The sequence below is a fragment of the Taurulus bubalis genome (assembly GCF_910589615.1).
Source record: "Taurulus bubalis genome assembly, chromosome: 1".
Lineage (NCBI taxonomy): Eukaryota > Metazoa > Chordata > Actinopteri > Perciformes > Cottidae > Taurulus > Taurulus bubalis.
The window spans coordinates 2,067,805-2,275,483 of record NC_136589.1 but is presented as its reverse complement, the minus strand read 5'-3'; the positions used below and the strand labels follow the sequence as shown (position 1 = coordinate 2,275,483).

At 42.8% G+C, this 207,679-nt stretch overlaps 6 protein-coding genes across 6 annotated transcripts in view; 5 read left to right on the top strand and 1 right to left on the bottom strand.

Moving 5' to 3' along the window:
- Positions 1-5,889, top strand: part of LOC306743694 (voltage-dependent L-type calcium channel subunit beta-4-like) — a gene marked incomplete at both ends in the record, with an annotated part of 17,087 nt that extends 11,198 nt beyond the window's left edge. The window contains 9 exons of the mRNA XM_079226241.1: positions 56-135; positions 219-238; positions 1,021-1,101; positions 2,720-2,778; positions 2,896-3,005; positions 3,107-3,258; positions 4,395-4,490; positions 4,584-4,760; positions 5,626-5,889. Coding sequence (XP_079082367.1) covers positions 56-135; positions 219-238; positions 1,021-1,101; positions 2,720-2,778; positions 2,896-3,005; positions 3,107-3,258; positions 4,395-4,490; positions 4,584-4,760; positions 5,626-5,889 — 1,039 coding nt within the window. The remainder of the gene's footprint in view (positions 1-55; positions 136-218; positions 239-1,020; positions 1,102-2,719; positions 2,779-2,895; positions 3,006-3,106; positions 3,259-4,394; positions 4,491-4,583; positions 4,761-5,625) is intronic.
- Positions 5,890-10,479: 4,590 nt separating this feature from the next.
- arl5a (ADP-ribosylation factor-like 5A) lies at positions 10,480-20,075 on the top strand. The gene is made up of 6 exons (XM_079231050.1): positions 10,480-10,753; positions 16,965-17,025; positions 17,128-17,275; positions 18,158-18,241; positions 18,410-18,561; positions 19,462-20,075. The coding sequence occupies exons 1-6, from the start codon at positions 10,708-10,710 to the stop codon at positions 19,508-19,510; spliced, it is 540 nt and encodes a 179-aa protein (XP_079087176.1). The 5' UTR covers positions 10,480-10,707; the 3' UTR covers positions 19,511-20,075.
- Positions 20,076-27,448: 7,373 nt separating this feature from the next.
- On the top strand, positions 27,449-137,441 carry neb (nebulin). Its single transcript, XM_079218401.1, has 139 exons — positions 27,449-27,473; positions 28,441-28,536; positions 36,235-36,282; positions 39,122-39,229; positions 39,324-39,431; positions 39,883-39,987; positions 40,063-40,167; positions 40,250-40,354; positions 41,000-41,104; positions 42,298-42,402; positions 42,493-42,600; positions 43,369-43,485; positions 44,686-44,787; positions 45,381-45,488; positions 45,584-45,688; positions 46,143-46,241; positions 48,603-48,707; positions 48,868-48,975; positions 49,056-49,169; positions 50,526-50,723; positions 50,821-50,928; positions 51,309-51,407; positions 51,496-51,600; positions 54,164-54,271; positions 54,369-54,680; positions 54,798-55,004; positions 55,103-55,207; positions 55,322-55,429; positions 55,817-56,128; positions 56,227-56,433; positions 56,549-56,653; positions 56,754-56,861; positions 56,967-57,278; positions 57,419-57,625; positions 57,721-57,825; positions 57,914-58,021; positions 58,116-58,427; positions 58,538-58,744; positions 58,825-58,929; positions 59,175-59,282; positions 59,398-59,709; positions 59,836-60,042; positions 60,139-60,243; positions 62,005-62,112; positions 62,229-62,540; positions 62,653-62,856; positions 63,162-63,266; positions 63,403-63,510; positions 63,786-64,097; positions 64,210-64,413; positions 64,562-64,666; positions 64,778-64,885; positions 64,979-65,290; positions 65,403-65,606; positions 67,235-67,339; positions 67,434-67,541; positions 67,635-67,946; positions 68,049-68,252; positions 68,382-68,486; positions 68,597-68,704; positions 70,357-70,668; positions 70,754-70,957; positions 71,037-71,141; positions 71,240-71,347; positions 71,433-71,744; positions 71,841-72,044; positions 72,634-72,738; positions 73,077-73,184; positions 73,279-73,590; positions 74,313-74,516; positions 74,618-74,722; positions 74,847-74,954; positions 75,041-75,352; positions 75,459-75,563; positions 75,727-75,825; positions 76,619-76,720; positions 76,804-76,911; positions 76,994-77,305; positions 78,103-78,207; positions 78,294-78,398; positions 78,490-78,594; positions 78,690-78,797; positions 78,878-78,988; positions 79,908-80,105; positions 80,406-80,510; positions 80,587-80,691; positions 80,781-80,885; positions 80,975-81,082; positions 81,194-81,307; positions 81,403-81,600; positions 82,924-83,028; positions 83,113-83,217; positions 83,301-83,408; positions 84,052-84,159; positions 84,245-84,352; positions 84,776-84,880; positions 84,975-85,079; positions 85,158-85,256; positions 85,704-85,808; positions 86,623-86,727; positions 86,823-86,927; positions 87,037-87,141; positions 87,809-87,913; positions 88,019-88,123; positions 88,740-88,844; positions 89,738-89,842; positions 90,398-90,499; positions 94,169-94,270; positions 94,353-94,460; positions 94,545-94,649; positions 101,353-101,457; positions 101,859-101,963; positions 102,055-102,159; positions 102,279-102,389; positions 102,681-102,791; positions 102,880-102,981; positions 103,993-104,097; positions 105,040-105,129; positions 106,403-106,516; positions 106,688-106,792; positions 109,307-109,411; positions 112,991-113,104; positions 114,078-114,182; positions 114,272-114,376; positions 114,630-114,734; positions 115,078-115,170; positions 116,228-116,320; positions 116,681-116,776; positions 116,969-117,061; positions 118,106-118,201; positions 118,878-118,970; positions 120,142-120,234; positions 121,946-122,038; positions 122,409-122,516; positions 123,229-123,415; positions 131,514-131,606; positions 131,801-131,941; positions 132,046-132,149; positions 136,606-137,441. Exons 2-139 carry the CDS (start codon positions 28,462-28,464, stop codon positions 136,777-136,779), a joined length of 18,960 nt encoding a protein of 6,319 aa, XP_079074527.1. The 5' UTR covers positions 27,449-27,473; positions 28,441-28,461; the 3' UTR covers positions 136,780-137,441.
- A 626-nt stretch (positions 137,442-138,067) lies between these two features.
- tbc1d8 (TBC1 domain family member 8) lies at positions 138,068-159,924 on the bottom strand. The gene is made up of 19 exons (XM_079228290.1): positions 159,762-159,924; positions 154,422-154,532; positions 154,227-154,345; positions 152,980-153,208; positions 151,950-152,190; positions 150,069-150,276; positions 149,264-149,461; positions 148,077-148,232; positions 147,815-147,965; positions 146,791-147,005; positions 146,581-146,698; positions 145,393-145,678; positions 142,881-143,016; positions 142,647-142,745; positions 142,230-142,566; positions 142,050-142,115; positions 141,511-141,597; positions 141,219-141,313; positions 138,068-139,150 (listed from the first exon to the last, which is right to left on the bottom strand). Exons 1-19 carry the CDS (start codon positions 159,883-159,885, stop codon positions 138,782-138,784), a joined length of 3,345 nt encoding a protein of 1,114 aa, XP_079084416.1. The 5' UTR covers positions 159,886-159,924; the 3' UTR covers positions 138,068-138,781.
- A 3,810-nt stretch (positions 159,925-163,734) lies between these two features.
- On the top strand, positions 163,735-167,830 carry pdcl3 (phosducin-like 3). The gene is made up of 6 exons (XM_079218188.1): positions 163,735-163,806; positions 164,750-164,867; positions 164,994-165,084; positions 165,180-165,323; positions 165,966-166,174; positions 167,409-167,830. The coding sequence occupies exons 1-6, from the start codon at positions 163,801-163,803 to the stop codon at positions 167,555-167,557; spliced, it is 717 nt and encodes a 238-aa protein (XP_079074314.1). The 5' UTR covers positions 163,735-163,800; the 3' UTR covers positions 167,558-167,830.
- Positions 167,831-192,554: 24,724 nt separating this feature from the next.
- Positions 192,555-207,679, top strand: part of lonrf2 (LON peptidase N-terminal domain and ring finger 2) — a gene marked incomplete at both ends in the record, with an annotated part of 17,873 nt that continues 2,748 nt past the window's right edge. Inside the window, 10 exons of the mRNA XM_079230077.1 lie at positions 192,555-193,260; positions 198,160-198,278; positions 199,869-199,991; positions 200,314-200,442; positions 200,658-200,883; positions 201,041-201,140; positions 202,396-202,510; positions 203,790-203,911; positions 204,362-204,548; positions 204,630-204,764. Coding sequence (XP_079086203.1) covers positions 192,555-193,260; positions 198,160-198,278; positions 199,869-199,991; positions 200,314-200,442; positions 200,658-200,883; positions 201,041-201,140; positions 202,396-202,510; positions 203,790-203,911; positions 204,362-204,548; positions 204,630-204,764 — 1,962 coding nt within the window. The remainder of the gene's footprint in view (positions 193,261-198,159; positions 198,279-199,868; positions 199,992-200,313; positions 200,443-200,657; positions 200,884-201,040; positions 201,141-202,395; positions 202,511-203,789; positions 203,912-204,361; positions 204,549-204,629; positions 204,765-207,679) is intronic.

Sequence of the window (207,679 nt, the reverse complement as noted above, 5' to 3'; positions counted from 1 at the left end):
GGCTCTCTGCTCTCTCCCTATTGGCGCTCTCTGCTCTCTCCCTATTGGCTGCCAGCAGTAAGTCCAGCGGTAACTCCTCCTCCAGCCTGGGGGACGTGGTGTCGGGACCCTTCAAGCCCAACCCCAACTCTGCAGGTTGGTCTCTGGTGTGATGCAGATGTGTGAGTCTGGAAGTGTTTCTCATACAGCTTCTCACCTTTCTTTCCTTTCTTCCTCAGGGAAGCAGAAGCAGAAGGTGGTGAGTAGCTTTCATTCATGAGATAAACGCTAGAAGAATAGAAGTAAAGAGTCCACAACTTTACGTCTTTAAAGCGCACATTTATAATGCTAAACCATCACTTTTATTCACACTTATGGTATTTTTAAGTTATATGTCGAGTGCAAACATCAACAATAGATTATACGTTCTTTATATATATATATATAAAAATATATATATATTATATATTACGATTGGTCCGCTTGATTGACAGAAAAATAACATCAGCTAATTCGATGAATGTTAACCAATTTTTTAAAGTACATTTTTATGCAAATGAAATATAAAATGCTCCTATAAGCTCCTCAAACGCATCATCGTATTGAACTGAATACCTTTGGGTTATTTAACCCTTCAGGGTCTGAGGTCATTTTCTTGATTTGACATAATCTCTTAAATTCACCTTTTAAGACACTTAAAAGCGACATGAGATACAAATCCATGTGTTACATCAACAATTGCAGAACAATCTCAGCTCGATCTCGACAATCTGGATTTTGGAAATTCTTCATATCTCTTGTGAAAACATAACTTTACTCATGTGGACGAAGTGTTTAGGTGATGGGAATTGTTTTATCAAAGGTTTCGGTTCACAAAAGCAGTGAAATATATGAATAATAGTAAATACATGTTAATAAATGTCTAAAACCACATTTTTTATTACCGTTTTTTGAGTAGAAATGTGGTCAGTCTTCTATCACTCGAGGAGCATTTATGAATATTAATAACTGTAATAACGCCATGGTGCTGGTTGTCCGCAGGCTGAGCACGTCCCTCCCTACGACGTGGTTCCCTCCATGAGGCCGGTCGTCCTGGTCGGACCGTCCCTGAAAGGTTACGAGGTAAAGACGACGGCAACGCTTTTAATCACTAAATATGTAAATAAATATGTAAATACACAATATTCTACGCTGTGTACTTAAAGGCATTTTCTTCATCACCGTGGGATGTGAAGTTTTATTGTGTTTTATTTTAGTGATAAACTAAACAAAAGACAAAAATAGAAGTAAATAAAACCGACTTTGATAAAGAAAAGATCATTATTTGGCTTTAATGTGTGATATAATTATATATTTAATCTACGTTTTTTTGTATTATTAATAAACATCCTCTGACATCCAATTAAACAACAAAGATTGTCTTTGAATGTTGTCCCAGCATGAACACATAATGTATAAAATAAACAAAATAAAAATACATGAAAAAAATTCAAATAATTCATAAAATAAATAAAATAAAATGATATGAATGAGATGCGTTAAAACCAGAAGCTGTTCATTGATCGTCACGTTATCAGAGTCAGTTGTCATGGAATCACAGTCTCCCGATCCCGGCGTTGCCGTGGTAACGACCTTCCGGGTAAACGGCTCATTTTAAAATACAGCGGGCTGTGAACGCTCCGTTTGGATCCACAAAGACTTTTCTCACGTTCACCGTTCTGTTCTCACGGCTTCCTCTGGTCGCTGAAGCTCTCCATCTCTTCATTTACTGAACACTAGCTTCTTGTTTAACGCGGCACACGTTAAACAAGAAGAAGCTGCGTCGGTCAGGCGTGTGATTAAGGGCTGCACACAGAGCGGTCGCCTCACAGCCAGGGCCGCGGGTTCAAATCCCGGACTAGACGGGCCTGTGTGGAGCTTCATGTTCTTTCTCCGGGTTCTCCGGGTTCCTCCCAAAGACATTGATGGCGCTAAATCCCCCAAAGGTTATGTGAGCTATATGTATATACATACATATGTGTATATATATATATACATATCAGACCTGTACAGGAAGCGGTTAAAGATAACGGACGGACGGCATCAGAAGGAACGATAACAAGAGTGGAGTTGTTTTCATGCAGCATGCCACACTTGTGTTTAATATTTCCTCTCTTTTTCTTCCTGCTCCTCCTCTTCTTCTTCTTCCTCCGCCTCCTCCTCCTCCTACTCCTCCTACTCCTACTCCTCCTACTCCTACTCCTCCTCTTCCTCCTACTCCTCCTACTCCTCCTCCTCCTCTTCCTACTCCTCCTACTCCTACTCCTCCTACTCCTACTCCTCCTCCTCCTCTTCCTACTCCTCCTCCTCCTACTCCTCCTACTCCTACTCCTCCTCTTCCTCCTACTCCTACTCCTCCTACTCCTCCTCCTCCTCTTCCTCCTCCTCCTACTCCTACTCCTCCTACTCCTCCTCCTCCTCTTCCTCCTCCTACTCCTCCTCCTCCTCCTCCTACTCCTCCTCCTCCTCCTCCTCCTCCTACTCCTCCTCCTCCTACTTCTCATCCTCCTACTCCTCCTCCTCTTCCTCCTCCTCCTCCTCCTACTCCTCCTCCTCCTCCGCCTCCTCCTCTTCCTCCTCCTCCTCCTACTCCTCCTCCTCCTACTTCTCATCCTCCTACTCCTCCTCCTCCTCTTCCTCCTCCTCCTCCTCCTACTCCTCCTCCTCCTCCTCCTCTTCCTCCTCCTCCTCCTCGCTGCAGGTGACGGACATGATGCAGAAAGCTCTGTTTGACTTCCTGAAGCACCGGTTTGACGGGAGGTGAGCAGTCAGAGCAGTTCCTCCTTTTCCTCTCCTCCCTCTCCTCTTCCTCCTCCTCCTCCTCCTCTTCCTCCTCCTCCTCCTCCTCCTCTCCTCATGTCTTTGTCCTCGTTTCAGGATCTCCATCACTCGGGTAACAGCTGACATCTCGTTGGCCAAGCGGTCGGTGCTGAACAACCCCAGTAAGCGGGCGATCATTGAGCGGTCCAACACGCGCTCCAGCCTGGGTAAAGCTCCTCCTGATGTCATGTCCTGCAGGTGTCCGTGTTTCACGACTCTGTTGTTCACGCCGCTCTGCTGCGCGCTGTCTGCCTGGTTCTCCTTGCAGCGGAGGTCCAGAGTGAGATCGAGAGGATCTTCGAGCTGGCCCGGTCCCTGCAGCTGGTGGTGCTGGACGCAGACACCATCAACCACCCGGCTCAGCTCTTCAAGACCTCGCTAGCGCCCATCATCGTCCACGTCAAAGTGTCCTCGCCCAAGGTGAGATTGAAGGCTTCCACACCGGGGAGACGTCCTTTCCTAGCAGGATCCAGACGTGTAGCATTCTATTATTCTATTTTTGAAATAGTCTGAATCATTCTATTATTATTCTGAACCCTGATATTTGCGTCTGCATCCTTTCTTTGAGACTTCAGATTGGTGATGCGTTCATCATTGGTTTACTTTGAATAAACAAAGTAGAGATGCGGATCCTCAACCTCTTTAGGCCCAGACAATTCAATGGTGAAAATCGAGCGATCGTGTCTAACTCGGCCAACACTGAAAGTTCCCACTCCCTCCCTGGTCCCTGAACGGTCTTCGCTTCACTCTGGCCGTCTGCTGCAGACTGAGAGCAAGCTAAGGAGTCTAAACAAGGCCTGATCGCTCTGATTTCAGACATAAGGGAAATCCATTTTAGTTTTTTTTGCAGGACATAAATGGCAACGTTGTGCGTATCTTTTGGATGTGGCGTTATTGGTGGATTCAGTAGCTCTAAGGATTCCAAAACCGTATGGTACTCCTGTGTAGCTTCATGCTATCGATATGAAATGGCATATTTTCACAACTCGGGTGTTCTCCCAAGTCACTCTCGAGTCCCTTCGAGTCATACTTATGGTTTATGTTCATATTTATTATGGAATGGTGTCAGAAACATGAACAATGGACTTATATTGACTTCCAGGATGTGCCATTTGTGTTGTTGCTGTATCACACCAGAGGCGCTATTTGGACTCCAATCAGAATCCTCCTGGTCGCCTCACTTTTGAGGTTTTCTGGGTAGTCCAACTGGTAAGAGGCCCAGAGCTGAACCCAGAACACGCTTATCTTGTCAGGCCTGGGAACGCCTCCGGGTTCATCAGGAAGAGATGGAATAACCTGCTCAGCCAGCTGCCTGAAGGACTGGCCACGAATACGCTGAAGACAAAGGATAGATAGACAACCGGTTCTCCACAACGCCGCAATGAGCCCACCCTGAACGGACACGCCCCCAACGGCACGGCACTAGTAGTAGCCTTAAAGCTGCAGGCGGTATCTTTTGAGGATTGGATATCTGCACACTGGCAGACGTGGTCGTGTTGTTTGATCCATAATCGTTTCCTTGTGTTTTTATGCTGTTTGAATGTGCTTTACCACAGGTCCTCCAGAGGCTGATCAAATCAAGAGGGAAGTCCCAAAGCAAACACTTGAATGTGCAGCTTGTTGCAGCAGAGAAACTCTCTCAGTGCCCTTCTGTGAGTGAACTTCAAACACGCGTTTCAACCGAACACAAGGCAGCGCAAAACATCGCAAAAAAACCTCATTCCTGTCTTCCTTTCCCACCTCAGGAGATGTTTGATATCATTCTGGATGAGAACCAGCTAGAAGACGCCTGTGAACACCTGGCAGAGTACCTGGAGGTGTACTGGCGCGCGACACACACTTCACTGAGCACGCCACTCAACCCCCTGCTGGGACGCAACCTGGGCTCCACCGCGCTCTCCCCGTATCCTGCTGCCATTCAGGTGAGCCTGTCAAAGGAAACAGAATGTTGTATTGTGATCTCCTCGTTTGATATTTAATTCAAGGTCTGAATTATTTATCAGCGTGTTTGTATGCTTACCGGGCGAGTGAAGCCGGTGTAGAAGTGTTAAAGTGTAAAACTTGCATTTTCTCTGCTGACCACCAGGGGGCGACTCCTCTGGTTGTATAGAAGTCTATGCTTCATGTGTTAAAGCTGCATTCTCTCTCCTGACCACCAGGGGGCGACTCCTCTGGTTGTATAGAAGTCTATGCTTCATGTGTTAAAGCTGCATTCTCTCTCCTGACCACCAGGGGGTGACTCCTCTGGTTGTATAGAAGTCTATGCTTCATGTGTTAAAGCTGCATTCTCTCTCCTGACCACCAGGGGGTGACTCCTCTGGTTGTATAGAAGTATATGCTTCATGTGTTAAAGCTGCATTCTCTCTCCTGACCACCAGGGGGTGACTCCTCTGGTTGTATAGAAGTCTATACTTCATGTGTTAAAGCTGCATTCTCTCTCCTGACCACCAGGGGGTGACTCCTCTGGTTGTATAGAAGTCTATATAAATGACTCTACTTCTCTTGATGTATTCCCTCAGTAAACATTGTAAACATGAGTTTATGTCTCAATCTCTAGTTTCAAGTCTTCTTCAATACAGCATGATGTTCATTTAGTAAACAGAGTCAAACAGACCATAAAGCAGGGGTCGCTTTAGGGCGGGGCTACAAGATGAGTGACAGGTCGGTTTCGTGGCTATTTCACAAACTGCAAAGAGACTTCCTTGTATCATGCTAAACATCATGAATCGTGCAGCTTCTGTATATATTTCTGCTAAACTGTTAAACTGTGTTTTCTCTCTCAAACAGGCCCAAAGAAACCGCAACAGCAACCACACAACGACAGACCTTTCCCCCGCTGAGCGCCACAGCCTGATGCCCGCCGATGAGAACTACCACAACGAGCGGGCGCGGAAAAACCGCAACCGCCTGTCCTCGGGCTCGCAGCACAGCCGGGACCACTCGCCCCTGGAGGAGGAGGACTACCAGGACCCCTACCAGGACGCGTACCAGCCTCATCGTAGCCGGGGGTCCCCGGGCGGCTTCAGCCAGGACTCCCGGCACCGGCACTGAGCCGTCGGCCCGCTCGTCTTTTCTCAAACCAAACCAACCGCGGGCCGAAGAGTTTGAGGCAGCCTCGCTGTAACAACACTACACTATACTACTCATTTGGACTTTAACAACCTCGTGTCGATGTGTAGTGCCTCGTTTTCCATTCGGCCGTCTGCCAAACCTTAAAATATGGACTGAAAGTAGCACAAGAGCGTAAGAGTTGCCGGACCCGATCCGCCCGGTGATGTGGCTCGTGAGAGGAGTTCACTAGCAGGTGATAGTGAGCGACGTTGGCTCCTCTGGACCCTCTCACCTGTTACAGTAGCAGGCAGGTAGACTGTGATTACAGGTGACTAGCCAGTGTCATGTGACCAGCCAGCCAGTCTCATGGCAGATTGTGAAATAGTCACAATGTGTAATCTATTGGTTTTGCGTACAGGGCCATGAGTTGTATTTATATATATTTATATATATATATATATATAGTTTTACTGTCACTCAGGACGAACATGACACCAATGGAAAGTCAATCAGATCCGTATTCGTGGTGGAAACATGAATTCATTGCATCGACGTGAATGACAGCAGTGAGAGCAAGAGATAATAGTTTAACATATCCAAAAGATGAAGATTAGTGGGGGAGGGGAAGTGGACGGGTCCAACAAACAGAACTTACAACCAGGAGCCAGGTCCACACCACGTTGTGGTTTCATGGTCTTAGCCTAACTGTTGGTTCAGTTGTCTAAACCTAAACCTAACTGTTGGTTTAGTTGACTAAACCTAAACCTAACTGTTGGTTTAGTTGACTAAACCTAAACCTAACTGTTGGTTCAGTTGTCTAAGCCTAAACCTAACTGTTGGTTTAGTTGACTAAACTTAAACCTAACTATTGGTTTTGTTGACTAAACTTAAACCTAACTGTTAGTTTAGTTGACTAAACCTAAACCTAACTGTTGGTTTTGTTGACTAAACTTAAACCTAACTGTTGGTTTAGTTGACTAAACTTAAACCTAACTATTGGTTTAGTTGACTAAACTTAAACCTAACTGTTGGTTTAGTTGACTAAACTTAAACCTAACTGTTGGTTTAGTTGACTAAACTTAAACCTAACTGTTGGTTTTGTTGACTAAACCTAAACCTAACTATTGGTTTTGTTGACTAAACCTAAACCTAACTGTTGGTTTAGTTGACTAAACTTAAACCTAACTGTTGGTTTTGTTGACTAAACCTAAACCTAACTGTTGGTTTAGTTGACTAAACCTAAACCTAACTGTTGGTTTAGTTGTCTAAACCTAAACCTAACTGTTGGTTTAGTTGACTAAACTTAAACCTAACTGTTGGTTTAGTTGACTAAACTTAAACCTAACTATTGGTTTAGTTGACTAAACTTAAACCTAACTATTGGTTTAGTTGACTAAACTTAAACCTAACTATTGGTTTTGTTGACTAAACCTAACTGTTGGTTTAGTTGACTAAGCCTAAGCCTAACTGTTGGTTCAGTTGTCTAAACTTAAACCTAACTGTTAGTTTAGTTGACTAAACCTAAACCTAACTGTTGGTTTAGTTGTCTAAACCTAAACCTAACTGTTGGTTTAGTTGACTAAACCTAAGCCTAACTGTTGGTTCAGTTGTCTAAGCCTAAGCCTAACTGTTGGTTCAGTTGTCTAAACTTAAACCTAACTGTTAGTTTAGTTGACTAAACCTAAACCTAACTGTTGGTTTAGTTGTCTAAACCTAAACCTAACTGTTGGTTTAGTTGACTAAACTTAAACCTAACTGTTGGTTTAGTTGACTAAACTTAAACCTAACTATTGGTTTTGTTGACTAGACCTAAACCTAACTGTTGGTTTAGTTGACTAAACTTAAACCTAACTATTGGTTTTGTTGACTAAACCTAAACCTAACTGTTGGTTTTGTTGACTAAACTTAAACCTAACTGTTGGTTTAGTTGACTAAACTTAAACCTAACTGTTGGTTTAGTTGACTAAACCTAAACCTAACTGTTAGTTTAGTTGACTAAACTTAAACCTAACTGTTGGTTTAGTTGACTAAACCTAAACCTAACTGTTGGTTTTGTTGCCTGAACTTAACTGTTGGTTTTCTTGTCTAAACCTAACTTTCGCTACTGAACGTGATATCGTCACAAAACAAAGTTGTTTCGAGGGAAACTAAATAATCGTCCAGTTCATTCATCTCCCAGTTCACGAAACCAGTGGATTGCATTTCGTGACCATCTCCCGTGGGACTGGGTTGGGACCAGCACAGAACTGGTTTACTGGATTTGGACCAGCACAGAACTGGTTTACTGGGTTGGGACCAGCACAGAACTGGTTTACTGGATTTGGACCAGCACAGAACTGGTTTACTGGGTTGGGACCAGCACAGAACTGGTTTACTGGATTTGGACCAGCACAGAACTGGTTTTACGGCGTCCCACAGCAGGTAGAAGAAGAGAGTAACGCATCTTTAATGCTCCTCACGTTGGTCTGCCGCTGAGTGTTGAATAAATCCTGTGGAAGCCTTCCACACGTTTAGTTTTGACGTGACATACACGGACGTGTTGTGCTGTTCTCTTCGGGGTCGTTCATTCAGTAGCTACCCTGTGCTCCCTCTTCGTCATGAACCATATCCAGACATCGTATATAAAGATCACGCAGATTTCGATGCTCCAAAACTCAGGAATGAGAGGTCGTTTAGACCTAGAGGTGTGCGGACAGATGTAGCGTTTATCAGCGTTGTGTTGAGTTGTGACGAGATTTTTTATGATCTAGTTGTTTCAATAAAGCTATATGGAGGAAGGAACTCTTCCGAGACTATCGGAGTCACCAGAGTGATCGTGCCAGCATGTTTTTGTTTCATACGTCGTGCATTAATCAGCTTTGTTGAGATAGAACTGGGTTTTAGTGAGTGACTTATATTGAGGGCTTCCTTATGTAAATACCATCAAAACAATCGGACAGAAAACCTTAATTTATTCTTTCACAGCGGTGCATTCAACTTACAACCTCTGATGAAAAAGATCCATTTCCTCCATCGTAATTTAAGGTTTGAGAAGCAATTTAAAGGCGTCCATTTTTTCATCTTTTTCTTTTGTATTTAATTTGAGTTTCATTAAAGATTCCCAATGAGAGAAAAGATCTGAAAGCACTTGGTCTTTTACTTGCTTTCATGAATAATTACAGCAGTTCCTTTTTTATTTTAATCAGAAGAATTCACCTGTATGCTGTCAGCCAATACAGGATTAATATACCTTTTAATGACATATCCTTGTATCTTGTAGTTTAATATTTGATTGAAATCTTTTCCCAGTTCAAAGCCAGAGATCTCTTGTGCTTCAGTGATTCTGGAGGAGGAAGATCAACAAGAAGAGCTCTGCTCTTATCTGCCATATACAGTCGCTCCTATTGATCCAAAACTCTGAATCCCATTTAAAAGATTTGAATACTGCCTGTGAGAGAATGATGCATTGATTAAACATGTGTGTGCACTTCATTTTACAATTGTAATGAAATAAACTGCCCTTAAGCTGTTGGATGGATAGCAAAACATACACACACATGTTGTTTGTCTTTATTTCTTCAGATCCTCAGATCTATTTTAAATGACAAGGAAACAAAACTAATACATTTAATATGTTCATGATAAAACTATCAGTTTGGCTGGAAATAGAGAATTTCTGGCATTTTGCAGATCAAGTAATTCATGAATTAACCTCATTTCAGTTTAATCATAATTTACTCTAATATGATATAATATAAAAAAATAATCGAATAAGAAAAGAGAGCCTTTATTGTCATATATCTATATACAGTGCATTTCAGTATATGAGTGTAATTGTGTTTCCCTGGTCCCGGTTAAACAACTATATGAACAAATAAATATTAAGTGCAAACAACAAGATACAGAAATAGGTCCGGACCAAGATACAGAACATACAAGCATTTAGGGAAATAATAAACATGACAATTATAAAGACAAGTAGTTTAAATATAAATATATGTATTGTTACTAAATGTAAACAAATGCGTTTACCATGTGTAATGGTAAACGCAGTTTTATGTTCCCTGAGGATATTCTGTGTCTGCAGTAGTTAATAAGTTTGCGTGTTAATTATTATCAAGTATGATTCTTTAGGAATTTTATTTTTTACATTTAAAATGTTCATAGTTGTATTTAATATATTTATTTAAATTAATTATAATTAATTTAATTATAAATAAATATAAATATAATATGTATTTATTATTTCGAAAAAACAATATATATATATATATATATATATATATATATATATATATATATATATATATATATATTGTATTTAAATATAAATAAATATGGTAGTCTACCAAAAACGTTGATATGACTAGTAAACGTCTTCTTTGGTTGTATAAACCATATATTTATTCTTAATAAATAAATAAATAATATCATTTGTTACTGCCATGTCAAACTGTACTTTCATCCTTCTCTCCCAGATTTGCATAATGATTCGTACCAACAGGACAGAGCCAGTACGCATGCGCACGGGTGACAGCTAACTAACGCAGCGCTCTTCCCCACAGCCAGCTGATGCTCAGCAGCTCGCGCGGCTACACAACTAACCGTCACGCGTCTACTACACGCTCGTGTACGTGTACGCGGGAGCGACACGCGACTCAAAATTAATCCACACAAGTATGGCGGTTGTTCTCCAAAGCCTCGCCAAGCTCTCCGTGCGTGTGGCGAGCGAGCTAGCTAGCTAGCTAGGCGAAGATAGCACCAACGCTAGCGAGCTAGCTAGCTAGCTGAGTGACGGCCGTTTGGTTCCAACTGGCCTCGTGACCCCCCCGCGTCACCATGGGGATACTGTTCACCAAGCTCTGGAGGCTGTTCAACCACCAAGGTGAGGCGCGCGGCCGCGCGTTACCTGCGGGGTGACGTGTCCGAGCACGGGCCTTCTGCTCCGAACACGTAGCTGTGTGTGTGTGTGTGTGTGTGTGTGTGTGTGTGTGTGTGTGTACTACATGTGACTGTGTGTGTGTGTACTACATGTGAACTACATGTGACTGTGTGTGTGTGTATACTACGTGTGTGTGTGTGTATACTACATGTGACTGTGTGTGTGTACTACATGTGAACTACATGTGACTGTGTGTGTGTGTGTGTGTGTGTGTGTGTGTATACTACGTGTGTGTATACTACATGTGACTGTGTGTTTGTATACTACATGTGTGTGTGTATACTACATGTGTGTGTAGTTGTTTGTGTGTGTATACTGTATATGCTTGTGTGTTTGTGTATATGGGAGTGTGTATATGTATGTGTGTATACCGTATATGTGAGTGTATGTATATACGTGTGTATACTGTATGTGTGTAGACTGTAGTATGTGTGTATATATATTTATATATATATGTGTGTGTGTGTGTGTATGTATACGTGTGTATGTGCGTTTACTTTATGTGTGTGTGTATGTATACGTGTGTGTTTACTGTGTGTGTGTGTGTGTGTATATATATGTGTATTATTCCATGGTGTCATTTTATAGGTGAACTCTGCTCCTCGTTCCCACATCAACTCAGAATAATGAATATAACTCAGAATAATGAATTTAACTCAGAATAATGAATTTAAGTCAGAATAACTGTGCTCCCTGAAGGGGGCGGGGCCTCTGTTTGGTGACACCGGGCTGGTGAGCTTGATTCTGTAACAGGAGTCTCTGGACTCAGTGCAACCTCATCAGCTGATAGGACACGAGCGACGGATGAGTCACATCAACGCTGTAGCCAGCTAATCAGTGTCACGTCAGCGTTTACAGGTGACCAGGTAGCCCAGGTGACCAGGTAGCCCAGGTGACCAGGTAGCCCAGGTGACCAGGTAGCCCAGGTGACCAGGTAGCCCAGGTGACCAGGTAGCCCAGGTGACCAGGTAGCCCAGTTTCCTTCTCAGTGAGAGTACCGGTTACCTGTAATTCACAACGCTTTTGCTGTGCATTAGCTGTTTGTAGGCGAGAGAAATGCACATTTGAATATAATAAATAAATACATATTTTTTTTAAATATAAATACTTAAATATATATTTATTTATTATTTAAATATATATATATTTATTTATTTATAAATAAATATATTAGTCTTCCAAAAATGTATGCTATGATTAGTAAGTGTCTTCTTTCGTTGTATGAATCATATACTAATTTATATCAATTACTTTACAATTAATCCCAAAACATAATTGATATCAAATCTGTCAATTATTCGGTTAATTCCCAAAAATATGTTCACACTTTATTTAGTTTCGGTGCGCACAACACTAATAACACAACGCGTCAACAACAACTAAATAAGTTCTTCACTAAATAATAAAATAGACAGCACATGTTGTAAAATAGGTGTGTTCGATCTGAAGACACCACACGATGTGAAACTAAAAAAAACAATGGATGTATTAATCATCAAATTAAAAATAATTGTTAGTTGCAGGCCAACCCAACTTTTAACTTCCTTTCATAAAATGTCTGAACATCCTCCTGACTGCTCTGAAAAAGCTGTAATTACATGCGGCGGCCATCTTTTATTGGTTAGTCATCAAACGACACCTTCTTCTACGAGCTCGGCTCCGTTGGGCTTCAGTCCGTCACGTCGCTGCACTCTGAGAGGTTTTTATTGTGTCTCAGGAAGTCTAAGGAAGTCTCAGCGTGGCCAGTTGATTGATTTCGTCCGCGGTGGAACAACGGACGTCCATTCACAGCGAGCAGCAGGAGGTCATGTGATCACACGGAACAAAACTCTGTTGTCCAAGACTGTTTATTGTTTTAGGGCTTCACTGCTTCCAAGATTATGGCCACAGACATGCGGATGGCTTCCACATTATCGTAGATTTGTTCTGATTCCTGTCCATTTTCTACAACGTTTACCTTACTCTGGGTTTGGCCCCGCTCATTGGACAACAGGTGAGGTGCAACTGTATAGACGGACCAACATTTATCCAAACGGGGGTATCCATTTTGAGAATTGGTGGTCTTTGAAACGTTAAAAAAATAACCACGTTTAGCTTGCGCCCCCCTCTCAAATGTGAATATTTTACATTTTGTTGTCATATTTGACAGTAAATTGTCTTTGTGATGGCCATTTTTACACAATTTTCAAACATTTGTTAAACCGAAATAGAGAAAATAATGTATTAAACCAAAATCTGCAAAATAAAATGAACAAAACAAGAGTTTTTATGGTGGGAGGACACACTCTGGGTGTTTATGAATGCTTCAGTTAGAATGCATGTGGGCAGCTTAGCACCTGCATGACTTGCTTAGTCAACACAAGATAGTGTTTTGCTTCTCGAGCATCTTCTGGCTGCACAAAGCCACCTTGTGACCCCCAAACACTGAAGATAGCAGCAAGCTGTGTTGTGTCTCTGCATCTGTTTGCTGAAGCTACTTTGTTGTTGTTGTTTTTTTGCTCCTTGTCCTCACAGCTGTTTTGTTTGAGGTTCACCGTTGCAAAGATAAAACCCCCATTTTTTTTATCTTCCACAATTCTCTTTTGCAGCTGCTTTCACTTCCTCTGCTTCAGCGAGGTTTTAGTTTCACAGGTGAACCCTGACTGTAAACAGTAATGTACATGTTTACTGTACAGAAGCTGCTATTTGGCAGAATTCAGTCACACTAGTGGACTTTCTGTAATTTCTCAGAATCCTGAAGTGTATACCAGACAGGAAAGGTGAGGACCAACACATATACCTGTGTAGTATATCTGGAATACACCTTTTAAAATGAATTGACATGACAGAAAGTCTGCCACCGCTGATAAAAAATAACTCTTTTTAATTTTTTATTGAAGAAACGTCATCAGTCCACTGTTGACTTAATCTTCAAAGTCTAAGAGAAGCTGGAGTGAACTGCTGCCCATTTCTTCATTCTTGCATTTGTGAAAGCAGAAGTGTATATTATTTATATCTTGGCTCTGAGGCATCGCGGTACGGAAAGCCCAGGAACCAGTCGGCCTCCATCAAGCAGCCGCTGTGTGATCTGCTAGGAAGTGTCCCGTCATTCAGACTCAGGCTGACATCTGGGCTCCTGTGTTCGGACAAACGTCCGTCAGACTTTGCCGACCAGAGCTTTTATCAGTCGAGGCTCTCTTGACAATAAGCTAAAAGTACTCAACACACTCTGGGCTGAATGAGGGAGTTATTCCGGGCGGTGCCAATAAATACATAACTAATAGATAACTCATAGTTCTGCTGCCTTCACGTGGAATCAAGCAGATGGACGACACCTTCTGGATATACTTTAAATTTGGACGGCAAAGGCATCTACTGTCGCCAGTATTCTCTGCCGGTCTCGTCTAATTTCACTAAATTGACATCACGTCCGCTGTCTACCAGCGGCCTGATTCCATGTGAATGCAGCATGAGAAGTGATAGTTCTTATGGCTGGAGAGTTCCTCAAAAAAACAAGGTTAGCGACAAAATCAGGAGGCAACCTCCGGTTATGAAGAGTGAAGCCAAAGCTTCACGTGTTAAACCGGTCGACACCAGAGATGTATACGCCGTCTCTACATAGCTCTTCTAGTCCTAATACGGTCACTTCCTGTTCACTGGTTGCAAAAAAACAACACGCCGACGGCCGTAATCCAAGATGGCGAAATCGCCAAATTCAAGGCTTCATGACATCATTCCACAAGAGTGACGTCACGGTGACTACGTCCACTTCTTATTTACAGTCTGTGGTTAAAACGTTGACAAAAATATATTTGAACTTCTTTCACCACCTTTGTCTTTAAAACAACGTCTAAAGAATCCAGTAAAAAGCTGATGTGCTTGAGAACTCCAAATGTAAACAATAAAAACACCCATAATTCAGTTTTAGAGCAGTGAGTTCTTCTCAGTTGGAGGACGGATGCATCTCTAATGTAGTCGCCTCTATGTGACGGACCGAACACGAAGGTCTTTCTGATCAGCCAGACTTTAAAAACATGCCTCGGAGCAGAAGTGTCGGGAGGAAGATCTTCATCTCTCTCGGTCACGCTCTAGTTCCTCCTGATTTTCCCGCTTCAGTCGTAACTCAAGACACTGACCGCTCTTTGTTCCTCGTCTGTCCTCTGTGTGGTCACAGGATCGGAAACATGGCAGCTCATTTAAATTCCAGATTAAATAATAATGCTCAAAATAAATGTCACACAATATTTATTGAAAAGCAACCAGACCCCTGGTTCCTCATGCGGTGCCACCGATTGTCTTTTCCCTTTCTTATCATTTTATCTTCAGTTGCTGTATTTGGATGTATTGAACACCGTAAGTAATATATAAGTGAAATATATGGTTTGGTACATGAGAAAATTAAAATGTCACAAATGTGCCTCAATGCAAATTCTGGAGTCCTCGTCTGAATGTTCTCTGTTCTAAACCCTCTCTAACTTTGTTCTGCTTCACTTCATCAAAGTCAACCTTTGCAGAGAGAATGTTCACATATTGAGCTATGATTTGGGTTAGAGAATGTTCACATATTGTGTATGATTTGGGTTAGAGAATGTTCACATATTGAGTTATGATTTGGGTTAGAGAATGTTCACATATTGAGCTATGATTTGGGTTAGAGAATGTTTACATATTGAGCTATGATTTGGGTTAGAGAATGTTCACATATTGTGTATGATTTGGGTTAGAGAATGTTCACATATTGAGCTATGATTTGGGTTAGAGAATGTTCACATATTGTGTATGATTTGGGTTAGAGAATGTTCACATATTGAGTTATGATTTGGGTTAGAGAATGTTCACATATTGTGTATGATTTGGGTTAGAGAATGTTCACATATTGTGTATGATTTGGGTTAGAGAATGTTCACATATTGTGTATGATTTGGGTTAGAGAATGTTCACATATTGTGTATTTGGGTTAGAGTTGGACCTTACAGCTGCATCATTTCAAAGAAATAATCATCCTGAAAGTGATTTTTTTAATTTTTTTTTATAGGCAGACCTGAAACCTTTTCATTTCTTTCTGTGTGTCATCTTCATTTACTCTTAACCAGTAACATATAGACTGATATTTACACATCTGAACTACATCTCACATGTGTATATTTTATTATAACACCAACATTATTCAAACAGCCCTAGTGGTTGCAGAGATACACCCTTTTTAGTTTGGGGACGACATTTTCAAGGAAAGGGTCTAAAAATAGGTTGGTGTTCTATTGGTTTAAAGACCACCCGCCAACTCCTCTGTGGCGGCACTTTGTCTCGGTGGCGCTCGATGTGTGAAGCCACACATTTTGTCGCCGAGTGATAAATGCCGAACACAAAAAAAGAAGCCGTTGTCTGAATCGTTCGGTTGTAGTTCCACATCAAAAGACATCGTTCAGCCCTCTGAAGCGTTTTTTCACTGCAGTCACATTCTTCTCTCTTTCTCTTTCTCTCTGTTTCTCTTTCTCTCTCCTTCTTTCTCTTTCTCTCTGTTTCTCTTTCTCTCTCCTTCTTTCTCTTTCTCTCTGTCTCTCTTTCTCTCTCTCTCTTTCTCTTTGTCTCTTTCTCTTTGGCCTTGATTTTCACTGCAATATAAAAGCCCTGCTCCTATGTGTAAACAGAACAATCATGGCTAGACATAGAGAGAACGAGAGTACATATAAATAAATAAATATATATATATATACACACTATTCACATTTTACAACTTCTAGTTCCAGCCTCTCCTCTGCGTTCAGTCCAAGATTCACAGAGTTCTGGTCACATGACTACTGGTCTCAGATGAATCCATCATGGCTAGTTTTGCTGAGGAGCTCAGAATTTATATATTTTATATATTTTTTTACAGGATCTGGTGACTTGAAGCGGTTTATTTGGGGCGACATTTTTAAACGAGACGTGTAGAATAAAATGTTTTTGAGGAAATATCACAATTTGAAGCTTCGGTTTCTTTACGCCTAACACGATGTGTTCAATGACAATCTGACAATCGTGACGTTATTTTTTTTTTCTTTTTCTTTTTAAAGCTTCCGGAGTAGTTTTGGGGATTGTTTAAGGAAAAACAGTTTTTCCATCTTGCTGTGAGTTTTGGGGTTCAGAGGGGTAAACAGATTGTGAATCATTTCTAAGAGTCTTTATTTTCTTTCAGAGCACAAAGTTATTATTGTGGGCCTGGACAATGCTGGAAAGACCACCATTCTATACCAGTTGTGAGTATCCAAACATAGCAGTTAGCTCTCGTTTTTATCCATCCATGATATGTAGAATTAATGGATAAGTCATTTTGTGAATGTTTGTTTTGTACGTTGTAGTTCGATGAACGAGGTGGTGCACACCTCTCCTACGATCGGGAGCAACGTGGAGGAGATCGTGGTCAACAACACCCATTTCCTGATGTGGGACATCGGGGGCCAGGAGTCCCTGAGGTCATCGTGGAACACGTACTACACGAACACTGAGGTACGTACGGAGGCTACGGAGGCTCACTGAGCTCAAAAAGACTTGTGATGCGTCCTTCAGCATCCCACGGAAATAAGTAGATATGTTTATCTAAAAATGATCTTTAGGCGTCTGCTTCAAGAGCTGAGGAGGTTAGGAGCCGTATCTTATCTTTTCATTAACTGTCCGTTATCTCGATCTTATCTTTTCATTAACTGTCCGTTATCTGTTATCTCTATCCTATCTTTTCATTAACTGTCCGTTATCTCGATCTTATCTTTTCATTATCGCCCGTTATCTCGATCTTATCTTTTCATTATCGCCCGTTATCTCGATCTTATCTTTTCATTATCGCCCGTTATCTCGATCTTATCTTTTCATTATCGCCTGTTATCTCGATCTTATCTTTTCATTAACTGTCCGTTATCTGTTATCTCTATCCTATCTTTTCATTAACTGTCCGTTATCTCTATCTTATCTTTTCATTATCGCCCGTTATCTCTATCTTATCTTTTCATTAACTGTCCGTTATCTGTTATCTCTATCTTATCTTTTCATTAACGTCTGTTTTCTCTATCTTATCTTTTCATTATCGCCCGTTATCTCTATCTTATCTTTTCATTAACGTCTGTTATCTCTATCTTATCTTTTCATTAACTGTCCGTTATCTGTTATCTCTATCTTATCTTTTCATTAACGTCTGTTTTCTCTATCTTATCTTTTCATTATCGCCCGTTATCTCTATCTTATCTTTTCATTAACGTCTGTTTTCTCTATCTTATCTTTTCATTATCGCCCGTTATCTCTATCTTTTTCATTAACTGTCCGTTATCTCTATCTTATCTTTTCATCATCGTCCATTATCTCGATCTTATCTTTTCATTATTGTCCGTTCCTGAGCAGTTTGTCATCGTGGTGGTCGACAGCACCGACAGAGAGAGGATCTCCGTGACCAAAGAGGAACTCTGCAGAATGCTCGCACACGAGGTGAATATCATGAAATATGATGATGTATTCATATAAATGTTTATGCTTTATTCCACCAATTAAAAGATTATCAGCGGAAACGTCCTGGAGAAAAGACTGGGAACCTTTTTTAGGATTTAAATGTGACATAATGTTTATGTTATAAATGAAGTTCATCTACAACCTCAGGATCTACGGAGGGCCGGGCTGCTGATCTTTGCCAACAAGCAGGACGTGAAAGGCTGCATGTCTGTGGCCGAGATCTCCCAGAGCCTCCAGCTCACCTCCGTCAAGGACCACCAGTGGCACATCCAGGCCTGCTGCGCCCTCACTGGGGAGGGGTGAGAACTGCACTCTGCTCCCTCTGAGCGTTAGACTGTGGAGGAGCGACGGGTCATAATCACACAGATCAGCAGAAAATACAAAAGGGAGCAAGTATAACTTTTAGAGATCGTGGTGATCAATGATGATCCGTATTGGCAGAGACAGTATTTTAATGCTCTGTCAGTAAACCATCAAAAATAATAAATGTTGTACTTTTACTTTGTGATCGTAATTTATAGTGTTTTTTTCTTCATAAAAACAAACACAATTCAAATGATAAGAAAATAACAGATGTTATTTTATAGTCGTCATTAGTGTTAATGCAGTGTATTAATGAGCTCAGAGCTTTATGAAGGTAAACCGCTCATAATTCATCTGTAATATCTATTTTATATTCATGTGAAAACATCTGAATTCATTCTAGTTTATCACCAACACTACATTTTACTACGCATCATGAGAACGTTATCATTTAACTTCAGCCAGTACTCATTTTCACTGAGCAGAGCCTGAACACATCATGAGTACGTTATCATTTGCTGCTAACGTTACTAGCGCTCCTCCTGTTGGTTCTCTGTTAGCGGTACTGCTAACGTTACTAGCTCTCCTCCTGTTGGTTCTCCGTTAGCAGTGCTGCTAACGTTACTAGCTCTCCTCCTGCTGGTTCTCCGTTAGCGGTGCTGCTAACGTTACTAGCTCTCCTCCTGTTGGTTCTCTGTTAGCGGTGCTGCTAACGTTACTAGCTCTCCTCCTGTTGGTCTAAACACTGATTGGTTGTTTACGTGAAGTCCTGATCACACGATCTACTGGATACTGGAGGATACGACCTTATTTCACGCTATGATGGTTCTTTGTGCTTTTATGTAAACTTGATGCCTGTCGTTCGGCATCTCATGTCCTCCTCTCTTCCCCTCCAGGTTGTGCCAGGGTCTCGAGTGGATGATGTCCCGGCTGCGCGTGAGATGATGACCTTTCGACCTCGGTCCAGAGTGCGCCCTCGCTCTTTGTGTTCTCTGCCTCCGGACGTGAGCTTGAAACGAGGATGGACGGCCCACTCCTCTTTCCCGTGACGCTGACGTGGGCGGACCGGCTGCCAGGACGTTGCATTCTTCTGTGTTAATTTATTTTACAAAAGACGTCTTGAACTCTTGAACAACAAAAAGAAAAAACAACATGACCTTTTCACTGAAGGACAAAAGAGACTCAAATTATTTAAACTGAAATCTGTGCACGGTTTTCCTTTTTCCAGCAAAAACACGGACGTGGAACTGTACGTGGACTTCTTCTCCAGCTGTGTGTGACTCTCGCCCTCGGTGGCCTTGCAGTATTGCCAGACTGGCTGTGGCAGTTTTTATTGCCCCTCCCATGTGTGTACAGTCCAGTATTCTCTTTTAACGTGGTGCCTGATGCAGAATGTTGGAGTGATGACGCTTGACGGTGGCTGAAAACATGCAGAGGAGGAGGGCACAAATCACAACATGCCCTCTTCTCTTCAGTCCCCACGAATAATCAGTGAAATAAAGTGTTTTTATCTGTTTCAGGTGACCTGCAATGTGTCATGAATTAGTTTCTATATTGAGTTTGTTGTTGTGTAGCGTCATAATGAGTCACATGAGCTCACGGTGCCTGATTCTTTTCAGGGAGCGTGATGAGCAGCTGCAGGAGTAGAGAGGAGAGAGGAGAGCAGCACAGTTAAGACAGACGAGGATTCAGGGAGAGGAGAAGAGGCCGAGCCGCACACAGTGAGTGGTTCAGAGCCAGGAAAGCACTTCAGCCCAGTTTATTATCCATAATAGCGAGATGTACGCGCCAGAAGATGACGTCATCGCTGCCTGGGTGTGTGTGTGTGCAAAGGCTCGTGGTCACACACCTTTTGAATCTTTCTATCTTAGATGCTTTAGAAACAAGAAGTCTTAAATGAGTAAATATTTAGCAGCAAAATCAAATTATTTACATGATATTCAACCTTCGTATATAATACATTTAATACTTCTTTCTTTGCAGGTTTTCTTAAAGGTAATGAAGTAGAACATGAATATGAGTTATGGGTAGCGCTTTATAATAAATACACACTATTTAGCATTAGTAAAGCATAAATAAACACTGAATTCATCATTTATAAAGCATTGTTCCAACATGAACACTCATTAGTATGCAATTCATAAACATAGTTATACATGTTTCATTCTTCATTAATAAGCTTGAGTTCTCATACTGTATAAATGGTGGATTCCCATCCTACTTAACTAACTACCTGAATTATCATTAATTTCATCATTTTTGATCATTTACTAACGCTTTACAAATTACCTTATTAATCATCTATAAGTCCTTAATGCTTCATTTACAAATGGGGAATCCATCATTTATAAAGTATGAAAATCCAAAACGTATTAATCAAGAATGAAACATAACTGTTAATGAATTGCATACTAATGAGTTACTAGAATCAGAATCAGAAACCATTTATTTGCCAGGAATGTTTACACAAACGAGGAGTTGTTCTCGGTGGAAGGTGCAAACATTAGACATGAGACGTTAGACGAGACAAACAACAATCAACGACAACAGTGCAATGGGTATTAAATGAAGTATAATGAGTGTTCATGTTGGAATAATGCTTTATAAATTATGAATTCAGTGTTCATTCATGCTTTACTAATGCTAAATAGTGTGCACTTATTATAAAGTGCTACTGAGTTATGAGTTGACGTGATGATAATTGCTCCTCTGCATTGTGGTTTGTGTCACTCTGCCGGTTGCACTCGTCTTCTTGCTTCTTCACGGAGCCTTTGAGTTCGTTCCCTCGAGCCTGAACGTCGTGCTCGTAGCTGCTGCTCACGCTCAGCGGGTTATTATAGATTTGACTCATCAGGTCTGTTGTGGTTATGTAGCTTTGAGGAAGTTATTTATTTTACAAAGTCAGCAAACAGCCCTACTTTTATCTTTAAATGTGTCACGTTCCCTCACATGCTTTGGGCTCATGATTAACCTTTTGTCACGTTTTGCAACTTGATTCTGTGAGTCCCACAGTTCATTTTTCATAACGACAACTAACCAGAACACAAGCTGTTTGTTCAAAGGCGTTTCACGTTACATTTAGCTGACGCCTTTATCCAAAGCGACTTGCATGTTTTCTCTACACCGTAGACACCGCAACGGAGAGCAATTCTGGGTTAAGTGTTTTGCTCAAGGACGCATCCACCTGGACTAGCGGAGCCGGGGCTCGAACCACTGATCCTCTGATTGAGAGTCAGGCATGCTAACAACTGAGCCTCAGTCGCTTTGAGCGTTGATCATTATTGTTTTCACTTTGAATCAAATGACTGTAATCGAGATGAAATACTCCTTCATTAGTTCCACAGCTGGGACATTTGCAACGACAGATAATTATCGCCCAACTCTGCAGCTTGTTTTTACCGAGACTCCTCTGGTTGTATAGAAGTCTATATAAATGACTCTACTTCTCTTGATTTATTCCCTCAGTAAACATTGTAAACATGAGTTTATGTCTCAATCTCTAGTTTCAAGTCTTCTTCTTTTCCCCTGACTTTAAAATGGTCTACTTCCCCATCGGTTGATGTCAATCATACAATCGTTCCTAAAGCTCACACAGTCGTGAATTTCTCATATTGAACTGAAACACCTGACTGAGTTCTTGCTCTACTGTCGTGATCTGTGAATAGCTTTCAGTCCGAAATGTCTGTTTTCTATATTTCAGTTTGAAGCCAACGTGATGCGTATTGTAGCAGTTAAGTCCTACGCCAAATAATACCCAGTTTATCTTTTGGATAATTCATTGAAACACGGTGCATTTTGTGTCCCGCGTGTCCTCAGTTTATTTATGTCAGTGATGAGTCGGACGCTGTAATCACCCCAAAGACGTGATTGGAATCGTTTGATCGACATACTGTTTGTACACACAATGCTAGCACAAAAGATAACACAAAATAAAAAGCGGCCGCAGCTCTCGGTCACAGCATCAACTGACCCAAGACATCCCTAGAAAAGGTCATCGCAGATGTTTGTGTTTGTCCGGATCGTAGACAACAACTCCTCATGTTCCTGCGGAGTCACGCTCTGCCTTTAGTCCTCTTACCTCACGAGAACGCATTGTTTCCTGAGGCGTTGCTGCGCTCGGCTTTACCAGAGGCACTGTTGGTGTTTGAGGTGTCAATCCTGCAGCTGTCGTGTTCTGGTCCCACTGCTCATCGGTCATTTCTTTCCAGTGACTAAGCATCATGGGTGTCACTGGCGTTGGCTCGTTGTTGTTTTGACTGCTCCAGTCATTAAAAGACTGTGATGTCTGAACTCTAGATGCTTGGTTTTGAGATGCATTCCTCAATATTTCACCCTTTAAAAACCACCTCTTCCGTTTTGCAGATTAGCTGAGATTTATAAAAAGCTGCAGGATGTTGCTGTGAGGACCCACAGGGCCTCCAGCCACAGCCAGAGAGACGCTCAGCTGCTGCTGTCCATCTTGGTCCTCTGTAGCGCCGCCCTGCTGGCAGAGAGAGGCACCATCATCCGAGGAGACGGACATGTAAATACAACAGGATGCATTCTGAGTCTCTACAGGGTTCTTACGCTCGTGGAAAACCTGGAAAAGTCATGGAATTATAAAATGGTTATTTCCAGGCCTGGAAAAGTCCTTGAAAAAAAAAAGAAATCCCAAAAGTGTTCATGTCATTCATTTACGCTGATAATTAATAATGAATATGCTTTTAAAAGAAAGACGCTCAAAATATAAGCAGGCATACAAACAGGCATCTATATAAATGTTTATTCTTTTAGTCAAACTACTGTCTCTCTCATTTAAGGTTCACTGTATGCTTTGTATTCTCATTGTTAGTTTAAATACTACATTGTCTCAGGTTTTATTGTTTACACCGAGATTTCACGAAATGTTTGGTCATGGAAATCTGGTTTAAAGTCATGAAATCCATTGGTCAGGATGTGTATGAACCCTCCTCAAGTTTTGATAAATTGATGTCGTTCCCCTCTTTATTTTAATCCTAAACCGACCATAGCTGCCACTTGACCACATACGCTATGTATGTTGTCTAGAAATAGTTCTCTGTGTATTTTTATACCTCAGATACTTTTATATGCACCCGGATCCTGAGAAACTTGAGTCGCAGCTCCGCTGCTTTGAAATTTAGCTTATTTTTTTTAGCCCACCGGTCCTGTGAGAGGTTGAGTGATGTTTCTTGATCAGAACGAGGTTTTAGACCAAAGAGATCAAACTCAGTCTCATCTGCATCGATCTCTTCTGTCACTTTCAACGGTTTAAACACTTCTAGCAATTTAATTAAGATGAAGTCGGGGGGAGCGCTGGTTATCTGGCATTTTCTGTCTATTTTAAAACACAAAGTGAATATAGGGCAGCATTTAGAGCTGGGCCATAAATATCAATATCATATTGTGATGAAAATATAATGATGTAATTACATTAAGAGATACTGTGAGATACTGTGATTACGTTGTGATGATATCAAGCATTCTGATCAAACTCCATTAAATCAAACTATTGGACATATTTACTTTGAACTTCAGTTCTAAATTTAAAGTATAAACAAAAATACTTAATATAGAATTTCATATAGACTTTTTTATAATAGAATTACCAAAAAACTTATATATAAATATGATATATTATGCTCCTAGCCCCTTTATACATAAATATAATATATATATATAAAGATATGAAATGACCTATATGGTGATAGAAGATATAATGTAGATATTTAGGACTTATTCTGGTGAAAGAAAACAAAGATTCTTAGCTTCAGGTCATTCTACACGTTACATACATTATAATAAAACATAGTTATCACTCTTACATTGCTTCATTGATCCCTCAGAATGCTACGTACTGCTTCTTTAACAATACGTATTTATAAATATTTCCTTCAGGTTAAATAAAGATCTCTTTTCCATTACATTTAGCTGAGGCTTTTATCCAAAGCAACTTGTATGTTTTCTCTTCACCGTAGACACAGCAACAGAGAGCAATTCAGGGTGAAGTGTCTTGCTCAAGGACACATCGACGTGGACTATTGGAGCCGGGGCTCGAACCACCGATCTACTGATTGAAAGACAGGCATGGTAACCACTAAGCCACAGTCTTCAACCTCTTCTCGCTTCTCTTCAATCTCTTCTCGTCTCTTCAATCTCTTCTTGTCTCTTCAATCTCTTCAATCTCTTCTTGTCTCTTCAATCTCTTCTCACTTCTCTTCAATCTCTTCTCGTCTCTTCAATCTCTTCTTGTCTCTTCAATCTCTTCTTGTCTCTTCAATCTCTTCTTGTCTCTTCAATCTCTTCTTGTCTCTTCAATCTCTTCTTGTCTCTTCAATCTCTTCAATCTCTTCTTGTCTCTTCAATCTCTTCTTGTCTCTTCAATCTCTTCTTGTCTCTTCAATCTCTTCTTGTCTCTTCAATCTCTTCTTGTCTCTTCAATCTCTTCAATCTCTTCTTGTCTCTTCAATCTCTTCTTGTCTCATCAATCTCTTCTCGTCTCTTCAATCTCTTCTTGTCTCTTCAATCTCTTCTTGTCTCTTCAATCTCTTCTTGTCTCTTCAATCTCTTGTCTCTTTAATCTCTTCAATCTCTTCTTGTCTCTTCAATCTCTTCTCGTCTCTTTAATCTCTTCTTGTCTCTTCAATCTCTTCTTGTCTCTTCAATCTCTTCAATCTCTTCAATCTCTTCTCGTCTCTTCAATCTCTTCTTGTCTCTTCAATCTCTTCTTGTCTCTTCAATCTCTTCTTGTCTCTTCAATCTCTTCTTGTCTCTTCAATCTCTTCTTGTCTCTTTAATCTCTTCAATCTCTTCTTATCTCATCAATCTCTTCTCGTCTCTTCAATCTCTTCTCGTCTCTTTAATCTCTTCTCGTCTCTTCAATCTCTTCTTGTCTCTTCAATCTCTTCTTGTCTCTTTAATCTCTTCAATCTCTTCTTGTCTCTTCAATCTCTTCTCGTCTCTTCCATCTCTTCTCGTCTCTTTAATCTCTTCAATCTCTTCTCGTCTCTTCAATCTCTTCTCGTCTCTTTAATCTCTTCAATCTCTTCTTGTCTCTTCAATCTCTTCTCGTCTCTTCAATCTCTTCTTGTCTCTTCAATCTCTTCTCATTTCTCTTCAATCTCTTCTCACTTCTCTTCAATCTCTTCTCGTCTCTTCAATCTCTTCTCGTCTCTTCAATCGCTTTTTGTCTCTTCTTGTCTCTTCAATCTCTTCTCGTCTCTTCAATCGCTTTTTGTCTCTTCTTGTCTCTTCAATCTCTTCTCGTCTCTTCAATCTCTTCTTGTCTCTTCAATGTCTTCTTGTCTCTTCAATGTCTTCAATCTCTTCTCATCTCATCAATCTCTTGTCTCTTCAATCTCTTCTCGTCTCATCAATCTCTTCTTGTCTTCAATCTCTTCTCATCTCTTCAATCTCTTCTTTTCTTTCACTCTCTTCAATCTCCTCTCACTTCTCTTCAGTCTCTTCAATCTCTTCTTGTCCTTCAATCTCTTCAATCTCTTCTCACTTCTCTTCAATCTCATCTTGTCTCTTCAATCTCTTCTTGTCCTTCAATCTCTTCTTGTCCTTCAATCTCTTCTCACTTCTCTTCAATTTCATCTTGTCTCTTCAATCTCTTCTTGTCCTTCAATCTCTTCAATCTCTTCTTGTCTCTTCAATCTCTTGTCCTTCAATCTCTTCTTGTCCTTCAATCTCTTCAATCTCTTCTTGTCTCTTCAATCTCTTGTCCTTCAATCTCTTCTTGTCCTTCAATCTCTTCAATCTCTTCTTGTCTCTTCAATCTCTTGTCCTTCAATCTCTTCTTGTCCTTCAATCTCTTCAATATCTTCTTGTCCTTCAATCTCTTGTCCTACAATCTCTTCTCACTTCTCTTCAATCTCTTCTTGCTCTCCAATCTCTTCCCTTCAATCTCTTCTATCCAATCTCTTCTCGTCTCTTCAATCTCTTCTGTTCAATCTCTTCTCGTCTCTCCAATCTCTTCTATCCAATCTCTTCTTGTCTCTTCAATCTCTACTCTTCAATCTCGTTTTATCAATCTCATCTCTTCTTGACATTTTTCCCCTTTTAATTCATCTCTCCTCTCCTCTACTTTGTAATGCTCTAATGATGATAATCATGTCAGATGTCCTAAATCTTCAGTCCAAAGTTGATGTCAAGACTTGTCATTGTGACTCATTATTCATTTACAGGCTTTGTCTCTAATCCAAGAGGCATTGCTGATTAGTCAGACCTAATTTATTCTTTGAGTCACGTTGATAGATAGATACTTTATTAATCCTGCAAGGGGAAATTGTTTTGTTACTGCAGCATTTATACTTAAAAGCAAAGCGATACTAAATATAAAAATGCACAATATATACATTGAATAGAATAATATTAAATTAACTAAGAAAACAACAGTGTACCAGTGTTATAGTTTATTGTAAAGTTTTCTTGCAGTGGGGATACTAGTAGCTTTAATGAGCGTTGGACCGAGCCAGCTCGGGGTCAGCTAACGGATGACCTCAACAGATCGGCCTCCAGCTGTCCTTCTCCTCTCATATCCTGACCCACGATCACACCCGCTTCCTAAACCTTTTCCCCAAACACACAAACTGTTGTGTTTGTGGACTCCGCCTCACACAGAGCTGCTGCTGGAGCAGTCGGGGGTCGACCCGTATCTTCTGCTGCTTTCCGTGCCGCCCTCTTAACGTACCGCTGATGCATCGGCCTCGACAGGTGCTCCTTTCTGAAAGGATCATTTGGGTATATTTAGACTTTGAAACCTGAGCGCGCCGGCCTGTGATTGGCCGCGTCGGCCACATGATAACCTGGGTAGAGATCGCAGCTGTGTGCTGTCGCCCGGTGTTTCTCTGGAGGAAAGCTGGGAAGACTTTGGCGGCTTGGGAGACCTTTAAACTTTATAGAACTGGTAAGCAAAGAAAAGGAAAAAACAACAACAAAAACAGCTCAAATATCCGTGTTTTCTACACACTTGCATGGCTTTCCATCCGCTCGGACGCCCGTTATTTCCGTCCTCTGGATGCAGCTGATTGAGGGATAAAGAGCGAGAAGGCTTCCGCTGCACATTGGAGGAATAACCAAACAATCAAGAAGTGCAAGACTCCAGCAAGATCAAACCAGGCCTCTTTACTTTGGATCTATCTGAAATTCCAACAGCGGTCTTCTCTCTCCGAAATCTCTCAGCGGCTATTTTCTCCGTTCATCTATTCCTCTTGTTATTTTTACAGGGAAAAATTGCATTTTGTTTTAAAGAGAGGGCAATCAAGTGCTAAAAAAGGTACTTAGTATGCCGTCCTATATTTAACCTGCAGCCTCAGAAGGCATTGGCCCCACCGTTCCCTAAACAGAGTCGACCAATCAGGCAGCGGCATTGGCTTACATGTCAAATATCTGAAGCGCTGCCGGGCAGCTGTCGCCAACCTTCAGCTTCTTTGAGCTGTGTTGTGGCTGTCGCACATTCACGGGCCTGTTGTAATGCACTGATTTACCCGGCTGTAGTTTGTGAGGCGTTTCACACATTTATTCTCATTTCATTGTATTGATTGAGGCAGATCAGTTTGAGACCCTAGTGGATGGCAAAGCAGGCTTCTTTTACTGTCAGGAAAATACTGCGGGAGTCTTCCGCTGGTTCCTTTGCTTTAACATCAGTATGTTTGTGTAGTTTTTCTAGCATGCGTTTGCCGTGTATCATTTCTTATTTTTGAATCCGGGTAACTGGGTTCAACTGGCCGCGTCCTAAAATACCGCCGGTGCGTTTGTCTCTTGTATGTCTGAGCCCCGGATCAGCTGATGGAACATTTAAGTTATCTCTGCGGTTCTGATGCGATGTCAGAGTTTATTTGATGAATAATAAATGTTGTCTGTGTTTTGCGCAGAAACTCTAACTCCGTCTCAAAATGACGGAAGTTGTGGAGGAATATGAGGAATATGAGGAGTATGAGGAATATGAGGAAGAGGAGATTGTGGACGAGGTAAGTGGAAGTTTTCTCACTTTTATCTGTGTATCTTTTTTACAATTACTTAATTACGTGATTATTTTTGATCGTTTCCCGTCTAAATACGATAAAGAAATGGTTCAGTGGAGTTGAGGTTAAAAGCAGGACCTGCGGGTCCAGGGCCCCTATGAATAGTCAGCAGTTCATGGACCCTCGTCTTCTGGTGGATCCGGTTTCAGACCGACACCCTCTGAGTCCTGGATTGCCTTTAACAGTCACTTAAAGCAAAAATATTTCAAATTCAAGAATATTTCACTGGGACATTGTGTGTCGTCCTGTAAAGGAAATCACATGTAGTTAGCGTGCCATCCTCTCTCTCTCTCTCTCTCTCTCTCTCTCTCTCTCTCTCTATATATATATATATATATATATATATGGAGTCCAGACCACCAGCTATCTAATTTATCCATGAACTGGTTCCCAAATTATGACGGTCACCTTCCTTTGTAGCATAAATAGTTCAAGATTAAATTCCATAAAATTCAGAAAGTCACCATTTAGTCTTTTGTTTGAATTGACCTGTTTGAGTGTTTACCACCATATTTGTCTCCAGATGATGTGATCTAACCTCATATGTAAATATATTGATATAATCGTGAGATTTCAGGATGATTCTAGACTTTGTGTATGCATTATTGTGTTTCTGGCGGTGTCCAATGGAAGAGTGAAAACAGAAGGCTAACAGCTTAATCTCATATTTCCTGGTGAAATAGGATTAAAGTTGGCCTTGTATACTTAACACTGCTGATATCTTATGAGGGAGTCCTTCACTCCCATGTAACGTATCAACTGTTTCAAAAAGATTTACCATCTTTACGGCAAAGATGTAAATCGTTTGGGAGGCGGAGCAAACAGATACCATCAACAAAAACCTTTACACTCTGATTTCACTTGCACTTTCATCTGCACTGTGGAGAAACGTTGCATTGTTTGAGTAACCAGTGAGACGGCTTCTTATCTGATCTACAGAATGGGGAGAAACATAGAGCTGTTCAGCTGCTAGGAGAAGGAGCAGAGATACAAGGGTTTATTAGGGTTTTATTAGCTAATGATCTACTTTATACGTCATTATGATCACAAGTATTTTCCTAATATTTAATTACGTCCACCTTAATGAAGAAATTCAGCATTTTATTTCATGTTATTTTATTCACAAGAGCTGCTCTCTCTCAGAAACCAGAGACATGATGTCATCAAGTATAAAGCTGCTCCATCGACGACAGATCCCCGTAGGACGACGTGTTTCTGTAGGACAGGAAGTCATCGTCACTCGTTCCCTCCTCAAACAGCCAATCAGATTCCTCCGTTAGATTCTGGATTATCTCATAAAATAAGCTCTGTGTCAAACAAACATTTATGATTCTTCCAGCTTTAGTTCATCAAGATAATCTTCACTCAGAAACTTTAATGATGTTTGAAGTGTAAAGTAAGAAGCTAACGTTATCTGTAGAGGAGCTCCACCAGGTCACATGACTTCATGTTATAGAGGAGCTCCACCAGGTCACATGACTTCATGTTGTAGAGGAGGTCCACCAGGTCACATGACTTCATGTTATAGAGGAACTCCACCAGGTCACATGACTTCATGTTATAGAGGAGCTCCACCAGGTCACATGACCTCATGTTAGCCTACAGAGGAACTCCACCAGGTCACATGACCTCATGTTAGCCTACAGAGGAACTCCACCAGGTCACATGACTTCATGTTATAGAAGAACTCCACCAGGTCACATGACTTCATGTTATAGAGGAGCTCCACCAGGTCACATGACCTCATGTTAGTCTATAGAGGAGCTCCACCAGGTCACATGACCTCATGTTAGCCTATAGATGAACTCCACCAGGTCACATGACCTCATGTTAGTCTATAGAGGAGCTCCACCAGGTCACATGACCTCATGTTAGTCTACAGAGGAACTCCACCAGGTCACATGACCTCATGTTAGCCTATAGAGGAACTCCACCAGGTCACATGACTTCATGTTATAGAAGAACTCCACCAGGTCACATGACTTCATGTTATAGAGGAGCTCCACCAGGTCACATGACCTCATGTTAGTCTATAGAGGAGCTCCACCAGGTCACATGACCTCATGTTAGCATATAGAGAAGCTCCACCAGGTCACATGACCTCATGTTAGCCGCCTATAGAGGAGCTCCACCAGGTTACATGACCTCATGTTATAGAGGAGCTCCACCAAGTCACATGACCTCATGTTATAGAGGAGCTCCACCAGGTCACATGACCTCATGTTATAGAGGAGCTCCACCAGGTCACATGACCTCATGTTATAGAAGAGCTCCACCAGGTCACATGACCTCATGTTTGTCTATAGAGGAGCTCCACCAGGTCACATGACCTCATGTTAGTCTATAGAGGAGCTCCACCAGGTCACATGACCTCATGTTAGCCTATAGAGGAGCTCCACCAGGTTACATGACCTCATGTTATAGAGGAGCTCCACCAAGTCACATGACCTCATGTTATAGCGGAACTCCACCAGGTCACATGACCTCATGTTAGTCTATAGAGGAACTCCAACAGGTCACATGACCTCATGTTTGTCTATAGAGGAGCTCCACCAGGTCACATGACCTCATGTTAGTCTCTAGAGGAACTCCAACAGGTCACATGACCTCATGTTAGTCTCTAGAGGAGCTCCACCAGGTCACATGACCTCATGTTAGCATATAGAGGAGCTCCACCAGGTCACATGACCTCATGTTAGCCGCCTATAGAGGAGCTCCACCAGGTCACATGACCTCATGTTAGCCGCCTATAGAGGAGCTCCACCAGGTCACATGACCTCATGTTAGCCGCCTATAGAGGAGCTCCACCAGGTTAAACAAAAACACTTTCATGAAACACAAACTTCTAGACAAAAATGCTGACTCATTTCTGAGTTTAAAGTCTGAAACCGTAGTAAGAAACCAATATTATGCAAATGTCATACTATTTTGTAAATATTACAGGATGCAAACACTGGACGCTAAGCCAGCATTAATATCCCACAATGCAATGCGGTGGCTACACGTCTCCAACCGGCAGAATGCTCTCAGGATGAGACCCGGCATCTTCACCAATGTCTATGAACAGTTTATACTTTATACTTGATGATATCACAAATTATTATTATTACTATTTACCTTCATTTAACCAGATAAGTATATTGAGAACAATTTCTCATTTACAATGACGACCGGGCCAAAAAGGCAAGTTGATAGAAGACAAAATAAAACATACATATATAATATTTTATATATATTGTACAACATAGTTTGCAACTCATTCCAGTCACTTGGAGCACCAAACTGGAAAACAAATGTAGTTTTTAATCCCAGTAGTTTTTGGATTCGAGAGAGAGTTGTTGGTGTTTATTAATATTTTCAGACTATTTTAGACGGCAGAAATAACTCGTATGGATTTTGAACAATTAAAAAAAGAAGAATATTTCCCCTTTAACTCCTCCGCTTGTCGAGGGGCGGAGCGAATAAAGAGTTCTCTGTCTGGCATTCAGACAAATTTAGAAGTGGACATCTACGGCAGATTGGCAGAGAGGTGGAGAGAGAGAGAGAGGTGGAGAGAGGTGGAGAGAGAGAGAGAGAGGTGGAGAGAGGGAGGCAGATGAGACGAGGCTCTGAGCTGTCAATCACACTCTGATAGACTGGAATGCGTTCACAGAGAGAGAGAGAGAGAAAGAGAGACGCGTTTCATTCACACCTATGGTTCTCTCCTGTCTGGTAGATCCAGTATTGAAGCCTCTTACACATGTTGGTAAAAAGAAACGATTGAGATGTTCTTTCTCGCAGCTCTGGTTTAGTCTAGATCTCTGCTAGATTTGAAGTTTCCAAAGCCACAAGTCTCCAAACGTTCACTTTGCGTGATTGTAAAGACTTCCTGAGTGGAGGGAAGTGTAACTCAGGCTGTAAGGAGCAGCTTATCCGTTACTGCAGTCTGAGGTTCAGACAGAGAGCAGAGGGTTCTCTCTCACGTCAGGTGGTCTAACCCTGCAGGAGTGTTGGATCACATCCCCAGAGTTGCCTCCAAACCCTTAGAGGTGAATGGAGGTTTCATCCATTTATAATATTCAACATCTCGTTTCAGAAACATCATAAATGTAACTCTGGATTATTATTATTCTTTACTTCTCGTCATTATTATTCTATGCTGTGAGCAACTTAACAGTTTTAGAGAGAAGGCAGAAAACGCCAGATTTGACTGGAGTCCTTTAAACCATCTGTGTTTGATCAGAGGAGGAGATTATGGAGCCGTCCACACAGTGTGTGTTTACTGTGTGTGTGTGTGTGTGTGTGTGTGTACTGTGTGTGTCGCAGCAACAGACAACACAACGCACTCGCACGGACGTTTGTGAAATAGTCACAAAATGTAATCCATCGGTTTTCTGTCCAGAGACGTCAATTCTCAATATTGTTCGTGTTGTGCTGAACAGCAACAAGGTTCAGGTCAGCTCTCAAGGCTTCTCTGTGCTCCTGCAACAGTCTTCATAGACTACAGTCTTAAACTACAGTCTTAGTTAGACTACAGTCTTAATAAACTACAGTCTTAGTTAGACTACAGTCTTAATAGACTACAGTCTTAGTTAGACTACAGTCTTATTAGACTACAGTCTTAATAGACTACAGTCTTAATAATAGACTACAGTCTTAGTTAGATAAACTGCAGTCTTAAACTACAGTCTTAGTTAGACTACAGTCTTAATAGACTACAGTCTTAGTTAGATAAACTGCAGTCTTAAACTACAGTCTTAGTTAGACTACAGTCTTCATAGACTACAGTCTTAAACTACAGTCTTAGTTAGACTACAGTCTTAATAAACTACAGTCTTAATTAGACTACAGTCTTAATAGACTACAGTCTTAATAGACTACAGTCTTAAACTACAGTCTTAGTTAGACTACAGTCTTAATAAACTACAGTCTTATTAGACTACAGTCTTAATAGACTACAGTCTTAATAATAGACTACAGTCTTAGTTAGATAAACTACAGTCTTAAACTACAGTCTTAATAGACTACAGTCTTAGTTAGGTAAACTACAGTCGTAAACTACAGTCTTAATAATAGATGACAGTCTTAGTTAGATAAACTACAGTCTTAAACTACAGTCTTAATAGACTACAGTCTTAAACTACAGTCTTATTAGACTACAGTCTTAATAGACTACAGTCTTAATAGACTACAGTCTTAAACTACAGTCTTAGTTAGACTACAGCCTTAATAAACTACAGTCTTAGTTAGACTACAGTCTTAATAGACTACAGTCTTAGTTAGACTACAGTCTTATTAGACTACAGTCTTAATAGACTACAGTCTTAATAATAGACTACAGTCTTAGTTAGATAAACTGCAGTCTTAAACTACAGTCTTAGTTAGACTACAGTCTTAATAGACTACAGTCTTAGTTAGATAAACTGCAGTCTTAAACTACAGTCTTAGTTAGACTACAGTCTTCATAGACTACAGTCTTAAACTACAGTCTTAGTTAGACTACAGTCTTAATAGACTACAGTCTTAATAGACTACAGTCTTAAACTACAGTCTTAGTTAGACTACAGTCTTAATAAACTACAGTCTTATTAGACTACAGTCTTAATAGACTACAGTCTTAATAATAGACTACAGTCTTAGTTAGATAAACTACAGTCTTAGACTACAGTCTTAATAGACTACAGTCTTAGTTAGGTAAACTACAGTCGTAAACTACAGTCTTAATAGACTACAGTCTTAATAATAGATGACAGTCTTAGTTAGATAAACTACAGTCTTAAACTACAGTCTTAATAGACTACAGTCTTAAACTACAGTCTTTGTTAGATAAACTACAGTCTTAGTTAGATAAACTACTAATTAGGCTACAGTCTTAATAATAGACTACAGTCTTAAACTACAGTCTTAATTAGGCTACAGTCTTAAACTACAGTCTTGATAGACTACAGTTTTAATAATAGACTACAGTCTTAAACTAGAGTCTTAATAGACTATAGTCTTAATATACTACAGTCTTAATAATAGACTACAATCTTAATAGACTACAGTTTTAATAATAGACTACAGTCTTAATAGACTACAGTCTTAATAATAGATGACAGTCTTAGTTAGATAAACTACGGTCTTAAACTACAGTCTTAATAGACTACAGTCTTAAACTACAGTCTTTGTTAGATAAACTACAGTCTTAGTTAGATAAACTACTAATTAGGCTACAGTCTTAATAATAGACTACAGTCTTAAACTACAGTCTTAATTAGGCTACAGTCTTAAACTACAGTCTTGATAGACTACAGTTTTAATAATAGACTACAGTCTTAAACTAGAGTCTTAATAGACTATAGTCTTAATATACTACAGTCTTAATAATAGACTATAGTCTTAATATACTACAGTCTTAATAATAGACTACAGTCTTAATAGACTACAGTTTTAATAATAGACTACAGTCTTATTAGACTACAGTCTTAATAGACTACAGTCTTAATAATAGACTACAGTCTTAGTTAGATAAACTACAGTCTTAAACTACAGTCTTAATAGACTACAGTCTTAATAATAGACGACAGTCTTAGTTAGATAAACTACAGTCTTAAACTACAGTCTTAATAGACTACAGTCTTAAACTACAGTCTTAGTGAGATAAACTACAGTCTTAGTTAGATAAACTACTAATTAGGCTACAGTCTTAATAATTGACTACAGTCTTAAACTACAGTCTTAATTAGGCTACAGTCTTAAACTACAGTCTTAATAGACTACAGTCTTAATAATAGACTACAGTCTTAAACTAGAGTCTTAATAGACTATAGTCTTAATATACTACAGTCTTAATAATAGACTATAGTCTTAATATACTACAGTCTTAATAATAGACTACAGTCTTAATAGACTACAGTTTTAATAATAGACTACAGTCTTATTAGACTACAGTCTTAATAGACTACAGTCTTAATAATAGACTACAGTCTTAGTTAGATAAACTACAGTCTTAAACTACAGTCTTAATAGACTACAGTCTTAATAATAGACGACAGTCTTAGTTAGATAAACTACAGTCTTAAACTACAGTCTTAATAGACTACAGTCTTAAACTACAGTCTTAGTGAGATAAACTACAGTCTTAGTTAGATAAACTACTAATTAGGCTACAGTCTTAATAATTGACTACAGTCTTAAACTACAGTCTTAATTAGGCTACAGTCTTAAACTACAGTCTTAATAGACTACAGTCTTAATAATAGACTACAGTCTTAAACTAGAGTCTTAATAGACTATAGTCTATATTTCACTATATTCTTAATAGACTACAGTCTTAATATACTACAGTCTTAATAACAGACTACAGTCTTAATAGACTACAGTTTTAATAATAGACTACAGTCTATATCACACTACAGTTTTATTAGACTACAGTCTTTCTTGCAGAGCGTTCACCAGTGTATTGCAAAGACCCGCCCTTCTTGTTGGAGGCGTTGGACAGAGCCTCCTGTAATGCGATGCGGTCAGAGCGGCGTCCCGCTGGAAGTGTTAGTGGAGCGCCAGAGCTGCAGAAAAATCACCCTGAATCTGAGTCCATAGAAAGAGTCCTGTGCTGTTTCTCCCATGACGTGTGCTGCTGCTGTGAAACCTCAGAGTGTGTCCTATATTTAACATGTCGAGCAGACCAGAACCACGACGGTCACTGAGCACACGAGTTCTCAGGCCCTGCAGGTAAAGCACCTCCTCTCCCAAGAGACAACAATTCAAACAGTACAGGAAACCCCTCCCTTGTCCCCGCCCCCTTCCCTTGTCCCCGCCCCCTTCATCTGCATGCCCGTTAACAGATAACCTGTCTGGTTACTTCACCTTTTGTCCTCTGTGTTGGCAGATTTTTGCATGAACGTTCATTTATTTTTCTGTAATTATTGTTTCGGTTCCACTTTCTATGACATCCATGTCTATAATGTGTTATAAACAACTTATAATGTTTTATAATCTGCTTTTATCACTCATACTGATGCACTCATGAATATTTATAATGCTTTTTAACCACATTCACATCACTGACCACGTTTTCCAAGCATCACAGTGTATTTTAATTCTCACAGTTGTAAATAATTATGATCTTTTTGTAATGCATTATAATGCGATTATAAGCTACTTTATTGTTTTCTTTAAGTAAAGTAAAAATGTATTTGTATAATGTTCTTGCATAGATTTAATAATAATGATCACTTAGAGTAATTTATAATCACATTATTATAATTTATTACAACTATAGGAATTATAATACGCTGTGAAAAACTTAAAATCGTATAAAGTAATATACTTACATTCTACTTATTGCACCAGATCAATGATACTGCAGAGAGTTTACCTGACATGTAAACTCGTCACATGTTGGGTATTAAAGGACGAGTATTCCTTTAAGCAGGCGCTTAACTTGATAGTGTTTTGATTATTAAATATATAAGGTGACTGAAAGATTTTATATTGTGTTATTATTGTTGTCATAAAGCATAATGGATACTGAGAATTGATCATGCAAAGCTTTAATAATACATTGTGTCTTTGTTTTTTTGGGCTCATTTAGTTGCTTCCTGTGATTTCATGTGACTTCATGTGGTTGCATGTGACTTCATGTGGTTGCATGTGACTTCATGTGACTTTGTGTGGTTGCATGTGACTTCATGTGACTTCATGTGGTTGCATGTGACTTCATGTGACTTTGTGTGGTTGCATGTGACTTCATGTGACTTCATGTGGTTGCATGTGACTTCATGTGGTTGCATGTGACTTCATGTGACTTTGTGTGGTTGCATGTGACTTCATGTGACTTCATGTGGTTGCATGTGACTTCATGTGACTTCATGTGGTTGCATGTGACTTCATGTGACTTCATGTGGTTGCATGTGACTTCATGTGACTTCATGTGGTTGCATGTGACTTCATGCGGTTGCATGTGACTTCATGTGGTTGCATGTGACTTCATGTGGTTGCATGTGGTTGCATGTGACTTCATGTGACTTCATGTGGTTGCATGTGACTTCATGTGGTTGCATGTGGTTGCATGTGACTTCATGTGACTTCATGTGGTTGCATGTGACTTCATGTGGTTGCATGTGACTTCATGTGGTTGCATGTGGTTGCATGTGACTTCATGTGACTTCATGTGGTTGCATGTGACTTCATGTGGTTGCATGTGGTTGCATGTGACTTCATGTGACTTCATGTGGTTGCATGTGACTTCATGTGGTTGCATGTGGTTGCATGTGACTTCATGTGACTTCATGTGGTTGCATGTGACTTCATGTGGTTGCATGTGACTTCATGTGGTTGCATGCGGTTGCATGTGACTTCATGTGGTTGCATGTGGTTGCATGTGACTTCATGTGACTTCATGTGGTTGCATGTGACTTCATGTGACTTCATGTGGTTGCATGTGACTTCATGTGACTTCATGTGGTTGCATGTGACTTCATGCGGTTGCATGTGACTTCATGTGGTTGCATGTGACTTCATGTGGTTGCATGTGGTTGCATGTGACTTCATGTGACTTCATGTGGTTGCATGTGACTTCATGTGGTTGCATGTGGTTGCATGTGACTTCATGTGACTTCATGTGGTTGCATGTGACTTCATGTGGTTGCATGTGACTTCATGTGGTTGCATGCGGTTGCATGTGACTTCATGTGGTTGCATGTGGTTGCATGTGACTTCATGTGACTTCATGTGGTTGCATGTGACTTCATGTGACTTCATGTGGTTGCATGTGACTTCATGTGACTTCATGTGGTTGCATGTGACTTCATGCGGTTGCATGTGACTTCATGTGGTTGCATGTGACTTCATGTGGTTGCATGTGGTTGCATGTGACTTCATGTGACTTCATGTGGTTGCATGTGACTTCATGTGGTTGCATGTGGTTGCATGTGACTTCATGTGACTTCATGTGGTTGCATGTGACTTCATGTGGTTGCATGTGACTTCATGTGGTTGCATGTGGTTGCATGTGACTTCATGTGACTTCATGTGGTTGCATGTGACTTCATGTGGTTGCATGTGACTTCATGTGGTTGCATGTGGTTGCATGTGACTTCATGTGACTTCATGTGGTTGCATGTGACTTCATGTGACTTCATGTGGTTGCATGTGACTTCATGTGGTTGCATGTGGTTGCATGTGACTTCATGTGACTTCATGTGGTTGCATGTGACTTCATGTGGTTGCATGTTTGCCTTGTTGGTGCACAGAGCTCACAGATCTCGTGCATGTAACCGTGTAAACACTCGTCGTGTTGGTCCTCTAGTCACCTGTGACCCTTTAACCTGCCTGTCACTGATTTATTAACCCTTTAAAGTCTTAAACTTGAGTTATTGAGTTATTGGAGTAATCGGTAGGTATTGTTGTCGCTTCACCTTGAAGATCAGATTGTTATTTAATCAACAAATTCACATCACTGTCTCCATGCCTGATCCGGTTTGTCCTCCTCGTCTTATGTGACCTCCTTGTTGTAAGTTCTCCTCCAGAGAGCCTTTGCAGTGAGTGACGTGTTTCTTCTGTCCTCCAGTCTGGCTTGCCCACCAGGAAGGTCAGGAAGAAGGTCAAGGTGGACACCTCCAAGTTCATGACCCCGTACCTGGCTCACAGCCAGAAGATGATGGATCAGTACAGTCATGTGAGCAACCACTACAGGGTCTACTTCTTGTTCTTATGAAGCAGATTCTCTTTTCCCCGTGTTCACGTGTTGAGTGTTGGGCTCTTCTCGACAGAACAAATACCGGCATGCGTACGACGTCTCCAGAGGGACGCCTCCGGCCATCATCACGGATTCCCCTGAGATGATCCGCATCAGGAAGGCTCAGGAGCAGCTGAGCGAGGTACCACATGACCCCCAAACCCCCAGGATGTCTGGAGGTCACGGTTGAGGGCTCAGACGTTTTATTTAAATGGAAGACTGCTCATTTAAATCCTGTTTGTGAAACTAATTTAATTATTCTTCCTTTGGATGAATGTGGAGAAGACATTATATATTTCTTTTGATTAATGTGATCAATTGGAATGAAAAATCAGGGCACATTCTAATGAAAATAAATCAAATAAAATAGTAATAATGATGAATAACCAATATTTATTATAATAATCATTCCTTTTTATCAAAGTGGATTTTGGTCAATGATAAAACAGAAGAAATGTATTATATAATTAATGCATTGTGGTTTTCTCTTTGGCTACAGTAAATTGTCTGATAGATGAAGCTAAGAATAAAACTCGATGCCTTAAGGTGTTCTGCAGCCGTGAGCGATAACCAACAACCCGTATCGTCTGCAGGTCAAATACCGCATGGAGGGGAATAAGACTCGGACCACGAGTTTGTACGACGGCGAGGCCCGAGAGGTCGCCCACGTCAAGCGCGTCTCCGAGCTGATCAGCAAGGTGAGTCACGAGCTGAGCGACGAGCGAGGCGTAGAAGAGAGAAACCTCTGAGCGTGTGACTCGTCTCTCCTGCAGGTTCTGTACCGGCAGAAGTGGGACGAGACCAAGGACCGGTACCTGCTGCCCCCGGACGCTCCGGAGCTGGTGCTGGCCGTGAAGAACGCGGCCAACTACAGCAAAGTAAAGAGAGTTCTGACAGTGGGACTGATTATGCTGCTTTTATTGTAAATGCATTGACCTTGTTTACGCCTGGTTTACACAGAAACTCTACACGGAGCTCTGGGATGAGGAGAAGACCATGTTCCTCCCGTACAGCGACAGCCCCGAGCTGCGCAGGGTGGCCAAGGCCCAGGAGGTGCTCAGTGACGTAAGTGGAGTTTTATGACTACAACCAGATTGTTTTATTTATTTTAAATTATTATTATAAATTATTATTTTAAATTATTATTATTATTATTATTTTAAATTATTATTATTTGTTTTTTAAATATATATTGAAAAATATAATAATAAATAATTGATATTATATGATTTAAAAAAAGTAAGTATTGAAAAAACAAGAAACCTATATACTGTATAGTATCGAAGAAAAATACAATAAATATGAAAATATTTTACGAATTTTGCCAATTTTGTTAACTTGCAGAGAGTTTTCTAAACATTTAATTAAATATAAACTGTCATTAATCTCTTCAATGAGACAAACTAATATGTATTACATATATATATATATATATTTTATATTTATATATATATATTTATTTATATATTTATAGGTATATATATAAATATATATATATATATATATATATATATATATATATATATATATATATATATATATATATATATATTTAAACGTGTGTAACCTTTTCTGTTGATGTAAGAAAGTCACCAGTGCTGAGGTCAGCCATTGATGCTGACGAGGTAACACACTCAGTCAATTTGAACTGTGTGTGTGTGTGTTTGTGTGTGTGTGTGTGTGTGTGTGTGTGTGTGTGTGTGTGTGCAGATCCGCTACAAGAAGGGTCACGAGCAGCGCAACTTGAAGTTCACCTCGCTGGCCGATCCTCCAGAGGTGGAGCTGGCCCGGAGAGTGGCCCGCCAGCGCAGTGACGTAAGAACCATCTGAACATGTGTAGGAACACAGGAGGTAGAACCAGCTGAACATGTGTAGGAACACAGGAGGTAGAACCAGCTGAACACAGGAGGTAGAACCAGCTGAACACAGGAGGTAGAACCAGTTGAACACAGGAGGTAGAACCATCTGAACATGTGTAGGAACACAGGAGGTAGAACCAGCTGAACACAGGAGGTAGAACCATCTGAACATGTGTAGGAACACAGGAGGTAGAACCAGCTGAACACAGGAGGTAGAACCATCTGAACATGTGTAGGAACACAGGAGGTAGAACCATCTGAACATGTGTAGGAACACAGGAGGTAGAACCATCTGAACATGTGTAGGAACACAGGAGGTAGAACCAGCTGAACATGTGTAGGAACACAGGAGGTAGAACCAGCTGAACACAGGAGGTAGAACCAGCTGAACATGTGTAGGAACACAGGAGGTAGAACCAGCTGAACATGTGTAGGAACACAGGAGGTAGAACCAGCTGAACACAGGAGGTAGAACCAGCTGAACACAGGAGGTAGAACCATCTGAACACGTGTAGGAACACAGGAGGTAGAACCATCTGAACATGTGTAGGAACACAGGAGGTAGAACCATCTTAACATGTGCAGGAACACAGGAGGTAGAGCCATCTGAACATGTGTAGGAACACAGGAGGTAGAACCATCTTAACATGTGCAGGAACACAGGAGGTAGAGCCATCTGAACATGTGTAGGAACACAGGAGGTAGAACCATCTGAACATGTGTAGGAACACAGGAGGTAGAACCATCTGAACATGTGTAGGAACACAGGAGGTAGAACCATCTTAACATGTGCAGGAACACAGGAGGTAGAGCCATCTGAACATGTGCAGGAACACAGGAGGTAGAGCCATCTGAACACAGGAGGTAGAACCAGCTGAACATGTGTAGGAACACAGGAGGTAGAACCATCTGAACACAGGAGGTAGAACCATCTGAACACAGGAGGTAGAACCAGCTGAACATGTGTAGGAACACAGGAGGTAGAACCAGCTGAACACAGGAGGTAGAACCAGCTGAACACAGGAGGTAGAACCAGCTGAACACAGGAGGTAGAACCATCTGAACATGTGTAGGAACACAGGAGGTAGAACCATCTGAACATGTGTCCACGACCTCTTCTAATCCTGAATGTTCTATGTTCTCCCGCAGCTCAAGTACAAGGAGGACTACAACAAGAACGTGAAGGGTCAATGGTGCGAGACGCCGTACTTCGACGTGGCCACTGCCAGGGTGGCGATGGAGAACCTCAGCAGCGTAAAGAGCCGACCATCAGCACCTGAAGGGAGGGGCGGAGCTTACAGAACGTCACCTGTCTAACCGTCCGTCCTTTATTTCACCTTTCAGAAACGATACACGCAGGATTACGAGGACAAGAAAGACCAAATCTACTTCATGCAAACGGACACGCCCGTTTACGACGCCAACAAGAAGGCTCGCATCGACGCCAGCCAGGTGAGCTTCCAACCAGGTTCCTTACGCTCATGGAGAACCTGGAAGAGTCATGGAGTTTTAAAATGGTTATTTCCAGGCCTGGAAAGGTCCTTGAAAAAATAAAACCCCAAAAGTTTAGTAAAAGTCATGTAAATGTGTTATATTCATGTGTTCATGTAAATGTGTTATATTCATGTGTTCATGTAAATGTGTTATATTCATGTGTTCATGTAAATGTGTTATATTCATGTGTTCATGACATTCATTTACGCTGAGTTGGAAATAATTAATATGCTTTTAAAAGAAAGACTCAAAATATAAGCAGGCATACATACAGGCATCTATATAAATGTTTATTCTTTTAATCAAACTATTGTCTCATTCATTTGAGTCATTAAAGGTTTACTGTATGCTTTGTGTTCTCATTGTTAGTCATGGCAATTTGGTTAAAAGTCATGAACATTTGGTTTAAAGTCATGAACATTTGGTTTAAAGTCATGAACATTTGGTTAAAAGTCATGAACATTTGGTTTAAAGTCATGAACATTTGGTTAAAAGTCATGAACATTTGGTTAAAAGTCATGAACATTTGGTTTAAAGTCATGAACATTTGGTTTAAAGTCATGGAAAAGTCATGAAATCCATTGGTCAGAATGTGTATGAACCCTGCATAAAGACTCCACTGACGTCACGTTGTTCACACGCCATGTCCTCTCTCTCTCTCTCTCTCTCTCTCTCTCTCTCTCTGTCTCTCTCTCTCTCGCTCTCTCTCTCTTTCTCTCTGTTCAGATCCAATACAAAAAGGAGTACGAGAAGGGCAAGGCGGAGGCCGACTACAACACGCTGCCCGCCACAGAGAACCCTCTCCTCCGGCAGCTCCGATACGCCGGCACCATCCTCAGCGATGTGGGTGAAGCTTCATGAGCCGTCATATCTTACAGGGTCACTCTTGGTATTTAACAAAGCTCCAGACGGGAACATGTCCTCACTGTCGTTTAAGCTCAACCTAAGTTTGGAACCCCTCCTTCCTCTTCTTGATCTCCTGTTTGATCTGAACTTGAGGATCCGTCTCACAGCTGTACGTTCGCTCGCTGTCCTGGACGAACGAAAGACGGCGTTCAGCTTTAGTTGCGAGGAGACGGGAGGTTAACCTCCTCCTCCCTCAGGAGAACCACCCTGGTGTTCTCCTGAGGGAGGAGGAGCGTTAACCTCCTCCCTCAGGAGAACACCAGGGTGGTTCTCCTGAGGGAGGAGGAGCGTTAACCTCCTGTTCTCCTGAGGGAGGAGGAGATTAACCTCCTGTTCTCCTGAGGGAGGAGGAGGTTAACGCTCCTCCTCCCTCAGGAGAACACCAGGGTGGTTCTCCTGAGGGAGGAGGAGGTTAACGCTCCTCCTCCCTCAGGAGAACCACCCTGGTGTTCTCCTGAGGGAGGAGGTTAACGCTCCTCCTCCCTCAGGAGAACACCAGGGTGGTTCTCCTGAGGGAGGAGGAGGTTAACGCTCCTCCTCCCTCAGGAGAACCACCCTGGTGTTCTCCTGAGGTTAACGCTCCTCCTCCCTCAGGAGAACACCAGGGTGGTTCTCCTGAGGGAGGAGGAGGTTAACGTTCCACATTTTAAAGCATATTAGTGCATATTAAAACGTATTAGTACATATTAGTACATATTAAAACGTATTAGTACATATTAAAACGTATTAGTACATATTAAAACGTATTAGTACATATTGAAACGTATTAGTACATATTAAAACGTATTAGTACATATTAAAACGTATTAGTACATATTAAAGCGTATTAGTACATATTGAAACGTATTAGTACATATTAAAACGTATTAGTACATATTAAAACGTATTAGTACATATTAAAGCGTATTAGTACATATTAAAACGTATTAGTACATATTAAAACGTATTAGTACATATTAAAGCGTATTTGTGGCTCTAATTAAAGCGTCTGGAAGTCAACTCATCAAGTGAATCCGGTCATCATTTCTCTCTGACATGTTTTGCGTGAGCCAGAAGACAAGTTGAGCTGTTTGTGTGGTTTCTTGTTTGAGTTATTGATCATAATTCATACGCGGTGGGTCGTATCTTCTTTTACAGAAAGTATATAAAGCCAACTACGAGAAGGCTCGAGGTTTCAGCATCAACTACTGCGACACGCCCAAGTTTCAGATGGACTCCGTGCTGAAGAAGTTCACCGACGTAAGAATCCTCTAGAGCTGAACCAAACCTGGGGTTTATTTCATCTGTTATTATAGATTATTATGTCTTTAGGTAGTTTGTTTGTTTTCTGACTACAACCAGCTATTTTATTGTATTATTTAAATGAATTTATTTTGTTTTTTATTTTATTTAAATTTTGTGTGTGTATGTTTTAATTGTTTTGTTAACATCTTTAAATTAACATTTTTGTTGTTTTATTATTGATTATTATTTCTCTCGGTAGTTTGTTTTCTGATCACAACCAACTATTTTATTGTATTATTTAAATGAATTTGTTTTGTTTCTTATTTTATTTTTATTTTTTGTGTGTATGTTTTAATTTTTTTATTAACATTTTTTATTTTTTATAAAAAAAGAAAAAACTATAGATTTTTCATATTTAAATATATATAAAGTTAAATAATATACACATTTAAGTAAAACCAACCTACATATTGTATAGAAGAAAAATACAACAGAAATATGACAAAATACCATTAAAAATATGTACAATGTTTCTGAACAAAAAATGAGACGGACTAATATATATAATATATATAATATTCACATGTATATGTATTCATGGTCCTCAGACGCGCTACAAGGCTAAGTATGAAAACGAGGTGAAGGGACGCTACATCGGAAGCTACGAAGACGTCTTCATGATTCACTGCCAGAAAGTTGAGGAAATGAAGAACGAGGTCAATCTTTTTCTTTGATTTATTTGATAAATCTGGTTCATAAGAGTTTATTCTTCATCATGTCTTTCTTTATATTCTCCTCTTTCGTCCTGCAGCAACTTTATAAAAGTGAATATGAAGACAGTAAGACGAGATGCTTCTTCCCTCAAACCATCACGCCGGAATACGAAGTCGGGAAGAAGCTGCTTCAGTGCAGTGACGTGAGTAATAAAATACATATATATACATAATATATATGTATAATAATATATTATTATTATTATTATTATATGTATAATATATATATATATAATATATATATATATATTATATATATATATATATATATATATATATACTATATGTATATATACTATATGTATATATATATATATATATATATATACATATGTATATATATATATATATATATATGTATATATACATATATATATATATATATACATATGTATATATATATATATGTATATATACATATATATATATATACATATATATATATATATATATATATGTATATATACATATATATATATATATATATATATATATATATATATATATATATATATATATATATATATGTATATATACATCTGTGCAGTAAACCAGGTTCTCCCGTTTCTAAGTCTTTCTCTTTTAAATGCTTTGCAGAAAACGTACCGGACGCATCCGGACAAAGTGAAGTTCACTCAGGTCGTGGATTCTCCAGTTATGCTTCAAGCCGCCATCAACGCCAAACAGCTGAGTGACGTACGTCCTACTCTTACAATGGATGTATTCATAAAATGAGTGAATATCATAAATAATAATGCATAATCATTTAATTTATATCAGATTGTTTAAAATAAAGTACCAACATGCTCTCTGGGTTAAAATATCTACAGAATAACAGTGTAGCCCTGTTAAGCCCTAGCGTCCCCCAATTGGGGGACCCTTTTATATCAGGAAAATCAAGAAAAAATCATGGTATAAATCCCTCCCCCCAAAAAAAACAAACATGTTAGGTATCAAATTAAACATAAAAATCAGGGCTACAATAATATATAATCCCGATGTACAACCTCTAAACACAACTCAAACAATAAATAGGATTAGGGGTTAGGGTTATTAGGGTTAGGGTTAGGGCTAGGGCTTAAAGGGTTTTAACAATCAGAAAAACATTTGAACTTTTTGCATAATTCACTTTTTTGTGTGTTTTTAAAATGAAGAAAAACTGAAGCCCAGTTCATGATATTGCAAAAATATACATATTGCAATCCTTTCATCACAGTTGTGATAACTTCTTTAGCGATGGACAGTTCCATTTATTTCAAAGGAAATCTCACAGATTGCCATTTTAAGTCAAAGAAATGACCAAATTTATAATAAATAAGTTGCAGGAATCAGAAGTGATCTCATAAAAAGCAGATACAAAACCAAAAAAACTACAAAATCTTGAATTTAAAACAGATGAGTGCTAAATAAATGGAAAATATGTAGCGAGCTCAATTTCAACATTTAAAATGTTTAATTTGTACCTTTCTTTTATTGTTTTAATAAGTTACATTGTGTATTATTACCTTTTATGCCCCTGTTTGTGTCTTTAACTATGATTACCTTTATTGAAGCAGATTATAATCCATCTGCAAACCTGACTTGATAAAACACCATAAAATAAATATAACATAAAGATGAAATAAGACGTGAAGGGATTCTGTAAAAATATAACCATGTGAATCGGAGGATTAAAAGTTCTCATGGTAGATTATTGGAGGTAAAATCCTCCTCGACGTATTATTAGAAGTTTTAAATATTGTCCATTTATTGACTAATATTGCGTCAATCCTTGAGCTCAAATGATCAAATTCTCCTGGAGATGCAGATCCTGTAAAATGTGCCGGCTCATCTACCACAGCCCAGCTGTCTTTCTGTGGGCGCCATGGAAACTGGAGAGCCGTCTCTCTGCAGTATAAATAGAGTTCAGTCGGCCCAGAATAAACCCTGTGATCAGCGGTTCAGACCAGGGTGAGACAGTGCTGCCCTCTAGTGGCCCAAAGTCACACCGCACCATGCGGTGTGGACAAACACTCAGAATATATGAATGAAAGAGTGAAGTTATATAAATGAGGTTATGAACAAACTCATGAGAGAAAACGTCCTTTAAAGAGAAGTTTAGTGACATGACATCATGATGAAGACTCTACAGGTGAAGAGGGTCAACACATGAACTCATAGATATCACCATGAAACTTCACCACTTCATCACTGACATTAAGAGGAGGATTTATTGTATTACACGTTTTATGAAAGGTTATGTCTTCCTCTTGTGTTAGCTTTCTGTTAGCATCTCTTGTGTTAGCTTTCTGTTAGCATCTCTTGTGTTAACAGGTCGGTTTTGACCCATGTCTTAAGTCAGCTGTAAAATACACTAAAAACAATCATCTATCATGCAATTTGTTTCTCATCTCTTGGTGACCTTGTTAGGCTTCCTTATCCATGAACATATTGTTTATGTTTTAATATTGTAGGTGTGGGCCTCTGGGCCTTTTCTTTGTCAGGATTCCTACATTTCTATTAAAGAAATGTTAAAATGAACCTCAAGAGAATCATGTCAATGAATAAAAGGTTGTTGTGTTACCTGACTATTACTGAGGGGTATTAGAACACATCTCTTTAATACATTTGTTTCATTTATGTTTTCATTTTAATATCATTAACTATAGTAACATCTATGGTGTTACGGGTCAATTTCGACCCGTATATATTTACTTCAAGAAAAAGGCTAAAAAGTATTTTTTTCAGCAATATAACTTTAATACAAACACAAAATGAAAAGCAGAACAAGTCATAACACAACATATAGATTTACAAGGTCAAACAAACAACAACCAATCAAGCAAATCTTATTTACATAACTGGGTCAAAACCGTGTTGGAAGGTTAAATATGCAAATGAGGCATTATCTGATGGGATCTAAAGACGCAAACAGACAGTAGTAAAGTAGTAAAATAAATGTTTTCTCTTCTAAAGAAGACGTGATATGGAATAAACATTATTTTAAACTCTTAAGTGGACCGGTGCATGAGTTAAAATGAAACTTCAACTTTAAAATGAAACTTTGTTCTTCTGCAGTTGAACTACAAAGCAAAGTACGAGGACACAAAGTTCAACAACAGTCTTCCCCCAGACTACCCCTTCTTCATCCAGTCCAGAGTCAACGCCTTCAACCTCAGTGACGTGAGTAACTGCAAATTACTACATATTACTACATATTAGTATGTATTAGTACGTATTAGTACGTATTAGTAGAACTGCCCCGCACTTCTTCTCCAGCTTAAATCCGTCAGAAGTCTTTCTCTTCTTCACTTCCTGACTCTCTCTCTCTCTCTCCTCCCAGAACTCTTACAAGTACGACTGGGAGAAATCTAAAGCCAAGAAGTTTGAGATCCGGGGCGACGCCATCTCGATCCTCGCCGCCCGCGCTCACACCAACATCGCCAGTGACGTGAGCGAGCTTCTGGGGTTTCTGCACGCCGGCGGCTTCTGTCGATCCTCTGATTGATGGCCTGTCGTTCCTCCTCGCAGGTCAAGTACAAGAAGGAGTACGAGAAGAACAAAGGACAGATGGTCGGAGCCCTCAGCATCAACGACGACCCCAAGATCTTGCACTCCGTTCACGTGGCCAAAATCCAGAGTGACGTAAGGCGTCTAGATTACTGCTTTGTTATTATTTATGAACCCCAAAACTGTTGGGAGGCGTTTCTTTCTAAAGGTTTTGCTCCTCTCTGAAACAGAACCATCAGGACAAGAAGTAGAGAACTAGATCACGTCTTTACTGCAGAAGAACTCAGTTATTATGACATTAATCATTAAAAAGATCAAATATTTTATTTGACCATTTAATTATCTGGCTCCTTGTCGTATATATAATGTATATATTTAACTATTTACATTTTGACAGTCTCTACTTCTCCCTCCCCTCATCTCCCTTTCCTCTCCTCTTCTCTTCCCTCATCTCCTCTCCCCTCATCTCCTCTCCTCTCCTCTCCCCTTATCTCCTCTCCTCTCCCCTCATCTCATCTCCTCTCATCTCCTCTCCCCTCCTCTCCTCTCCTCTCCTCTCCCCTCATCTCCCCTCCTCTCCTCTCCTCCTCTCCTCTTCTCTCCTCCTCTCCCCTCATCTTCCCTCCTCTCCTCTCCTCTCCTCCTCTCTTCTCCTTTCCTCTCCTCTCCTCTCCCCTCATCTCCTCTCCTCTCCCCTCATCTCATCTCCTCTCCTCTCCTCTTCTCCTCTCCTCTCCTCTTCTCCTCTCCTCTGTGTTCACTTCATCAGTCAGAGTTTCTCCTCATGTGGTCACATGACTGTTGGTCTCAGATGAATAAATCATGACTTTGTAGTTTCACTGAGGAGCTCAGAACTAAATATTATTCTCGACTCTTCTGTTGGCTCCTCCTTTAATACATTTTTGCAAAGATTAGATATTTTATATATATATCTATATATATATATAGATATATATACATTTCTTCAATGCGTGTAGTTAGTGACAGTGTGGGCTCCATGGTAACAGCCATGACAGTCAAGGGGGCGGGGCTTAGCCAAGGTTCAATTGACTACATTTGGATCATGGACCATGCATACTACTCATTATATGAATTATTTCTGTCACATTCATGTAATGTGCTGTAACTCCGTTACGTTATTCATTCTGGTCACATGACATCTATTGCTTCTGTCCATCCGGGGAGAGGGATCCTCCTCTGTTGCTCTCCCTCAGGTTACTTCCCCTTTTTTTCCCTGTGAAAGGGTTTTTACTATCTTTTTGGGGGAGTTTTTCCTGATCCGATGTGAGGACAGGATGTCATGTGTACAGATTGTAAAGTCCTCCGAGGCAAACTTGTATTTGTGATGTTGGGCTATACAAAATAAACTGAATTGAATTGAATTGAATACATTTACCATCAACACTGATTGGACGATCCACTTAAAAGGTGGCGACTCCTCCCCGTGAATCAGAGATGAAATAAGCGTTTCTCTTTCTGATATCTCCACAGCGTGAATACAAAAAGAACTATGAGAAGATAAAAACCAAGTACCATACGACTCTGGATATGATGTCCATCACCTTGGCCAAGAAATCCCAGGGGATCGCCAGCATGAAAGGTTACAGGAGCATCAGCACCAACTTCTTCCTGCCGCACGACAGCGTGCTGCTGGACCTGGCCAAGAAGAACAACGTCATCCAGAGCGACGTGAGCGCAGACTCAAACATCCGCATGTCCATCTCGTACTCGTGAGTAAATATATTCAGTGACGCCTTCTCACTTTGGTTTTATTTCTGCATCACAGATTGAGTACAAGTCTGACTACAACAGCTACACCAAGGGAACCCCGTGGATCTCCTTCGGCTCCCTGGAGGTGGAGAAGAATAAGAAAGCCGCTGATATCCTGAGCGAGGTACGAGTGTCGCTCCACTGTTAGTTAAGTTAAGATAAGATAAGATAATCCTTTATTCGTCCCGCAGTGGGGAAATTGCAGGAATACAGCAGCAGTGCACATAAGACACACAGTAATAAAATAAAAAATCAAGGAATAAAACAGTAAAGAAGAATACAGTAGCAATATTAAATATACAGACGGAATTAAAAAAAGTTTATAAAAGTACTTAAATGTATTATATATTGCACCAGATTGTAATTAAAGTGGCCAAAGTGATTAAAGTGTGCTAAGTGTTTGTGTTCTACTGTGAGCTCAGCTTGTTGTGCAGCCTGACAGCAGCGGGAAGGAAGGACTGTCGGTTGATGACCTGTTAACGGTGTAGTTTACTTGCTTTACAGAGAAAATACAGACAACACCCCGACAAGATCCCCTTCACCTCCATCCACGACCACCCCGTCATGATGCAGGCCAAAGTCAACCAGCTTCAGAGGAGTGATGTGAGTCAGCTTCAGGGATCATGAGAGATCGGATCTCTTCTGTGCAACACGTGTTCAATTCTGCCTGCTTTGCTGTTTTGCCTTCCAGCGGTTCTACAAGAGAGGTCTGGAGAAGATCCACCAGAAGTACTCTCTGCCTCATGACGTCCCCGAGTTCATCCAGGCCAAGTGCAACGCCTACAACATCAGCAAGGTGAGGAAGACTCGTTTGAAGTCAGACAAACCCAATACTTCTTTTTTTAGCTAAGGACGGGTATCGTTAGAATTTTATAGATATTAATACTCTCATTATGTGAGTCTCACGCTGGACTGAGCCGGAGACACAGAGACAAAGAGGTAGAGAGACAGAGAGACAAAGAGGTAGAGAGACAGAGAGACAAAGAGGTAGGGAGACAAAGAGACAAAGAGACAAAGAGACAAAGAGCAAAGAGGTAGAGAGACAAAGAGGTAGAGAGACAGAGAGACAAAGAGGTAGAGAGACAGAGAGACAAAGAGGTAGGGAGACAAAGAGACAAAGAGACAAAGAGCAAAGAGGTAGAGAGACAAAGAGGTAGAGAGACAGAGAGACAAAGAGGTAGAGAGACAGAGAGACAGAGAGGTAGAGAGACAGAGAGACAAAGAGGTAGGGAGACAAAGAGACAAAGAGGTAGAGAGACAGAGAGACAAAGAGGTAGAGAGACAGAGAGACAAAGAGGTAGGGAGACAAAGAGACAAAGAGAGAAAGAGACAAAGAGGTAGAGAGACAGAGAGACAAAGAGGTAGAGAGACAGAGAGGTAGAGAGACACAGAGACAAAGAGGTAGAGAGACAGAGAGACAAAGAGGTAGAGAGACAGAGAGACAAAGAGGTAGAGAGACAGAGAGGTAGAGAGACAGAGAGACAGAGAGGTAGAGAGACAAAGAGGTAGAGAGACAGAGAGACAGAGAGGTAGAGAGACACAGAGACAAAGAGGTAGAGAGACAGAGAGACAAAGAGGTAGAGAGACAGAGAGACAAAGAGGTAGAGAGACAGAGAGACAGAGAGACAGAGAGGTAGAGAGACACAGAGACAAAGAGGTAGAGAGACAAAGAGGTAGAGAGACAGAGAGGTAGAGAGACAGAGAGGTAGAGTGACACAGAGACAAAGAGGTAGAGAGACAGAGAGACAAAGAGGTAGAGAGACAGAGAGACAAAGAGACAGAGATGCAAAGAGACAGAGATACAGAGACAGAGATACAGAGACAAAGAGACAGAGATACAGAGACAAAGAGACAGAGATACAGAGCGACAAAGAGACAAAAAGGTAGAGAGTAAAAGAGACAGAGAGACAAAGAGACAAACAGGTAGAGAGACAGAAAGACAGAGATACAGAGATACAAAGAGACAAAGAGGCAGAGATACAGAGAGACAGAGAGTAAAAGAGACAAAGATACAAAGAGACAGAGAGACAAAGAGATAGAGATACAGAGACAAAGACACAGAGATACAAAGATACCGAGAGACAAAGAGGTAGAGAGACAGAGACAAAGAGACAGATACAAAGATACAGAGATACAGAGAGACAGAGACAGAGATACAGAGATACAAAGAGACAAAGAGGCAGAGATACAGAGAGACAGAGACAAAGATACAATGAGACAGAGAGTAAAAGAGACAAAGATACAAAGAGACAGAGAGACAAAGAGACAGAGATACAGAGACAAAGAGACAGAGAGACAAAGAGACAGAGAGACAAAGAGACAGAGAGACAAAGAGACAGAGAGACAAAGAGACAAAGAGACAAACAGGTAGAGAGACAGAGAGACAATGACACAAAGATACAAAGATACAGAGAGACAAAGAGGTAGAGAGACAGAGACAAAGAGACAGATACAAAGATACAGAGATACAGAGAGACAGAGATACAGAGATACAGAGAGACAAAGAGGCAGAGATACAGAGAGACAGAGACAAAGAGACAGAGATGCAAAAAGACAGAGATACAGAGACAGAGATACAGAGACAAAGAGACAGAGATACAGAGACAAAGAGACAGAGATAAAGAGACAGAGATACAGAGACAAAGAGACAGAGATACAGAGACAAAGAGACAGAGATACAGAGCGACAAAGAGACAAAAAGGTAGAGAGTAAAAGAGACAGAGAGACAAAGAGACAAACAGGTAGAGAGACAGAAAGACAGAGATATAGAGATACAAAGAGACAAAGAGGCAGAGATACAGAGATACAGAGACAAAGATACAATGAGACAGAGAGTAAAAGAGACAAAGATACAAAGAGACAGAGAGACAAAGAGATAGAGATACAGAGACAAAGACACAGAGATACAAAGATACCGAGAGACAAAGAGGTAGAGAGACAGAGACAAAGAGACAGATACAAAGATACAGAGATACAGAGAGACAGAGACAGAGACAGAGATACAGAGATACAAAGAGGCAGAGATACAGAGAGACAGAGACAAAGATACAAAGATACAATGAGACAGAGAGTAAAAGAGACAAAGATACAAAGAGACAGAGAGACAAAGAGACAGAGATACAGAGACACAGAGATACAGAGAGACAAAGAGACAAAAAGGTAGCGAGTTAAAGAGAAAGAGAGACAAAGAGACAAAGAGACAAAGAGATCCTCCCTCCTCCCTCCATCCGGCTGTAATATCATTTCCATATGGAAGTTAAGTTAACGGTTGTGTGACAGCTTGTGACATGTCGTTGTGTGTGAGGTGGATCCAGTGCTCATACCTTTCATGTTGTTGAACCTGTAATCTGTGACTTCAGAACTGCTACAAGCACGCCTGGGAGGAGTTGATCGCTAAAGGTTACGACCTGAAGCTCGACGCCATCTCCATTAAAGCCGCCAAAGCTGCCAGACATGCTGCCAGTGATGTAAGTTCCATGTTAACGTGCTCTGTGCCAGACATGTACTTTGGGTTGCATTGGTTAAAGCTAAATAATTACAGTGTTAAATGTCTTTGACCTCTAGGTCCAGTATAAAAAGGCTTACGAGAAGGCCAGAGGCCACCACGTCGGCTTCCGCAGCATCCAGGACGACCCCCTGCTGGTTCACTACATGGCGGTGGCGAAGATGCAGAGCGAAAAGAACTACAAGAAGGACTACAACAAGGCCAAGCTGAAGTACCACTCCCCAGTGGACATGATGAGCGTGGTGCAAGCCAAGCACGCCTCGTCCGTGCAGACCTACGCGGGCTACAAGCAGCCCAACCACAAGTACTTCCTGACGCCCGACTCCATGAGCCTGGGCCTCGCTCGCAACATGAACTTCAACGCCAGTGATGTGAGTTTGATTTTAGGGACTTCGGTGTCATAATGTAGGGAAATACTTTATGTTTTGGCTTAAATGTCGTGTTTCTGCAGGTCTGATAGTTTAGCATTTTTCCCTTTTACTTTCCAGTATAACTATAAACTGGATTATGAGACCTCAGTCAAGGGAACCGGCTGGATTCCTATTGGTTCCCTGGAGGTGGAGAAAGCCAAGACTGCAGGAGCAGCTATGAATGAAAGGAACTACCGGCAGCATCCCGACACCTTCAAATTCACCAGCACCGTTGACTCCATGAGCATGGAGCTGGCCAAGGCCAATGCCAAGATCATGGATACGGTGAGAAGGAGCAGACGATACCAATCTGATGATTGTTACTCTTTGAATTCCTTATGCAGAACAGACATGAAACCCATGTCTTCATTGTGATTCTGCAGAAAGAGTACAAGTCCAGTGGAGAGAAGTTCATGCACACATACCATCTCCCTGCTGATGTTCCTGAACTGATGCAAGCCAGATGCAACGCCGTCAACATCAGCAAGGTCAGCTGCAGATTCTTGTCCCGCGTGTGCGTGTGCGTGTGCGCGTGCACACGTAGAATGTATAAAGAAGTGAAATCGTTGCTGTATTTGTAACGTAACAATGATTTCGTTTAGAATTACTACACCTATGCTCATCGTCAAGATCTGCTCAAAGGACATCACGTGAAGGCGGACGCTATCTCCATTGTTGCTGCCAAAAGTTCCAGAGACATTGCAAGCAATGTAAGTAATAAAAATACAATTCAGGAATGTTATTCTTACTGTAGTGGAAATCTGAAATTAAGATTGAGAACCAAGTTTTCTTTGAAGAGTTGTTTATAGCCTATGAGCTCGATCAATGGTCCCCACAGAACAAGAGCTCAGTATTCTAGTTGCATGTGGCTTTTATACCTTTACTCTCAAGGATGCAGGTGTCATGTGCTTATCTGCTCAGAGACAGACAGGAAGTGAAAGGTTACAAAGAAGTGAGAGCTGAAGGGCAGGTGATAGTTCAGAAAAACAAGTTGAATTCTGTATATGTGTCCTGTGGTTAGACAATGACAATCATACAAACATTTCTTTCATATTTCCCCCTTTTACCATGCTATGCAATGTGTTTCCTTTACACAGTACAAGTACAAGCTGGCTTACGAGAAGGCCAGAGGCCACCACGTCGGCCACCGCAGCATCCAGGACGACCCCCTGCTGGTTCACTACATGGCGGTGGCGAAGATGCAGAGCGAAAAGAACTACAAGAAGGACTACAACAAGGCCAAGCTGAAGTACCACTCCCCAGTGGACATGATGAGCGTGGTGCAAGCCAAGCAGGCCTCTGCTGTTCAGACTATGGCCGGATACCGGAAGATCCAGCACAGTTACTATCTCCTGCCTGATGCCCTGAACCTGCAGCGCTGTCGCAGCATGATGGAGATTCAGAGCGACGTATGTATTATATATATATAAATATATATATATTATGGTATTACACAGCAGCACAACAGCGACGACAGTTAACACACTTTTCTTTTTCAAACACTCAGATTGTCTACAAGTCCGACTACAACAACTACAGTCGCGGCGTGGGTTGGGTCCCGATCGGTTCTCTGGACGTTGAGAAGGCCAAAGTTGCCAGAGCCGCGCTGGCTGAGCGAGGCTACCGCCAGCATCCCAGTACCCTCAAATTCACCAGCAAGACTGACGCCATGAACACGGCTCTGGCTCTGGCCAACACCAAGAGCCTGGACAACGTGAGACTGTTGCATCTCTTAGAAACGTGTTGAAATATTGATGCATGTCGGGTTAAAACTCCTTCTACAAGAACAAGGATTCACAGGTTTCACTGTTCTTTTCGCCTCCCTCCAGGCTTCGTACAGAGCTTCTGGCGAGAAGTTCGTGCACACCTACCATCTGCCAGCTGACAGCCCCGAGTTCCTTCAGGCTAAATTCAACGCCCAGACGCTTAGCAAGGTCAGAGCCCAGTGTATTTATTAAAGATCAAAGTCGTATTCCTGAATTTCCACGTGTAGATGAGCCTCAAAACATTGTGGTAACTGCTGTTTATCCACAGAGTCACTACAAGCACAAGTGGCTGGAAGTTATCGCCAAGGGATACGACATGAGGCCTGATGCTATTTCCATCCTGCACGCCAAGCAAGGGAGACATATTGCCAGCAATGTATGTCAATCATAAATCCACCCGACAATGAATGTATTCAGCTCTTTCTTTTCCAATTTAGCCAAAACAGTCATCTACAGGAAACTTACTTGTTTTTTCTTGCAGGTGCAATACAAGAAAGAATACGAGAAGGCCAGAGGCCACCACGTCGGCTTCCGCAGCATCCAGGACGACCCCCTGCTGGTTCACTACATGGCGGTGGCGAAGATGCAGAGCGAAAAGAACTACAAGAAGGACTACAACAAGGCCAAGCTGAAGTACCACTCCCCAGTGGACATGATGAGCGTGGTGCAAGCCAAGCACGCCTCTGCTGCTCAGACTATGGCCGGATACCGGAAGATCCAGCACAGTTACTCTCTCCTGCCTGATGCCATGAACCTGGAGCGGTGCCGCAAAGTGAACGTCCAGACGAGTGACGTGAGTGACAGTTTTATCAATGAATTGTGTCTTTTTTTTATTGCATCTACGTTGCATTTTCACATTTGTGCAAACGGCTTAAGGAGCTAATCGGCATTGAGCATCAACTCAATGTCTCATTTATTTGATTTCTTTCTCAGTGCGACTACAAGTCTGAATGGAACAACTACATCAGAGGTACCGGATGGGTCCCCATTGGCTCAATAGGAGTTGAGACTGCTAAACTTGGCGGTCAGATTCAGAGCAACAATCGGTACCGCACTCATCCATCCACCTTCAAGTTCAAAAAGCTGATGGACTCCATGGACTTGACTCTGGCGACTGCCAACAACCAGATCATGAACAAGGTGCAGCATGTGTATAGTGTAGGGGTCAGAAAATATTCCTTACTTGTTCATAAGCGTCATCATTGGTTTGTTTTTTCTGGTGTCTTTATTTACAGAAAGCATACACGTCAGCTTGGGAGAAGGACAAACTGACAATCCACGTCATGCCAGATGCTCCGGAGATCGTCCTGGCCAAAGCTAACGCCCTCAACATGAGCAATGTAAGGCGTTAAGTTACATTGCAAACGTATTTATGTGGCTAATGTTTTTACTTTTATTTTATTCATATGGATTTATTTGTTTTCACAGAAACTTTACAAAGCCGGTGTTGTGGCCATGACCAATAAGGGTCACAACCTCAAAGCGGACGCCATCTCAATCGTGGCCGCCAAGCTCGGGACCACCATTGCCAGTAATGTAAGTTGAAAATAAAATTCCCGAACCAAAATCAAGAAGTGAATCTACTACAACCCATCGTACATGGTAAACGTGTATTTATTCACCGTCACAGTACAAGTACAAGCTGGCTTACGAGAAGGCCAGAGGCCACCACGTCGGCCACCGCAGCATCCAGGACGACCCCCTGCTGGTCCACTACATGGCGGTGGCAAAGATGCAGAGCGAAAAGAACTACAAGAAGGACTACAACAAGGCCAAGCTGAAGTACCACTCCCCAGTGGACATGATGAGCGTGGTGCACGCCAAGCAGGCCTCTGCTGCTCAGACTATGGCCGGATACCGGAAGATCCAGCACAGTTACTCTCTCCTGCCTGATGCCATGAACCTGGAGCGGTGCCGCAAAGTGAACGTCCAGACGAGTGACGTGAGTGACAGTTTTATCAATGAATTGTGTCTTTTTTATTGCATCGGTTTAAGGAGCTAATTGACATTGAGCATCACCTCAATGTCTCATTTATTTGATTTCTGTCTCAGTGTGACTACAAGTCTGAATGGAACAACTACATCAGAGGTACCGGATGGGTCCCCATTGGCTCAATAGGAGTTGAGACTGCTAAACTTGGCGGTCAGATTCAGAGCAACAATCAGTACCGCACTCATCCATCCACCTTCAAGTTCAAAAAGCTGATGGACTCCATGGACTTGACTCTGGCGACTGCCAACAACCAGATCATGAACAAGGTGCAGCATGTTTAACTGAACTCTATAGTGCATGGACAAAGACAAGTTAGTATTGTTTACAACAATGTCTTTATTTACAGAAAGCATACACGTCAGCTTGGGAGAAGGACAAACTGACAATCCACGTCATGCCAGATGCTCCGGAGATCGTCCTGGCCAAAGCTAACGCCCTCAACATGAGCAATGTAAGGGGCATGTATGAAACTTATGAAGCAATTCAGTTTCAGTTGTATAGCCCAATATCTCAATTCACAAATTTGCTTCAGAGGGCTTTACAGCATGTGATAGATATCCTCTGTCCTTGGACCCTCACATCGAAAAAGAAAAAACTCCCCCAAAAATACCCTGTAATGGGGAAAATATAACGTATTGTATGTGGTTGATTGGGATTGAGTTTGTTAATGTAAACACATGTTTATGTCACTGACAGAAACTTTACAAAGCCGGTGTTATGGCGATGGCCAACAAAGGCTACCACCTCAGAGGAGACGCCATCGCAATTTTGGCTGCCAAGTCCGGTACCACCATTGCCAGTGATGTAAGTTACAAAAAAACATCCTGTATGTCAATTTGTTTCCAAACATACTGCTAAAATTCATGATGTATAAGAGTACAGTATCTGTGCATGACAAAGGACATATTTGCCGTCACAGTACAAGTACAAGCTGGCTTACGAGAAGGCCAGAGGCCACCACGTCGGCCACCGCAGCATCCAGGACGACCCCCTGCTGGTTCACTACATGGCGGTGGCAAAGATGCAGAGCGAAAAGAACTACAAGAAGGACTACAACAAGGCCAAGCTGAAGTACCACTCCCCAGTGGACATGATGAGCGTGGTGCACGCCAAGCAGGCCTCTGCTGCTCAGACTATGGCCGGATACCGGAAGATCCAGCACAGTTACTCTCTCCTGCCTGATGCCCTGAACCTGCAACTGGCTCGTAACATGCAGTTAATCGCCAGTGATGTATGCAGAGACTCTGACTTAATCATCTTAAATTTACATTTATTTGTAGATTTTAAAACCAAAAAATCCAAAGCTCTACATTACTGTGCTGCAATGTGATTGACAACTGTTGCTATTCTCCCTCAGAACCAGTACAAAAGTGATTATGACAGCTTCCAGAAGGGAATAGGATGGGTCCCTATTGGATCGTTGGATGTTGAGAAAGCAAAATTAGCTGGAAAGATCTTCAGTGAACCCCGATACCGTCAACCTGCGCACAACTTCAAATTCACCAAGGACATGCACTCCATGGATCTGACACTGGCCACTGCCAACAACCAGATAATGAATAAGGTACTGGATATGAATAGCTGGGGAAATTACACAAATATCTCTTCTCTGGCATTTATGTTTAAGATATAAAGCCATCAACTACATTTATGTTTTTAGCAATCTTACACCACCGCCTGGGAGAAAGACAAGACTTCGATCCACATCATGCCTGATGCAATGGGCATTGTTCTTGCTCGAGGAAACAATAAGAACGTCAGTGAGGTACAGTGTGATAACTTCATTTCCCCACATCATTTTCACACAATGATTTCAGCTCTACATGATTTGTAAGTGAAGAAAACAAACTAACCATCATTAATAAATGTTATATTAATAGTCAATTGCAATTCAGTAAATATATATTTCACTGCCACAATTTGTTTATTATTACAAATTGTGTCATTGGAGTTGATACAAATTTAACAATATTTTAGCTATCTATCTAAATAATGTTTATCGATGCTTAACAAAGTATTTATTAAACATTTAACAAGGTGTTAATTATCTAAATAATGTTTATAAATGCTTTACAAATAATGTATTAACCATGAAACAATATATTAACTATTCATCGAAATAAAGTATATAGATACTTTATAAAACATTTATGAACCATTTAACAATTTATTAACTATCTATTTAAATAATGTTTATAGATGCTTAACAAGTATTTATTTAAAATTGAATAATGTATTAACTATATATCTAAATAATGTTTATAGATGCTTTACAAAGTATCTATAAACCATTTAACAATGTATTAACTATCTATTTTTAAACAATTGTATAGATCCTTTACAACGTATTTATTAACCATTTAACAAGGTATTAACTATCATCTAAATACTGTTTATAGATGCTTTACAAAGTATTAAAAAAGCATTTAACAATATATTAACTATCTATCTAAATAAAGTTTATCGATGCTTTACAAATAATGTATTAACTATTTAACAATGTATTAACCATCTATCTAAATAATGTTTATCGATGACTAACAATGTATTTATTAAACATTTGACATTTGTTTTTGTAATGTGAAATAATTTGTTTATTAATTACAAATTGTGTCATTGGAGTTGATATAAATTTAACAAGGTATTAACTATCTATCTAAATATTGTTTATTGATGCTTCACAAATAATGTATTAACCATTTAACAATATATGAACTATCTATCTAAATAATGTTTATCAATGCTTAACAAAGTATTTATTAAACATTTAACACGGTATTAACTATCTAAATAATGTTAATTGATGCTTTACAAATAATGCATTAACCATTAAACAATATATTAACTATCCATCTAAATAAAGTGTATATATGCTTTGTAAAAAATGGATTAACCATTTAACAATTTATTAACTATTTAAATAATGTTTATAGATGCTTAGCAAATAATGTATTAACCATTTAACAATATATTAACTATCTATCAATTGTTTATCGATGCTTAACAAGTATTTATTTAACATTTAATAATGTATTAACTATTTATCTAAATAATGTTTATAGATGCTTTACAAAGTATCTATAAACCATTTAACAATGTATTAACTATCTATTTAAAATAATTGTATAGATCCTTTACAACGTATTTATTAACCATTTAACAAGGTATTAACTATCATCTAAATAATGTTTATAGATGCTTTACAAAGTATTAAAAAACATTTAACAATATGTTAACTATCTATCTAAATAATGTTTAGAAATTGGTATTTTTTTAAACATTTAACAAGGTGTTAACTATGTATAGATGCGTTACAAAATATTTACTAACTATTTAACAATATATTAATTATACATCTCAATAATTTGTATATATGCTCTACAGAGTCTTTATTAACCATTTGCAATATATTAACTATCTATCTAAATAATGTTTAGAGATGCTTTAAAAAGTAATTATTGTCCATTTAACAAGGTAGTATAACCATCAAATAATGTGCCATGTTTTTATTCTCCTCTCTCTTTAGAAACTGTACAAATTGGACCATGAGCTGTCCAAGAAGAAGGGCCATAATGTCCGTGGTGATGCCATTGCAGTCCTGGCTGCCAAAGCCTCCACTGCTATTGCTAGTGATGTAAGTGGCTCTGTGTTTATTTTAAAATACTCTACCTTTTGTATATCATTTTTATTATGCTTCTTCCCTCAACAGAATTGTGGTTATGAAAACTCTCACACTTCCTTTTTTTTTAGTACAAGTACCACGCAGGGTACCGTAAGCAGGTGGGCCACCACATCGGGGCTCGCTGCGTCCAGGACGACCCTTTGCTCGTTCTGGCTCTGAACTCCGCCAAGATCGCCAGCGACGCCCTGTACAAGAAGGACTTCAACAAGTCCAAGACCAAGTTCAACCTGCCCGTGGACATGATGGCCTTTGAACTGGCCAAGAAGAACCAGATCCAGGTCAATCACAGCCACTACACCACTCGCCTCCACAACTGGACTTGTCTGCCAGACTCCACTGATGTCGTCCAGGCCAGACGTGCTTATGACATACAGAGTGACGTGAGTATGAATCTTTGAGTTTATATTGGAGGAAGTTCTCATGTTTATGCATCTACATTTTTAAGGTTTTGGTGCATCTCACCCCATAATAAACTCTTTCTGTTTGGTCCAGAATATTTACAAGGAGGATCTGAAGATGATGCAGGGTGTCGGATGGGTGCCGATAGGTTCATTGGATGTTGAGAAGGCGAAGAAAGCTGGCGAGGTCCTGAATGAGAGAAAGTATCGTCAACCCCCGAGCAACTACAAATTCAAAATCACCACTGAAGACATGCCCCTGGTGTTGGCTAAGGCCAACGCTCAAGTTATGAACAAGGTATTTCGCGAATACTTAAAACACGAATGGAGACCTTTTGATGCTACCGCAGTGTTTATTGATATTTATGTGCAGGCTGAAAATATGGGTTTTTATATTATTATTCAGTGGGTTTTATTTTCCATCTTAAGTTATGCATTTTATGAATTCTGTTTGTTCTTATTTTTGTCTTATTTTCCCTGTTTTTAATTTAATTATAAGACTATTTTCATCTATTAAAAGAATCACCTTGTGTTGCATTTCTTTTTTGAAAGTTGCGTTACAAATTAAGTTTATTATTATTATTATTATTATTTATATTACAGCAAGCTTACATTCAAGCCTGGGAGAAAGACAAGACAACCATTCATCTCATGCCTGATGCCATGGATGTTCAACTGGCCAAAGCAAACAAATCCAACTACAGTCTGGTGAGTCCTTCTCAAACATTTAGAAAATAAGTGAAATTGTTGTTAAAGCTTTTGAAGCAACGTACTTAATATTACTGTGCCATTTTTCAGAAGATGCTTGAATGTTTTTCATACTTTTCCCCCCTGTTTTATACAGAAAATGTACAAGCAGGCGAATGAAGACGCCAAGAAGAAAGGATATGACCTGCGTAATGATGCCATTTCCATCCTTGCAGCCAGGGCTAACAGGGACATTGCCAGCGACGTAAAATACTTTTATTTCCACTTTTTGCAATTAGCACAAATAATAATTTAAAAAAGGGTCTAAACATGCCATGACGTTTTAATATCATTGCATTGTATTAGCAGAGTATCCATAGTTTTGTGGTTTATTGTTACGAATGTCATTTACTGCATGATCACATGCTTAAAGTACACTAAATTATGTGAGGTAAAGTCTGAAAACAATATTGCTGCTGTTATTATTGCTTTACAGCAATCGTAAATGATTTCTTCGGTTGCTTTGTTCCTCATTTGCAGTACAAGTACCACGCAGGGTACCGTAAGCAGGTGGGCCACCACATCGGGGCTCGCTGCGTCCAGGACGACCCTCTGCTCGTTCTGGCTCTGAACTCAGCCAAGATCGCCAGCGACGCCCTGTACAAGAAGGACTTCAACAAGTCCAAGACCAAGTTCAACCTGCCCGTGGACATGATGGCCTTTGAACTGGCCAAGAAGAACCAGATCCAGGTCAACCACGCGCACTACACCACTCGCCTCCACAACTGGACTTGTCTGCCAGACTCCACTGATGTCGTCCAGGCCAGACGTGCTTATGACATACAGAGTGACGTGAGTATGAATCCTTGAGTTTATATTGGAGGAAGTTCTCATGTTTATGAATGTACATTTTTAAGGTTTTGGTGCATCTCACCCCATAATAAACCCTTTCTGTTTGGTCCAGAATATTTACAAGGAGGATCTAAAGATGATGCAGGGTATCGGATGGGTGCCGATAGGTTCAGTGGATGTTGAGAAGGTGAAGAAAGCTGGCGAGGTCCTGAATGAGAGAAAGTATCGTCAACCCCCGAGCAACTACAAATTCAAAATCACTACTGAAGACATGCCCATGGTGTTGGCTAAGGCCAACGCTCAAGTTATGAACAAGGTATGAAATTATGAATCCTCGAAGAGAAGTAGGTATTAATAAGACAAAATGACTCCGTTGAACTATTTCTTTTCTCATGAAAAAATGCTAACTTGCAGAGTACATAATGTGAATAAGCTCTCATATCGTTGTTTTTATATGACTGCAGAAATCATACATTGAAGCCTGGGAGAATCAGAAGTCAAATATCCACATCATGCCTGACGCTATGGATGTTCTTCTAGCCAAAGCCAACAATGTCAACTACAGCTTGGTTAGTGGAGAATTTAATAATTATGGTGGTACTTCAACTTGTATTTGTGGATTACTTCCAATGGTGGATTGATATACTGAACGTCTCTTGGATGATTGTGTTTGTGTACAGAAAAAGTATAGACAGGCAAATGAAGACTCCAAGAAGAAGGGCTATGATATGCGCAACGATGCCGTTTCTGTCAAAGCAGCGAGGGCTTCCACAGACATTGCCAGTGATGTAAGTGTTTCATTTACGTTAATAAAATAAAAAGTGACAAGTAGGACTGCAACAACTAATCTATGTATTTATTTCTTTTTTTTTTTACTCCAGTACAAGTACCACGCAGGGTACCGTAAGCAGGTGGGCCACCACATCGGGGCTCGCTGCGTCCAGGACGACCCTCTGCTCGTTCTGGCTCTGAACTCAGCCAAGATCGCCAGCGACGCCCTGTACAAGAAGGACTTCAACAAGTCCAAGACCAAGTTCAACCTGCCCGTGGACATGATGGCCTTTGAACTGGCCAAGAAGAACCAGATCCAGGTCAACCACGCCCACTACACCACTCGCCTCCACAACTGGACTTGTCTGCCAGACTCCACTGATGTCGTCCAGGCCAGACGTGCTTATGACATACAGAGTGACGTGAGTATGAATCCTTGAGTTTGTATTGGAGGAAATTCTCATATTTATGCATTTACATTTTTAAGGTTTTGGTGCATCTCACCCCATAATAAACTCTTTCTGTTTGGTCCAGAATATTTACAAGGAGGATCTGAAGATGATGCAGGGTATCGGATGGGTGCCGATCGGTTCAGTGGATGTTGAGAAGGCGAAGAAAGCTGGCGAGGTCCTGAATGAGAGAAAGTATCGTCAACCCCCGAGCAACTACAAATTCAAAATCACCACCGAAGACATGCCCATGGTGTTGGCTAAGGCCAACGCTCAGGTTATGAACAAGGTATGAAATTGTAACGGGACCGGCCCTGACCTGGTCAGAACTTAGGGGGAGCGCCTACTTCTTACGCCAGCCATGTAAGGATGGCCCATTTTAGAACCCTGAGGTTTCCCTCTCAGTTTGCTTTCGATTACAATTTATAGAGACAATAACGGATGTTAAAAACCCCATTCGTTCGGTTTCCCCGTGGCCTACCTGTACTATTGAGCCAAGTCTCCACCGAACTGTTTCCTCTAATAGGAAAGGAAGATGAATCGTTTTACACATTGCAACCCAAACGATTACTTACATTTGTCTGGATCTGGAAACAAGGCAGGATCGTGTTGGGTTGTGTTCCCTGGTCAATGGCCTCGGCCCGGTGTTACCTTCTTCGTCTCGAAAAACCTGGAGGTTATCTTATTCCATTAAACGGGAGGACCCATTGAGTAGAGTTCTACACTCTTACTTGAGAGTATACATTTTATTTCAACAAAAGCTATTATACACACAGTACCATAACTGAGTCTTTTTCTTTACTTGGAGAAAATCCCCTCAGTAGCTAAGAGTCAGTTCACCAGTATTATATGTTTTAAAAAGCTACAAGAGTAAAAGGTACATTGTAATTCATCAACCGCTTCTTTTTTGTTTAGGGGGGATTCCCCTCAGCGCTTAGAAGCAGTTACCAGTAATTACAATATGGGAAAATCTCAGTTTGATTTCTCAAACTGAGTGGTTCCATCTGAGGGACAGAGCCCAAGAGGAACTGAAGAGTGCCCAGTTTATCACAGTATATATAGGCAAGTGTATGGGAAGATCCCTATCGAGACATAATGGGAGTGACCGAGTAGCAGGTGCGTGTGATTACAACATGCTTTTGACTTCGGTCACACGTTCAAAAGAGTTTGTAGTTACCGTTTCAGAGCAACTTCAAGACAAGTGTCAGGCAGATTTATGTATCCTTAAAGCATTTTAGTGGGAGTAACTGGCGCCTTGTACGCAGATTTGACAGGTGGGACCTGCCGATGCTGTCTGGGGGTCATGGGGTCGTGTTACACTGAACAGGTGTCAGACAGATTACGTGTACTTGAGACATTGTGATTAATTGGTGTCTGTGGTTCAACATGCCCTGAATCTGATCACACGTTCAACAGTGTTTGTGGCCACAGCTACAAGAATACAGATTAAAAAAAACACAAAGGTCAGCTGCAAGGCACAGGATCTACTTATGGCCATATTTAGACCTGTGTCATGTGATATATAAATGTCATATTAAACAGGAATGTACTACAGTATTAAGCGTGATGGAAGACAATTTCACTCAAAACAATTAGCATAATGCAACGTGATAACAACTATTTCACTCAAAACTATTTAGTTATAATGCATCGTGATAAAAAACTATTTCACTCAAAACAATGTAGTTATAATGCATATGTAGTTATAATGCATAAAGAGAAAATGAAAAGAACTTAGAAAAGAAAAGAGAAAGAGCTCGTATTTTGCATAACCCAATCCTCAACAAAATCATATTCAGATAACAGTTTTGTATCATGTCAGACAAGTCTATTGACTACTTATTTGTATGATAAGGAATTTACTTAATCCTAAAAATGTAATTACATTTTCATGTTGTTGTTTTTCTACGACAACAGAAATCATACATTGAAGCCTGGGAGAATCAGAAGTCAAATATCCACATCATGCCCGACGCTATGGATGTTCTTCTAGCCAAAGCCAACAATGTCAACTACAGCTTGGTAAGTGGAGAATTTAATAATTATGGTGGTACTTCAACTTCCAATGATAGCTTGATATACTGAACACCTCTTGGATGATTGTGTTTGTGTACAGAAAAAGTATAAACAGGCAAATGAAGACTCCAAGAAGAAGGGCTATGATATGCGCAACGATGCCGTTTCTGTCAAAGCAGCGAGGGCTTCCACGGACATTGCCAGTGATGTAAGTGTTTCATTTGAGTTAATAAAATAAAAAGTGACAAGTAGGGCTGCAACAACTAATCTATGTATTTCTTTTTTTTTTTTTTTACTCCAGTACAAGTACCACGCAGGGTACCGTAAGCAGGTGGGCCACCACATCGGGGCTCGCTGCGTCCAGGACGACCCTCTGCTCGTTCTGGCTCTGAACTCAGCCAAGATCGCCAGCGACGCCCTGTACAAGAAGGACTTCAACAAGTCCAAGACCAAGTTCAACCTGCCCGTGGACATGATGGCCTTTGAACTGGCCAAGAAGAACCAGATCCAGGTCAACCACACCGCCTACACCACTCGCCTCCACAACTGGACTTGTCTGCCAGACTCCACTGATGTCGTCCAGGCCAGACGTGCTTATGACATACAGAGTGACGTGAGTATGAATCCCTGCTAATTTGTTTTGCTTATTCTTCCATTCTATGTTAATGCTACCAAGTATGTCAGGAAAGTAATTTTGCGTCACTGCGCCTCATAGGCTGTCTACAAAGCTGACCTGAAGTGGCTCCAGGGCACGGGCTGGGTCCCCATTGGCTCAATTGAGGTGGAGAAAGCCAAGAAGGCTGCAGACGCCTTGAGTGAGAGGAAATACCGCCAGCAACCCTACACTTTCCCCTTCACCAGCACCACAGATGCCATGAATATCGTACTTGCAAAGAATAACGCTTTGACCATGAACAAGGTTAGAGTTCGTAGTTTTGTTGGTAAAATTCAAGGTTTTGTATTCCATAGTGACCACCTTGCGTTGCAATGGAGATCCCTTAGATTGATACCATCAAGTAACACGATACATATTTGTGTTTTGTTCCAGCGTCTTTACACCGAGGCGTGGGAGAATGACAAGACCAATCTGCACATCAACCCTGATACCCCTGAGATCATCCTCTCTCAGCAGAACGCTATCAACATGAGCAAGGTTGGGTTTGTGGACGCCTGAAGCTCTCTGGACTGAAGGGCCATGATTAGACCTCCATTTGTTAAAACAGTGAACAAAAGTATTCATAAAAAGTATGTTCTACATTTCAGAAACTGTACAGACAAGGTTTTGAGGCCACCATCAACAAAGGCTATTACCTCCCAAGTGATGCAGTGTCTGTCAAGGCTGCTAAGGCCTCCAGGGACATCATCAGTGATGTAAGTGACTCGTACTGTATCAAATATCTGTTTATATTTGATTGACTGGGGCTGTATTAAATAATTCGAAGCGCCGAAGCCTAAATATTGAGACGTGGTTATTATTATTATTAATGTGTTACAAAAATATGGAGTGGAACGCAGTGGCGGGCCATGCATTTTCGATCTGGGCCTTCTGTGCCGCCTGATATAGTTTACATAACATGATGACGGGATGCAACGTCATTAACGGACAATACATGTTGTCCACATCAACAAGAACACATCACATTTAGTTATAACAAAACATGACAAAACAATCCAACAAAACTGCGGCACTAAAACACTGCACACTCAAGAGAACGAGTCCAGAAGGAAAAATTCGCCACCACGCTCACCGGATGGGGCGCAATGGAAAACAGGCTGACACTGAGGGAACCCTGCCCTGCAGCTGTTGCGGCCGGGTGCACTATTTGAGCTCAAGTAAACAACACTGAAAATTCAGCACAAAAATAAAAAGAGTTGTCAGCGTTAGCTGCAGCCGCTAGCTCCCGGGTAGCGGGACCAGCCCCGGCTCCACGCCCAGGTGCAGATGTAAAAACAAAACAGTGACACAAACAGCAGTTCACTCACCCCATGCTGTTCACTTAAAGACAAAGTCCATCCTCCTCTCTTTGTTAAACAGTTCAATGACGCGGTTGTTCAGTTCCAGTACCAGCTCCTTCTCCATTTAGTAAATCCGCCACCAAGTCCGTTTCTCCTCCTTCAGCCATTGAGTGTTAAAAAAACTACACCAAGCAAAACATTAAAAATGTCCTAACTTCTCTTATGTTTCAGCCTGAACTCTTCTTGCTCCTACTGAGTTCTGCTAGCAGCTAGCTAGCTTTCTGTTGTGTTTACAGAAGTCACGCTGGCCCACTGACCAATCACACGTCCAGTGCCAGCATGCAGGCGCTGCACGTCAAAGAATACGCCCACATGTCAAACTAAAGATCTGATTGGTTGAAGACTATGACAATCAACGATAACATCCACTCTCCGTGTACTTTAATCTGCAAAAAACAGTTTGAAACTGACTTTAGCAGATTAAGAGACATAGAGGTGAAATATGATTGGATGAAAGCTCTCCTTAAAAAAAGCTTCAGGCACTGCAAGCTGGAAGCAGAGCAACAGAGTAAGACAGGAGCTGTGCAATGAGAAAATAAGCTAATCGGGGGAAAACATTTGAATACATGTTGTGTATTTGTGAAAAACAATTAAATTATAAAATAGCTATAATTTTGTGATTCTGTTTAGGCCAGCAGAGAAGGCTTAGCTGGCCCTGACGGCCACCACTGGTGTAAAGACCGCCTTCTCTTCCTCGAAAATGGATTGAAAAAATTATCCTTTCCATAATTCACAACTTGTAAAAAAAAAACAATTTTACTATAGTAAGAACTGTTTTCTCTCCTGCACCTGTATTATTTTGACGCTCTAGCAACACATCTAACAGTACTATAAATTACATTTAAGCTATATAACCACAGTAACACAAAATCATATATTCCATTTAAAACTGTATTAATAAAATAAAACAATCATTTGGTACAGCCCCACGATTGACACACTGGTATTAGACATAATGTGAGGGTCTTTCTATTTGTAACTAAAACATGTTCTGCTGATGCCATCAGTACAAGTACAAGACGGGGTACCGTAAGCAGGTGGGCCACCACATCGGAGCCCTCAGCGTCCAGGACGACCCTCTGATCATGCTGGCGATGAACTCAGGCAAGATCGCCAGCGACGTCCTGTACAAGAAGGACTTCAACAAGTCCAAGACCAAGTTCAACCTGCCGGTGGACTTGATGAGTCTTGAACTGGCCAAGAAGTGCCAGAAACAAGTCAACCACGCCAACTACACCACTCACCTCCACAACTGGACTTGTCTGCCAGACTCCACCGACGTGGTCCAGGCCAGAAAGGCCTACAATCTGCAGAGTGATGTGAGCCCTCGTTCGACACGTTCAACATGTCTCAACATGCCTTCATGGACTTATCGCTGATGTGTTTCAATGCTTTTCCCAACAGGCCGTCTACAAAGCCGACTTGGATGAGATCGTGGGCGTAGGATGGATCCCCATTGGCTCACTTGGTGTGTTGAAGGCCAAGAATGCTGCAAAGATCCTCAGTGACCATCTCTACAAGCTGAAACCAGACACACAGAAATTTACAACTGACATGAGTTGCCTTTCCATGGTCTTGGCCAAAACAAATGCTCAAACCATCAACAAGGTAAAGAATGTCACATCCCTCGTTTATGATTCTGGTTCCATCTTTTCCTGGTGTTTACAACTTGTGTTTCTCACCACAGAGAAACTATGTCGCTGCTTGGGAGGCTGACAAGGTGAAGAACCACGTGATCCCTGACTTACCTGAGATTGTGCTCTCCAAAGCTAACGCTTACAACATCAGCAAGGTACGTGCTCTGTTTTGGGTATTACACATCCATGTCAGAAAATATCAGCGTTATATGTCATTTTCATGATTGAACTTTTTTCTTTCTTTCTCTTCCAGAAAATATACAGGCAAGGTGTTGAGGAGATGTTTAGGAAGGGCTATGACATGAAGTCCGACGCTGTCTCTATCATTGCCGCCAAACGTGGAAGAGAAATCATCAGCGACGTACGTAGCATATCAATGACTTCTCTCTGATAGTGACTTATTGTGCCATATTCTGTGAATCACTTCACTCTTTCTCTCTACACAGTACAAGTACAAGACAGGGTACCGCAAGCAGGTGGGCCACCACATCGGAGCCCTCAGCGTCCACGACGACCCTCTGATCGTTCTGGCGTTGAACTCTGCCAAGATCGCCAGCGACGCCCTGTACAAGAAGGACTTCAACAAGTCCAAGACCAAGTTCAACCTGCCGGTGGACATGCTGAATCTTGAGCTGGCCAAGAAGTGCCAGATCCAAGTCAACGACTTCAACTACAGAACTCATCTGCACAACTGGACCTGCCTGCCGGACTCCACCGACGTGGTCCAGGCCAGGAAGGCCTACGACCTGCAGAGCGACGTGCGTCATACAAATTCATCAGAATGCGTTTGCGAAAAGTATGTTTTTTTTTCCGAAAGAGAACTCAATGTTTTTCCCTCCCGCTGTGATCTGTAGGCTGTTTACAAGGCCGACTTGCAGTGGCTCAAGGGAACAGGTTGGGTGCCAATCGGTTCAGTCGATGTGGAAAAAGCCAAGAAAGCGTCCGAGATCCTGAGCGAGATTAAGTACCGTCAGCACCCAAGAAACTTCACATTCACTGCCAAGACAAGTGACATGCCTTATGCCCTGGCTCAGGCCAACGCCCACATCATGGACAAGGTATATTCAATGCTATTTCATTCATTCATTTAGTTTTCGTTGTTATTTTAGTTTTAAAGTAATAAACCATTCCTTAAGAAACTTGTTTTCATCATGTGTTCAAATGTAATTTTGTCCAATTAAAACTTTAATAAATCCAGCTGTTTGAAGGAGATGTTTAGCTTTATCAAAGCAAATATTTAAATAATCTTTACATTCCTTTATCGTTTGAATTAGGTGGGTTCATGCAAGTAACCACTTTAGATGACAACAACAAAGTAAAAGGATAATATTCAGAATTTTTGATGGTTTTCACTGACTTCAAGACGGTTGACATTCTATTTCCAGGACAGGGGCTGAAAAATCCAGAATGTAATATGACACGTAAATACACTGAATGGGTTTAGTTTTGACGAATTATTTTTATTGTATGCAATTAAAGCAATGAAAAAGGAAACCAATTGGTTTTTCAGTATTTATATATATTTTTTTTTCCATTGTTTAACCTCAAAGAACAGAACTTGTTTGAGTCAAAGCTCTGTTTGCTTCATGATATTTTCAGATATCATAAGTCACGTCTCACTAAACCGTGTTCATGTGCTGTTTGCAGAAAGCGTACACTTCCGCCTGGGAGACGGACAAGATCAACCTCCACATCATGCCGGACACGCCGGAGATCATCCTGGCCAAGCAGAACAAAATCAACACCAGTCAGGTAACGCAGTCGCTCCTCATGTACAACTATCACAAATGCGTTAGCTTGATAGTAATCACTTAATTGTTCTAAAGTTTGCAGAATGAATTGCTTTGACATATAATTGTTGACCTTTTAATCACATCTGTTGTAAATGAAATTGTTTAGTATTTTGTATGGCGTCTATGTATATATATATATATATATATATATATATATATATATATATATATATATATATATATACATATATATATATATATGTATATATATATATATATATATATATATATATATATATATATATATATATATATATATATATCAGACACCCTAACTGTATCATTCCTTTCCCCCAGAAACAATACCGTGAAGGCTATATGGACACCATAAGCAAAGGCTACTACCTCCCCAAAGATGCAATTTCTGTTTTGGCAGCCAGGGCCTCCCGAGACATCATCAGCGACGTGAGTCTGAACCTCAAGCTGAATTCTTCTGCAGCATTTTATTTATTTTTGTCAATAAAACTAATCAAAACTACTTCCATTCCAAAACCTTCAGTACAAGTACAAGACAGCGTACCGCAAGCAGGTGGGCCACCACATCGGCGCGCTCAGCGTCCTGGACGACCCTCTGATCATGCTGGCCGCCAACGCAGCCAAGATCTCCAGCGACAACATCTACAAGAAGGACTTCAACTTGACCAAGACCAAGTACAACCTGCCGGTGGACATGCTGACGATCGAGCTGGCCAAGAAGTGCCAGATCCAAGTCAACGACTTCAACTACAGAACCCACCTGCACCAGTGGACCTGCCTGCCGGACTCCACCGACGTGGTCCAGGCCAGGAAGGCCTACGACCTGCAGAGCGACGTGAGCACCTGAAAAGCTGGAGAGGAATCTGCTCCAGTTGGTTTTTAGCTCTTATCTTGTGTTCTTAACCATGCAGTTAAACATTCTCAGGCTTGGTTTAGTTGATATTCAGATTCAGATGAGGAAGTATTTAAGGGACCAAGGTTGCCAATCTGCATGTGCAGACTTGTGTTTGTCCTCACTGTTTACGAACTGCAAAAGGGTCATTATTGAAAGGCATTATCATTTGAGGGCGTAGCGGCTAACAGTAGCATCCTCAAAGGTCTTTTTGTGGCGACCTTGGAAACAGTTAAAAGAGAAGCTGTGGAGGATCAGAACCCTTTGGGGGTCTGAGTTATGAAAGATGGTGAGGCGTGTAGTGCTTTAAAAACTAAGAGAAAGACTTCAACATCAGAGACTTGAAGGAAAGATGCAGGAAGCCAGTGGAGGATTGCTCAACACAGAAGGTCTATTTTAGTTTTTGGTCGGCTTGTACATAGAATATAACCGTAGTCAAGACGACTAGAAGCATAAAGAAATCTTTCCAGCGTCTCCCTGGTTCAGTGAACGTCTCACCTTCACTATATTGGTGCAAACGATAAAAGTCAATTTGGTCAACAAGCTTTAAAACTGGGGTCAGAATCCCTCGAGGTTTCTTGCTTGTGTTCGACCGTCTACGGGACACAAAAGGCAGGAGAACACAGCAGCGTCTGTCTGGGTTTGACCTGCTCTCCGTCCTCCAGGCCGTGTACAAAGCTGACATGGAGTGGCTGAGAGGATGCGGCTGGTCGCCTCACGACTCCGTGGACGTCGTCAAAGCGAGGAACGCTCAGGCCATCATCAACGAGAGGCTCTACCGCCAGCCCCCGAGCTCCGTGAAGTTCACCAGCGTGGTCGACCTCCCGGCCATCCTCTTGTCCAAGCAGAACGCCGACAACATCAGCGATGTGAGTAATGACGTGTTTAGACCTGAACGATACGCGCTGTCGTACGATTATCTCCACGAATGAGACGTTAATGTTGTTGTTTCTTTGCATCTGTCTGACAGAGGAAGTATCGGGAAGTCTGGGATAAAGACAAGCTCTCCTTTCACCTGCCGCCTGACATGCCCGGCATGGTGCTGTCCAAAGCCAACGCCATCAGCATAAGCAACGTACGTCTGCTTTCTTACAGCATCTGAATGAGTTCTGCAGATGTCAATCTTTACATAAATGTCTTCAAAGTATATACAAGTCAGTTTTTTTGTTGTTTAAATCATATTTTCTTGCTGTGTGCAGAAACTGTACACAAAGGCATGGGACAGCCAGAAGGCCAAAGGCTACCACATCAAGGAGGATGCTATCGCCGTGCTGAAGGCCAGAGCGTCCAGAGATATCATTAGTGACGTAAGAAGAGACGGTTTAAATACACATTCATAAATTAGACACTTTCTTTGTCGTCATTCAGTATTTTCGTCTCTTTTTTTGTGCAGTACAAGTACCACACAGCGTACCGTAAGCAGGTGGGCCACCACATCGGCGCTCGCTGCGTCCAGGACGACCCTCTGATCATGCTGGCGATGAACTCTGCCAAGATCGCCAGCGACGCCCTGTACAAGAAGGACTTCAACAAGTCCAAGACCAAGTTCAACCTGCCGGCGGACATGCTGAATCTTGAGCTGGCCAAGAAGTGCCAGATCCAAGTCAACGACTTCAACTACAGAACCCACCTGCACCAGTGGACCTGCCTGCCGGACTCCACCGACGTGGTCCAGGCCAGGAAGGCCTACGACCTGCAGAGCGACGTGGGTTTACGGACGATATGTATACTCGCGTTGTGATTATTTTCTGTATAAATGCTTTTCTGCTGGGGCGGAAACACAGAAACATGTGTCTGATTTGTCTCCTCAGGCCGTGTACAAAGCTGACATGGAGTGGCTGCGCGGCTGTGGATGGATGGCACACGAGTCTGTGGGGGTGATGAAGGTGAAGAACGCACAGAAGATCCTGGCTGACGTAAGTCCCGCTACAATTTCACTTTCTTTGGAAATCTCAGACATTTATATTCACAAAAAAGAAAACATGTATATCTTTTTTGAAGCTAGATAAAAATGCATGTGCACCTTTTAGTAAATGATCTGAATTCTTGTTCTCGTGTGTCTTTCTTGTTACGCTACAGAGAGGCTACCGCGTCAAGTTGGATGATCAGAAATTCACATGTCCGACTGACAGAGTCGACATGGTTTGTGCGAAGAACGCTGCTGCTGTCCTCGACGAGGTGAGGACGGCTCTCTGCTAGTCAGAGGATGCTTGGATTTGATTTGTTCTCCTGAGTGAAGATAAGTTCAGTTAAAATAATCCTTTATTAGTCCAGGAAATGTACAGGATTTAGAGCAACATGGGGTAAAGTGCAAAGAAAAGTCTAAATAATATATATAAATATAAACTTTTGGCCTGTTTTGCAGCATTTCATTATTTTCTTTGAAGTTAAAACAACTAATAAAACATTGGCCAAGCGTCAAGGAGAAGAAAACACTGAATTTGTCCCTTTAAAAAAAAAGGCTTGTTAATTTTATATGATTGTAAAAAAATTATGCACAATACAGAGAATTGTATTAAAAGTTGCTAAACTGATAGCAGGCAGAAAATCTCCTCAAAATTCATCTATATTGCCTGTTTTACACAAGTTTCCTGTAGTTATTGCGTTCACTAACTAGGTTAACTGTACAGTTATCAGCAAGTAGTAAAATAAATGTTTGTTTAAAGAAATAGACCAAAAATATGGAATGTACCGGTGAATGAAGAACAATGTTTTTTCCTGAAGTTTCTCGCCTTTTCAATCATTGAGTAATCTGACTAAGTGACGTATTTCATATTACATTTAATGCATAACTATTATAGTTCATAAAACAGATACATAATTGTCTTAATGTAAGTAATCAAATGGGGGTCTATTGGTTCAAATGTTTTCTCTATCCGTCTGTTGGCGACCACTGGAGCGCCTCACAGAATAGTCACATGACCTCGTGTTTGTTTCCGGTGACTGAGTTGTGATCTGTCTCTCTGCTCAGGCTACGTACCGCGAGGCCTGGCACAAGGACAAGACCAAGTTCACGGTGCTGGACACCCCGACTCTGGCCACCGCCAGAGAGGTGGCGAAGAACGTCCACCCGGTAAGTCCGACTCCTCGCCAAGTCACAGGACTTTGTCGTCACGCGTCATCATCAACCCTCACCACTACGTCCATCTCTTACAGAAACTCTACACCAAAGCGTGGGACATGGTCAAGGCCACCGGCTACTTCATGCCTGGAGATGCCGTTCCCATCAAGCAGTGCATCCAGACGAGTAAAGTGCAGAGTCAAGTGAGTGGGACAAAGTCGGGTTTTTCACAATGAGAAACGTCCACCAGTAGTTCTGAGTTCACGGTTTCTGTCCGTCCCGCAGCACAAGTACCTCGAGAGCTACCGCAAGCAGGTGGGCCACCACATCGGAGCCCTCAGCGTCCACGACGACCCTCTGATCATGCTGGCTCTGAACTCCGCCAAGATCGCCAGCGACGCCCTGTACAAGAAGGACTTCAACGACTCCAAGACCAAGTTCAACCTGCCGGTGGACATGCTGCAGTTCGAACTGGCCAAGAAGTGCCAGATCCAGGTCAACGACACCCTCTACAGGACCCGCCTGCACAATTGGACCTGTATGCCGGACCAGACCGACGTCATCCAGGCCCGCAAAGCCTACGAGCTCCAGAGCAGCGTGAGTGGACTCTGACGTTTTTTTTTAAATCAACCATTTGTCAATTTCCCAGAAACAAAAGACAAAGACGTGCACAGTTATAACATTTACCATTGAGCCCCAGTGACAGACCTTGTTTATTGAGATGTTGAGATTTAGTAAAACAAACTCTGGTTATGATCGTTTCTTTCGGCTGGACTTTTTAAATCCAGCTTCTCCAGAAAGGTTCTGGATAAATCCGTCCAAAGGATGTCCAATTAAGGCCCCAAAAAGACTGCTGCGTTTCTAGCTGGCAGAAAAATAACTATTTGTATTTGTGAATATATATTTTGCAGTTTGAATAACGAATACTGGGCACTAGTACGCTTTCAAAAGACGTTGTAGTGACAACTAGTAAGAATTAGCAATTGAGGCTTTCAGGGGGTCTCAAGTGTCAATCCAGGGGTCTCACACCCAGAGACCGCCCATATTTTCAAGGTTTCATTACATTACATTTCATTTAGCTTCAACTACTACTTTCTACTACAAAGTGCTCTCAGTAAGAGACATTTAAGTGCTGCTAACTTTCCTTATTCAAGGCATTATTTTGCAACGGAAGATGTAGAGACTTCCTGCTGTCCTGATGTCAATGGGGAGCTCATTCCACCATCGAGGAGCCAGGACACAAACAGTCAGGACTTTGTTGAGAGTTTAGCTCGTTTCAAAGGAACCTTCCCTGCAGCTGTATCTTTGGTGTCTTATAAACCCATTGGGTTGGTTATGTGCGTGACATAAAATCACTCAGAACTGTATCTCAACGTCTCGCTTCCCATCTTCAGAATGTGTACAAGGCTGACATGGAATGGCTCCGCGGCTGCGGCTGGGTGGCGGCTGAGTCTGTCGACCACGTGAAGGTCCGGAGGGCCCAGGAGATCATCAACGAGGTGGGTGACCCCCGGTCTTTCAGCACCTTCTTCCTCCAGCCAGGTGGTTTGTGTCTCACCTCCGTGATGTTTGTTTTCCACTCCAGAGGCACTACAAGAAGAGCGCCCGAGACGGCTTTGCCAAATTCACCCTGATCGTGGACCGGCCGGAGCTCATCTTGGCGAGGATTAACGATGCAAACCTCAGTGATGTAAGGAGGAAAACTACAATCTGGTATACTTCTTCATTTAAAAGTAGCTTGGTAATTCATTTTGATCGAATCTGTTTGTTTCCTGCTTCAGCTGAAGTACAAGGAGACCTTCAATGCAGAAAAGGGTCACTACATTGGTTCAGAAGACACTCCTCAGCTGGCCCACAGCAGGGAGGTGTCCAAGAACATCAGTGAGGTAATGCAAAGTACTTATCACTGCAATAATTTTTTATGATGTCATATATATATATATGTATATATGTTTTACACTTTGTGCCTGTGCGATTTCAGAAACTCTACAAACAGAAATGGGACGAGTCGAAGGCGTCCGGCTACCAGCTGAACCACCAGTACATCCCGCTGGTCAGCGGCAAGAAGGGCAGGGAGATCATCAGCGATGTGAGTGTCTTCTTTTTAGAAAACGCAAAAGCACATGGAATCAGACAGTTGAGACTCTTTATTGTTCTGGATCCTTCTAGGCCAAGTACCATGATTTACATGAGAAGGCCAAGGGTCACTACATGGCCGGGACGCTGGTGGACTTCCCCGAGGTGATGCGCTGTGGACAGCAGGAGAAGAACAAGGGCCTGGTAAGACCTCCGAAGAACTGTTTGTGTTCGTCTCAGACAATAGACAGAAGGAGTGGGTGTCACCTGTCGGTTTGTTGAAGCATAGACTTCTATACAACCAGAGGAGTCGCCCCCTGGTGGCCAGGAGAGAGAATGCAGCTTTAGCACATGAAGCATATACTTCTATACAACCAGAGGAGTCGCCCCCTGGTGGTCAGGAGAGAGAATGCAGCTTTAACACATGAAGCATATACTTCTATACAACCAGAGGAGTCGCCCCCTGGTGGTCAGGAGAGAGAATGCAGCTTTAACACATGAAGCATAGACTTCTATACAACCAGAGGAGTCGCCCCCTGGTGGTCAGGAGAGAGAATGCAGCTTTAACACATGAAGCATAGACTTCTATACAACCAGAGGAGTCGCCCCCTGGTGGCCAGGAGAGAGAATGCAGCTTTAACACATGAAGCATAGACTTCTATACAACCAGAGGAGTCGCCCCCTGGTGGCCAGGAGAGAGAATGCAGCTTTAACACATGAAGCATAGACTTCTATACAACCAGAGGAGTCGCCCCCTGGTGGCCAGGAGAGAGAATGCAGCTTTAACACATGAAGCATAGACTTCTATACAAACAGAGGAGTCGCCCCCTGGTGGCCAGGAGAGAGAATGCAGCTTTAACACATGAAGCATAGACTTCTATACAACCAGAGGAGTCGCCCCCTGGTGGTCAGGAGAGAGAATGCAGCTTTAACACATGAAGCATATACTTCTATACAACCAGAGGAGTCGCCCCCTGGTGGTCAGGAGAGAGAATGCAGCTTTAACACATGAAGCATAGACTTTACTTGTTCCACATACATCAAGGCATCTTAATACTTTTGCTATGGGATATGTTGGCAGGAACAGTGTAAATAACCTGCCGTGGTCTGAATGTCTTCACAGAGGATCTACACGAAGGACTACCACCACACCAAGACCAAGACCCACCTCCCACCCGACATCATCGCCAACAAGGTTGCTAAGCGGTGCCAGGACATGCTGAGCGACGTGCTCTACCGCACATACCTGCACCAGTGGACATGCCACCCCGAGCAGGAGGACCTCATCCGCGCCCGCAAGACCAACGAGATTCTCAGTGATGTAGGTTCTTCTTCAGGGCTCATCTACTATATATATATATATATATATATATATATATATATATATATACATATATATATATATATATGTATGTATATATATATAAAATATGTGGTTGGTATTTGATGAAAAGCTCTCTTATTTAAAGTTACTGTGAGGTCTGCTTCTATGTCTGGTGCTCTGAAGCAATACCGCTTTAGTCCACAGGGACACAATGTTAAAGCTCTTGTAGTAACTGTAGGATCTTTAACAATTGAGAGTGATTGTAAAAGCAGCTTTTCTGCTGTTTCCATTCAACAGGTGTTCTACAAGGAGGACCTGAACTGGATGAAGGGGATGGGTTGCTTTGTCTGGGACACGCCGGAGATTGTCCGCGCCAAGAAGTCCTACGACCTGCAGAGTGAAGTGAGTTAAGGTATTCACATTCATGCGGTTAACCTTTTAATTCAATACTCACCCGTGTCATATTTTCCCGTTTCAGCTTCAATACAGACACGAGGCCAAGAAGGAATTCAACAACTACTCCATCGTGACAGACACCCCGGCCTACGTGACCGCCGTCCTGGGCAACACCTGGGCCAGTGATGTGAGTGAGCTTTAAATAAAACACACAAAACATAACGTTTGAGTAAAATGGCCGGTCGAGTTCGTTAATCCAACGCTTGTCGTCCACAGCTCAACTACCGGGAGGCTTACCACAAGGAGAAGCACCTGTACACCACCGTTCTGGACACGTACGACTACGCCAGGTGCCACGACTTCAAGCACTTCTTCAGCAACGTAAGACGACCCACACGCCTCTCCTTCGGCCGCGCTGCACGGCTGTGAGCGGCGACGTAATGGTTTCTTTTTTCTGCTTCTGACGACAGAAAGAGTACAGCGCCGCCTGGGACAAGATCAAAGCCAATAGCTACAAGATTCCCCACGACTCGCACGCCATGAAGCACGCCAAACAGCAGAAGGTCATCCTCAGCGCCGTGAGTTCCACTTCCTGTTCGTTCCGGTCCATGTCGATCATGTGCTTCGGAGTTTTAAGTCACACGCTGTGAATCCCGTGGCCCCTCCCCCTTTTTCTTTCTTCTCTTTAGGTGAAGTACAAGGAGGAGTACGAGAAGTTCAAATCCCTCTACAGTCTGCCCAAGTCCCTGGAGGACGATCCGGCCACCGCTCGCTGCGTGAAAGCTGGGAAGCTGGTGCTGGACGTAAGTGGAGTCTGTCGAGCCGCCGCATCGCCGCACGTCTGCCTCTTCTCTTTTCCTGAGGAGAATAACGGCGGTGGGTTGTCCCTTCTGTCTAGCGTCTGTACAGGGAGGACTACGAGAAGACCAAGGCCAAGAACCACATCCCGCCGGACATGCTGGAGATCCTGTCGGCCCGCAAAACCCAGGTCACCGTCAGCGGGGTCCACTACCGCAAGTTCCTGCACCAGTGGATCTGCCTGCCCGACATGCAGGTGTACACGCAGGCCCGCAAGGTCAACGAGCAGCTCAGCGACGTGAGTCCCCGCTCTGCGTGTCATAGCACTGCTCACAGGGTTCTTACGTCACGGAAAACCTGGAAAAGTCATGGAATTTTAAAATGTTTTTTTCCAGGCCTGGAAAAGTCCTTGAAAAAAAAAAGAAATCCCAAAAGCTTTGGAAAAGTCATGTAAATGTGTTATATTCATGTGTTCATGTCGTTTATTTACGCTGAGTTTGAAATAATTAATATGCTTTTAAAAGAAAGACGCTAAAAAAAAGAAATTGGTCAGAATGTGGATGAACCCTGTGTTTAGGCATCTTGTGCAATGCAGGATATTATTAAGACATGTCTACTTCATCTTTTATTAAGGGACTGGCTGCCTTCTCATTCTCTACATTAATAAATGCACTGAAAGTTCAAGCAAGATGTGATGAGTTCACAAAAGGATTGAAAATAAACCTGCAGAAATACAAATATAAAAAAAGAAAACTTGTAATTCCCAAAGAGTAAAACGAGTGAAATGCACTTTAAAGGGAAGAGTTAAGCGGCGCTTCTGTCCTCTTTGCTCGTATTTAAATTTGCTAATATGCAAAAATGTTGAGACATTTGGAGCACGATCAGCGCCGTTCTTTAAATAAGCCTCATTGCAACAAATAAATAAAAGATCAGCGCTGATAGCAACAAACTGCACATTTAAGCTTTGATTACACACTGTGAGCTGTGAGCTGCTTCATTCTCCATGACGCCAGAGGACGGGCAAACTAAATGTACTGTGAAGAAGTAGGAAGTCAACAAAACACCAACCGAGAACAGTAAACTCATAACTCATATTCATAAACTTCTTTATTACCTTCAAACAAACCCTGTAGAGAAAGTATTAAATGTGTTATAAAGAAACAAAGGTTGAATATCCTGTATAAAATTTAGATTTGGCTTCTAAATATTTACTCAAAAGCAGATTTTTAAGAATTCCTGTTTCAGGAGCCAAGTTACAAATATTATATATTAATAATATATGGAAATTATTAGCGTCTTGAGACTGAAGCACAATATTTCAAGATGTTGTGTTGCAATGACAGCTGTGTAAATAAAGAAATGTTTAAATAAAGATCCAAAGTGCTTCACATAAAACCATTAAAAGCATCAAAACATAATGCAAAAAAAATTAAAGTTGAAAAAGCAAAATAAAAAATTGAAGTTGAATAAAAGTTGCATTGCAGTTTAAGAAATACAATGCAGTAGTGAGATGCAGTAATTGTAAGGAACCTTATTAACGTTTCAGTTTTCGTCCTGTTTGCCTCTGTATAAACGTATGAAAACAGGGTTTTGCGACACAAACGCTCGTCTCTCTCCGCAGATCTTCTACAAGGACGACCTGAACTGGCTGAGGGGAATCGGCTGCTACGCCTGGGACACGCCGGAGATCATCCGCGTGAAGAACGCCGGAGACCTGCAGAGCGAGGTCAGCGCCTCCACGCGCTCGCCGCACGTCCTGCCGCTCCCGTGAACTCTCCTGATTCTGACCGCCAGTGTGTTTATCTTCCAGAACAAGTACAGAGCCAAAGCTATCGAGTCCTTCAGCGAGTACTCGGTGGTGACGGACACTCCGGTGTACGAGACGGCCAAGCAGAACTCCCAGAACCTGAGCGACGTGAGTGAATGTCCTTCAAAGAGGTCCATGACTTCCTATACAATAAAAACACCGTTCATCTCATCCTTTTTGTGTCTTTCCAGCTGCACTACCGCTACGATTACAACGCCAACATCAAGGGAACCAACAGCGCCCCGGCTGTGACCGTGGACACGGAGCGCGCCCGCATGGCCAACTACATCCAGAGCGACGTAAGAGCGATGAACCGATGGTCATGACATGCATGTTCCTCTCAAAAACAATGGAAGGTACAAGGGTTTAAACACATGCAGCATTATGCCATCAGTTAGGAAAAAGACATTTGATAAAAGTGAGTCTTGAGAAGATTTAACCTTTTGAAAACCCACCTATTCTCGAAAATGTCATCCCCAAACTAAAAAGGGTGAATCTCTGCAACCACGAGGGCTGTTTGAATAATGTTGGTGTTATAATAAAAGAGTATAATGTGAGTTGTGTGTTCGGATGTGCAAACATCAGTATATTTGTTACTGGTTATGAGTAAATGAAGACATGAATTATACAGTTTTTATAGCAATATCTGCCCATATGGGCTCCAGTTTTCAAGTTAAAGGAAGATTATATATATATATATATATAAGACATATATATTTGGCACATCAACACAAGACACTGTCTCAGCCCATGATTGTGATTTTTGCTCCACTTAAGACTTAAATATTGTTTGTGAGCTGAAACTTAATAAAGACAATAACCTGAAACGATAATGATGTCTTCGGACAGAACCGGTCTTTGGAGTCTCGGCGTCCTTTCAAGGTGTTTTCAAACACCTCTTGACTCTGCCACCCTCTCACCTGGTCCTCTTTCCTCTCCCAGAACTGGTACAAGGAGGCCAACAAGAACCACATGCCCACCGGCTACTCCCTCCCACACGACACGCCCCTCATCAAGCAGGCCAAGCTGAACAGCGTCGTCACCAGCTACGTGAGTAAACACTGCTGCTTGTCTCTGGAGGTTTCTTTTCTTTGTTTTGGTCTTACTGAACCATGTTGTGCTTTTATTTGTGCAGGTGAAGTACAAGGAAGCCTACGAGATGATGAAGGCGAAGGCCTACACTCTTCACCCAGAGGGCGTCAACTTCGTCAACTCCAGAAAGGCCAACAAGATCACCAACAACGTAAGATTATGATGCGTTCAGGCTCCGTGACAATGAGTACTGGCTGAAGGTAAATGAAAACGTTCTCGTGATGCATTCAGGCTCCGCTCCGTGACAATGAGTACTAGCTGAAGGTAAATGAAAACGTTCTCGTGATGCATTCAGGCTCCGCTCCGTGACAATGAGTACTAGCTGAAGGTAAATGATAACGTTCTCATGATGCGTTCAGGTGTAATCTAGTAAAATGTAGTGTTGGTGATAAACTAGAATAAATCCAGATGTTTTCACATGAATATAATAATCAATTATCAATAATTAGTATTGGCTACAAAAATATGTAATCATTGCTCTAAAAGTTATACTACATTTTTCTTTTTCTCATATGTTTCTTTCTTCCTTCCTTCCTTCCTCCCTCCCTCCCTCCCTCCCTCCTTCCCTCCACAGCGGCTGTACCGGGAGGACTACCACAAGCAGAAGGACAAGATCCACACGACCTACGACACTCCGGACATCCGCCAAGTGAAGATGAACCAGACGCACCTGAGTGACGTATGGACCCGCCGCCGCACACCTGCAGTCCTCACTCGTTGCTTTAGTCCCCCGCGGCTCCATGAGCAGTTTCTTTGTCTCCTCTCGTTCCCAGCTGTGCTACAGAGAGAAGTACTACAGCAGCAGAGGCCAGCTGATCTCCCTGCCCATCACGCCCCAGCTCATGCACTGCTACCACGTCAACGAGATCACCAGCGAGGTGAAGACACGCCCACCGACCCCTCGAGCTGCAGCTCTCAAGATGTCGCTTCACGTCCTGTATCTGTTTGTTTCCTAGCTGAAATACAAAGAGGACCTGACGTGGCTGAGAGGACTCGGCTGCTTCCTGTACGACACGCCGGAGATGATCCACGTCCGCAACATCAACAAGCAGCGGGTACGTGTGCTAGTGGAAGGGTTAGTGGAGGAGGGTCCTCCTTACTACCGTTACTCTGCTATACTACGTTATTATAAACAGTTAACTACCGTTACTCTGCTATACTACGTTATTATAAACAGTTAACTACTGTTACTCTGCTATTCTACGTTATTATAAACAGTTAACTACTGTTACTCTGCTATACTACGTTATTATAAACAGTTAAATACTGTTACTCTGCTATACTACGTTATTATAAACAGTTAACTACTGTTACTCTGCTATACTACGTTATTATAAACAGTTAACTACTGTTACTCTGTTATACTACGTTATTATAAACAGTTAACTACTGTTACTCTGCTATACTACGTTATTATAAGCGGTGCCGGGGTGAAGTGTGAACCCCGCGTCGTGACTTCCTGCCGTGGCGTCACGAGCCTGCGTGTACTTCCTGTCTGGCAGGTCACGTACCCGGTGGAGGCCAAGAAGAACCTGGCCAACTTCTCCGTGGTCCTGGACACGCCCGAGTACAAGCGGGTCACCGAGCTGAAGACGCACATGAGCAGCGTGAGTCACCCGCCGCTTTAAGACTCATAACATTGTTTTATTGTGTTTAATATGCTGTTCGTTGGAGGATTTTATTCTGTTTTATATTCATTTGAATGAACTAATTTTGGCTCTAGACTTTTTTTTCTTTTCCTCTGTGTTTGAGTCGTCGTAGGAACCCCAAATGAATTCCAATACTTGTGTTTATTGTATGTATTTGTTCAGCAAAGTCTTGGGAAAAAAATGTATATCTGCAAAAAAATCACTTTTAAAAGATATTTGGATCATAACTGTGAACATCCAGCACGATATGAGCAAGATTTCCCAAAAATGCCTCCTGGAGCGGTCACCGAGTTTTTAAAACTGTATTCTGGTTCCCTAACAACAGCCCACATACTAATAAGACACGCACACTGTTTTTAAAGGGTTAATGGGTTACATTTGGGAGCAGTTTAATTTGAGTGTAACCCAAAATAATCTGTAGCTGTTCATGAATTAAAAGGTTTTGGTTCACTTTGTAAGATGAGAACAAACAAGTGTTTAATTGTAGAAAAGAAACGCTGGATTTGTCGTAATTTTTTTTCTTTCTTTAAACTGAAAACTCTGACAAACGAAACACGTTTTAAACGGTCATAAATAATCACCGTCAGCGTCACGACTTCCTAATAAAGGAAACAATGCTTTTACTGTGACGCTGCAGCAGCAGATCCTGTAGTTTATGCTGCACATAGGCAGTAGTTTGTGTCTCTGCAGACGTTTATTCCGGTGGTTTGTGATCTGTTTGTGATCTGTTTGTGATCTGTTTGTGATCTGTGTTCTGCTCGTCTCCCTGCAGCTGATCTACAAAGCCCAGAGCAAGCAGGACCAGTCCAAGGTCTCCACCACCGTGGACTCCGTGGACATCCTGAGAGCCAAGTGGGCCCAGCAGCTGACTAACAACGTAAGTTCAGAAGCTCCGCCCCCTCCCCGAGAGCGTCAATCACAGCGATTGTTCCCCCGCTCGTGATCTCATCCTCATCATTCTTGTCTCCACAGTTCCAGTACACCAACGTGGCCAGCAAGGAGAGGTCTCACTTCACTCCAGAAATGGAAACTCCAAACATGGGCCACGCGAGAAGAATGAAAGTGGTCTGCAGCGACGTGAGTCTTCCTCGTCTTCCTCTTTCCTCCTCAAAGTACAATGCATAAATAATAATGTGTAAACAATGAAACTCCTCTGACGTGTTTCTCACGTTGTTTCTTCCCGTAGAACAAATACAAAGACCAGTACGAGAAGATGAAGCACAGGTACACCGCCATCGCCGACACGCCTCTGCTGGTCCGGGCCAAGAAGGCCTACCTCCAGTCCAGTGACGTGAGTCTCACTCATTCATATTCATGTCTAATAAACCTCCAGTCCAGTGACGTGAGTCTCACTCATTCATATTCATGTCTAATAAACCTCCAGTCCAGTGACGTGAGTCTCACTCATTCATATTCATGTCTAATAAACCTCCAGTCCAGTGACGTGAGTCTCACTCATTCATATTCATGTCTAATAAACCTCCAGTCCAGTGACGTGAGTCTCACTCATTCATATTCATGTCTAATAAACCTCTAGTCTAGTGACGTGAGTCTCACTCATTCATATTCATGTCTAATAAACCTCCAGTCCAGTGACGTGAGTCTCACTCATTCATATTCATGTCTAATAAACCTCCAGTCCAGTGACGTGAGTCTCACTCATTCATATTCATGTCTAATAAACCTCCAGTCCAGTGACGTGAGTCTCACTCATTCATATTCATGTCTAATAAACCTCCAGTCCAGTGACGTGAGTCTCACTCATTCATATATTTGTTTTTCTCTTTTGACATTATGTTTGTTTATATGCAAAAAAAAGATTGAATGATCTTTGAGTAGAATCTGCTTTGGTGTAACACAGTAAGAAAGAAATTAATAACAACAAGTGAATAACTAAACGTGTGTGTGTGTGTGTGTGTGTGTGTGTGTGTGTGTGTGTGTGTGTGTGCGCTCTGCAGCTGCGCTACAAAGAGACCTTCGAGCTCGCTAAGGGCCACTACCACACGGTGAAGGACGCCCTGGACATCACGTACCACCGCAGGGTCACCGACGACATCAGCGAGGTCAGCGGCCCGTTCACCACCTGTGTTCCTCACACTGAGACGATGCTGACCAAACATTTAAGAGTTGTCAGCGTTCTTACTGCTCTTCTTCTTCCTCTTCCTCAGGTCAAGTACAGAGAGAAGTACATAAACTCTCTGGGAACCTGGAAGTCCATCCCCGACCGCCCCGAGTTCTTCTACAGCAAGATAGCCAACGACAACGTCAGCAACGTGAGTCCCTGCGTGTACATGTTCACCCGCAGTAGACACATAGTTATATTCCGTCAACTTCGGGTTATAAGCCTCTACTTTTTTCCTCAACTTTGACCCGTGCGGTTTAAATGTCCGTGCAGCTAATTTGTGGATTTATCTGATTCTAAATTTAGCAGCAGTTGCAGAGACAGAGCGAGCTAGCAGCGACCTAGCGACCTAACAGCAATCTAGCGTGCTAGCAGCGACCTAGCAGCAAGCTAGCAGCGACCTAGCAGCAAGCTAGTACCCTAGCAGCGACCGTGGAGCGACCTAGCAGCAAGCTAGCAGCAAGCTAGAATCTAGCAGCGAGCTAGCAGCGATCTAGCAGCGACCGTGGAGCGACCTAGCAGCAAGCTAGCAGCAAGCTAGAATCTAGCAGCGACCTAGCAGCGATCTAGCAGCGACCTAGCAGCGATCTAGCAGCGAGCTTGCGCCAGATGCTGCCGGCTGCAGCAGCTACAGCAGCTTATAAACTGCCGCGGCTTGTTTATGAAATAAATATGACTTGTTTGTTTTATTTAGTATATGCGGCTTATAAAAGGCATTTTACGATATATATATATATATAATGTAATGTTTAATGCTAATCTTGCAGGTGAAGTACAAGGAGGACCTGGAGTGGCTGAAGGGAATCGGCTGCTTCGTGTGGGACACGCCGGATCTGGTTATGGCCGAGAAGAACAAGGCGCTGTACAGCGAGGTGAGTTCAGGGTCAACAATCATCTGAGGAAACCTTGTTGTTGTTGTTTTTATTTCATATGATAGATAATACCACCTGTGACGTCTAACATGTATTTTACGATCAGTGTATCTGCACCGTATCGGCCGCCTTCAGCAAACCACGATTACCAGGAGCCCACATTCTGAATATGTGCAGTAAATAAAATAGATATTAGGTTTCAGGGTCCTTGCTCAAGAAAATGAAGTGTTTTTTATATAAAATTATGATATTTTACACCATTTTGGTTTCACTATAACCCCAAAAGCTTAAAGACTGAACGTGAAATTTTATTACATTTATCATCTGAACATTTAATTCTTCTGGAAAAGTTCTCTCTGTAAAATCATATTCTGCCATAGTAAACTTTAATAATAACTTTATTTATGTGGCACCTTTTAAAAACAGAGTTTACTTTAACAGACAAAGCTAATAAATATAACAACAGCTGATACAACAGTTCAATGGATGAAACAATAAAAACAAACTTAGAAATAAAATAAATTATTAAAGTAAAGCAGTAAAAAACAAGGACGGGGACCGATGTTAAATTATTATTTTGTATTATTTAGCTCAGTAGTATTCAGTCACAAAGCTATAAACACAACATTTACACAAATAATGCAGCAGGTTATGCAAACAAGTAACAAATAAAAGTGAGTAGTATTCCTATAAATATATTTTGATTAGGCATTAATTTAGCCTGCATCATATCTCATATAAAAGTCCCAGTTCTTATTAAATGTTAGATCCTTTTCCACAACAAAGACGTCTTGGACAGCTTCCTGTTTGTAATGTTTCCATGCAGGTTATGAATATGAAGAGTTATGAGAGAGGTAGTATGCAACACTAACTCGTTCCTCTCCCGCTAACAGAGAGTCTACAAAGCCTCCTTCGAGAAGAACAGAGGAAACTTCAAGTACAGCTGCGACACGCCGTTCTTCCAGGCGGCCAAATACGCCTCCACGCTCATCAACAACGTGAGTCTTCATTTACTCTCCCTTCAGTAGGAACTCTAATCACACTATCGGACTCTCAGCTCGGAGGTAAACGCCTGAGAATTCATCGTATTGTTATTATCATGTTTATTGACTATATATTTATATGTAATGTGTATTACCTGCTCTTGTTCTAGGTGACCGTAATGCCTCGTGTATGAAAATGTGTCTAATGTTCTCTGTATCAACTTGTTTCAGCGCTGGAGGAAGTACTCCGATGCTTTACTTCAGTAGAAGTAGAAATACCACAGTTTAAAAGTACTTTGTGACGCGTAAAAGTATTGCGTGTTGTTGTTGTGTACTATGGTAGAAAAGAAGTATGCGCTGGTACTGCATCAATTCACATGAGCATATTATGTGTTTTTCATCAAATGTAGTGAAGGAACCTCATGTGGCAGAGTAGAAATACAAAGTAGCAGAACATGTAAATACTCTTATGCTTCAAGTACTTTAGTGAATGTACTTTTCTGGACCCGTGACTCGTGCACTTTTCTGTCTGGACGTTTGTGTTTAACAACCTTCTGACGTTCTGAGCAGAGATCCTACAGAGACAATTATGAGAAAACCAAGGATAAGTTCACCATAACTACCGAGGACCCTAGATACATTCTGGCCAAAGAGAACCGCAAGATGAGCCAGGTAAACGTCCTCCCTCTCACGCCGGGTACCGACCAGCCCGCCTCCCCCTGCTACGCCCCAGACCTCCTCAGACCTCCTCAGGCCTCCTGCACCGTGCATGAGGTCAATGCATGAGGTCAACGCATGAGGTCGTCGCATGACGGAGCTGCCGGCGCGACTTTTGTTCTTTTCTAGGTCGCCACTCAAACAGCAGCTGGACGGTTTGAGTGAGCAGGACGCTCCTTCATCTGTGCCGCCAGGGAGACGGTTCCTACCAAGGAGCCCCGACCTTTGGTTACTTTAAGGGGCAGATGTGAAGCTTAATGGTGGGAGGGGGTTGTATCTTATTATTTGGGCTAGAAAACATCTGGCGGGCCGAATATTCACTCATTAATTTGATTAACACCAACCTATTTTTAGGCCCTTTCCTCTAAAATGTCGTCCCCAAACTAAAAAGGGTGTATCTCTGCAACCACTAGGGCTGTTTGAATAATGTTGGTGTTATAATAAAAGGTACACATGTGAGATGTAGTTCAGATGTGTAAATATCAGTCTATATGTTACTGGTTAAGAGTAAATGAAGATGACACACAGAAACAAATTAAAAGGTTTCAGGTCCGCCCATAAAAACATCACTTTCAGGATGATTATTTCTTTGAAATGATGCAGCTGTAAGGTCCAACTCTAACCCAAATCATACACAATATGTGAACATTCTCTAACCCAAATCATACACAATATGTGAACATTCTCTAACCCAAATCATACACAATATGTGAACATTCTCTAACCCAAATCATACACAATATGTGAACATTCTCTAACCCAAATCATACACAATATGTGAACATTCTCTAACCCAAATCATAACTCAATATGTGAACATTCTCTAACCCAAATCATAGCTCAATATGTGAACATTCTCTAACCCAAATCATAACTCAATATGTGAACATTCTTTAACCCAAATCATAGCTCAATATGTGAACATTCTCTAACCCAAATCATAACTCAATATGTGAACATTCTCTAACCCAAATCATAGCTCAATATGTGAACATTCTCTAACCCAAATCATAACTCAATATGTGAACATTCTCTAACCCAAATCATAACTCAATATGTGAACATTCTCTAACCCAAATCATAACTCAATATGTGAACATTCTCTAACCCAAATCATAACTCAATATGTGAACATTCTCTAACCCAAATCATAGCTCAATATGTGAACATTCTCTAACCCAAATCATAACACAATATGTGAACATTCTCTAACCCAAATCATAACTCAATATGTGAACATTCTCTAACCCAAATCATAACTCAATATGTGAACATTCTCTAACCTAAATCATAGCACAATATGTGAACATTCTCTAACCCAAATCATAACTCAATATGTGAACATTCTCTAACCCAAATCATAACTCAATATGTGAACATTCTCTAACCCAAATCATAACTCAATATGTGAACATTCTCTAACCCAAATCATAACTCAATATGTCAAACATTCTCTAACCCAAATCATAACTCAATATGTGAACATTCTCTAACCTAAATCATAGCTCAATATGTGAACATTCTCTAACCCAAATCATACACAATATGTGAACATTCTCTAACCCAAATCATAGCTCAATATGTGAACATTCTCTAACCCAAATCATAACACAATATGTGAACATTCTCTCTGCAAAGGTTGACTTTGATAAAGTGAAGCAGAACAAAGTTAGAGAGGGTTTAGAACAGAGAACATTCAGGCCAGGTCTCAATAATTTGCATTTTTATTTACAGTTTTATATAACAATCACTCAGTCTTATTAGGGGGGATTTGTTTTTAAAAGGTTAAATGAAGCTTATTAGGTGATGAATGCCATCCAGAGTCATGATCCTGTGATCTCATGATCTTATGGTCTACGTCCCTCTGAAGGCACAGATGAGGACAAACAGCTGCTCCGTCACACTCGGTCCTCCCAGTGTCACTGCTGTTTTATTTCCAAGTGTCCTCAACTCTGGCATGCTTTGTGTGTGTGTGTGTGTGTGTGTGTGTGTCGTTGTGTGAACAGGCGAGGTATATATCCAAAGCAAAGGCTCTGCTAAAGACCGGTTGCAATGAGTTCCACCGCCCCGACATCCTCACCGCCCTTTACCAGACCATTCAGAGCAGTAAGGTAAACGGCCCCGCAGGGGAGGCGACCTGCAACCAGCCGTGTGATCACATGGTCACATGGTCACATGGTCACATGTTCATCATCCCGTGGAAACTACTTCCCCTCCATTTAACTTCCACACATTCCACCTTCCTCTCCATGTGAACCCATCCACCGTCACCGTTCCCTTCACTCTTTAACATCCGCAGCCGCTGAAAAGTAGATTTATCTTCTTATTGTAGTCGTATAAATGTAAAGTATTGTTAGAACAGGTGCGAGTCCCTCAGCTGTTTGATTGGTCGAAGGCTAAAAAGGCAAAACGCCAACAAAGCAGAATAGTTCATTAGATAAAAACAAAGAGTTTTGAATCTTTTTAAATATCTTCTGACGTTCTGGAGTTATTGGAAATAATAATCAGTGAAGTCTTCTTCTTCTTCTTCTTCTTCTTTTGTAAAATCTCTATTTGACGCTGAGCACAGGTACCGGTTTTAAACGAATAGACGTGCAAAAAAAAAGAGATTGATTTAAAATATGTGGACGTTGTGAATGAAGCTTGTAACTATTCAGTACTTGTAGTTTACTCGTCCTAAAATGCAGACGGGTGCAGAGACTGAAGATATTTTTATCTCTACGTCGGTCACTATTTGGTTCATATTTACATTTACTTCCATTCAAATAAATACAGAAGCATTTAAAAGTGTTTAAAGCAACCTGGATGATCAGGAGTCACAACTTTAAAAACACTTTGCAAAAGAAAATGTAAATATTTTCCACCACGCTGACATATTTATTTACACTACAGTTTATGAAAGTCAGTTCTAGTGTTTTTCTATTTATAATCAGAGAGCTGAGAGCTTCAAGTCAAATCCCAACATGTTTGTGTCTTTACACATTTCTAAAACACGTGTGCAGATGTGACAATAAAAAAAAAGAAGCATTTAATTCCCGTCGGTTTTGCCTCCTCTTGAGTGACCTGACCTCAGGTCCAGCAGCTCAAGATGCACCGCTGGTCCCCGAGAGCTCGTCTTCGTCTTCATCTTCATCTTCATCTGGACAAATGAATCCCTCCATGTTCATGCATGTTTCATAAAGCATGCTTTCTCCTACGTATGCATGGCACCACTTCACTTGTTTCACATACTGCATCATACGTTTGTTTGCCATTTTTTATTGTACATTTTCATTAAATTATGTATTTTTATTCTTATTCACTATATTGTTTATGGTCAAGCACCGAGCCGCGTTCCTGGTGTGTGACGTGTTTGGCAATAAACTGTTTGTGAAGATCACATAATTAATGTTAGTCAACTGCTTATAATAGTTTTATAATAACAGAGAACTATCCAAGAAAAAGCAAATGGAAAACTAAATAATAGTTTGATATTTCGTAATAACAAGTCAGATGAGGACTCCTCGTCTTTTCTGGAGTAAATCCAACATCTCTTTTTGAGAATCCCGTCTCCCTTTTTCATGGATGGTTTGAGTTGTTTCAGTCCTTCTGTGAGCGGCGCTAACTTCCCGTGTCCGTCCTCAGTGGAAGTACCGGGAGCAGTACGAGCGCGCCAAGGACAAGTTCACCTCGGTGCTGGAGACGCCCGAGTACGAGGCCCACAAGCGCAGCAAGAAGATCACAGACGTGAGCTTTAACCTGCTTCAGAGGTGACGTGTCGATGAAGCGCTGCGTTCCTCCTGACCGCGTGCCGGTGATCTCTCCTCAGATCGTCTACAAGATGGAGCACAACAAGACCAAGGCCAAGGGCTACACGCTGCCCTACGACACGCCGCACCAGCAGCACATGAAGCGGGTCAAGGACATCACCAGCAATGTAGGAGCGGCCGCTGCAGCTTTCATCACGGGGGGCGTCAGGTGTTCAGGTGTTCAGGTGTTTGATGTGTGTTTCTTCTTGCAGCTGAAGTACAGAGAAGTGTACGAGAAGAGCAAAGCCCAGATCAACATCGACCCCGAGGCCCATGAGATCCGAGCCGCCAGGGAGGCCTACAAGAACATCAGCAACGTGAGTCTGGAGGGGCGGGCGCCAAGAGGAACGCCATGAGGAACTCCACACCTGAGAACACTCCTGACCTCACACACACCTGAGAACACTCCTGACCTCACACACCTGAGAACACTCCTGACCTCACACACACCTGAGAACACTCCTGACATCACACACCTGAGAACACTCCTGACCTCACACACCTGAGAACACTCCTGACCTCGCACACACCTGAGAACACTCCTGACCTCACACACACCTGAGAACACTCCTGACCTCACACACACCTGAGAACACTCCTGACCTCACACACTCCTGAGAACACTCCTGACCTCACACACTCCTGAGAACACTCATGACCTCACACACCTGAGAACACTCCTGACCTCACACACACCTGAGAACACTCCTGACCTCACACACACCTGAGAACACTCCTGACCTCACACACACCTGAGAACACTCCTGACCTCACACACACCTGAGAACACTCCTGACCTCACACACCTGAGAACACTCCTGACCTCGCACACACCTGAGAACACTCCTGACCTCGCACACACCTGAGAACACTCCTGACCTCACACACACCTGAGAACACTCCTGACCTCACACACCTGAGAACACTCCTGACCTCACACACACCTGAGAACACTCCTGACCTCACACACACCTGAGAACACTCCTGACCTCACACACACCTGAGAACACTCCTGACCTCGCACACCTGAGAACACTTATGACCTCACACACCTGAGAACACTCCTGACCTCACACACACCTGAGAACACTCCTGACCTCACACACCTGAGAACACTCCTGACCTCACACACACCTGAGAACACTCCTGACCTCACACACACCTGAGAACACTCCTGACCTCACACACCTGAGAACACTCCTGACCTCACACACACCTGAGAACACTCATGACCTCACACACACCTGAGAACACTCATGACCTCACACACCTGAGAACACTCCTGACCTCACACACACCTGAGAACACTCCTGACCTCACACACCTGAGAACACTCCTGACCTCACACACACCTGAGAACACTCATGACCTCACACACACCTGAGAACACTCATGACCTCACACACCTGAGAACACTCCTGACCTCACACACACCTGAGAACACTCCTGACCTCACACACACCTGAGAACACTCCTGACCTCACACACACCTGAGAACACTCCTGACCTCACACACCTGAGAACACTCATGACCTCACACACCTGAGAACACTCATGACCTCACACACCTGAGAACACTCCTGACCTCACACACACCTGAGAACACTCATGACCTCACACACACCTGAGAACACTCATGACCTCACACACCTGAGAACACTCCTGACCTCACACACCTGAGAACACTCCTGACCTCACACACACCTGAGAACACTCATGACCTCACACACACCTGAGAACACTCCTGACCTCACACACCTGAGAACACTCCTGACCTCACACACACCTGAGAACACTCCTGACCTCACACACTTGAGAACACTCCTGACCTCACACACCTGAGAACACTCCTGACCTCACACACACCTGAGAACACTCCTGACCTCACACACACCTGAGAACACTCCTGACCTCGCACACCTGAGAACACTTATGACCTCACACACCTGAGAACACTCCTGACCTCACACACCTGAGAACACTCCTGACCTCACACACACCTGAGAACACTCATGACCTCACACACACCTGAGAACACTCCTGACCTCACACACCTGAGAACACTCATGACCTCACACACCTGAGAACACTCATGACCTCACACACCTGAGAACACTCCTGACCTCACACACACCTGAGAACACTCATGACCTCACACACACCTGAGAACACTCATGACCTCACACACCTGAGAACACTCCTGACCTCACACACCTGAGAACACTCCTGACCTCACACACACCTGAGAACACTCATGACCTCACACACACCTGAGAACACTCCTGACCTCACACACCTGAGAACACTCCTGACCTCACACACCTGAGAACACTCCTGACCTCACACACACCTGAGAACACTCCTGACCTCACACACACCTGAGAACACTCCTGACCTCACACACACCTGAGAACACTCCTGACCTCACACACACCTGAGAACACTCCTGACCTCACACACCTGAGAACACTCCTGACCTCACACACCTGAGAACACTCCTGACCTCACACACACCTGAGAACACTCCTGACCTCACACACACCTGAGAACACTCCTGACCTCGCACACCTGAGAACACTTATGACCTCACACACCTGAGAACACTCCTGACCTCACACACACCTGAGAACACTCCTGACCTCACACACCTGAGAACACTCCTGACCTCACACACACCTGAGAACACTCATGACCTCACACACACCTGAGAACACTCATGACCTCACACACACCTGAGAACACTCATGACCTCACACACCTGAGAACACTCCTGACCTCACACACACCTGAGAACACTCCTGACCTCACACACACCTGAGAACACTCCTGACCTCACACACACCTGAGAACACTCCTGACCTCACACACCTGAGAACACTCATGACCTCACACACCTGAGAACACTCATGACCTCACACACCTGAGAACACTCCTGACCTCACACACACCTGAGAACACTCATGACCTCACACACACCTGAGAACACTCATGACCTCACACACCTGAGAACACTCCTGACCTCACACACCTGAGAACACTCCTGACCTCACACACACCTGAGAACACTCATGACCTCACACACACCTGAGAACACTCCTGACCTCACACACCTGAGAACACTCATGACCTCACACACACCTGAGAACACTCCTGACCTCACACACACCTGAGAACACTCCTGACCTCACACACACCTGAGAACACTCCTGACCTCACACACCTGAGAACACTCCTGACCTCACACACCTGAGAACACTCCTGACCTCACACACCTGAGAACACTCCTGACCTCACACACACCTGAGAACACTCCTGACCTCACACACCTGAGAACACTCCTGACCTCACACACCTGAGAACACTCATGACCTCACACACCTGAGAACACTCATGACCTCACACACCTGAGAACACTCCTGACCTCACACACACCTGAGAACACTCATGACCTCACACACACCTGAGAACACTCATGACCTCACACACCTGAGAACACTCCTGACCTCACACACCTGAGAACACTCCTGACCTCACACACACCTGAGAACACTCATGACCTCACACACACCTGAGAACACTCCTGACCTCACACACCTGAGAACACTCCTGACCTCACACACCTGAGAACACTCCTGACCTCACACACACCTGAGAACACTCCTGACCTCACACACACCTGAGAACACTCCTGACCTCACACACACCTGAGAACACTCCTGACCTCACACACACCTGAGAACACTCCTGACCTCACACACCTGAGAACACTCCTGACCTCACACACCTGAGAACACTCCTGACCTCACACACACCTGAGAACACTCCTGACCTCACACACACCTGAGAACACTCCTGACCTCGCACACCTGAGAACACTTATGACCTCACACACCTGAGAACACTCCTGACCTCACACACACCTGAGAACACTCCTGACCTCACACACCTGAGAACACTCCTGACCTCACACACACCTGAGAACACTCATGACCTCACACACACCTGAGAACACTCATGACCTCACACACACCTGAGAACACTCATGACCTCACACACCTGAGAACACTCCTGACCTCACACACACCTGAGAACACTCCTGACCTCACACACACCTGAGAACACTCCTGACCTCACACACACCTGAGAACACTCCTGACCTCACACACCTGAGAACACTCATGACCTCACACACCTGAGAACACTCATGACCTCACACACCTGAGAACACTCCTGACCTCACACACACCTGAGAACACTCCTGACCTCACACACACCTGAGAACACTCATGACCTCACACACCTGAGAACACTCCTGACCTCACACACCTGAGAACACTCCTGACCTCACACACACCTGAGAACACTCATGACCTCACACACACCTGAGAACACTCCTGACCTCACACACCTGAGAACACTCATGACCTCACACACACCTGAGAACACTCCTGACCTCACACACACCTGAGAACACTCCTGACCTCACACACACCTGAGAACACTCCTGACCTCACACACCTGAGAACACTCCTGACCTCACACACCTGAGAACACTCCTGACCTCACACACCTGAGAACACTCCTGACCTCACACACACCTGAGAACACTCCTGACCTCACACACCTGAGAACACTCCTGACCTCACACACACCTGAGAACACTCCTGACCTCACACACACCTGAGAACACTCCTGACCTCACACACACCTGAGAACACTCCTGACCTCACACACACCTGAGAACACTCCTGACCTCACACACACCTGAGAACACTCCTGACCTCACACACCTGAGAACACTCCTGACCTCACACACCTGAGAACACTCCTGACCTCACACACACCTGAGAACACTCCTGACCTCACACACACCTGAGAACACTCCTGACCTCGCACACCTGAGAACACTTATGACCTCACACACCTGAGAACACTCCTGACCTCACACACACCTGAGAACACTCCTGACCTCACACACCTGAGAACACTCCTGACCTCACACACACCTGAGAACACTCATGACCTCACACACACCTGAGAACACTCATGACCTCACACACACCTGAGAACACTCATGACCTCACACACCTGAGAACACTCCTGACCTCACACACACCTGAGAACACTCCTGACCTCACACACACCTGAGAACACTCCTGACCTCACACACACCTGAGAACACTCCTGACCTCACACACACCTGAGAACACTCATGACCTCACACACACCTGAGAACACTCATGACCTCACACACCTGAGAACACTCCTGACCTCACACACCTGAGAACACTCCTGACCTCACACACACCTGAGAACACTCATGACCTCACACACACCTGAGAACACTCCTGACCTCACACACCTGAGAACACTCATGACCTCACACACACCTGAGAACACTCCTGACCTCACACACACCTGAGAACACTCCTGACCTCACACACCTGAGAACACTCCTGACCTCACACACCTGAGAACACTCCTGACCTCACACACCTGAGAACACTCCTGACCTCACACACACCTGAGAACACTCCTGACCTCACACACCTGAGAACACTCCTGACCTCACACACACCTGAGAACACTCCTGACCTCACACACACCTGAGAACACTCCTGACCTCACACACACCTGAGAACACTCCTGACCTCACACACACCTGAGAACACTCCTGACCTCACACACACCTGAGAACACTCCTGACCTCACACACACCTGAGAACACTCCTGACCTCACACACACCTGAGAACACTCCTGACCTCACACACACCTGAGAACACTCCTGACCTCACACACCTGAGAACACTCCTGACCTCACACACACCTGAGAACACTCCTGACCTCACACACACCTGAGAACACTCCTGACCTCGCACACCTGAGAACACTTATGACCTCACACACACCTGAGAACACTCCTGACCTCACACACACCTGAGAACACTCCTGACCTCACACACACCTGAGAACACTCCTGACCTCGCACACCTGAGAACACTTATGACCTCACACACCTGAGAACACTCCTGACCTCACACACACCTGAGAACACTCCTGACCTCACACACCTGAGAACACTCCTGACCTCACACACACCTGAGAACACTCATGACCTCACACACACCTGAGAACACTCATGACCTCACACACACCTGAGAACACTCATGACCTCACACACCTGAGAACACTCCTGACCTCACACACACCTGAGAACACTCCTGACCTCACACACACCTGAGAACACTCCTGACCTCACACACACCTGAGAACACTCCTGACCTCACACACACCTGAGAACACTCATGACCTCACACACACCTGAGAACACTCATGACCTCACACACCTGAGAACACTCCTGACCTCACACACCTGAGAACACTCCTGACCTCACACACACCTGAGAACACTCATGACCTCACACACACCTGAGAACACTCCTGACCTCACACACCTGAGAACACTCATGACCTCACACACACCTGAGAACACTCCTGACCTCACACACACCTGAGAACACTCCTGACCTCACACACACCTGAGAACACTCCTGACCTCACACACCTGAGAACACTCCTGACCTCACACACCTGAGAACACTCCTGACCTCACACACCTGAGAACACTCCTGACCTCACACACACCTGAGAACACTCCTGACCTCACACACCTGAGAACACTCCTGACCTCACACACACCTGAGAACACTCCTGACCTCACACACACCTGAGAACACTCCTGACCTCACACACACCTGAGAACACTCCTGACCTCACACACACCTGAGAACACTCCTGACCTCACACACACCTGAGAACACTCCTGACCTCACACACCTGAGAACACTCCTGACCTCACACACACCTGAGAACACTCCTGACCTCACACACACCTGAGAACACTCCTGACCTCACACACACCTGAGAACACTCCTGACCTCACACACACCTGAGAACACTCCTGACCTCACACACCTGAGAACTCATTGTTCTCATTATTATTGTTTCATTGTTTCCAGCTGACCTACAGGAAGAAGTATCAGGCCACCAAGGACAAGTGGATCTGGACGGCAGACAGACCCGACTTCCTCAACGCCGCTAAGAGCTCCCTGCAGCAGAGCGATGTGAGTCTTCTTCTTCTTCTTCTTCTTCTTCTTCTTCTTCTTCTTCTTCTTCTTCTTCTTCTTCTTCTTCTTCTTCTGTAAAAGCAGGAACGAGAGCAGAATTTCATCACCCTGGGAACTTATGGCAAAACTAGATTAGTATGAAATGATTTGTGCTTTATGTCTGACAAGATGAATGAACAGTAAAGGACCTGGTCAGAACGTATTTGAGTTGTTATGCAGCGCAACGCTGGAACGACTGCTTTTTAAATCCAGACTGAAAACTTTTTAACACTTATTATGCTTTTTAATCCAAAGCCTTATTTTGACTATTATTTCAAATATTTGTATTTATTAATTTTATCTCAATCTTTTAATTGTACTGTACTGTCCTAACGATGTATAAATACTTTCCCCCACAGGTGGAGTACAAGTATGACAAAGAGATGATGAAGGGCTGTGTGATCCCCGTCGTGGACGACAAGCTGACCCTCCTGAACATGAAGAATACAGACATGGCCAGCGAGGTAAAGTTGTGATTCCCACCTCTGTGACGCAGTGAATTCACGTCATACCTGAATGTGATCCGCTGCTCACGCTGTGTGTCGCCGCTCTCAGTTGAAGTACAGGGAGAAGTACGAGAAGGGGAAGGGCCACTACCTCCCCGTCAGCGACACGCCTCAGATCCTGCACGCCAAGGCCGTGCGCTCGCTGGTGTCAGAGGTGCGTTTCATTCCGTCACCAGGCGACTCACTCGCTCACATGTTGAGAGAACCGTATGTTGCACTGTGTGGCTGTTTGTATGACCTTTAACTGTACTGGTGATTCCTGTTCGTCCTCAGAGCAAATACAAGGCGGCCAGTAAGAAGGACATGCAGTCGGGCTCGTTCACCACCCTGAAGGAGACCCGGGACACCGCCCACAGCAAGGATATCAACAAGCTCATCAGCGGGGTACGGGCCCTCGCCTCGTAGGCACACGCTCATGGGGAACCTCCCAAATAAAACCCCCAAAGTTTAGCAAAAGTCATGTAAATGTGTTATATTCATGTGTTCATGACGTTCATTTACGCTCAGTTTGAAATTTGGTTTAAAGTCATGGAAAAGTCATGAAAATGTGGTTAAAAGTCATGAAAATGTGGTTAAAAGTCATGAAACCATAGGTCAGAGTGTGTGTGAACCCTGCGTAGTCCGGACTCGTGTCCCCGGCTTTCCCTGACGTTCCTTTTCTTACGTCCTCTACAGAAATTGTACAAAGCCAAGTTTGAGAAGGAGAAGGGCAAGTCCATCTACAACAACATGGTCACTCCTCCCGATGTGCAGCACGCCATGGGCGTGGCCAAGAGTCAGAGCAGCGTGAGTCGCCTCCTCACTCCTCCTGTGTTTCCTTCCTTCAGCCTCAGCGTCGGGATGGATTTCATGTTTTTTAACTGTTCTCTTGCAGGTCGCCTACAAGAAAGAGGCCAAAGCCAACCTCCACTACACCAGCGTGGCGGACCGCCCCGACATCAGGAAAGCTACTCAGGCTAACAAGCTCATCAGCGAGGTAACAGAAACGCTGCAGGGGGAGGACTAAACACTGCAGGGGGAGGACTAAACACTGCAGGGGGAGGACTAAACGCTGCAGGGGGAGGACTAAACGCTGCAGGGGGAGGACTAAACACTGCAGGGGGAGGACTAAACGCTGCAGGGGGAAGACTAAACGCTGTAGGGGGAGGACTAAACGCTGCAGGGGGCGGACTAAACACTGTAGGGGGAGGACTAAACGCTGTAGGGGGAGGACTAAACGCTGCAGGGGGAAGACTAAACACTGCAGGGGGAAGACTAAACACTGTAGGGGGAGGACTAAACGCTGCAGGGGGAGGACTAAACGCTGCAGGGGGAGGACTAAACGCTGCAGGGGGAAGACTAAACGCTGTAGGGGGAGGACTAAACGCTGTAGGGGGAGGACTAAACGCTGCAGGGGGAAGACTAAACGCTGCAGGGGGAGGACTAAACGCTGCACACAAACACATGCTGGAATGTGATGGGGGTTCAGATATCCTTCTTGTCATCGGTGTCGACCCTCTGGGTTACAAACCCTCTGTTTACTGTTAACAACACAACAGCATAATGAATGAATGAATGAATATATACTTTATTAATCCCCAAGGGCAATTTACAGACAAAAAATAAGACATAAAAACAGCAGGGATGCAGCAGTATTAATTTAGGAATTAAATTAAACTTAAACTGTGCAAAAGTGCAAGTATGTATGTGTGTATTAAGTGTGTGAGGTGTAAATAAACAAACAAACAAACAATAACAAACAATAGGAGAGTGCAAAATTGAATAGAGCCTTTAAAATGCACCAAGAGGGACGAGGAGGTTTCTGTTAGCAAAGCTCACATTTTGAACTTGAAATCCTGATTGCATTTTAAATATTTGAGTAGTTTGATTGATGTTTGTTTGTTGACGCTCCTCCTCCTCTTCCTCCTCTTCCTCCTCTTCCCCCTCCTCCTCCTCTTCCCCCTCCTCCTCCTCTTCCTCCTCCTCCTCCTCTTCCTCCTCCTGTCAGGTGGGCTACCGGGAGAAGGCCCGGGCCGAGGCGAGCCGCGGCGGCTCTCTGCTGCACCGCCCCGACATCACTCTGGCCACCGAGGTGTCCAAGCTGAACAGCCAGGTACGAGTCACCGGGTCACCGGGTCACCGGACAGGTGCTGCTGCTGCGCTGTCGTCCGTTAGTTTAACAGGATGACACGCCTCCTGTGGGCGTCGCCCTCACAACACACAGCTGCTTCGTCGTCCTGGAGGCTGACGATGAAGCAGCTGCTCCTCATGCTGCCATGTGACCCAGACTTTTACCTGTTTAACTATCTTCATCACATCATGTCTCCATCCTTAACCCTGTCCTCTTCCTCCTGTCCTCTTCCTCCTGTCCTCTTCCTCCTGTCCTCTTCCTCCTGTCCTCTTCCTCCTCTCCTCTTCCTCCTGTCCTCTTCCTACTGTCCTCTTCCTCTTCCTCCTGTCCTCTTCCTTCTGTCCTCTTCCTTCTGTCCTCTTCCTCCTCTCCTCTTCCTCCTGAACTCTTCTTCCTCTTCCTCTTCCTCCTCTCCTCTTCCTACTGTCCTCTTCCTCTTCCTCCTGTCCTCTTCCTTCTGTCCTCTTCCTCCTGAACTCTTCTTCCTCTTCCTCTTCCTCCTCTCCTCTTCCTACTGTCCTCTTCCTCTTCCTCCTGTCCTCTTCCTCCTGTCCTCTTCCTTCTGTCCTCTTCCTCCTGTCCTCTTCCTCCTGTCCTCTTCCTCCTGTCCTCTTCCTCCTGTCCTCTTCCTCCTGAACTCTTCCTCCATCCTTAAACCTACTCTTCCTCCTCTGACTCCTTATCTCTCTCCTCTTCCTCCTCTTCCTGCATTCTCTACTTCCTCCTCTGACTCCTCGTCTCTCTCCACTTCCTCGTCTCTCTCCTCTTCCTCCTCCTCTCTCCACTCTTCCTCCTCTTCCTCCATTCTCTCTCTCCTCTTCCTCCTCTGTCTCCTCCTCCCTCTCCTCTTCCTCCTCCTCTCTCTCCTCTTCCTCGGCGTCCCCGTCTGTGTGTTCTCATCCCTCCATCTTGCTGCGCTTGTAGGTGGAGGCCAAGCCCTCCCACCACGGAGCGTCCTCCTATGACACCCTCCAGATGCGGCACATTAAGAAAATGAGTGCCATGACTAGTGATGTAAGCCGGTTCCCGCGCTGACGCTCCACCGCTCTTCCTCTCATCCTCTCATCCCTCCATCACCTCTCATCCCTCGTTCTCGTTCTCTTTCTTTTGCAGTTTAGCATTGTGTGCAACCTCTTGTGTTCTCTTGTCTCTGACTCTGCGGCTCCTTGTTGCATTATTTGTTGTGCTGGTTCATTTATTGCATTTTCTGAATTTGCATCATAAGAAATATAAAAAGCAGCATCAAAAATAATTCGGATAATGAGGCGACATCTTCACTTTAAAAACTAAACTAAACAAAAGTTTTTATTTTTTATTTTACATTTTCTCTTAAAGTCTCGAATTTCTTTTGAAAAGGAAGGATTTTTTAAAATATGAATTATTCCATAAAACATATGTTGCCGAGCAGCATGCCACATGACCACAAGGTCCCGGGTTCGATTCCGGCCCCGGGACCTTTTGTTGCATGTCCAAACGATCCCGTCTCTACGGAAAAAAACATGTGTGTATCCGCTAGTTTTAATCTGACCACCAGAGGGCAGCGTGGACTTTCTGAAACGTTGGTGCAAATAAAAAAATAACAGATTAATTTAATATTGCTGCTGGATTTACACTTGTTTTTCTTCTGAGTCTTGTTTCACGTTGAAGGATTTCTCTTCTGTCTTTGGCCAGACTCCCTCTGAAACACGACCACGATATATATATAAATATTACATATATATATATGTAATATTTATAAATAAATAAATAAATATTACGCGTTCACAGAATTTGGCTCCGTTCACAATGAGCTCAGAAAGCTTTCAGGTCAAACTGGATGCAGAGACTCAAAGTCTGACCGCCGTCTGGGTTTGGTTGAGAAGAAGCCTGTGATCCATTGTATTGATTGTATTGATTGTATTGATTTCATGACGTGTTCCTGGACCCAAAACTGTCGACTAACGAGCGCCATGGTTGCTGAATGCAAAGAGGGAATAAACGTATGCATGAGGAGAATCAGAGGACGACACACAGTTTGACTACAGTTGTGTTTTTTCTTGTATAACGAGGGACGCACACTTTAATTTTAACTAATATTAATTAACTTAATAATATTAAGTTAATATAAAACAATCATCCATTACGCAATATGTCCAAAGCAAAATTGTCCCTTTTTATACACTTAAAAAAAAAAGAAAAAAAAGAGCATTTTGTTGTTCTGTGAATGTTTCCAGTTAGATGAAGTCGTGACTCTTCCTCTGGTACTCGTCTCCGCTCGCTAACTCTCTCATATATTATCACCTGACAGCTGAAGTACAAGGAGAAGTTTGACAAGGAGATGAAAGGGAAGCGACCCCAGTACGACCTGAAGAACAGTAAGATCTACCAGACGCTGAAGGATGCCAACCTGCTGGCCAGTGATGTGAGTAACACACAAAATAAAAGACACATCTGTGGGAGAAGCTACAGGAAATGAGACTGTGTTCCTGTATATATACTTATGTACTTCATGTATTCATATATATATATATATATATATATATATATATATATATATATATATATTCATATTCATATACTTGTGTGTGTGCAGGTGAAGTACAAGGGCGACCTGAAGAAGCTCCACAAGCCCGTGACCGACATGGCCGAGTCTCTGTCCATGCAGCACAACCTGAGCACCAGCAAGCTGTCCAGCAGCGTAAGAGCTCTCGACCCGCAGGAAGCCGCTGAACCTTATGGGTTCAGATTCCTTCACCGCTTTAACATCCTTCACCTCATAGGTTCAGACTCCCTCACCTCATGGGTTCAGACTCCCTCACCACTTTAATATCCTTCACCTCATAGGTTCAGACTCCCTCACCTCATAGGTTCAGACTCCCTCACCTCATGGGTTCAGACTCCCTCACCTGATGGGTTCAGACTCCCTCACCTGATAGGTTCAAACTCCCTCACCTCATAGGTTCAGACTCACTCACCTCATGGGTTCAGACTCCCTCACCACTTTAACATGGTTCACCTCATGGGTTCAGACTCCCTCACCTCATGGGTTCAGACTCCCTCACCACTTCAACATCCCTCACCTCATGGGTTCAGACTCCCTCACCACTTCAACATCCCTCACCTCATGGGTTGAGACTCCTTCACCTCATGGGTTCAGACTCCCTCACCTCATGGGTTCAGACTCCCTCACCACTTCAACATCCTTCACCTCATGGGTTCAGACTCCCTCACGTCATGGGTTCAGACTCCCTCACCACTTTAACATCCTTCACCTCATGGGTTCAGACTCCGTCACCTCATGGGTTCAGACTCCCTCACCACTCTAACATGGTTCACCTCATGGGTTCAGACTCCGTCACCTCATGGGTTCAGACTCCCTCACCTCATGGGTTCAGACTCCCTCACCACTCTAACATGGTTCACCTCATGGGTTCAGACTCCGTCCTCCACACCTCATCTGGTAGTGACCCTTACCTTCTCTGACCCTGTTTGACCTTCTCATACGTTCCTCGTTTCTCTCACTTTGATTCATCTCCTCCTGCAGTTGATAAATCTTTCATTAATGATCACTTAACACAAAACTCCCTTCTAGATCATTTTTAACCACCATTTTTAATTTCCTTGCCTATTGTTTAGACAGCATGTCATATGTGTTGACATTGCTTGTTTCCTACAATGGCGCATTAACACCATTAAAGGTAAAAGAGCCGGGAGAGAGCGGAAATATTATGAGAACAAACGCAGATCTTCCAAACGTAGAATTGTAAATTCATGAGAAAAAAAACGTGGATATTGTCCATTGTTAAACTGGTAAATTTACAAGAAACATTCATGTTTTTCACGTGATTTTTGTTGTTGTTTTCTTCTGAATGAACCCAGTTCACAGTAGGTAGCAGTATAATTTGATGATACTGGGCTGAAATAGTAGCTCATGATGAGGTCATCGTCCTCTGAGGATGATCCAACATGGCCGAGTGAAGTCAAGTGGGTCCTTCACCAAAAAAAAAAAAATATTTGTTGGAGTTGTTTTATCGTAAATTTGCGGATTTAATTTCTGAATTTATGCATTTTTTCGACTTAAAAGCGTGCATCATAAAATGTGCACGCTTTTTTTTCTTCTCATAAATATACCAGTTTAAAAGTGTTTGTTTCTCACAGATTTAAGATTTTATGATCTCAGAAAATATTAAAAAAAATTCTGGTTAATTCAGAATTTTCTTCCTGTGAATATTCTCCTGAAATCTGAAAGTTCTTTACTCTATATTCATAGATAATAATATTCATCCCGGCTCTATAATATTCTTTACCTACAATGGCCCCGATACTCTTCGCAGTTTTCACAGTTATAATGTTACTGCTTGTGTTTCTGTCGCACAATGTGAGACGTGTCTCTGTGCGACCGGACTGAGCTGTCGCTTCACGTGAACCCGTAGTACGTCTACAAGAAGAAGTTTGAGGACAGTAAAGGTCACTACCACATGATCGCTGACACGCCAGAGCAGCTCCATCACAAGGAGGCCTCTGAGCTGCAGAGCATCGTAAGCCCTCCACACACACACACACACACACACACACACACACACACACACACACACACGGTTATGGGAGTTCTGCTTTTATTTGTCAATAACTCAAGTAGCAGGAAACGTAACACAACGTTTATGTTTAATATTTTACATGCTCACTTATAAATAAAATAAATAAATAAGGAAAGGATTTCACAAAAAAGCCTGCAACTGATCTAAGATTATAAGATCAACTTTCTAAATATTGATTTATTCTTAAATAGAAAGCACTTTAACTTCAAACTATGCATACTTTTACTAGTGCTGTATTCCCATTTTGCAGTTGAGTGTTTATAGTATTTTTATAGTATTTTTACCACCTTCTTGGCAGCCACCAGGTTTCCATTCATGCCCGTACAATATAAGTTACATTTTTAAGAGTTGTGTAATCCGTCGCAGTCTATTTATTTATGATAGCGAATGCAGACTTTTTATAAAAGTATTTATATCTTCATCAACATTTAACTTTGACAGAAATCTACTCGTTTTGGATTAAAACTAAAACACTGAAATGAATGCAAACATTAAACGCTATGTGCCTGTCTGACATTACGTGTGTGTGTGTGTGTGTGTGTGTGTGTGTGTGTGTGTGTGTGTGTGTGTGTGTGTGTGTGTGTGTGTGTGTGTGTGTGTGTGTGTGTGTGCAGGTGAAATACAAGGAGAAGTATGAGCAGGAAAAGGGGAAGGCCATGCTGGACTTTGAGACGCCCACTTATGTGACGGCTAAAGAGGCCCAGCACATGCAGAGCCAGGTAATTCATAACTCACCTGTCCTCTGAAGAATATCATATATATTGAGATGCTATATTATATATATATATCATTTAATTTACAGTGCCTTTAAATACAAGTTCATACAATCTAAACTGTGCTTAGGAGTTAAAGTATCTTGTAAAATGTGGATTCCTCCCACATTCCTTTAGCTTTGCCGTTTCCAAATCTGAACCGGCAATGAAACTGTGTAAAATGTGTAATGAGCACTTCGTGTGTCGCTGTTCTTACTATATGACATACTATTGTATTATAAGCTCAATCTCACTCCCACGATGCCGGGAAGGTAAAGTATGCGCTTGTCTCTATTCATGTATTCATTGATAATCAGCTGAAACTTTAACCAGAGTGTTGTTGTTCTGGTGACGTTACGGACAGTAAACGCCTCACGAACGCACCTCTGAGTGGACCCAGGGTGTCGGGTGCCGTGTGGTGGCTGAGCTGTGTCTTGTCTTTATCTCTTTGGGCCGATAGAAAGACTATAAGAAGGACTTTGAGGAGCACATGAGGGGCAAGAACCTCTCGGGGTTGGAGGTCACGCCTGCCATGATTCATGTCAGACACGCCACCAAAATAGCCAGTGAGGTAACTAAGAGGACGACGAGCCCCGAGAACCTCCTCACCCTCCTCGTAATCATACTAAGACTTCTTCCCCCTCAGTCCTTCTTCACCGCGTTCTGGTTTTGTTTGTTTTAAACTCACGAGGAGCTTCCTCCTTCTAGACTGAGTTTGTTGGCACGATTCCCTTCACATCCTAAACTCAGATTAACGCATCATCCGTCTCTCCGCTCCTTTGTTTGTGTTTATTTATGCGTGTGTCTGTACATGTAGGTCTGATTATTTGTGTTTATATGTGTGTTTACACGTAGGAATGTTTGTTTGTTTGTATTTATATGTATTTATATGTGTGTCTGTTTACACGTATGGTTGTTTGTTGTTTGTTTACACGTGTCTGTGTACATGTTGGACTCTAACTTCACCATCAGGACACGACTAACAGCTTCATGTTAAAAACAGTCCGCATGCAGTCGTGTGACTCAAAGGTGAAACTCGTGTTGAATTGTTGTTGTTTTTGTCTCCACGTTCTATCTGATAAACTGTGGTTCACGTTGTTTATCAAGATTCTCGCCGAAGTCACCGACGCCTCCCGTGAAAAATGTTTGAAAGATTTCCCTCCATAAGAGAATAATGAATAATCTCCTTGAGAGACGGTTCACAGGTTCTCCTTTAAGAAGGGAAACGTGATCCTCAACGATCAGGACGATGTCATCGTTCATGTTCACCACGATGTCATCGTTCATGTTCACCACGATGTCATCGTTCATGTTCACCACGATGTCATCGTTCATGTTCACCACGATGTCATCGTTCACAACGATGTCGTCGTTCATGTTCACCACGATGTCGTCGTTCATGTTCACCACGATGTCATCGTTCATGTTCACCACGATGTCATCGTTCATGTTCACCACGATGTCATCGTTCATGTTCACCACGATGTCATCGTTCACAACGATGTCGTCGTTCATGTTCACCACGATGTCATCGTTCATGTTCACCACGATGTCATCGTTCATGTTCACCACGATGTCATCGTTCACAACGATGTCGTCGTTCATGTTCACCACGATGTCATCGTTCACAACGATGTCGTTGTTCATGTTCACCACGATGTCATCGTTCATGTTCACCACGATGTCATCGTTCATGTTCACCACGATGTCATCGTTCACAACGATGTCGTCGTTCATGTTCACCACGATGTCATCGTTCATGTTCACCACGATGTCATCGTTCATGTTCACCACGATGTCATCGTTCACAACGATGTCATCGTTCATGTTCACCACGATGTCATCGTTCATGTTCACCACGATGTCATCGTTTATGTTCACCACTATGTCATCGTTCATGTTCACCACGATGTCATCGTTCATGTTCACCACGATGCCATCGTTCATGTTCACCACGATGTCATCGTTCATGTTCACCACGATGTCATCGTTCACAACGATGTCGTCGTTCATGTTCACAACGATGTCATCGTTCATGTTCACCACTATGTCATCGTTCACAACGATGTCGTCGTTCATGTTCACAACGATGCCGTCGTTCATGTTCACCACGATGTCGTCGTTCATGTTCACAACGATGCCGTCGTTCATGTTCACAACGATGTCATCGTTCATGTTCACAACGATGTCATCGTTCATGTTCACCACGATGTCATCGTTCATGTTCACAACAATGTCATCGTTCATGTTCACAACGATGTCATCGTTCATGTTCACAACGATGTCATCGTTCATGTTCACAACGATGTCATCGTTCATGTTCACCACGATGTCATCGTTCATCGTTCACAACGATGTCATCGTTCATCGTTCACAACGATGTCATCGTTCACAACGATGTCATCGTTCATGTTCACAACGATGTCATCGTTCATGTTCACCACGATGTCATCGTTCATCGTTCACAACGATGTCATCGTTCATGTTCACAACAATGTCATCGTTCATCGTTCACAACGATGTCATCGTTCACAACGATGTCATCATTCACAACAATGTCATCGGTCATTGTTCACAACGATGTTCTCGTCCTGAACTCTGATTGGTCGAGGCACTCGGTGACTTTGAGCCCTGTCTGTCTGCACGGCTCGCCTCTGTTCTTCTCCGCCTGTAGAAAGAGTACAGGAGGGATCTAGAGGAGGGAGTGAAGGGTAAAGGGATCACTGATGTGGAGGAAACTCCGGATTTTAGGAGAGCAAGGAATGCAACTCATATCCTGTCTGAGGTACGATGCCCGAGAGCCGGCGGACACGGCGTCGGCTCAACCCCCCTCATCTGCTGAACCCTCCCCTTAACTCAGCTTCATCATCATCACTCCTAAAAAGAGTTGCTGCCGGGTTTGACTCCTACTTCGATCCTCGCTTCGTGACATCACTAATCTTCCAGCATCTTCTTCTGTGATTTCTACACTTTGATGTTCCCTCAATTTTCCTCTTTTAAGTCTGATAAATATTGCAAAAGTCAGCCTTAAATGTACTCAAAGCATATTTAGTTTTAGTTGATGTTCTGATGAAACGTGGAATATTTCATATCTATATTATAGCACATCAACAGTTTGCATGCAAGTCAAAATCTTAATTCTGAGGTTCCAGATGCATCAAAGCTTTACTTTCACTTTAATTCATTGTAATTTTGGAGATATGCTCTGCGTATCTTTTAAAGGTTGGTTTTCTTAGTGCATGATAGTGTTATTACTGTAAATAAACTGAGATAATAGAGAATACAGTGAAAACATTGAAAACATTATTGTTTTTAATGCTTTAACACACTTCCCGTAACTACTGCTGTTTTTTTCAGTTGTGAGTGGAGCTTCACAAACAGTCTGCTGTCCTTGACCTTTTAAAAAAACAAAAAATTCTCCTAATCTCTCCTAGCTGTCTTTCTTCACGATTCCCTCAAAGTGTTTTGTTTTGCAGCCCCTCCCCCGCTCAGTAAACACGAGTAACCCTCTCACCGGTTAACACGAGTCCCCTGTGATGTTTGCAGAGAGAGTACAAGAAGTCTCTGGAGCTGGAGATCAAAGGAAGAGGAATGTTGGCTTTGGCGACGGACACGCCGGACTTCATGAGGGCGAAGAACGCCACGGACATCCTCAGTCAGGTCAGGGGCACTTCCTGTTTCATCCTGGGGGCCAAGTGGCCTCAATGCATGGGGTACGGGGCCCGAGGACCAGGGGCCCCACGAGACACGACCTTATCCTACATAATACTATAAAATACATTATTATGATTTACTTCAACGCCAGCGTGAACGATATGGGCCAGGAAGTGCAGAACTATGATAACCAGTAAGAAATAATGTTTTTTTTAATGGGGCAATCAAAGTCAGTGTCATAATGAATAATTTAATATTCCGTAGCTTGAAATGATATTTTATCGATGACAATATGGATTAATTGTCATATTGTCAAAGTATGCTCTCCATTAAAGCTCACAACTCAAACACAAACCGTGACGTCTATGTCGGTTATTAGAATATTATTATTATAATTATTATTATGCAGAAAAAAGCTCCTAAAGCGGCGACGTGGTGGCGGCTTCAGGGTCAGCACCACGGACAGCTCCACACGTCAAACGTCAAGGACATTTTTTTAGGCCACCAAAATGCGACGATTAACGTTCAATCACCTTGTAGCCCCGCCCTAAAGCGTCCCCTGCTTTATGGTCTGTTTGACTCTAAATGACCATAATTTACTAAATGAACATCATGCTGTATTGAAGAAGACTTGAAACTAGAGATTGAGACATAAACTCATGTTTACAATGTTTACTGAGGGAATACATCAAGAGAAGGAGAGTCATTAATATAGACTTCTATACAACCAGAGGAGTCACCCCATGGTGGTCAGGAGAGAGAATGCAGCTTTAACACATGAAGCATATCCTTGTATACAACCAGAGGAGTCACCCCCTGGTGGTCAGGAGAGAGAATGCAGCTTTAACACATGAAGCATAGACTTCTATACAACCAGAGGAGTCGCCCCCTGGTGGTCACTCTGCATCTTAATGGATGCTGAAACAACGTGTCGCTCTGGTATATTTACTCAGACTTGCTGATGTGTTCTGTTCCTCAGAGTAAGTACAAGCACACGGCTGAGCTGGACCGGGCCAGCTACACGAGTGTCATCGACACCCCGGACATCCTCCACGCTCAGCAGATGAAGAACATCATCAGCCAGGTGGCCCAATCCTCAGCAATCACCTGGAGACAATCAACACTTTAAAACTCTCTGTTTTTAAACTAAATATATATTCCTGTCGTTTACAGAAAAAGTACAAAGAGGAGGCGGAGAGGACGATGTCTCACTACGTCCCCGTGATGGACACTCCGGAGATGCTGAGAGTCCGTGAGAACCAGAAGAACTTCAGCACTGTAAGTAAGAGTAAAGGATGAGTTTCTCTGGTTCTACCGGGGCGACAGGAAGGAAGTCAGAGGTTCTTCTGTGTTTGTCTCCACGTCTGCTGCAAAGTATTACCTTCAGTGCTTTTTCCCTTTTCTCTCAACGCCTTGAATCCAGATGTAAATGAAGTGTGTTGTGTCGTCCATGTTTGTACTCAAAGCAGAAAGTGAGGTTCATGTTTTCACTGTGAAACATTTTAACTTGACTTTTGTTTCTCTCCCGTAGCACCAGTACCAGATTGACCATAAAAACTTTAAGGGCAAAGTGTCGTCTATACAGGACACTCCTGAAATGCTCCGCGTTAAAGAGAATACAAAGAATTTCAGCTTGGTATCTACGACGCAATATCTTCCTCTGCGTGTTTTCTAACACGTTTTGGTTTAACTTTCTTTTCTCTAACGAGCCCTGACATGCAGCCTCTTATCTCCTGGGACCAAACTGAAGTTGTTGTTAAAGCATTTTAATTCATGCCACTAACACCTGACTCTTTGTAGACTTGTTAGTGTAACATGTAGACGTGTTAGTGCGGCGCTTGTGTGTTTACAGAGTTGTGTTGTGGTGGAAGGAAGTGTGTCCCTCGTGCTTTTGTGAAGTCGAGCGTAGAGTTCATGTTCCTCCTCGTCCTCGTTACACGTCGGCTAACCTCTGGTCGCTGCTCTCATTCCTCGTAAAGATTCAGTACAAGGAGGATCTGGGAGGAGGGACGTCTCTGCCCGAGACCCCGGAGATGGAGCGAGTTAGACTCAACCAGCACAACATTAGCACGGTACCACAGAGAGACCGCCTCCTCCATCCCTCCTTCATCTCCTCCCTCCTTTAATCCCTCATGCATGTTGTTTTACTTTTAGATTTCACTGATTTATAGGATTCTATGGAGCCCCCAATGCTCTGAATAATTTATTTATCTATCTTTTAACTTCATTATAAGATACGCCGTATTAGGGCCATTGTCCTTAAAAAGTATCCAAAAGGAAAAACTCTAAAATAACTTGAATCTCTGAGACTTTAAAGTCATTAATTTGCACAAAAAGAATTGGACATTTTGGTTCTCAAACTCTTTTTGTCACGCCGCACTTTGGAGGAAGAAAAATGTTCGCGCCCCACCGCCCCAACTACATTTTTACTAAATGGTCCATGCTGAATAACTTTGTGTGACTCCTCTATCCGTGCTTTTTAAAATAATAGATTAAATAAAATGTAAATCCTTTTCAAGTAAACCGGATTCTCCGTCAGACTGCGCCCACCTGTAATACCTCTGCGCCCCACTAGAGGGGCGCGCCCCACAGTTTGAGACACACGGGTTTCTTTTTGTGAAAGTTTTTTTCCTACATCTACAACTTTAATCTCAGAGAATATTTGAAGGTTGTTTTTTTTAACTTTCAGAGAATTTAGTTTTCTTTCTCGTAATTTGTACAATATATAATCTCAGAGAATAGTTTTTACTTCAAAGGTTTTACACTAAATGGCGTAAAAGTATTTGGACACTTGTATCCGAGTGCAGTACATTGTGTACTTTGTGTACTTTAGGTTTCAGCCCGTCTTCATTGCTCGGCCCTTTTACTTCCATCTAAGGGAACTCTTGATTCTGATATTCATCACTAACTGGACCTTTGAGGGCTCTGTAGGATGTTTATCTTTTCATATTTCACTACATCGAAATGATGTTTCATCTGTTTATTGGCATCATAATCCACTGAATCATGTGGTTTCACTAACAACGTGTTCCTGTCAGTTGTGACGTGTTGTGAATGGATGAATGGATGAATGGATGAATGTCTCCTGTTGGTCTGACTGTGTCTCTGTGTGGTTTGTGCAACGCTCAGATTCAGTACAAGGACTCTGTGGGCCGAGGCACGTCCATCCCAGACCTGCCCGAGGTGAAGCGGGTCAGAGAAACCCAGAAGAACATCAGCTCGGTAGAGGAGACCTGTGCAGTGACCCTGAAGTGACCCTGAAACAATCCTAAAATCATTCCTGACCTCTCCTCCCAGTCTGAAAGTGAACTTCCACCTCCTGTGGTTTCCCTCTTCATCCTAACGACTACAGATTCACAAATCACTCCTTTTTTCTTTCTTTTTTTCAGCCTCCGCCGTCGACTTCATTTTGAATTTCCTCAAAAACATAAATTCCCTCCATTTTTCCCTGAATACGTGCATTCCCCCTGGATTTAATCTCCCTTTGAATGTCTTTACTTTCTAGCATTCCCTCCCCTCCTCAAAGGGAAACTAACCTCCTCAGTGTCGTCTCCTTGACTGTCGCTGTTCTCTGCTCTAAAGATCCGATACAAGGCGGCGGGCGTGGAACACGGCACGGCGGTGTCAGAGACGCCCGAGATGGAGCGAGTCAAACGCAACCAGCTCAACATCTCCACGGTGACCCTCCTCTTCCTCGCCCTCCATCCCCATCGCCCTTCATCCCCCTCTTCCTCACCCTTCATCTCCCTCAAACGCACCGCCATGACACCTCTCTCCTCTTGTAGATGTTTTTGTCTCATGAAAACACAACAGCCCCGTGTGGTTCCTGTTGGTCTGACTGTGTCTCTGTGTGGTTTGTGCAACGCTCAGATTCAGTACAAGGACTCTGTGGGCCGAGGCACGTCCATCCCAGACCTGCCCGAGGTGAAGCGGGTCAGAGAAACCCAGAAGAACATCAGCTCGGTAGAGGAGACCTGTGCAGTGACTCTGAAGTGACCCTGAAACAATCCTAAAACAATCCTGAAACAATCCCCTTAAAATCATTCCTTAAACGTCCTCTGACCCACTAAAGAGTGGAAGGCTGCGGTCAGAAAGTCTTTTTCCTCCAGAAGGTTCCTCACCTTCTGGAACCAGCTGCTAGTCCTCTAAGTGCTAAGGGAAGGTGCCTCAATGCTTCCTTTCCTATCTCCTTTAACAAGGAAACACTGGACCTTCCTTTACCAAAAGGAGAGGAGATAACGCCGTCCCACAATGCCTTGCGGTGGCAGCATTTATCTCACACAGGTTTAACCGTTTCATTGATTCTTCTGCAGCGTGTTGATGGATAAAAGCTCTCAGAACAGATTCAGTGAAAGAGGAGTCGATTCTCTCCTTTCCTAACTCCTCGTGAACTCTCCTTCACGCGTTTCCTAACTCCTCGTGAACTCTTCTTCATACCTTTCCTAAATCCTCGTGAACTCTCCTTCACATGTTTCCTAACTCCTCGTGAACTCTTCTTCATACCTTTCCTAACTCCTCGTGGCCTCTCCTTCACACGTCTCCTAACTCCTCGTGACCTCTCCTTCATACGTTTCCTAACTCCTCGTGGCCTCTCCTTCACACGTCTCCTAACTCCTCGTGAACTCTCCTTCACACGTCTCCTAACTCCTCGTGACCTCTCCTTCACACGTTTCCTTGACCTCATGAACTCTCCTTCACACGTCTCCTAACTCCTCGTGAACTCTCCTTCACACGTCTCCTAACTCCTCGTGACCTTTTCCATCGAGGAACCTTTAGACTTGTCGGCCGCAGCCTTGAACACTTCTCCTCCCGTGTTTCTAGTTAAGCTCCGCCTCCATTTTAACTAAAGTTCACATCTTTTTTTTTTCCAGCCTTCGTTGATGACCAGATTTTTTTTTCTCCATTTCCACAAATCATCCTAAATCATTTCCATCTTCTGGATCCCGTTGAAACAAACTAACCTCCTCAGTGTCGTCTCCTTGACTGTCGCTGTTCTCTGCTCTAAAGATCCGATACAAGGCGGCGGGCGTGGAACACGGCACGGCGGTGTCAGAGACGCCCGAGATGGAGCGAGTCAAACGCAACCAGCTCAACATCTCCACGGTGACCCTCCTCTTCCTCGCCCTCCATCCCCCTCTTCCTCGCCCTTCATCCCCCTCTTCCTCACCCTCCATCCTCCTCTTCCTCACCCTCCATCCCCCTCTTCCTCACCCTCCATCCTCCTCTTCCTCGCCCTCCATCCCCCTCTTCCTCGCCCTTCATCCCCCTCTTCCTCACCCTCCATCCTCCTCTTCCTCGCCCTCCATCCTCCTCTTCCTCGCCCTCCATCCCCCTCTTCCTCGCCCTTCATCCCCCTCTTCCTCACCCTCCATCCTCCTCTTCCTCACCCTCCATCCCCCTCTTCCTCGCCCTCCATCCTCCTCTTCCTCGCCCTCCATCCCCCTCTTCCTCGCCCTTCATCCCCCTCTTCCTCACCCTCCATCCTCCTCTTCCTCACCCTCCATCCCCCTCTTCCTCACCCTCCATCCCCCTCTTCCTCGCCCTTCATCCCCCTCAAACGCACCATACCCCCCCGAGCCTTTAGACCCGTCTCAGCTGAGGAGCTGGGCTGCGACCCCGCGTCCTCCTTCATGACCCGCTGCTCCCCTCCCTCCGGACGCCGCGTCTAACTCCACGTGTGGTGTTGTCACTTCCTGTCTCTCGCTCTCTTTCTGATTGTCTCTTATTTTGTTTTTCTCTTCTTTTCTCCTCGTCTGAAACCCGGCGTGTTGCCGGGCAGATTAAGTACAAGGACGCTCTGGGTCGCGGCACGGCGATCTCGGACCTCCCCGAGGTGCAGCGGGTCAAGCGGACCCAGAAGCACATCAGCTCGGTAGCGGACCCGCCTGCTCCTACCCGAGTGGACATTAGTGCTCGTCCCCTTCATGCTGTTTGCTCCATCACCTCTTTGACCTCTCATCTTCTTTGTTCTTCCTCCCCTCCATCTTTAATTCCTCCACCATCATCCTCCTCTCTTGCCGTCCCACATGTTCCGTCTCTTCTAACCACGGCTTCTGTTTCCTCCTCAAGCTCACGTTCTTCACAGCTACAAACTAAACCTGCTGCTGAATGTGTTCGACTGATGATGATGATGATGAAGAGTCGCTCTATAGGACCAATGTCTCATGTTTACATTCATTCCATTCATAGATTCTGAGATTCATGTTAAATCTCCTGTGTGTGTACGTGTTTTCAGCTCAACCCTCTGAACCCTTAGTACCTTTACTATGAGTTCTCCTCTCTGGAGCAGAACCTTCAGGACTACAGGTAGAACTAGAACACAGCTTTACTGCAGAAGAACTCGCTTATTATGACATCAATCAGAAAAAAGAAAGAAAAAAAGTTTAATTTCTTTGATTATTTATTTTTAGAAAAATCAAAAAACACTTGAATCTAAATATCCAACATTTTGGAAGTGTTGGGAAAAAATGGAGGCTTTCCTCTCCTCATCTACTCATCTCCTCTCTCCTCATCTCCTTTCTCCTCATCTCTTCTCCTCATCTCCTCTCTCCTCTCCTTTTGTCTCCTCTTCTCTCCCTTTGTCTCCTCTTCTCTCCCTTTGTCTCCTCTTCTCTCTTCTCTCCTCTCTCCTCTCTCCTCATCTCTCCTCATCTCTCCTCCTCTCCATCAGACAGAGTTTCTCCTCATGTGGTCACATGACTGTTGGTCACATGTGAATAAATCATGACGTCATAGTTTCACTGAGGAGCTCAGAGTTTAATGTTTTTACACAATCTGATTAAAGTAAACTCTTTATTTGAGGAGAGATTTTAAAACGAGACATGTAGAATAAAATGTTTTTATTAAATATCACTTTATTCTTCTTTCCGGATGATTTCTCTGCGTTTACACGATGCGTTTGATGACCGCCGCCATGTTGTTTTGGTTCAGAGGGTTTGAGTCTGAGTCTATGAAACCAGTCCTATAGGTGTGTGTGTGTGTGTGTGTGTGTGTGTGTGTGTGTATTCTATGTGTCTGACTGGCTCTGTGCTTCTGTCCTGTAGGTGTTGTATAAGGACAGCTCAGGCAAGGGAACCTCTGTGGTGTTCACCCCAGAGATGGAGCGAGCCAAACGGAACCAAGAGAACATTAGCTCGGTACTTTGAGAACCTGCAGAACATGTTCTTGTTCTACAGAACATGTTCTACTGAAGACGTGTTCTCCTCTCCCTCCCCCACGTTAACCCTTCCTAACTGGCTCTGGTTATCCTATTAATTCTCCCCACTGGTCATGTGTTTAACGCCAGCCTCTTCCTGCAGCTCCATCACCTCTTTGACCTCTTTGACCTCTCATCTTCTTTGTTCTTCCTCCCCTCCATCTTTAATTCCTCCACCATCATCCTCCTCTCTTGCCGTCCCACATGTTCCGCCTCTTCTAACCACGGCTTCTGTTTCCTCCTCAAGCTCACGTTCTTCACAGCTACAAACTAAACCTGCTGCTGAATGTGTTCGCTGGTTGTTCCAGACAGAGATCCTGATGATGATGATGATGATGATGATGAAGAGTCGCTCTATAGGACCAATGTCTCATGTTTACATTCATTCCATTCATAGATTCTGAGATTCATGTTAAATCTCCTGTGTGTGTACGTGTTTTCAGCTCAACCCTCTGAACCCTTAGTACCTTTACTATGAGTTCTCCTCTCTGGAGCAGAACCTTCAGGACTACAGGTAGAACTAGAACACAGCTTTACTGCAGAAGAACTCGCTTATTATGACATCAATCAGAAAAAAAGATAATTTTTCTTTGATTATTTATTTTACAAAAATCTAAAAGCGCTGGAATCTAAATATCTACCATCTTATCTAGTGTTCCCAGAGGCGCGGCCCCGGCTCCAGCAGCAACAACAGCGGTGTGGCTTGTTTTTGATTTAAATACGACTACAGATGTAAAAAAAAGTAACACAACCAGTATTTAACTCACCACATGCCGTAACCCTCTGTGCGAAAGGCGTCATCAGTAAATCCACCAGGAAGGTAGCTTCTAGGTTCTAGGTAGCAGCTAGAAGTTTCTAGAAGCTTTGTGCCCCACTGACCAATCACAGCGCATGTTAATGGTCACGCTGACCAATCATATACGTCCACGCCGTTTCACAAGCGCTGCACGTCAAAGAACACACCCAGCTTGTCAAACTAAAGATCTGATTTGTTGAAGTCCATGACAATCAACCACAGCGTCCTCTCTCTGTGTTCTTTAACCTGCAACGGCTTAAACTGCTTTGCTGGCCTAGAGACACGGGAGAGAAACATCTGATTGGATGAAACTCTCCTTAAAACCAGCTGCACTGCTGCAGGCTGAAGGCAGAGCAACAGAGGAAGACAGAAGCTGTGTAATGAGAAAAAAACAAGCTGATAAAAAAAAAAAAAAATTTAATAATATACAGAAAAATAATTATAATACATGTAGTGTATTTGTGAAAAACAATGACATTATAAAATAGCTATAACTTTGTGATTCTGTTTAGGCCAGCAGAGAAGACTTCCAGGCCTTGACGGCCACCACTGAGTGTTACCAATGTTGGGGAAAAATGGAAGCTCTGCTCTTCCTCCTCTCATCTTCCTCCTCTCATCTCTTAAATATCACTTTTAGTCTTCGTTCTGGATGATTTCTCTGCGTTTACACGATGTGTTTGATGACCCGTCGCCATGTTTTTTGGGGTTCAGAGGGTTTGAGTCTGAGTCTATGAAACCAGTCCTATAGGTGTGTGTGTGTGTGTGTGTGTGTGTGTGTGTGTGTGTGTGTGTGTGTGTGTGTGTGTGTGTGTGTGTATTCTATGTGTCTGACTGGCTCTGTGCTTCTGTCCTGTAGGTGTTGTATAAGGACAGTTCAGCCAAGGGAACCCCTGTGGTGTTCACCCCAGAGATGGAGCGAGCCAAACGGAACCAAGAGAACATTAGCTCGGTACTTTGAGAACCTGCAGAACATGTTCTACTGAAGATGTGTTCTCCCTCCCCCACGTTAACCCTTCCTAACTGGCTCTGGTTATCGTATTAATTCTCCCCACTAGTCATGTGTTTAAAACCTCCAGCTGTGGTGCATCATCACTGCTAACCGCTCCTCTTCCTCTTCCTCCCACTGAAGACTGGGAACGTAATCGTGTGTTTTCGTTTCATCTCCTTCTAATTCATCCGTCTGACATCCCAGTAATAACCCCTCCTCCTCCTCCCAGCTCTGTGTCCTCACTTCAGCCTCTTTGTGCCGCTAACAGCTGCTGTGAGCCGGCTTCAGGTCTGAAACTCACTGTGTGTGTGTGTGTGTGTGTGTCCACCAGGTGCTGTACTCGGACAGTTTCCGTAAGCAGGTCCAGGGCAAGGCCGCCTTCGTCCTGGACACGCCTGAGATGAGGCGCGTCAGGGAGACCCAGCGCAACATTTCAGGGGTGAGACTCCACCGTAGTTTAGTTTCTGCTGCAGTTTAGTTTACTTTTCTTCCACGTCTCTACTTTTAAAGACACGGCTGCTGTTGGTCAAGATGAGTCCGTAGATCTCAGCCTCACGTTTCTGTCTTTCTCATCTTTAAAAATCACAAATAAGCATTTGTATTCCCAATGAAGGCTCAGTAGTTTCCTCAAACGGCTGCAGGGAAAGGACGGCTGCATGTGGTTCACACTTAAAGGGACAGTGTGTGGCATTTAGTGACATCTAGTGGGGAAGTAGCAGATTGCAACCAACAATTTGACCCCTCCCCTTTCTAAGTGTGGAGGGAACTACGGTGGCCCTTTAGGCCGAGCTGCTGCTAGCGCGCTAGCTCGCAGCTAACTCTCTGCAACTGCTGCTAAATTTAGAATCAGAAATAGCCGGACAGGTCAAAGTATCACCCGAATTTTACGGTAAGTTATTTATGACTTCTATATGAATAATATATTTAGAGAGCAGCAAAGTCATCATATAAAGTCATTAATGTCTCACTGGAAACAAATCTAAATTGTCAATAAAAATAAATGAATAAATATTCCTCAATGAAGTTTATATTTAATTATAATCCGTCTTAGTCGCAGAGTAAAACATAAATAAACAAATAAAACTGTTCTAAACTAACAAAAGCACGTCATGTCCATTACATTCCCTTTATTAATGTGTGCTGACGTGCAGGTGAGGTACCACGAGGACTTTGAGAAGAGCAAAGGCAGCTTCACGGCCACCGCCTCCGACCCGACGATGGAGCGCGTGAAGAAGAACACGCAGGACTTCAGCGACATCAACTACCGCGGCATCCAGCGGCGCGTGGTGGAGATGGAGAGGAGGCGCGCCATCGAGCACGACCAGGAGACCACCACCGGTACGCGGGAGGGAGGGGTTTAAAAAAGGCTTTATTTAGAACTTAACCCTAGAACACTAACGTTAACAATAGTAACAATATCACTAACGTTGTGTATATTTCACCTACCTTTCAATAAGACACGCCTACCTTCAATAAGACACTTCTATCATCAATAAGACACGCCCACCTTCAATAAGACTCGCCCACCTTCAATAAGACACGCCTACCTTCAATTCGACACACCTACCTTCAATAAGACTCGCCCACCTTCAATAAGACACGCCTACCTTCAATAAGACACGCCCACCTTCAATAAGACTCGCCCACCTTCAATTCGACACGCCTACCTTCAATTCGACACACCTACCTTCAATAAGACACGCCCACCTTCAATAAGACACACCTACCGTCAATAAGACACACCTACCTTCAATAAGACGCGCCTACCTTCAATAAGACACACCTACCGTCAATAAGACACACCTACCTTCAATAAGACACGCCTACCTTCAATACGACACGTCTACCTTCAATAAGACACACCTACCTTCAATAAGACACACCCACCTTCAATAAGACACACCTACCTTCAATACGACACACCTACCTTCAATACGACACGCCTACCTTCAATAAGACACGCCTACCTTCAATAAGACACTCCCATCGTCAATAAGACACGCCTACCTTCAATAAGACACTTCTATCGTCAATAAGACACGCCTACTGTAGGAGTGGTTGGTAAAATAACGCGCATTTTCGTAATGTCACTTCATATCCCTTTATTGTTTAACAGAAAAATAAATGAAAACTTCTCTTGAACAGAAAAAACCTACTTTGTATCTAAATGCGTTTCAATATGTCGATATCTTAATGCCTTATCATAATGCGGTCTTCATGCGGTCTTCATACGGTCTTCATGCGGTTAAAAATAGGTTCCCCTTCCACTCTCTAAACAAAACACACCTGACTGCACTCAGGTGACATCTATCTATAACGTTGACGCCCCCTGACGTTATTGCGTCATCAAAACAGAGTGAATCAAACAGACAGGTAAAACACAAATCATATAATGGCTTCTACACTCCGGCCCTAATTGACCGGTATAGAGCAATTCATACATTTACATATAAGAAGCCTATTCTAAGAGTCCTTTGTGACAATATTCAAGATTGTCATGGTCCATGAAATTTCAAAAATATGCCAAAAAAAGTAATCCATTTAGTTCCATTTTGGGAAAAAAGTTTCAGCAAAAAGTTCAATTTAAAAGTTCTTGAGGGAAAGAGAAGAAAGAATAGAGAAAAGGTTCGCTAAAGTCCTTTCAGGGTTCAAAATAAGAAAAGGGCAAAGGGACCCGTCTCATCAGGTCATGTCTTGTAGAAGGCACAGCTTTGTGATGGGTCTTTCCAAGGTGCCATTTTGTGTCCTGATCTTGACCCGACGTACATGTCCTCTTTTATCGGGGAAGATTTCCGTGATTCTGCCCATAGGCCAGGAGTTGCGTGGTGCGCTTTCATCGATGATCAGCACTATGTCTCCATGCTTTAAATTCTTTTTGATCTTATTCCATTTCTGTCTCTCTTGTAGCAATGGAAGGTACTCTCGTGTCCAACGTTTCCAGAAGAGATCAGCTATATACTGGGTCTGTTTCCATCTTCTTCTGGAATAGGTGTCACTTTTGTCAAAGAGTCCAGGTGGAAGAGTCGGTATTCGCTTCATTAGAAGCAGGTGGTTAGGTGTCAGAGGTTCTGGATCTTTTACATCCTGAGATAATACTGTGATGGGCCGGTCATTCATGATTGCCTCTACTTCACAAAGACCTGTTTGGAGACTCTCGTCATCCAGGGTCTGTTCCCTTGTGATGGAGTAGAGGATCTTTTTGATTATCCGGATGAGCCGCTCCCATACGCCTCCATGATGAGGACTATAGGGTGGATTGAATGTCCATTTGATACCTTCAGCGTCCATCGAATGCTGGATCTTGCTGAGGTTAAGGTGGGTAAGTGCTTCTCGAAGCTCCCGTTCTGTTCCAACGAAATTTGTACCATTGTCAGAAACAATCTCCTTCACTTGGCCTTGTCTGCAGATAAATCGTCAAAGTGTAGAAAGGCAGGAGCTTGTATCCATTGAGTAGGCCATCTCCAGGTGTACGGCTCTGCATGCGAGACACGTAAACAAGGCTCCATACCTTTTCACCTTGCTGCGGCACGCTTGACTTCTATGGGACCAAAGTAGTCCAGTCCTGTATGGGTAAAAGGTGGCAAGTCAGGTGTTATCCTGTGTAGAGGTAGGTCGGACATTTTTTGTGTCATTGCTGTGCCATGCCATCTCCTGCAGAGTACACAATCCCGTGTGATCCTTCTCGCAGCTGAATTTGCTCTAAGGACCCAGTATTTTGTTCTGAGTTTTGCGATCATTTAATTTCTTCCACAATGACCCATCGAGGTGTGGGTGTGGTGTAGGAGTATCTTTGACAGGTGGTTGTCTTTGGGTAGAATGGCAGGATGTTTGGTTTCTTCCGGCATTGCCAGCTTACTCAGTCTGCCTCCAACTCTCAGGATTCCATGTTGGAGGATGGGATCTAGTCTATAGATCCTACTGTTTCTTTTTTTGGGTAAGCCCTTTTGTAGAGTGGTCACCTCATCTTGGAAGGATTGTTGTTGGACATAGGACACGAGTGATTGCTCGGCCTTGCCTAAATCCTCCACAGACAGCTGTGACCTAGCTGGGTCACTCATTTTCTTTAAGTTCAATTTTCTCAGAGTTTCTTTGATTTTTAAGAGCCAGACTGATGATCGAATCAATTTGTCCCATGATGAGAAGTGCTTAATAAAACGAGTCAGTGGATTTCTATTCTGCAGTGCACTTGTAGTGAAAGTCAGAGCCACCTTCTTGACCTCCGGGTCACCGTCGGACAGTGTGGGTGGTACCTGGATCATTGGCCAGTCTGTTTCCGGTTGCATCAGAAAGTTTGGCCCTCTCAGCCAGTGTCCTTCTTGAAGGAACTTCTCAGCTTTCATGCCTCTTGATGCACTGTCTGCGGGGTTGAGTCCAGTCTTTTTGTGGCGCCATTGGGATTTGTGTGTCAGATCCTGAATAGTGGTCACTCTGTTAGCCACGTAGGCTTGAAACCTTCTGGCGTCATTTTGGATGTATTTTAAGACGGCGGTGCTGTCGGTCCAAAACACAGAGTCTCCGAGGGTTGACTCAAGCTCTCTCCTCAGCATCCTGTCTATCCTAGCAGCGAGGACTGAACTGACACGCTCCAGCCTTGGGATTGTCACCACCTTTAAGGGTGCAACTCTTGCCTTTCCAATCACAAACACCATGTGAGTTAGTCCACTGTCACTGGTCAGTTTCAAATAGCTGACTGTCCCGTAACCTCGCTCACTGGCGTCGCAGAAGTGGTGCATCTGTGCTCTAGAAACTTCAAAATCCTAAAGGCCTAAGGCATCTCCTGACTCTTAGGCTGGAAATCAGGTTAAGATCTTTCAGCCACTCCTTCCATCTATCTGTGTAAGCAGTTGGTATTGATTCATCGCATCCATAATTTAGCTTGCACAGGTCCTGCAGTATTCCTTTCCCTGTCAACATGACCGGTGCTATGAACCCCAGAGGATCGTATACTGAGTTCAACACAGACAAAATGCTTCTGCGGGTGACTGATGGTTGTTTCGGAGTGATCGAGAAGAAGAACGTGTCTGACTCAATGTCCCATCGCATGGCAAGAGCACTTTCTATGGGCAGTTTGTCTTTGTCGAGGTCTAGATCTTTGACCTCTTTTGCTCTCTCTTCAGCCGGAACAGAGGCAAGGACTGCATGACTGTTACTGGTCCATTTGGTGAGTTTAAATCCACCTGTGGTGCATATGGATCTGAGCTCTTTCACCAGACAGATTGCTTGGGTCTCGGTTGGGACAGATTTGAGACAGTCGTCTACATAAAAGTTATGACGAATGGTGTTGAGAACTTCGGTACTACACTTTCCTTCGTTATCGTCAGCTGTCCGCTTCAGTGCGAAATTGGCACAGCTCGGGGATGAGACTGCTCCAAAGCGATGCACCGTCATCCGGTACTCTGCTAGTGGTTGGTTTGTGTCGCCGTCTGGCCACCACAGGAATCTGAGGAAGTCCACATCATCTTCAGGTATTCTTACTGGATGGAACATTCCTTCTATGTCCCCCATCATTGCTACTGGTTCCTGTCGGAATCTGAGGAGTACACCCAACAAGTTGTTCGTAAGGTCAGGACCCTGCAGCAGCTCACAATTTAGGGAAGTTCCTTGGAATGAAGAGGTACAATCAAACACCACCCGGATTGTCCCTTTTCTTTTGTGGTAAACACCATGGTGAGGAATGTACCACAGTCTTCCATCTTTCCGGTGGAGTTGTTCCTCTGGCACTCTTTCTGCATGCCCTTTTCTCAAGACCTCACTCATGAAGCCATTGTAGTCTTTCCGAAAGGCTTCATCTTTCGGGAATCTGCGGGCGAGACCTAAAACTCTTTGTTCCGCCACTTTCCTGTTATTTGGCAGGCTGATGTTATCCTGACGAAACGGAAGTCGTATTTCATAGTGGCCATCTTTCTTTTTGACTGAGCTGTTCATCACATGCAAGAATTTCTTGTCTTCAAATGAGTGTTCTTGTTTTTCATTGTAGGCCAACTCTGAAAAGTCCTGGTTGTATTGGCGTATAAGGAGCTCTTCCAGCTTGACCACTGATATCCTGTTGGACGTTATTTGTGGTCGACCATGCTCATCCATAGGTGCAGTATTGCAGAGAGGTCCATTTATAGTCCAACCTAAGCTTCTTAAGACTGCGTAGGGCCCCTCTCCTTGGCTATTGATCACTTTCAGTGGCTCCATGGCCTTTGGGACATTTGCACCGATCAATAGACCTTTCTGCCTTGATGGGCCTTAAGTGGACCTCCTTTAGATAAGACCATCCCTTTATGTCCATTTCTGTAGGAATGTTCTCTTGACTGACAGGAATGGTATTTTGCGTAAAGACTTCAGGAAGCCCTATGAAGCTGTTGCCATCCAGGCTGCATACTTCCAGTCCTCTTATCGCATGGGTTTTTACAGGCTTCTCCTGACCCATCGTTCGAAGTAAGATCTCTGTTTTCTTTCCTCTGACAGACAACTGTTCCATCAGTTTCTCCGTGACAAAGGTAGCAGTGCTTCCAGGGTCTAGAAATGCATAGGTTTCTATCAAATAGCTGCCTTTATGTACCTTCATCTTTACAGGTACCAATGCTAACTTGTAGTCTGTGGTTCTGTCCCCTGTTTGTGCTGCTGATGAGACCAGAGCAATTTGTGCCGCCGATGAAACTTTAGCAATGTATTTGCTCCTGGTGTCTGAATCCTGCTTAGCTGCTGGCTTGGTATTTCCTGGAGTGAAGTTCTCTATATGCAAGACAGTGGGGTGTTTCTTCTCACAGTAACGACACGTAAGACGTTTCTTGCATTCTTTACTCATATGACCTTTGACCAAGCAGGCAAAGCAGACTCCATTTTTCTTTAGCAGTTCGACTTTCTCCTCGTGGGGAATCTTTGTTATTCTTTCACATGTTTCCATCACATGATCTCCTTTACAGAAAGCACAAGGCTTGGCGAAAGTGTCCATGGCTGTACGTATGCTCTCTGGCCTGTCTGCCCTTTCCCGGGCATTAGTGTTCTTGTAGGTTTCTGTCTTGGGCACAACAGTCGTAGCAAAGCTTTTCTTGCTGCTAGGTCTCGTATACTGTGAGTCTCTTTTGGATATTCTCCCACTTGTGCTTCCAGCAGCGTCCTGTATATCACCGAAGACGGGATCTTGAATGATTCTGACCTGCCTTTCCATAAACAGAACAAGGTCATGGAATGTAGGTCTCTGCTGTGTTCTTTCAGTGATATCACATACAGCAGATCGCCATTTCTCTCGAAGTTTGAATGGGAGTTTGAAAACAAGTCTTTTCATGTTAGATGGTGAGTCCAGCTCTGACATGTATGCAGAGCCCTCAACTGCATTACCACAGCCTCTCAGATAGAGGGCGTAGCTATGAAGTACCTTTCCATCATCTGTACGTATTTGGTTCCAGTTCAAGGCCTTTTCGACGTATGCAGATATGACTTTGAAATCATCGCCAAAGTGATATTTAAGTAGGCGCTTTGCTTCCTCGTAACCAGTTGTGGCGTTCATGTGAAAGCAGCTTTGAACTAGTTCCTTTGGCTGTCCAACAGTATACTGTTCCAGAAAGTACAGTCGATCCTCATTGCTTTTGGTTTTGTCCTCGATGTTGTGCTTAAAAGTGTCTTAAGTATGGTTCCTATCCGTGCAAACTCCAGTTGTGCTAGGCTTCCTTCCGTTTTGTCAGATGCATTCATTTGTCCTTCCCTTTCTTTTCCAGATTCTGATGCTTCATCACCTTCAAAAGCATCTAGAGCCTTTAGCCTTGCATCCGCCTCAGCAATATTTGCTTCCAAGTCCAGGGATTCCATTTTTCTCAGCTGATGCTTTTCTGTTTCCAGTTCATGTTTCTTTTTAAGAACTTCAGCTCTGGCCTGCAGAGCAGCTTTGTCTGCAGCTACTTTCATGCTACTTTCAACACTGCAGCTACACTGCAGCTACTGCAGCTACTTTCAACACTGACACCACGGATGAGGATTTGGAACTTTTGGAACCTTTAGAACTCCTTGAGCCAGTCTGTGAGACGCTGTCCCCAGCCTCCACAAGAGTCTGTGGGTCAGGCTGAGATTTTATCCATTGATCCACCTCAGACACAAACACATCATAATCAGCCATTTTGGGCTCTAACCAGTCCAGATTTTCATTCATTCTCACATCCTCAGGCAGCAATAACTGAACGGAATCATGAGACCCTTTAAATTCATCCAGCAGTCTTAGAAATTCATTTGCAGCTTTATTCACATTGTCAACATCAGCACCCTCTTTCATCATTGTCTTTATTTCATTCATTTTCCGTGTGCAGTGTGAGAGTTTCCCTCTACGTGTTGCGCTGAGTGATTTAAACGTCTTTCTTTGTCGCGCTGCGTCCAACTCAGTCATACTGGCTTCAGTGACTCCCGAATCAATTCCTTCCGCCATTATTTCAGCTTTCGTTCTCAGCCTTTAATATTCGTTTGTACGGGTTTTTTCCAAGTAAGTCCGACAGTTTTTGTTCGAATATTCGTTAGTATTTCGGTTACTTCTTTATTTATTTATATTCTTTCATGCGCACGGCCGTGCTTTGTTTCTGCTTTGTTTCCGTGCAGCGATATTGATCCGCGGTGTCCTGCCGCCTATAGGTTCTTTGACTTCGTAATTTATAGGCAGTTTATGGATTAATTTGTCTGCTCATCAAACACTTCTTTCATTTCCTCTGTGTTCATGTTTGGTCGTAACCAGGTTCAGAAACAGCGCATCCGCGCGTTACTCACGGTACGGTGAAATCTGATTCTGGCTGCAGTCCAGCTCAATCCAAACCACAGTGACTCCGGGCTCCTTCACTCATTTCCGTTGACTGGCGTTCTTTCTGGCGTTCAGATGGTCTATTTTTAACTTATTGTAGGAGCGGTCGGTAAAATAACGCTTCAATAATAACGTCAGTGAGCAGCATAAAGCTACACAAGGACCCACACAACTTCAGATTTTTTTGAACTATGAACACTGACGACTGCAATGAGGACAACAACTCCCATGATGCCGCGCTGCGTCACCACGTCACCCAAAAACGTATCACATGATGTGCTTTATTGAAAATAATCCAAAATTGTTGGAGAAACGGTTTAATTTTATTGATAAAAGCACATTTATAAAAATCTGCATTTTTTTATTCCAGAGAAATTATAAAACTTTCTACGCAATGAAATGGTTTCTTAATCGTTTTAATCTTTATTGCTTTTTGTCTTTCAAACACAATAACTCGTCTACATTTTATTTTCTTGTACAAAAAGAGCCGTTTGTGGAAAGATTATTCTAAAAATAAAAGACAGAGGAGTCTTTGAGGACCCAGAAAACTCCGTCAGTGTTTTCAAATGACCATCTTTGTTTCCAAAGATCCTCACGGAGGAGATCATAATCCATAATCACATTATAGATCATAATCCATGAGAGGAACCAACGTGTTTGTGTCCTCAGATCTGCGTGTTTGGCGCACAAACCCCGGCTCGGTGTTCGACTACGACCCGGCTGAGGACAACATCCAGTCCAGGAGCCTGCACATGATGTCAGGTGAGAGGCTGTGCATGAACAAGTACTAATAATACATGTGAGGAGGTACTCAAATTAATGCTCATTCATTCATAGAAATAGAAAGAAACTCCACGTTTAGCATCTATATGCCAAATAAACCAGTTCTCCCACCGTGTGAAACCAGTTGTCCCATCGCACCGTGTTAAACCAGTGTTCCCACCGTGTGAAACCAGTTCAGGCCCAGCGCCGCAGTAAGGAACATTCCCGCTCCACCAGCGCTCTGAGCGGCGTGGCGGACGAGAAGTCTGAAGTCTCTCAGGACGCCGACCAGCACCTGTCTCTCTACAGCAACGGCTTCATGGCCTCCTCCACCAGTACGTCATGTTAATATGTGTTATTATAGTGTATTATTATGTTGTGTATTATTATGGTATGTATTATTATGTTACAGTATATTATATGTAGTATGTGCTCTCAGGTTACCAGCACGCTAAGACTGTGGAGCTGCAGCAGAGGTCGTCCTCAGTGGCCACGCAGCAGACCACCGTGTCCTCAGTCCCCTCACACCCCTCTACCACCGGGGTTAGTGACACACACACACACAACACCTACTCAACACCTACACACTTACACACCTACGCACCTACACACCTACACACCAACACATCTACACACCTCAACACCTACACACCTACACACCAACACATCTACACACCTCAACACCTACACACCTACACACCAACACATCTACACACCTCAACACCTACACACCAACACACCTCAACACATCTACACACCTCAACACCTACACACCTCAACACCTATACACCTACACACCAACACATCTACACACCTCAACACATCTACACACCAATACATCTACACACCTCAACACCTACACACCTCAACACTTACACACCAACACATCTACACACCTCAACACCTACACACCAACACACCAACACATCTACACACCTACACACCTACACACCTACACACCTCAACACCTACACATCTACACACCTCAACACCTACACACCAACACACCTCAACACCTACACACCTCAACACCTACACATCGACACACCTCAACACCTACACACCAACACACCTCAACACCTACACACCTCAACACCTACACACCTCAACACCTACACACCAACACATCTACACACCTAAACACATCTACACACCTCAACACATCTACACACCAATACATCTACACACCTCAACACCTACACACCTCAACACCTACACACCAACACATCTACACACCTCAACACCTACACACCAACACACCAACACATCTACACACCTACACACCTCAACACCTACACACCTCAACACCTACACACCAACACATCTACACACACCAACACACCTCAACACCTACACACCAACACACCTACACACCTCAACACCTACACACCAACACACCTCAACACCTACACACCTCAACACCTACACACCTACACACCAACACACCTACACACCTCAACACCTACACACCTCAACACCAACACACCAACACACCTCAACACCTACACACCTCAACACCTACACACCAACACACCAACACATCTACACACCTCAACACCTACACACCAACACATCAACACATCTACACACCTACACACCTCAACACCTCAACACCTACACACCTACACACCTCAACACCTACACATCTACACACCTCAACACCTACACACCAACACACCTCAACACCTACACACCTTAACACCTACACATCGACACACCTCAACACCAACACACCTCAACACCTACACACCTCAACACCTACACACCTCAACACCTACACACCAACACATCTACACACCTAAACACATCTACACACCTCAACACATCTACACACCAATACATCTACACACCTCAACACCTACACACCTCAACACCTACACACCAACACATCTACACACCTCAACACCTACACACCAACACATCTACACACCTACACACCTCAACACCTACACACCTCAACACCTACACACCAACACATCTACACACACCAACACACCTCAACACCTACACACCAACACACCTACACACCTCAACACCTACACACCAACACACCTCAACACCTACACACCTCAACACCTACACACCTACACACCAACACACCTACACACCTCAACACCTACACACCTCAACACCAACACACCTCAACACCTACACACCTCAACACCTACACACCAACACACCTACACACCTCAACACCTACACACCTCAACACCTACACACCAACACACCAACACATCTACACACCTCAACACCTATACACCTCAACACATACACACCTCAACACCTACACACCTCAACACCTACACACCAACACATCTACACACCTCAACACCTACACACCTCAACACCTACACACCTACACACCAACACACCTACACACCAACACACCTACACACCTCAACACCTACACACCTCAACACCTACACACCTCAACACCTACACATCTACACACCTCAACACCTACACACCAACACACCTCAACACCTACACACCTCAACACCTACACACCAACACATCTACACACCTCAACACCTACACACCTACACACCAACACATCTACACACCTCAACACCTACACACCTACACACCAACACATCTACACACCTCAACACCTACACACCAACACACCTCAACACATCTACACACCTCAACACCTACACACCTCAACACCTATACACCTACACACCAACACATCTACACACCTCAACACATCTACACACCAATACATCTACACACCTCAACACCTACACACCTACACACCTCAACACTTACACACCAACACATCTACACACCTCAACACCTACACACCAACACACCAACACATCTACACACCTACACACCTACACACCTACACACCTCAACACCTACACATCTACACACCTCAACACCTACACACCAACACACCTCAACACCTACACACCTCAACACCTACACATCGACACACCTCAACACCAACACACCTCAACACCTACACACCTCAACACCTACACACCTCAACACCTACACACCAACACATCTACACACCTAAACACATCTACACACCTCAACACATCTACACACCAATACATCTACACACCTCAACACCTACACACCTCAACACCTACACACCAACACATCTACACACCTCAACACCTACACACCAACACATCTACACACCTACACACCTCAACACCTACACACCTCAACACCTACACACCAACACATCTACACACACCAACACACCTCAACACCTACACACCAACACACCTACACACCTCAACACCTACACACCAACACACCTCAACACCTACACACCTCAACACCTACACACCTACACACCAACACACCTACACACCTCAACACCAACACACCTCAACACCTACACACCTCAACACCTACACACCAACACACCTACACACCTCAACACCTACACACCTCAACACCTACACACCAACACACCAACACATCTACACACCTCAACACCTATACACCTCAACACATACACACCTCAACACCTACACACCTCAACACCTACACACCAACACATCTACACACCTCAACACCTACACACCTCAACACCTACACACCTACACACCAACACACCTACACACCTCAACACCTACACACCTCAACACCTACACACCTCAACACCTACACATCTACACACCTCAACACCTACACACCAACACACCTCAACACCTACACACCTCAACACCTACACACCAACACATCTACACACCTCAACACATCTACACACCTCAACACATCTACACACCAATACATCTACACACCTCAACACCTACACACCTCAACACCTACACACCAACACATCTACACACCTCAACACCTACACACCAACACACCAACACATCTACACACCTACACACCTCAACACCTACACACCTCAACACCTACACACCAACAAACCAACACATCTACACACACCAACACACCTCAACACCTACACACCAACACACCTACACACCTCAACACCTACACACCAACACACCAACACACCTCAACACCTACACACCTCAACACCTACACACCTACACACCAACACACCTACACACCTCAACACCTACACACCTCAACACCAACACACCTCAACACCTACACACCTCAACACCTACACACCAACACACCAACACATCTACACACCTCAACACCTATACACCTCAACACCTACACACATACACACCTCAACACCTACACACCTCAACACCTACACACCAACACATCTACACACCTCAACACCTACACACCTCAACACCTACACACCAACACACCTCAACACCTACACACCAACACACCTACACACCTCAACACCTACACACCTCAACACCTACACATCTACACACCTCAACACCTACACACCTCAACACCTACACACCAACACACCTACACACCTCAACACCTACACATCTACACACCTCAACACCTACACACCTCAACACCTACACACCTACACACCAACACACCTCAACACCTACACACCTCAACACCTACACACCTCAACACCTACACACCTCAACACCTACACACCAACACACCTACACACCTCAACACCTACACACCAACACATCTACACACCTCAACACCTACACACCTCAACACCTACACACCTACACACCTACACACCAACACACCAACACACCTCAACACCTACACACCTCAACACCTACACACCAACACACCTACACACCTCAACACCTACACACCAACACATCTACACACCTCAACACCTACACACCTCAACACCTACACACCTACACACCTCAACACCTACACACCTCAACACCTACACACCAACACACCTACACACCTCAACACCTACACACCTCAACACCTACACACCAACACATCTACACACCTCAACACCTACACACCTCAACACCTACACATCTACACACCTCAACATCTACACACCAACACACCTACACACCTCAACACCTACACACCTCAACACCTACACACCTACACCCCCACACACCTGACCATCTCCTCTTGCGCTCCACAGAAAACCGTGCGCGCCATTTACGACTACGGCGCGGCCGACAGCGACGAGGTTTCCTTCAAGGACGGCGACGTCATCGTGAACGTTCAGGCCATCGACGAGGGCTGGATGTACGGCACCGTGCAGCGCAGCGGCAAGACCGGCATGCTGCCCGCCAACTACGTGGAGGCGGTGTAGAGAGGAGGAGGAGGAGGAGGAAGAGGGCGACGCCCACCAAAGAGGAGAAGGAGGAGGAGGAGGAAGAGGGCGACGCCCACCAAAGAGGAGAAGGAGAAGAAGGTGACGCCCACAATGTAGGAGAGAAGGAGAAAAAGAGGAAGAAGAAGAAGAAGAAGAAGAAGGCGACGCCCACCACGGAGGAGGAGGAGGAGAAGAAGGCGACGTCCACAATGTAAGAGAGAAGAAGAAGAAGAGAAGGCGACGCCCACCACAGGGAGAGGAGAAGAAGGCGACGCCCACCACAGGGAGAGGAGAAGAAGGCGACGCCCACCACGGGGAGAGGCGTGCATCTGTCACCGTTAAACTTTTGATCAAACAAAATGACATTTAAGAGACGACCTCAACACCAATACTTTGTATATTTAAAATAATGAGAATAATATATAAGAAAACATCCTTTTCTCTAATAGTTCCAGTTATGTCTTTAATGGGAATTCTATGGAGAAAAAGAAAAGACGTAGGAGGAGTCAGCCTCGTCTCCTCCACGATGAAGACGAAGACGAAGAGTCCAGCCCCAGTCTTCCCTCCTTTTAAACTGACGGCCGGCCACAAGTAGAATGTGTGTTTTTGTTTTCCTCCCATTATTGATCAGTAGCCAATAAAGCACACGAGCTCCTGCAGCGTTCTGACTCCTCCCTCTTCCTCCTCCTCTTCCTCAGCTCAATGGTTCTGACGCTTCTTAAACCAGTTAGACGGTTTGAAGCCAATAAATATTATTAAGAGTTTTATGAAAACAAAACAATGAGCTGCAACATTAAATCAATCACCAATATTTTTGGATAATTATTTAATCAGTTTGGCTTTTTTTTATGAAAATAAAATTAATAATTCCTGATTCCAACTTTTTTTCTGTTACCTTCACAACGGCAGGGTTAAATCTGCACATTCATTCATTAAATATATTAAAAAAATGTCTTAAAAATGATATATATATATGTTAAAAAAATATCTTACAAAATGTCTATATATATAAAAAAAAAAATGATATATATAATTTAATATAAGAAAATATATACACATTAAAACATTTTGTATATATAAAAAAATGAAAATATACACCTATACATTACACCTGTATATAAAATAAATTATATATATATAAAAGAATATTTAAAAAATATATATTTATTCAACTCCTTTTCCTTTGAATCTAAATAAAATAAAGATAAAATAAAAACCTCCCAAACAGGAAACAGACTGAATAACAACAAACGTAAAGATGAGAACAAAAGCGACGTCTTTATTAAACAAAGTCTTTTATTTCAAAAAGGAACAATTCCATCTGCGTCTTATTTTCCTCAATCTGGAAAACTGTGGATTATTTTTCCAATACTTTGAAAAATATGTATTTATTTTTTCGAGACATTCAATATGAAAGAAAACCGACGTTACAAAAGAATCAATAGAAAATATCTGCGCTAGATTTGTCCGTTTTGAGGATCATCGGTTCCTAATAAGGCAGTTTTTAATCTTCATAATAACGTTTCTCATGTGAGTTATGATTCACGCCGTCATCAGTTAGATGAGAAATCTTTGGGTTGCCAGGTTGTGAAAATAGGTTTACATCTGCTGAATGTTGACCTCTGACCTTCTGGATGGACATTTATTAACATTCAACAGCTCGTCGCTTATTAATGATCTTTATAACATTTATGGATAATTATGAAGTCGGACCCTCCGCTACTTTTTATTATTACCTCATGAATGAGTGAGATGTTTCACAACCTGGCAAGTTATTAATGTTTACACAGAATTAGTAAATTATTTATCAACATAATAAAGTCGTTAGTCACAAATTATCAAGTGCTGACGATTCATTTGTTCAGTTGAACGTAGAAGAAATCATTAAAGTTCGAGTGACGGAATCATGTGGAGGGACTTCTGACTTCTGGCTCAAGGGGGGGGGGGGGCAGTCACCTGGTCCCAGTGGAGTCACCTGGTCCCGGTCACCTGGTCCCGGTCACCTGGTCCCGGTGAGACTCAGCAGCGCCCCCCTCTGGCTGTACTGCTTCTCTCGGGCCGCCTCCAGCTTGGCGCTCAGGTCCAGCGGTTTCTCCAGGAAGTTCACCAGCGCCGGCTCGGTGAGCAGCGACGCTAGAACCTGAGCGAAGCTGACCCTCCACTCGTCTTCGGCCTCTGACCCCGAGCCGGGGGCGGGGCCAGAGCTGGGGGCGGGGCCAGAGCTGGGGGCGGGGCCAGAGCGGTGGCCAGCCTCGCCAATCTGCAGCACGAGGCTCGTCACCGTGGCGATGGCCTGGAAGAGATCGTTCTCCTCGGGGTCGCCGTGGAACATGCTGTACAGAGTCTTACAGAACTGGATGAACTCACGCTGAGGAAGAGGAGAGGAGGAGGAGAGGAAGAGGAGAGGAGAGGAAGAGGAGAGGAGAGGAAGAGGAGAGGAGAGGAGAGGTTGAGGAGAGGAAGAGGAGGAGGAGGAGAGGAAGAGTGTTTATATGAGATAAGTATTAATCATGTGGGTTATTATTTATTATCAATAAATAAATCAATATATATATATATAAACTCAATAACTGATCAACAACAATCATCAGCAGTAGAAATAATGTAGTGAATTAATACTTCGTCAAAAAAGTAATTTTATAAGAAGTTTTATAAAAATAAATATTGTTTTATGCAAATGTCGTAAAAACAAACACGTTATAGTTCATCGTCACATGACTCACAGTGATTACATCAGGTTTCATACTTTAAACTTAATTATATATCATAATAGTTGTTTTGATTTGAATTAAGTGCATTCTGTCCACTTGAAACAAGCATTTCATATTCCATAAGGGTTCTCCAGGAGACGGTTCTCCAGGAGACGGTTCTCCAGGAGACGTTTTCTCCAGGAGACGATTCTCCAGGAGACGTTTTCTCCAGGAGACGATTCTCCAGGAGACGTTTTCTCCAGGAGACGATTCTCCAGGAGACGTTTTCTCCAGGAGACGGTTCTCCAGGAGACGTTTTCTCCAGGAGACGATTCTCCAGGAGACGTTTTCTCCAGGAGACGATTCTCCAGGAGACGTTTTCTCCAGGAGACGATTCTCCAGGAGACGTTTTCTCCAGGAGACGTTTTCTCCAGGAGACGATTCTCCAGGAGACGTTTTCTCCAGGAGACGTTTTCTCCAGGAGACGTTTTCTCCAGGAGACGATTCTCCAGGAGACGTTTTCTCCAGGAGACGTTTCTCCAGGAGGCGGCTCTCCAGGAGGCGGCTCTCCAGGAGGCGGCTCTCCAGGAGGCGTTCTCCAGGAGGCGGCTCTCCAGGAGACGGCTCTCCAGGAGGCGTTTTCTCCAGGAGACGGCTCTCCAGGAGACGTTTTCCAGGAGGCCGTTCTCCAGGAGACGGGTTCTCCAGGAGGCGGGTTCTCCAGGAGACGGGTTCTCCAGGAGGCGGCTCTCCAGGAGGCGGCTCTCCAGGAGACGGGTTCTCCAGGAGACGGGTTCTCCAGGAGGCGGGTTCTCCAGGAGGCGGGTTCTCCAGGAGACGGTTCTCCAGGAGGCGGTTCTCCAGGAGGCGGCTCTCCAGGAGGCGGCTCTCCAGGAGGCGTTCTCCAGGAGACGGTTCTCCAGGAGACGGTTCTCCAGGAGACGTTTTCTCCAGGAGACGGTTCTCCAGGAGACGTTTTCTCCAAGAGACGGGTTCTCCAGGAGACGGGTTCTCCAGGAGGCGGGTTCTCCAGGAGGCGGTTCTCCAGGAGGCGGCTCTCCAGGAGACGGCTCTCCAGGAGGCGGCTCTCCAGGAGACGGCTCTCCAGGAGGCGGCTCTCCAGGAGACGGTTCTCCAGGAGACGTTTTCTCCAGGAGACGGTTCTCCGGGAGACGGGTTCTCCGGGAGACGGGTTCTCCAGGAGACGGGTTCTCCAGGAGAAGGGTTCTCCAGGAGGCGGCTCTCCAGGAGACGGCTCTCCAGGAGACGGCTCTCCAGGAGGCGGCTCTCCAGGAGACGGCTCTCCAGGAGGCGGCTCTCCAGGAGACGGTTCTCCAGGAGACGTTTTCTCCAGGAGACGGTTCTCCGGGAGACGGGTTCTCCGGGAGACGGGTTCTCCAGGAGACGGGTTCTCCAGGAGACGGCTCTCCAGGAGGCGGCTATCCAGGAGACGGTTCTCCAGGAGACGGTTCTCCAGGAGATGTTTTCTCCAGGAGACGGGTTCTCCAGGAGACGGCTCTCCAGGAGGCGTTCTCCAGGAGACGGGTTCTCCAGGAGACGGTTCTCCAGGAGACGTTTTCTCCAGGAGACGGTTCTCCAGGAGACGGTTCTCCAGGAGACGTTTTCTCCAGGAGACGGTTCTCCAGGAGACGGGTTCTCCAGGAGGCGGGTTCTCCAGGAGGCGGGTTCTCCAGGAGGCGGGTTCTCCAGGAGGCGGGTTCTCCAGGAGGCGTTCTCCTGCAGTACCTGGTTCATGAGAGCCAGAGGTTTCTCCACGTCTTTCTCCTTCAGGAGATCCTTCAGCATCTGCTGCAGCTGCTGCTGGTAGTCCAGCTCCTCTCCTGGAACCACCATGAATATAGATAAACATCATATATACAATATAATAACATATATACACAACATAATAACATCATATATACAATATAATAACATATATACAATATAATAACATCATATATACAATATAATAACATCATAGAGCTTTAACACGTCACACCGTCATCACATTAATCAATATTCATAATGAATCACCAACCAGAGGCCAGATTAACACAGAGGGGTCTGTTTGTGGACAGCTGGGAGCTCTTCATCAGAGAGGGGTCTTCCTTACTCTCAGTCAGAGCTGCACACACACACACACACACACACACACACACACACACACACACACACACACACACACACACACACACACACACACAGTTTTGAGGTATAAATATGAACTGCGTAGTAAAGTCTACACACAGCAGGTAAAATAAGTCTTGAACACGTCACTATTTCTCTGAGTAAATATATTTCTAAACATGAAATCACATGTCGTAACAACACAACGTGATCAGACACACAAAGAAGTTCACAAGTTAAGTTGTGTAATAAGTTGTGTAATAAAATGGAAGACACATCATTTACTCAGCAACATGGTGACGTGTGAAATACTTATTTTACCGGCTGCGTGTTCGTACTCCTGCGAGAATAAAACACTTCACATGGGAACAGAATTATCCTTTAATTACCCCTTTAAATCTATCAATCAATCAATCAATCAATCAATCAATATGAACATGAGATATGAACCTGGTGGGATGTGCAGACGGTAAAGCAGACGGATCTTCTCATTCAGCTCTTTACAGTACAACGTGTCTGAGGGGAGAACAAAGAGTCTTTAACACACACACACACACACACACACACACACACACACACACACACACACACACACACACACACACACACACACACACACACACCCCTCACCCAGCCAGCCGGTGAACCCCCTGAAGGACACCAGTGCGTCCCCGTGGTCCAGCAGGCTGAAGGTGCGGTCGGCCAGCGTCTCGGCGTGGTGGGCGGAGCCTCCGGGCCACGGCGCCAGCAGCCCGTAGAGGCTCTTGAACTGAGGCCGGTCCAGCCGGTACCGCCGCTCCTCGTAGGAGCGCCCGGCGCCGCCGGGCCGCCACGCCGACGCCTCGGCCGCCGCCGCCGCGCTGCGGTCGCCCCAGTAGAGGCTGATGAAGTGCTCCGTCCTGAAGAGGTCGTAGACCGAGGACAGCGTCTCCGCCGAGAGGGACACGTCTGCAGTCGCCACGCGCAGCTGCGGGGAGGAAGAGGAGGAGGATGAAGAGTGAGGCGCTGCTCGCTCTCAGTCACGTGACCGCGGCGTCTCTGACTCACGGCGTTGTCCTTGGTCGTGTCCTCGTGGCTCTGCAGGACTCGGATCCGGTGCCGACAGCGGAGACGCTCTATCTGCCTCACGGTGAGGTCCCCGAACCGCTGGGGACAAGATGGAGGACGTGAGCATCATCATCATCATCATCCGTCCACAACGACTACAATAGCATTAAAGTTATAAAAAGTTTCCTGTCTCCTGTCTTTAAAGAAAACCTTTATTAAAATAACTAAACTGACCTCGTAGGACTCGTTGATGAGGTCGCTGATGTTTGTGTTCCTCACTGCAGGAACATCAACGCCGCCGCCGGCGTCTTCTGCAGCCGGCGGCGTGGACGGAGGACACGCCTCCTCACTTCCAACCTGGTCCAGAAAACTACAGGAGAAAATAATGAGAAAGATGTAGCGCTTCAAAGCCAGGAAATATCATGCAAGTTAAATATATAGATACAAAATATACATGAAAAGAAATACATACAAAAATATACATATGCAAAACATATTAAAATGACTACCGTAAAATGCGGGTTATACGGCGCAGCCTTTTATACGCCCCATCTACTAAATTTAAAGAAAATCGTATTTAATCATAAACAAGCCGCTGCTGCTGCCGCCACCGCCCGCTGCCCGAGTCGGGCATGAGAAGGAAAACAGGTCTGACGCCGAGGGAACCCCTTGGCGCGAGCTAACAGCTAACGAGCTAAGAGCTAGCAAGCGCTGTGGAGGCAGTGGGAGAGGCTAGCTCGCACTGCTAGCTTAAATTTAGAATCGAAAAAGAAATCCACAAATCAGCCGCACCGATATATAAACCGCACAGGTCAAAGTTGAGGAAAAAGAAAAAAGTATCGGCATATAACACGCATTTTACGGTACATTTAAAAAATATATATTTATATATATTTTTTTTTAATACATACATCTAAAAATATTTATCTAAAAAGATATTATAAACAAATTGTATATATACACTGTGTATATATATATATATATATATATATATATATATATATATATATAAACAAAGTATACACTGTATACACATAAAATATATTTAAAAAGTAAAATGCCTTGAGTTGCACTATATTAGAGCACTAATAACAGCAGTGAATATGAACACAGGTGTGTCTACATGAACACAGGTGTGTCTGGATGAACACAGGTGTGTCTGGATGAACACAGGTGTGTCTGGATGAACACAGTTGTGTCTCAGGTGTGTCTGGATGAACACAGGTGTGTCTCAGGTGTGTCTATATGAACACAGGTGTGTCTCAGGTGTGTCTACATGAACACAGGTGTGTCTCAGGTGTGTCTACATGAACACAGGTGTGTCTCAGGTGTGTCTACATGAACACAGGTGTGTCTCAGGTGTGTCTATATGAACACAGGTGTGTCTCAGGTGTGTCTACATGAACACAGGTGTGTCTCAGGTGTGTCTACATGAACACAGGTGTGTCTCAGGTGTGTCTACATGAACACAGGTGTGTCTCAGGTGTGTCTACATGAACACAGGTGTGTCTCAGGTGTGTCTACATGAACACAGGTGTGTCTACATGAACACAGGTGTGTCTCGGGTGTGTCTACATGAACACAGGTGTGTCTCAGGTGTGTCTACATGAACACAGGTGTGTCTCAGGTGTGTCTACATGAACACAGGTGTGTCTCAGGTGTGTCTACATGAACACAGGTGTGTCTCAGGTGTGTCTACATGAACACAGGTGTGTCTCAGGTGTGTCTACATGAACACAGGTGTGTCTACATGAACACAGGTGTGTCTCGGGTGTGTCTACATGAACACAGGTGTGTCTCAGGTGTGTCTACATGAACACAGGTGTGTCTACATGAACACAGGTGTGTCTCAGGTGTGTCTATATGAACACAGGTGTGTCAGCTACAGGTGTGTCTCAGGTGTGTCTACATGAACACAGGTGTGTCTCAGGTGTGTCTACATGAACTCAGGTGTGTCTACATGAACACAGGTGTGTCTACATGAACACAGGTGTGTCTCAGGTGTGTCTACATGAACACAAGTGTGTCTCAGGTGTGTCTACATGAACACAGGTGTGTCTACATGAACACAGGTGTGTCTCAGGTGTGTCTATATGAACACAGGTGTGTCTCAGGTGTGTCTATATGAACACAGGTGTGTCTCAGGTGTGTCTATATGAACACAGGTGTCTCAGGTGTGTCTATATGAACACAGGTGTGTCTCAGGTGTGTCTATATGAACACAGGTGTGTCTCAGGTGTGTCTATATGAACACAGGTGTGTCTCAGGTGTGTCTATATGAACACAGGTGTGTCTCAGGTGTGTCTATATGAACACAGGTGTGTCTCAGGTGTGTCTACATGAACACAGGTGTGTCTCAGGTGTGTCTACATGAACACAGGTGTGTCTACATGAACACAGGTGTGTCTCAGGTGTGTCTACATGAACACAGGTGTGTCTCAGGTGTGTCTACATGAACACAGGTGTGTCTCAGGTGTGTCTACATGAACACAGGTGTGTCTACATGAACACAGGTGTGTCTACATGAACCCAGGTGTGTCTACATGAACACAGGTGTGTCTCAGGTGTGTCTACATGAACACAGGTGTGTCTCAGGTGTGTCTATATGAACACAGGTGTGTCTCAGGTGTGTCTATATGAACACAGGTGTGTCTATATGAACACAGGTGTGTCTATATGAACACAGGTGTGTCTATATGAACACAGGTGTGTCTCAGGTGCGTCTGGATGAACACAGGTGCGTTACCTGCTGAGGATCATGAGCGCCTGCCCGTCGTCCGTGCAGGCCGCCAGCTGCGTGGCGTTGGCGCCCAGCGCCGCCAGCGCCAGCTGGAAGATGGCCTTGATGCCGTGGCAGAAGAAGCAGTCGACCACGCAGACGGCGCTGCTGAAGGGAATCACGCTGAGGAACAGCGTGAGGAACCAGGACAGAGACACCGACGACAGGGTGGACAGGTCCGGCACGCAGCACGCCAGCTCCGGCAAGCGGTCCCGGATCAGCTCCTCGAACACCGACTGGTCCACCTGAGCGCCTGCGGGGAGGGGGGGAGTGTGTGTGAGAGAGTGTGTAGTGTTGTGTGTTGCACGTGGGTTACAACAATATGAAAATGTAATCCCACAATGACACGATTGTCAGATAACTCCAGATTGTATTCATGAATTTGCCAATTTAAGTATAAAACTAATTAAATACAGTATTACCTGTAATAAATATCAAATATACTTTATTAGAACTAAAGTTCTGCTTTGATAGTTGAGCGTTTCCATGTTCTATTCTCTTATGTGAAATAATGAATACTGCATTTATTTATAATGTACATTTCAATTAATTTTGATTATTTATCCAAATGTTACTCAACATTCTTAATAGATCAAAAATCTCAGCATGTTTGTATTCACTTTAAACTGTAGTTCCATGTTGAGCAGTTTAATGCACATGTTTGTATTTCTGCTTCCTTATATTTATTATTTAATTGTATTCTCTACATATACTGTAGCATTATGTGCTCATTTAGCCTTGACAGCCCTTATTGAGATATATATATATATATATATATATATCTCAATAAGAGAAACTGTAGACCCAAAAACCCTCTGGTGATCAGTAAAGTTCTGATTGAGCAGCTTTGAGCTGTAGTTCATGGTTTTCACCACTAGGTGGCAGAAATCGCCACTGTTCAGTCTGTTTACAAGCTGCAACATTAAGTCAATGCTCCGAATAAAAAGTTCTCAGCAGCATAAAAACATCTATTAATAAATGGAAGAGGAAATCGTTTCAAACACGTAAACAAAGTGCTTCACAGGAGATGAGGCCAGGAATAAATCTGTTGGTGTAGTCTGGTGTTTGATCAGCGGCCAAAACAACAACAACATGAACACATGAATGTAACATCTCCGTGGCTCTTCCAGGTCTTCCACGAAGCTGTGACCTCACCTATGACCCTGCGGTTGAAGTAGTCCGGCAGCATCCGCTCACAAACCGCCACCAGCAGCCAGAACGCTTCTTCCTCTTTGGCGTAAAGCAGCAGCACCGACGCCAGGATGTTCATCGACTGAGGAAGACGAGGAGGGAGGAAGAAACAAACACGGGGTCAGCATCACGAAGACCAGGAGGATTATTTATTTTAACTACTGCTGCGCCTACCTGGCAGTACCCGATCTTGGGGTTGCGGTGGGCGTAGGCGGTGAGCACGCGGCGCAGGGCGGCGATGCCGGTGGGGTTCTGGAAGGCCGGGTGGTCCGGCAGCGAGCGGTGGAGATCCCGCTCGATCTCCTCGGTGGCCAAACTGCTCAGACCCATCGACTTCTGCACCGTGCGGGCGTAGTAACCCGGATGGGCCTCCAGCTCCGAGGACGCGTCTGCAGGAAACACAGGAAGTGACCATATAAGGAGGGAGGAGGATGAAGCACAGACTTCTATACAACCAGAGGAGTCGCCCCCTGGTGGTCAGGAGAGAGAATGCAGCTTTAACACATGAAGCATAGACTTCTATACAACCAGAGGAGTCGCCCCCTGGTGGTCAGGAGAGAGAATGCAGCTTTAACACATGAAGCATAGACTTCTATACAACCAGAGGAGTCGCCCCCTGGTGGTCAGGAGAGAGAATGCAGCTTTAACACATGAAGCATAGACTTCTATACAACCAGAGGAGTCGCCCCCTGGTGGTCAGGAGAGAGAATGCAGCTTTAACACATGAAGCATAAACTTCTATACAACCAGAGGAGTCGCCCCCTGTTGGTCAGGAGAGAGAATGCAGCTTTAACACATGAAGCATAGACTTCTATACAACCAGAGGAGTCACCCCCTGGTGGTCAGGAGAGAGAATGCAGTTTAACACATGAAGCATAGACTTCTATACAACCAGAGGAGTCGCCCCCTGGTGGTCAGGAGAGAGAATGCAGCTTAAACACATGAAGCATATACTTCTATACAACCAGAGGAGTCACCCCCTGGTGGTCAGGAGAGAGAATGCAGCTTTAACACATAAAGCATAGACTTCTATACAACCAGAGGAGTCGCCCCCTGGTGGTCAGGAGAGAGAATGCAGCTTTAACACATGAAGCATAGACTTCTATACAACCAGAGGAGTCGCCCCCTGGTGGTCAGGAGAGAGAATGCAGCTTTAACACATGAAGCATATACTTCTATACAACCGGAGGCCTCTTACCAGAAAGCGTCATCCACAGCTCTCCTCTCAGAGACTCCGGTATCCCCATGGCAACGAGCCTCTGGATCTTGTCCGTGCGGAACATGTGGACGCCGCGGCCGAACTCGGAGAAGTGTTCGTCCCACAGACGCTCCTTCAGCCGCTCCGCGCTCTGCAGGAAACACACAGAGGCGCGTTGGTTTTAACCTCTAAACGCCTGGAGGTCGTGGGGCGCTGCCCCCGCTGCCCCCGTGGGGCGCTGCCCTCGGGGAACCGGCTCCACCTCTTTGCCGCCGCGGCCCGGTTGGTCGTGGTTCTGGTGGAAGGCCGTCATCAGAGCCTCGCTGTTCACGGTGTTACGCAGAACCTGCTCCTCCACCTCGTCCTCGTCAGCCGGGCCGGTGTCGTAGTAGAAGGTGTAGTACGGCGTCGGGGCGCTCTGAGTTCAGAGAACACACTTTAGTTTTTACACTAAAGGCCTCATGTTTAATGTATTGGTATTATTGGACATCAATATTGGAGGAATTGAACAGAGATGACAAATAAGAAAATATAGAAAAATAATTATATGCATTTTCATATATTTATTTGTAAATATATTTCTGTATATTTTGTAAACAAATATTTATTTTATATTTATGTTACATTTTAATGTTTTTATTATTTTTTTAAACAATGTAATGTATTTATTTGTATCCCTTTATTTAATCTCTTATTTGTTTAGCTTTAAATTATTTATTTATTTCTCTTCATATTTCCACATTTATGTTCTCATTCTTTTATAGATGTATTCTCCTTCAGGGCACAATGACTATATGAGACTCCTCTCTCTCTCTCATCCGTCTAAAAAGCTCAATAAAAGCTCAGTAAGAGCTAAATAAAAGCTCAATAAAAGCTCAGTAAGAGCTAAATAAAAGCTAAGTAAAAGCTAAATAAAAGCTCAATAAAAGCTCAATAAGAGCTAAATAAAAGCTAAGTAAAAGCTAAATAAAAGCTCAATAAAAGCTCAGTAAAAGCTAAATAAAAGCTCAATAAAAGCTAAATAAAAGCTCAGTAAAAGCTAAATAAAAGCTCAATAAAAGCTCAGTAAGAGCTAAATAAAAGCTCAGTAAAAGCTAAATAAAAGCTCAATAAGAGCTAAATAAAAGCTCAATAAAAGCTCAGTAAGAGCTAAATAAAAGCTCAATAAAAGCTCAGTAAGAGCTAAATAAAAGCTAAGTAAAAGCTAAATAAAAGCTCAATAAAAGCTCAATAAGAGCTAAATAAAAGCTAAGTAAAAGCTAAATAAAAGCTCAATAAAAGCTCAGTAAAAGCTCAGTAAAAGCTAAATAAAAGCTCAATAAAAGCTCAGTAAGAGCTAAATAAAAGCTCAGTAAAAGCTAAATAAAAGCTCAATAAGAGCTAAATAAAAGCTCAGTAAAAGCTAAATAAAAGCTCAATAAAAGCTAAAGCTAAGCTAAGCGTTCGCACCGCGCTCCTCTTGCCGTCGCTCCGGCTGCGGAACACGGACTGTTTCCACTGCAGCGCCCGCAGTCTGGATTTGAGGTTCTCCACCAGCTCGTCTCGGTTCTGCAGCTCGATCAGCTGGAAGGCCTTCTTGGTCCGGACGCTCACGATGACGGGGTCGGGCAGCAGGCTGGTGCTCTCCGCCTTCTCGATGGACAGCACCTGAATATGTTTTATTTAGATATAAACATGCAACATATAAATAATAAGCAGCTTCTGTGACTTGGAGCTTTTATACTAAATGTTATTTAAACTAGAGCTCAGAGGACCAGATAAATAAAGTGAATTTAACGTCATCACTTACAGTAACTGAAGCAGAATGAAACACTGAAGCTCTGCATATAATAATAACAATAATAATATAATAAAGGAGGCGATAACGAGACTTGAGGACCAGAAGAGGACTTAATCTGTAGGAACAGATTTAAGTAAACTTTTCTAAAGACTTCAAATATTCTGTTTTATGTTTAGATACATTAGGAAATTTAAAGAGGAATAAATAAATGTGGATATATAAAAAACAAATAACCACATTTATAATAATTATATGCAAATTCATTTGTTTTCCAATTTATTTCTGTCCATACTTATTCATATATTTTTCAAAAATGTTTATTTATTGGATGAAATTACTAAATTTGACTGTATAGGTCAGAAATGACTCGGTGGTATTATGGTATGTGGTTTAACTCGGTTCCGTTTAAAAGCAGCACCGCGCCGTCCGGCTGACGGGCAGGTGAGCTCGCGGGGGGGGCGGGGCCGCAGGTACCTCCGAGAGCGGGACGAGGAGGATGCAGCTGCCTTCCTCCCGGCCGGAGAAGCACAGGTAGCCGTCGGTGGCGTAGAGCGTCCCGGCCGCGTGGCAGCGAGCGTGAGGCGTCCACACCGAGCACGCCGCCACCTCGTGCAGCCGCTCGCCACGAGGGAGCCGGAACAGAGCCAGCACGTAGTCCCTCAGGGCCTGCTCCTCCAGGACCCTGGGGAAGGGTTAGGAGGTGACACGGGGAGAGAGTTAGGAGGAAGAGTTAGGAGGTGACACGGGGAGGGAGAGTTAGGAGGTGACATGGGGAGAGAGTTAGGAGGAAGAGTTAGGAGGAAGAGTTAGGAGGTGACACGGGGGGGAAGAGTTAGGAGGTGACACGGGGAGAGAGTTAGGAGGAAGAGTTAGGAGGTGACACGGGGGGAAGAGTTAGGAGGTGACACGGGGAGGGAGTTAGGAGGAAGAGTTAGGAGGTGACACGGGGGGTGAGTTAGGAGGAAGACTTAGGAGGTGACACGGGGAGAGTGAGGAGGTGACATGGGGAGAGAAGAGATAGGAGGTGATACAGGGAGGAAGAGCTAGGAGGTGACACAGGGAGAGAGTTAGGAGGAAGAGTTAGAAGGTGACACGGGGGGAAGAGTTAGGAGGTGACATGGGAGGGGTGGTTAGGACGTGACACGGGGAGGAAGAGTTAGGAGGTGACACGGGGAGGAAGAGTTAGGAGGTGACACGGGGAGGGGGAAGAGTTAGGAGGTGACACGGGGAGGGGGAAGAGTTAGGAGGTGACACAGGGGGAGAGTTAGGAGGTGACACAGAGGGAGAGTTAGGCGGTGACACAGGGGGAGAGTTAGGAGGTGACACGGGGGAAGAGTTAGGAGGTGACACGGGGGAAGAGTTAGGAGGTGACACGGGGAGGGGGAAGAGTTAGGAGGTGACACGGGGAGGGGGAAGAGTTAGGAGGTGACACGGGGGAGAGTTAGGAGGTGACACGGGGAGGAAGAGTTAGGAGGTGACACGGGAAGGAAGAGTTAGGAGGTGACACAGGGGGAGAGTTAGGAGGTGACACAGGGGGAGAGTTAGGAGGTGACACGGGGAGGGGGAAGAGTTAGGAGGTGACACGGGGGGAGAGTTAGGAGGTGACACGAGGAGGAAGAGTTAGGAGGTGACACGGGGAGGAAGAGTTAGGAGGTGACACGGGGAGGAAGAGTTAGGAGGTGACACGGGGAGGAAGAGTTAGGAGGTGACACGGGGAGGAAGAGTTAGGAGGTGACACGGGGAGGGGGAAGAGTTAGGTGACACAGGGAGGGAAGAGTTAGGAGGTGACACACTGGAAGTCAAAATAAACACACACCCTTCCACCGGCGAGACTTTGGGTTCCGACTTTACACACTGAACCGACACAACATCATGTGTGTTAGTGTGTGTGTTAATGTGTGTTAGTGTGTGTGTTAATGTGTGTAAGTGCGTGTTTTTGTGTGTAATGTGTGTTAGTGTGTGTAATATGTGTTAGTGTGTGTAATGTGTGTTAGTGTGTGTAATGTGTGTAATGTGTGTTAGTGTGTGTAATGTGTGTTAGTGTGTGTAATGTGTGTTAGTGTGTGTAATGTGTGTAATGTGTGTAATGTGTGTTAGTGTGTGTAATGTGTGTTAGTGTGTGTAATGTGTGTTAGTGTGGGTCACAACAGGTCAGGATGGGGTTTCTCCTCTGGTCTCTTCCACTGTTTACTCATCAGCTCCTCCCGCTGGTGGTTAAAACAAACAGACCCCAGAGCAGCAGTGGTTCCGATACTTTAAGTCCTGCTGCTGCTCTTCAAGACCTTCACCCAGACCCGGCTCCCCGATTGGAAAAGGGCTTCCTGGTAACGGAAAGCAGACCCGGCAGCGACTGACCTCTTGGTGATGCGGGCCGGCTGCTGCAGGACCCGGTCCACCTCCAGGCCCTCGCTGTCCAGCAGCCGCCTGATGGCGATGTCGGCCAGCTGACCGATGACCCCGAAGGCCTCGTCCGGGTTCAGGAACATGGAGAACTCCCTCTGGCGCTGCCGCGTGTTGATCCGGACCGCCTCCGTCATCAGACCGGCGGAGACCCGCTCCAACCGCGTCACCTCCGCCCAGGGAACCACGAACTTCACTGGGGGAGGAAAGAGGGAGATATCGGGTTTCTGAACTCTGGTATTATATTGTGAACTAAAATGATCCACAAGAAACAAACTTGTGTTGAGATAACCAGGAATTCATGAGAGGATAAGATTAGAGTTAAAATAAGACCTGAAACAACTTAAAACTACACAGTTTGGTTGCTTTGTCCCTAAAATAATCAGTTATTATTCTGAGGAAAAGAAAAAAACAAGACGACAATGTAGCTTTGATAATAAAAATATCTTCATGGTAAGTTATAATTATGAGATAAAGTCAAAATTATGAGATAGTAATTGGCGCTCTTTTTTTTTTTACCTTTGTTTTTCATATCTCATAATATTTTTCACTTCTCTATCATGAATATTCTTATAAATGGATAAATATATGTTTTTCTTTAACTTTTTCATAATTCTATCTCATAATTTTAAACTTTCTATCTCCATCTCTCCATTTCTTTATTTTACTTGGGAAATGAGCTTCCATAGTTTGTCCAGTAAATTAATTCATAGTTTCTGAGCGGGTCGTCATGTTCGACACAGTACGTATAAATACAATAATAATAATAATAATAATAAAAATGAAAAATGTAGATTTACCCCAAGCACCTCTTTTCCCTACACAAAGCCCTACCATAATAATAATAATAATAAACAGTAGAATAACAATAGGTCCTCCGCTCTGACTAAGTCAGTGCTCGGGCCCTAATAATAATAATAATAATAATAATAATAATGTGAATGAGTCCAGTTTCTGTCTGCTGGCCCTCCCGTTGGGTACTGACCTTCCTTGCCCAGCAGGAAGGAGTAGAAGGCGGCGTGGTTGATGCTGAGGTAGAGGAAGCCCTGCCGCGGCACCCGGCCCTTCCAGCAGCAGCAGGAGTAGAACGTCACCAGCTTCTCCGACGCCGGGAGGCCGAAGTGCAGCTCGAACTTCAGCTGCGCCTCCCGGAACTTGTCTGGCTCTTCCTCCTGGGCGGCCTGCCGGCCACGGACCTCCTCAGCGATGAGGCCCTGCGGGGGACGGGGGGGCGGTTACTCGCCTAGAACCCCTTGAAGCTTTGCCATGAAACCCCTTAAAGCTTCACCATGAAACACCTTAAAGCTTCACCATGAAACCTCTTAAAGCTTCACCATGAAACCCCTTAAAGCTTCACCATGAAACCCCTTAAAGCTTCACCATGAAACCCCTTAAAGCTTCACTATGAAACCCCTTAAAGCTTCACTATGAAACCCCTTAAAGCTTCACCATGAAACCCCTTAAAGCTTCACCATGAAACCCCTTAAAGCTTCACCATGAAACCCCTTAAAGCTTCACTATGAAACCCCTTAAAGCTTCACTATGAAACCCCTTAAAGCTTCACCATGAAACCCCTTAAAGCTTCACCATGAAACCCCTTAAAGCTTCACCATGAAACACCTTAAAGCTTCACCATGAAACACCTTAAAGCTTCACCATGAAACCTCTTAAAGCTTCACCATGAAACCCCTTAAAGCTTCACCATGAAACCCCTTAAAGCTTCACCATGAAACCCCTTAAAGCTTCACTATGAAACCCCTTAAAGCTTCACTATGAAACCCCTTAAAGCTTCACCATGAAACCCCTTAAAGCTTCACCATGAAACCCCTTAAAGCTTCACCATGAAACCCCTTAAAGCTTCACTATGAAACCCCTTAAAGCTTCACTATGAAACCCCTTAAAGCTTCACCATGAAACCCCTTAAAGCTTCACCATGAAACCCCTTAAAGCTTCACCATGAAACACCTTAAAGCTTCACCATGAAACCCCTTAAAGCTTCACCATGAAACACCTTAAAGCTTCACCATGAAACCCCTTAAAGCTTCACTATGAAACCCCTTAAAGCTTCACTATGAAACCCCTTAAAGCGTCACCATGAAACCCCTTAAAGCTTCACTATGAAACCCCTTAAAGCTTCACCATGAAACCCCTTAAAGCTTCACCATGAAACCCCTTAAAGCTTCACCATGAAACCCCTTAAAGCTTCACATGAAACAGCGTACGGGTCCTCACCTTGACCTTCCCCCTCACGAAGCTGGCCACGTCCTCTTTGTTCTCGAACACGGACAGGGAGCGCAGCAGGTTGTGGACCAGCCAGTCCCAGTGCTTGTTCACCTCCTCTACGGCGGCCCCTGAGGGCCAAAGGAGACGAGTCAGAGGAGAGGCCGAGCACCAGAAGAAACCCCTTAAGGAGACTCCATGACTCACCGCTGGCGATGACCCAGCTGATCTGGGAGCCGGGAACCTGCAGCAGGATGCGGAACGGTGAGAGTCGGGCGTTGGAGTCCAGCACCGAGTCCAGAGCCCCGACCAGCAGGCCTGCAGACCACGAGGATACGATGAAGGTAATCGTCAATAAGATAAGATAAGATGATCCCTTATTAGTCCCACAGCGGGGAAACAAGAATAATAAATACAATAAAAAGTAAAAAACAAACAAATTCTTCATTCTTTATTCAGGGGGACCTTATAATTTATTACTTTATTTAAAATTGTTCATCACAAAACAAGAGATGTTCGTGTATCTGTGAATAAATTAATGTTTCTTAACTCAACGTTCAGTGATTTGTTTGTTTTGGACCGATTAAGAGTTTTAAAGCATATTCTGATGATTATCTGGATAATATCGTGAATCACAATTATTTGAGCTCCAGATTAATTTTTCCTATAATCACGTTTCTAGTCGTCGTCCAATAAACTGTCACACTATTGTGGAACAGTTTAGCTAATATTTAATAACATAATAACACATTATGGTCAAACTACAGAAGCACAATTAGATAAATCACAATTATTATTAATATTGATAAAGCAGAGTATTGCAGAGTCGTCTCAGTTTAAAGCTCGGTCAGCATTTATTAAGTGTATTAAGAAACTTTCCGTCGTCTTTAATAAACTTTGTCTGATCGGCTTCACGGACTCAATCACATCCAACGCCTCACTTCCTGTAGAGGAGTCATGTCCTTATAAGGAGCTGCAGCTCAGTCTGAGCAGACGTTTCCATGGTGACCATCAACACCAGTTATACAGCGGCTATATGTTTGTATTATAACTTTTATGAAAATGTTACGTTTGAATATGCAGAGGACGCATTATATTATTAAACGTGTGCTATTTTTTTAAATAAATCTGAACGTTGAATAAAACCAATGTTTCATGTTGTTGACGTTTGAGAGTGAAATATTTGTAATTATAGATATCTCTTTGTATCACTTCATAACGCAGAAAATAATGTCAACATACATTTCCACCATGTTTTTATTACTAAATGTGTATAAATGAGGTTATGAATGTGTAAACAAACCCCTCTGCACACAGTCTGGAGACACGACAGGTGAACACATGAACTCATAGATATCACCATCAAACTTCACCACTGACATTAAGAGGAGCATTTATTGTATTACAAGTTTTATGAAAGGTTGTGCTTAAATATGCAAAGGAATATAAAATATGTAAGTTATCAGTGCATGAAAAACGAGTATCTTCACTTCTTCATACAAAGTTCTTGTGTTGCTCCTCCTGCTTTAAACTGTTGAATCTTTTATCAACCTGCCCGACAAAGTCACGTCTGAACAACATGGGACTCAAACAGACGACATCAGCCCTCCTGCATACCAGAGGCAGACTTTATGGGATGGAACTCAGCAGCTTACAGGCTGTAAAACCTGCAGTGGAACCAGTATTTCATGGTTTTGTGAACTCGTGTGAATTAAATACTTAAGAATGTTTGTGTTCTGCTTGGAATTTCGTTTTTTTGTGCTAAAACATAACTTTTGTTTAGTTACCTAAACCGAACTTGTGTTGCCTCAACCTAACTTTCGTTGCCTCAACCTAAACTGTGTTGCCTCAACCTAAACTGTGTTGCCTCAACCTAACCTGTGTTGCCTTAACCTAACCTGTGTTGCCTTAACCTAACCTGTGTTGCCTCAACCTAACCTGTGTTGCCTCAACCTAACCTGTGTTGCCTTAACCTAACCTGTGTTGCCTCAACCTAACCTGTGTTGCCTCAACCTAACTGCCATAGTTATTAGTATCCTCCCCATAATGTTTTTTGTACAAGTCGTTGTTGCTTTAATTAAACTCATGAGTTTAAATGCAACACAGGAGCTTAAAGATGAGCAGAGGGTCAGGAATAAAACCCAGACTGGTGTGAAGCGGCTGATCGGTTGCAGATGTTTCGTTGCCCAACCCGTCTCAGCAATCCTGCTGAAGTGTGTCATCACGGTTGTGTTTTCACAGCTCAGAGCCCACATGAACACAGACACACTACAAGCAGTCAGATCTGTTTCCTCCTGTGAGTCAGAGCTCTTTTAGTTAGTTAATGGTGAAGACGGGACAACAGGACTTGACCTTTGACCTCTCTCGCCATGGCAACAAAGCATGCACACAAAGTAAAAACCCCGGCCAGGAAGTTCCTACCATTCTGTTTCAGGAGGAGCGCTCTGGTTTCCCCACGGGGAGGAGGAGAAAGAAGACAGAGGCCCAGAGGCGTCCATCGTTACGAAAATCTACTGGACAGACAATGTGTCAGAGGCCTGTGAAGCCGGAGAGGAAGAGGAGAGAGGACGAGGAGAGAGGACGAGGAGAGAGGACGAGGAGAGAGGACGAGGAGAGAGGACGAGGAGAGAGGAAGACGAGAGAGGAAGACGAGAGAGGAAGCGGAGAGAGGACGAGGAGAGAGGACGAGGAGAGAGGAAGAGGACGAGGAGAGAGGACGAGGAGAGAGGACGAGGAGAGAGGACGAGGAGAGAGGACGAGGAGAGAGGACGAGGAGAGAGGACGAGGAAGCAGCGACATGAGAGCTTCACTCAGAGCGCTGGGAAGCTGCAAACAGCTCACATGTAAAGGTGGAGGAAGAACTAGATATGCTAGGAAAGATTAAAGAGGAAGTAGAGATGTTAGTGAAGATTAAAGATGGAGGAAGTACAGATGTTAGTAAAGATTAAAGAGGAAGCAGAGATGTTAGTGAAGATTAAAGATGGAGGAAGTACAGATGTTAGAGATGGAAGTAGAGATGTTAGTAGAGATGGAAGAAGTAGATATGTTAGTAGAGATGGAAGAAGTAGAGATGTTAGTAGAGATGTTAGTAGAGATGTTAGTAGAGATGGAAGAAGTAGAGATGTTAGTAGAGATGGAAGAAGTAGAGATGTTAGTAGAGATGGAAGAAGTAGAGATGCTAGTAGAGACGGAAGAAGTAGAGATGCTAGTAGAGATGGAAGAAGTAGAGATGTTAGTAGAGATGGAAGAAGTAGATATGTTAGTAGAGATGCTAGTAGAGATGTTAGTAGAGATGCTAGTAGAGATGGAAGAAGTAGAGATGTTAGTAGAGATGGAAGAAGTAGATATGTTAGTAGAGATGCTAGTAGAGATGTTAGTAGAGATGCTAGTAGAGATGGAAGAAGTAGAGATGTTAGTAGAGATGGAAGAAGTAGATAGGTTAGTAGAAATGCTAGTAGAGATGTTAGTAGAGATGCTAGTAGAGATGCTAGTAGAAATGGAAGAAGTAGATATGTTAGTAGAGATGCTAGTAGAGATGCTAGTAGAAATGGAAGAAGTAGATATGTTAGTAGAGATGCTAGTAGAGATGTTAGTAGAGATGCTAGTAGAGATGTTAGTAGAGATGCTAGTAGAAATGGAAGAAGTAGATATGTTAGTAGAGATGCTAGTAGAGATGTTAGTAGAGATGCTAGTAGAGATGTTAGTAGAGATGCTAGTAGAGATGCTAGTAGAGATGGAAGAAGTAGAGATGTTTGTAGAGATGGAAGAAGTAGATATGTTAATAGAGATGCTAGTAGAGATGTTAGTAGAGATGCTAGTAGAGATGGAAGAAGTAGAGATGTTAGTAGAGATGGAAGAAGTAGAGATGTTAGTAGAGATGCTAGTAGAGATGGAAGAAGTAGATATGTTAGTAGAGATGGAAGAAGTAGATATGTTAGTAGAGATGCTAGTAGAGATGTTAGTAGAGATGCTAGTAGAGATGGAAGAAGTAGAGATGTTAGTAGAGATGCTAGTAGAGATGGAAGAAGTAGAGATGTTAGTAGAGATGGAAGAAGTAGATATGTTAGTAGAGATGTTAGTAGAGATGCTAGTAGAGATGCTAGTAGAGATGGAAGAAGTAGAGATGTTAGTAGAGATGTTGTTTGTGAGCTCTGAATCTTTTGTTTGTTTGTTGGAGAACTACAAACGTTACATTGTGTTTAAATAAAGCTTAACCCTTTCATTTGGCAGCAATGTGTTCAATATATTGGCAAGCAACTAAACAAAAGTTAGTTTTGGGCAACAAAATCCCTTAGTTAGGATTACGAAAATAATTATTGTTGGGCTCAAAAAACAGTTTTTAGGCAACAAAACAACAACAACAACAACAACAACAACAACAACAACAACAAAAGCACAACAACCTGGACATTTGGCCTCGGGGTTGAAAGTTCCTTAATGTCTTCAGTCTCTCTGACCTCCTGAAGTTCTTAAACTAGCAGCTGCTTGTCGGTGACGTCACTGCTGGAGTTTAACCCTTTAGCCACCGAGCAGCGACAGAAACCTCAGAGGAACATTCACAGGAAGTGAGAACGAGGGGACCTTTAGAGTTTCAGGAAACGGAGAGTTTTTAATAAAATAAACTGAACATCCTGGATGTCGAATACTTTTAGTTAAATTATCTCGTCTTGAAACAGAAACTAATATTTTAACATTCTGGTTTTGTTCATATTAGACAGATTTCGATCTTTTACGTTTTATCATCAGCTTTAAAACAGAAAACACATTTTTTTACAGTTTCTGCCCGTTTTAATATTTACTTTATTTACACAGTATTGAAATCATATGAGTCATATTTGTAATTGTTGTTGCAAAAGGTGATATTTTATCGAGATTTATGGTCTAAACATGATTTAAAACCTGTTTATTCTTATATTGCTCTGCATTTGAGCCACAATGAAAACTAAAGTTACTGTATAGAACATCTGGAACAGGAATGCTCCTGAGAACCTGATTCACTCCTCAGAGTTCACTCTGTCACCTCCTCCTGAGAACCTGATTCACTCCTCAGAGTTCACTGTGTCACCTCCTCCTGAGAACCTGATTCACTCCTCAGAGTTCACTGTGTCACCTCCTCCTGAGAACCTGATTCACTCCTCAGAGTTCACACTGTCATCTCCTCCTGAGAACCTGATTCACTCCTCAGAGTTCACTCTGTCACCTCCTCCTGAGGGCCTCTGTGTTGGTTATCCCTGTTGTTTCTATAGTGGTTTGTTTGTGACCTGACAGCTGTTTTCTCCGGCCTCGCCCCTGCAGGTTATTTACCTCCTTTACCTGTGTGTAAAGTTGTTTGTTTGTTTGTTTGTTTGTGACCTAGCACTGTTTTACCTCCTTTACTTGTGTAAGTAGTTCCTTACCGATGTCTAACGTTGTTTGTTTGTTTGTTTGTTTGTTTGTGACCTGACACTGTTACCTCCGTTACTTGTGCGTAAAGTAGTTCCGTACCTGTGCGTAAAGTTGTTTGTTTGTGCCCTCACACTGTTCCTTGTGCGTAAAGTAGTTCCGTACCTGTGATCCGGCCCGGCTCCCCGTGGCCTCTCCTCCTCTGCAGGAGGAAGAAGTCGTTGCTCCGCGCGGTCACCCAGAGCTTCAGAGCGTTTTTCAGCAGGACTTCCTCCGGGTTCAGCCACATGTTCTCCCGCAGGAGGGACCGGAGGACCGGGGCACTGGAGGACCGGAGGACGGGGGTGCCGGGGGTACCGGGGCACCGCGCGGCTGTGAGCGGCCTGTCGGCTCCACCGCGGCGGGGTTAGGGCTGCTCCATGTTGGCCCTCACCACCGACAGCTGCAGGTCCTACTTCCTCTCCTCGGCTGCTCCACAGCAGCTGTAACGGCCTCCAAAGATCGTCTATTTGAGGTGATGACTCACCCTGGAGTTCAATTTTTTTTTTTTATGAATTCAAATTTAACAATAATATCTGAGGAATATTTTTTGGGGAATAAAAATGTAATGTTATCTGTTTTTTATATTGTTTGATGTGAATAAAAGAGATTTATTGTTTGCAAAAGAACTACAAAGAGAAAACAAAAACAAACAAGACACAGTTTGTGGTTTCTGAAAAGCAGTAACAGAGTGGGAGCTCCTCGTTTTACTTTCTTTCCGCATTTCACCAACTTTTCCCTTTCGCCAGTTCCGGCAGCGAGTCACTGCCCTCCTGTGATTGGCTGTCAGCTGACAGGTGCTCAGGTCTCTGCCCTCCTGTGATTGGCTGTCAGCTGACAGGTGCTCAGGTCTCTGCCCTCCTGTGATTGGCTGTCAGCTGACAGGTGCTCAGGTCTCTGCCCTCCTGTGATTGGCTGTCAGCTGACAGGCGCTCAGGTGCTCAGCACCTTGATGATCCCACAAAATCAGAACCATTTATTGCCTTGAATTTGCATAACATTAAACATTTAACAATAAACATTTAACAATAAACATAAACAACGGCTCTTTGTTTGGGTTCAGGCTGTTTATCATTATTATAAAAGTCAAAGAAGGTTAAAATATTCACTTTCTGCTCGTTACCTTTAATGTCTTCTGAAGATGTAACATCCAGAGTTATTTAATTATAAAGAGTGCAGAATATGTTTTTATTAAAACAGTGAATAACATGAAATAACGGATTGTCAATTCTAGCAATACTAATTTTAAAAGAATACTTTTGAGGCTTAAAAATCGAACATCTTTTCTGAGATATGAAAATCTCAAATCAAATGCAAACCATTTGTACAAACATTTGAATTAATGTATTTAGTGTTGGACAAAATCATGAATTGTTTTTAATTTAATTTAATTTAATTAGGCTTTATTGACATTAAAAGCTTGAAATGTTGCCAAAGCATGAAAATAAAAAACTTACATATAGTATTATTAATATTAATACAACATTACAATTGTTATATAATATATATATCACACCAGCAATAAACATAAACCAGATATTCACTCAGCTCAGAGCGAAGAAGAGGAAGTAGAAAAAAGAGGAAGCTCAGAAGTAAAACTGGTAAAAGCTTAAATTAGATCTCAACATGTTGTAAAGATTTCACATGAAGGCCTAAGCTACAGGGATCATGTTAAAGTGACTGTGAGGAACTTGTACTGGTCATGAACCAGAACCAGTTCAGTGCTGGTCATGAACCAGTATCAGTTCAGTCCTGGTCCAGCAGAACCAGAACCAGGACTGAGAGGACCAGACAGTCAGACCTGCTGCAGTAGAATGAGAGGTTTTCTAAAGGGACCCTGGTGCTCAGAGACACTACCTCTTTAGTCCACAGGGGGCGCCAGAACCAACACTACCTCTTTAGTCCACAGGGGGCACCAGAACCAACACTACCTCTTTAGTCCACAGGGGGCACCAGAACCAACACTACCTCTTTAGTCCACAGGGGGCGCTAGAACCAACACTACCTCTTTAGTCCACAGGGGGCGCCAGAACCAACACTACCTGAAAGCTCCTTGTAGTGACTTAAAGTAAACAATGTAACAAACAATTCTTTAAACAAGTTTTTACATTTCAGGAGTAAATATTGTACTTTTTGCTCCGCTACATTTATGTTTTTTTTTGCAGAGCTTTATGCACAGAATACAAAACATGAGCTCATAAATAAATTATTATTGTGTGTTTAATAATTACAAGTCAGCATTTAGTCGGACTGATGGAGTTTCCCAGATAACAAAACAGAAAAAAAACCTTGTTGGTCAAATCTATGCATCCTGGGTATTTGATGGGAAACATGTAATCAGACATACTCCATCCATCCTGTCGGGTTGCGGTGGCAGCAGGTTCAGCAGGCCGACCCAGGCTTCCCTCTCACCCGCAACACTTTCCAGCTCATTCTGGGACCCCGAGGCGTTCCAAGGCCAGCCGGGAGATATAATCCCTCCAGCGTGTCCTCGGTCTTCCCCGGGGTCTCCTACCAGTTGGACGTGCCTGGAAAACCTCTAATGGGAGGCGTCCAGGAGGCATCCTGACTAGATGCTGAACCACCTCAGCTGACTCCTTTCGACACGAAGGAGCAGCAACTCGACTCCAAGCTCCTCCTGATGTCCGAGCTCCTTACCCTATCTCTAAGGCTGAGCCCGGCCACCCTGCGGAGGAAGCTCATTTCGGCCGCTTGTATTCGAGATCTCGTTCTTTCGGTCACGACCCAGAGTTCGTGACCATAGGTGAGGGTTGGAACATAGACCGACCAGTAAATGGAGAGCTTCGCCTTCCGGCTCAGCTCCTCTTCACCAGGACGGACCGGTACAGCGCCTGTTTTATTGCTGCAGCCGCACCGATCCGTCTGTCGATCTCCCGCTCCACCTTACCCTCACTCGTGAACAAGACCCCGAGATACTTGAACTCCTTCGCTTGGGGTAGGCAGTTTGTCCCCACCTGGAGGGAGCAATCCACCGGTTTCCGGCAGAGCACCATGGCCTCAGATTTGGAGGCGCTAACTCTCATCCCTGCCGCTTCACACTCGGCTGCAAAACGCCCCAGTGAATGCTGGAGGTCACAGTCCGAGGAGGCAAACAGGACCACATCATCCGCGAACAGCAGAGAGGCGATCCCGAGACTCCCGAACCGGATCCTCTCCGCCCCCTGGCTGCGCCTAGATATCCTGTCCATGAAGGTCACGAACAGGACCGGTGATGAAGGGCAGCCCTGGCGGAGGCCAACACCCACCGGGAACGTGTCTGACTTACTACCGAGGATACGAACACAGCTCCTACTGCAGTACAGAGACCGGACGGCCCGTGTCAAACATAGTATGAATCAATATGTTATCATGATCAATAATAGCTGGAAAACGATTATATATGTTCTATGCATTGTTATTACTCTAAATTACTAAATGTATACTGTGTTTGCTTTAAATCTAAATATATGTCATGTTTATCATATAAAAAAAACACTCAAAATATATATTTTTAAATAGTAGGCTAATGGAGTTCCCCATTTAATAATAATAACAATAACATACTAATACCAATAATAAGTAATGATAATAACTGATTTATCTATTGTTGATTATTTTCACAATATTTTAGATCATATACAACACCTGTTATCGAGGATAAATAGACCAGTTTAATTATGTTTGTGTGCGTGTGTGTGTGTGTGTGTGTGTGTGTGTGTGTGTGTGTGTGTGTGTGTGTGTGTGTGTGTGTGTGTGTGTGTGTGTGTGTGTTTGCCCACCTGTTTGGTCTCGCTCTCCAGCCACAAATGGAATGCTGCGCTCCCGCTCCTTTTATGGTCATATTGAGAATCACCAGGAAGTTGGTGTCACTGTTATTATTGTCCTACCCCCGTAACGCAAGAGTTCCTCATCTTTTTAAACCGGAATTTTCAACCTGCAGCATCACATACATGTTTTTTTTAAATATACAGATTGTGTTTCTTTTAATATAGTTAATATAAGTGAGTTAAACTGTGGTTTTTAAAATCCCGGACGTAGTTTTTTAATATTGTGAAATGTCGTAACTTCTTTGTTTCCTTCCGGAACCGTTCCGTGGGCGGACCTTTCTGTTTCCGTGTCTGGAAGGAGAGCAGTGTGACTCCAGAGGAAGCGTCTGTCAGCCACAATGCAGGTTAGAGGAACTCTATAAGACTTTTACACTTTAAGAGCGAGACGGTTTAACGTCGGTTGGTGTCGGTGTTGATTGTTGAGATGAAACTTGAGCTGCCAGAGAAGCGGCGGGTCGACTGGTTAGTGTTAGCTCGACTGCTAGCTAGCTAGCAAAGTGCTAAATATAACCTAAAAACATGTTGAAGAGACACAAAACTATTTGTTCATGTAAAATATGTAATCTAATACTAGTGGGAATGTTCCAGGACTTTCTTTCTCTCTCTCTCTCTATCTATCTATCTATCTATCTATCTATCTATCTATCTATCTATATATATATATATATATATATATATATATATATATATATATTTATTGTTTTTAACAATATTATCACCATGGTTGTACTGGAGTTAAATTATTTAAATTATTATTTTGCCAATTCATATGTACATATTTATGCCAGATATATATATTTAGTAGATTTTTTTTATATTTTAAAAACAATAATAATTTATATATACTATATTTATGTAAATAACATTTTTTATTATGATAAATAAATCCCCAAGAAGCAGATCGAAGACGAACAAATGTTGATTTTTAGAAGTGTTTTAATCTACAGGGATATGAAACGGAAAGAAAAACTGCAAATCTTCACATTTAAGTGATTTTTACCTGTTGGCTGAATGTTTATTCATCAAGTGATTTTTTTTGTCTCCCCGTCTGTCCAATAATTCAACTGTTATGTATCAACAGTATTTGAACAAATTTAGAAGACATGTTTTATGATATTGCTTTAAATTATAACTTTCTTATTCATGTTTCTCATTCTCAAAAAATAGCAGATTTTAGTTTTTAAATCAATGTTTCACTCTTTTTATAAAAGCAGAAAAGTGTCACACCAGAGCAGAAAGACAGTCAGAGAAACAATATCAGTATTTATGCTTTTGCTTTCTGTCCAGAACCCGGACGAAGACACAGAGTGGAACGATATCCTGAGGAAGAAAGGCATCCTTCCTCCCAAAGAGGTGCCGAAAGATGACGAAGAGGAGCAGCTGGCCCTGCAGCAGCAGTCTATCGGTGAGAGAGGAAGAAGAATATTCATCGGGGGATTCTTGTTTCAACCATTATATAACATATGAGTTTAATTGAACGGATCATTGAGGGCCAGGTTAAATGTATTCAGCCTGTTGTGTCTCTGAACAGTTAAAACGTACGAAGACATGACGCTGGACGAGCTGGAGGAGAACGAAGACGAGTTCGGTGAAGACGATGAGGCGGCCATTGAGATGTACAAGTACGTGGAGAACACGCAGCTGGTGTATTATTATTATTATTATTATTATGATAATGTGTGTGAATAAACACAGCCTTGACTCCCTGACTCTGCAGACAGAAGCGTCTGGCCGAGTGGAAGTCGACTCAGATGAAGGACATCTTCGGGGAGCTGGTGGAGATCTCGGGTCAGGACTACGTGAAGGAGGTCACCAAGGCCGGAGACGGCATCTGGGTGGTGCTGCACCTCTACAGGACGGGGTAGGAACTGTTTTTAACCCTTTAACCTCTGATCGCAGGCGTCTTCTCCTGAGGTCTTTAAACCTTTCAGCTGCTCAACTAAACTCTGGATAGCTTTTGTGCGTTCGGTTTTCAACAGACAGGATGTTTAGTTATGGACTATTTTATTTCTTGTGATGTCAGAAAGTCAAAACCCAAAGTTGTCTCCTCTCTAACTAAAGTAGCGTTTGTCTTCTTTCACGTGAAAAGCTTTTTGTTTTGTACGAAAACGGAATACGGCTTATTTTAGATATTCTTCACGCAAATGTATGACTTTTTAACATCAGAAATTATTCAAGTTTCTTTCTTGTAAATTTGCAACTTTAATAATAATAAAAAAATCTCATTTTATTTTTCTTAATATGTCCGTCGTAGTTTTGAATAAAACTAAATGCCAAATAATGAGTTCATACATGTCTAAAACGTTTAAAACCCTTTAAAAAACTTTTACATTTTGCATTTTCTAGTTTAAAAAAGAAAGCCTTTTTTTTTAATGGATAACGCATTTGATTATTATTATTTATTTTTCCAGTCCCTTTTTATTTCCTTTGAAGACCCCATTAGAGCGTCGTTGTTTTAGCTCCGCCTCCTCATCCGGACCTTTCCCGCCTCTCCTTTTCCCAGCATCCCTCTGTGCGCACTCATCAACCAGCACCTGAGCGCGCTGGCCAGGAAGTTCCCCCAGACCAAGTTCCTGAAGTCCATCTCCACCACCTGCATCGCCAACTACCCCGACCGCAACCTGCCCACCGTGTTCGTGTACCTGGCCGGGGAGATGAAGGCCCAGTTCATCGGGCCGCTCGTCTTCGGGGGCATGAGCCTCAAAGCCGATGGTACGTGTGTATATATGTATATGTGTGTATATGTATATATGTAGCGAGAGAGATCATTACTAGAAGTGTTGCTTATCGATACTCTTATTGGTTCTTTTTTTTACATTTATTTTGTGGGGAAAAGAAGGTTAATTATAAAAATAATCCACATTTCTTTCGAATTCTATTTTTTCTTGAGCAGCAACACAAGAAGCAACCTGTTGGTCAACTGTTGTGATAAACTGCTGCTGTTTCCTCCCTGACTTGTAATGATAACATATATCATTTATATAATATATCTTCTGTATTTATATATGTATATAAATCAATGTTATTTTTAGCATTTGATCTCAATTTAGTTCCATTTTCTTAGACTTTTGAAACATTGTAACCTTTTGAATTGTTGCACATTCCTGTACACGTCTTCATAAGTACTTAGTCTTCATATTGTTGAGGTCTTCATATTAATGAGGTCTTCATAAGTACTTGTTGAGGTCTTCATATTAATGAGGTCTTCATATTAATGAGGTCTTCATAAGTACTTGTTGAGGTCTTCATAAGTACTTGTTGAGGTCTTCATAAGTACTTGTTGAGGTCTTCATAAGTACTTGTTGAGGTCTTCATAAGTACTTGTTGAGGTCTTCATAAGTACTTGTTGAGGTCTTCATAAGTACTTGTTGAGGTCTTCATAAGTACTTGTTGAGGTCTTCATATTAATGAGGTCTTCATAAGTACTTGAGGTCTTCATAAGTACTTGAGGTCTTCATAAGTACTTGTTGAGGTCTTCATATTAATGAGGTCTTCATATTAATGAGGTCTTCATAAGTACTTGTTGAGGTCTTCATAAGTACTTGTTGAGGTCTTCATAAGTACTTGATGAGGTCTTCATAAGTACTTGATGAGGTCTTCATAAGTACTTGATGAGGTCTTCTTAAGTACTTGAGCTCGTCATAAGTACTTGATGAGGTCTTCATAAGTACTTGAGGTCTTCATAAGTACTTGATGAGGTCTTCATAAGTACTTAAGGAGGTCTTCATAAGTACTTGAGGAGGTCTTCATAAGTACTTGATGAGGTCTTCATAAGTACTTGATGAGGTCTTCATAAGTACTTGAGCTCGTCATAAGTACTTGATGAGGTCTTCATAAGTACTTGAGCTCGTCATAAGTACTTGATGAGGTCTTCATAAGTACTTGAGCTCGTCATAAGTACTTGATGAGGTCTTGATATTAATGAGCTCTCTGTCGCCCCCTGCAGAGCTGGAGTGGCGTCTGTCGGAGTCCGGCGCGGTGAAGACGGACCTGGAGGAAAACCCCAAGAAGCAGATCGAGGACAAGCTGATGTCGTCCATCAGGTGTTCGCTTCCCACGGGGAAGGACAGCGACTCGGAGGACGAGGACCACTAGACATCGCGTCTCTTTATGAGCGCATACATTTCATATCTTACCGCGTGGCCCGTGAGCTCAGTCCTGCTGAAGGACCGGACCGGCGCCACTTCCCTCTTTTGTAGTTTAAATAAACGGCGGCGGCTTCACATGAATCTTTACGAAAGCACCAAACACACATTGTAACTTTTTTTATTACGTTTCATGATATTTATGTCACAAAATGTACATTTTGAATCTGTTGAATTAAATGTGAGTTCTCCTCTTTGCCACAAAGCTCTGTCCCGCTTTTTCCTTTAATTTCTTTCGGTGACATTTCGGTCCTTAAGAGAATGTTTGACTCCTCTGGTGATGATTTGTAAGCAGTCGTGATGGCGCTGCTCTTTTTCTTCTTCTGTACATTAAAGTGGTGTTGATGTCGTCGTGACGCCCGGAGGCTTCCCGCGTCCTCGTCTCCTCGTCTCCTCTCCTCTTTATTATTGTAGATATTTCTCTTCTACAGCGTTCCCTCCGGCAGACCTCTGATCTTCTGTTTCATTAGGAGGAAAGAAGAGAAACGTCAGAGCAGGAAATCGAACCGTGAGATGCGATTTATAAAGATCTTCTTCTTCTTCTTCTTCTTCTTCCTGGAAACGTCCAGAGGAACGCGATGATGCATTTCCTGCCTGAGGAACCGGCTCTGAAGCACGACTCCTTTTATTTATCTATTATTTATCACGATGATTCAAGTTTACATTTGTTTGTTCAGACTTTTCTATAATCTTTGATTTGATAAGAATAATAAATATTAATTGTGCCAGTTTGATGAACGACTCCAACAGAAGAATAAAAACAAACAATAGAAGTAACGCTGACAGTGAACAATGGAAGAGCAATAAGATGCTTATAGTACAAATAATTCACCTGAAAAAGAAAAAGCTATACTATTAAAAAGGAGTAAAACCATAGAGAGTATATGACGTATTATTGACACCCGTACATAATATAAAATGTGATATTGAGAGAAAAAGCACGTAATCTTTAAATATTGCAATATTGCTCCAGATATGAATATTATTGATGTTTCGTCTTTCCTTCCTCCAGAAGGGGGAGGAGTTACACTTTGATTTTTCTTCTTCAAGCCTCCAACATTTTATTCTCAGTTGGTCGTTTTACATTATTTTAGTTTTTTGATATTACTTTTACAAAATTGCAATGAAGTTGGTTATTATTCCATAATAATAGTACTTTAATAAAAGTGTTGTTTAGTGTCCTGGTTAAATATCTCATCAGTTTTATTTATGTATTTACCTTTTAAGGAGAATATTAATTAGAAATATAAATAAACAGAAAGGGTTATGTATATTTTCTTCTTTTGTGGTGATAATTCTGGCAGCTGGACAGGAAGTGGACTAAAACAAAAACTAAAGGAAGCTTCCTGTGGACGAGGGACGCGCCTCATACTGTCGTTATGATTTCATGTCTTTATGATTTCATGTTTTTATGATTTCACATCTTTATGATTTCATGTCTTTATGATTTCACATCTTTATGATTTCATGCCTTTATGATTTCATGTTTTTATGATTTCACATCTTTATGATTTCATGCCTTTATGATTTCATGTTTTTATGATTTCACATCTTTATGATTTCATGCCTTTATGATTTCATGTCTTTATGATTTCATGTCTTTATGATTTCTTGTTTTTATGATTTCACATCTTTATGATTTCATGTCTTTATGATTTCACATCTTTATGATTTCATGTCTTTATGATTTCACATCTTTATGATTTCTTACCAGCAGCAACACCTTCTTTCTCCTCTGGGACAGTTTTGGTGAAAGTCGCATCAACGGATGAATGGAGTGAGACTGGAGGAGGAAGAGGAGGAAACTTAGAGGAATAATAATAGTAATATATATATATATATATATATATATATATATATATATATATATATATGAGTACACAAGTGCTACATTATTATTGCAATTATATTCACCATGTGCCTTGTTTTTTATGTCTTCTATAAATTCTATTTAGTTAAAAATGAATAATTAAAACATATAAAAAGATGGCATCAGACATAGCTGAAAAAATTAACTAGACATTTATATGTTAAGGCCGACACATAAAATGTATATGAATGTTTTTATTTTGGCAAATTTGTGTTCAGACGACATTTGAAGACTTCTTTAGTAAAATGAACATATTTTAGTTCAATCTGAATATGTTTTGTCTCTGCAGTGAAAAGCAGGAAACGAACTGCACGAGTTTTAGAAATCTATAACCAGAAATCAGCTCATCATCTGAATCAGAAACCCTGCTGGAGTGATGACTGTGAAGCAGCTGCTCTCACCACAGTCATGTATATGTATGTATAGTCATAGTGTAGTGTAATATATTTATGTGTTTTGAGTGTGTTGAAGTGTCAACGAGAAGCAACAGCCGACTGAATGAACCTGAAACATTTAAAACATTTAAAACATTAACATGTGATCTGTTTGAGGCTCTTTTCTGCTTCTAAAATCTAAAGAATGTAAAGAATCCCTTCAGTGACTCAGTGAGCGTCTGCAGATGTCTCCATGCTGCTGGTTTAAAACAACAGGTGAGGCTGAACACCTGGTGGGATCAGCTGGTTAGAGGAGACTAGTGAGTAGGATCAGCTGGTTAGAGGAGACTAGTGAGTGGGATCAGCTGGTTAGAGGAGACTAGTGAGTGGGATGAGCTGGTTAGAGGAGACTAGTGAGTGGGATCAGCTGGTTACAATAAGAGGTAGTGAGCGACTCACCTTGGGCAGCTCGGGCCTCACAGAGTTGCGAGCCTTGGAGTAATGAAACAGGAACTGAAACAGAGAGTCAGCGTCAGAGAGCTGCGGATGAAACTGATGTCAGAAAATGAGCCGAGCGGTTTGAGAACTTACTCTTTTGAAAACGTTCTGGACTTCATCCTGCAGGGAGACACGTCTTCAGATTAATAACTGTTTTTATCGTCTGGATATTAGATTCATATGTTGTGCACTCGGCACACTTTCACATGCGCAACTGTTATCTTGTTGCATTAATACATGAACATGGAAATAACAATAAATATGTTCTCTAAGAAGCTAACAGGTCAGCTAACACGTCGTCAAAGACTTAATGAGTTAGTATCTAATAATAATGAGTTAGTATCTAATAATAATGAGTTAGTATTTAATAATAATGAGTTAGTATCTAATAATAATAAGTTAGTATCTAACAATAATGAGTTAATATCTAATAATAATAAGTTAGTATCTTATAATAATGAGTTAGTATCTAATAATAATGAGTTAATATCTAATAATAATAAGTTAGTATCTTATAATAATGAGTTAGTATCTTATAATAATTACTTGTATCTTCATTTCGATTGCCTCTAAAGGCTCTCAACATGGCGTCGGCTGAGCCGGCGGCTAGTAGCTAACGGTGCTAACACACTGTTAGCAGATGATGAAATGTGGCACATTTTCTAAAACTTGAATGTTAACAGAGGTGAACCGTGTTTACAGTAATTATGTCACGATGCTGCAGTTAAACATGTTAAAATACTGAATTATATATCATATGTTGTGCCTTTAAAGGGACTTAAAGTTCTTAACTGCTCCTACCTCGTCCTGGCCTCGCCATGACACATCACTCAAATCCTCACTGTGGATACCACGCACCTGCAGACGCACAAACAACACGTTTATTCATTATTAATAACACAACAATGTCTCAATCTCAACGCTCACGGCAGTTTGCAGGTAAAGAAATGTATATGTTATTGAGTATTTGGACTAAATGTATATGTTATTGAGTATTTGGACTAAATGTATATGTTATTGAGTATTTGGACTAAATGTATATGTTATTGAGTATTTGGACTAAATGTATATGTTATTGAGTATTTGGACTAAATGTATATGTTATTGAGTATTTGGACTAAATGTATATGTTATTGAGTATTTGGACTAAATGTCTATGCGGATCAATCTTTTATCCCATAATGGTTCTTTAAACTGACCCAAGATGGTGAGGATCACATAAGACCACCGAGTGTTATGAGTTGAGAAGAAATAATTGAAGGAAGAAATATTACTATTAATATCTGACAATCAAAAGCTGCTGTTGATTAATGGTTAAAGGGACATTTACAACCTAGAAATAATGTATTATGAATCAAACATTAAAAACAAATGAAACTTAAAAAGGAAAACAAAAACATGCATGAAGTTGTCATAAATAATCAATAGTTTGAATGTGAAATAACTAAGATAACGTCTCACCTTTCTAAACTCTATCTCGTCGCCCCATCGGTGGAAAGGAGCGGCGTCTGAGTGAAGAGCATGTGAGGAGTTACAGAAATGTCCTATTTATTATATATGTATACATATATATATGTATATATATATATATATATATATATATATATATATATATGCATATATATACATATATATATATATGTATATACATGACATTGTATCTGTCGTTCGTGTGCATGTCCAGAAGAGAAGGAGGAGCATCATGAAGGACTTGATGTCGTCATGTTTTTAGAATATAAATATCTCAGCACTGACGTGATTCACACAGGAAACATGGAAATTATTATTATTATTATCTTAGTGAAATATGAATTTTCATTATCCATCGAAACAGAATATTGCATGGCAGATGTTTTTGTGTTGTATTTACAATATATATATATATATATATATATATATATATATATATATATATTATAATAAATATATGTAATATAAAATATATTTATTATATTAAACATATTGTATATATAATATATTTAATATCAGTAATCAACTGGAGAAGTTCCATGTTGATATATATTAGTAAAATAAATGTCACCATGAATTGCTTCATAAAGCCACGATGCGTTCAGGGTCTTCCTCTACAGTTGAATTGAGCTTGGTCCAGAATATTCTGCAGCAAAGCGTCTCTCTTCATGAATTAGTGTATAACTGAAGACCAACCTGGCAACCCTACAGTCCTCCATATCAACGGCTTATTGGAGATCTAAAGTAGTCATATTTACCAGCAATTAATTAAGACAATTATTCATTCTAAACCATGAAGTAAAGTATCTCTCATTAAACAGATATTCTTTAAAAATAACCTCAAGATTAAATTGAGATTTTAATAATTACAATTTAAACAGCTCGTTTCGCATAAAAACGCCGCACAGGACCCGTATGAAGATGAGCGCGACCCACCTGTTGGGCTCCAGGAGCCAAGGAACCAGAATAAACACAGAAGAAGAAGAAGTTGTCTCACTCCCGGCACAGACATGGCTCACGCGCTTCCCGCTCCTCTTCCTCTCCTAATTAGCGCTTCTTCTTCTTCTTTTTGGAGAGGCTTGTTCCTTGTGGTGCGCGCCGGTCTGCTTCGGTTCGGTTCGGTTCGGCTCTTGTCGGTGATCTCCGGAACTCAATCAGCTGTGTGCGGGTTCTGAACAAAGTGCCTTCTGCCCGCAGCACTTTAAAAAGCGCACAACCCTTTTGGCGGGCTGACGCAGAGGGTGACCAATCACCACCCGGTCATCAGCGCGTCCGCGTGCGCAAATCCAACGCACCCCCACAGGCCTCTCTCTCTCTCTCTCTCTCTCTCTCTCTCTCTCTCTCTCTCTCTCTCTCTCTCTCTCTCTCTCTCTCTCTTCCCCACACACATCTTTCTGGGAATACTGCTGCACTGGGAATACTGGGCGTAAGTGGTGATGTCAGGTAGTTATTGTTGGTAATATGGTCATTTTAATTATTTAATGTTCAGGATCATATCTTGAAAACATGCTACAGTGTAAATTGTTCCTTGTGTATATGTTTGTTTAGTTGTTGGTGTATTTCAAACTACACAGTATAATAACAGTAGATTATTTTATTTATTTTTATTTTCCATTTAACTTTACGCTACAATCTTTGTTTTATTCAGTGAATCAGTTTTTGAAATGAGTCTTTTATTTTGAAAGAAATGTACACATCGTAACGTAAACACTGTACATAAGCATCGTAACTTCGTAACGCGAACGCTGTGACGTAAACACGTGACGTAAACATCGTAACGTAAACATCGTAACGTAAATACTGTACAAAAACATCGTAATGTATACATCGTAATATAAATATCGTAACTTAAACATCGTAACTTCGTACCGCAAACACCGTGACGTAAACACATGACGTAAACACGTGACGTAAACACGTGACGTAAACACTGTGACGTAAACACGTGACGTAAATACGTGACGTAAACACGTGACGTAAACACTGTGACGTAAACACTGTGACGTAAACACGTGACGTAAACACTGTGACGTAAACATTGTGACGTAAACACTGTGACGTAAACACGTGACGTAAACACTGTGACGTAAACACATGACGTAAACACGTGACGTAAACACTGTGACGTAAACACGTGACGTAAACACTGTGACGTAAACACGTGACGTAAACACTGTGACGTAAACACCTGATGTAAACACTGTGACGTAAACACTGTGATGTAAACACTGTGATGTAAACACTGTGATGTAAACACTGTGACGTAAACACTGTGATGTAAACACATGATGTAAACACTGTGATGTAAACACTGTGACGTAAACACTGTGACGTAAACACCTGACGTAAACACTGTGACGTAAACACTGTGACGTAAACATGTGACGTAAACACTGTGACGTAAACACTGTGACGTAAACACGTGACGTAAACACTGTGACGTAAACAGGTGACGTAAACACTGTGACGTAAACACTGTGACGTAAACACGTGACGTAAACACTGTGACGTAAACACTGTGACGTAAACATGTGACGTAAACAGGTGACGTAAACACTGTGACGTAAACACTGTGACGTAAACACGTGACGTAAACATGTGACGTAAACACGTGGCGTAAACACTGTGACGTAAACACGTGACGTAAACACGTGACGTAAACACGTGACGTAAACACTGTGACGTAAACACGTGACGTAAACACTGTGACGTAAACAGGTGACGTAAACACTGTGACGTAAACACGTGACGTAAACACTGTGACGTAAACACTGTGACGTAAACACTGTGACGTAAACACGTGACGTAAACACTGTGACGTAAACACTGTGACGTAAACAGGTGACGTAAACAGGTGACGTAAACACTGTGACGTAAACACGTGACGTAAACACTGTGACGTAAACACCTGATGTAAACACTGTGACGTAAACACTGTGATGTAAACACATGATGTAAACACTGTGATGTAAACACTGTGACGTAAACACTGTGACGTAAACACTGTGACGTAAACACCTGATGTAAACACTGTGATGTAAACACTGTGACGTAAACACTGTGACGTAAACACCTGATGTAAACACTGTGACGTAAACACCTGATGTAAACACTGTGACGTAAACACTGTGACGTAAACACTGTGACGTAAACATGTGACGTAAACATGTGACGTAAACACTGTGACGTAAACACTGTGACGTAAACATGTGACGTAAACACTGTGACGTAAACACTGTGACGTAAACACCTGATGTAAACACTGTGACGTAAACACGTGACGTAAACACTGTGACGTAAACACTGTGACGTAAACACTGTGACGTAAACACCTGATGTAAACACTGTGACGTAAACACGTGACGTAAACACTGTGACGTAAACACGTGACGTAAACACGTGACGTAAACACTGTGACGTAAACACTGTGACGTAAACACCTGATGTAAACACTGTGACGTAAACACGTGACGTAAACACGTGACATAAACACGTGACATAAAACATCGTGACCTAAACATCGTGACCTAAACATCGTGACCTAAACATCGTGACGTAAACACTGTACATAAACATCGTAATGTAAACATCGTAATGTAAACATCGTAATGTAAACATCGTAACATAAAACACTGTACATAAACATCGTATTGTAAACATCGTAATGTAAACATCGTAATGTAGACATCGTAACATAAACATCGTAACTTAAACACATAAATAACAACCGCCCATAGCAGACGTTCATACGCAACAAGTCCATACGTAGATCCAGTGGTGTCCTGGGCTAAAGTCCTGTGTTTGTTTGACCCTGCAGCTTCACACTCACTCCATACTACAACTCTATAATCACATTATGTTGAGGTATAGCATTTTAACACTCTGGCTCAGAGAGTTCGTCAGGCTTCTCCATGGCGATGAGCAGCCACGGGCAGGAACCTGCTAACGCTTCCTGAGTTGCGCAATCAGGGCGTCAGGAGGGGAAACTGAAGATGTGCGATTTGTCCAGCATCACTCTGTCCAGAGAAGGACATCTAAATGTATATAAATCTAGCACCTTTACATCACAATGATGTTGAATAAAAAGCATTATCCCTGATATATATATATATATACATATATATATGTATATATATGTGCAGAAAGAAGGTTTCCTCTGCTGCTCTCCGTGAGTCAGGCAGCTTGTTGTTTATTTACCTGTTCAGGTAACAGAGTCGTCCTGTCAGGGATTAGCTGCTCAGATCAGAGCTGCATTCACCCGGCGTCACATTCACCACCACGTTCCTCCTGATGTGTAGAGATTCAATCTGACCTTTCCAAGAAGAGGAGAGCTGTCCTCTTTCTTTTATTCAGCTTCTACTTCTCTTGACTTACATTTTCTTTTTCTTTCAGAATTTAAAAAATGCTTGCCCCTGAAATATTCAGCCAATAAATGACAGAAACAATATTTAACTATAACAGTGTGTAATATAGTTTATATTTGTATTCAGTTCATCTTGTGGTTTTATTCATTATGCATGACTGTGAGAGACGTTTTCAAACCACCATCTGTAAACTAAGAAGCCTGATTGAGCAGCGTCCTGGTCTTTGGGCAGAGATACAAAAAGTAATAACAATAATAATAAAGCAGCGACCGTAAGCGCTGTGGCCTCTTGAATCTTCCCGGCGTGCGGCACATTTGATGATCTGGTAATCACGGCGTGACCGGCACCACGGAAACAAAGGAAATAGAAATTACATTTCATTTAGCTGACGCTTTCATCCAAAGAGCCTTACAATAAATACATTCAACAATGAGGACAACAGAACAACAAGAATCAAGAAAATACAAATCCTTCAATAAAGTTAAACTACAAAGTGATAATATAAAGAGTTATATTCTGTAGATATTCTTCATTTCATTATTCTCATGTCTTTGACAGTTCAGGTTGTGCGAAGTCAGTTCAACAGATACTGTCTGTGAGAAACGTTCCTCAAGGTTCCTCAAGGTTCCTCAAGGTTCCTCAAGGTTCCTCAAGGTTCCTCAAGGTTCCACGCTCTGCACCACAACCCTCACACCTGTTATCAGTATGTTGACATTAGAGAAGCAGACTGGTCGTTGCGTTCCAGTCTTGTGAGGAAAGATGAGAACATAATTCTCCTCCTCTGAGACAAGTTAGAGCCAATAGAAATGTTAGATGTTCATGACGGAGAACCGTGTATTAAAGAGCCGACCTTCTGGATGTTCGGGTTGTTTTTGGACGGTCTCCCTGCGTGTTGACTGGACGACTCCCTGATGTCAAGATTGCAGCGCTTACTTTGTTTGTGATCAAGGAAAATAAATTCTGAGAACGAGAGAAGTTGTTTGACTAAGTTCTTCCGGATGCTACACCAGGCATCCAATAATTAGCACACGCTAACAAGAGTGCTGCTAACAGTAAGAGCTACTAAAGTGCTACTAGGTGCTACTTTCTTTATTCAAGGTGTAGTCTGATAACGATGTGTTTTTAGTTTGCGGTGCAGACGGAGAGACTTCCTGCTGTCCTGATGTCAATGATTATGATTCATGTGAATAAAGAAATCTAAACCTGCAACAATGTTTCAATTTCTCCGCTGCTCGTTGGGAACCAGAGCGTCTCTTTGGCTTCAGCTTCAACATGAAGACGCTTCCCTCTCCTCCACGTCCATCAGATGACGTCCTCTCTCCTGTGGCGGTGACCTCACCAACGTGGAGCCCGGCGCTCCTCTCCTCGGGGCCATTGGCTCCTGACGGGCCTCCCTGTGGTCGTGTCCCTCCACACTGCTGCTACCTGGGGGACATGAGCAATAGAGCATGATGGGAAACGGCCGCCTGGGGGTTTCCAGCGCGGCACTCCTGCCTGATTGGTTTTCTGCAGCAAATGCTTCATCACGCCAACGTGTTCCTGGGTTTGTGATGTCGTCCCTGATTGCTGCCGCGGCGTCTGATTCGGTCCCAAAGTGCAGAAGCGTTGCTGCTTTGATTGCATGTGATTGTGCAAATAAACACAAAGTTCTCCTCCAACGAGCAAAAAGCCAACAGAGTGCAGAGGAGGCTCAGGCGTCTGGCAGGAAGAAGGAGGCTTGATGCTTCTCATCATCCTGAGAGGATCCAAACTGCCGATGGATCCCTGCAACAGGTCGCTTTGCTTTGGTTTGGTGTGTCTCATAACGCCGTCATCAAGCACCACGTGTGGATTTATCCGCAGCTGGAAGTAGTTCCTAAAGATAAGATAAGCAGACTAAGCAGTAATCCACAGATGTATGACAAAAAAAGTACTAATTAAATAGATGTTTAAGTTCTTTTCAGATGTTTTATGACTAATAATAATAATAATGTAAATGTTGATTGTCGTGATGGGAGTAGGTCCAGAGAGCGGCTCCTCTTTTAATTAAGTTTCTCCTTCTTCTTTGTCCTTCCACCGTTTTCTCCAAAGTCTCCTCTCAGTGTCTCTTTCGAAGCATACGATGCTTTGTGAGTCACTTTCGTATCAGAGATGCTCAGACGTTTGTGATATAGGATCAACTCTTTGTACCTGGAAGCTCAATGAAAACGACCCATGAAATCTGCAAGACGTTTTTTAAATATTCGACATGTTCAGAAGGATAAAATGACAGCACAATAAATATGGCCGCCAGCACTTATTGTGTGAGCCGATGTCGTCTGTTCCTCTGAGCGTTGAACTTGAATGCTCTTAAGCGGCTCGTAAACAGACGTTTGTCTCTGCAAGGCAGCAGAAAAACAAGCGTCTGGGACTCCTTCCTCCTGTCGGCGCGTTAATCACACTGTGGCGTTAACGTCTTCCTCTTATTAACGCCATCACTCAGCTCTGCTCACCTTTAAAAGCAGCCAGACGGTCGCGGCTCACGCGGTCGATCCCGGCTGCTTTGCCGCTCGGGGAACGTCACAACCGACCAGCGACCAGGATTTGTGATCCAATTAGGCCTCGACGTTTCACCGAGGTTCCCTTCTGCTTCCATGGCGCCTTTAATCCTTTTGATAAGAGACAGAAGTTTATTATAACTGAGCAGCACGTTGATCTGTTTATCTTTTAAACTATTCTGGTGTCCTTCTTTATTACAATTGAAACCTGTAAAACACAAATTATGAATGATACAATAATACATTTGCCGTAAACATTCTGTTCAATAATAAAAAGTCACAGTTCACAGAAGAGCCAGAGAGAAAAAAATCTGTCAGATATTTTAGAATAATTGTAAGTACTTTCATTTATTTTCACATTTATTTGTGTCTTCATATATTTGTCTAAATATTAGTTAATTTATCGCATACATTTTTTGTATCTATTTATTTTTTATATAATAACATTTTATTTATCTGAATCCCTTATTTGTTTTGTATCACTCATTTGTTGTTTTGGCTTTTCTATATATATATATGTCCTTTTATTTGTATTTTTATATTGATTCTTCTTTATATTTCCAAATGTATTTCTTCTTCTCTGACAGATGTATTATTTTGATGGCACTTTTATGACTCCATAAACACGTACCAACAGAAAAAAATAGAAATAAAAAAGAATGATACTGAATAAAACATAAAGGCACTGTGATCGTTTGCTAAAAGCAGTTAACGTGTAAATAAAAAACCTCCTCTTGTCGTCGTACCGTTTCAGTCTTTTTCTGTTTCTATTTCTGGTTTTCACACATCTTTCTATCTCAGTGAGGTCAGAATATATAGCAATAACATCTATAACTTAAAATCTGAGCATGAAAACATAGAGATATAAAGGTAAAAGGTGCTTATAATGAATTCTCCATTTCTGCATGAAAGAGGTGAAGAGTGTGGACTTACTGGTAAATCGTAGTAGAGTACTACTGTAGAAATATAAATACTACGTGTACTTGGTATAATAGCCAGAGCGCTGCGCCTCACTGAAGCTTTATACACATCTCATGCCACAAAGCTTCAGAGACGTCTCTGTTACATTAGCAGCTAATTACAACAAAACAAAGCTAATCGCCCTCCTGCACCAAGAGGATGAAGCACGTGGCCTGGAGCTCCACATCCCATCACCAGGCCTGACGTGGAGGCAGAGGAAAGAACCCAACGACGCCAAAGAGACGTTTTCTGATCGTTTCCCATCTGCACGTATACATGATGTCACTTTAAATGTGAGCTGGAACACGCAGTAACTGATGGACATGTCAGTAAATGTTCCTGCGATGTGTAATAGTCCTGTGATGTGTCAACTGGTTTTCAGCTTCTATCCGCCCAGTGGTCAATGTGTCAATCATCCATATGATCATCCATATGTTTGGATGCAGCCCAGTTAAAACAAATCTGGATGTTTAGAGAGAAGTTAAGTCCCGTCCCTTCTGGTGTCCACGTGGGACCTTAATTAAAGAAAATCTTGCATGTTAAGAAAGTTTCAGTTTTTAGTTTTCCTCATATAGTCAACGTTGATTTATTCCTCACATAACTTCTGTACTTTTAAGCACCACCGTAGTAAATTTAACACAAACATTTCAATATTTTCTTCAACCTAACAACATGGTGTTGTTGCCTCAACCTAACTACACGTTGTTGTTGCCTCAACCTAACATGCTGTTGTTGCCTTAACCTAACATGCTGTTGTTGCCTTAACCTAACATGCTGTTGTTGCCTCAAACTAACATGCTGTTGTTGCCTTAACCTAACATGCTGTTGTTGCCTTAACCAAACATGCTGTTGTTGCCTCAACCTAACTACATGCTGTTGTTGCCTCAACCTAACTACACGTTGTTGTTGCCTCAACCTAACTTGCTGTTGTTGCCTTAACCTAACATGCTGTTGTTGCCTCAACCGAACTTGCTGTTGTTGCCTCAACCTAACTACATGCTGTTGTTGCCTCAACCTAACTTGCTGTTGTTGCCTCAACCTAACTACATGTTGTTGTTGCCTCAACCGAACATGTGGTTGTTGCCTCAACCCAACATGCTGTTGTTGCCTCAACCTAACTACACGCTGTTGTTGCCTCAACCCAACATGCTGTTGTTGCCTCAACCTAACTACAAGCTGTTGTTGCTTCAACCTAACTACACGTTGTTGTTTCCTCAACCTAACGTGCTGTTGTTGCCTCAACCTAACTACAAGCTGTTGTTGCCTCAACCTAACTACACGTTGTTGTTGCCTCAACCTAACATGCTGTTGTTGCCTCAACCTAACATGCTGTTGTTGCCTCAACCTAACTACATGCTGTTGTTGCCTCAACCTAACTACACGTTGTTGTTGCCTCAACCTAACATGCTGTTGTTGCCTTAACCTAACATGCTGTTGTTGCCTTAACCTAACATGCTGTTGTTGCCTCAAACTAACATACTGTTGTTGCCTCAACCTAACATGCTGTTGTTGCCTCAACCTAACTACATGCTGTTGTTGCCTCAACCTAACTACACGTTGTTGTTGCCTCAACCTAACTTGCTGTTGTTGCCTTAACCTAACATGCTGTTGTTGCCTCAAACTAACTTGCTGTTGTTGCCTCAACCTAACTACATGCTGTTGTTGCCTCAACCTAACTACATGCTGTTGTTGCCTCAACCCAACTGCTGTTGTTGCCTCAACCTAACTACATGCTGTTGTTGCCTCAACCTAACTTGTTGTTGTTGCCTCAACCTAACATGCTGTTGTTGCCTCAACCTAACATGTGGTTGTTGCCTCAACCCAACATGCTGTTGTTGCCTCAACCTAACTACACGCTGTTGTTGCCTCAACCCAACATGCTGTTGTTGCCTCAACCTAGCTACACGCTGTTGTTGCCTCAACCTAACTACACGTTGTTTTTGCCTCAACCTAACAGCTGTTGTTGCCTCAACCTAACTACACGCTGTTGTTGCCTCAAGCTAACTACATGCTGTTGTTGCCTCAACCTAACTACATGCTGTTGTTGCCTCAACCTAACATGCTGTTGTTGCCTCAACCTAACTACACGCTGTTGTTGCCTCAACCTAACTACATGCTGTTGTTGCCTCAACCTAACATGCTGTTGTTGCCTCAACCTAACATGCTGTTGTTGCCTCAACCTAACTACATGCTGTTGTTGCCTCAACCCAACTGCTGTTGTTGCCTCAACCTAACATGCTGTTGTTGCCTCAACCTAACTATATATTGCTGTTGTTGCCTCAACCTAACATGCTGTTGTTGCCTCAACCTAACTATATATTGCTGTTGCCTTCACATGCTCAACCTAACTTGTTGTTGTTTGCTGTGAAGACAGAAGTTTATTTTGAAAAGACGTGTAACGAACAGATTGAGTAGGAAAACACACAAAGAAGTAGGAGTAACTTATTTGTAAGATATCATTTTAACTGTTGAATGATTTACTTCTTAAGATGAACACTTCTCCTGTAAACACAGCTTTAAATTAGTGCTTTTGTGTTCATTAATAACCTGATATGTCTTCAGACCTGGGCCCTATTTCTCGTACCTGGCTAAACAAAGTCAAGCAAATGTCCTAATCTCCAGCTTAAATTAGCGAGATGATTGACATCAGGCTATCTGGGTTTCTTCACGGCTGATCCACTGAAACGTCTCGTTAATTCTAGCCAGACGTCAGTCATCTGGATAAATGCGCCGCTCCTCTTCAGAAGGATAATAATGGAGCACTGACACCACCATGTTCTAACAGTACAATGGACAATAAACTCAGAGGAACCTCTTTTTATTTCTCTGCTGAGAAGCAGGAGATGATCATGAAGGCATATGAGGAAGTCAATACCGTAGTCATTCACAGCAAACGCGTTGCGAATATTCCAACGTTTTTGCAACATTGTTGCCGTGAACGCAACTTAACTCCGCCCCCGCTGCGAGACATAAGCGTCTAAATATATCAGACAAGTTAAATGCGTCAGTGTTGGGAAAATGTATCGGCTATTTTGAAGTGCTTCATCACCCAGATCAATCAGATTATATTTACGAATAAATATTTACTTATAAGGATATATGTACTGTATGCGCGTATGAATCATGTACTATATGTATATACATGTATGTGTAGATTACCATATAACTAGGAGTTTGAATATGTGTATGGGCGGATCGGTATGTATGTATTATTCATAATCAGAAATTCAATGTATTCTCATCACGATCGCCTTAATCATGTTCTACAATAATGATATGTATGGTGTACTAATAGCACTGTCATATAATTATGATGCTTTCAACACATCCATAAGTTTCTTAAGAGCTAAATAAACTTAAGAACAGCGGCATGCAGCGGCTGACAGTCTGTGTCTGAGACGATCAGCTGCGTCTGTGGTGATCAATGTCCGCGGCTCGAGAAGCTCTCTAAATAAATTATTTCTTGCCGGCAAAATCTATATCGCCGCGTACAGGAAGTCATGATGATGTAAAGGATGGATCCTGGTGATCTGAAAGAACTCTCTCCCTATAAAACTAATATAACTAATATCGCTCCTTCATCAATGAGGAAGGGAGCTGCCTGACCTACGTCATCTTATCCTGACAATTAGCCGCTAACTCAGGAAGCCAGGTACGAGAAACAGGGCCCTGGTGGAAATGGAGGCAGGATTTGGCTAAAAGGGCTTTTTAGTCCCTGATGTTGTTCTTAAATCCAGTTCTCACCTAGATCTTTGTTCTGTGAACTTGAACAGGAACATTTGTGAGCAGCAGCAGAAGAAGAAGCGCTGTATTCTTTCATTACTTCCCTCCACACATAATCAACATCTTGCCTGAAACAGACGGCTTTCAAATCGCAGAGGAAAAGTGTTTTTGTTCTTTTAGTTTGACAGAAACATTTGATGCAGCAACGTCTTTAAATCTCCGTCCAACCTGCTGCATGATTTGTGCTTTCAATAAACAAATGTTTTGTGAGGGTAAAACACGACATTGTCCCCCGGCCTGATGAAGCGCCGCACAGCTGCGATAAAACCAGCAGGACGTCAAAGCAACGCCGAACAAAAGACAGAAAAGCACGGCTCAGTTTGATCGCTCTTCTTTTTTACATTGTACAATAATATATTTCAATTTCATATAGTCATTAACTTTCGATACAATATCACAATATCTCAATATCATGCTCAACATTACTTTTATATTTTAGTTTCCATTAGGATCCAGTGTAAGTCTACTATATACAATATACTATATACTGTATACTACATAAAGTATATTATAAACTTTGTATTTGTACTCTTTGTTGTTGTGATTTACTTTTTCTTTATTACCTTTTTTAAACTATTATTGATATTCTATTGTATAAATAAAATAAAAATAATTACATGAAATTATATTTAAATTAATTAAATTAAATTAAGATAAACAAGAGGAACATAATATAAGAAGAATACATTAACAACTAAAATGTAAAAACTGCGCTCTGCGTCTCTAGAGGAGCTGATGACTGAAAATGGCTTCACTTGAGAAACCTGTGTCAAACACACTGTTGGCAGAGACTGTTGAGTTGCATTATGGGTAGTGTTCTTTAGCTTAAACTCATCTCTGCATTACACACCTGTCGTAAAGGTCCCATCAGCACAGCTGTCACATCCAGCCTCATTAAGCTCGCGCCCAGGCGAGTCAGAGGCGATGACGTCACCGCGGCGTGTGGCTGAGACGAAGCCGTGCGTGTGCGTGTGCGTGTGCGTGTGCGTGTGCGCTCTGACGGGCAGCGTTGATTGGTGCCACGAGCACACGGCTCTGCTGAAGCTTCCATGAAGTGAAGCTTCCATGAGTTCCCTTCACTTGCTGTCACCGCCCACTGAGTGACTCATGACAGGCCAGAACAAAGTCTCTCTTTACGGCCCAATTAGTATTTAATTAGACAACACTCCTGAGAGTCTGGAGGGAACAGAGTCCATCAAAGACTGCAGCCGCTTCAGCTGGAGCTCCATGGCCTCTATAGCCTGGTGTTTAATAAACCTGTATTATCATGTTTAATAAACCTGTATTATCATGTTTCATAAACCTGTATTATCATGTTTAATAAACCTGTATTATCATGTTTAATAAACCTGTATTATCATGTTAATAAACCTGTATTATCATGTTTAATAAACCTGTATTATCATGTTTAATAAACCTGTATTATCATGTTTAATAAACCTGTATTATCATGTTTTATAAACCTGTATTATCATGTTAATACACCTGTATTATCATGTTAATACACCTGTATTATCATGTTAATACACCTGTATTATCATGTTAATACACCTGTATTATCATGTTAATAAACCTCTATTATCATGTTAATACACCTGTATTATCATGTTTAATAAACCTGTATTATCATGTTTAATGAACCTGTATTATCATGTTTAATACACCTGTATTATCATGTATAATAAACCTGTATTATCATGTTTAATAAACCTGTATTATCATGTTTTATAAACCTGTATTATCATGTTAATACACCTGTATTATCATGTTAATAAACCTCTATTATCATGTTAATACACCTGTATTATCATGTTAATAAACCTCTATTATCATGTTAATACACCTGTATTATCATGTTTAATAAACCTGTATTATCATGTTAATAAACCTCTATTATCATGTTAATACACCTGTATTATCATGTTTAATAAACCTGTATTATCATGTTAATAAACCTCTATTATCATGTTAATACACCTGTATTATCATGTTTAATAAACCTGTATTATCATGTTTAATACACCTGTATTATCATGTTTCATAAACCTGTATTATCATGTTTCATAAACCTGTATTATCATGTTTTATAAACCTGTATCATCATGTTAATACACCTGTATTATCATGTTAATAAACCTGTATTATCATGTTAATACACCTGTATTATCATGTTTAATAAACCTGTATTATCATGTTAATAAACCTCTATTATGTTAATACACCTGTATTATCATGTTTAATAAACCTGTATTATCATGTTTAATAAACCTGTATTATCATGTTTAATGAACCTGTATTATCATGTTTAATGAACCTGTATTATCATGTTTAATAAACCTGTATTATCATGTTTAATGAACCTGTATTATCATGTTTAATAAACCTGTATTATCATGTTTTATAAACCTGTATTATCATGTTTTATAAACCTGTATTATCATGTTTAATAAACCTGTATTATCATGTTTTATAAACCTGTATTATCATGTTTAATAAACCTGTATTATCATGTTTAATGAACCTGTATTATCATGTTTAATAAACCTGTATTATCATGTTTAATAAACCTGTATTATCATGTTTTATAAACCTGTATTATCATGTTTTATAAACCTGTATTATCATGTTTAATAAACCTGTATTATCATGTTTTATAAACCTGTATTATCATGTTAATACACCTGTATTATCATGTTTTATAAACCTGTATTATCATGTTTTATAAACCTGTATTATCATGTTTAATAAACCTGTATTATCATGTTAATAAACCTGTATCATCATGTTTAATGAACCTGTATTATCATGTTTAATGAACCTGTATTATCATGTTTCATAAACCTGTATTATCATGTTTAATACACCTGTATTATCATGTTTCATAAACCTGTATTATCATGTTTAATGAACCTGTATTATCATGTTAATACACCTGTATTATCATGTTAATAAACCTGAATTATCATGTTAATACACCTGCATTATCATGTTAATAAACCTGTATTATCATGTTAATAAACCTGTATTATCATGTTTAATACACCTGTATTATCATGTTTAATAAACCTTTAGTATAATGTTATTAAACCTGTATTAACAATTTATTAAAAAAGATAACATTTTAAGTGTTTTAATTTATTATCACATTTATTCTTTCATTTATTTCTGTGATTCATATTTATATGTATTAATCTGTTCCCTGTATTTGTCTAACATTATTTAGTGTTTTTTATTTATTTGTATCTCTTTATTTTTCTCTATTGCATTTGCTTCTCTCTATATTTTCCCTTTATTTATTCTTGTATTTATTTATTTTATATTTCCACATTTTAAAAATGTTTTATTTTTATGCACTCCTATGACTCCATATTAATTGAACATGTGCTGAGGAAATACAACTTTTAAAAAATCATAATAATTTAAACAAAACAGGAGGGGTTGATTAATTCAGACAACTTGAATGAAGTCATTCTGTGTTTTAGAGAGCTGACATTGATTGATGAGTCAATATAGCAGAAGAAGACCTGTGGGTCCAAACAGAAGTCAGAGCGCCATCTGGTGGTTTAGCAGCTGCTCGCATGCTGCGACAATAAGTTACATATCATCTCTATGTGTGATGTGATGGTTCTAAACCAGAGACTTGAAGATGAGGAAGAAGGAACAATGGTGCAGAACCTTGTGCAGGTGGAGAACAGGAGAACAGGTGAACAGGTAAACAGGTGAGCAGGTGAACAGGTGAGCAGGTGAGCAGGTAAAAAGGTAAACAGGTGAGCAGGTGAACAGGTGAGCAGGTAAAAAGGTAAACAGGTGAGCAGGTGAACAGGTGAGCAGGTGAGCAGGTAAACAGGTGAGCAGGTGAACAGGTGAGCAGGTGAACAGGTGAGCAGGTGAGCAGGTGAACAGGTGAACAGGTGAACAGGTGAGCAGGTGAACAGGTGAGCAGGTGAACAGGTGAACAGGTGAGCAGGTGAACAGGTGAACAGGTGAACATGAAGATGTGGCGACAAAAAGGAGGAGACACATTCCACTGTTTGAATAAACAGAATATATGAACAATTTACAATTTGAAAAATCCCCAATAATTGAGGCGTATGTTGAGCATAACATGTATAAATATGATAAGGAATATATATAAAAAAAATATTGAAATAAAAAAATATTGAAATAAAAAATATAAAGTAATAAAAGAGAAGAAAGAATGGAAAGAAAACACTTTATGAGTCTTATTAGAAAAGGTGAAAAACTCTCAGGTGGTTATTATCTCTCTGTGTGTATACAACAGGAAATGGGAACATTGTTTTATTGTCCAACAGAACCCTGAATGAGGACACGTGTGTGTGTGTGTGTGTGTGTGTGTGTGTGTGTGTGTGTGTGTGTGTGTGTGTGTGTGTGTGTGTGTGTGAGTGAGTGTGTGTGTGTGTTTGTGTCAACTAGAGAAGCATTCACGTGTTGCTGCTCTCGTTATTCACCACAGACACACAATGAATATCATACTCACTGGAGCTGGAGGGCAGGTGTGTGTGTGTGTGTGTGTGTGTGTGTGTGTGTGTGTGTGTGTGTGTGTGTGTGTGTGTGTGTGTGTGTGTGTGTGTGTGTGTGCATGTTGCATGGTATCAGAGCCACGTGCCGGGCATGAAGGATGGTGTGAGGAGTTTCACTTATACAACTGTTCCTGCTGTTTAATACAGTTTTATAACTGGGTCAGGTTCTGGTGGACACCTGTCAATCACTGTGTAGCCCCGCCCTAAAGCATATTATTATGGTCTATTTGACTCTAAATAGTCAAACAGACCCAACACAACCATACATACACACCTCTGTGAATTCTTGGAGGAGGGAAAGAAAGGAAACCAGATCCCCTTAAATAAAAAAAGTAATATTGCTCCACATCTTTTAACATTTTAAGATGGAAATGGAGAAAAAACTAGGTCATAAAATTCTCATTTTAGAACGCCTGAATTTAGCGGACGAGCTATTCTGCAAACACCTGAGGCCAAAGTCTTCACGGAGCAGGTATGATGTGTGGCTTCCTCCTGCATGGAGACACATAACCCTGCTCTGAACAATACTAGTGTTGTCCAATGTTTGTGTGTGTGTGTGTGTGTGTGTGTGTGTGTGTAGAAGTGATACGCCGGATAGTTTGCATGAGTCGGGGGTAATCCTGAGGATTACAGCAGCTCAGGTGGGCGTCTGGATCTCCAGATTAAGAACACCTAAACCTTCAGATGCTGTGAGATGTAAATCTGTACAATAATAAGAACATTAAAGTGGAAATATAAAGAGGAATAAATAAAAGAATAAGTATATTTTTAAGAAAAACAGAAAATATGAGAAGGTACAAAAATAAAATACTAAATCAGTAAAAAATGTAGAAATAAAGAAAGTAATGATGAAAAGGAACAATATTAGGGGAATTAATAAGGGAACATAATGACAAATAAATTAATTACATTGTATAATATTAATTATCAGATCTTTAATTCATGGATTTAAAAAAACAACAAAAAAAATCATTTTTTGTATATTTATATACAGAAATGTAAGAAATGGGCTCATTTTTTGGCTAATTTTCCTGTAAATATCTGTGCAAATTTCAGTTTCCTGCTATTTTCTTTGGCTAAAGTAAATACATTTTAGGGCTATTTGAATAATTCCAAAAGGTATAATATACAGAGAACACGTGTGAGACCAGTTGAGAGGTTCATATAGCAGTATGTGTGTTACTGGTGTATTGGTTGATGATAGAACATTGGAGAGAACAAAGTTTCAGGATGAATTTCCTCTTTCAAATGATGCATCATCACCTATTTCAACTATTAAATATCACTATGTGTTATCAATGCAATGTGGTTGATATTTTGCTGATGTTGGCGGATTCTGCAGGTCGTAAGCTTTACAGAAAGGCGCGCTAATCATGTGTAGCATCAAGCTAGTGATATAAAAATGGATATTTCCTTGCACTTGGGGTGCTCTCTCTCGCTTTCAAGTCTTCTCAAGTCATACTTATGGTTTATCTTAATGTTGAACTGTGTTATAAACAAGTAAAATGGACTTATATGCTCTGCAGTGTTTTCTTGCTCTTTCACATCAGTGGCTCCGGCATCTATTCATCTATACATTTCTCTGATTGGCTTCTGCGTTTCTATTTAAAAGACAAACAAAATCTGTGTGGAAAATTAAACAAAACTCAAAGAATAGACGTTGGAAATGTGGGTCAGTCAGACGTGTTTCATAAGGTTGTTACCTCCATCACGCTGCTGCTGTTGCACAAGGTGTTATAGTGCAGGTTGTTACGTCGATTACACTGCTGCTGTTGCACAAGGTGTTAAAGTGCAGGTTGTTAGCTCCATCACGCTGCTGCTGTTGTACAAGGTGTTAAAGTGCAGGTTGTTACCTCCATCACGCTGCTGCTGTTGCACAAGGTGTTATAGTGCAGGTTGTTAGCTCCATCACGCTGCTGCTGTTGCACAAGGTGTTATAGTGCAGGTTGTTACCTCCATCACGCTGCTGCTGTTGCACAAGGTGTTATAGTGCAGGTTGTTACCTCCATCACGCTGCTGCTGTTGCACAAGGTGTTATAGTGCAGGTTGTTACCTCCATCACGCTGCTGCTGTTGCACAAGGTGTTATAGTGCAGGTTGTTACCTCCATCACGCTGCTGCTGTTGCACAAGGTGTTAAAGTGCAGGTTGTTAGCTCCATCACGCTGCTGCTGTTGCACAAGGCGTTATAGTGCAGGTGTGCACACGTTGGCTTGCACATGCCTGCACCTAGGTAAGCTGCCAGGCATGATGCTTTATCAGGACATTCATCTCTCTCTCTCTCACACACACACACACACACACACACACACACACACACACACACACACACACACCATGGTGTTATGATACTTCAGAGGCTCATACAGCATTTATACGTCTTTCAATTATGAAAATTACCAAGAGGGACGTTTTGCAGATTCATGAAATTATGTGGAGCATTTGTTTCTCAAATTGCCAATTATGAGCCGTATGTCAGAAACTGGGTGCCGACAGAACGCTGGTTGTGAGACGACGTGCTGTTTGACAAACGTGTGTGTTGACCTCAATAAAGACACACAGAGCGTCCTGACAAACAGCCTCAAAGGCTGATGATCGGTGATCGCAGCTGTTATGAAGACACAACCGATGATTTGATGACTTGATTTGATTGTCCTCAGTCGTGAAGTTGGGACCACTTTGTCTTCAACGAGTTCTCATGTTCGGTTTTGTGCCCCAGTTCTATAATCTACATATCTAGTAATCTAGTAAATACTCTGAATTCTGTGAAAACACACGACATGAATACGCAAGACAAGACTCACGGTGGAGCTTTATAGCTTTCACTGTTTCTGTTTGTAATCTCTGTTTTTAAAGGTGCTATATCATTTAAGTTATTATTATTATTATCATTATTTAGTCTTTATGTCAAATGTATTATTATTATTTCAGTTTTAAACTCTGTTTTCAAAGGTGCAATATAAATACTATTATTCTTATTATTGTTATTGTTATTACTGTTCCATTATCCAAACCACTTATCCTATTTTAGGGTCGCCACTATCTTATTTTATTTATTTATTTTAATTTATTAGTTTGTTCTCATTGCATCGGTTGTTTTGATTGTTTCATCTCTTGTCCTGTTTTATCAGGGTTTAAATTCTACTTTCGTCTTTTCTGCTCTTATTGGACCTCACTGTGGAGCTTTCTGTTATATTAGAGCTTTTAGCTCTATATATAAAAATGATCATGATTTTATTTGATGTGTTCGGTATTGATTGTTTTTATTGTTTAATCTATTGTCCTGCTTTATGAGTGTTTACCTCACTGTGGAGCTTTCTGTTATATTTGAGCTTTGCTTTGTCTGTCAAAGCACTTTGGAAACTCTGTTAATATTATCCCCTCCATTTATGTAAGAATAGAGATTAAATTCTGTTCACTATTCTATCTAAAGTCTGTATGTCCTCTTAGCTCGGTGCCCATGGTTACATAAAGTCCAAACATGAGGCCCCGGGCCCTGAATTGGGTCACAGAGACAGTACTTAAGAACCCAGGACTCTGAAACCAGGCTACTTGAGTATTTAGTATTTAATATATATATTTAATATTCTAACAACAGACTTGAAAAAAAAAAAACACTGCTTATATAAATGCATTACATAAAAAACAACGAATCAATCCCTCATCCGGGTCTCGGAGTAAAGCAGCAGACAGTGATAATTAAACACTTTTTTATTTGTAATTTAAAGGCATGTAACTGTGACATCACGCGTGGGTCCTTTTATTAAAATATAATAATAATTGTGATGTTGTTTATCTGAAGCAGAGAGAAAGTCCAGCACTTGTTGCCTTTTGGTGAAGTTACACAATATCTGGGGCGTCGCGTAAGCGCGAGTCCGTTAACGGGGGCCAATGGGAGCCCGCCTCGTGCGTCACGTGACGGACCCTCGCGCTCGCTTCAGCGAATGGGAACGCGAGAGCCCCCCCACCCCGCAGGAGCAGGAGGAGGAGGAAACCTCTTTAGTGGCTGGAAAAGCCAACTCGCGAGAAACAAGATGGAGACCTCCAGCGACTGATTTTATTCTATTTTCACCGGGCGGTTCTCGGTGTCGAAGACGGAGACTCCGCGAAGGAATTCAGTATAATACCCGGCTTTGCTTTTTATTATATTTTGGTATGGAGGAAGGAAGGACGTCGTCTGTGGATTCATACGAGCTGCGTCAGTTACTTCGTTAATCTTAGATAACCAGCCAGCTACGGGGTCTCCGATGTAAACGTCGGACCGGGAAATTAAGCTTCTTACTTGGTAATACGGGACCGGAAACGTGCTGCTGAATATATATTTGTTGTCTTAATACTGAGATATTATCTGGCAGGTTTATAGCCGATAGACGTCATCTGTGCCGGTGACGGCGGAGGAGAGGGAGGAGGAGTGCGGCTGTTTGCGGGGCTTCGACACGGACCAACGATGTCACAAACACGGGTTATTTTACCGGGGTTCGGGTCGTGTGACTCGGAGTTACCAACGTGAGAGACGAGGACTTCCAGAGAGCTTCAGTTAAGGATCTAGACCCCCCCCCCTTTTTTTAGCGACATGGAGACCGTAGGGAGGTCTCACCGGGGAGAGCTGCTCCTCCACCCGCTCTCCAGCCCGGGAGCCGCGGGGGTCTGCCCCGAAATGCTGGCGGTGGCAGAGGAGGCCACCCGGGCCGGGGACTTCGACCTGGCCGCGGAGATCTACCGCTCCCAGCTGGAGGACCTCCAGCAGCCGGACCGGGGCTTGTGTCTGAGGACGGCCGACTCCCTGACCCGCGCCGGGCGGATCTCCGAGGCCCTGGACTCGTACTGCGCGGCGGCTAGTTTGGGCACGCTGCGGCCGGAGGAGCTGCCGGTCTTGGTGGACACCATCGCTCGGACTCTGCGCGAGAAGGAGCTCGGCAACCCCGGGCCGCCGGGCAGCGACGGGGACTGCGCAGAGGACGACGCGTTGGACCTGTTCTCCTGCCGCCTGTGCAGGTGTCTCCTCCACGAGCCCACCACCGTGGAGTGCGGACACACGTTCTGCAAACGCTGCCTGGAGGACGACTCCGTGACGGAGTGCGCGCACTGCCAGCAGGCTTTATGCCGGAAGGACGGCCTGCCCAACGGCCGCCGGCTGGACGTGGTGCTCAGCGGGCTGCTGGACAAACTCTTCGCCACCGAGAGCAGAGCCAGGAGGTTCTGGATCGAAGGAGAGGTGCTGTGGAAGAACCACAACCTCCCGGGGGCCTTGGAGAAGTACAACGCCGCCGTAGATCTGGGTAAGACCACACAACCTCGTGTACGCAACATGCCCCAAAAACACTATTACTTTCTTGTGTTTTCATCCCAAACTAAAAGTATGTTTTGCACAGGTGACCTAGTTTTCAGTGTAGTTCCCCGTGGCACCGATAGGGGGCGCCCGCGCCCGAGGTCAGATGTAATGACGCACCGGCCTCGGTTACCTAAGAGGCACACACACTGATCTCCTGCTCCTGCACTGACACACACACAGACACACACACACACACACACACACACACACACACACACACACACACACACACACACACACACCCTGCTTCTGTCCTGCAGGGGTTAGCATAGAGCGGCCAAGAGGGAAGAGATGTAGCTCTGGAGCTAGCTTCTGTTTCCCCAGTATTCCCCAACATGCTTACATCACGCATTAGTATTTAGGTCCCCATTATTCCCCCTAATAACGTGTTATTTACATGCTTACATCATGCATTAGTATTTAGGTTTCCATTATTCCACCTAATAACGTGTTATTTACATGCTTACATCATGCATTAGTATTTAGGTTCCCATTATTCCCCTCAAAACGTACATGCTTACATCATGCATTAGTATTTAGGTCCCCATTATTCCCCCTAATAACGTGTTATTTACATGCTTACATCATGCATTTGTATTTAGGTTCCCATTATTCCCCTCAAAACGTACATGCTTACATCATGCATTAGTATTTAGGTTTCCATTATTCCACCTAATAACGTGTTATTTACATGCTTACATCATGCATTAGTATTTAGGTTCCCATTATTCCCCTCAAAACGTACATGCTTACATCATGCATTAGTATTTAGGTCCCCATTATTCCCCCTAATAACGTGTTATTTACATGCTTACATCATGCATTAGTATTTAGGTTCCCATTATTCCCCCTAATAACGAGTTATTTACATGCTTACATCATGCATTAGTATTTAGGTTCCCATTATTCCCCTCAAAACGTACATGCTTACATCATGCATTAGTATTTAGGTTTCCATTATTCCACCTAATAACGTGTTATTTACATGCTTACATCATGCATTAGTATTTAGGTTCATATTATTCCCCTCAAAACGTACATGCTTACATCATGCATTAGTATTTAGGTTTCCATTATTCCCCTCAAAACGTACATGCTTACATCATGCATTAGTATTTAGGTTCCCATTATTCCCCTCAAAACGTACATGCTTACATCATGCATTAGTATTTAGGTCCCCATTATTCCCCCTAATAACGTGTTATTTACATGCTTACATCATGCATTAGTATTTAGGTTCCCATTATTCCCCCTAATAACGAGTTATTTACATGCTTACATCATGCATTAGTATTTAGGTTCCCATTATTCCCCTCAAAACGTACATGCTTACATCATGCATTAGTATTTAGGTTTCCATTATTCCACCTAATAACGTGTTATTTACATGCTTACATGATGCATTAGTATTTAGGTTCCCATTATTCCCCCTAATAACGTGTTATTTACATGCTTACATCATGCATTAGTATTTAGGTTCCCATTATTCCACCTAATAACGTGTTATTTACATGCTTACATCATGCATTAGTATTTAGGTTCATATTATTCCCCTCAAAACGTACATGCTTACATCATGCATTAGTATTTAGGTTCCCATTATTCCCCCTAATAACGAGTTATTTACATGCTTACATCATGCATTAGTATTTAGGTTCCCATTATTCCCCTCAAAACGTACATGCTTACATCATGCATTAGTATTTAGGTTTCCATTATTCCACCTAATAACGTGTTATTTACATGCTTACATCATGCATTAGTATTTAGGTTCCCATTATTCCACCTAATAACGTGTTATTTACATGCTTACATCATGCATTAGTATTTAGGTTCATATTATTCCCCTCAAAACGTACATGCTTACATCATGCATTAGTATTTAGGTCCCCATTATTCCCCCTAATAACGTGTTATTTACATGCTTACATCATGTATTAGTATTTAGGTTCCCATTATTCCCCCTAATAACGAGTTATTTACATGCTTACATCATGCATTAGTATTTAGGTCCCCATTATTCCACCTAATAACGTGTTATTTACATGCTTACATCATGCATTAGTATTTAGGTTCCCATTATTCCCCTCAAAACGTACATGCTTACATCATGCATTAGTATTTAGGTTCCCATTATTCCACCTAATAACGTGTTATTTACATGCTTACATCATGCATTAGTATTTAGGTTCATATTATTCCCCTCAAAACGTACATGCTTACATCATGCATTAGTATTTAGGTTCCCATTATTCCCCCTAATAACGTGTTATTTACATGCTTACATCATGCATTAGTATTTAGGTTCCCATTATTCCCCTCAAAACGTACATGCTTACATCATGCATTAGTATTTAGGTCCCCATTATTCCACCTAATAACGTGTTATTTACATGCTTACATGATGCATTAGTATTTAGGTCCCCATTATTCCACCTAATAACGTGTTATTTACATGCTTACATCATGCATTAGTATTTAGGTTCCCATTATTCCACCTAATAACGTGTTATTTACATGCTTACATCATGCATTAGTATTTAGGTTCCCATTATTCCCCTCAAAACGTACATGCTTACATCATGCATTAGTATTTAGGTTTCCATTATTCCCCTCAAAACGTGGCATTTACATGCTTACATGATGCCTTGAGCCCAAACTCCTCCCCTTGCTGTATGTGTTTTATAAGCTGCTTTGTGGCTGTTGGATAACAGGGAAAAGTGAACCTACAGATCGCTCTGTTGGCAGCGGGTCGGGCCGAGTCTCACGTTGCGTAGTTTGAATCCTCACAGGAAGTTCAGACGACCTCTTTTTCCCTCTTCTGGCCTACATATCAGTAAAACAAAACGAATGAGTTTCCTGCGGTCCTTGACTAGCTTAAAGGGTGAAAGAGGCGCGGAGGTGTTCACATTCACAGAAATACATTCCAGTCTCTCATTTCGAGCGTTTCAAATGGCACATTTTCCGATAATTATTCCTAGATAAATATTGATTCATGCCGTCTGTCTAGAGAAGGACTCTGGGTGATTTTGAGTCTTCACAGCCTCCTCACTGCCAGGCAGTGTTTCCCCAACACATGCAGCAGGAGGCCTTGTGGGGTGATGCAGGATGAGAGCGACGGAAACACAGCTGCTTATCCAACCGCTGCCTTTTAGGCACAAAGGATGTGATTATGACTATTAGATTATGATTGAGGTTGTTTGTCTAATGTGTGCACCACCCGCCAAGACAACTTCCTCAAATGTGTTACATACCTGGCAAATACATGGTTAAGATTCTGATATTCCTTTATTAGTCCCGCAGTGGGGACATTTGCTGGATTACAGTAATAAATGCACAATAACACTATTTTTATATATATATATATATATATATATATATATATATATATATATATATATATATATATATATATATATATATATACACACACACACACACACACACAGACAGAATAACATGTATTTATATTGCACAGTGTAGGTATTTAAAGTGACCAAAGTGATTGAAGTGATTCTTTTTTTTAGATCTACTGCGAGCTCAGCTGGTTGTGCAGCCTGGCGGCAGCAGGAAGGAAGGCCAGGATGTGATGTAGTGATGGATGCTCCTGTGTTTGTGTCAGAAGAGTGAAACCAGTGGAATGAGTATGTTTTCCAACCAAGGCATGAACTAAAAAATCTAGAGGGATGCGTTTAATTAATGAGAGAACCAAAAAAAACATCTGGAGAAAACAAACCAGCAGAAGTGAAACGTCCCTCGTTGGTTTGTGGACTGATGCTCTGATGCCTCGATTACGGCCGCCGCCATGTTGTTGTCGTTGGAACCAGTGAACAGGAAGTGACCATATATGGACTGAGGAAGAGAGACTATACGTACAAACACATGAATGTTCTGGAAAACAAACCCGGCTCCACTTCCACTGGCAAACCCTGATTCAGCCTGTTTTCACAAGATCAAACCGGTTTCAGCTTGTTTATTGGAGCGGGCTGGAAACCTGATAATGGACCAGCCGGCTTGCCACTTATAGAATATCATTCCTAAAAAACAAACGGGGACACAACAGCCTTCAGTGATGGAAGCAGCTGTTCTCCAGGAGAGATGCTCCTTGTGTTTGTTGCTGCAGTCTCGCATGAAGCCCAATATTTTAGGGGCATATCAATATTGTGTTGTTTTGGTGGTGTTTGTGCAGCTTCTGCACCTTCTGTTCAGATGAGAGGTCCAAACCATATGTTTCTCAAATAACTTGCAATCCAAAGTTCCACCAATGATGTATTTAGTGGATAACTCTGAGTCACCAGGAAGGGAAGCGTAGAAACGCAGTGTTGTGATGTCAGCTGGTCTTTAAACACATCTGTCAGAGAAGAATAAGAAGGCGTGACCTCGCCTGAACCGCTGCACAGCTTCCTTTGCAGCCTCGTGCACCTTTTGAATGCACAAATGTGTTTATTAAATACCTACAATTATGTAACGATGCTCTCATCGGGCTCAAACTCTTGGTCCTGAAAAATAATCAGGACAGTCAGTATTTTTGAAAAGTGCATATAACGGTTATTAATATGTGCTGTTTATCATTGTGGCACACAAACTTGACCATGCAGTGCCTGTTGTATAACAAGATCATATAAATATATATATATATATATTTGTATTTATTTAGGTAATTGTCCGCTGACCCACATCTCTCCATGAGATGCGTTGCTCACGCGTTAAACACGTCTCCAGCTACTTGTTACGTCGTCGCTCTACTTCTGTGGACCTAGAAAAAACGGTCAGTCCCCTGGAGGTCTACCCACTGACCTGTGTGTGTGTGTGTGTGTGTGTGTGTGTGTGTGTGTGTGCTCTACAGCGCCCTCCTCAGGCAGACTTCTGTGTCAGCGGGTTGAGCTGCACATGGAGATGAGGAGCTTCGGGTCGGCCGTGCAGGACGGCAGCAGCCTCTGCAGGATGAGGCCTCTGTGGACGAAGGTGAGCCGCGGAACCACAACACGACGTTCTCCTGTTGCTCGTTCTATCCCAGATGTTCTGTTCACGAGCAGCAGAACGTTGTTCTAGAAGGTTCTGTTCACGAGCAGCAGAACGTTGTTCTAGAAGGTTCTGTTCACGAGCAGCAGAACGTTGTTCTGTACGCGGACACCTGCAGGAGAGTTCAGAATATACTGCCACTCAAATAAAGCAAACACACACATGCAGTAACACACACATGAACACGCAGTAACACAGACACAGACACACACATTAACACGCAATAACACACACACATGAACACGCAGTAACACAGACACAGACACACACATTAACACGCAATAACACACACACATGAACACGCAGTAACACAGACACACACACATGAACATGCAGTAACACAGACACACACATGAACATGCAGTAACACAGACACATGAACATGCAGTAACACAGACACAGACACACACATTAACACGCAGTAACACACACACATGAACACGCAGTAACACAGACACAGACACACACATTAACACGCAATAACACACACACATGAACACGCAGTAACACAGACACACACACATGAACATGCAGTAACACAGACACACACACATGAACATGCAGTAACACACACACATGAACACGCAGTAACACAGACACAGACACACACATTAACACGCAATAACACACACACATGAACACGCAGTAACACAGACACACACACATGAACATGCAGTAACACAGACACACACATGAACATGCAGTAACACAGACACATGAACATGCAGTAACACAGACACAGACACACACATTAACACGCAGTAACACACACACATGAACACGCAGTAACACAGACACAGACACACACATTAACACGCAATAACACACACACATGAACACGCAGTAACACAGACACACACACATGAACATGCAGTAACACAGACACACACACATGAACATGCAGTAACACAGACACAGACACACACATTAACACGCAGTAACACACACACATGAACACGCAGTAACGCACACTCAGAGAGACACAGACACACACATTTATTTTTTAGCTTTCACATATTTTGCGTTTCACTTTTTACATTTTAAATCAGTGGTGGTCAAACTTGTATTTATTGTTTACCAAATATATAATAATATAACAATAATAAATGTGTATTTTTCAACCAGTTACACTGACATACATTCTGTGTTTAGACCAGAAAATCACATGTGACAAATATTAATAACATGTAAGATTATGTTGTAAATCTCTAATATTAAGATAAACAAACAGAACAGAAGTTACGGGTTAAGATTGAGGTAATGTCACTAAATATAGTCGACATCTAAGATGTGTAATGTTCATAGAGTGAGATCTATTATATAAATATCTAAGGAGCAGTAGTTTGGCCACTTTAGATTTAACAGTTCAGATCTAAGATAAAGATAGCGATCAGTAAAATGACCTCCAGTCTACAGATGAACTGCTGACTTAGTTATTAATATTCCGTATGATTTAATTTGGTTTTGAGGTTGTGTACGTAATAAAAAGACAACAATCATCCCGCTCTTCACGCAGTATGTTGTGGGTTTCAGGCTCGCTGTCTCAAAGCCACGGCGCTGAGCGAGGCGGGCCGGCATGACGAGGCGCTGCAGGAGTACCTGATGTGTGCGGCGCTGAAGCCGGACTGGACCACCGTCAAGCTGCAGGCGCAGAAGGTGAAGCAGAACGAGGAGAAGATCTGTTGTTGCTGCCGTGTTGCTGCCGTGTTGCTGCCGTGTTGCTGCCGTGTTGCTGCCGTGTTGCTGACGTGTTGCTGCCGTGTTACTGCCGCGTTGCTGCCGCGTTGCTGCCGCGTTGCTGCCGCGTTGCTGCCGCGTTGCTGCCGTGTTGCTGCCGTGTTGCTGCCGCGTTGCTGCCGCGTTGCTGCCGCGTTGCTGCCGCGTTGCTGACGCGTTGCTGCCGTGTTGCTGCCGTGTTGCTGCCGCGTTGCTGCCGCGTTGCTGCCGTGTTGCTGACGTGTGTGGTTTCCTCCTGCAGGTCCTCAGCGAGGTCTTCTCCTCCGTCTTTGAGAACCAGGACATGCCGCTGCACCCACTGCAGGGGGGCGGAGCCTCACGCCTCATCAAGACCCCCACCCTGCTGAGGAGCCTGAGGCCGCTCACACAGGTACACACACACACACACACACACACACACACACACACACACACACACACACACACACACACAGACACTAGGAAACATCTTAAATGTGAAGACATTTCGTCTCATTTAAGGCATGATCATCATTTCATAATCGTTGGGCTCTGACAGGCTCTAATCTCTCTCTCTCTCTCTCTCTCTCTCTCTCTCTCTCTCTCTGTCTCTCTCTCTCTCTCTAGGGCTCAGAGTTCAGCGTGACCAAAACCCCCCTGCTGGACTCTTCTTCCTCGTCCTCCTCCTCGTCCTCCCCCTGTATCTCGACCCTCGCTGCCGCGCCGTGCGGCACCAAGAGCCTGGCCGGTGTCCTGGCCGCTCTGCCGGCGCCCCCCGGTGGCCTCAAGAGGAAGCACAGCGGGGACGGACCGTCGGGGGTCTTCATCCCTCCCTCCAAAGTGCTGCGACCCGGTAGGGCCACCTGAGCTCATCCTCAACACGACTTCACACTGAACCCTGAGAGTTCTTCCATGTTCACATGTTATTCTTCCTTCTTCTTGCCTTCACTCATATACAATTTACTCCACTGGATTCCACTTTAAGTCTGTGTGTTGTTGTTTCCCTGCAGACGTGGAGAGCAGCGCTCAGACGTCCTCGCCGTTTGGAGGACGCACGTTTCCTACCGAGCTGCTGGACAGCGGAGACATGGAGTGTTCCCTCTGCATGAGGTGACGACTCACACATACTTATGATTAAATACAGGGTTCATACGCTCATGGAAAACCTGGAAGAGTCATGTAAATGTGTTATATTCATGTGTTCATGTAAATGTGTTACATTCATGTGTTCATGTAAATGTGTTATATTCATGTGTTCATGTAAATGTGTTATATTCATGTGTTCATGTAAATGTGTTATATTCATGTGTTCATGTAAATGTGTTATATTCATGTGTTCATGTCGTTCATTTACGCTGAGTTTGAAATAATGAATATGCTTTTAAAAGAAAGACTCAAAATATAAGCAGGCATACATACAGGCATCTATATAAATGTTTATTCTTTTAATCAAACTATTGTCTCATTCATTTGAGTCATTTAAGGTTTACTGTATGCTTTGTGTTCTCATTGTTAGTTTAAATACTACATTTACTCACTTTTTACTGTTTACACCCAGACTTCACTAAATGTCTGTCATGACATTTGGTTTGAAGTCATGGACTCATTGGTCAGAATGTCTGAACCCTGAAATATAATATTTGTTTCAAGCAGCTGAAAATAGGAATATGAAACATTTTTATCAAACTTACATTTAAGGAATTATGCTTGACTGATTTATTATTTTACATAAAGAATAAATCATTTAACTCCTGCAGCACTGCAAAGAAACACTGTTCTAGTTCACATACGATACCTTTTAATTTAATATTCTTAATGTTCACTCTATCAACAGAAAGTCATTTAGTTTGAGTCACTGAACGTTTTAGTTGGTTTAAAGTCTCATTTCGTTTCATTCAAGTTGAATCAATGGAACGCTGTTTTAATTTGATGAAATCATAATTAAATTAAATGTTTCACTGATGCATAATGATAATAATGGATTATGCTGAAGGGGATCTCTCCCAGCTGGAGAACCTAGAAGAGAGAACCTTGAGGACCGACAGGATGAGGGTGCAGCTTTAGTCCTTAGTCTTTAGTCTTTAGTCCGTGAGCTTTGAGTCGTGTGTTCACGTGTTCTCCAGGTTGTTCATGTGTTCTCCAGGTTGTTCATGTGTTCATGTGTTCTCCAGGTCGTTCATGTGTTCTCCAGGTTGTTCACGTGTTCTGCGTGTTCTCCAGGTTGTTCATGTGTTCTGCGTGTTCTCCAGGTTGTTCACGTGTTCTGCGTGTTCTCCAGGTTGTTCATGTGTTCTGCGTGTTCTCCAGGTTGTTCATGTGTTCTGCGTGTTCTCCAGGTTGTTCATGTGTTCTGCGTGTTCTCCAGGTTGTTCTACGAGCCGGTGGCCACGCCCTGCGGACACACCTTCTGCCTGAAGTGTCTGGAGCGCTGCCTGGACCACAACTCCAACTGCCCGCTGTGCAAGGAGAACCTGTGTGAGGTACTGTACCACACACAGTCTCACACACACACACACACGGTAACACACACAGTAACAAGGAGAACCTGTGTGAGGTACTGTACCACACACAGTCTCACACACACACACACACGGTAACACACACAGTAACAAGGAGAACCTGTGTGAGGTACTGTACCACACACAGTCTCACACACACAGACACACGGTAACACACACAGTAACAAGGAGAACCTGTGTGAGGTACTGTACCACACACAGTCTCACACACACACACACACGGTAACACACACAGTAACAAGGAGAACCTGTGTGAGGTACTGTACCACACACAGTCTCACACACACACACACACGGTAACACACACAGTAACAAGGAGAACCTGTGTGAGGTACTGTACCACACACAGTCTCACACACACACACACACGGTAACACACACAGTAACAAGGAGAACCTGTGTGAGGTACTGTACCACACACAGTCTCACACACACAGACACACGGTAACACACACAGTAACAAGGAGAACCTGTGTGAGGTACTGTACCACACACAGTCTCACACACACACACACACACAGTAACACACACAGTAACAAGGAGAACCTGTGTGAGGTACTGTACCACACACAGTCTCACACACACACACACACGGTAACACACACAGTAACAAGGAGAACCTGTGTGAGGTACTGTACCACACACAGTCTCACACACACACACACACAGTAACACACACAGTAACAAGGAGAACCTGTGTGAGGTACTGTACCACACACAGTCTCTCACACACACACGGTAACACACACAGTAACAAGGAGAACCTGTGTGAGGTACTGTACCACACACAGTCTCACACACACACACACGGTAACACACACAGTAACAAGGAGAACCTGTGTGAGGTACTGTACCACACACAGTCTCACACACACACACACGGTAACACACACAGTAACAAGGAGAACCTGACTGAGATACTGTATTCAAACGCTGATAACTTTATTAATGTCCTGAATTAATGTTTTATGTATTAGTATGTTGACAGAAAGTTACGCAACATCAGTCTTTATTATTTATGGATGATTTGTCATCAATAAAACTTTCTGATTCCACTTTATTTATTTATTAAAGTTGAGATTTGCTCTCAGTTTCTCACAAAACAGATTACAAGCTTTCTCTATTTTCTGATGTTTTCATAAACAAAGTATTATTGGATATCTTGTCGGATTAAATGATAATAAGCATCTAGTGGGTAACTGTTGTACTGCATACTTATACGTGTGTGTTGTCATTGCAGTATCTGGCCACTAGGGGCTACAACAAGACCCTGCTGATGGAGGAAGTTCTGCTGCGTTACCTAGGAGACGAGCTGGCAGAGAGGAAGAAGATCCACGAAGAGGAGATGAAGGAGCTGTCCAAGTGAGAGAGAGAGAGACACACACACACACACACACACACACACACACACACCAGTTCACACGATACTGATTATCTACAAAGCGTCTCACTGCCAGAGGACAAAAGTGATGTCAATGTTTATTTTTTATTAAAGAGTGAAACTCAAACAACTTTGATAGGAAAAAACTTCTGATGTGGATTTTAAGTTTGAGTTTTACTCTTTATAGATCACATCCACAATCATATTGTGCATCAATATATGAAAAGAAATCACAAAAACATATACATTTTTATTTCTAAATCAAAAGCCAATCATCGTTATTTCCTCCGTAAAAACTAAAAATTATGTAAACTAGTGACACACACACACACACACACATACACACATACAGACACCCAACATGTCAGAATCAGAAATACTAGTATTTTGGTGAGAGCGTCCGTCTCAACAGCCACTTCCTGTCCCCGCAGCCTGAACCAGGAAGTGCCCATCTTCGTGTGCACCATGGCGTTCCCCACCATCACGTGTCCGCTGCACGTGTTCGAGCCGCGCTACCGCCTCATGATCCGCCGCTCCATGGAGACGGGAACCAAGCAGTTCGGCATGTGCATCGCAGACGAGCTCAAAGGGTTCGCCGACTACGGCTGCATGCTGGAGGTGAGTGTGTGTGTGTGTGTGTCTCTGCTGTGTGAAGTCATACCTCTGACATGTGACGCTGAGCTCAATCCGTTGTTTCAGGTGCGAGACGTGAAGTTTTTTCCTGACGGTCGCTCGGTGGTCGACACCATCGGCGTGTCGCGGTTCAAGGTCCTGAGTCACGGACAGAGAGACGGATACCACACGGCCAAGATCGAGTACCTGGAGGACAAGAAGGTGGGTTGTTGTTTAAACCGGGGTCCTCTGGTTGTATAGAAGTCTATGCTTCATGTGTTAAAGATGCATACAATCTCCTCTGTCCAATCAAATATGGTCACTCCTCATTCCCCGTTGACTCCCGTTGACTCCCAAAATGGCGCCTGTGACTGGCTGTGCCATGGCTCGTCTCCTGCTGTATAGTTTTTTAATGGTCATCTTTACAACATATGTGATCATCAGCCCGTATTTCAAATGGATGCGTCTCTGCGTTACGGATCTACGATAGGGACTCTCTGTTTCGTATCAAAGAGTCGATGGAGGGCTTGTTTGATACACGGGGCAGGTACAAACAGGCGTCCCCCTCTCCCGTTATCATCGACCCCGGGCAAAGTCCGCAAGAAATCGAGGAAAAGAGGCTCGCGTTCCGGAGTCCAGGTCAAGCGAAGACGCGCTGCAGCACGCCTGGGCTCTGCCAGCCTCGGCCATGGAGAACACGCAAGGTGTCTGCACCGGATCCCTCTCCTCAATGTGTGTGATAGCACATCCACGCTGCCGCCTGCTTGGACCACAACGAAAGCCCTGGAGCCTACACAGCGTTGGAGTAGTGGCCAGTGGCCTTCAGCGCCTCCATGCTCTTCCATATTTACACCGGTTTTGCCCACACGGTCCAGCTGGAGCCCACGTGACCGCTGGACATGCCTTCGACAAATCCCGCTGTGCTCCGCGGACAGTGCCCCCGTGACGTCGTCAGCTTTGCATATCGGCCTGTTGAATGCCCGGTCTACTGCAAATAAATCCTTCTCTCTGAATGATCTTTTCACAAGAGAAAAGTTGGATTTAAAGTGTCTTTCGGAGACATGGCAGAGAGAGGAAGAGTTTATTCATCTAAATGAACTTTGTTCTGCTGGCTGCTCTGCTGTCGGGAAGCCCCGCCCCTGTCGTCGTGGGGGGGGGTCTGGCTATTGTATACAGGGACAGTTGCACATGCAAAGTGACCCAGACCCAGGAATTCACTTCATTTGAGTCCCAGATGGTCAAGGTGGGTTCTTCAAATCCATTCTACTGTGTGTTAATCTATCGTCCTCCTGGTTCTGCTGCTGTGTTTTTGAAGGATTTTAGTGACTTTTTATCCTCCATAATAAAGTTGGATTCTGTTCTAATCCTTGGAGATTTGAACCTTCATGTTGATGACAGCTCATCTTCCTCCGCAAAGGAACGTTTAACTTTGACTGAAGTTTTTAATTTTGAGCAACATGTTTCTGAGCCCACACACCAAAAAGGCCATATTTTAGACTTGGTTTTTACGCTTGGCCAAGACATCTCAAATGTGTCTGTACAGGACGTCCATTTGAGTGATCATTGTCTTGTTTTGTTTGACCTACACTTCAGCCCTGAGCCTAAGCCCTTAGAAGTTAGGTCTCAGAGGCGTGTTATCTCTGCTAATACTGGAGACAGTTTTTCTGCTATGTTTGACCCTCTTCTGTTCATGGATTGCCTCAATGTGGACAATTTCATTCACTGTTTCACCAATCACTGTGTTAATATTCTGGATCAGGTGGCACCTGTTAAATCGAACTTGTCAATACAGAAAAAAGGGTGCTCTTGGGCAAATGAAGATACCCTAAGTCTGAAGAGACTATGCCGAAAGACTGAGCGTCTGTGGAAATCCACTAACCTTGAGGTGCACAGACTTTATCTCAGGGATCTTGTGTCCTCATACAATGAGATGGTGGAAAATGCCAGATCTGACTATATTCGTCAGCTGGTAGCAGTAAATAAGAAAAACCCTAAAGTGTTGTTTGACACGATCAATTTGCTTGTATGTCCTGCTGCTCCAATTACCCCTGTCTTTTGTGAAGCTGACAGCAATGCATTGTTGAGATTTTTCACTGACAAAATTAGGATGATCAAGGAGAAAATCCCTCCTCTTTCGTGTGGAGCCCCTGCTGTCATTGAGCCTCCAGCTTGTGGTCCTCATTTAAGTCTGTGACTCTTGCTGATATCTCGGCACTGGAGTCCAAGATGAAACCCTCCTCTTGCTCATCCGACGTCCTTCCGTGTAGACTCTTTGTGAAAGTGTTTGGTGTAATTGGCCCCTGGGTTACCAAAATGGTTAACCTCTCTCTTTCTACAGGTGTGTTTCCCAATACATTTAAGCATGCCATAGTGGAGCCGATACTTAAAAAGACAGGCTTGGACCCGACTGACCTCAGGACCCTGTTTCTCGTACCTGGCTTCCTGAGTTAGCGGCTAATTGTCAGGATCAGATGACGTAGGTCAGGCAGCTTCTTCCTCATTGATGAAGGAGCGATATTAGTTATATTAGTTTTATAGGGAGAGAGTTCTTCCAGATCTTCAGGATCCATCCTTTACATCATCATGACTTCCTGTACGCGGCGATATAGATTTTGCCGGCAAGAAATAATTTATTTAGAGAGCTTCTCGAGCCGCGGACATTGATCACCACAGACGCAGCTGATCGTCTCAGACACAGACTATCAGCCGCTGCATGCCGCTGTTCTTAAGTTTATTTAGCTCTTAAGAAACTTATGGATGTGTTAAAGCACTCATAATTATGACAGTGTTATTAGTAAACCATGCATATCATTATTGTAGAACATGATTAAGGCGATCGTGATGAGAATACATTGAATTTCTGATTATGAATAATACATACATACCGATCCGCCCATACACATATTCAAACTCCTAGTTATATGGTAATCTACACATACATGTATATACATATAGTACATGATTCATACGTGCATACAGTACATATATCCTCATAAGTATATATTTATTCGTAAATATAATCTGATTGATTTGGGCGATGAAGCACTTCAAATTAGCCGATACATTTTCTCAGCACTGACGCATTTAACTTGTCTGATATATTTGTGACGCTTATGTCTCGCAGAGGGGGCTTAGTT

Bases quoted from the DNA above. Each gene is read 5' to 3' on its own strand.
- arl5a (XM_079231050.1), top strand. From the start codon at position 10,708: ATGGGGATACTGTTCACCAAGCTCTGGAGGCTGTTCAACCACCAAG. The intron at 10,754-16,964 runs GTGAGGCGCGCG...ATTTTCTTTCAG, and splicing joins GAGGCTGTTCAACCACCAAG to AGCACAAAGTTATTATTGTG. The intron at 18,242-18,409 runs GTGAATATCATG...CTACAACCTCAG, and splicing joins GCAGAATGCTCGCACACGAG to GATCTACGGAGGGCCGGGCT.
- neb (XM_079218401.1), top strand. From the start codon at position 28,462: ATGACGGAAGTTGTGGAGGAATATGAGGAATATGAGGAGTATGAGGAA. The intron at 71,348-71,432 runs GTACGTAGCATA...CTCTCTACACAG, and splicing joins GAAGAGAAATCATCAGCGAC to TACAAGTACAAGACAGGGTA. The intron at 85,080-85,157 runs GTGAAGACACGC...TTTGTTTCCTAG, and splicing joins TCAACGAGATCACCAGCGAG to CTGAAATACAAAGAGGACCT.
- tbc1d8 (XM_079228290.1), bottom strand. From the start codon at position 159,885: ATGTGGCTGAACCCGGAGGAAGTCCTGCTGAAAAACGCTCTGAAGCTC. The intron at 152,191-152,979 runs GTCAGTACCCAA...TTCCTCCCCCAG, and splicing joins CTTCCTGCTGGGCAAGGAAG to TGAAGTTCGTGGTTCCCTGG. The intron at 143,017-145,392 runs GTAACGCACCTG...TTTCTCCTGTAG, and splicing joins GCGCTCATGATCCTCAGCAG to TTTTCTGGACCAGGTTGGAA.
- pdcl3 (XM_079218188.1), top strand. The intron at 164,868-164,993 runs GTGAGAGAGGAA...GTCTCTGAACAG, and splicing joins CCTGCAGCAGCAGTCTATCG to TTAAAACGTACGAAGACATG. The intron at 165,324-165,965 runs GTAGGAACTGTT...TCCTTTTCCCAG, and splicing joins CTGCACCTCTACAGGACGGG to CATCCCTCTGTGCGCACTCA.